General features: G+C 46.2%; 3 protein-coding genes and 1 long non-coding RNA gene across 13 annotated transcripts in view; 2 read left to right on the forward strand and 2 right to left on the reverse strand.

Moving 5' to 3' along the window:
- Positions 1–5,379, reverse strand: part of LOC141414963 (uncharacterized) — a 13,499-nt gene extending 8,120 nt beyond the window's left edge. For 3 of the 4 annotated variants that reach the window (XR_012439984.1, XR_012439986.1, XR_012439985.1), the window contains exons 1-2: positions 5,214–5,379; positions 2,275–2,406 (exon numbers count right to left, since the gene is read on the reverse strand). This is a non-coding gene — a long non-coding RNA (uncharacterized lncRNA). The remainder of the gene's footprint in view (positions 1–2,274; positions 2,407–5,213) is intronic. The other variant, XR_012439983.1, reaches the window with a different exon arrangement.
- Positions 5,380–15,904: 10,525 nt separating this feature from the next.
- On the reverse strand, positions 15,905–100,097 carry Tlcd4 (TLC domain containing 4). Of its 5 annotated transcripts, none has more exons than XM_074050948.1 (7): positions 99,893–100,097; positions 52,524–52,680; positions 47,949–48,038; positions 45,542–45,600; positions 43,498–43,592; positions 26,900–26,973; positions 15,905–21,455 (listed from the first exon to the last, which is right to left on the reverse strand). In XM_074050948.1, exons 2-7 carry the CDS (start codon positions 52,667–52,669, stop codon positions 21,137–21,139), a joined length of 783 nt encoding a protein of 260 aa, XP_073907049.1. In that variant the 5' UTR covers positions 52,670–52,680; positions 99,893–100,097; the 3' UTR covers positions 15,905–21,136. The 5 variants fall into 5 exon arrangements, with proteins under 5 accessions (XP_073907049.1, XP_073907048.1, XP_020019532.1 ...); XM_074050947.1 differs by lacking the exon at positions 99,893–100,097 and adding an exon at positions 80,289–80,471; XM_020163943.2 differs by lacking the exon at positions 99,893–100,097 and adding an exon at positions 71,291–71,445.
- A 90-nt stretch (positions 100,098–100,187) lies between these two features.
- Alg14 (ALG14 UDP-N-acetylglucosaminyltransferase subunit) lies at positions 100,188–179,417 on the forward strand. Its single transcript, XM_074050950.1, has 4 exons — positions 100,188–100,415; positions 105,246–105,397; positions 132,165–132,296; positions 177,956–179,417. Exons 1-4 carry the CDS (start codon positions 100,280–100,282, stop codon positions 178,184–178,186), a joined length of 651 nt encoding a protein of 216 aa, XP_073907051.1. The 5' UTR covers positions 100,188–100,279; the 3' UTR covers positions 178,187–179,417.
- Positions 179,418–216,917: 37,500 nt separating this feature from the next.
- Positions 216,918–252,197, forward strand: Cnn3 (calponin 3). Of its 3 annotated transcripts, XM_020163935.2 has the most exons (7): positions 228,971–229,307; positions 247,190–247,311; positions 247,477–247,543; positions 248,341–248,478; positions 248,643–248,759; positions 250,146–250,292; positions 251,382–252,197. In XM_020163935.2, the coding sequence occupies exons 1-7, from the start codon at positions 229,251–229,253 to the stop codon at positions 251,721–251,723; spliced, it is 990 nt and encodes a 329-aa protein (XP_020019524.1). In that variant the 5' UTR covers positions 228,971–229,250; the 3' UTR covers positions 251,724–252,197. The 3 variants fall into 3 exon arrangements, 1 of the variants encoding a protein (XP_020019524.1); XR_012439987.1 differs by lacking the exons at positions 248,341–248,478; positions 248,643–248,759; positions 250,146–250,292; positions 251,382–252,197 and adding an exon at positions 216,918–217,058 and having other exon boundaries at positions 228,368–229,307; XR_012439988.1 differs by lacking the exons at positions 248,341–248,478; positions 248,643–248,759; positions 250,146–250,292; positions 251,382–252,197 and adding an exon at positions 227,925–228,184 and having other exon boundaries at positions 228,368–229,307.
- The last annotated feature ends 1,246 nt before the right edge of the window (positions 252,198–253,443 follow it).

Raw genomic sequence — 253,443 nt, forward strand, 5'->3', positions numbered from 1 at the left:
TCTGATAGAGTTTGGGCCACAGCCAACCTAATGAATGTTAGCAGAGACCTCTATGCTGGCTGCAGCTCCACACCCACTAAGGTCTGCCCAGGAATTAGCTTGAGCAACTCCTGCAACCTCAGGGTTTATAAATGCATTTCAAAGCATGCTATCTTATTTAATCCTCAAAAAATTCTCTCACATCAGCATTAATGTTTTTCTCAATTCATAGATGAGAAAATGGAGGCCTGTCAAGATTCAGTAATTTGCCATAGATAGCCCAACCACTAATGGTAGAACCTAGAAGCACAGCTAACCAGTCTGTTTTATTCCATCCCCAGAGCTAATTATAAGGACAAGAAACTCCCTAATTCAGTTTTTTTTTTTTTATACCACGATACCTGTGTAGAAATTAGAAAATGAAGCCAGGTCCCAGAGGCTCGCACCTGTAATCCTAGCTATTCAGGAGGCAGAGATCAGGAGGAAGGAGGTTCGAAGCCAGCCCAGGTAAATAGTTCTCAAGACCCTATCTCAAAAAACCCATCACAGAAAAGGGCTGCTGGAGTGGCTCAAGTGGGCCTGCCTAACAAGCCTGAGGCCCTGAGTTCAAATGCTAGTTTCATTTCATTTTATTCAAATCACATGTTACAAGTAGTTTCCATTAAATGACTTTTTACTTGGCCTGGGGAAATTTTAATGACTAGGACACAATGGGAGGGGGGAGGATGTGGGGAGAGGGTTATGAGGGTGAATATGTGCAACTATTGTGTACACACGTATGAAAATGGAAAAATGAGACCTGTTGAAACTATTCCAGGAATGGGGGCAGGGGTAAAGGGAGAGTGATGGAGGGGGTGAATTCAACTCTGATATATTGGAAGAACATTTGTAAATATCAAAATGTACCACTGGTAGGACAATAATAAAAAATAAATAAAAATAAAATATATGAGCAGGACATTTTCAATATTATTTTTATGACATTCTTCACTGTGCCCAACTTTTGTTTCCTCATGCATGTCAATCTGTATTGAAAAACAGGAACCAAATAGCTAACATCCTGGAGGAAATTTACTGTATGAGTTCAATCTTAGTGAGCAAAGCATGAAGCCATGGAGTTTCTTTTAAGATTAAAAATTCCCTTATCCTGAGGCGATAAGACTGGTGTAGGGTCATGTATGTGGCCAGTCCACTGTCAAGTAAGGGAAGCAAATCTCCCTGCGTGTTACATATGAGAGGTAACACAGTGACTTCTATCCATGTGCAGAATGGAAGGGTGGAGTGGTGAGCAAAGTAACTTACAGTGGGGGGAGGGACCTTGTGAACCCAGCCTTAGCCTTGTGACCAAGTTCAACGCCATGTTGATAATTTGGAACTCGGATACAATGTTACACACTACCTCTGTGATGCTCATCCCAAGTCATCCCAAACCCATAACCCAAGTCTAACCACGAGAAAAGTGTCAGATAAATCCCAGTTAAGGGGTCTTCTACAGAACATCCGACCAGTACACGTCAAAACTGTCAAGATGATGAAAAGCAATCACAGCCAAGAGGAGACTTAAAAACAAACTTAGACACATTAGCAGACAGTGATTCACGAGTCAGGCATCACTAAACCATAGTTGGTTTGGACTCCATGGATGGCACACTTGGGGATCCATAAAAGAGTCATGGAAGTGAGACAGAGAGGATGCTTGAATGGCTAAGGTGGAACAGTGGCCTCAGAGCCGCTAGTTAGAGACTAGCTGGGAGTTTCTGATTGATAAGGTTACTCTGAGTTGGGGTTTGCTTTCATAGGAACTCAGAATGCTGGGCCTGTTTCACACTAATAGCTACCTAATTTTTACAAAATCAGGATTAAATGCTATATATCTTGGATGAGACTCCATAGCAAGAAAGGATATCAGTTTAAAACAGAAACAGGGAAATCTGAGCATACTATGGACTTCAGTTAATAGTGTGCGAATATTGGCTTACTAACTTTAACAGATATCTATTAAAGTCGTTGAGGAAACTGGATGTCAGGCATAGTGGAAATCTCTATCCTATCTTTACAATATGGTTGTAACTCTTAAATTGTTCTAAGAAGTAAAGTTTATTCTTAAAATAATTCATTTATCATTTGGGCATTTCAATAGTTGATCAAGCCATGCCTGGCTCTCAGCTAACTCAAAATTTCAAAAGAAGCAGATAGCACAGGAGAAGCGGCAGCACCTGGGAGCCAGCTTTCTTGTTCAGAGAAAGCTGTCTCCAACCTCAACCCGCCCCACAGCTTCCCTCCTCTCTCACTCACTGTCAAGTTCTGCAGACTCACAGTTTCTACTTCCCCTCTCATTCAGTCTTTATGCCACTGCTGTCATGTGTCTGCCTACGACGACTCGAAGTCCAAATCCAGAGGGCTCTTTTTGGGCTCCACTCAGTTAACCTGAAGATTTAAATATGGATAATCAATGACTTTTTTCGATCACATACTTTCCTTACCTTAGTCTTCCTGCTTGCCTCTTAGCTTTGTCGCCTTTACTGATAAAGCACAATGCCCACATTCTACCATTTTTTAATTTTTGTCTTTTTAAAACTGATGGAACTTGGGCTAGTGGAGTGGCTCAAGCACTAAGAGCACCTGTCTAGTAAGTAAATGTTAAGCCCTGAGCCTGAGTTCAAATCCTACTCCTGCAAAAATAAATTTAAAAAACCTTGAAAATAAAAGTGATGGAACTTGAGCTTACTTGTCAGTAGAAGTATTATTTGAGTAACCCCTTTAGCTTTGCAAATGTAGGTTGAGTAAGCACCTTTCATTCTGGAATAAATTATTTTTATTGCTGTCATTTTGGCAATTAACTGTCTCTCTCTCTTGATATGTAGAGATAGTCACTGGGGAGGAAGTGACTCAGTCCCTATAAGAAACTTAGTCTTCTTGGAGAGGAGACATCAAACCCCCAAACTAATCACCATGATTCAAAGTTAGGAAGGGTTCCTCACAGAGTCTGGCCAAAGTCTGCCACAGAGAATAGACCAGAATTCCAAGAATAGAACCAGTCAAGGACAGTAAGAACTATCCACACAAGGACATCAGAATTCATTCAGGTGGAGAGCTGAGAACACTGTTTTCAGCACAGGCTGACAAAATTTCCTCCAGACCCAACCATCTTGCCATGGTTATTGTACACTGGCGGAAAAAGTCACCGAGAATAAGTGTGAATTCAAAGTGGGAATATTCCTAATGCCAGTCTGTGGCACCTCTGTGGTGAACACAGCCATCTGACGGGACCAGTCCACATGATCCGTCTTCACTGGTGATACTCTGTAGAGGCCAAAAACAAAGGGAATGGACTCCTTAGACTCTTGGAAGAAGGTTGACAATTATCTCTCCCCTTGAGTTGAATCAATACTGGACACACTTGGAAATTTTTGAGGAAGAAAGAATGTTAGTTAGGTTTTCATTACTATGACAAAATACCTTCAATAAACAACTTAAAGGAGGAAAGATTTGTTTTGGATCATGGTTTCCTAGGTTTCAGTCCATGGCCTGCTGGCTCCGTGGCTTTTAGGCTTGTGGCAAGGAGAACCATCATGGCGGAAGGGCATGGAGGAGGAGAGCTGCTCACCTCTTGGCAGCAGGAAAGGAAAGGGGAGTGTGGGAGGGAGGAAAAGAGAGAGAAGAAGGAGGAGGAGGAGGAGGAGGAGGAGGAGAAGAGGAGGAGGAGGAGGAGGAGAGGAGGAGGAAGAGGAGGAGGGGGAGAAGAAGAGGAGGAGGAGAAGAGGAGGAGGAGAGGAGGAGGAGGAAAAGGAAGAGGAGGAAGAAGAGGAAGAGGAAGAGGAGGCGATATAGCCTTCAAAGCCACACTCCCAGTGACCTAATTCCTCTAACCAGGCCAGAACCCCTCATAGCCCTTTCAGCTGTGAACACACCAAAGGACTGATCCAATGATGAAGTCAGTGTCCTCATGAGCCAATCGCCTTTCTATATTTAGCGCCACCAGCTGGGGACCTATCCTTCAACACATGAGCATTTGGAAGGACATTGCACATTTGCAGAAATGTGTGAAAGGACTTTGGTAATACAGCAAGCATGGAGTCAAGTGACTCACTAAACAGAAGGGTGCACCCTAAATCTTCGAAGACTGCACCCATCCCACAAGCTCTGCTGACTCTGCCTGACCCTTCCTGCTGCTGTGTTGAGGACTTAGTCTTCTTCCAGGTGAGTCCCTCCAGACTGTGGCTTCATTATCTCTACATGCCTATGTCTGCAGCACAGGATCCGAGCCCCCCATCTACCTTCTCCACCTGCTTTCCACTTCCATTTGGATTATCAGAGGGCCCCAAACTTAGCCTCTCTGAAAATGCTTATGTCCCCAAAGTGTACCACACAGCCACAGAAAACCTACTTCCTCTCACCTTGATAGTCACTAATCTAGACGTGCCTTCTGTCAGCTGTCACACCTACCCTGGTCTCACTCACCACTGTCTACTGGTCCAGACCCTCCTGATTTCCTGTTGAGATTGAGAAAATGGTGTCCTGACTTCTCACAGTCCCCCAAGTGTGCTTTTTCCTCTGTTGAAAAATGCTTCCCAGCTCTGCATCTGGCTCCCTCCACTTCCCCTCCTGTGGTGTCTGGTCATGGGCTCTGGGAGCTCCATGTGTCACTGGACCTCCTGGCCTAGTTTACCTCCTGGTGAGACGACTGGCCCTGAGCAGGAGCTCTGTCCCTTTCCCCACAGCAGCTCTGCAGTCTCACCCCATGCCTGGTGGTCAAGAATCTAAGTTCCCTCCTTCCTCAGTCTCTCCCCAGTCTGCCTGCCACAGTCCACTTTCCTTGTGTGATTTCAAAATAAATCTCATTTCTTTGCAGCCTCAGTCTCTTCATTTGTCTTCCCCAAAAGCCTTCCTCACATAGGATTCCATGTTGCACTGCTCTGGGGAGAAAATGGAAGGAAAGCTAGTGACATTTTTCTTCAGTGGTTTTCAGATGTTTCTGTTGATATTCTATGCTGGGTTTGAGCACTAACTTTCATTGGTCTTGTTTCAGTAAGAAGTAAGTTGTCAAAAAAATCAAACTTTACTAAGTCAATATTTAACTTAGACTTACGAAATAAAATTCCATGCACCCTCTGAAGTTTGGTCAGCCTGCAAAACAATTGGAGGTCACAGGGATCCTTGACAATGAGCCTCGTGCAGGAATAATCTGTGGTGTAAAGCATGCTGGGAATTCTAAGCCCTGTGCTGGCTCTTACCCTTCTCAGCAGAGATCAGTACACGCCAGTGACCTCGAACACACGATAAGCAAAGGGCACCAGCCTGGAAGGGAGAGAACGGACTTCAGTTTCAGTTGAAGTTCTCTCAATGCTTGCTGAAGAGTAAGAAGAAACTCCCACAAATTCAACGGACGCTGCAAAGTATTCATGCCTATGAATACAAACATATTTGGTACAGGAAGTTCTATTTGATTGAAACTACAGGATGTTTATTTTGTACGTGTTTATTTAAACCATTTTGTCTAGATATTGTTTAAAATATGAACTGTTCAGCATTCTATAGAAAAACTCATCAGTCTCATACAAATTATCCCACTACAATATTTAGAGTGATGGGTCTTATTAGGCAGACTTATCAGACAACTCCAAACACACCAGAAAGCCTCGTTCTTCTACAGGATCATAATTAGGTAATCATTACTTATCTTTAAATTATCAAAGACCCCGTGTTATTTACCCACGGTTAAATAATATTTTAAAACACCAACTTGGAAATAATCTGTCCTGGAGGACAGGAGGTTACTAAGTAGAGTGTGAGCAAGGGTTTCAAATGCCTTCTAGGGCAAAATTTTATACCTAGTATTCTAAAGATGGGAATGGAGCTGGAGGAGTGAGCGAAGTGGTAGAGCACCTGCCCAGCAAGCACAAAACCCTGAGTTCAAACCCCGTATCGGCAAAAGAAAAAAGAAAGGATTGTCACTGGGTCTCGTTTGGGGCAATGGATCTGAGAAGGACCCAACAGAGGATCTTGCTCATTGCTGTTCATCTAAACTCATGTTTTTTCAGTCAAGTTACTATTAAAATAACCACTGAGAATGCATTCAGTCACACATTATTTATTTTTCCAGTCTAAGGTATTTTGTTATAGTTTCCTGAATAGACTAAGATGCTGCATATGTAATCCAATTAAGTAGACCATAATCACATTTCTTTCTCTTTTATTTCAGTGAGCAGTTTTTCTTTCTATGAGGAGAGTAAAATTAGCCTTAATGAATATTTTAGTAAGCTTATAATTTAGCAATTAATACCACAAATTTGCACACACGTGAACATACCACAATCAGACGTTCAGAGAAGATTTTGACCTTCTCTCCCTCTCTCCCTTCAAACCTGCTTCTTCCTTGGCCTTCCTCATTTTAGGATACAGGAATACCGTCTTCCCAATCACTCAAGCCAGAATCACAGAAAACCGCCATTTGTCTGGCTTTCCTCTTCACCTAACCAACCAACAGTCCATCAATGTCTGCTGTGAACTCCACCCTCCAGCACCATGAATCCATCCGTTCCCCCCACTCTCCTGTCCCACTTGCATCTGAACCAACATTTCACAAACTGTGAACTGTAACCACTGATGAACTGTGATGCCGCCCAGTTTGGTGGGCCCCAACCACCGTTCTTTCTTGTACAGTGAAGACACTATAAGATCCTGGGTGCACTGCTCACAGCAAGGGCGTTGTCTCATGACATTCTGTTCACATGCGTGTGACATGCATGTGTTTATGAACTGACGCACCACATGCAATGTGTCTCTTCCTATGGATTGTGGTAAAAAAAAGTCCTTGAAAGTCTAGATCTAAACCCTGTTATTTCTCACCTGGACTGCTGAAGACCTGGGACCCATATTCTAAGCCTGGCAAGAAGACAAACGCGACAGGGTCGTTTCTCACCTTACAGCCACACCTCCCATCCGCTGGGACGGTGCTGAAAGGCGGCGTTGGCCGAGGAGCACCGACCCTCACTTTGGAATCATCTACAGGCAGGAAACGAATGATCCCAAAACCTGCTTTCCCTAGAAATGGAAGTGAAACTGGAGTTTTGGACCCAAGTCCCAAACTCCTGGGATTCCACATATAGGTCCTGCCACCACCCCCTAAAGAGACCTGGTAAGGCAGCGAGAGGAGGTTTATCACAAGGCTTAGGACAGCCCTGGGAAGAGGCAGAGGGTGCACTCAGCCCATCCTCAGCCGTCTTCGGGGAACAGACATGAGCTGTAGGTTTAAATAGACAAAGACTTAGGGCAGGGTACAAGATATGCATAAACAGTCCCGTCACAGGTGTGGCCTGGTTGACCATTATCTCAGTCCTCCTTCTGGGAGAGGTTCCTGAGTTGTTATCTGGAGCCAGGCAGGTGGTCCCTCCTGAGGAGGCTCTGCTGTTGGGGTTAGTTTCCATCCCTTGTCACGAAGTTATTACCATCTGTCTTTCCTGGACTTCAAGGTGTTTGCAAAGTGACTGCAAAGAGAATGGCTCAGAGCAAAGACAGACACAAAATGAAGGACAGATTCCCTTCATGCTTTTTCCCTGCTTTTAGTGAATTCTTGGGTCTGAGTAAGGAGTCCATACTTTGCAGAAAAGGAGTTTGAGTATCACTTACAGAAGGAGCAAAGTGACAGTGGGGAAAATGTGACCAGGACCACAAAAGGGAAAAACTTTTGGCTGCAGCCAGCTTGCATGCTGGCCAGTTCACTCTGTTAATTAAGCTGACATTTGCCCTCTCTGTCTACACGCTGGAGAGCCCAAGGTCAGCTCCCTTTGCTCTTCACTGAGACCGGGCAGTCTTCTACCCCATCTGTCTCTGACCACCTGTCAGCCAAGACCCAGCTTCAGAGATGTGACCCCTGGACACCTGCAGAGCCAAGGCCAGCACCCACTCTGGGACACACATTTGGTCACGTAGCCAAGCTGAGCCCTTTAAAGAGCGGACATTTTCTCCCAGAAGTGGACAACCGAGCTTTGAGAGGCTGACTCTGTCCTCCTCTTTGTCTGATGAATAATAAACCTTAGTTCCTTTTCCTGTGAACTGTCATTGAGGCCAGGGAATGGGTACCACTGCCATGCTCATTGCTAACCAAGCTCCAATCACACTGGCCTTGTCACCGAACACCCAGTGTCCCTACCCCCAAGTCTCTGCACTTGCATTTCTTCAACGCAACGGTCTCCACAAAACTTGTAACTTCCTGCCCGCAAAGCACCTGTCTAAAACGTCCCCAGTCTCCATCCCCATGTTTCTTTCATATCCCCTACGCCTATCCCAAGCTACCTTCATTTGCTGCCTGACTCCATTTCCTGGAGCGCAGTTCTAAGAAGGCAGGGCCTTGTCCCCATCCTTCCCTGACGTGTTTCAGAGTCTAACATAGGACTTGGCGCACAGTGGGGAGATGCTTTGTTTGAGGACTCAGTATGAAACATAAGCCAGATCTGGGCACTCTTAGAAAACTGTTAGCCATGAGTGACTGGATAAGGCAGGGACATTATATTATTTTAATTAATTAATATTAAAAGGGCCAGACTCAGACATTAAAACAAGAAAGCCAAAGCCAAGCAGCCAGAGCAACTAGCCACCCCTCTCATTTCTTTTTACCATTTTTTTTTGATGGGGCTGAAGTTTGAACTCAGGGCTTCTCGCTTACAAAGCAGGCGCTCTGCCACTTGAGCCACACCTCCAGTCCATTTTCCTCTGGTTATTTTGGAGATGGGGTCTCGAGAACTATTTGTCCAGACTGGCCTTGAACTGAAATTCTCCCAATCTCAGCCTCCCAAGTAGCTAGGATTACAGGCATGAGCCTCTGGTGCCTGACCCCATCTCCTTTTAGGTGCTAAGTTACAAGAACAGGGACACTTAATGGGGCTGTCTGCATCTCCCTTCTCTTTGAGATGTTAACCAGCAGAAAGGCTCCTTGGATGGGCGAAGGGACAAAAACAATGAAAGGCACTCTGGCCAAGGGAAGTCCCTGAGCTTTGGGTGGGTCTGGCTGGCATCCCTCCATTTTAGCCACCCACATCCATTTTGTTAATGATGAGAGGTTGCCAGACAGGATCCCAAGTCTTCCAACTGGGAAAGCTTAAGACTAATCGATGAGGACTGCCATTTTGAGTCTTTACTCCCATTTCCTGCATAGGAAAGAGGAAATGTTTCTACTCTTCTCCCATTCTGCTCCACTTTTATGCTGTCGTACTAAATTCCTTTCCTAATAAGCTTTACTCTCCCATTTTCATTATTTTTGTGTCTTGCCACAAAAACAGACATTTACTGTCTCACAGCTCTGGGGATTAAGAAGCCCATGAGAAGCACAGCAGCAGCTCTGGTGAAGGTGGACTTCCTCATAGATAGTGTCTTGTCACTGTACCTCACATGGTTCAAGGGAAAAAGGATCTTTCTGAGGTCTTCTTTTTGGCATTACTGAGGTTGGAGCTCAGGCCTTCATGCTTGTTAGGCAGGCACTCTGCTGCTTGACCACACCTCCAGCCCTTTTTGCTGTGGTTATTTTAGAGATGGGGGTCTCGCTTTTTGCCCAAGCCAGCCTGGACCACCACTCTCCTATTTTAAGCTTCCTGCCATTGCTGGGGTGACAGTTGCAAACCACTATGCCCAGCCTCTTTCCCTTGAGATTGGGATCTCATGAAGTTTTTCCCAGGACTGGCCTTGAACCATGATCAGCCTAATCTCAGCCCCCCAAAGAGCTAGGATTACAGGTGTGAGCCACAAGCACCCATCTGAGGACTCCTTTTTACGGGCACTAATGCCATTCATGAGGGCCCCATCCTCATGACCTGGTGACCTCCCAAAAGCTCTGTCTCCTGGATACTACTCCTACCAACATGCTTTGTCTGAGCCTGGGGTCATTGTCTTGCAATTTCAAGGAATAGAAGTCACAGACAATGGGGTGAGCATGAGAACAGAGGTTTAGTAAGGAGAGAGGAAAAGAGAAGAAAAGCCCTGTTCAGGAGGGGTCCGAAAGACTGAGCCAGAGAAGCAGAGAAGAGGCAGGGTCTGAGGTTTTTGTCCATTTCCTCCAGGACATTGCTCCTGTGCTATGCTAATTAGGTGTGTTGAAATCAGCATCCTGGTTGGCTGTGCCTGCACTGTTCTGATCCGTCATGCCTTAGTCACTTAGTGTCCTCATTCTGGTCCATCCTGCTTTTCCTTCTTTCCACTCTTTAACGTCACAGGGAGGTCATAGTGGAGGTTTCCAAGGGCCCTTTTGTCCTAGATAGACTAACTCAGCTAACTGCCTAGCCTACTTGCTCACTGTTACCTTGGCTTAGGACTCCAATAAATGAACTTGGGTGTATAGACATTCAGTCCACTGCAACCTCCACTCCTTTCCAGACTCCAGTCTCCCTGGGGTCAAGGACCCTGGGATTTAGTTTACTGCTGTCACCTTGGCTCTCCAAGGCACCCAGGACAGAGGATTAAAATTGTTTAAGTGAATGGTTGATCTTGCACTTGTAGTGGCTCCACGGCACAAGGGTGAATCATTTTCCAGATTCCGTAGGTTGGGTTCAAAACAGAAAGTGTAAGCTTTGGGTTTGATCCAGCATAATGATATTTAAGAGTTGAAGCTATTGATGAAAAAGCCATCAAAACAAACAAATGCCAAAACAAAACAAAACGAGTAGGGAGAGTGGACTCCCTTGTCTCATTCTGACCTTTGAGGAAATGGCTTTAGTCCTTCCCTATTTAAGTTATAAAAGTTTTTATTTTAGAGTATTTATTTATTTTTTGGTGGCCCTGGGGTTTGAACTCAGGGCCTTACACTCAGTGAGGTAGAGGTAGAGCTAGGCAGGCGCTCTACCTGTTGAGCCACTCTGCCAGCCCTGGAGTATTCATTTTTGAAGATAAAGGTAACATGCTGTCACATCAGTTTCCTCACTCCATTCTTTAGAACGGAAAACAATGACTATTTATTGTTGGTCATTACAATGCTAAGGAGTCATTCATATTTTTCTTTAAAACAATGCAGAATTGCTATTCACATCGCTTTCTGAGATGATCTAGTGTCTTAGAGTCCGCCTTCTGATCCTACAAGTCTAGAATGAGTCCAGTAAAGATAGCTTCATCACCCATCAGCTAGAGACCAGAAAAGTTACAGGAAACTAGCCCCCCGAGCCAAGCCACCAACAGAGCACTATTTTAGTAATTCCCCATCTCAGTTCATCCCAACCTTGACTCTCCTCAAAGTCCACCAAATAACCCCAGCAGCCTCGGTCAGGATCACTAAAAATACAGAACTCTGTGGTTCTGTGGCCAACCAAGTAACTGACCCACTAGTGATAAGATAATGGAAGATTAAGACTTTCTGTCTTAATGAGAGAGGACTAAAGAACTTATATGTACATTTCATTAGAGGTCCGTTTTCCATCCTGATGATGCTTTCTTGTGGGAAACAAAGAAAATGGACTCTGTATTTGGATACCACAATCAAGATGTTTACTTCTTCCAAAGGCTAACACTAGGAAGAATTTTTTAAAAGTCAACTTGGCTGCAAGCACAGTGGGAAAGTACATCATTAAAACTTTATCTCTTTCTCCTGAGAATATCAGAGCTCTCAGCAATGACTATACTCAGCCCTTTTGGCTGGGTTCATTGACTGTGAGTGACATCTCTTCTGGCAGGTGACGTACATGGAATCCTAGCGATCGAACTCAGAATTTAGGCTACCTCCAAAGACTCAACTAAAGCCACCATTCTGGAGTTGATGTCCGATGGAAATTGTGCACCAGGCCTCAGACTACAGCCTACCCTTGGTTTAATTGCCATGATCGCTGAATGATGCACGTGTTGACAGAAAAAATAGCCCACCATTCACCCAGTTAACTTCTGATGGTCAGATGAAAAGAATAAAAGCCAGCAAGGTGGGTGCACTTGTCTGAAATGGCTAGCAGTGTGCAGATGAGCCAGAATGCAATCCAAGTCTCTATACTCCCAGATGAAACATCTCCCCACCACTTTATTTCAGTGTCAAAGTCTGTGCTGGAGCCAGAGAGGGCTGTGTCCCATAACTTGTGAACTCATTTCTCTGACTTCTCAGCTGAGAGAAAACAACAGCTCAGCTGAGGTTACAGAAGCTTCTCAGGACAGGAAGTTTTGACAGCACTGTGTTAGTCAAGAGTGAGGTTATTTTATCCTGGTTGTTCCCGGAATGCACTGGACAAACTAACAAGTACTCTTCAAATGTTAAAATAATTTAATGATCCTCTTAACTCCATCTGAATGTATGTTTGTTTTTTGGATTTGTTTTTAGAGGAACAAAAGAACCTGTTCCTTACTCTGTGGCAAGAAGGACGAGTAGGAGGAACGCCCATGTGAGGAAGCGTCTCCAGGCTAGAGGTACGGTGAGGACAAGGGCAAGGGCCTGGAGTGAGGAGCAGGTGGTGGACAGGGACACCTACCTGGTAGGACTTACAGGTGGATAACAAGGTTAAGCAGACACAGCAGGGTTGTGTCTTCAAAACCCTAAGTTCAGTTTGAAGAAGTTAGACTTGGGAGTGAAGAACTGGCAGTTTTGAGCAGGGCTGTGACACAGACATGTATTCTTACAGATGACTTGATGGGTAGTACGTGTGAGGAGTGGAAGAGAGAATGGAGTCGGGGAGACCAGTTAGGAAACCACGTGCGGTTCTGCTAGGGGATGTTTTAAGTGCTTCACCACTTCACCTTTCAACCATTCACAATGAGATCCTGGAAGTCAGGGTCACAAAGCCTCTCCCTGCTGCTGCTGCCCTACCTCTGGACTCTTACCCTTTGCCTCACCATCCAAAATGCCTCACCAAGGGAGCCAATCCCACGGCAAGGCTGGGGTCTTCCTGATCCAGTGCAGCTTTCAGCTACTGGACCTGAAACTCCACAGGAGGGCCTTAATTCTTACCAAAGAATCTCCAGGCTTTTCCGAAACTCTTTGGCTTGATGGACTAGGCTGACACCATGGGGAACCATCAGTCATGGGGACAGTGGAGAACCTGAGAGATTGTGAGGAAACCATGAGTGGGTCAGTAGCCCATCAGGGACCTGGACTATTCAGCTCCCAGAGGACAAGGTAAGACAGTGGGTCAGGAAAAGCAATCACAATCACAGAAGGGTGGCACCGTGGCAGAGCGTTTCCTTTCTCTCGGATGGAATCCTGCACATCTCTGCCCTTCTGCTAGAAGTGCCTAACAGGTACCACTCGTGCTTTCAGTGACTCTGCCTTCTCTGTCCTAGTTCATGGCAAAATGCCTTGGACCCTCACTTTGCTCTTTCTCCACTTACGACAGGGTCTCCTTAAGAGCTGTCACCAACCGACCAATCAGCCACGAAAGCATGGCTTCCCTCATTCCAACAGGACAACCCAGGGGCATCCGTCTCCTCAGATTGACAGGCTCATTCTTGATTATGTCCAGTTATGTGCACTGTTGCCCTTTACCCATCCATTCTCCCTATCACAGGCCAACTGTCAGGCTTAAGCACCTTGCAGAACTGGAGCCAGTGTCTCATCACTTCATCTATGTTCGCTCGTCATCTGATTTGACAGAGAGAACCCGTTGTCATTTAAGCTACACTTGTACCTTCCTACAAGTACACTTGTACACTTGTACCTGCCTTGTTCCAAATTAAAGGTCTTTCTAGTAGGACAGAAGAGTTGGAGGGAATGCCAGTGATACTTCCAACATTAAACAGAAAACAAAACTAAGACTCAGACATAAATACTTCACAATTTCTTAGGCTTTTAGGCACCTCACTCTTTCCAATGAACAATTCAAGCAATGTCCTTCCCTCTGCTGCTTCATCCATCCATACATAGATCCCTTCTGTCCAAAACCCAGCATTCTTTAAGAACTGCTCATTTCACCTAACACCCATCCCGAGGAACCTGCCTAGCAACCCAGATCTTTCCAGGAAGCTTATCTGTTGGGTTGCGGGTAACAATGACAGCTCAAGACTTGGGCTCTCCTGCATGCTCGGGCAGCTTGTCAGGACCACAGCTCCACACGCTGCTCCTCATTGCTGCCTCTGATCGGTCCGGCGAGGGGCACACTGATAAAATGAGCTCCTTCTCAGATGCTATTGGCCTTGAAACTGCAGACAAATCATGCCCCTCTCTGCATATACAGAATGAATGGTACATACTGCATTTTGGTATTGAATTTAGAAAACTTCTTATGCCCTAATACCATAAGAACTTATTCATTTTTAAGTTCCTGTCAACCAAGATGCATCACACATATGCACACATTTTGGAACATGTGTAAATGTTACACATTGGATACATACATTGCAGTTTTGCCCTATTCTCTGAAGTCATTTCCTCCTTCCTTTTATATTTTTCCTTCCAGTTTCCACCTGACTTTGGTCTTTAGCCTCGATGGACATGTCCCTTGTCTCTGTTACTGTCATCTCTCCTCCCTAGGAGCCCTCTTGGATAGTTCAGCTCAGACAATCTCTGCTGGTATAGTCAATGATGTACAAGATGACAGAGGTGGTGATGGCATTTAGCAGATGTAAGAGGAAGAGGCTGTACTTGACTGTGGCAGACAGGATCTGGGAGCTCTGTGCTATAAATGACAATGGTACAGCCACTCCGGCTGAGTGGTGCAGACAGCCCTCAGAGGACCAGCCCAGTTAGGGGTCAGCATCCAGAACTGTGTGTCAGATTGTCAGTCACTAGCACAGGACAAGTTACAAATTTGCCAAATTACTTAACGGGCAAGGCTTAAGGAAGGGAGAAGCAAGTAGACCGCAAAGACTAGAGAACTGGTAAACTGGTGAGCTGTGGTTTCGACAGCCTGAAGCATGGGAGAGAGACCCCTCCACTTGCCTTGCACAGTCCTGAATCTGTGGCCTGTCGCACTGATGGCTGTGGTGGCTATTTTCATCTTGAAGCCCAGCTGTTCCTTTGCCAGTCTTGTCACAACATTTGGCCATGTTTGGAAGATGACTCATGGCCTTCTGCAAAGGCCAAACCACTTCAGTATTCTGTTCCATTAGCGCTTGCTCCCTGGCCCATTGGGTATCTTGGACCAAGATGTACGATTAAGACCACAGGCAATTTGAGAAGGGAGGAACCCCAGCCAAGACGTTTGGCAGAGAACAGATGAGAGGCCTACAGGACAAAGGTTGGGAGATTAAAAACCTAACTGCCAAAGTTTGACTTAATCTAAAAAAGCCTGTGGATTAGATAGCACCATTCCTTCTGCGAGCAAGCATGACTACAATGTTTGCAACTCTCTGCTTTGATACAGGCTGGGGCCTCAGAGGGGAGAGTGGGAGGGAAGGGGAAAACAGCTCTACAGACACCCGGAAGAATGAAAATGTACCTTTAGGATTCAGATTATTTGAGCCAGGCACCAGTGGCTCACGCCTGTAAACCTAGCCACAAGTGAGGCTGAGATCGGGAGAATTGAGGTTCGAGGCCAGCCTGGGCAAATAGTTTCTGAGACCCCCATCTCCAAAATAACCAGAGCAAAATGCCCTGGAGCTGTGGCTCAAGCAGTAGAGTGCCTGCTTTGCAAATGCAAAGCCTGGAGTTCAAACCCCAGTTCCACCAAAAAAAAAAAAAAAGACAATATGGGGTTGGTGGAGTGGTTCAAGTGGTAGAGTGCCTGCCTGGCAGGTGCAAGACCCCGAGTTCAAGCCCTAGTACTGCAAAAAAAAAAAAAAGCATGTTTTGCCAGGCTCTGGTTGTACTCCTAACTACTCAGGAGGCAGAGATCAGGAAGATCGTGGTTTGAAGCCAGCCTGGACAAATAGTTCACGAGACCCTATCTTGAAAAAACCAATCACAAAAAAGGACAAGTGGAGTGGTGTAGGCCCTGAGTCCAGTCCTACAAAAAAAAAAAAAGGATATGATTTGATGAAAGGAGTCTCATCTATTCATAATTACTATTAAAGTATATACACCACACAGACCAACTTATGCCCTAAATAATTGTGGTTTTATTTTTTTTCACAAAATACAAAGATTTGCACTACTTTATAGTAGTGTTCTAACACAGAAAATCTCAAGGAATTCGTGAGGATGGTGATTTATACAATGTTGATTTTATCATTCTCAAAATTAATATAAAAGAAACGGCAAAGTGTGCTGGACCTGTGGAGCAAGCAGTTTGTTACTCAGGACTTGTGTTTACTTTAAAATGGCACAAAGTACACAAATGCTTCAAAATTGAAATGGAAATGCTGAAAGGTGTTTATTGTCCCTTCAAATAAAACATCATGAGAAACCAAAATAAAGAATACCAAACTATATTTGAATTGTTGATAAATCGTAGGAACACTGAAAATTATCTAGTCTCACAGTTGTAAATAAAACAAAGTTTCTTCGGCTTCTGGAATAAGTTAGAAAGTGTGTTCTCAAAATGTTAAGTGTATTGTGAAAGACTTGGAAAATCTTTGACAACTATTATATATTGTATTATCAGAAAAAACGTGTATGTTACTACAACTATTGCAAAACTGGTTTCAAGTGGTATTTTTTTTAAAAAATAAAATCAATGCCTAATATTGCCAAAAAAAATTTCCTAACTTATCCTAGTTATAAGAGTATTATTCTCAGGAAAATTCCATAAGAAAAAGTAGATGTAATCACACCAGGAACAAACCAAGCAAGAAACAAGAAACGAGACCATTGTATTTACATCTATATTTTTAGATTTTTAGATTTCATTGACCAAGAATTAGCAAAGGACTGTGACGTATACTTAATTAGAGAAAGTATTACACAGATACAAAAAAAAAAAAAAAACAGTGCTAACTACTTTTCAGCCAGAGGAGGTACTTTACATTTTTCAGAGTTAGAAACATTTCTCAGTTTTTGGTCTTGTTTTTAGGGCCTGATATCAAACCTGCCTGCTGCTCAGGGTGAGTGAGTGCAAACACTTTCATGGCAAGGAAACCAATCTTCAGGAGCCACCCAAAACATCTTCCGGTCAAGGTATGAGGTCGCATCAGAGCGAGTGGAGGCTGCTGAGAGTCTGGGCTGGAAAGAGGAGGGCTCAGGTCCTTGAGTGTTTGCCTGGGGAACACCTGACAATCCATTAGCTGGTGAAGCCAAAGAACAGAACTCTGACACAATCCTGCCACAGGCCAGAGCCCCCACCCCGGCTCATCACAGAGCTCTGTTTTCCACCCCCACTGCTGTCACTGCGTGGAAAAAGAACCTGTGGGGTTCACACTCCTCTGACACATCTCCAGCAGACACCTTACAAAACTCAGCGCTCCAGGGCAGCCTGGGCTACATCGTGAGACCCTGGCTCGACAAACAACAAATAGAAAAAGAAAGGCTTATTGCTAACCCGGGTGAAGAAAGAGACTACAACTGTTTCCTAATAAAGCCATAAGTAGCTTCGCTTCGTATTGCAAGCACGTATAATTAAATGCTGAATGGCTTCCTGTTGCCTCTTCATCACCTGTGGTTTGTCTGATCTTCAACTCACTGAAATGATTTTTTTTTTTCAATGACAGAGCGTCTTTGTAAACTATTAAACAGGCCACAAAAGACTGAGACGCTGACAGCTGGCTGGGGAGGTCACTGAGGTTGACACAGAGGGCACTGGCAGGAGGGAGGGAGGTGCCAATGAAGCCTCTGGGTTTAGGAGGAACAGAAGGACAGGCTGGAAGGATTCAGGGATGGAGGGCGAGCCCTTCCAGGTCTCAGCAGCCTCGGTGTCTCCTCCAACTCCAGGTCCTGCAGGCTTTTCTCGTTCCCCCACGCAGCATGCAGCACGTCACAGGTGTTTTGCATCAGAATTGGCTCTCAGTGTCTGTAGCACGAGCCAGCTGTGGCGAAGGTTGGAGGTGTGTGCATCCCAAGGTCTGCACACCTGCAGGGCCTCCCTGCTGTGAGGCCAGGCCTGCAGAGAGCGATGGCCATTCTTCTGATCAAAGGGTGCTTCAGCTTCTTATGGAATCCAAGACACATCAAATGCGTGAGTGTCTATTAAATTCTACGGTGATGTCAATAAATCCTGTGCCTTTTGATTTCATGCAACAGCCTAAACCATCCAAAGCCAACCAAGTTGCACATTTACATATGGAGTTAAGAACAACCTAAAAACAGACAATTATTCAAATATTTATTTTAACAGGTCTTTTGGAACATCTTTATTTCCCTTAAAAAGGAAATGCAAGACATACGAGCATTACAACACTTTCCTCCCCACATCCATGACATGTTATTGTTAAACGCATAACAAACTCGACCACAGTAGAGCTGCCTCCTCACGCCCAGGCGTCTCAGAGGAAGTATACGACTTAAAAACTGACACTTTAGCAAAAAACTTTATTTGAGTCAAACTTGGGAAAGAATTTGATTCCAATACCAAAGAACTAGATGGTAATGAAAACGAGACCTTTTTCCATCAAATATCAAAGTCACTGCTAGAGAAGGCAACACCACCATTATTTCTCAAACTTGTCTACGAAACAACAAAACACCAGCTGGAATCAAGACCAGTGTCACAAATACATAACTTCATTTTGAGTTTTATTTTTTGGTGGCACTGGGGTTTGAACTCAGGGCCCTGCACTTGCTAGGCAGGTGGTCCACCACTCAAGCCATGCCCCCACTGCTCCATTTGGAGTTTTAAATAAATGCAAGCAATCTTTAGAAAGATTTTAGACATGAGAGTGCAAATTCTATAAACGCCAACTTGTACTCTTTAAATCCTTACAGAAAAAATATTTGATGCAGGGTCCACGGTCAGCTTGCTACTGGCCATTTTCCACTCCTTTTTCAGTTGCATGAGAACTCTTGTTTTTTTTTGTCTTCTAGAACGCTACACATGTACATTGTCACTAATCTTTCCTAGAAAAATAGAATTGCTTAAAAATGTATACCAATTTGCTTTCATTTTCTATAAATATTTTAATAGAGTTATATATCAGAATGTCTAATAGAATCATTTAGGTTAATACATGTAGCCAAAATATTTAATATTTAAAATACCTAGCAAAAGTGTGTCGCTTAGTACGTGAAAAGTTGGTTGTTCAGTAAATGATATGTTCTGTGTCTGTATTTTAGGTTGAGAGATACAACAGAGAGCAAAGGCCCAGCTCCTGTGCAGATCTGACTGAGCATGTCAGTCTGTGGGGCATTCGGCCCCATTCCTACTGTGTGGAGAACTGCAGAGCCTTTTTGGGGACTGAGTTCTAGACACGAGTTAGCTGTCACTCTGCCACTATAGTAAAGGATGGCCGACTCGAGACGTGGCAAGCCTGAGTGTGAAGTGTGGATACTTTAAACGCACTTGCTTGGTGAGCAGCAGTGCTAGCCAAAGAAAGGCAGTGGCAGTGATGTAAGGCCAGGCTTCTGAGTGCGACATTACTGTTGAGATTGCTCCCTGGAGGCCCCCTAGCATAACCTTGTGCTGTCATCATTTTGAGGGTGGGTCTAAAATGTGTGTTCGGAACTGTAACACTATCCAAAGAGCCAAAAATATTAATTTCAAAGTTCCTTTCTTTCTAAAGGAATTAATTTCCAAAATAGGTTTATAATATTAATAAGAAGTCTCTTTTCTTGCAAAAGAGCAAGAACAAGTGAAAATCACTTGCCTTCTGACATCCCCACACTCTGGACAGCCAGGACACACAGACACTAGGATGAGGGCGACAACAAATTTAGTAACCCAGTGTCAGTGCAGCATCAGCTGCTTTGAAACAAATTCCGGACTTTTACATTACTTTGTCCTTCAAAAATAAATGCACATGGTACAAACCAATTGCCTTCATTTTATCACTTAGTTGACCAAAATTTCAATTCTGTCTTTAAACATTCTAGAACTCATCAGTTTTAGAATTGTCTAATTTCACTGGACAATGGAATTAAATAACTAAACGTCCTGATTACATTCAGCTCACCTTCTTTCACTATCTTAACACAAATGGCAAAATCGAGTCAAACGACCTTCAAAACTGAGAAACATGAACGGATTAGATGTTTTGGTGTGAGTTCAATTAAGTTCAAGTATTTACCACTAATTGAATTAAATTTCTTTCCTCCCCCCCTTAGGTAAGCACAATCTTAAAGTCAAGTACTCGAGAAAAATAAATAAAGGCAATACTAGCTAAATATATAATTCTGTATCTGGATCTTGTGAACCAAATAAAAGTGTGCAGCACACACACACACACACACACACACAAGAGACAGGAATTGCTTGAGCCATCAGAATGCTTGGCTCAAATTGTCTGAGGCCCTTCCTGCTCTTTAAGATAAATAGAAACTCACAGCTCTCGAAATGCTGACTGTAAGTTTAAACAGGAACACCACTTCTTCTGTACTTTGGTTTCACCAAGAAGAGGCCTGTTTTAGGAGCATGACAGATCACCTGCGTTGACACTGGTGCTGATGACAGCAGGCTCTGAACTTGGGGGATTCCACAAACAGAAATATGACTTTCACAGGAGTGCAGGGAAGCAGAAGGAACAATGGTGTTAAAGCTTTTCTTAGTGACCCCTCCCATCTGTCCAAGTAGTCACCTCCCCACAGGCATTCTAGAAGAAATTCAGACCTTACAAAGGTCCTGAAGATCTCTCTGAAGCCTTACTATGAGATACAAAAGCGATCATTTGAGAAAGTGCTAAAAAGGATAAAGTGCCCCTGAAAAAAATCTTAAAATGCAGGAAGTATTTTCAACCACTGAATGAAATAGGCTCAAAATGAGTAAAATACGTCGTTGTTAATGGATGCTGGCAGGTCGCAAAGGAGAACTGTGTCCCTCCCAATGGCCCAGGAAAGAGAACACGTCAACAATTCAGTGCTGCCACGAGGATGGAGTGCCGTGCCACAAAGCAGGGAGCAATTTATAGATCTGAAAGCAGTGGCCATCCTTTCGGTAGTGTGGGTGGCACGCTGAGGGCAGGCAACACAGGCCAAGAGACAACTGTGAAGAGTCGCTGCTGTGTTACAATTTTATTGAAACCTTTAGGTTTCATCCATGCTTAGGATGCAAAAGGAGAAAAGAAATCTTGGGATGGAAACCAAGTTTTAGTTTCTCTTTTCTAAAGGTAAAAAACAAATGACAACACAACCCCAAAGAACAGTTATAATTCATAAAGAACGTGCCAAGGGTTGAGCCTGTTGTAGAGGTGAAGATGGGACCAGTGAAGGTGGCTTCTCTAAACACAGGTGCTTGACAGCGTGCCCTTAGTCAGCCTTTCCATTCTGAAGACTGGTTTTGGCTTTCTCTTGTCTGACGAGAGAGATTACTTTGATGCACCCTTTTGAAATTTTTATCATCCACGTGACGTTCATCACGTCCAGAACAATGCACGAACAGATCCAGGAGCACTGGATCAGAAATCCAAGCCTCTTGTAGGGTTCTGTGCCGTACACAGAGTATACAAAGATGTACAGGGGAGGTATCGCAGCAATCCGCACCACAAAGAACACCACGGTCATGAGGAGGCCATTGATGATGTTAGCTCTGGAAAGCTTGGGGTACTTCAGGGCTTCAAAGAACCACCTGGAAAGAGAATCAAAGAAACCTCACATTTTTCTTCAGCTCTGGGAATCAACCATCTCAATTTTATTCTTTAGTTTATAAAAGTCAAGGAATAGCCCGACTTTACAAGATGTATACGTCTGTAATCCTAGCTCCTCAAGAGGCAGAGATCAGGAGGATCACAGTTAGAAGCCAGTCTGGGTAACTGCTGGCTGAGTTCATGAGACCCTATCTCAAAAAAAATCTATCACAAAAAAGGGCTGATGGAGTGTGGAGGTCCTGAGTTCAAGCCTCAGAACCACAAAAAAAAAAAAAAAGATTTAAAGCCCACAGAACACTGAAAAAGAGAAAAGTTGGAGAAGTCACAGAGTCCACTTCCAGAACTCACTACCTTCAGTAATCAAGATGTGTGGTACAGAACAGAAAGTTTCAGACACAGACTCGTACAGGAAGACTCACCTGATATTTTTTACTTTTTAATTTGGTTTTTTGGTGGTACTGGGGTTTTGAACTCAGGGCCTCATGCTTGCTAGGCAGACTAGGCAGATGCTCTACCACTGCAGCCACAACTCCAGCTTGACTAATTTTTGACAAAGGCATAAAGGTAATTTAATGAGAAAATAATGACTTTTTAAAAAACTGAATAAAACTGTATATTCATCTGGACAAAAATGAACATAAGCAGAGGCCTTCTTACACAGAAACTAACTCAAAATGAATTGTGACCTAACATGCAAAATGCAGACTGGAAGACCTCCAGATGAGTGGGAACACCTGTGTCTGTCAGCTTTGGTGATGTTTTCAGACTGATGCAATGGGTGCCATTCACGGAAGAAAGCACTGATGAGCTGTCCAAAGAACAGCTTGCTCTGAGAGTCGCCGCTCGACAGAGGGGAAGGCTGACAGTCACAGCACACATCCCAGCAGTCACACTGCTCGCCACTGTCCCACCTGGCTAGAAACTCACAAACACACTTTGCTCATACAGAAGCACAGCATGAGGAGATGGGGAAAGAGATGGCCTATGGTGACAGCGATCCTTGGGTTCAGGCCTTGCCAGAAAATGGACTTGGAAGAGAAATGGAGGAAGGTAGAGCAAGGGAGGGAAGAAGCCCTGCTGGGAGAGCCCCTGGGTCACAGCAGGGCTCACAAGGCATCATGAAAGCAGCAGGAGCCACTGGGAGGTCTCCCAGGAGGTGCCCGCCATCTTCACTGTACCAGGTAACACTGTGGCCGAGAGAAGATGGGAGCAGGACAGATGCCCAGAGCAAGGATCAGAACTTTTCCAACAGATTGAAGTCGCAGCTTCTGGATGCCAGGTGTTCTCTGTCACCACCACTCAAGCCTTAGGTGGTTGGATGAACGCCCTCCCACGAGCTCGGCTGTGCCTCAGTAAAAAGGAGCAAAGATGGCAGCAGGTGTGGCCCACAGCCAAAGCTCACTGACCCTGTCTCTCGTAGCACTGTCCACAAAGCTCTCTGCAACAGTGAAAACGCTGCACATCCTGCCCAGCTCAGGAGCCACAAGCCACATGGGCCACGGAACACGTGAAGTGTCCAAAGTGAGAGTGAGAAACTGATTTTAAATTCGTATTTAACTTTAATCAGTTTACAGGTAGTCACATGGGGTGAGCATGCTGAATTACAAAAATCTTAAATCCGAAATCCTCCAAAACTTTTTGAGTATCAACGTGAAACTGATCCCACAGTAGAAAATTCCACATGTGACTTCACGTGGCAGGTCACAGTCAAAATGCAGGGTGAACTGAAAAAACAAAGTTAAAGGATAGAGTAACTTTTTCACCAAATTGGGAAATAAAAGAAGAAAGGGAGAACAACCCACAGGTAAAAGTAAGGATACAAACCTGATTCTGAGTAGCAAGAAACCAGGCTGGGCACATGGAGCACATCCCAGACAACTTCAAAGGGCAGAGAGAAAAGAGCACAAAGGACGAGGCTTTCAGTAAGAGCTCAGCAGAGATGCTCTGGAAGCACTGTGAGGGGAAGCCCAGCAGAGGGTATATCCACAAGTAGGGAAGTCACACAGAAAGCTCTGAAGTGACCAAACTGAGGAGGTCCTCGAGGCGTAAACTGGGTCACAGATGTGTAAAGAAAGGGACAGAAAAAGCATCAGCAGACCTTGACGAGAGTGATAAAAGACAACAACCCTCCCTCCTTCTCAACCTGGAGGGTTGGGCTACACTTCCAGGATTGCTTTCAAAGGCTAGAGTAGAGAAATGAAAAAAGCTCTCCCAGGAGGAGGCACCTGGCAAATGCCACCGTAAGGGAGTGATCTCAATGGCTGTCCAGTCCTCCTGATAAGAAGAGTCGTTGGCCTCTCGGATTCTCTCCTGATCCTGTAAGTTGTATCTATTTATGAGAAAATCATCAAACAAACTCACACTGGGGGACATCCTGAGAGAAAACTGGTAGGTGCTCTTTCACGAGAAGTCAAGGTCAAGGAAAACAAGGGAAGAGGAAGCAGTAGTTACAGACCGGAGTCTCTGGACACACGTCCCCAGTGTGGGGGACATGAGTAGATAGAGGAGGCACCCTGGATTGGGTTTCGGAACAGGAAGAAGATACTAATGGGAAATCAATGAAGCCAAGGCTGGAGTTTGCTTAAGGAGTGTGTGTTGGAGGTGGTTTCCTGGTCTTGACAAGTGTTCTGTGGTAAAACAAGATGACACAAAAGAGGAAATGGGGTGAGGGGTATATGAGAGCTCAGGACAATAGGTACAACTTTTCTATAAATCTAAAATAAACATGACAGTGATAAATCTGAAAAGGAAATTAAGAAAATGCTTGTATTAACTATGGCATCAAAAAGGATAAGAGGGACTTGAGGTGTGGCTCGAGGCAGAGCACTCACAGAGCAGGAGCAAGGCCCTGAGTTCAAACCCCAGTACCACCAAAAACAAAAAGAAACACCCAAAAGGATAAGATACTCAGGAATAAACTTAACTGAATAGGTAAAAGACTTGTGCAGTGAAAACGACAAAACATTGCTAAAAGAACTCAAAGGCAAAAAAATACATGGTCAAGGATTATAAGAAGTAGAGTTATTCAAAAATGTTCACACCACCCAAAGCAATCTGCACGTTCAAGGGAATCCCTATCAAAATCTCAATGCCATTGTTTTGAAGAACTAGAAAAAAAATCCTAAAATTCATACAGAACATTGAGGGAAGAAGCAGAAAGTTATAACCTGGTACTTCCTGATTTCATAACATGCCATTAGTTCAGTGGTCGTCATGGTGGAGGTAACAGCATGGAAAGCACGTTGGTGTATCAAGCAGATATGCATATGCTTAGGTTGAGCTAGGCTGTGGGGCAGAATAACACTGAAACACACACACACACGGACAGGATAAGAACCCAGAAACAACCCCTTGCATATATGGCCAAATGTTTTGGGCAAGGGTACCAAAGGGAAAGGGATGGTCTCTTCAACTGGCATTTCTGAGAAAACCGTGTACATTCACCTGCAAAAGAATGAACTTGGACCCTTCTCTTATTCCACATACAAAAATTAACTCAAAATGGATTCAAGACCAGAATGTCAGACCAAACTATAAAAGTCCTGGAAGGAATTACAGGGAAAGCTTCAGGACATTAGATTCAACAGTGACTTCTTAGTTGTGACACCAAAAAGCCCAGGTAACCAAAACAAAGAGACAAAGGGACTTAAACCCTTAAAACCTTAACCCTTCTGCACATCAAAAGAAACGGTCTGGTTGGAAAGGCAGGCTACCTCTGGGAGGAAATGTTTGCAAATAATGTGTCTGATAAAGGATTAATATTCAGAATACACAAGAAACTATTATCATGACTTAACAACAAAAACCAAACAACCGCTGGCTGTGTGGCTCAAGTGGTAGAGCACCTGGTCGGCAGGCGTGAGGACCTGAGTTCAAGCCCCAGTACCACCAAAAAAGAAAAACAAAACAAAACAAAAAAATCCAAATAACCCAATTAAAAATGGGCAAAGGAGTTGAACAGGCAATTCTTCAGAGAGGAAATATAAGTGGCTACATTGATGACTCTTGTGAGCACAAGACTTCAAGGCCATCTACTTCTATAAGAGACAGTAAATCAGTCTCATCGTGTGATTCTGAAGGCTTTAAGAAACCTTACAAGTAACCAAAAACTTTTATTAGGAAAGCCTCAGTATCAGGAGTAAGCAATTCACATCTTTATTATGGGCAGGGTTCAAAACATTTGTCAGCTGCCCAACATCATGAATCAAAATTGAAAAACGAAGAGGGGTCACCTCACACCCCTTAACCCTGCCACCACCCAAAGGGTAGGAAATCGCAGGTGTTGGCAAGACCGTGGAGGAATGGGAACCCTGCGTGTTGTCATAGGTGACGTGAAAATGGACCTGATTCTGAAAAACGGTATGGAGGCTCCTCAAAGCATTAGAAACAAAGCTACCATATAACACAGCGATGCCACTTCTGAATTTAATGCAGGATCTCAAAGACACGTTTGTACCTCCACGTTCCATGCAGCATTACGCATGACAGACAGCCAAGCGGGCAAGCTGGCTGATGCCTGTGGGTGGATGAGTGGATAAAGCCAAGGTGGAGAGCAAATGTGACAGAACAGGGTGCTGCTTTCAAAAGGAAGTCCTGTGACAGCTCTGATACCATGAACCTTGGGATCTTATGTAAGCTCAGCTCCATCCATATAAAATGTCTCAAGTGTTCTTGGGGAGGGGGATTAGTGTCAAATGCTATCGTCTCTATCATGCAAGAAGAAAAAGTTCCAGGGATCTGCTGCTCGGCAAAGTGCATGCACAATGCCACAAAACTGCAATCTTTAAAGTGGCTACGATGGTTAAAAGTTTCTCCGGTGATAAACCCATACTACATGTTGTTGGTTACTCAGAGTGTGTATTTGAGATAAATCATCTTTTGAATTAAGTAAAGATGTCTCAAATGAAAGCCTAAGATAACATCAGTGTCAGAATTTGGGGACAGGAGGAAGTTACTGTCAGGAATTTGGATTGAAGATGGGCCAGGTTGACATCTTTCTTTTCCACAAAGGACCCCAGTGAGGGCTGGGGTGTGGCTCAACTGGGAGAGCACCTGACTGCATGTTCAGAGCCCTGAATTCAAAACTCAGTGCCACCAAAAAAAAAAAAAAAAAAAAAAAAGATCAGCAGCAAATTGTCAGACTCGTTGAACACAGTTCATCATGCAGTGCACCTCAGGGAGGGTGGAATGACTGGACTCAGGTCAAAGAAAGCACACACATTCTGCAAAGAGCCAGGCTTCCCATCCCAGCGGCAGCCCTCGCTGCAGGAGGTGCAGATAGGATACCTGAACCCGCCAAGGCCCATCGCTCGTTCGTGCAATGCAATAATCCCGCACACCGAGTCTCGGGTTTGACATCATAACTTCAGCATCGTGGGAGAAAAGTTTTCCCCAGACAAAAAGTAACGGAATTGGAGTGACCTACCGCTGATTCACAAAGGGGCTGGAAAGTTCTGCCAGCAGGCGAAAATTGGCGACGAAGGCCAGCACGCCATCAGTCTGTGCGGTAAACATAGACACAATGTCAGGGATAACGTCATTACTGAAACGTCTGCGCACATAAGAAACACACAGTAGCTCCCATGCCCAACGTGACAATCTATGAAAACAGACCAAGACACTCGTTTACTGCTCAGGTGGCGTCTTCTTTGTGAGAGTTTGGAAAGGTCCTGGAACTCTGCTGTGTTTTTCAAACTGTTACATCACATGCTAGTGTTCACTTGTGCGTTTAATGCGGACCTTGGCTCATGCTGAGCCTTGGACTCTGTAATTAACCGTTAGTGACAATATTCTCTGATTCCTGTAGAAGGAGCAATCGCTGGCAGAGCCGTGTGGCCTCCAGCCGGGATGTCACAGCGGTTAAACATCTTCCAGGAACTCACTTGCACATTCGTTCTTAAGGTGCTGACACCTGACCACATCAAAAGTGTAGTTATGCCGAACACCTAAGTCAGCGAACAGACTCGCTTTTGCCCAATACAGCAACGTGACAGATCTCGTCTGTCGCATTTGATCTAAAAATACAGAGCCTAAACTTAAACGTAATGCCTAATACATTCTACCAATTTAATAATGTGCAGAATGCAGCAGTTAGTTAACAGAGAGCAGGCCAAAAGTACATGTTTCAAGAATTTGATTTAACATGCTTGAAAAAGTGCCACAAGGAGGCCAGGGGTGTGGCACAAGTGCTAGAGTGCTTGCCCAGCAAGCATGAGGCCCCGAGTTCAATCCCCAGTTCTGACAATTAAAAAAAAAAATTCGCCAAGGTAAATGGAGTCACTTAGCACAATTATTACAATTATGATTACACATCAAAGAAAACAGTCTACCCACCAATATTTTAGGGACACATGGAACTTGGGAAACTACTTTCCACCAGGTAGGTATACCATGGTAAACAGAGACAGGAGGCATGAGTCAGTCAATGAAGTTTTATTTGAAGATTTTTAACGCTTATCCGTGCAAATTATTTTAGGAATTTAAAATTGAGAGCTGGGTTACAAAAATTAGCTTTTCCCAGGCTGAAAATTGTTTACAATGTCAAATTCTTTGTAGTCATTTGGGGGCACATGATGAGGAAGGACAGAGGACAATGGCCAGAGAAAAACGGAAGGCGAGCACTGAGCGCAGGAAGGTGGACCAGTTGTGCGGACAGTCAACACATCCATGTCTGAGAAAGAATGACCACAGGTTTTATTACTTTACCATGGAACTGTAGGCAACAGTCAACAGTGGGGGACAGTAATTAGACTCGTAAAACAAGTGACACTTTTGAAGAAGTAACAATATTTTTATACTGTTTCTTTACCTCTGCTGGAATTTAAATATAGCAGGCTACACTATTGTGTGTTTTAAAAAGAATAGGTAATGGTTAAAAAAAAGAATGTAACGTTAGTAGGATTAAAGTTATTATCCATTGAATAAAAATAACAAGTTCCTGTCCCATGGTAGGCTAGGATGTTTCTGTTTGCAGCGACACCTCACTGAACTGCTGGTGCCTGGGTACAGCAGTGGGAGAACAGCCACGATCACACATAAAATTCACTTTGACCTGCTGTTCTGCTAATCAGCCTATGGTGCCCAATTTCTGGTGTCAGTCAAATATGAGCAGCTCAGGTTAAAAATTCTCCTGATGAAGATGTGTGGGTGTAGAAATGCCTAAGCTTGTAGTTCTATCGATAGCAAGTGTTTAGAATTACAAGAATTAAGTTTTGCAGTTCCCCAGAAGTGTCCAGTCACTTTGTCTCTGTAGGCTTGCGTGGGTAGACCATCTGTCTTAAGTCCCTTTGTGTGCACAAATTCATCATTTATGCTATCCATGTCTGAAATGTCCACCATTTCTCTGCCACAGCACACTGGATAGACTAAATAACTTGTAAGAATCATGTTTACTGTGGCTACCATTTTCTGGTAATTTTTTTTAAATTTTGAACTGTCTTATTTCCAAGCACTAAGTAATTACTTCCTTGAGTGAGTTTTTTGCTGCAATCAACATACAACATCCACCAACCCAAGCTAGACAGCTCGCCCTCTGCCAAATTCCTATGGCCTCCTCAAACACCATCAAGCAGTTTGGGAAAAATTGCACATCAATGTCCATTTTACTGAAATATTTTTCTGCATTCTCATACTAAACGCATCTCCAAATTAAAGAAGAGTGTTCTTGTTGCCCCAACTCTGAAAATAAGATTTTAGAGCACGCCAGCATTTTAGTGTCTTTGCCATGGTCAGCAACAATGATGACTCTTGTGAGCACAAGACTTCAAGGCCATCCACTTCCATAAGAGACAGTAAATCAGTCTCATCACGTGATTCTGAAGGCTTTAAGAAACCTTACAAGTAGCCAAAAACTTTTATTAGGAAAGCCTCAGTATCAGGAGTAAGCAATTCACATCTTTATTGTGGACAGGGTTCAAAACATTTGTCAGGTGCCAGGTGCTGGTGGCTCATGCCTGTAATCCTAGCTACTTGGGAGGCGAAATCAGGAGGATCAAAGTTCAAGGGTAGCCCAGGCAAATAGTCCAGAAGACCCCATCTCCAAAATAACCAGAGCAAAATGGACTGGAGGTGTGGCCCAAGCAGTAGAGAACCTGCTTTGCAAGCATGAAGCCCTGAGTTCAAACCCCAATCCCACCAAAAAAAAAAAATAAAAGAAAATTGTCAGGTAATAACTTTTTAATGCCTTTGGGGATCAAAGTCAGATTCGCACTCGCTAGGCAGGTGCTCCACAACTTAGCCACTGCCAGTCCTTTTGCTTTCAACCTGCTTTTCAGATAGGGTCTCCCACCAACGTGCTCTAGCTGACCTCCAGTCTGCACCCTTCCACCTCCACCTCCCACGTAGCTGGGACTGCAGACGTGCGCCACTCTGAGTAGCTATCTTTTCGTCTTCTTTGGTAAGAAGTTTTCCTTATTAAATGATTAAATATTAATAATAGAACCCAGGACTGTAAAATAGGCACAGTGTGTGTGTGCGGGAGGGGGGGTACTAGTGGGAGGATGAAGGAAGGAGATGAAGGTGGTGGTACATGGTTGATGGACTTCATATACCTATTTAAAACAGAACTAAATAACTCTTGCAATTCCTTTAGGGGGGTGGGGAGGGGGTTGAGGGGGAGACCTGATGGGGACAATGTAAATAATGATCAATGTAAGTCCAATCAGAATTGTCACTATGAACCCCGCTCCCTGTATAATGAATATATCCTAATAAAAATTTTTTAAAAAAGATATTTTCCTAAATTTTCATTTGCACTGTCTGCTGAATAGGCAGACGGATAAGCCACATGTCACCAACTTCAGTTTCCATGGCTTCTTTAACATCTTCAAAGATAGCAAGCATTCCATTTGAAACTCCGTTTTTCAAATCAAAGTTCCTAGGTGCTAGGGGACATTTTCAGTTGCTGCGATCTGCTGTGTCACTTGAGATGCTGTAGAAAGCATGGTCACAGGGAAGACTCAGCAGAATCAGCTCCGTGTTGGAAGAGGCCAACACACATGAAAATCAGCCCCCTTTGTCTTTGGCCTGTAGGAAGCTTCAGCCTCTGCATGGTGAAGTGTCACCACCCTTGGCGTCACAGAGCAATGGGGGGTGCGACAGAACTACACGTGGTCACACAGTACTGCCCCCGTCAACTTAGTGCCTGCTCTTGTCAGCTGGGCATTCGTGTTTCTTCCCGGAAGACGAAGAAGATGAAGACTGGCTTAGGTGCTGGCCTGTGGCATCCTAGATGGGTTCAGCCTCCTTGGGAGTTTTCACATCTCCTCCACTGTCTGGCGTTAGTTTGCTAGGGTGGCAGCAGCAGAAGTCCTGGGGGCAGGAAGCCAGTAGCAATGTGCCCCCAGGGCACCCCTTTTTCTTTCTCTTTCTCTCTCTCTCTCTCTCTCTCTCTCTCTCTCTCGTCCTTTCTTTTGCAGAACTGGGGATTGAACTCAGGTCCTGTGCTTGCTAGGGAAGCACTCTACCAGTTGAGCCACACCTTTTGTTTCAGCTTCTTTTCAGATAGGGTCTTGTGCTTTTGCCCTGCCAGCCTCTGACCCTGCCTCCTGAGTAGCTGGGAACCAGCCCTACAGTACTTCATTTACAATAGCCCAAAACGTGAAGCAACTTAGACTACATTTATGGGACCACACTCTGGGATTACTTGGAACTGTCTCCATTTACTCTTGCTGCCCTGGAACGCTATTCAGTTACATCATTAGCCATCTATTTCAAGTTTCACTACTTTTAATGTTGGCAGTTGTGTTAGGCTAAATGAATGGACTTGAAGAACTTCCCACGTGTTCTTCCCAAATCAACCACTGAAATCCACCTGTAGCAAAGCATTCTTACTTGTTACAGACTAAGTGTTTATGTCTCCAAAATCCATATTTTGATGTCCTAATCCCCCGTGGGATGGCATGTGGAATTGGCCCTCGGGAAGGACCCTGTCCCACGCCTCTCTGCTGGCTTCTGGAAGGTCCACGTGGTGGTCCCCTTTTTATTTGGACACCAGCATCGTGTGTTAGGAGCCCACCCTACTCCAGTCTGAACTCCTTATAAGTAGTTACAACTGCAACAACCCTGTTTCCAAAACCACACATTCTGAGGTACTAGAAGTTAGGGATTTGGAGGGAACACAGGTCAACTCAAAACAATGCTGAATCCCAAACTCTCTTGTGCACATCGTGTAGCATGTTTAGTTTGGTTATGGCCACTCTATCTGTCCATAATAATACTGTCAGTATATAGTAACATGCACTAATATATGATAGCTAGACTTCTACATATAACAGTCATAAACTTTTTTGTTTGTTTGGGATTTTTTTGGTGCCACTAGAGGTTGAACTCAGGGCTGTGCACTTCCTAGCAGGTGTGCTATCACTCAGTCCCTCCTCTAGCCCTTTTTTTTTTCTTTTATTATTCATATGTGCATACAAGGCTTGGTTCATTTCTCCCCCCTGCCCCCACTCCCTCCCTTACCACCCACTCCGCCCCCTCCCGTTCCCCCCCTCAATACCCAGCAGAAACTATTTTGCCCTTATTTCTAATTTTGTTGTAGAGAGAGTATAAGCAATAATAGGAAGGAACAAGGGTTTTTGCTGGTTGAGATAAGGATAGCTATACAGGGTACTGACTCACATTGATTTCCTGTGCGTGGGTGTTACCTTCTAGGCTAATTCTTCTTGATCTAACATTTTCTCTAGTACCTGTTCCCCTTTTCCTATTGGCCTCAGTTGCTTTAAGGTATCTGCTTTAGTTTCTCTGCGTTAAGGACAGCAAATGCTAGCTAATTTTTTAGGTGTCTTACCTATCCTCACCCCTCCCTTGTGTGCTCTCGCTTTTATCATGTGCTCATAGTCCAATCCCCTTGTTGTGTTTGCCCTTGATCTAATGTCCACATATGAGGGAGAACATACGATTTTTGGTCTTTTGGGCCAGGCTAACCTCACTCAGAATGATGTTCTCCAATTCCATCCATTTACCAGCAAATGATAACATTTCGTTCTTCTTCATGGCTGCATAAAATTCCATTGTGTATAGATACCACATTTTCTTAATCCATTCGTCAGTGCTGGGGCATCTTGGCTGTTTCCATAACTTGGCTATTGTGAATAGTGCCGCAATAAACATGGATGTGCAGGTGCCTCTGGAGTAACAGTCTTTTGGGTATATCCCCAAGAGTGGTATTGCTGGATCAAATGGTAGATCGATGTCCAGGTTTTTAAGTAGCCTCCAAATTTTTTTCCAGAGTGGTTGTACTAGTTTACATTCCCACCAACAGTGTATGAGGGTTCCTTTTACCCCACATCCTCGCCAACACCTGTTGTTGGTGGTGTTGCTGATGATGGCTATTCTAACAGGGGTGAGGTGGAATCTTAGCGTGGTTTTAATTTGCATTTCCTTTATTGCTAGAGATGGTGAGCATTTTTTCATGTGTTTTCTGGCCATTTGAATTTCTTCTTTTGAGAAAGTTCTGTTTAGTTCACATGCCCATTTCTTTATTGGTTCATTAGTTTTGGGAGAATTTAGTTTTTTAAGTTCCCTGTATATTCTGGTTATCAGTCCTTTGTCTGATGTATAATTGGCAAATATTTTCTCCCACTCTGTGGGTGTTCTCTTCAGTTTAGAGACCATTTCTTTTGATGAACAGAAGCTTTTTAGTTTTATGAGGTCCCATTTATCTATGCTATCTCTTAGTTGCTGTGCTGCTGGGGTTTCATTGAGAAAGTTCTTACCTATACCTACTAACTCCAGAGTATTTCCTACTCTTTCTTGTATCAACTTAAGAGTTTGGGGTCTGATATTAAGATCCTTGATCCATTTTGAGTTAGTCTTGGTATAGGGTGATATACATGGATCTAGTTTCAGTTTTTTGCAGACTGCTAACCAGTTTTCCCAGCAGTTTTTGTTGAAGAGGCTGCTATTTCTCCATCGTATATTTTTAGCTCCTTTGTCAAAGATAAGTTGCTCATAGTTGTGTGGCTTCATATCTGGATCTTCTATTCTGTTCCACTGGTCTTCATGTCTGTTTTTGTGCCAGTACCATGCTGTTTTTATTGCTATTGCTTTGTAATATAGTTTGAAGTCAGGTATTGTGATACCTCCTGCATTGTTCTTTTGACTGAGTATTGCCTTCGCTATTCGTGGCCTCTTGTGTTTCCATATAAATTTCACAGTAGATTTTTCAATCTCTTTAATGAATGTCATTGGAATTTTGATGGGAATTGCATTAAACATGTAGATTACTTTGGGGAGTATTGACATTTTTACTATGTTGATTCTACCAATCCATGAGCATGGGAGATCTCTCCACTTTCTATAGTCTTCCTCAATCTCTTTCTTCAGAAGTGTATCGTTTTCCTTGTAGAGGTCATTCACGTCTTTTGTTAGGTTTACACCTAGGTATTTGATTTTGTTTGAGGCTGTTGTAAATGGAATTGTTTTCATACATTCTTTTTCCGTTTGCTCATTGTTAGTGTATAGAAATGCTAATGATCTTTCTATGTTGATTTTATATCCTGCTACCTTGCTATAGCTATTGATGATGTCTAGAAGCTTCTGAGTAGAGTTTTTTGGGTCTTTAAGGTATAGGATCATGTCGTCTGCAAATAGGGATATTTTGACAGTTTCTTTACCTATTTGTATTCCTTTTATTCCTTCTTCTTGCCTAATTGCTCTGGCTAGGAATTCCAGTACTATGTTGAATAGGAGTGGAGATAGTGGGCATCCTTGTCTGGTTCCTGGTTTTAGAGGGAATGGTTTTAATTTTGCTCCGTTAAGTATAATGCTGGCTGTAGGTTTGTCATATATCGCTTTTATAATGTTGAGAAACTTTCCTTCTATTCCTAGTTTTCTTAGAGCTTTTATCATGAAATGATGTTGGATCTTATCAAAGGCTTTTTCTGCATCTATTGAGATGATCAAGTGGTTTTTGTCTTTGCTTCTGTTAATGTGGTTTATTACGTTTATTGATTTTCGTATGTTGAACCACCCCTGCATACCTGGGATGAAGCCTACCTGGTCGTGGTGAATAATCTTTTTGATGTGTTGCTGAATTCGATTTGCCATTATTTTGTTGAGGATTTTTGCATCAATGTTCATTAAGGAGATTGGCCTATAGTTCTCCTTTTTGGAGGTGTCTTTGCCTGGTTTTGGGATAAGTGTAATACTGGCTTCATAAAATGTGTTTGGCAGTTTTCCTTCCCTTTCTATTTCATGGAACAGTTTAAGGAGGGTTGGTATCAGTTCTTCTTTAAAGGTCTGATAGAATTCAGCAGAGAATCCTTCAGGTCCTGGACTTTTCTTTTTGGGGAGACTCTTGATTGCTGCTTCAATTTCATTTTGTGTTACAGGTCTATTCAGGTGATTAATTTCCTCTTGGTTCAGTTTTGGATGATCATATGTATCTAGAAATCTGTCCATTTCTTTTAGATTTTCAAATTTATTTGAATATAGGTTCTCAAAGTAGTCTCTGATGATTTCCTGGACTTCCATGGTGTTTGTTGTTATCTCCCCTTTTGCATTCCTCATTCTACTAATTTGGGTTTTTTCTCTCCTCATTTTAGTCAGGTTTGCCAGGGGTCTGTCGATCTTGTTTATTTTTTCAAAGAACCAACTTTTTGTTTCATTAATTCTTTGTATGATTTTTTTGGTTTCTATTTCATAGATTTCAGCTCTTATTTTTATTATTTCTCTCCTTCTATTTGTTTTGGGATTTGCTTGTTCTTGTTTTTCTTGGAGTTTGAGATGTATCATTAGGTCATTGATTTGGGATCTTTCAATCTTTTTAATATATGCACTCATGGCTATAAACTTTCCTCTCAAGACTGCCTTAGCTGTTTCCCATAGGTTCCGGTAGGTTGTGTTTTCATTTTCATTGACTTCCAGGAACTTTTTAATTTCCTCTTTTATTGCATCGATGACCCATTCTTCATTAAGTAATGAGTTATTTAGTTTCCAGCTGTTTGCATGTTTTTTGTCTTTACTTTTGTTGTTGAGTTCTACTTTTACTGCATTGTGGTCAGATAGTATGCACGGTATTATTTCTATTTCCTTATATTTGCTGAGGCTTGCTTTGTGCCCTAGGATATGATCTATTTTGGAGAAGGTTCCATGGGCTGCTGAGAAGAATGTATATTGTGTAGAAGTTGGATGAAATGTTCTGTAGACATCTACTAGGTCCACTTGATCTATTGCATATTTTAGATCTTGGATTTCTTTATTGATTTTTTCTTTGGATGACCTATCTATTGATGATAATGGGGTGTTAAAGTCTCCCACAACCACTGTGTTGGCGTTTATATATGCTTTTAGGTCTTTCAGGGTATGTTTGATGAAATTGGGTGCGTTGACATTGGGTGCGTACAGATTGATGATTATTATTTCCTTTCGGTCTATTTCCCCTTTTATTAGTATGGAATGTCCTTCTTTATCTCGTTTGATCAATGTAGGTTTGAAGTCTACTTTGTCAGAGATAAGTATTGCTACTCCTGCTTGTTTTCGGGGGCCATTGTCCTCTAGCCCTTTTTGCATTGGTTAGAGAGAGGGAGACACTTTGTGCCTGGTCAGCCTGGGCTTCAATACTATTTGTGCTTTCTCCACTCCTACCCCAACCCTCCCCCTGCTCTTGGGATGACAGGTGTGTGCCACTGCACCCAGCCACTGCTTGAGATGAAGCCTCATGAAATGTTTGCCAGGGCTGGCCTTGACTGGTGATCCTCCCAATCTCTGCCTCCTAGTAGAGGTGCGAGCCACTATGCGTGGCCCAATGTTAACCTTCTGCAGCGATGTCTGGGGCTTTCTGGTGTTGGTATCAAGGTCGTTCTCATTTTCATTCTGTGAGCTCTTAAGAATACAGGCAGAGTATTCCCTTTGCTGGAGATTAAGTAGACGCTACCTCAACTCAGATCTCCCAGGTGAGTCCAGCAGGCAAAGTTAAGGACGGTTGCTACTGTCTGTAGTTACAGCGCACTTGGTCCAGATCATCTGTTATTGTGACCTGCTGATCCTGGTTGCCATGGTGTGTTCACATCAGCGGAAGGGGTTTCCTGGGTTGCGGGGTCTTTAGTGGTAAATGATAAAACCATGGCTCCCTGGGTAAGCTGCTCCCAACTTCATTATAAACTCATTTTAGTGCTGAACTTTTCTCTATTTTTTTTTTTTGGTAGCAGTAAGATTGGAACTCAGGGCCTCATGCTTGCTAGGCAGGCGCTCTTGCTGCTTGAGCCACTCTGCCAGCATAAACTCATTTTAAATATGTAAATAGAAATCACAAGTACAGCTAGCAACACAGGGATATAACAAAAAAAGAGCAAAGTCTGACCTCTCTAACTTATCTAGATAAACAAGTGCTGTAAAAATATAGGCCACAATTTGCCATTCATGTTTCAACTTCATATTCTGTGTGCTTTTTAATTTAAGAAAAGGTGACTTATTCAAAGCTTAGATGACTTTGTCCAAAAGGACTGGTTGGGATGTTTGAATTAAGAAGAGGTTAGAGCCAGCATGGTGGCACACACCTATAATCTCAGCACTCAGGAAGCAAGGCAGAGAATCATGAGTCTGGGCTCTGCAGTGAGTTCAAGGCCAGCCTGGTCAGCTACTTATTGGAACCTTGTCTCAAACAAAACAAAAACACAAACAGCCAAACAAAAAAAGAAGCATTTAGAAGAATAAGTAACTGCATTCAACTGCAGCATAAATACGAGCCCCTATCTCAGAAAAAACCAAAGCAAACAGGGTTTGGACATGGCTCAAGTGGTAGGGCAACTGCCTGGTGAGTGTGAGGCCTCAAGTTCAACCCCCGGTTCTCCCCCTGAAAAAAAGCAAGCCTATCATGTGATTATTCTTATATCAGGGACCCAGAATAATCAAGTTCATTGAGACAGAAAATAGAGTACCAAGTTACCCAGGTTGGGCAGATGGGGTTGTTCGGTGGGTATCTGGAAGTTCTGGAGGTGGGGAGTGGTAATGGCTGTACTTAGTGCCAATGAATTGTCAAAAGGGGCCCAGTTACTCAGGATGCAGAGAGGAAAGACTGAGGTAAAAGCACGAGACCCTGTGTGAAAAATAGCTGAAGCAAAAAGGGCTGGAGGTGTGGGTCAAGTGGGAGGGCATCTGCCTAGTGAGTGTGAGGCTCTGAGTTCAAACCCCAGGTCTGGCAAAAAAAGAAGTTGTAAAAAGGGTAAATTTAATGTGATGTATATTTTACCACAATAGAAAAGTAAGAAAAATACCCAAGGCTTATTCAGTGATTGAAAAAAGTTAGGAAGAAGATTTAAAAAGTTAGAAGGAAAGATGAGTAATACATTGGACAATATTTACTTTTTATTAAAAAAAAAAGCTTCACGCTGGAATAACAGTCAGGAGCAAGTAGATGACAATGAGCAGTGAGAAACGTGAAGGTCTGCAGTTAGGTTTGTGATGTGTAAGCACTGCATGGCCTGGATGTGACCACACGCTAGTCGAGCCGGTAGATAGGGCGTCACACCTTGTCAAGAGGCTGTTTTGGAACTCAGAGCCCATCGGGAGGTGGGTATGTGACCGGAACACCGCAGACCACACCCAATATCTCCATATCTGGGTCCCTAATTCTGCGTATGTCTGGGGGAGAACTGCGAGGGAGAGCAGCCAGCTAGCTGCAGAGGGAGGTAAGAGTGGTGGCTATTGTCTTATGACTGTCAATCAAAGGACCCAGGGATGTCAGACTGAAAAGGCAAGAGAGAAGACAGGGTGGCTTTGGAACAGCCCTAGAGATGTGAGAGGACCGTGAGTAAAAAAGAGAGTAGACTTATTCTGGGTGAATTTGGTTGGAACCAGGACTAAGGAGAATGGTAAGGTTAGGATATTTTGAACTAAGAGAGGTGCGGGTCGGGGATCAGCGTATGTGTCATGGAACCTGTGGTTTCAACTGGGGAGCTAGGACTTCTAAAATATTAAACCACTAGTTGTGGTAGTGCACATCTGTGATCCCAGAACTCCCAAGACTGAGGCAAGAGGATCACAGGTTCAAGGCCAACCTGGGCTATATGGTGAGACTCTGTCTCAAACAATAACAAAAACAGAAAATGAACTATCACCCAGCGATAAGTCGGTAATATACAGTAATTGAGGGAATGAAAAGATTTATTGTGTGACTTTATTTTTTCTTCAAATATAGATGTTTGTAAAAAATAGTCTGAGTTTGTAGATATTTGGGGTCTGATTCTCCAGAGGTAACTACAGACAGAACTTGATGTACATTCTTATTTTTCTTTTTGATTGGACTGGGGCTTGAACTCAGGATTTCACACTTGCAAGGCAGGTACTCCACTGCTTGAGCCACTTCTCCAGTCCATTTTTCCCTGGTTATTTTGGAGATGGGGCTCTTATGAACTATTTGCCCAGGCTGGTCTCAAACCGTGATCCTCCCGGATCTCAGCCTTCCAAATAGCTGGGAAACTTGGGGTAATCCAGCTACTGGAGCCACCAGTGCCCACCGTGGAAGGTGGGGGCCTGTGGAGAGTGGGGACTGCAGAATTGCCACCAGCCAGGGCTATTCTAAGAGTCCCAGAAAGCCACTGAGCAAGTGGTACTGTGCTAGCCGCCGAGGGGCATCCCCGAGTTGCCATGCTAGCTGACACCCTGCACTTGGAACCATCACACTAGCTCTGGGAGTTGAGCCTCTGGCCCTTAAAACCCCCCGCTATGACACTGAGAGTGAAGCCTTCCTGACCCCGAGCTTGGAGCTGCTGACAGAGAGCTGCAGCTTGCTATTCACAATTTCCACCAAACAGAGCAAAAGAGCCCTTGGCCAGCTGGTGACAGTCCAGCCCATCAGCTGCCTTCTTTCCTCCTGTCCTCATTAAGTCCCTGCTTATTTCCATATGAAAAGGAAAACAGGATTCGAAAGTCAACAAAGAGGAGACAGCTCTGCTAAGGTAATTCCACTACGTAACTCCCAGAGGACACTGTGTGCCCACAGAGGAACAAGAAGGAGGAGGCCTCGCCGGAGCTGCGCTGGTACAGGAGTGGTGGGAATGGCCACATCGAACAGTCCTCGTCAAACGGTCAGTGTTGGAATGAATTCCAAAACAAAGCACACGTGCTTGCACACACGTGTGAATGTAAATGCCATAGCCGAGCTGTCAACCGTGTCTGTGTCTCTCTGCAGGTTTCTACATGAGCTATAGCAACACCAGTAAAACGCCTCCCAAACCCTACTGCTGCCGGCCGAGTCCCCGCTACTATGTAAGAAAGTTTAAAAAATCTTTTCTTTCAGTTAGGAAAACAGATTAGCTAACATGTTGAGTTTTTAATGATGGTTTTCCTTGGTTAAATACCTAGCATGTTTTCCTGAACGTAAATTCGGTGGGAGAGAAACCACGCCGAACTTCGCACTGAATCTTGCCTTAGGAAGCTAGCTTAGGAGGTGGCTGATTTCAACCCACCGAGGGAATTTTTGAGATTTGTTATCGTTTGAAACGATGCTATAATCGTTCCTATAGTGACCTGATTTCTTCTTTAAGTCTGTCCTCACCGTACAGAGGGGGGAATGCAAGAGTTACGTGCAGCTGAATGCAGACATACTATTAAAATCTTTCAAAGCGAGTCTCTCTTTTGTAACACTGTTAATAAGATGTTACTGTGTAGCATGTATTTCAGGACACTGCTGTAGACATTTTTTTTTTTAAGACTGAATATCAGGCCAGTTTTTTCCCTAATAGTCCCTCTCCTAAGCTACCACTTCAGTGAATGTGGTATTGACAAATCTTTCAATACCACTTCCTGCACAACTGCTTGCAAATTGTTTTTACAGTGTAGAATTAAACAGAAAGCCTCACCCATAGGTGTCGCACTGCACTAAGTTCCCTTCAATAAACGCATGAAGAGCCGCTGGGAAGTAAATTTTCTTCCTGAATTGCAGAATTTTTAATAGACTGGGTTCCAGGGCTCCTACAACACAGAGCTGGAAACCGACACCTACTCACTGATTTTCCAGTTTACTTATTTTCCAAATGCATTGTTGCTCATGATCTATGGCCATAGTTGACTAGGGAAGGAGGTGACACACAAGGGACACAGAAAAAACCTGAGCATACCAAAGAAGTCAGAAGGGGTGTACTAAGGACAGTGCGTGTCCTTAAAAAGAAGTCATTCGTGGCTGGGCATGATGGCACAAGCCTGTAATCTCAGCCACTGGAAGGTGGAGTCAGAGGATGGTGGTTTGAAAGCCAACAGGACAAAGGTCAGCAAGACCCAAGTCAAAAACAAGCCAGACGTGGTGGTACACACCTGTATTCCCAACTTCTAATGGTGGCAGGAGCCGGGTGCCAGTGGCTCACACCTGTAATCCTAGCTACTCAGGAGGCAGAGATCAGGAGGATCATGGTTCAAAGCCAGCCCAGACAAATAGGTCACAAAAAATTGGGCTGGCGGAGTGGCTCAAGGTGAAGGCCCTGAGTTCAAGCCCCAGTACCACAAAAAAAAAAAAAAAAAAAAAAAAAGGGTGGTGGGAGCCCTGCCCTGCACAGAAATTCGAGATCCTCTCTGAAAAACACTGCAAGTTAAGCTGGTGGAAGGCCCTGTGTTCAAGCCCCAGTACTGAAAAAAGAAAAAAACAGACATTAAGGCACAAATATGTCCTGCTCCCTTATAATAGGAGAATGGGACCTTGCTGAGTAATCGCCTTCCCTCTTCCCTAGCAGTGAGAGCTGAACATCAGGAAGAGCTGCAGGATTTTACCTCTCTATACAGACAGAATGGATTCCATAGCTCTAAATTCCTGTCAGAGGATTTTAAAACTCCAGTAAATTTAGCACAGAGAGCTATCAAAATAGTGCTCAAGACATTACATAACCTAGATAGACCTATAATACCTTAAATCCAAAAGGATCTTACTCTTCAACTATTTCTTCAGCAAGGCACACATTTAAAACCTACAGGCTTTGCTTCTCTTTGCGACTTTAAGTTGTATTTAGTTCCAGTAACAAAATCGTTTTTTAAGAAGAGTTTCGACAGTGGCAGAATTATCAAGTCGAAACGCCTTCCAGATGCAAGTTCATAAGTGATAAGAATTTCATGAGCATTTAGAGCAGAAAATAGCAGTAAGAATTTCGCTAGCCTTCTGAGAATGGCAAACACATGAATCAAGTGGGAAATTTGTGCATGGGTCTCCTGTATGCAACGAGCAAGAGGAAGCTCCAGAATAAGAGCGTTCCCCATTCCAACTATCCCTCCTCTAGTTTGTCCTGCTATGAATCGATACATTTATTTCATATTGAAATCACAGAACAAAGATGTCAAAAGAGCAACAGTTTTAGAAAAAACTTGCAGTGGGATGCCTTCCCTTATCAACTCACTAAATAAAACTCCAGCATGCATGTGACTTTTTAAAAAGGCGTAGCAGTGTGAGGAGAAACTCATCTCACGGACACCTTCAATTTGCCAATCCACGTGCCATTTGCAAAGTCTGTGCTGTGAGCGGCCAAGACAGAACAGCCGTTCATGATGTCCATGCTAAAAACTGCACACAAGTCACCTGGCAGCTTTCATCTGGTCATCTTCATTTCAAAGTACCCTGATCATCTGTGACTCGCATTCAGGGAATATGCTTCATTGCAGCATGAAGACACTGAACGCAGGATTTTGTCGGCCAGATTGCCTCTCTTTCTTAGCAAAAGTGCTCAGGACACAAATGTCAGTATACGAACAGCCTAAGGCCTGTAAACAATGAGTATCTACCCAGCATTACACAGTCTCTTGAAATTTTTAAGAAAATGACAAAGGGCATGCCACTAAAAAGAGCCTACTGTTTCCAAAAATAAAGCAATTACAGGGAACTTTTGATATCTACGTGCTTATTTACACATTAAAGGAAGGACAGTTTCAAAACATACATCAGATTTGTGACGCACAGGTAACAGGAGAGGTGTTTTGATACATGATTCTTGCAGAAATGACATCAGGTCAACTCTGACTCACTAGCTCTCTTCGTGTGAATCAATAAAAGCGAAAACAGAACATGTACACATTCATATGGGTTTTAAAATCCTCCAAATAATCACTAATAACCACTTATATAAGGATTTTTAGAAACTCTGAACAAGGAAAGAGAAGCCAGAGGTCACCCATGAGTTTCAAAGGGAAAAAACAGAATTGTATTACCTTGTCTTACACAGAATTCTAGTTTGTTTCTGATATTCACAAATCTCTATCCTGAGCTGGTTGGTGTACCTAGGTGGGAAAACTGTGATCATGGAGAAACCTAACAGACGTGCAGGGTGCAAAGTCAATACAAACATGTGTGTTACAGAGTTGATAGTTTGGTTTACAAATGCATATGTATAAAGTGACCAGTTTACAATTGATATGATTTGAGGTTGCTAGCTGACAAATGTATGATATGACATTGCAAACAGACAAGCGTATATGACACAAAGTGGCTAGTTTATAAATGCCTATGTAGAAGATTGATTTTAGAAGTAGAGTTTAAATGACTTCGTGCCTGAGATTCGTGACAAGCATCCTCTGCTGACCCCGGGTCTTCAGCAGGTGCAGCAGAGAGCACTGTAGCCCCATCTGCTGTGGAGGCTGAGGCAGGAGGACGGCTTGAGCCCACAAACTTGGGGCCAGCCCTGGCAACATAGCAAGACTTGGCCTCGTGGGAAAAAACCCACAAAACTCAGACGTGGAATTCCGATAAAGTCTCCAAGCAAGATTCCCCCATGAATCAAGATCAAGCCTACATAAAAGTAATTATGAATTAACATGGAATTAGACAGAAATCTTTTAGCTAGATATCAGAAGTCTGTGCAGATCCTGGTTTTCAAATGACAAATGCGTCTAGAAAGATACGATCCCAAAGTTTTTAAGTGGGTCACCTGCCGGTCTCAGGGCATTTGTATAAGCAGAAGCCCATGTAAGGGTGGCATTTTAGGTAACAAAACAAGATAGTGCATCAGGTTAGTGACCCCCGAGGGCATGTGAAGATGGTCTTTATAAACTGAGACTGGTGTGTTTAGGCTCACCGTCACTAAGTCCCTGCTGTGACCCGGCACTCACCATTACAAAGTAGTATGCATACAGTGCTGCACAGTGGTGGACCACGAAGAACTTGTCGCCAATCACACTCCAGTTAAAAAGGATGATCACCAGATCTGTAGGAAGGAGAACAAGACATCACACAGGCAGATGTCTGCATGGGGTCATAGGGGCACTCAGCCTGTCCTCTCGTCAGCTCCTCGATGTCTGCCACCTACCCATTGCCCACCCTCCCAGACCACCTGCTCCGAGTGCCAGTGCTGCCCACTCCACCAGGACCCACCAGGACCCACCAGGACAGCGCCCGGCTGTGGGCATCTTTCCTCCCTCAGAACCTAGCGCAGGCCCCGACCTACAGAATAACACATTTGCTGAAAGTATAAACGAATAATGTTCCCAGGGTTAAATAGAATAAAATATAGCCAATAAAAATAAGCTTAAGTGATCATTTTGCCACTGCAAAGATGCAGACAGACTAGGATAGTGGCAGAAAAGGTACCACATGACTAACTCACTGATAACACAAAGCCCACAAAAACATTTAACTAACAAAGAATGCAATTAAATATACATTCAAAACAGTAAAAGCAGGACGAACTATGACTGGTAAGAAACATGAACAAAGAAGGCAAGCACTGATTTCCCTCCAAAAGATTCTGAGCCTAGATACCACGACATGGCTTAGTTTAACCAAAGAGAAGCTGCTCGAGGGTGAGCACGACCATGTTCGTTACCAAACAGTTCAGCATGGAATGCAGACATGGAAGCAAGTGGCCTTTGTGGAGGGAGACCAGGTCACGATTCAGGTTTTACAGAATGTAGGGACCTTCTGTTTACAAAACAAAAATTGCTAATACAGAACCAGACGTGAATATTTAGAAAGCAGCAGCTCACAGCCATCAAATGTCTGATGCCCTTGCTAAGCACACCCATTTTTCTTACACATTTTGGCTGTAGTCTACTCTTTCGTCACCACTTTATACGGAAACAACTCTAACGTATTCTATAGGAAGAATAAAATGAACTCACTTTTCATTCAGTTTGGTTCAGAAAAGTTTGTTGCAGCTCACTACTCTTGTTTGTAAGGTTTTTTTTTTTTGGATTCTTATCTTATTTGGGGAAAAGTTAATCAAATGTCTTGCATACAAGACTTCATTGAAAGTGACTTCTCTGACTGGACAACAGTCAAAATAACCAGCATGGTGGCATATTATGAGATTCATGTGACCCTCAGTGACACCACTTTGTGTCAAATGAGCAAATCTTTTTCCTCATGTGTTCACAAGATTCACTTATAATTGGGCTACAAATAATCCAGTGGTCTATCCATTATTTCTCTTCAAAATGAGTCTCTTCCTCCTAATGAATTACTTGTTCTGATATCATCTAATTACCTTTGCTACAATTCACATCTTGGTGGCACAAATTTTTCTGCTGAGTTTGTCACTTGTCTTTATCATTTTTCTTTCATATACCATTTTTATTTGGATTTTCTTTCCATTACTTAATAAGTTGAAAAATTACAAAATAAGGATCCTATATAAATACCCAAATCATGATTCTGTTGTTTCTCTTGTTTAATAGGATCTAAAATGATTTCAAATTGCAGCTAAAATGGCACATTCTCAACTTTGTTGGCCTCTGGATGATTTTGAAAAATGCTGCTCCAACCCCACCCAAGATGAAAGAAAATACAGCAGAAGAGAATACGGAGTGCAAAGAGTCCTTGACCTTGACTGACTAAGGTTAAAATGGTTCTGTGTGCACACTGTAAAATAGCAATAAAAAACCATGACTATTGGGTCACATCTCAGGGGCCCAGCAGTGGACCTGAGACTTAATTAAACTTGACTAATTACAGAAATTATGGCAGGGAAACTCGCTGGGGGGAAGACAGACCACTCTGCAGTGAGAACCCGACAGTCAAGAAAAATGCTTCATGTTCTGCCACCATCCTCCTCTGTACAGATCCTCAAAGCTGTTTCTCTGACAAGTCACCGCAGACTGTGGGGACTTTGTTTAATCCCAGCAGCAGCTCAGAAAGAAACAGCGAGGAATCACCTACCAGAGATGAGGTAGCCGGAAGCAATGGCGATATTCACAGTCACAAGTGACGGGTCACCCCTGCAGTATTTAGAACAAAACAGAGTTCTTTATTTAAGCATGCAGGTTATAGACAACTGCTACTTTTTCTCTCGAGAGTTAAAAGAACAAAATGCTTTCTTTGCATTCCCAGTGGATGCCACCATTTGCAAATACAAATGACAAAGTTCAGCTGAGCTGTGATGCAGCCTGTGGAGCCAGCACTAGCAGATGTACGCTGTCCCTGGGGTGACATGAGCCCAGGTGCCGAGATAAAATTTAGTAGTGTCCTGTCCAAGGCAAAGTGAGCTAATCGCTTATCAGGAGACCTGGGGCCCATCCTCACCATGAGTTTACTGTAGGCCCAAGGCAGCCTCCAAAATCTCCCTGAGGATACATCAGCTCTTGGATTTCACACCAGGCTGGAATTCTCTAAAACCACTTAAAGCCAAGCTACACTGAGTCCCCAATATTAAAAACAGGGCTTCTGACAGTGGCTACAAGTATCCAGTGCATTTGCAGAACCAAGCCCTTTGGGACTATTCTCAGAAACTCCAAGATCAATGGCACAGCAGGGTGGTTTTGTTTTACACTGGGCAACCACCACCCAGACCATCGGTGGCATTTCCAGTGGACCTGGAGGATGACTGCAGGGTCACTGAGTTGACTTAAGCAAGGACAGTCTCGTTGTCAGCTCTGGATCCATTCTACACCTGTCAGTGTATGGTAAACTGGGTGAGATAAGAGGGCACTTCTCACTGCACGAATGACCGTCCTTCTTACACACACACACAGACACACACACCCCCACACATACACGCAAGGAAGGCGCTAAAACTTGGCCAAAATAATCTGACAAAAGATTTATAAGCATAGAATTTATTTCCAAAAACACTCACAGACTCCTACACGCTGAATTTTTAGTCCTTATTCTGAATCAGGACTCCCCCTTGGGGCAGGCAGAGTGGCTCAAGTGGTAGAGCACCTGCCTAGCAAGTGTGAGGCCCTGAGTTCAAACCCCAGTATGGCCAAAACCTTAATAAAATAAAAAGGAAATCACCTTTGACTTTGAGGCAATGTAGTGTCACCATCGTCATTCTACCAATGACCACAGGGACCTGCCTGTCATCCCCCAGTTAGGGAATGGTCAGGTGGACGATTTAACCATGCTGTTTACATTCCTACATGTTATCAAGATGGCACACTTCTGCCCTACTCGGTCCTTTATTCGGTTTACAATTTGAACTACTAGTAAAATTAAGACAAAACTGAGAACAGCTAAACCACAAATGGAAATTTGTAACACAAATCACATTTTCTTTATAAGTTTTGCTCTGCAAATGTGACCCAGGAAATTTAGATCTGGAATAAAGCACAGCACGAAAGAAACAAATGTCAAAAGTAATGTGAGGTTGACGTTTGCAAAGGCACAAATCTTTGTTATCAAATTTACTCCCCCGAAGAACCGGCTCTGCTACAATCCTGATCTGGGGTTGGCTCTGGTCTAGAGCACCTGCCTTGCAAACTCTAAGCCACGAGTTCGATTCCCAGTACCACCAAAAAAAAAAAAAAACTATAGTTAAACATGAAAAAAAATTTAAAGCTAGGAATTAATTAGGTAGATGACAGAAAAATCTGGTCAATGAACTAAATTTGCTAAAATGATTCACTTTGAATAATATCTTCCCCATGAAAACTTATCAGTTGTATAATACTGATGGGAATATCATACTTATGAAAAAATCCTGTGGTCAAATAGTGGGGTAAAACCTGGTTAAACTGTTCCCAAACCCCATGCACCCCACAACAGTGCCACCACCACCTCAACCTTCTTGTGTCATGCCAGGAAACACAGCTTGCAGAACTTCTGCTGTTTAAAAATTAAAAAAAAAAAACAAACCTATCTTATACCTTAGCTTATACTTGCCAAAGTATAAATAATTATTAGTGGTTCTCATGTGGCACCAGTTCCTCTCACCTGGCCATCTGTAATTCTCATTTCATTTCTTCCAGCTCAAACAATGGGTCAAACACAGATTTGAAGACAAAGACTAAGTAAATCTTATCCTGGCTGGCTGGCCTAGCTCAAAATGACTTAGATTTGCTGTGGTTACAGGAACTCCATCTTACTCACACGGGGCAAATGCTTACCTGATCACTGTAGGCTCCTTGCTCTGGATGACAATTGTGACACTGACGCAAAATGGTCCCCAGCACTTTTATGTCCATCTAAATTCATTTTAATGTACTTTGCTAAGGTAAGTCTGAATACAAGCTTTTTAATAAAGCATTCCCCATCACTGTGTTTTCTGTTTTAAAATAATTGACACCCTTATTAATAATTAACAGCAAAGTATAAATGAAAAGCAGCTTGGAAGGAGCGTGCTTACCAAAGAGGGTCAGCAATAGTCGGCTCGTCAAAGAAGAACAGGTACAGGCCAAAGGTGCCCACCACCAAAGAGTGACAGGTAGACACGACCCTGAAATGGAAGAAGATCCAGACAGCAATTTCAGATTCCATGAGAAATTGTAACTTGTTCATGTGGACAGTTAACATTCTCAAAGAGTTGACACCTCAAGGCAAAGCCTTCCAATTCCAGTGCAGGGCCCAACTCAGAGAAGGACACACAGTTGCCATTTAGAGATCCGAGGCCATAGTGTGACTCTGGGAGGAATACAGCCAGAAGAGCTCCCAGGTCTGGGATTTCACACTAGAAAATGGGGAATCACGTCTCAGCTACAAGTTCCGAGCAGAGCAGACAGGATGATGTGGTCAGATCTTCTGCACACTGATGATGGGAACACGCACTGCCCCGTCCCCGCCCCACCCTGTCCCCATAACAACGCATCACTGCAGGACCAGTTCCCTGCTCCAGTCAGGGGGTGATGTCCAAATCTGCTGGTGTCAACCATATTCTTCTTTTCTTTTGGCGGCGTCAGCTACTCAGGGCTTTGCGTGTGCTAGGCAGCTCCAGCTGTCTTTGCTTTAGGCTATTTTTCAGATAGTGTCTCATTTTTTGCCTAGGCTGCCTTGGACTGTGATCACCCCATTTTATGCTTCCTGCCAGAGCTGGGATGACAGGGATGCACCACCACGCCCAGATTTTACCCACTGAATTGGGAGTCTGGCAAACTTTTTTGTCCGGGCTGGCCTGGAATGGCAATCTTCAGAAACTCAGCCTCTCAAGTAGCTAGGATACAAGTGTGAGCCACCAGTCCCTGGCTAAGAAATCCATTTTTAAAGTAGATACTCAGCCAGGCGTTGGTGGCTCACGCCTGTAAATCCCAGCTACTCAGGAGGCGGAGATCAGGAGGATCACTGTTCAAAGCCAGCCTAGGCAAACAGTTTGCAAGACCTTATCTCAAAAAAAAAAAAAAAAGAAAAAAAAAGAAAGATGGAGTAACTCAAAGTGTAGGTCCTGAGTTCAAACCCCAGCACCACAAAATAAATAAATTAATTAACATTCAAGCGAAAGCAAAATGTTTACAAGACCCAGGTTGTTTTCTTTTATGAAAGGAAAAAGGCTTCAATGAAAAATATGTTTCTATGAATATATCATGCTAGTAATTCAATGATTCAGTGATTCAATGATTCAACCAACACCCAAGCTTTATGATGCACTACTTAAAGCATGTAGTCAGGCACCATGTAATCCTAGCTACTTGGGAGGCTGAGATGGGGAGGATCGCAGTTTGAGGCCAGCCTGGGCAAATAGTTTGAGAGACCCCATTGCCAATATAAACAGAGCAAAATGGACTGGAGGTGTGGTTGCAGGTGAGAAGCCCTGAGTTCAATCCCCCCCCCAAAAAAGACCTACATAGGATTCTATGTAATTATCCATACAATGAAGTTTTGTTCTAAACAATTTCAGATCACTCACATCTTTACTAAAGTTTGCAAGTTTGAAGTTTCTCTTCACTGGGATAAAACATGAAAGAAGGAACTAGGAATTACTCATATGCAAAAGATTTCTACAATAGGACCCCAAATCTGCAAAAATAAAAGAAATGTATCAACCAATATAGAATTGATATTAGAAATCTTCCTTGCCTTTGAAAATTAAGTATACACATGTAATAGATGGCACTTTCCTAAAAAAAGGTAGACTATGTCACACCAAGTCATACTTAAATTCACAGAGATCTCAATAATTTAACCATCCATCCACAAAGAGTCCTTTGTAACAGCAGAGGGTTGTTCTTGAAGTGTTAATAATTAACCCAATTTATCTGGTTTGCAAGTCTGGAAGGGTCTTGGAGGCACACCTGAACTCCATTTGAGACAGCAGATCAAAATGTATATTTATCGATATAAAAACAAACCCACTCCATCTAAATAATCACACAGGTGGCTTTCTGTGACTACTCAAAATTCCACGAACAAAAATGACACAGTGTTACTTACCAATCTGACAGTGTTCACTAATTTTAAAAGCTTGCTTTCTGAAACAACCCACCTTTTTCTTTTCTTTCTGACACTTGGGTTTCAGGGCCCTTCCCTGTGGAGAGGTCAAGGTGACAGGAAGGCACAGCAGCCTTCAGTAATGAACGCGGCAGGGAACTAACCCATCTCAGGAAAGCTAAGCACCCTGTGAGGAGATGTTGCCTGCTGCATTCGTAACTCCAGTTCCCTTGCAGAACAAGATGCAGACTCCTAGCATCTAAGAATAAACACCCAAATAAAATACTTGGGTTGTTTTCGAAAAGAGTTAAAAAGAAATGTCTGTGCTTAGAAAGAGGCAGCACTTTTTTAAGGAGTGACCGACCTCATTAGAACAGCAAGTTCAAGTTATCGCCAATCACTGGCAGGAGTATTTCCAATCAATACACAGCTAGCCAGCAAGAGTTAAGTTCTGGAGAGACAACTTTTAAAATTAGGAATGTTTGCACACAATAGGACTTCCTAGGCTGTGTGTAAGCAGCTGGTGATAAATAACTTCATGTTTTTAAATTATAGGATGTTGGTAATACTTGTAAGTATGTATGTTTTCAGGAAAGCAACAAGTATAAGCATTTCCCATTTAAAATGATAATCTTGTGTGTTCCCCTGCCGTTTCCCTCGACCTGGCTTCCAGACACCTGCCCCCGGACTGTGAAGAATGGTGTAGGCGTCATGACTGGAGGCTGAATTTTAAAACATAAACTTATATTTGGCTAGGAAAAAGAGCTATTTTCTCCTTCCTTGCCCTCTCTTCCTCCCAGATTAAGTTCCACATAAACACCCTGGCAGAGAAAGCAGGAATAAATTAGAGGAGATGTCACCATTTCACCCTCACCGTTGCTTCCAGCTCACTCTCCTCTCCCTATTTCTTTGGCTTGCATTACCCAAGACTCAAATGCCTTTCTTTACCCATTCTAACCATGGGACACAGGGGATGAAAGTCATTCAAGGGCAGGCAGAGTGGCTCAAGTGGTGAAGCACCTGCCTAGCAAGTGTGAGGCCCTGAGTTCAAACCCCAGTACCGCCAAAATAAAGACAGGGGTTTAAAACCTAACCAGAGACTCTCCCTCCCTCCCCTGCTCTTTACCACCATTCCGCCTATTTTTAGAAAAGGATGTTTTGAAAGTAATGGTGTCTCTAATGAGGCACATTTGAACAATATTCACGTACTAATGAGAGGACAAAAGAATCACACGCCTTATTTTTTTGGAAACGTGGAGAAAAAAGATTTTTTGCTCTTTAGATGAAAAGAACTGCAGAACTTAAGAATCAGACCTATCAGTGTGAGGTGCAAACAAAATAATAAGTTCATTATTCACAGTCTGAGTCATAAAAGTGAATGCCTGCAAAGCCAGCTCTGCTCAAAAAATAAAGAGGGGAATTCAGGTCAAATAGGACCGTTCTCCAATAAAACCTGAGACCCTGTCAGGAAGGTCCCGCATCTTCAAGGGGGATTTCAGCGCAGAATAACTGCAGCCACTTGAGAGACGCTTGCTGTACTTCACGGTTATCACCAACATCAAGGAGACAACAGGAGCAGGTGGCCCGAGGAGGCACTGGGGTTTGTCACCTTGCCAGATGAATGCCTGGCACATGAGAGCTCGCAACCAACTCATGAAAACTCCAGATGTCTTCGCCCGTAGACAAACCCTTTTCCCAATTATTTCATTAAAAAATCTAAAAGGTAGTTTTTTTAAACTTTAGAATTATATAATAAAACGGACTGGGGAGTGGCTCAGAGCACCTGCCTGGCAAGCATGAGGCCCTGGGTTCAATCCCCAGTACAGCCAAAAAGAAAAGAAAAAAAAAAAAAGAATTACAAAATAAAGACAAATTCTGGAGGCGTCCAAAGTGTAATGAAAAGTTCCTGAAGGATGTGCGCATATGGGATATGCACTGTGCAGCGTTCTGTGTGTAAGCTACGCACGACTCCAGCAAGTTCCTTTCCTTGTCATTGTCAAAGAATACATTTGTTATTATTATAACTATTTCACAAATGGATGAAAAATAGTCCAAAGAGTCACTGCAGTCACTAGACTGGAGTCAGCTGCAGTCTACTCAATCTTCCCAACTTCATCAGAAACTTGAATAAAACTTCCCTAACTTTTTTTGTTGGCGGTACTTGGGTTTTGAACATAAGGTACTGGGGTACCTTATGCTTGCTACACAGGTGCTCTACCACTTGAGCCACATGCCCTTTTTTTTTTTTAGTTATTTCTCAGGTTTTTGCCCAAGGCCAGCCTCAAACCACAATCCTCCTGCCCATCCCTCTGGTGTAGCTGGGATTACAGATGCTCACCACCACACTCAGCTCTCCTAACACCTTTTGATATTAAGAATTCTTAAACTTTTCTCGTATGAGATCTATCTACTTGTCTTCTCTTTTATTCTTAAGGTCAAAAAAATAGTTTATCTTGAATTTTGTGAGGCCCTAAATGAAACACTTTTTTTGAAATACTTTAAATAATTTCATTTCATAAAAGTAGTTTTTAAAGTTGGTTACATTTTTTGGGTTTTTTTTTACCTTGAGTTCCATTCAATCTGCTTTTCAGCGCTGAGATGAGTAAAGCCTGAAGAAACCTTTGCTGAAAACCAATGGCTTACAAAATAGAAGAGGAACTGGAAGGTGAGGAAGCTGATGCACAGGGTGTTGAAGGTGGTGGTGTCCATAGCTCTTCAGCCTGTAAGGGAGAGGTGCCCATTAATTGCTGCTTCATTACAAACCTGATTTCTCAGGGCCTTTCCTGTGAGCCATTCCACCAGCCCTAGTTTTGTGACAGTTTTTGTCGAGATGGTGTCTCGCAAACTATTTACCCACGCTGGCTTCGAACCTTGATCGTCCTGATCTCTCCCTCCTGGGTAGCTGGGATTATAGGCGTGGGCCACCAGTTCCCAGTCTGGATTAATTTTTAAAAGACTAGGCACTTCTACTTTTAGTAATTTTTAAATTTAGCACAAATGTAAGAACATAAAGAAAAGCATGTATGCTCCTTCACCTCTTCCATCTATGTCATGTGTCTTATATTTGGATGTAAAGGGGAAAACCTCTTCTTTTAAAGATCTCAGTTTTATAGATTTCAGAAGACATTTTCACATCATGATATTCAAAATAATCTAAGTCCTAAAGCTAAACATTAACAAGAAACTTCCAGTACTATAACTGAAAGCTATAGTACTACAGTTTTTCTTTCTTCTCCTTTTTTATTACATTAATGTTGTGCTGGGGGTGCACTGTGACATTTACGAAGTGTTCACAATATATCATAGTTAAATTCATTCTTTTAATAACATTACTTTAACTATATTTAGGATAAATGGCCTTATTTCTCCACTATTTGGTATCTATGCATTTGAGAGGGTTAGTTGGGTAATTTCTAAGAACCATTTAAGCCAGAAGTTCTAGAAGATTGCTTGCAAAACAAAAACCAATTGCATAACAAGAACTAAAGGCACAGTGAGATGAACATTTAACACAGAATAAAGTCAGGACAAAAGACGGTCTTAGAAAGGAACAACTCCACTGTCACTAAACTAGTAGGTTGGGTTTTTTTTGTTTGTTTTTACTAAAAAGTCTCCATGGCTTTTTACCTCTTTTTGGAACTTTTTTAAATAAAAGAGCACCAGATTTGAGAGAGAGTTAGCAGATTAGTCGTGCACAAATTTACCCAACTCCAAGCGCACTTTCTATTCCACTAGCTGAACCTTATTTGGGTGCCAGCAATCCTAGGCACATTCAGACTCGAAAGCATGTGTTCACACCCAGTGAATGAAGCATTTCCACACTGTGCCTCTGACAGGTGACCCACAGATGAAAAGGACACAAATCAATACATTTCCAGCTGCCTAATGGGAAGAAAGTAATTTGCCCACTGAAGTCAATTCACAGAGAAACACCAAGTCACTGACTGCACCAGTGACAACCCTACTTCATTCCCTCCAACAGGGACAGCCTTATAAGAGCCGGCTCCCCACACAGGCCCTTCCCACAGATCCTGCGTCTGTAATGAATCCTTTTCTCATTTTTTTTGCTTTTGGTGTGTGGTTGGTGAAATTATTGATATTACAATTCTTCTCTGTGAGACTCCACTAACTTCTTTGCTCATTTGCCCTTTTTAAGTTCAAACATGTGTTTATTGGGTATGAAAAAAATTCAACTTGTGGCCTTTTAGCCTAGGTTTGCAATTAACGAAATAATACATAAGAGTAAGCTTTGTATATAAATTAAATTAAACATCAGTGTAACCTGCTAGGTGAGACGTGAAGGGGAAAATGTTTTTCTAAGATTGACGCTGATGGGACTCGAGGCCAGTTGGATAGAGAACTGAAGAAACTGGAGTCAGTACTGGGAAGAGCAAAGCCTGGTCTTCTGTGTGGACAGCAGGCCCTGATGACTTGGGGGCTCCATGCTGGCCTCGGAGCAAGGGTGCACGGGCGACCGTGAACCTGTGTTAAAATTCAGCATGAGCACTTCACAAACATCTTCCTCCAAAGTCGTCCTAAGACTTATTTTTATCATGCATCATTATCCAGCTTATGAATTCTTAATACACTGAAAAGCCCTCCAACTGTTCACCATGAAGAACTGTGTTATCCATCCAGCCTGATTTGTATTAAATCTCTGCTATTCTACATAGATCGCTTATACTTTCAAAACACTTATTTCAGTGAAGTCTCTGGGGCATATGCTGAAAGTCTCCATTTGCAAAAAATGTTTTATTTAAAATTAAATGACGAGCACCATATCTCTGAGTTGCGGTTCTACTGAATGCTGGACAGACAGAAGCTATTCAAACTGTCCTCCTTTTAGCTTTGCTTCTTAATAAGCAAGGAGTAATGTAGAGATCTGGTGTAAAAATCCCCAGAAAACCAAGAATCTTGGTAGGGAGTGGTTGCCCAAATTCATTCAGGCAAGAAAATGGTAAAAATGGATAAAACCAAGCCATGCCCCTGCCTAACGCAGGTAAAGGGCTCTGGGCTTGGTGACATCTGGTGGAGGAAAAGACAGGAAGGGAGAAGCATTAGCCCTAGGTCACACACCTCTGTGGCTAGCAGCTGGGGAAGTTATAAGAGTGTCAAGGAATGGTCAGTCCACCTTGGTTAGCAGGAATTGTGGACACCAGAGAAACTTGCAGAGATCGGCTGGATAGAATGATGCTTGCCTTTCATCAAAGCTGTTTCTCAGCAGCGAATCACGTGAAATTTGAGGTACACATCTCCACCCTCTGCTCTGAAGAGGGCTTCAGAGCAGCCAGCACCGAGGCTGTCGTCACTAACAGTGAACAGTTCACTCAACATCTGTCACCAGTCTGCCACATACCAGGCTCTCTGCTGGTGTCTGGGATACTATGTGAGGGACACTCTTATAAGGCAGGAAGGGAGCAAAGAAACCCACAGGCTGCTAAGGAGACACTCCCTGCTCTCTAGGGAGTCAGTGGCCAGCAGAGATGCACATGGATGGTGAGGAGGTGTCCACTGACACCAAGGTGAACATAGAGGATGCCTTCCTTCTACTGACACCCCAACAAGCTGCTTTCAGCTGAGGCCCAAAGGACTCAGTTCCACTAAGTTTAGAGCTGACTCCCAGCTCAACCATGAGTATAACTCCTGTTCCGCCTGTGGTGACTCCTTTGCAAGCACAGGGATCCTCGGAGAACCACCAATGCCATCTCCCCCCCAACACCCACACACACACACAACTCTACTCCCAGGCCAGAACCACTGCCATGGAGCTTAGCACCCAGAGGTGGGGAGGAGGCAGTCTGTGTGTTTTTAAGGCAGCAGGGAAGAGAGAATTCTCGGCTGTGAATAACGCCTCACTCATGCTTGGCCTTCCTTCTTCCACCCCAGCAAGCCTTTCTTGTTTCCCATATTGATTCCAGGTCTATGCTCCCCAGCTCTCCCTCGTATGGTTTCTTCCCACCTCATTGAGAAAATGAAGGCTGCCATCATGAGCCCTCCTCCTTCATGGCAACCTTTCTACCTCCACCTCCACTCCAAAACTCATCCCTGCACGCTACAGGCTGTGCCTGGCTCCATGTCCCACTCTGTCAACGCTGCTTATGTTAGGTGCAATTAAGGTGAGCCTGCCACCTCCCGGGGCACCACTGTGGCCTGTCAGCTGGCCTCTGGATGGCTGCACATGGGCACCTGGCAGCCCCTCAGGCTCTATCTGGCCCAAGATTAACTCCCAAAACTTGCTTCCTCCACAGCTCATTCCACAGCCCAGGGGATGGCACTGCCACACGTTTCCCACCCAACCTAGAGCTGCTCAGCCAGCCTTGCTGCCTTTCTGTCCCTCACCTCCACAGATGACTGAGTGGCAAATTCTGGCAGACTGGAGAATGTCAAACAGACAACATATTCTAGTGACGATTAGAACATTTCTCAGGATGGCCTTTTGGATGATACAAAGTAACACGGCTAGATAACTAAATCAGGGGAACCTGCAGCCAGCTGAAAAGTTAGAAGCTGTGCATAGATCCAGGATCTCAAGTCGACCTGAGGAATATTTCCTGAGATTTTCTCTTTTTTTGGTCCTGTTTCAGTAAGTATGTTTCTAAAATTATTTGTATGTTAACTACTTAATCTACAAATAACACAGGGATGGGAAGATAGCTAATATACTACATTAACAGAATCAGGTTTCAATATGATCTTCGTTAGCTGAAATAATGAATCCCAATCACAAAGGCAAAATATAACAGAAATAAACTTTCAAAAGGTAAAGATGCCCAAGTTCCAGGACTTAGCTTACTAACAGCCACATACACACACCACACACACAATCTTATCATTATAAAAGGCTCAAATGAATGAGAGACAATCTAAGATCCCAAACACAAAAACCAACCTTGGAGACAAGCACAGTTGTAACCCAACACAGCTGTCATGGGGAGTACAGTGCCCTGTGGGTACTGAGAGCACCCCTGGGCAACTGATCACCCTCAAGCCACCTCCAGCAGCCAGCAGGACAAGAAATCCCTGGGCCTGTTTCACCCCAGCTGAGGGAGTCAGGATAATCCTCTGGCCTGCTCAGCCCTTAACTCATCTGTTTTCATCACTGCATCCTTAACACGCAGGCAGCACGCACTGCAGAAATCTGTACTCTACCTAAGCGGCTTTGCCATGTTCCAAAGTTCCTTCCAGCCCTCGACCCAGTCCAGCCCATCAGCTCCTGTGCCTCTCAACCCTTCCACTGGGTTCTTTACAACCGCTGCTTGCCACAGAAAGCCATGCTACATCCTTGGCCTCTGCTTTGAGCACGCTGAAGAGCTCCTCTTCTGCAACCCTCTCAGGTAGTAGCCGCTTAGCCTTGCACTTAAGTCAGCAGGTAACCCGAGTACCCTCTTTCTCTTGTGGTTCCCCCTTAGGGCCTGACTCCCCCACTCCCCACCCCTTAAACACCCACATGCCTTTTGGTCTCCCCCTCTCATCTGTATCATGGTCTAACCTCCCAACCCTTCCTACCATTCAGACACTGTCCTGGGTCACAGGCCCTCAAGCCCTTCAGCATCCCAAGCAACTTCCCATCTGAGTGGACGGCCCACACCTCCTTTCCTGCTCACCTGGGATAGCACCTCTTCCATGCCCTTTCATTCTCCCACAGCCCCTCACTGTCCCTCACCCACCGTTTTCTGCCTCCAACATCACATCACGAGTGTTCCCTTGGCTGACCCATTTCCTTTCCTTCCAGCATCTTCAAGCCCGCTGACCTCAGCTTTTCCCCAAACCACTAGCCCCTTAAGCTTCCTCAACTTATTTCTGTAATCAGCTTAGACCCCAGAGACTGTGATTTCCTCAATGCTCTAATTAATACCCTGCATTCCCTTCTATTGCCAAGAGCTGGAAAAACCCAAACTCTGGATGTGCCCAACTATTCTCTCTGCAAGAGCTCTGAACAATTGGAGACTGTTGGAGATGGTTGCACACAGGAAGGGATTGAAGTCGGTGAGCCTGAGAGTACGGTGAAGTCGGTGAGCCTGAGAGTACGAAGGAACCAAACATGCCAGGGCTACAGCCGCATAGCCTTGGCCAACCAAGCTGGATCAGAGTAAAATCCCAAAGCGTCCCTATTCCTCTCAACCTGCAACCATCCATCCCCCTTCTCAACAGATAACCTCCATCCTACTTCACAGAAAAACCCAAAAGCTAACATGTGACAGTGTTCAGTACACCACCAACTACATAAGCCACCATCCATGCCCATCTGTCCTTATCTGACACCAGCCTCTCTCACCTGTGCACTTTGGCTCCATCCTTTCTGGCCTTCTCAGGAATCTTTTGCTCCCCGTTATCCTACATTTTCTCCTCCTTAACTGGCTCTGTTAGTTTTTAAGCAAGCTCCAGTCCCAGCCAAACAAAGGTCCACAGTCCCACAGTCTAATTTTTCCAGGATGGCTTTCTCTCTCTTGCTCGTACTTTCATGCTTGTGACCTCTTGCACCCTCCACTCCTTCAGAATTCTAGAAAGATTTGTCATCATTTCTATCTTCAACCCACTCCATCCTTGTCTCATCCCCCGCCACTAGCCATTGCTAAGGTCAACACTGCCTATGTGCAGCATTCATGTCACCTGAGCGCTCAGTAACATCAGACTCTAGATCACTTCCTTCTTGGAATACCCTCTCCCTGGGCCTTCCTCCACCCAGCCACTAACTGAGAGAGTCCTCCAAGGCCCCAGACAGCTTCTTCTCTTCTTGTTCCCGTGACTTCACTGATACCTGTGGCTTCAGCCACCACTTCTACGTAGAAAATGAAAATTTCCAAGAACGCGTAACCATCCCAAGCTCTCCTTTTGACACTGCTACTTAATCAAGCGCACAACCTGACGTCTACACACAGTTCACATGCACTTCTTCATCTCGGTGAATGGTGTCACCATGCATCCAGATGTAACTGCCACGTGCAAGGAGTCGCCCTTGAAAACTCGCTTTCTGCATCTTCCTAGTCTGACACCGCCTCCAATCTACCGCCAAGTCCCATGGATTTCACTTCTCAAACAACTTTCAAAAAGATCCATTTTTCTCACATCACATCACTTTTTGGAATGCCCCCTGGCTGGTCTCCTGAGTGTGAAGAGCAGACTTAAAGGCTCCAGGGGACTCTTTTTCAGCAGCATCTCCAGTGTTGCCTGCTCACCTACCATCAACTACAAGTCTTGTTTCCCAGTGCTCCCATGCCTCTTCAGCCTCGGGTCAATCCTCCCGCCTCGGGCTCTATCAACAGGCCAACTCCCCCATTATCTGCCCTCACAGCGCCTCCTTTATGGCTGCAGCTTAAACAAATGTCTCCTTCCCCTAGGGGATATATGCTCCATGACAACTCAAAACTGGGCCATGTTTCCATCACCTTTCTGTCTCACGCCCAGCACGGTGTCTGCCCGATGTCTGTGAATAAAATAATGAGAACAGACCTCACATTCTTATAATGCTCTCCACTTTTCTAGTGCGGATCTCTTATCTTATCAGTGCTTACAATATATCATAGTTGAATTCTCCCCTCCATCTGTTTGTTGTTTTTTTAAATCACGCATTAACTTTGGAGAATTCTATGCTAAATGTTTCACTTATTCTTCTCTTCCAAGCCTCAAGCTGACGAGCAATTATATTGGTGTGAAAATCTATAGAAGACAGCTACAAAAGCAAGCAGACCCAACTTCTGCAACTCCTCTAATATTCACGGTATTACTTCTCTAAACCAACAGTCTTCTGTGCCTGTGTGTGCTGGGATGGAACCCAGGGTCCCCCACATGCTAGGCAAGCACCCTACCACGGAGATACACTGCCAACCCCGAGGACACTGCTTTTTAAACTGAAGTGAATGGGAAAATATGAGGACAGCCAGAAAAAGCTAGGGAACCAGGTATTAATATGACTAAGTGATGGTCACTTCCTGACATACATGTGCCTTAAGGTATAACAAGGAAGTATTCATTACTACAGAAGGAATTTCTCTATGGCTCCTCTGTGTCAATTAAGATACTAAACTCTGAATGAGACCATCTTCTATATTTTTATTCAGTATTTTTTCAGTCTTCAACAGCATGTAAAAGAATTCAAGTTAAAGAGAAACCATCCATTTCTGCCTGCTACAGATCCTGGCAATTGGTACATCACTCAAACAATTCTTTGGGATTATAGGTTGTTTGGTACAAAAAATAAAATATTGAAGTAAAATAGTCACACATTTCTCATTTCTTTTCTTTTTTTTTTTTTTCAGTTCTGGGGTTTGAACTCAGGGCCTTCACCTTGAGCATCCTCACCAGCCCTTTTTTTGTGATAGGTATTTTTTGAGATAGGGTCTCCTGAACATTTATCTGGGCTGGCTTTGAACTGTGATCCTCCTATCTCTGCCTCCTCAGTAGCTAGGATTACAGGTGTGAGCCACGGCACCCAGCTTCACCTGGTTTTTATTTGCCCCACAATTCTACGTAACAATTTCAGGCACAGGATGCTAGAGCAGGAGGTTGGGGAGCAAACCCTGTTGCCTAACCAGGACTCTGCAAGGGACACAACACAGCGTATCCACACTCACAAGCTGTGGGGTGGCCCCACCCCGCTCCCACGGCTCAGACAACTGTCTTCACAGCTAATTCCTCTCTCTGTACAAATCTCTGAGATTTCTCTTTACTGTCATCATTCAGTCTTTTTATACTATGTTAAATGCCTTCTAGGATTCTGTCTCCCATCCCTGTAACTCATTGTTTGTCAAATTATCATATTTTTCTATACACTCCTCCCACACCAAACACAATTTCTTGATACAGATTCTGCTTATTCCTATCACTTGAGAAGATTTTGTGGTCTTCCTTTCTATAGTATGTTTCTGGGGCCAGAGAGAATAGGTTTCTTTTTCTTTCCCTTTCTTTTGGTGGTGCTGGGGTTTGAACTCAGGGCCTCACACTTGCTAGGCAAGCATTTTACCACTTGGGCCACTCTACCAGCCCTTTTCTGTGAAGGGTTTTTTTGAGATAGGGTCTCACAAACTATTTGCTGGGGCTGGCCTCCAACCACGATCCTCCTGATCTCTGTTCTCCCGAGAAGCCACCAGCATAGCCATGGGCACCTGGGCAGCAACAGAGTTCTTGACACAGACTTCTCACAGAGCTCAGAGCCCCTGCCCAAATATTCGGACCCAGCAGAGGTGGGAGGTTATTCCCTCTCCTTCACCCCTCCGAGAATCCCTGCTCTCATGAAAGAGCTTCTCTCTCTCGTTCCACCACCTGATCGCCTCTTTAGCTACAGGTGTTCTTAGGCAGGATTTCAACAAAACTTTTACGCCTACTGTCCTAGCTGACATTTATGCTCTAGCTTTTATCTTCAAAATAAATGAAATCCAGTAATAATTCGCATACTCCCTGCCAACTTTTCATCTTTTATCACATCTTCTTTGGCTTTTTACCGGGTCTTGTGTGCAAGGTGCCTGGCCAGCACCGTGGCTGTGGAGTCAATGAGGACAGAGACCCTCTCCCAGCTCTCCCAGTGCTCCTCTGGCTCCCCACACTGAAGAATTCAACCTTGAGGAAATTCAGAAGTTCATTTTCCGAAGCCCATGTGATTTACGGGATAAATGGGGCTTCCTCACATCTCACCCTGCTTAAATCTTTTATAAAGAGGGCTTTGTGTTTCAGACCTCTGAGTTCCAATTACAGCTGCTGAATTTTGAATTCAGCAGAGCGTCTTAGGCCTGGAGAGCCTCAGTAATTGCAAGGGGATGCTAACACAGATGCTGGTACAAGCAAAGTGACAGGTTGAAGCTAAGCTATTCAAGGCCCATCTGTAAGGGACGAGCATTTCCAGTGCAATTTGGGACCAGAATCTTAGGAACAGTCTGTGCTATAAGGGCTCTGACACTGATGGGGGACCAGGTGGCACTGTGTCACCTGGAGGAGCAAGGTCGGAGCCAACCTTTCAACCTGGCTTCTGATATACAGCTTTCCAGAGCTGTGAGTGCCCTTCCTGGAGGGACCACGAAGGAGCCTCTCAGCTTGGCACATCTCTTGGCTTTCTGCCAATGCTGTGAAATCAAGGAAAAGCCTGATTTTTCCCAAATATATTTTACTCTTTTCTTTTTAAAGAGCATTGGAACAACTGCCAAGACACCCAGTAAGGGAGAACTTAAGGAGACAGGAAGGTTCTTCTCACCCCCAAATCAACAGTCTGGCTTCGCAGAGATAGTCATTGGGTTGCAGGGAAGTGGCTGAGGTTGGCACAGCCTCCTGCCTGCTGCTCGCCACAGGAACCAGAAGAGTGTACCGAGTGGGCTGAGGCTGCCCAACTCTACACCAGCCAGGCTAGTCCACCATGATGGCTTTTCCCAGCTCAGTGCATTACAGGTGAATGCACTCAGTCACCTGAGCTGCAGCCAGCGGTGACCTGGCCAGTCCCCAGAATGGCAGGAAACAAGAAAGCATCGTTCCAGGCCACTAGGATTTGCCGGTGGTCTGTTCTCTGCAACAGATGGAAATACCACCCAATAACAAATAGTGCTTGATACGACTAGCCTCTTCTTACCAAGGTATGTTCCACTGACTTCCCTGGCATCACCAAATCATAGAGGAGCATGATGCTCTGTACCTGAAGTAATCTGATCCTTCCCCTCCTTTTCCTCCTAGGCCTAAGAGCTCCCAGCTTTTCTACATCTGTGATCTGACAAGGATTTGCTGATCGAAATGAGAAGACACCCAAGAACTTCCTAAATTCTCAAGGGCACACTACATATTCTTACCTGGGGGGCCACTTAAAACTCTACCCAGAAGTCTGGTGGAGTGGCTCAAGCAGAAAGAGGGCCTGCCTAGTAACTGTGAGGCCCTGAGTTCAAACCCCAGTACCAGAAAAAGAAAGAAAGAAAGAAGAAAAGAAATTTAAAATTGTCCCCGAAGCACCTTCCGAGTGGCTTCTCCTCTGACCTCTTCTTCTAAGTCGCCATAACTTAGTACCGGGTCCAACTGAAACGCTATTTAATAAACATGGCACTGGGCTGATTCAGTGTCTGGCTTGATAGTCGAAGAATCCAAACATGGTGACATGTTTCTTTGAACCACTTTACAGGCTAATGGAGTGACGTACAAAACAAGGCAGACATGGCTTTCTCACAACAAACTTCCAGTGGCCTTAAGTTCAACACTTACTACAGGGGCTGGTGGAATGACTCAAAAGTGGTAGAGTGCCTGCCTGGCAAGCATGAAGCTCTGCGTTCAAAGCCTGGGACCACCAAAAAAAGAGCGAACACTTACTACAAATCTTACATAGAGATGCCAGCACAGAGTCGGGTGTGGGTGGCTAACAACTGAAATTCTAACTCCTTGGGAGGCTGAGATTGGGAGGACTGAGGTTACAGGCCAGCCCTGACAAAAAGTCACAAGACCCCATCTCAATCAATAGCTGGGCAGCCCAGTGATGGGAGGGAAGCTTAAAATAGAAGGATCGAGGGCCAGTCCAGTCTGAGCAAAAAGTGAGGTCATAGCTCCAAAATCAGAGCACCTGCCTAGTGAGTACGAACCCAGTCCTGCCAAAAAAATAAAAATAATTTAAAAAAAATAAATTCAAGCATGGTAAGTCACATAGAAGGACCTAAGCTTGGCCCCATGGTGGTAATGAAGAATCGTTGGGGGTAGTGTTCCTGAGACGAGGATTTGGTCCTGAAAGCTGAGATCCAGGTGGCCCCTTCCCCAGCTTCCCCAATTAGGGATGGGCTGCCTAGACAAGCAGACCTCCGTGCCCTGGGGACACGCTCACCCTGTCTGCAGATGCTCTCAAGACTCCTCACAATGGTGACTCTGACGCTTTCTACCTGGTGGGGTTAACCAATGTGAACAGGTACTGTTCTTGGGTGGATCAGGTGCAAGCTCTGTTGGGTTTTGGAAAATAATTTGCTCGACCATTGTGATAATTCTAGCAGGTCAAGGCCATGCAGCACACCCTGGTCTTTGGCTTCACAAGTTATAAGCCAAGCACACTTGGGCAAATGGATTTTACTCACAGAAGTGATGCTCAAATTGTGTATTCTGTATACCGTGTGGGAAAATCGTCCAGGACAGTATCAGGTTGCTGTTTACATGGGCCCAGTGTGCCTTTGGTTCCCTTAAAGCTATTTCTGGATTTAACCCCTGGACTCACACCCCACCTTGCTGACCTTTCACCAGACAGTGGCATGGTGTGACACCTCTGGCTAGCAATGAGGAACACGACATAAAGTGGCACCATGAGGCCAAGTCACCAGGTTTTACTGTACCATAGTGCAGTGTTTATGAGAACGCTGGCCTGCCTGACGAAAACCCAAAGGATATTTTTTTCTTGCCTCCTGGAATCAGGAAGGGAAGGGCTTCTCTGATATGGCTTCCTTTCTGGTATGGTTGTTGCCTCTTCTCTTTGGCTGCTGGAAGTCTTATAAGCAGAACTTCTAGCAAGAGGAGACTGGGACTTGAAAGTACACATACCACCCTCATTCATACCTCAGTTGTATCGCCCTTTTCCTACTGAATTTACTTTACCTTGACACAGAGTATGCATCTTTGCAAGACATCCCAAGCTCCTTTGGAACAAGGGTAGGGCGGAAATGAAACCAAAGATATTCCAGTCCAGGTATGTGCCATTATGAGGCCTGGGCATTCCCCACTGGGAACCCCATGGCCTCTCCTGCTGGGCTTTACTGCTGAATGAACACTTAGGGGAGTTAAACAGTAGAATGTGTAGATTTTTTTGGTAGCAGCCACATTAAAAAAAAGTAGTATACTAATGAGTTGATCTTTTGTCCTCAACACAATTCACACAAGTATGACAAGGGTAGTTTTTTTGTTAATTTGTGCTTTGAGGGTCCTGGGGTTTGAACTCAGGGCTTCACACTTGCTAGGCAGGTGCGCTATCATTTGAGCCATGCCCCCAGGTCCTTGTTTGTTGTATTTATTTTTCAGAAGGGTCTCTCACTTTTGCCCTGGACCATGATCCTCTGACCTATGCTAGCTGGCATTACAGCTATGCCTCACCACACCAAGCTTGTTGGTTGACATAGGGTCCTGTTAATTTTTTTTTTTTTTTTGCCTGAGTTGGTCTTAAACGGTGATCCTCACAATCTCTACTCCCAAGTAGTTGGGATTACAGGCGTGAACCACCATGCCTGGCCAAGAGTGTCTATTACAGCCCACTGGTAGCAGCCCTAGGATCACCTATGGGAAAATGGTTAAATAGATGGCTAGCTTTGTATCTATCAAACCTCAGACAGAAAGCATGCAACAAACTGATCAATGTCTCATCAGTAAATAACTCTGGGCATGGTTTGGGAGAGAAAAAGGTCTGGAGGGCCACACTTCAAAATGAGTAACAGATGGTGTTTGGGAATAAAACCAGGGGAGGTAGGTGGTGGAAGGGAAGAGGTAAACTTTGACTCTCCTGGTTACTGGTTTTCTGTAAGGAACTAGTCTTACTTTTGGAGTTTAAAAAACACTAGAGAAAACACATATGGTGTTGGGCTATAAAGCATTCTCAAATCCTAATGTCTTAAGGGTTTGGCTTGGAGACCTGAAGCTGGGCATGGCGAAGATGCCACCTCAGCTCCCTTCCTCCCGACCTCCCACCCCTAACCTTCATCTTGCTCTGTGTTCCTCCATTTTCTAAAAACATGTCCGAAACCTGTTTGGTAGCATGCACACAAGTCTTCAAAAATATGAAGTGGCAAGGAATCTTTCCAATCTCAGCAGAGCTGTAGTCTTTGTAAGTCCTCAAAATAGTACGTGACACATTATAAAGGCGTTTAATTAAATTCACAATTGTCTCAATATTTTTACATGCACTAGAGCAAACATGTTAATCAAGCCAGATTAGTTCTAAGAATCACGTCCCTGAAACACAGCCCTCTGAAAAGGGGGCTTTTAAATTTATTCAAAATTTTTGTCAAGTAAAAATTCCCTCTTCCTCCCATCCCACTAAATAAATACATATCACGTAGGAAGATATTTGTCAATGACATTGAGACAAACTTCTATGTGAGTGTGTGGACTGGGGATCTAGCCCAGGACCTCACATGCTAAGCAAGCACGGTACCACTGAGCTACATCCTCCAGAACCCTAAATGTACTTCAAAAGCAAATTTGCTGGATTGAACTCGGGGCCCATGCTTGCTAGGCAAGTACTCTATCACTTGAGCCACACCCCGGCACTTTTGCTTCTTCTGTCAGGGTCCTGTGCTTTTGACTGTGCAGCCTTGGACTGTGAGCCCCCTGCCTCCACCTCCCCAAGTACCTGGGATTGCAGGCCTGTGCTGTCATCACCAACCCAAAACATACTTTTTTTGGGGGGTGGTACCGAGGCTATAAGTGTCCTGGCGCTCTACCAGCTGAGCCACTCCCCAGCCCTATTTAGTGTCGGGTATTTTCAAGATAAGGTCTCAGAACCATTTGCCTGGGGCTGGCTTCCTGATCTCTGCCTCCTGAGTAGCTAGGATTACAGGTGTGAGCCACTGGCATCTGGCTCAAAATAAACTTTTTTACTGAGATTTTAAACCTGTTTGGAGAAAACTAATTAAAATTCACTTGAGCAAGACAGTGTCTTTGAATTTTACAGTTAAATTAAACACCACCATTTAAACTCATCAATGTGCAGTTGTTTCTAGGGTTCAGGAGTCAAAGCTGGGGTTCCACGGAGGAGGCAGTTGGGCAGTCAGTCAGGGACCCTGAGATAGCACAGGGAAACCAGAGTTGAAAGCACGAGATAATGGCACACAGTGGAAGAAGGGTGAAGTCACACACCCAGTGGGTCACAGGGAGGCTCCAACTAGGTCAGGTCAAGGACGAAAGCAGCAGTGACAAGTAACAAGCTGGTGTGAACTCTGATACCAGGTGCTATTTCTGCAGGCTTTGTTTTCCTCGCTGGGCGTGTTAGGTATTGGAGTGAGAAGTATGAAAATTGTTATTACAAACACAACCAAATCTGCCCTTGAGTGACTCCAGGACACACACGGGAGCTGGTTCCCAGACGCCAGCTGGGGCAGAAGCTCAAGTTGGACTGTCGCTCGTGAAACAGACTTCTAAGGAAGTTTTGATAGTCTAACCCTTTTCTAAACGTGGTGAGAATACCTTTCCAATTCCTGGTGAGGCAAGCGGCCAACTTCCTAACAAATTCGATCAGCAAGCAGGGTTAGAAACAGCGCACTCAACCTACTGTGCTCAAACTTCCCAAAGCTGGAGGGGAGGTGAGAGCCTCCTACTCACCCATTCTGCATGGGAGCCCCGAGCTCCCTCACCCTCCCATAAAAGAGGACATGACCTAAATCTATCAGCCAATTTGTTCTGGGCCCATTTGTCTTCTTGCTTAGCCTACAGAGGAAAACCTACCGCTCGAAAGAAATCTGCTTTCAAACCCAGTGCACAGTCCACACTCCCTCCTCCTCCTTCAAAGCCAGTTGCTTGGTTTTGCAGTCAAAGGAGCTGGTGGGAAGTCCCCCACCTTTTTATTTATTTATTTTTATTTATTTTTGCATCCAGTTGCCTTTCAGCTATGCAAGCCCTACACCCCTCAGATACCAGATGACTTCCCACACTCCCTGTCCTCACTGACAGGGATCCAGAGAGCTCCCTGTCACCTCCTCCAGCATCCAGTCCCCTGCCAGCCTGCTTCACTATAACCTGCTCTTCCCCCGCCCCTCCCGGAGACATGGGTTCCAAGTGGTGGACTGTGAGTCATTCATAGATCAGGAGCTTCTAAGAACACAGAACAGGAACAGAAATAGAACAGAAAGAGAGACTTGTTTCAGATACACATATACTTCTGTTCTGGGTTTCAAAGTTTTTTAAAAAAAATTGCATTCCTACTGCTGTAGCCCAAAACTGCAACCCAGATCTGGGCCAGCCTGTGACATCTAGTAGAACTCCCCTAGGACGTGGGACCCACTGTACTGCAGCGTCCTTTCTCTGGGCTGACTCGAGCTCTGAGCAGAACTTCCAGTTGTCTTCTCCACTGGCTGTTTTCAAAATCATTGGCCTTTGACCCTGATTCACAAGCTCTTCCTCTAGAGCCAAAGGATTGCCTTTTCCTTGAACACGGGGACGTTCTGAGAGGAGAAACACCCTTTCCCATTTCTGCCTGTGTCCTCAGGTCTGGGGGTGCCTCACCAGGAGCACCAGGCCTCAGAGCAGCAAACCCCACTTCTGTGTATGGCACCTTTCATCCCCAACAAGAAAGAGCTCTGCGAAAGTCACGCTTGAACACCCTTCAATTTCTTATTAAATCAGCCTCAGTTTCCTACGTGATGCATTACATTCAGGGCCTGAAGCCAGGGTGAATGGTCTTGCCTGTTGTTCGCTCAAGTCCGTTTGTGTTCTGAGAGTAGATGGGTAGTTGACTCAGTGTTGCAGTCTCCTTCACCTCCCAGGGCAAGTGGAAGGAGGGAAGCATAAGGAGGAGCTCTGTCAGCTTGGTGGGATCTTTTCCTCTCTCAAGGACAAGGGCACAAGCTGTCCAGCACACTCCACCCCCATATTTGCCTTCCTTGTCCAAGGGCCTACTATTCTCACCCAGACAATTAACTCATTATCTCCCTCAAAAGAGAAGCTTATTTTCTGTCTCAGTGCAGCCTATTCAGTTACTCTCTCAGCCAGACTTCTTAACCTTCCACGAGATAGGAAGTTTAAATGGATCTCCAACCTGTCCATATGGGATACTAACTTAGAAAGAAGGGTGAAGGGAGCCAGACACTGAGGGTTTCTTACAAGCTAAACTGCTCAGAGCCAGGCACTGGTGATGCACGCCTGTAATCCTAGCTACTCAGGAGGCAGAGATCAGGAGGACTGTGGTTCAAAGCCAGGCAGGGCAAACAGTTCTCAAGACCTATCTCGAAAAAACCCATCACAAAAAAGGGCTGGTGGAGTGGTTCAAGTGGTAGAGTGCCTGCCTAGCAACTATGGACTATGAGGCCCTGAGTTCAAACTCTAGTACCACAAAACAAACAAACAAACAAACAAAAAAACAAAGCCCAGGAGCAACAATAACCCAAATTAAACTGCTCAGTATTCTAAGGCCATATTTGAGAGAACACCAACACTGGAACCACACTGAAAGCACTAAGGAAGGAGAGAGAAGAGGTCTGATGACCTAATACTGAGGGACAAGAAACCTTGTCAAAGGGAAAGGGTCAAAATGCATTCCAGAGTTTGCCTCAAAACCCTAAATTCCCTTTCTGCACCCCACTGAGTAATCTAGTTCTCTTTTACCCTGCTGATCATTTGCTTGTAGGGGGGGCCTCCATCCCTTGCAGGCCCTTATTTCCTACATCACTCTTTGCAGGGAACACTCTTACTCAGTCTGGCACTGTGTCAGACTTTAAACACCTCCTGCTCCCAAGGCTTCCCTGTGTCATCAAACAAATCTCTCCCATGGAGATTCTGGAAAACGCAAGAAAAGAGAGACCCACTCTTGGTCTGTGTTCTGGGGTCTATTCAGAAGTTCCCAGATTCTCTGGAGGTTGCTGCTGTAAGTTTTGGCCCCTTGATGATTGCCAGTTCTTGTCACCCCCAAAGAAGGGTAGGGCGTTATTAGCAAAGAGTCATTCTTCTTTCCACCAGGGTGAAGAAAGCTCAGAGTGGAAATTACAGAAGCAGAGCTAGTAATGACTAAGCATCTGGGTCCAAGGCACCCAGCTAGACAGATAACGCTCCTGCAAGATGACAGAGGGAAGATGCAGACTCTGGAGGCCGCCATGGGGTAAAAGGAAGGGAAAGAAAAGAAGTACCTTCCACATGAATTACTCTGGCTCCTCACACGGCACAGGAGACTGCTGCAAAGAACCCAAAATCCGTGGTTCCTGAAGCCACTCTTTCCAGTGGCTAAGGCAATAGTACACCGTTCTAATTTGGTTTCGCCGGTACAACTGGAGGGAAAGTGTAACAAGGCAACACACTGCACCATCTGCACAGGAAACCGACTGGGGTTGCTGAACCTGAGCCTCCCTCAGGCCAGGCTGAATCGCACACACACCTGTACGACCCATCTAAACACACCCCGGCCGTTTGTCTCCTCTCCATCTATGACCATGAAAGGTTTTACCAAAATCACAGCTTTTTGTCTACCTCCCACATCAACTCCCGCCATCCACACCCTCATCCATCTTGCCCCCAAATTGGAATCTTAATTAAATAAAATATCATCGAAGGTCTCTTGAGTAAGTTTTACAACCTCATATAAAAATTAACACTCAAATGTATATGATTTAGAGGACACAGGCCAATCCCGCTGGCCCTTAAATGAACTCCGACGACACACAGTACGTTCCCACAGGGAAAGCCATCTTGGCAAAGCAGCAGGAGGCTGGCATTACACACCCCAAGTCATGGCTGGGTAAACCGAGGCACTTAACTGAATCAGCTTGGCAGAGTTTTCAAAGGCAGAGCTGGAAACAGACAATTCTCGGGTGACTCCGCACAGACTTCAGCTCTAGGCCGCTAAACTTGGCACCCATCTGGGGGCTGGAGGAATCCACAGGGATACTTGTTTTTAGGAGGAGATGGGGCCAGAACACCCCACTCGATGTGCGGGTGTCTACCACACCGCGTCCCCCGGATGGCCAAAGGTGGCACCACCTCTGTGTGCTGGGACCCCCGGCGCCGACCGGCGGGCAGGCAGGCGGCGCACAGCCGGGAAGCAAGCGCGGGGACGCGGGCGGCGCGGGGACCTGCGTGCTGCGGGGCAGAGGGGCCACGGGCAGGGACACTGCGCCCTCTGCACCTGGTGGGGCTGGAGCCCGGAGCCCCTGCCCCGTGCGGCCCGGGGCGCACCCGCACCTCCCCGCACCCGCGGGACCAAAGCCCACGCCGCCCGCGCGGGCGCCACGCAGCCTGGGGCGCGCTAGGCCGGTGGCGGCGGCGGCGGCGGCGAGGGTGGCGCGGGCCCGCGGGCTGCGTCCCCCCCATCCCCCGCGTCACCTGTGCGGGTCCCGGGACAGCAGGCGCGGGCCGGGCGGGCAGCGCAGCTCCGGGCGCCGGGTCCTCCGGCCCGGCCGAGGGCTGGTACCGACCGAGCCGCTCGCGGGGCTGTGGGCTGCGGGCTCCGGGCCGCGGAGAACTGTCGCCGAGGCTGCAGCCGCCGCCCGGACTGCGGGTCGGGTTACCGCAGAGCGGCTCCTTAAAGGGGCCGCGGCCGCTGGCGCTCGGGCGGCGACCCCGGCGCGGGGGGCGGGACGCGGGGCGCGGGGCTCGAGGCCGCCGCGCTGCGGGAGGACCGGCCTGGCCGCGCGCCCCGGGCCCCGAGGCGCGCTGACCACCAGGTGTCCGTCCCCGCAGCGGGCAGCGCCCCGACCCGCCACGTACCCAGAAATGGTCGGCCACTGCGCGCTGACATCCCGCCGCAGCGCCCGCACCCGTGCGATCTGCGGCCCTTGGCTGGGCGCTCGGCCACAGTCGAGTCCCGCCCTGCTGCGTCGGGCCGCAGGTGCATTCCGAGGGGCGGAGGCGGGGCGGTGGGGACAGGCGGGCGGCGTCCCCAGCCTCCTCCCGACCCCGACCGAAGCCTCGACCTGCCTTCACCAAGGCCCCGGGGCTGCAGGTGCAGCTCAGGGCAGGGCGCTTGTCTGTCGGGCACGAAGCCTGAGCTGGGATCCCCAGCCGTCCACACTGCAACCTTTCTGTTGTCCAGTGGAAACTGAGAACGCCAAGTTACCCCGTGCATAAAGTTGGACGCTGACTAATCTTCTGAACTATTTCAGATTGCTCAAAACTCCCAAGTGTTCTAGATCAATCAGATAAAATTGTTTGGAATAAAACAAAATAATGAAGATATGTATTGGTGGTACCAGGGTTTGAACTCAGGGCCTCACACTTGCTAAGCAGGTGCTCTACCACCTGAACCACTCCACCAGTTCTCTCTGTGTGTGTGTGTGTGTGTGTGTGTGACATTTTTTAAACAGGATCTCCCTTTTGCCCAGCCTGGCCTTGAACCATGATCCTCCTGATCTCTGCCTCCTGGGCCACTGGAGCCTGGCTTGACAAGACATATTTAGGTTGTTATAGTCTACAAAAGGTTATCAGAAGGCCTTTTTTTTTAAAATAAAGTGGGAAGTTCTAAAGAAATTAAATCATTTGTAAACAACCCTGTTAGTAATGTAGAAGTATCTATCAATAAGGCTAACATGTCTGACCTAATCCATACATGCACACAGAGAAAATGCCCTCTGGCTCATGGTAAAGGAACTGAATCAAAGTCAGAACCTGGAGTTCTATCACTTAGAGCTGTATGAGTCTAGCTAGCTGACCAGGAAGCTTAATTTATTCATCTATAAAATGGAAATTATAATTCAGTTATTTCTGAAACCCAGATCTTGGCAAAAGAACCTCAGACTGACTTACAAAGATAAAACCTACACCAGCCTCCAGGGACAGAACCCATCCTACAGCAGAAAAGCAGCAGGAAGAATCTGGAAGCCTCCAGGACTCAGGAGGTGCTGGGGCAGTAGAGCTCTCTGACTAGTTTCATCACACTGTGCCCAGTCCGTGTCTGCTGTGTGCATTCAGCTACGATTTCACAACTCTCGTGAGCAGGATGGTTGTTTGTGGACATATGTGGGGTCTCCCAAAAAAAACAGATTGAGTGTCATCCAAGAAGCTCTGTCAAGACCACTTCCTGCAGACACTCTCTGATGCCTATCAGAGGTGCAGCCCCTGTTCTGTTCCCTACTGATAAATGACCACAGTTATCTTTGATCTGTAGTGTCTAACCCCAACACAGAAATAAACTGTCTTCTTCATCCCATTCTGTTCTTTCATGTTAGACCTCTGTGAATACATCACCAACATGCAAGCTTGTTCTGAGATTATCCAGAACAGATATAATACACAAGGCCAAAGTCTGAGATAGAAAAAACTCAGTAGAGATGAGTTAAATGTTACAACTTTCAACTAATCAAAGGTTAGTGGACGTCAGCACTTGCCTAGCAACCATGAGGCCCTGAGTTCAAACCGCAGTGCTTCCAAAAACAAAACAAAGCAAAAATTCAGTGACTTTAGGATACATCCACTACATTCTCCTGAAATTTTAAATTCAATTTAAATCTTTATCCATTTCATTTTATTCACATTTAAATCTTTAATTATTCTTAACTTTATTTTACAATGCTTCCTTTCTAAGGATAATCCCTCAAAATTTGCATTTATTTACTATATGAAGTTTTCTACATTTTAAATGTGAAGTATCAAGGCTGACTGACACTTTTAAATTTTTTTTTTCTTCATGGAAACAGTTCAAGATAACAGTAAAAGTATTCATCTACACTTTAAAAATTCCAAATTTTTCTCTTAAATAAAATTTTCTGTTTTGCAAAATTCTTGCTGGGTGCCAGTGGCTCATACCTGTAATCCTAGTTACTCAGGAGCAGAGATCAGGAGGATCGAGGTTCAAAGCCAGCCCAGGGAAATAGTTCCTAAGACCCTCTCTTGAAAAAAACCCATCACAAAAAAGGACTGGCAGAGTGGTTCAAGTGGTAGAGCACCTGCCTAGCAAGTACGAGGCCCTGAGTTCAAACCCTAGCACCTCCCACTTATTTACCAAGACCACAGCATCTTCTTTCAAAAATGTCAAGATAAGTAAGGCAAAAATACTGGAAAACTGGCCTCCATTCTCCATTCTGCTGTAGTGGAGATGTGAACTACATGACATCAAACATTTTGGAAGAAAGGTTTTGGTTAGGGCTGGAGATACAGCTCAGAAGTAGAGTGCTTGCCCAGCACCTGGAAAGCCCTAGGTTCGTGAAATGCAAAAAAAAAAAAAAAAAAAAAAAACTTTTAAGTTTTGAGTTAGTAAAAAAAAAAAAAAAAGAATAACCCTAGGCACAATTCTTTTCCTGCCTTGGAAGTTTTAGTGTATTAAGAGTCTTTTTTTTACAGGTGACACACACCTATAATCCCAGCACTTGGGAGGCTAAGTTTGAGGCCAGGTTAGGCTACAGAGACCCTATCTCAATAATAATAATAATAATAATAATAATAATAATAATAATAATTCTGCAATTATGAGCATCAAAAAGTATTTTCTTTTTTTTTTTTTAAGCAAATCTCAGGAAGAAATTGTTTCAAGATGTTATCTCTGGATGGGTGAAATTCTGGATACCTTTTGTATTCTTTTTGCTTATTTTATGATTCTTTGCTGTACCATATGTGTATTGCTTTTGATAGCATTTTTATTTTAATAAAAATACATATGAGTGAAAATGGAAATGGTTTGTAAAGGCTGAGAACAAAAGCCAAGCTTGAGTCCCCCCAGTCCTGTCCCCTCCCTACCACCTCTCCTAGAGAGCCTGCTCTGGGTTCCTCATCTCTTACTGATATCTTTATATCAGTGCTTGATTTTCAGTTTCAGGCATTGTTTACTAACACCTTGTCACAGTACTGACCATCTCGTTCATGCCACCATCAGCACTTTGCCCCACCCTCATTTCCAAATTAGCTACACAGAATCAATAAACAATGATTAGGGTTTATGTCATCCTGATAATGCAAATGCATTCCATTGCTGAGTCAAGTAAAGAGCCGTGATTACATCAGTCTTGAAATCTCTTCTGCTTCCTGGAGTTAGGAATTGCCTTGCCTTTTCCACTTTCAAAAAAAAAAAATGTATCTAACCTAAATTTTACCCAAAGTCTTCAACATTTCTATCAAATACCCATCACTATTAGTCAATGCCCAAACATGTGACTTTGAGTGTACTCTGATTTTGTTGAGCACAGATCCAACAGCTTACTCAGAGGGGGCACACAGATAGCAAGGACCATGTCTGACCATGGCTTTTCTGTGCTTTTTCCTGATCAATACTTTCGACAGGTGGAAATTCATTTTCCCACCTCAGTGAAGAGCATTCTTCCACAGCCTTTCACTCCTAGCCTTGCTACTGAAATGTCTGCCACCCCTCGTTGTCTGACTCAGATCACCCCATTGCCCCTGGAAGCCCAAAGCTTCACTACGATGTATCTTTGAACACTCGGGGGTCTTTCTCTGTCATTTTGCTATTTCTTTGCTGGTTTCCTCCCGTCCATTTTCTGCTGTCTTTTGTTATCAGGGTCCAAGAACTACAGCTCTCTCTAAATGTGTTGTCTTTTTGTCCTCTTGATCATCTCTGCATCTTTCTGTTCTATTGTGTAAGACGCAAGTTCTCAAAGGAAGAAGTGCAGAAGGCTGATTCCTGCACCCCCAGGGACGTGTGTCAATGTCTGGAGATAGTTTTGGTTGTCATGACAGAACAGGGGGTGCTGGCATCTTGTGAATGAAGGCCAAGTGCACTGCCAACCAGCTTACACTGCACAAAACACCCTCCCACAACCAAGAATTCCCAATCCCAAATGTCAACCGTGCAAGATTGAGAAATGCTGGACCAGGAGAATTCCTTAACCTTATCTTCTTGGTTCCAAACACATTTTTCACTTGCAAGGGCTCTTCGCCATCCTCTGGCTGCCCTCTGTTATGGGGTCTCTCCATCAGGAATAAATCTCCAGAGAAGAAACATTGACCCCACAGAGGGATTCCATTGACTGCACGACAGTACCAGTACCATTAGGGTGCAGTGAAGGACTGCAGGCTGCTGTAGGAGGTGGGGAAGGGACACAGGTCTACAAACTTGGAAAGAGGTAACTTCAGGATTTTCCTCCTTCAGCTTGACGCCATCCCTGCCTCCCACAGGGTACCTCACCTCAAATGCTAATTCTCCTCCAAAGCTTAGGTTCAAACCTTTTCCACTTTGCAAAGGCAACTACCCCTACGCCATCCAACCTCCGGCTTCTGAAACATGCTAAAATCTCTCACCCACTAGATACTTTTCTCCACAGTTAAAAAAATCTTTTACATAAAGCAAAATTTTTTGAATTTCTGTTGCCCCAAACTCATTTTTTTTTCCTTGAACTCCTGAACTCAAGTGATCCTCCTGCTTCAGCCTCCCAAGTGGCTGGGGTTACAGACATTCGTCATCACTGTCTGCGATGATTTTTCTACACTTTCATCTTGGTGCTATTTAGCAGAGAATAAGTGATAAACACTGTGGCCACCCATGATGTTTAAACAGGAGAGTCTTATTTCTGTTCTATAAAACAAACAAGAACAGAAGGGATCCAGAAAAGAAGAATGGAAAGAACAATGGATCTATTTTTATTAAATTTCTAACTTATTTTGTTAATTGTGTCAAAATGTTAGATTTTTTTTTTTTTTTTTTTGGCACTGGGGTTTGAACTCAAGGCCTCACACTTGCCAGGCAGGTGCTTTCCTGCTTGAGGCACTCCACCAGCCCTGTTTTGTATTGGATATTTTTGAGATGAAGTTGGTGAACTGTCCACCTGGGCAGGCTTTGAACCTTGATCTTTCTGATCTCTGCGTCCTAAGTAGTTATGATTACAGATGTTAATGATTATACCAGCAGCAGGCTGGATTTTTAATTTTATAAATTAGTTGAAATTGACATTACTAAACACCAGTTGATAAGGTAAGACTTTCAGATCAGTCTGCTGAATGTCTTTTCAGATGCTTTTCCCTACATAGTCACGTACACTGTGGGGTTCTTTTTAGCAAGAAGAAAAGGTGCGGGGGATTAAAACAATACAAATTGTTAATAACCGTGCTCACTGTCACACATACTGTGTTTACCCCATCAGTCCCTTACAAGTGCACATTCGGGGATCAGACAGTGTTCAGGTAGGCAAAATAGTAATGTGTGGTGAGAAACTGATCTTGAAATTCAAAGCCAGCTGCAGATTTCATGGCGAAACACTTGAAGATTCTGATGCGGTCAAGAGGAAGGAGAGGTGGTGACCACTCTCCCACCACTGCTTAAAGTGATGCTAGACGGGTCAGTTGAGGAGCTAGATGGCAGAGAGGGAGATATCAACACTGGAACACAGAGCGTTATTTGTAGCTGCTATGACTAAACACTTGGAAATAAATGAGTACATGTCAGGAAATCAACTGAAAAATATTTCAGATAATAGAAAATGAAGTGTGAGAGCAGGATTTCAAGTGAACTTACTTGGGCTGCGGATTTGGCTCAAGTGGTACAGCACCTGCCTAGCAAGCCTGAGGCCCTGAGTTCAAACCCCAGTACCTCCCAAACAAGTTAATTTACATATATATGTGTAAACACACACATACACACATATCCTTTACCTCTTCCAGTACACATATACATTGCACACACATACACACACAAACAATATAATGTAAGAAAAGGAAAGCCCCCTCCAAGCTGGGCACCAGTGGCCTGCGCATATAATCCTAGCTGCTAAGGAGGCAGAAATCAGGAGGATAATGGTTCCAAGCCACCCCAGGCAAATAGTTCATGAGACCCTATCTTGAAAAACCCCATGACAAAAATAGAGCTGGCGGACTGGCTCAAGGTAAAGGCCCTGCGTTTAAACCCCAGACAGTAAAAAAAAGACCCCTCGTGATTGCAATGAGAAGCACCTAGAGATAAATTTCATAAGGAATATGCCTAACTTTTATGAGGAAAAGCTTCAAAACACTTCTGCAGGGACCAACGGATGACAAGTCAGGCTGGTTTTTTTGTAGGAAAAGTGAATGTATATCAGTTCTCCCTGAGTTTTATCGTAAGTTTATTACAATCTTAGTGACAATAACAAGAGGCTATTTTCCAGGAAAGGAACAGCTAATTCTAACGCTTGCATGAAAGAAATAAACAAGCACAGTCAGAAAACTTCAAAGAGATCCTTGAGGCGCTGGTGAGTAGCTCGAAGGCCGACCTCGTGCTTAGCCTGCTGGAGGCCCTGGGTTCGAGCCTGAGCATCACAACAAAACAAGATCAATGAAGAAGGGACAACCTTCTGTCCGTATCTTAAGAAATACTATGGAACCTCGGTAACTAAACATTTTGGGTTTTTTATGGGGATAGGATAATGGAATTGAATGGAAAGTCAAATATGCAGCATCTTACATCAGTGGCACAAGACTGACTTTAATAAACAGTATCTGGGAAAAATAAAATCTATTATCTCATACTGTATGCTAAAATAAATTCCAAACGGGTCAAAGATTTAAATATAAATGCAAGAAGAATTTTATATGTTGATAGAGAGTGTGGTGAATTCCCCTCTTTCCTTAGAATGGGAAGGTCTCACTAATTTTGACTTGAGATGTAGAACCCATAAATATTAACAAATCTAACAACTGAAAGTCAGTCAGTGCTGGGTGCTGGTGGCTGACGCCTATAATCCCAGCTACTCAGGAGGCAGAGATCAGGAGGATTGCAGTTCAAAGCCAGCCAAGGCAAATAGTTTGTGAGATCCTATCTTGAAAAAAACTCTTCACAAAAAAGGGCTGGTTGGAGTGGCTCAAGGTGAAGGCCCTGAGTTCAAACCCTAGTACCACAAAAAAAAAAAAAAAAAAAAAGTTAATCTGCAATGCCAGCATTCGGGAGCCTGAAGCAGGAGGAGGAGTTTGAGACCAGCATGGGCTACACAGAGAGACCCTGTCTGAAAAACAGAAAGTACTACTCTATTGCAAAAGTAAATAAATAAAATAACAGAAGCAAAGTTGAAAAACAAACTAGAAGCTGGGAGGAAATTGCTGATGCTCAAATCACAGAAGAAGGGTTAGCATTAGTACATAAGATGCTTCCAGAAATCAAGAAAAAAAAAACCCAAACAGCCATTCATGATAAAAATAGAGGACATGAGTAGATATCACAAAAAAATGTAGATTATGCTTACATTAAAAATTCACTAAAGATATGCTGATGAAAGCCAACAAGTCCCCTCCCACAGCCTGATTCTTTCTCACCCTCCCTCCACACTGTCTTTGGCCAGTCATCTCTGGGAACACTTCAGACTGGCTCTAACCACCATCACTTTTTCCAAAAGTGGGAAATTTATGAAGCTATGCCTTAGAAAAATATCCTAGCTCTGAAATGCCTTGATAACAAGGCAAATGGACCTTTAGCAGGTCACAATTCACCAACATATCCAAGTCCATTCTGTTTTGGAAAATAAAGTCATATGTCAAAATGATAAAACTACTACGAACTATCTTGTTCCTATGAAGAAATACGCTTTTAAAAACTAAAGTCACTACTTGAGTTATTCACCGCAGTTTCCATACACCTTCTCCAGCTAAGTACAATTTTAGAATTTAGAAATATTCCTTTGTATAAACATTCCCAACTCCACCTGTATCCCCTGCCAAAAAGATAAATTAGGAAAAAAATCAAATTTTTATGGCGATTGATACAAATCAACTAGTTCGCTGGTTACAAACAGACAAGAAACGACTTAAAATAATTGCAAAGAGAAAACAAGAACAATTTTCCTAAGAGTGTTTTTTAGCAGACGAGTGTACTACCCCTCTTATAAATTTATCTCCCAATCAAATTGATCTGATAATGTCCTCACGACCATGGTTCACACACCAGCCTCGCTACAATCAGTCCTCCACACAATCTGAATCATCTTCATCCCTAACTGATTCCCTGTGGTCCATATGAGGAGGAATGAGTTATTATTTACACAGAAAATGCCATGATACATTCAGATCTCCCACTTAACTTCAGGCCTATGTTCTGTGCATATCAGTGAAAAAAATGCCCTCCAGTCTAAAAAACTATCCATTGCCATCCCTTTTCAAAATATTTTTGTTGTACTATTTTTTTTTTTTTTTGCAGTACTGAGGCTTGAACTCAGGGCCTTCACCTTGAGCCACCCCACCAGCCTGGTTTTTGTGAAGGGTTTTTGAGATAGGGTCTCGCAGAACTATTTGCCCAGGATGGCTTTGAACAGTAATCCTCCTGATCTCTGCCTCCTAAGTAACTAGGATTACAGGCATGAGCCACCAGCGCCCAGCACTAAGAATATTTTTTAAAGAAGATAATCTCATTTTAGTAAAAAAGATATCATTTTATAGGGATTTATTTTCCACAAGAAAAGGTATAGGTCTAGTCTCAGATTTTAAAATTCTCTTTGGTTGAAAATACAAGATAAGAATTATTTTTGAAAGACTGTTACAATTAAATGTCTTCTGACTTTGTCAAATATATTGTATAATAAAATGTACATAGTATCCCAAAATGCTGACGTAATATTTTATTGCCAAAAGTCAGAAGACATGGGTGTGGGGTAAGGAGAGGTTTTAATTGTTAATGTGCCCCGTGCAGTCCAACATTCTAGAAGTTACAGAATCATTAATGAAAGCACCTTCAGGACATGGAGATTTAACTTAAGCTATGAGATTTCCTCCAATCAGATAGAAGTGAAGCATTTCATAAGCAGAGTAGAGGTGAATACCAGAACTTTTAAGCCTAGAACTTCTCTTTCAGTAAGAATAAGAAACTCACTTTCTCTTCTTCTAGTTACAGATGGAAGTTGAAGTCTTCAAAACTGGGACCTGTGCAATAGCCAGTGTTCTGATGGCGTCTTTTCTGCAGAGGTTCTCCATCTCTCTATGTGGCTCTAAGACCACAGAGCCAGCACAGAGACCTGGGAGTCACTCTGACTCCTTCCTGGTCCCACCCACAGCTCTGGGTGTGGCCTCACAGCTACCACCCCCAAGCAAGTCCCTGTATCTTCAGAACTCGTTCCCACAGGCCATCCTTCTCATTTGCCTCTGCTGCTGCTTCCAATAAGAAAATCAATAGTTTTTAAATTGGGAAATAAATCAGATCATACATTCACCCAAAGTCCAGCTGTCTTGGACAAGTGACTAATTACTGAAATCCTCCGTGGGAAGAAGAGGGAGTGGAGTGGTTAAAAGGGTGACATGCCTTTCATTTTGAAACTCCTCCAAAGGCCCTGCCCTCTGGTGTGTACACGAAGTCCTATGCCACATGACATATTAGTCACTATCAAGATTTGCACACACTATTTCTCTAGCACAGTAAGGGAAAGTAGGCCCCCTAAGGCAACAGCATGAGCTGAAAGAAACCCAATTTCGATTCACTGCATCTTCATCATTATTAATTATTAATTTCTTCAACAGCCAATGCATATTGAAAGAGCATGATGGAATAGTCTGGAAAATGAGTAACTATACCCAATGTCTAAAAACACCAACTACACAGATTCAACCTTTGACATATTGATTTGGATAGAAGAGAATGAACAAATAGAGCTGAAGTTCAAAGCCATGTCACCTAAATGACATGGTAGAAATAATTTGTCTTTTAATGACTACCACAGTAAAGACCAATCATGCTTTGACAGAATGGAAATAAATAAAATACAAAGAGTTAATTTATGGATATCCCTGTACTACTTTGTTATGGCCACCCGAAATCAGCGCCCCCTAGTGTCTACAGGAAATTATCTCCAAGCATTTCATTTCACGATCCTCCCCATCTTTACACAGGATGAAGGGGTTCCTGAGGAGCTGGGGAGTCCTCTCATGAGCAACGTGCTCCACGCCCTCTTCGTTCCTACACAGGAGCTCAGCTAGCATCTTCTGGTTCTTAAACCCTTGGAATGGCACTGCATGCCTAAAGGAGTTCTTCCAAACAAATACTGCACGCTTCCCAAGTCTGCAAAAAGCTTTCGACCTTACCCACCACCTTCACTCTCCTTTCTCAGTAAGCTCTTGCTGCAACTCCCTGGCCCTTCTGGAACCTGAGAACAAACAGGATTTATGCTTTGGAACTTAGCCCAGAGGTTCATTTTGCAATGAACCTTTTGCTTAGTTCAGTTCCTCCTTCTCCAGGTAATAACCTCACCATCTCAGCATTGGTTTAATTTGTCTTTCTTGCTTCCCTGTGCCACCAAGGTGTATCTGATATCAATTCCACTTCTTTCTTGAGCTCCAATCCTACATTCCAGAATCCTACCAAGTTTTCTAGGTCCCTCATCCTCCCTCAGGAAGATACCCTTCATCCCTATCTTTCTTCATTTACGCCGTCACCCATGCCTCAAGCCACCCAACTCAGAAACCTCAGATTTCCTAGACACCTCCCTTTTACTTAACCTTCTGCATCCAAGCTCAACCCAATCTTGTCCATTGTACTCAGTAACCACCTTCCATTTGCTTCCCTTCCATGCTCTGCTCTTTCACTCAGCAAGTTCGGGGTCCTGTGTCTTCTTTTACCTCTGGGGTCTCCCTGGCGTCATACCAGGGGAATTTCATTTGTATCATCTCCCAGTGCTTACTGCCATGTGTCACCTTCAGGAAGTATTCTTTCATTGTAGAAGAGACTTCAGATCCTGTGTTCTCACATTTTTCCTGTCCTTGCCATTTCAAATTCTTTCCCTCTCTCTCTCTCTCTCTCTGTCTCTTTCTCTCTCTCCAACTTCTTGACTTTTCAGAATTCTTGAGACCTGCTATCAGTTGTAATACTGGACTTTGAATTTAGGACTTTGCACTTGGTAGGCAGGTGCTCTACCGCTTAAATCACTCCCCTCAACCCTTTTTGTACTCGGTTATTTTTAAGATAAGATCTGGCTTTATTCCTGGCAGGCCTGGACCACAATCCTATTTGTGCTTCCCTATGTAACTGGGGGTGAGGCACACACCATACCCAACCATTGGTTGAGATGGGGTCTCAGGAACTATTTTCCAGCACTGGCCTGGAGCCACAACCCTCTCAATCTCTGCCTCCTGGGTAGCTGAGATTACAGGTGTGAGCCACGATGCCCAGCCTTGGTTATCTTTCACCTTGAGTCAAAAGCTTCCTTTGTCAAATCAAAGCAGGTCTAAGGTCCTCTAGTGCGTTAAACCTACCTCTCCAGTCACATCCTTTATACTCTACTTGATTCTCACCTTATTCTGACCAAATACAAATACTAGTGATTCCAAAAGACCTTTGCTCGTGCCATCCTCAAAACACAGAATGTCTTTCACTTGCATCTTGCCCTGACATATCTTTCCTAGTTATTATTAAGGCTCAGATTGAATACAGTACCACTTTCTTTGTGAAGCTTACAGATTCCTACAGATGGAATGTTTTTCTTCTTCTTCTCTCCTTTGAGAGTTGGAGTAAGTTTACACATTGCCTTGTACAACTAAGTTATTTCTCCTGCTAGAAAAGCAGTAACAGAGATGTCCAAAGTGGTGCTTTTTCAGACTACCTGCAACAGAATAACTAGTTCTGGTAAAAAACAAAAAGCCTACTAAGCCAGAGTCGCTTGAGGCAGAACTCAGAACTCTTCACTTTGGGAACAAGTTGTGCAGCACAGTGCACAGCGCAACTGGGGACCTTAGAGTTGACAAGTGGACCATGGAGTCAATAAGAATGGAGATGCACTCCAGTTGTAGCTGATAAAAGACACTTTTCATAAAAATCATGACTTTGAGATGGATAGAAAATACAAAATCATTCAATGAGGGACCCTAAGCAGACTTTATAACCTGCCTTAAAGAGAATCTGGAGGACACATTTATACAGGGTGTAAATGGGCTCACAGGCAGGGGCAGGAAACAAACAACATGGAAAGTGTCCGCTATGAAATGCAGAGCTTCCTTTGAAACACAAAACCATTTCTACATCTCTAATGAGCTGTGTTTCTTTGAATCTGGTACTTAATTTCGCTAAGCTCTAGTTATGCTATCTGTGAAATCATGATTTCATGGGTATAACACCTAGCAGAGTTTGGTGAGAATTAAGTGATTAATGAATTCCAAGAGTGTGGAAAGTGTGAAATTATTATGCTCAATAAGCATTACCCAGCAATAGGAATCGATAGTACCATGGCTCCTTTAAGTCCTGTGAGGCTCACTCCTGTTTATTGATGAATGTGTCCATTCAATCAACCAATGTGTGTTAAACACTAATTTATGCCAGGTATGGGTGAGCAATAAAACAGTCCCTGTCCTCAAGGAGTCCAGGCTGGCAGAGATGAGAACTTAGACAAATGCTCCATAGGTGTGTGAGCACCACTGACAAGATGGTGCTCTAGGGAACAGAATGCTTTCAGGAAAGGAATCTTAAAGGGTGCACTGACAATTACAGTGCTGAAATGATGTGTGGGACTCTGATTTAATTGCATGAGAGCCATGTAATAACAGTTTATTCTGAGTATGATGTGTCAGGGACTGACTAAAGCCCATCATTACCCTACTTTATGAAGAAAAAAACCCTAAATAACAAATCCCGAGGGAGGCTTTGAAGAGGTCAGGCAATTTTCCCGCAATGGCCAGGCAGCAAGTGAGAAAGCCCTGAGTCTTCCCAGATCATCTGTTTCCAAACTGAGGAAATACAACCTCAAGTTTCCTAATAGAATCGAAACCCTGAGAGATCAGGAGATGGCACAGGACAGTGGTCAGAACTGGGTCTCTAGTTGGAAGCCCTCTCCTCTGGAGAGGAAGCACTCTCCAGAAAAAGGGAGACACCCGGCACATCCCCAGGAGCACCATGCAGGCAGCAGCAGAGGCTGAGGCACTAAAATGCTCAGAGGTTGTGAAACCTAAGTTAGGCCACACTTGCTCAGGAGGAGATGAGGAAACACTGCAGGATTTTCAGCAGGAAATGAGATCAAAGGTTTGGAAACAGGACACAGGACACCTGTCGTGAGGCGACGACCTAGTGCTGCTGAGAGGAGAAGGTTTGAAGTCGGACAAAACTGTCACTTATCATGACTTTAGGCAAGAGAGGCTCTTAGTCTCCCAGTCCATAAAATGGATATGATAACAGGATTACTACGGGAATTAAATGAAAGAATGTAGCTGCGCTGGCGGCTCACGCCTGTAATCCAGCTGGGATCGGGAGGATCATAGTTCAAAGTCAGTCTGAAAAAACAGTTCTCAAGACCCCATCTCCAAAACAACCAGATCAAAATGTACCGGAGGCGCAGCTCAAGTGGTAGAGCACTCACTTTGGAAGGATGAAGCCCTGAGTTCAAACCCCCATCCCACCTAAAAAAAAAAAAAAAAAAAAGAACCTAGATGGGCATAGGAGACTGTGATCTGTCAGCGATTCCATAATGATCCCTAAGTGATGGTGGCCATTGCTGTTATTTTTGTGATGAACATACAGAGGACCTAATGTCACCATGAAGGAAGGACATATCAAATACACATACTGGTGCTCCTTTGCTTAGATTATGTAGAAATAAAACCAGTGCTGCCTGACTTACTCAGACACAGGAAATTGATCTGTATCAAAATAGCAAATTCCCAGGACCACTGACAGAACGAGAGTTCAGGAAAGGCATGAGGGTAAGTGTTTATTTCTTGGGTATATCTAACTCTGCATTAAGTCATTACATAAACACATATATGTACATGTGTGCACACACACGACACAGTCTCCTTTCATAAGGCCAGAATCTAAAACTTTTGTGGATGCTTTTGGTTGATTTCTTTCACCCCCAATCCCAAGCCTCCCTCGTATTTACAGCCACACACTCATCCCTTAGTCACTTTCATTCCTGCTAGGAGTGATCTTGGTTTCCCTACTTAGTTACCCCCGTCCTGGACTACCTCCATTCCTGGCTGGATGAGTCAGCTCAGGTCTAATTCTAACCTATCCTTGGGATCACAGTCTGGTTCCAAGACACACTGCAATTATAGGACATTAAACCAATTCTCTCACCAACTGGCACTAGAATTCCCTGTCAAGAAAAATGTCCTCATGAGTTATTGCATGTAGATGGTGTGCCTAGAGAACCTCTAAGAGCTGGGTAACAAAAGAGGGACTGTTCTATGTTAGAAATTAACTTGGGGAGATGGAAGGAGTTGGAGACAAGAGATGAGAAGAGGGAAGAGACTGAAGGTGAAGTAACTTCAGAGTCTGCCTAAAATACTTCTCAAGATGTGTAATATTCTAAGTTACTCCACTTATGGCTCCCAAATCTTCAATAAGGTTTCCTCACTCCCTAAATTTCCATACCTCCCCATGATACCTTCATGGTGTGAGTGGAAGTGGAGGTGGAGTGAACACAGAATGGGGTCAAGTTGCACTGGTAGATCAGCACAGTGAGTTAGTCTATAACCTAAAGCCATCAGAAGGAGTGAAGACCAAGGTAAAGCTGGAGAACTGACCGAATATCTCAGGAAGTACTGTTCTTTATGAGGACTGTGAAATAGGCTTGAGCCAATTTTATGTAGGCAAAAAAAACAAAGTAGATGATCCCAACTGATAACTAAGCCATGATTTCCTCAGGCATGTACTCTCTGGCACACTCTTAGGTCTGCCTTTCCAAATTCTGCCCATCCCTTTTCCAAAGCTAGCCACCCCAAGTTATTCCAACAGTCTCCCTGGGATCAGAAAACATTTTCTTTAAAAGGTCAAAGAGCAAATAGGTTAGGCTTTGTGGGCCAGATACTCAGTCACTCAACCCTACCCTTGAGGCCTATAAGCAGCTATTTGACAAAAGCAAATGAATGGGTATGGTTGTGCTTCAATAAAACTTTACTTATAAAAACAGATGGTAGGCCTCTGTCTTGCCTCTTCTGTTCTCCACATTGTAGTCAGAGTGCTATTTCTAAAGACCAACCCTCTGTTTAAATACTCGATGGCCTCCCAGTGCCCTTGGTACAAATTCCTTAACTAGGTAAACAGACTCCATCCCATCAGCCTCCTCTCTAGCCATCTCTGGCATCTAACTTAATTTTTCATCAATATCAAACTACTTTAAATCCCCCAAATTCCTAGTGTCTCTTCCTTCTACACATTTGCATATGCTGTTTTGGGATTTTAGAAGATTTGTCCCAGCAGCCACACTGCCCCACCTCTTCCCCCATCCCATATTCATTTATACTCCCATCACACATTAGACCTAACTCCCTCCACCAAGTTTGCCCTGGCCCCCAGGCTCCAGCATGGAGATTGCTGGTTTCATGGGCTCAGTCTCCAGTTAGTCAGAAGGTCTGTGAGATGGACACTGGTCTGTCCTTCCCTGTGTGTTCAAGGTTCTCAATACAGATGAGTGCATTCTTGACTTATGAGTAAGGGAAAAACAAGAAGCAACCTGAAGATGGAGGGGCTCTCCATGGCTAAGTGGTGAAAGATAAACTGGGGCTGTGTGAAGTGTTGAAGTTTGCTGCTAGAGCAGGTTCTGCTTGCTGCTGTGGCTTGGGCAGAGGTTTAAGAAATATGTCTCCAAGGCTTACGGATGCAGTGATCAATAATGAAGTGTGCTTGGCAATTTTCCTCTGAGTGACCTTGACTTGCCTCTCTGAACCATAGTCACATCTTAAATATCATGTAATAGGTGTATTCTATGCACCAGGCCTCCAGGGCTTCATCATTTAGCCCTCATTCTCCACAGTAACTCTAAGACAGACTTCCTTTTATTCTCATTTTACAGTTTACAAAACTCAGGAGTACTGTGCCAAAGAAACCTGAACGACAGGCACAGCTGATATGTAAAGGAAGAAAAGTCTCACTCCTGAACTCAAGTTTGTGACTTCACACTACTTTACACTTTTCCTAGGACCAGGTCTGTTTTCTACCTCTCTGAACAGTGTTTCTTTGCAATCCTAGCAGTCTTCAGTGGTAGCTCTGTGAGTTTCACCATGAGTCTCATTATAACAGGGTCAATCATAATATTTACTGAGCCCAGTCTCTAGCCGAGTACTATTTAGGTATTACCTCATTTAAACTTCACTGACCTGAATAAAAAAGGTGACGTTATCTCCATTTTAAAGATGAGAAAATACAGGCGCAAAGAGGTAAAATAAAGTCCTTGGTGGCACACACTTGAAATCCCAGCACTGGGGAACCTGAAGCAACAAGATGGTGAATTCAAGACCAGACTGGGCTACCTAGCAGGACCTTGTCTTAAAAACAAAACAAAAATTTTCAAAACTGTGTTTCAGGTCACACAATTAGTAATGGAAGGAGCTAGAATTTAAATCCATGCCATCTGACTTCACAGGCACAAAGATAACCTGCACCGATGTTCCTCAGCTCTCACAGAACAAGGTAAAAGTCTGGGATGTTGATTCAGACCTCTGCGATCCTGTATCGGAGACAGAGGAGTGTCTTGGTTACTCATTGCTGCTGAATAAATTGTCCGAAAGCTTAGTGGCTTCAAACATTTGTTAGCCACCAATTCTGTGGGTCAGTTCTGGGCTGGCAGGTGGTTCTTCATTCTGCTTTCACCTGGATTAACTCATATGCCAGTCAACTGGCCGCTTGGTGCAGGCTTGATGATCCAAGATAGTCTCTCAGGCGATCAAGACTAGTTCATTTGTGTCCGACCCGTGAAGCTGCACTGGGCCTTCTCTTAGAAGGGCCTCCCTACACTTGGTTTGTTTTGCTGCTGTCATCTTGAAATTCTTCATACTTGTGGAAAAAAGAACTGCACTGTTACCAGCCCTCTTAGCTTCTCACCTGCAAGTCACAGTCCAGGTTTCTTCATCTGATGACAGGAGTTTTGCAAGACAGTGAGGGCAAGGTAAACTCTTGGCTCAGAACTCTCACACCATCATCTCTGATGCACTGTTTTGGCCAAAGCAAGTCACAGTCCAACCAGATACAAGGAGGTGCAGACATGGAGTCCACCTCTCGATAGAAGAAAGGAGTCACACAGCAAAGGGACAATGCAGAGGAATGGGATACATCTGTGACAGCTTATTGCAATCTGCCACAGGAGAGGTCCAGGTTTATGGATAAAGCAAATAATTTCAATGGGAGTTGTCAACAGGCAGGTTATAGGTTTCTGAATAAACAATCAGAACTCCCAGGAAGACTGAATAAATTAAGGTAAGGATAATAAAGAGCTAAGTCAATCCTTCAGACCACCCAATATTTACATAAATTTTTCTTCCCACACATTTCATCACCTTCCCCCGAGTGTCTGTTGTTCTAATCCAATTCCTGCAGTTGTCTGACTGCTAGGATAATGCTGTGAATTTGGAGGTTTTGTGGGAAGTTCTTTGTTTCCAGATTTCAACTTCTCTGTATTAGAGTAAATTCTACGTTACTATGATAAACAGACCCCAGAGTTCGGTGACAAAGCAAAGAGAAGCTTCTTTCTCTTTCACACAACAGTGGGTCCCAGACTGGCAAGGCAGGCAGCTATGTTGTGTGAGGTCATGCAGGTTTCAGGTTCCTTCCTTCTTGTTTTCTGTCCTCTCCTTGGATGTCTTCATCATTTTATGGTTGTAACTGGTCACAGATAAGCCCGTGGAGAAAGAAAGCACTCCAAGGCAAGCCATCTTCCTTAAAAAGGTAAGATAAAAATAGTACTCATAGCCTGGTGCCATGTCATGCCTGTAATCTAGCTACTCAGGAGGCAGAGATCAGGAGGATCACGGTTCCAAGCCAGCCTGGGCAAATAGTTTGTGAGACCCTATCTTGAAAAAACCACTCCTATCTTGGAGTGGCTCAAGGTGGAGACCCTGAATTCAAGCCCCAGTACCACAAGAAAAAAAAACTGTGCTCATTGCTTCTAAGTTACATTCTATTGGCAAGAACTCCCCCACAAAGTCACATTTAGCTGCAAAGCAGGATAAGAAATGTCATCTCCACGTGAGTGAATGTGTGACCATCAAGAGGAGAATGGATTTTATGACAAATGGTCAGACACAAAAACTAAGAAGGAAAGACTCCCAAGATTAAGAAGTCTCAGGAATACAAAGGCCAGAGAACGAGATGAGGATTTTGTTTTAGAAGGACAGAGAATGAAGTCTGAAAAATACATTTGACTAAATCTAGCCATTTAGGCACCCAAATTACTGTTTTATTATTTTCAGTACTTTTGGGAATATAACTTGCAAATAAAAGATCTTTTCATTTTAAGGAAAGTGAATAGAAAAGACTCAAGAAGAACAAGATAGACCAGTAAGATGTATGAGGAGAATCAGAGCTTACTGGAGAATAATTATGGCAGAAGCTAGATTTCAGTGAACTGAGAAGTACAGATGAACAGGAATCATGAAATAGCAACCAGGGACTATTTGTTTTTTTGGAGGGATTGGGGTTTGAACTCAGGGCTTTGCACTGGCAAAGCAAGTGCTCTACTGCTTGAGCCACACCTTCAGTAAACTTTGCTCTGGTTATTTTGGAGATGGGGTTCTCAGGAACTATTTGCCCAGGCTGGCCTCAAACTGCCATCCTCCTGATCTCAGTCTCCCAAGTAGCTAGAGTTGTAGTTGTGAACCACGAGCTCCCAAAGAAGACTAGTCTTTTTAAGAACATGGGCTTTCAACAAGTAAGATGATATGTGGGGGTTGGGGTTATGGCACTTGCTTGGGTACTGAGATGAGTACCATCTCATGGGGCTGAGTTAGGGGAGCCAGGACTAGACACTAGGGTAGTCCAAAGTTCCATTCCAGCCACCCTGCATTTGAGTAACGTGCCCCTTCAACAGCTGGAAGAACACTGAAGTTTTCCCAGTTTCTCTTGGATGTGGTGTCTGAACGATATCTTGGGGCCTCCCGAGACCATGCCTCCACCTCCACTCCCACAGTAACTGCCACTTGTGCACAAGACTCATGGCTTATTCCCTGGAGAGTCAGGGGACTCGATTGGGTGTGGAAGGAAATAAGCAAGGACCAGAATCACTTTACTCACAGCTGCAGTGTGGGAAAAGCCCTACCCTGTCAGAGCATCAGTTAGAAGAGTGAAATGTATGAGTAAGTTGGAAAGGAGAAAAGATATGAATCAGAGGTAGTAAAACTCATCAGCTTCAAGCACCTTTGTCTGGCAGCCGAAACTGGGTATGTGACCACCTGATCACCTTCTGTTCAACTCCCATCGGCAAGGTTTTTTTTTTTTTGTTTGGTTGGTTGGTTGGCAGTACTGGGGTTTGAACTCAGAGATTCACACTTGCTAGGCAGGTGCTCTACCACTTGAGCCACTCTGCCAGCCCCTTCAACTCCCATCAGAAGAGATGGAGAGTCAACAAATTCTAACTGAAGTTGGAACTATTGCTTCAAAGTGACAGAGGAACTAGGACTCTCTTGTTCTTAGATGAAAAGCTCAAAATTTCTTTCAGAAAGGAAACACCATTTCATAGAGCGGAAGTCGAATGCTTCTCTGCCATGTGTGTGAATGATCAAGGTGACAGGTTGCATCAGTACAACTGAATTACCACTGAGAGTTCACCATGGTCCTCTGGAACCCCAGTGACTGAAAACTCACTCAGATGAAGTCTGAATGCTCCTCCAGTTGACATCAGAGGCACTGTGACATGGAAGGCTAAATCAAGGAATGAAACCTCCTTCAGTGAGAACTGGTTGAATATTTCTGAAGAAGGAATAAGACCACCAGATTGAGAGGCTGGGGGTGGGGCACGGAATTCGAGGCTAGCCAGGAGGTATGAGGGGAGTAAAGGGAACGTCTCCCTTGGGAGGCTTACATCTACAAAGTCTCTCTCTTGGGTGGTTTGTCAGCACCTTCAGAAAGATCGCTAAAGGGCCAGATGCAGGGTTCACACCTATAATCCCAGCACTTAGGAGGCTGAGGCTGGAGGATGGAGGGTTCCAGGCCAGCCTGGGCTACAAATGAGACCCTCCCTGTCTCGAAGATGAACGAATGAATGAATAAATACATAAATGGACAAAGACCACCGAAGAACCATGGCTCAGGATGAATACTTCTCAACATCTGAAATATAGCTTTGCTCTGTGTTCAGCAGAAAGCTTCAGCTCTGTGACACAGCCCAGTGGCTTTAAAAACAGGGCGAGAGTGGAAGGCACTGGCAGAAGGAGAAAAGGTGAGGTTAAGCATGGCAGTGCCGTTCTAATGTGGTCTCGGTGTAGTTTAAAGGATTGTGTTGAGCCAGACTGGGAGGGAGGGAGGGTTTTATTGATTTTGCTTTCAGTTTTTAACAGGAAAGACTCGGGCTTGTTTTATAGGCCCCGGTAAAGACGCAGGGAGAGTCAGCGCCTCAGGGCTGAGGAGGGGTGACCTGACAGAGGCAAGAGAAACTTAGAGACTTAGAAGTTTAAGGTAAGACACAGGTGGTCCACAGGTCCATCAGCAAGAATTAATCAAGGTCTACACAGCTGTGGCTTTCCCAGATTCATCTCTGTTATCTTTTGATTTATCCAGGGCAAACACAGTCTGGGCACATTTGCTTTGCAAATGTGGAGCCCTGAGTTCAAACCCCAGTTCCATCAAAACCCGGAATCAAGATTTTTACAGAGATATGATGTAGATATATAGTATCCTTTTTAAGTGCACTTGGAGAAAAAGCTAGAAAAGGAAAAGCAATTCTTTACTGGAATGTTAAAAATCCACTTTTTACAAACTGCTTTTCTCCAATCTAATTTTCTGAATGGAAAGTAAGTCTGCTTTTCTAGCTTGCTTTGTTTAATGCATAGCATGGTACCTAGCACAAACACGTAACAGATACTTTTAACAACCCTGTAGGTGGTAAGCATGCAAACCACAGAATCAGATTGACTAGTGTGGAATCCCGATTGTACTAATGTCTGGATTTGTGACTCAGAGCAGATGATTTCAGGGCAGAGCCCACTTGAAAATAGTGTGGCAAAAAAGGAATCTTAACTTCAGAAAATAGTTAAGTCAGCTGAGATGTACAGTTCTAAAAAGAGTAGTAAAATTAACAGGCTTGTTTTGTAACACAGTGAGAAGGGAGTCACATTGAACAGGGCATGTGTCATTGATGAATGATGAACGGAACAGTAAGTACATCGCGCAGATGCCGAGAAGAAGCCAGGTTAAACTTAGGGAACATAGCGAGGAGATCTGTCCGTTTTTCAAAGTGAGGATCACGGTAGTGTCTCTCTCAAGGCACGGTTGTGAGAATTAGGTAATCTGTGCTCTAAATGCTTGCTACACAACACCATGAATGCTACCCATTAAAGGTACTAGAATGAACTAGTCGTTGTAAGTACTAAATAGTTGCCTTAGCCTCAAGGGTTAGCATTTAAGGGGCTTTATCCAGGAAAGGGTTGTGACTCAAACAGATATTTAGTGTACCTGAAAGTCTTGCCTATGGATGGGATTACTTGGATTGTACTGGGACAATTTCTGTCATGCAGAAGAGTTTCAAGGGTAAGGTATACAACCATCAGTACAGTGGTCACATGGCCCCAGTTCTCTCTAACCCAGACCTTACCCTACCTTGTCATGCACAAGCATAATGCTGACCAAGGCCGTCCCCCAGGCCTTACAGGAAAGCTTCAGTCTCCTTTGCCCATACTTTTCTATCTTTATCAGGTCTGATGGTTGAACTTGGTGGGAATTCGCCTATGGGCCAGAATCTCTAGCAGCTCACACACTTACTGGTAGCCCATGGGTCGGGTGGCTTTTCTCTAGGAGGCCAGGTCACACAGTCAACCTTATTGTTAAGTCACAGCTTGGGTGTGACCTGTTATTACCTTATCACTGTACCCCAGTACCTTGCCTAGGGTACAGCATTTCATAGGTACGAGTGGATTTGAACTAGAATAGAGCCTGCCCATATCCCTGCTCATTTCAATCCTCAGAAGACTCAGGGCTCTCCATTACCATCCTGATCTTGTCTCTATCTTAGTGTAAAACCCCATTCCTCAGCACCCTTCAAGCCCTTTCTCTGCAGCCTGTGTACTAAACCCTAACTTGCAAAGTTCTCCTACAGCTTAACCTCTTTGTACGTCTTGTGCACCTACCTGCTTAGATTGAAGTCTTGCTCTCCTACACTTCCCAGTGTGGCTCTCAAATACAAACCATTTTTTTTCTCATGATCCCACAGGATGTGGGAAACACAATCTTCTTTCTCCCGATTGCTACTTCCAAACTATCTCTCCTTTCAAAAACTCTACTTCCTTTTAAGTTCTTGTCACCCTGTCTGAGTCAGTGTTCCCAATAGGATACAGATAGTATAAAAGGTGCTTAATTGGCTTTTGCTGAGAAGCACTGACTCCTTACTTGGGCCCAGGAATTAACTAAACACAGGAGAAAAGCTTGGCTTTTCTGCCTCCATTTTGTATCCGTTGTCCTTTGCTCTGAGCCATTCTCTCCTGCAGCCACCTTGGAATCAAGGAAGGACAGGAATGATGGATAACATCTTTATGACAAGGGACTGAAACTTCCCCTAAGGAACAGTGGAGCCTTGCAGGACACCTCCCTCCTCCAAATGAGGACAGTTCCCCATAACGATGAGGGTACACCCTGGAGCAGGAGCAATCATCCATCTCATGGGAACCAGATGGCTCCCGTCAAGTGATGACAGCGATAACTTCTCTGGAACCCTTGGACTGAGATAACAGTCCTGCAGAACACACCTGTGACTGGAATTGTTTAACTACGCATACTTTGTCCCCTGCCCCTGGTTCTTTTGTTTACTTAAACCTGTAGCTCATGTCTATACCCTGAAGATGGCTGAAGATGACCTGAGTGCTCACTCTGCCTCTACCCACAGTATGTCCCGAGCTATGTAAGAAACCTTCTTTCTCTTCCTTCACCATGCCTCTCTATTTGATGTATAGGAGCAAGGGGACAGACACAGACCTGGCACGTAGAATTCCAGAAGTTTGGGCCTTAGGTCTAAAACTCCAGTTTCAGAACCAGATGGTAAAGAAACATGTTCATTTGGCCCATAGGTTTCAGCCAATATGGACCTGAGAGGAGGGAAAAGCATGGAGAATGGATCTAGTGGGCCAAATGGATGCTATTTCAGCTCATACCCAGTTCTTGGTTGCTGTCACGGTCCAACTCTTTGTCACTGACAACCTGAGTTCCTAGCTGTCATCTTCCTCCGCCCCTCAGTGACTCCAGCATCCACGTGGGTGGCCCTACTGATCTTTTCCATTCATGCCACACCCTAAATACTCCACCAGTAAGAACACAATGTTGACTTCTCATATTCCACTCTGATCACTTATCTGAATACTTCAATGCAATTCTTCACCTTCTTGCTGTCTCTAATCCACTGGCCTTATCACCCTTTGCTATTCCTCACTCCCCCACCTCTACTCTTTTGACTTCCCTTTCCACTGTGTCCACAGGAAATTCCACAGACCTCACTCCCCTGAAAAGAACTCTTCCCCCTCTCTCTTTCTGTTGTATTCACCTGTCAAAATGCTAACTCTGGTTAAAACCGATTTGATTATCTGCCTTCTCTAGTGGGGATGGGGAGAATGTGTAAAATTCATGCTGATTGGTTTCTCACTACATTTGTTAATCTAGGCTTCAAATGAACATTTTTAACCTGCCCAGAAATGCTACACTAGTCCTGGTGAGTGTGCCAATTATTCAAGATTTTTATTCTACATTTTCTCTCTTCAAGAGAGGGCATTCTGTGCTCCCAGTCTCCCTCCAAACTCTTATCAGCTCACAACCAACTCTTCCACTGTACCTGCAACCATGCCTCTGACCTCTGCTCAGTCACCATGGAGTATGGGTCACTCCTAAAAACCCAACCTCTCTACTAGTGCTCTAGAGTCCCACCCCCTCCATCTTTTGAAGAAATTTGTTCCTGTTCTCATTCCTTCTCCCTCCTGTGTCAATATTCCTCTGTCAGGTCTCTTTAATATCAGCAAATATATCAAAAAACTCTCATCTTAAAAAATAAGTTTCCTGGGGCTGGGAGTATAGTCAGTGGTAGAGCCCTTGCTTAGCATTCACAAAGCCCTGGATTCTATCCTCAGCACTGCAAAAAAGTGGGGATAAAAAAAAATCTTTGTCAGTTACAAAGTCGTCTTCATCCTTCACTCAATCTATCCATTTCCCATTAAAGAAAAACTTGAGGCTGGGACTGTGGCTGAAGTGGTAGGGCACTTGCTTAATATGTGTGAGGCTGTTTCAAACAGAAGTACACCCCAAAAAGTACACCCCCAAAAAGTACACCCCAAAAAAGTATACCCAAAAAAGTATACCCCCCAAAAAGTACACCCCCCAAAAGTACACCCAAAAAAGAAGCCACTGAAGAACAACTTGAACAACTTGCCTAGAGAGACTTCTGCTTTGCTTCATCCCCATTCCCTTTTCTGCTCCATCACCGCCATGCAATGGAAACTCTGTTGTGTAAAATTCATGCTGATTGATCCCCGGTGCCCAATCTATTCTATATGTCACCTGATCCCACCTGTCAACAGCCTGTGACATACTGACTGCATTCTCATCGTTAAATCATTTTCCCTGATTTGTGTGGGTCCCACTCTTTCCTGACTTTCATCTCCCTGACTTTTCTTTCTCCATCTTCTTTGCTGGCTTAGTCTGCAATCCTAGATAGACCTCTAAATGTTCATGACCCCAGACTCTTCTTATCCTGTGCTGTCCAAATTGGTAGCCCCTGGCCACATGTGTCTACTTAAATTTCAAATAACGTAGCCAGGTGTGACAGTACACATCTATAATTCCACACATGAGTTCGAAGCTAGCCTCAGCTACATAGCAAGACCCTGTCTCAGAAAAGTAATAAAATAAAATGAAACAATGTAGGTGAAATAAAATTAAAATTCAGTTCCTCAATTCCACTAGGCATATTTCAAGCATTCATTAGGAAGATGTGGATAGTGTACAACACTGACACAAAACATTTTTGCAGGTGTTGGTGCACACACCAGTAATCCCAGCTATTTGGGAGGTTGAGATCAGAGGATTGTATTTCAAGGCCAGATAGGGCAGGGAGTTTTTGAGTCCCCCATCTCAACCAGTAGCTAGGCATTGTGGCTTGCACCTGTCATCCCAAGACATTTGGGAGGCTGAGGCTGGGAGGATGATGGTTTGAGGCCGACCTAAGCAAAAGAGTTTGCAAGACCCCCATCTCAATGGAAAAAAGCTAGGTTTGGTAGCAAGTGTCTGTCATCCTAGTGACAGCCGGAAGTAAAACAGGAGGATTGCTGTCCAGACCGGCTGGGACAAAAAACAAGACCCTATCTCCAAAATGAGCAGAACACAAAGGGCTGAGGTGTGGCAACAGAACAGAAAGTTCTATTGAACAGGACTGACTACACGATCTTACCCAGCTCTACAGCTTGCAATACCATCACTGTGCTAATGAGCTCTACGTTTATACCTCTAACCTGACCCACGCTTCAGATTTGTGTACGTAACTGCCTATTTGGTAGAACCACTTGGATGCCTCATAGGCTATTCAAGCCCATTTTCATCCTCCTTCCTCTTCTCCCACCCACAAAAGCTTGTTTCTCCTCCAGTCCCTCCACTCATAGCAAATGACACCACCTACCCAGTTTTGAAACCAAAAAAATCTACTCACCATCTTGATCCCTCCTCCTTCCTCATCTTCTGTCTAGTCCATTGACAAGTCTTACTGATGCTACCCAGAAAGTGTGTCTCCCATCACATCTTCTGCCTCCACTGTCATCTCCCTGGTCCAAGGTTCTTGCCTGGACTACTGTCCTACTTAGATGACCTGCACCTAAAACAGTCTCAAGCATATAACAGATGCTCATTAAATATGCTGGATAAATTAGGTTGGATAAACTCTACAGAAGAGTGAAAAAAATCTGAACTTTTAAAAAATATGTATGAATAATAGAAATTTAACACAGAAAATTTAGGACATAGATTTAAGAACAATCACCTCCCAGACAAATGTTATTCATGATTAATGTTTTTCAGGCTTTCTCCTAGTGCTGTGACACCTCCACAGATCTGTCTGTGTGGATAATGTGACTTATCTTCTCAGGAGGAAATATTAGTTGTTGCTTCTTCTGGCTCAACCTTCACTTTCCCAATTAACCCACTATGGCTTCCTGACCTCTTGATTCTGTCACAGCCTGGGATTCAGCTCACCCAACAGACACTTTTGCTCAGAGTTCTCATCTTTGTTCCTGTCCCTGCCTGCTACCTAGCTCCTCCCTGCACTCCTCAACTCCCTTGATAGGAAAACTAAACAGTCTGACCCTCTCCTCAACTCAGAATAACTCAACGTAACTCCAAATAATATCCCTACCCTCTACATTAGTTGGCAGCCCCCAAATGTTTGATTGTCCGCTTCATTCCAGCTACAATTGTGGGCAAACTGAGTTTTCGTACAGATAGTAGTTAATTACAGTAGCCAGGGGATGTGGTAACAGAAAGTGCAAGGGTATAGCCTTCCTTAATATGGAGTTCAAGGCTTGGAACCAAATAATTACTGTACGCCTGACATCTGCTTTGTGTTAATTTATAAAGACATGCTATCATGACAACAGTCCAGACACTTTGCTTGTTTACCCAACTACCCTCCTTCCTCCAACTTCCTCCACCATGCCTGTGTTGTCCAGGGACACCCTCCATCCAATGGCCATATATTTCAGTGGAACTGTATGTCATTCTCCATTCCTACCACTGCCAACTTTGGGGTCTCTTTACTTTTACACATGGGCCAGTGACATAATTATGACCTAAAGGAATAGAAGGAAGTCTGCTGTGAGGGACTATGGAAACAATTTCCTTGCCCTCTTCTAGGGCAATGACAAGACAGCCTCTTTATTGGCTTTAGAGATGAGTATATTTGAATGGACTCTCAGGAATCACTAATGTCTTCTAAGTGTGAAGGGAGAGAGTCTTAGATTGAGCCAGTTGGGGGAATGGTAAAGATAGTAGATCAAAGAAAATGGCACTGTAACATTCTGGTTTTTATACCACACCACAGGCTCTACCTCTGGCTTCCGACTATGCATTTGGTGGGGGAGTGGTACTGGGATTTGAATTCAGGGCCTCATGCTTGCTAGGCAGGCACTCTACCACTTTAGCCACTCCACCAGCCCTTTTTTGTGATGGGTTTTTTCGAGATAGGAACTCTCAAACTATTTGCCTGGGCTGACTTTGAACCACGATCCTCCTGATCTCTGTCTCCTGAGTAGCTAGAATTATAGGTGTGAGCCTCGGGTACCCAGCTCCAACTATGCATTTCTAAGTCCAGGGGATTCTGATGTCATCAACATTTGAGAGACACTGACTTCTACGTACACTACTAATCAACAAAGAAACATTAGGCAAATTATTTAACTTTCATGTAATCTACTTCTTTATCTGGAAAGCAAGGAAGAAATATCCACTTATGACCTTACTGGGAGCATGTAGGGTTAAGGTTTGATGGAAGAGCACACAGGGAAAGTGCTGGAAGGTCTATGAACCAGAAAAGATCATACCCAGAATGTCTCCCACAGTCCACTGCTGACTTGGGAATCCATAAACTGGGTTTATAAGCTGATCTCAGATCCTGCTCTGGAGATTCTCAGTAGTTCCTTGGTGAACCCTGAAAGTCTGCACTTTCTAAAACACCTTCTAGGCTCCAGGAAAATGTGACCATCAGTCAAGCTTGAATTTGGCAATACATGTGTCATACCCTTATATTGCAGGAGTTAGGATTTCTGATTTCTAATTCTAGATCTGACAATATTCCACTTAGGCAAGCTGTCTTCTCACCTGTATGCTTGTACTGTGTAACCTACAAATCTATGGGGATCTGAAGAAAAATGACACTTAGGGTCAAGGGGCTTCTCTAACCTGAGTATTTTTATGTGCTGTGATGTGGATGAAACAGAGTAAAAACAAGTAAAGCTGGGAACGGAGGAGGTGTTGACAGATCATCATTTTGGCTGAGGAGCAAACCAGAAATGTCTGGGGTAAAATTAACTTCATATTCATCAGAGGACTACACCTTCCTTCTTTTGCTACCCTAGCCATGGAGCTTTGACTCCTTGTAGCAACATGGCACAATTCGAGGTAATCCCCCTCAATAACCACTCTGGCCATCCTGCTTGAGTTCTGTGAAACTGCCTAGAAAAGTTAAAAACATGAGTGTTGGGTAAAAGAAGGTTTGAAAAATTTTCCTAGGGTATCTTTCACTGACATTTTCAGTAATGTCTGTAGGAGAACAGAAACACTGCCCTTCGAAGAAGAGAAGGAAAGGAAAGAGGGAAGAAGGAAGGAAAAGAGGAAAAAGGAAAGGAAAGATGGAGGGAGGCAGGAGGAAAAGGAAGTGAGGAAGGAGAGGAGGGATGGAGGGAAGAAAAGGGACAGAAGAAGGGAGGGCGGTAAAGAGGGGGAAGGCAGGAGAGGGAAGGAAAGAAGGGAATTAAAGAGGAAGAGGAGGAGAAGGAAAGAGAGAGGGAGGAAGGAAAAGAAGGAGTGAGGCAGGAGAGAGGACGGAAGGGACAAAGTACCCTTAGCTTCAGGCCCAGCAGACAGAGTTGAACACCTCCTAACTTGGGAGCTTCGGGCTTTTTGGGCTCAAGGCTGGCCTGATATCGTCACCGGTTGAAATCACACTTCTTAGACGCTCAAATCTCGGAATTTCAGCTCCGGCCTGGCGCAGCAGCGGTGCAAAACCCAGTAAGAAAGCCACGGCCATCCGCGGAGCTCGGCTTCTGCCTCCCGCCCTCAACTCCGCCCAGCTCAGGCAGGGCCCGCCCACCCGATGACGTCACTCCGCCAGCTCCGCTAGGGCCCGCCCTTCTGGCGGCGTCACCGCAGTTGAGTCTTCTCAGCGCCCGTAGTTGTGAACTTTGACCGCTGGCGCCAGGAGTAGTGCGCATGTACCGTCCCTCTGAATGGTGTGTGTTCTTTGTCTCGCCGCAGCGGTGGGGGCTGTGGCGGTTGTCCTGGTCCTGCGGCTATGGATAGTGCTTGGGCCCCAGGACTTCACGCCTCGGGAATCTCTCAGTCTCTTGGTAGTGGCTGGGTCCGGTAAGTATCAAGATGGTGGCTGTCGGGTTGGGTCATTCACTACAAACCCCAAAGTACTCCGCGGCGGTCGTCCGTGGCCACCTTAGCGCCTTCTGCAGCGGTGCATGCTGGGGTTGGTAGTTTCTCCGCATTACCGGACCTGCACGATGCGGCTCCCGTCAGTCTTGTCTTAAAGACAAGTAATTTACACTGGTGTGTAATTAAGCCTCTCTGGAGGGCGTCGCTTTCTAACAAATGATTAGTGAACAGAGAGGTTGCGAACGCCTTTTGACTGTCCTGTTGGCCGCCGTGCATTATTAATCTAGGCATTGCGCATTTAGTTTAGTGAACAGTCACCCTTGCAAGGGTCCACGAGGATGACCACCGTCCCCAGTCCTTAGAACACGGCGGGCAGCGTGGCCGGGTCCGCGCCGCCGTCTGTCCGACCAGTAGGTGAGGTCTGGGGCAGGTGTGCTCACACAGCCAGACAAATCCACGCCACACAGCAATGCACGGGGGCAGTTGCTGCCACGCGAGGTCAAGTCCAGACACAGGGATGGCGCGGTCAGCACGCGGGGCAAGCACGACAGCTATGTGGCTGCTGCCCCCACAGCAGGGCGTTCAAAGCAGCAAGAAAGGCTTAGTAAATACAGACGCCTGTTGTCATTATCAGATGATGTGCCCTGTAGGTAATTGTACCTGCCGTGCTGTTATTTGGCGGGCAGCGCACTGGGTTTGTTTACACCAGCATCGCCCATGCACAGTGTGTCACCAGCTCCCTGGTAGTGCCATTGGGACACTGTCCTGTCAGCTGTCCATCGTTGTCCCAAACAGCGTTATGTGGTGAATCTCTCTCTCTCTCTCTCTCTCTCTCTCACACGCATACACACACAGTGCCATTTGGAAATGCCAGGAGAGTGCATCTACATGGAATAATATTTATGATATGGCAAGTGAACTTAGGTTCAAGTATAACTGATTACTCACTTAACATATTTTGAGCAGTAGGAGACACCAGGCACTAAAATAAGCTCTGGAAAGAACAAAATTGACTGACTACTTGCTATGTGTGGCGAGCCAGCTATGTACCAAGCACTATGAAAGGTAAAGGGATACAGCAGTGAGTGAAATAGAGACTATAGAAAAGCTAACAGAAGCCAAAAGAAAACGGGTACTTGCCACACTAAGTGCTCAGACCTTATAAATAGCTGCATCAGAAGTACAGCTGTGCAATGGTCAGCAGTCTTCAGGAAGGACAACACCTTCCTGAATTTGACATAAGAAATGTGACACAAGTCGTATCTGAACTTGACACAAGGAAAACTAAAGGATGGTGTCCAGGTTTCTGATGTGAACAGATGGGTAAATGTTAAAACTGTTCACTTGACGATCCTAGATTTGGTGGACTAGAAACCAAAGTTACGATTGAAAATTCATTTAGCAAGTAGTGTCCTCCCTCATTCAAATTCTGTAGGGTAGTAGAGGCCTCTACGAAAGACTCATGCAAGGCACAGAATGACTTAGAACTGAATAAACAGCTTAATAGTTCATGCCCCAAATTTTTGAGCAGGGAGAACACATTTCCAGTGTTTACCTTGAAGACCAAGCAATGGCTAATCTTTAGATACCATAAAATATTATTAGTTGACTAATTCTTAGAGATCTGTCAAATCTCTCTGATACACAATATCTTCTCCTTAGGCAAATTTAGATTTAATATCAAACTCCCATTCGTTTAACAATAGGAATGACTTCTCTTTTCTCAGCCCTGGAGGTTCAGCAGAGACAAAATGGACAAAATCCCTGCTCTTCTAGTAGGTAAAGATGGGGGAATATAAAAGGCAAAACACAGGGGAAAAAGGAGAATGATGGAGGAGGTGAATTCAACTATGATATATTGTAAGAATGTTTGTAAATGTCAGTGTATCCCAAGTACAACAATAATATGGTAATAAAAAAATAAAGAATGGGGGAAAATCTTTGCACCCTATTATATGGACAAAGGATTAATAGCCAGACTATATGAAGAGCTCAAAAAATTAAACATGGAGAGAACAAATACCTCCTTTAATAAATGGGCAGATGAACACACAGTTCTCAAAAGAAGAACAAATGGCCAATAAACGTGAAGAAATGTTAAACATAAAGGAAATGCAAGTCAAAACCATGTGAGATTCCATCTTACCTGTCAATGGCTATCATCAAGAAAGTTGGTTAGAATGTGGCAGGGACTGAAGGACTCTTCCTTATACACTGTTGATGGGAATGTCACTTAGTCTAGGCACTATGGAAATAGGTATGGAGGTTCCATAGAAAATTAAAACAGCTACCATATTATCTAGCTATATCTCTTCTGGGCATACACCCAACACAAGCTAAGACATACACAATACAGAAATCTGCACGCCTATGTTTATCACAGAGTCACCGTATCCACTTACGGAATCAGCCTAGTTGCCCATAAAAACAAGATAAAGAAAATATACATGTACAAAAAAAGACTATAGTTATGGGAAGAAGAATTTATATTTTACAAATAACTGTCAGTCAGAGCCTCCCAGGAAGAGGACAGATACACAACAGCAAGGACCAGGGTGAGGGAAGTAGTAAGGGAAGAGAAGGAGATGAGGTCCAAGAGATAACAGAGGAGGGGTCAGATTATAAGAAGCCTTTTATTCTGCATGAGAGGCAAAGCCATTGGGGAGTTTGAACAGAAGTAAATAATTAGATTAATTCTTTTTCATAGGATCATACAGGGTGCTGTGTTGAGAATAGCCTGAAGGAGAAGGAGAACAGGTGAGAGGCGAGATGGTGGCAAAGGAGGTGGTGAGAAGTGACTGGATGTTTGATGTGTTCTAAGGTACAACTGAGAGGATTTTATTGCCCAAATGTATCTTAATAAAAGAGGAAAATGGACTCGTAGTAAAAGAGTCCACCATTTTAATGCCCTTACTCAGTCATGAGTTAAAATTCTAACAAATGTATTCATGGAGGGTTTTCTTTTAAAAAAGAAAAAAACTGTTAAAGCAGGGATAATGGAGTTTCCCTCGCAGTGGAAGGTGTGGCTGTTAGGTTTTTTCCTTAATCGATCTAACTGTGAAAACAAGTACCTACTTTACAACGCCTTTGCAAGGCGAAACATAAAAACACTCCAGTGAGTATAAAGCAGATGTGTAAATTGCTTGCCCCAGTCAAGAAGGTGGGTGAAAAGTTATAAAGTTAATGTGCGATTTTGATTGCTGAAGTTCACATTAAATCCATGCCACATTTCTTTCTATGTATAATTCCTTCTGGAACCTGGAAAGAAATTCTTCCTGTTCTACCATTTAAAAAATATGTTGAGAGGAAACACATAACACAAACATGTTTGTGTCTTACTGTTAAAAAGAGGTGGGGTGGGGGAGCGTCCTAGAAGGGGGACAGCATAAGCAAAGGCAGGGAGGACGTAACAGGCAAGGTGGACATGGAGAATGTTGAAGACATCGAGCTGGCAGAAGCTAGGGGAAGGGAAACTAGCGGAGGTGAGAAAGAGTTCGTTTTGCTTCCATGGTTTGTGGTGCGTGATCTTCCGTTTTGTTGCTGTTTTTGTTTTGTGTGGAGGAACTTTGGTGAATGCACCTGGCTCTCTCTGTGCCCGTGGGTTCTGCAGCCCTGGGTTCAACCATCCGCAGATCCAAAATACTTGAAAAAAAAAAGTTGCATCTGTATTAAACACATACAGACATTTTTCTTGTCATTATTCCCTAAATAGCATAGCATAATAACCATTTACATTATATTAGCTAATCTAGAGCTGATTTCAGCATATAGCAGGAAGTGTGTGGGTTCCACAAAAACTACACTGTTTCTTTTGAGGAACTTGAGCAGCTGCAGATTTTGGTTTCTGTGGGGCCCCTGGAACCATCACCCCAAAGATGCTATGAGGGTAACTGTAGCTCATTTTGGAATTGGAGTCTTAAATTTTGGAGATTGTAGGATCTCAAAAGCTGAACACATACTTGTGTGGGGACCTGCAGGGTCCCAGGACCTCTGTTGGGAACTGAGGTGACAGTGGTGAGAGAGTGGTCCCCGGGTAGCTTCCAGTCCCTGGCTCAGGGCACATTCCTTCCTTGCCCTCTTCTCTACACAGACACATCAGTGACTGTCTTCCTCCTACTTTGCTTTTCTTTCTTTCTTTTTTTTTTTTTTTTTTTGGTGCTGCTTGGAGCCACTCCACCAGGCCTTTTTTTTGAAGGGTTTTTTCAAGATGGGGGTCTCATAAACTACTTGCCCACAGTTGGCTTTGAACCTCAAACCTTCTGATCTGTCTCCTGAGTAGTTAGGATTACAGGTGTGAGCCACCGGCACCTGGCTTATCCTCTTTTCTGACCTTACTTCACCTTCACCCTCTTCTCAGTGCCCCATCACCCCAGGGACTGGCTCTCATGATCCCTGCCCCTGTCCGATGGCCTCCCTACTCCTATCTATTGGTCATCTCAGCCTTCACCAGGGACCTGCCCTCCTCCTACAGCATTGATTTTCATAGGCATTTGCTTCTATCCCCTTGTGGTTTTTCTTGCTGGTGTTCATCCTCTTTCTTTGATTATGTGTGTGTTGCCCTTTTCCCACCATGCCTCTTGATCACAGACTGTGTCTTACCCTTCCATGTACCTTCCTCAGTACCAACTACATATTTACACATTAATCATCTTCCCTCTTATAAAAGTGCTAGTTATACGAGGGCATAGATTATCGTTTTCAAACGTTCTTGTGTCGTTTGAGAAATATGCATTTACAGAACATGACCTTGGTTAACCGTGGTGAGATGGATGTGTCCGTTGTGAGGTTCTTGATCTTAGCCTGTTTTCCTAGGCGGCCACACCACCGAGATCCTGAGGCTGGTTGGGAGCTTGTCCAATGCGTACTCGCCGCGGCATTACGTCATTGCTGACACAGATGAAATGAGCGCCAATAAAATTAACTCCTTTGAACTGGATCGAGCTGATAGAAACCCCAGTACCAAGGTAGGTGAGCATGTCTATGTTACACGTTACACGTTGAGTTTAATCAGCTTTCGAAATAATTTCATGGTACTTCAGCACCCCAACACACTAGGCAATCAAATGTTTACTGATAATAAAATACATTTCTTTACTACCAAAAGATAAGAACTTCGTTAGAGTAAATTAAAATTAGAATAAATTAAAAACAGTTTCTTACTTTTTCTTTTAGAGAAAACTGTGAAAATGTTTTTTATTTATCGTTACGCACATAAAGCAATAAATCATTCAGTTATCTACTTCTTGACTGTTCGTTAAAGTTGGTTTTTCCTCTATCACTGCTTCTTATTCTGTGTGTGCGTGTGGTACTAGGATTTGAGCTCAGGGCCTACACCTTGAGCCACTCCACCAGACCTTTTTTTTTTTTGTGAAGGGTTTTTTTGAGACAGTTTTGAGAACTGTTTGCCCAGGCTGGCTTCAAACTGCGATCCTCCTGATCTCTGCCTCCTGAGTAGCTAGGATTATAGGCCACAGGTGCCCAGATTGCTCTGATTATTCTGGAGATAGGGTCTCCCTTTTTGCCCAGGTGGACTTGGAACTGCAATCCTCCCTCTCTCAGCCTCCCACATAGCTTGGGATGAAAGGCGTACACCGCTGCACCCAGCCATTGTTGAGATAGAATCTTGGGAAACTTTTTCCCAGGCTGGCTTTGACCCGAGATCCTCCTGATCTCTGCCTCCCAAGTAGCTAGGATTACAGGCGTTAGCCACCAGCGACCAACTTGCTTCTTATTTTTCAAATCATATTTTATCTGTATTGGAAAGGGAAGTAGCACTGTACTTTGTGCAGATTGTTGCCTTCCATCTCTTTCTCTGGATACTTCCTGGCCACTGGGCTGCATCGGGCAGTTCAGGAGTGGTCAGCCAATGTAGCTCAGGCCCCTCAGGGTCTTCCACTGGGCTTTTTGCCTTTGGGGACCCAGAGAATGGAGCCTATATCTCTTCAGGGGCAAGCTGTCTGAAAATTAAGGAACTGCTGGCAGTAATGTGTTCACCTGCTAGATAAAGATGGCCTCCAGATAGAAGATAGAAGAATGAAACTAACGTACAGAAGAATAAGATGAGAAAGATGGCGAGTCCTGCCTTCAGAGCCCCGGAGGCCTCCTTCGGGCTGGAGACCTCTCATGTGGTAGAGTGCTGGCCTAGCAAGCATAAGGTCCTGAGTACCGCCAACAGACAACAAATCCCTACTGCATCTGTCTGGGTCCTGACCCTGTCTGCGTCCTGGCCTAGGAAGTCAAGATCCACTAGTGCAGCCCTCTTCCATGCTCTTCACTTCCACCCCTGCCACAGTCACTTCTTTAAAACCCTACTTGAGTTGTAGCCATGATCCCTAACTAACATGCTTTTAAAAAGTTTTCTCACAAAATCCACATGAAACAGATCAGAAGATGATGCTACTTGCTGTTGTTCAACCATAAAAAAATGTGTGTTACTTCCTCTGTGAGGGATCAACACCACGTTAATTCCTCAGCGCTGTTCTAACAAAGTGCCTTATGACGACAGAAATGTGCTTGCCGCTGTCTGGAGGCTGGAAGTCTGCTACAGGGCTGTGCCTCCTCCAAGGCGCTAGGGAAGAGCCCCGCTTTGCCTCTTCCTGGCTTCTTGTGGTCGCTAGCACTCCTTTCCTCCATCACCACGTGGCTTTTGCTGTCTGTCTTCATAGGCTCTCCTAATGAGGACACCACTCACTGAGTTTAGGGCCCACTCTAACCCATAGTGACCTATTTTAACTTCATCACATTCTATGAAGACCCTTTTTCTTAATGAGGCCACATTCACAGGCTACAGCCAGCAATTTTGAGAGGACACTTTTCAATCCAGTGCACATCTGTTCACAGACCATTTCAGGAAAATAAATTGGCAAATACTGCAAACAAACTTGAGACTGTTGAGTATGCTGGTAATTAGTTGTTTCAGTAATTGTGAAACAGATAATAGTGGAGGACGTTGAGGTTCAGCCATGTAAATGACTTAATCACAGACCTGCTAAATATGTGTCACCTACCTGTATTTCTCCAAAGCCTCTGCTTCTCCTGCATGATAGCTCTGCCTCTTTTGTTTATTCTCTTCCAGTTCAAAAAACTCAGTGAGAGGCCATGCACAGTGCTTCATGTCTATAATCCTAGCTACTCAGGCGGCAGACATTGGGAAGATCGCCATTCAAGGCTAGCCCAGGCAAAAAGTTAACAAGACCACATCTCAAGCAATAAGCTGGGCACAGTGGGCCATGCCTGTGATCCCAGCTATATGGGAGGATCATGGTCCGAGCTAGCCCGGGCAAAACCATGAGCTCCTATCTGAAAAACATGCCTGACGGGGTAGAGTGCCTGCTTAGCATGAGGTCCTGAGTTTATACTCCAGTACCACTCCAAAACAAACCCAACTCACTGATGCCTGGTAATTCCCATCCAAGGCTTCGGAGACTAAAAATGTCATTTAACTTTTTAGTTTAGAGTGTAACTGAGAATTGACAGATTTGAGCAAAATTTTGATTTTTTTTTCCTCACCCAGGAAGAATATAAAAGTATTATAATTTGCCAGTGGTATAGAACACTTAAAAACATATTAAGGCTAAAATAGTCACAAAACTTTTACCATTTTTTTTCAACATAAGGAATAGGTATCTGAGTTTGCTCGGTTATTAGTGTGTATAATTATTTTCTGAAGTTACATCGAGTTTGGAGGTGGTGGCTGTAATTTAGCATGTGTACTGACCCTCACCTTCTAAGTCTGTCACTGTATGTATTGTTTATTTGTGGGATGATTTCATGGCTTTTGTTTTTTTGACAGTAGTGAGGTTTGAACTCAGGGCAATTTCATGGCACAGTGAACATTTGGGAACGTTAACTGTGGGTCACAACATTGCAGAACCCTGTAAGTTGGGTTTGAGTCACACGGTAAGAAAGCCAAAAGTTTTGGCTTTTTTTAAAGTACTGTTATTTTTTATCTTCAAGGTGGTAGCACAGTGTGACCTGAGCGTCTGTACTTAATGTCCTTCCTCTGTGAGTTATTTTCCTTCTGGGACAATGCCGTCTGTTAGAGAAAAAGTTCTGTCATGTTCTTGAGTCTTTATTCATGAATCTTTTTGCGGCAAGAGCCGCAAAAAGAGAGCTGTTGAAGATGGTGGCCTGAACACACTTGCTGTCCTTCGTGCTGACCAGTCCTGTGTGCCACAGTGTGTGTGCACAGGCAGGGCAGCCTTGACCAAGGGGACAGGAAGACAGAGGTAGACACTTCCCATCCAGCCTGTGGAGGGAAGGGTCCCCCTACTGGCCATTTTCTGTACTGCAGCATAGGGGAGCCGGCCTTGTACACTCTGAGGCTGTCTCTTGCACTTCTGTGGAACTAACCAGATAGGAAAAGGCCATCTTGGTGAGGAATTCAGTGATGACCATACACGTGCACAGAGATCCCTTATGAGCTAAGAATACTGAACACCTAGACCCGCAGTGTCCTGCAGAGTAGCCACCGGTCACAGGTGACTATTTGTATTTCAACTGAAGTTCATTAAAATTAAACAGAGTTTAAAACTTGGCCCCTCAGTTGCACTAGCCACATTTCTAATACTCCATAACCATGTGTGGTATATTAGCACAGAATTATTTCAGAAAGTTATATAGTTGATGCTGACCTGGCATCATTTATACCTGTAAACTGAAAAGAAAACAAACTCAGACGTTATGAAGACATCCAAGAGGTTCAAAGCAAAAGGCTCCTGCTGAAATAGTTAACATAAAACTCTTTTTATTTCATATTATCATTGAAGTTCACAGAGTTGCTCTGTTAATTAAACAAGAATAGTCTGTTTTACAAAAGAAGCTATTTCAAAATAAAAATAACAATTAGAAGTTGTGAGTTAGTAATTAGCAGGTTAAATATAGCTGAAAACCTTACCAGTGGATCACAAGTTGAGCTTAAAGGAATTCTCCAGGAAAAACACAAAGAATGGGGGGAAAAATTCATGAAGTGCTGAGAAAGAAGTGAGGAAAATAAAGAAAATAGTCTAGGACAGATTCCACTGCCTGTCTAGCTCAGGTGCCTTTATTTTAATTTAATTAAAGCTCATGGTGATCTGGAGTGGTAGCTCAGGGGTGCAGCGCCTGCCTAGCTGGCCCAAGGCCCTGGGTTCAATCCCCAGCACTGCAGAAACACAGCAAAAGAAAAATCTCATGATGACATCAACAGTTACATGGTCTCAACTCACCACTGTTTCTTGTATGCTGTGCCTTGTTTTGAATTCATTTCTTCTTCTATTTGGTTCAGCTATTTCTTCGAGTATTTTTGTTCCAGAAAGGTCACAAGGGCTCTTCTATGTCTGAGGATATTTGTTTGGACATTATTCCCCAGCAGGTGTTTGCCTTGATAGCCCATTCTAATTTTCTTGTTTTTGCGGTACTGGGGTTTGAACTCAAGGTCCACCCCTTGAGCCACTCCACCAGCCTTTTTTTGTGTTGGGTATTTTCAAGGAAGAGTCTTGTGAACTATTTGCCCAGGCTGGCTTTGAACCTCAATCCTCCTGATCTCTGCCTCCTGAACAGCTGGGATTACAGGCGTGAGCCACCAGCACCCGGCTGCAGTCCTAATTGTAATACCATATATCCCCTCAGAAGTCCGCAAATGTTATCCCATTCTCTTCAGCAGCTAGAGTTCCAGAAAAGATGTTTCACTCCACAAAGCTCTAAATTTAACCCGCTCTTGTCTACATGACTTTCCTTGTTCGTTCTTTGTGGAATTCGGAGTCTTCATCTCTTCATTTGAAGACCATTTCCTTCTGTTTTTCATTTGTCTATTGTGCATACCAGTTGTGTGCTACAGATTTTACATATAGCTGCATCTGTTTATGTAAGTGGTCTGCATAGCTGCATGTGTTTTCTTCCTGCTTGTTCTTTCACCATTTTATGAAAAGCACAAGTTTTAGAGTTGAAGTTTGTACTTTACTTTAGGCCCATAGTTATATTCTCCCTTAGGACTTTAAGGTCAGAGCTGTGCATCATTTTCTGGACGTTTCACTGTCTTTCTTCTGCGCTTGTCTCAGTCCATTTGAGGTTGGTTTCTGTGTGATGGTGGAGAGGGATCTGGTCTCTGTGTGGTCAGCACCATCTTCCCAGCAGTCCTTTCCTGATGATGACAGCCCTGTCAGCTCCCTTGTGTGGGGAGGCTGTGCCAGCCCTGACTATCTGTCCACACTGAGCCCCTGCCAAGCTTGGTCTTAGACTTGAGAGTGTCTTCCTCACCCTTTCTTTCCTACATAGGCTTTTCAGTTAGCTTTGACAAGATCACCTCCCCCTCCCCACTTTGGCTCTTTTGTTTGATTTAATTAAGATTTCTTTATCCTCCTTCTTCCTGGAATGGAAATTATTCTGTTCTCTTGGACATTATTCTTATGCTGTCAGTGTGCATACCTGTCTTAAAGTGTGTGTTCGTGTCATTTTCCTCCATCCTCTTCCTAAAGAGGAAGGATTTTAGAATGTTTTCACAGTAACACCCTCTCCCATCTGGTTCTACCTTGTTTTGTTGGGGGTTTTTGTTTGCTTTTTGGGTTTTTTTGAACCAGGGCCTCTCTCTGTAGCCCAGGCTGCCTAGAATTCTCATCTTCCTTCTTCCATCTCCTAAATGCTGGGATGACAGCCGTGCACCAGCAGTCCAGCTCAGCCTGGCGTTTTTGGTTTTTTTTATTTTCTTTTATTATTCATATGTGCATACAAGGCTTGGGTCATTTTTCCCCCTGCCCCCACCCCCTCCCTTACCACCCACTCTGCCCCCTCCCTCTCCCTCCTACCCCCTCAGTACCCAGCAGGAACTATTTTGCCCTTATTTCCAATTTTGTTGAAGAGAGAGTATAAGCAATAATAGGAAGGAACAAGGGTTTTTGCTGGTTGAGATAGGATAGCTATACAGGGAGTTGACTCACATTAATTTCCTGTGCGTGGGTGTTACCTTCTAGGTTAATTCTTTTTGATCTAACCTTTTCTCTAGTTCCTGTTCCCCTTTTCCTGTTGGCCTCAGTTGCTTTTAAGGTATCTGCTTTAGTTTCTCTGCGTTAAGGGCAACAAATGCTAGCTAATTTTTTGGGTGTCTTACCTATCCTCACCCCTCCCTTGTGTGCTCTCGCTTTTATCATGTGCTCAAAGTCCAATCCCCTTGGTGTGTTTGCCCTTGATCTAATGTCCACATATGAGGGAGAACATACGATTTTTGGTCTTTTGGGCCAGTCAGCCTGGCGTTTTGAATCATCCAAATTAGTTACCACTACTGTTGCTTTATATAGCCAGTGCTCATTTAGATCCAAATTCAGGTATCACATTTTCTGTGCTTACCTTGCTCTTGCATCTACTCTGTTAGAGACAGTGTTTTTTTTTTCAGTAGTATATCTTTAATTAGTTCCTTCACTGAAGTCCTGTAAGTGATTAATCCTTTCCCTGTCTTTTGTTTGCTTGCCTGAAAATACATCTTAGTTTTGCTCTTTTATTTTGCTGTATTCTGCATTTGGAATTCTAGACTGAATATCTTTCTTTTGTGATTGTGAATTTAGCATTCATCCACTTATTTAACAAATACCTACTAGGTGCCAGCTGTACAGTAATAAGTAAAGCACCGATAAATCCCTGCCCTCTACCTCCTACATCCCAATGGGAGATAATAGGGGAAATGAAGGAAAATGATGACATGTAGGTGAGCATTTGCTGAGGGGAGGAATGAACAAGGAAAAGGAGTGGAGTTGGGAGGAAGGAAGGAGAGTGCTATTTCCGGTACGGTGACCAGGACAGATAGTTTGAACAAAGACCAGAGGGAGGAGGTATCAGGACCTGCAGAAAGAGAATTCTCAAGAGGAAGCCATAACTGCAAGGAGGGCCCTGAGTGGGGCTGTGCCGCACCTGTGGCAAGATGACCACAGCAGAGGAACTGAGGGGGAGTGGGGCAGGATGTGCCACCATGGCAGCAGGATGTAATACTGGGATTAGAGCTTTGCAGACCATGCCATCCATTTCTAGGCTTGGTTTCCTTAGTGAGCAAGTTTGGAAGCCACTGGGTTTCAGGTGGAAGCGAGCGTGATCTGACTTGTGTTCCATCAGGGTCACTTGGCTGCTGAATCAAACAGAGGGGAGAAGGGCAGACGTGGAGAAAGGAGTTTAGAGGTCACTGCCACATTCCCAGTGAGGCACAGATGTGATGGAAGGAGACAGGTTCTGGATATATTTTGAAGCTAGTAGGATTTGCTGGCAGGTAAGATTTGGTAGGGTGAGAGGAAGAAACAGAGAAGATGACAGCTTTGTTTTTGTCCTGAGCCCTGACATAGAGTTCAGATCAGGAATATAAATTTTAGAGTCATCTGTGTTCAGATGGTTGAACTTAAAACAAGAAACTGGATCTGGCTCCCTAGGGACTGAGGGGTGAGAAAACAGGACTAAGAACTGGGCTCCAGGGCGCCCTAGCTTTCTAATGTAAAGGTGCTGGCCTGGGGAAAGACCAGCTGTCGGTCATTGTTCCTCTGTCCTCCTTGAACCTTCCAGCCTGCAGCAGCCCTGGCCTCTGCCATTGTTGTAGCTTTTATATCTTCTGCAGGCTCAGTGTCTCAAGCCTCTGCTCCTTTTCTTCCTCTTCCTCTTCCTCTTCCTCTTCCTCCTCCTCCTCTTCCTCTTCCTCTTCTCCTCTTCCTCTTCTTCCTCCTCTTCCTCATCCCTCTCCCCTTTCCCCCTCCCCCTCCCAACTCCTTCCTCCTTCTTTCTTCTTCCTTCTTCCTTCTTCTTCATTCTGGCAAGTAGGCATTTCCCTTCTCTGTTCAGGTCCATTAGTTTATCTTCATCTACATAGAAGGAATGTTCTTAAGTCAACTTTTGCTGCCATTGTGTTGGGAGCAAAGTCAGGTTCAGGTTCTGATGAAGTCAGCATCTTGATGCCTGGGCTGTGTGGACACCTGCCTGACCATTTGTATAAGCAGTAAACAGCACTCTTCCTCACAATTGTCCTCACTTTTTTTTTTTTCTGGTATAACCTTGTCAACTGCAGTCTCCTTGTTATCAGTAACACTCCTGTGGTGGCAGTAAGCCTTGAACTGTCTCTTTATAATTCAGTTTTTTCAGGCTTCCTAAGAAATGTGAACTGTTAAGCCCCCAGGATAACAGGCAGTACTTGGACAGAGAGCCTCCTCCATATCACCACAGCACAGCAGGCACAGGAGTGCACCGGTCACAGTTTGTGCTGGTGAGAAGGCAAAACCCACATTCCCACCAGCACAAGGAAGACCTTCTCACAAGCCAGAAGAACTGACCCCAGTGAGCCACTTACCCAAGTAACGGGATCTTCCTTTGGCTTATAACTTATTCTGGCATCCAATTATGTAATAGTTCCAAATGTTTTTGCTAGTTTATGGGAAAATGTTAGTGCTCACCCTCTTAAGATATATACACAAATATGCAGGGTATTTTAAGTTAACTTTTTAAATTAACAGTATAATTTTATGAGTAAAATGTTAGAGGTCACCTACTTTTGTTGCAGAAACTTTTTCCTGATTCCTTTGATTCAGCTCATTTTTTGTAATGGTATTTAAAATCTTTAGGTGCTTGTTCACTCTGTCCATGATTACTCAAGAGTAAGGAGAAATAATTGTTACTGATGTGCCCTTTGACTCTACTGAGGAACCTGTGCTTGTCTGAGTAGCGAAACTACCTGTGTGTGAGAAACAGGCCTCTCTGGACTTACTGGCAGCTGAGATGAGCAAAGTGAAGAGTGCAGCTAAGCGACCCCTTCCCACCCTGAAGAACATTTGGCCCTGAAATTATGTGAAAAAATATCTTGAAAATCCTTCTAAAAAAAAATGATTTCTGCTGAGATTAGTTGGGAAGTAAAGAGAAAAGCAATGTCTTCCAGCAAAAATGGGACAGTAACCTTCCCAGTCAGAGCAGTTGCCAGCCTCTGTGTGATGTGAGTGGTACCTCACCAGGTGTCCCACGCCAGCCTGTGAACCAGGCTCAGAGCGGTGCTCTGGGGTTCTGGTTCATTCTTTCATTAGCTTCTGAATCAGAGCCTTGTTTTGTAACTGCTCTCTGAGCAGCTGACATCACTCCTTGTAACTTGTGTCAGGCCACAAGCTGCCCCCTTCTCATCCTGCCACTAAGAGAAAATTCAATGGCACTTGAGTAAAATATTTTAAATGACATTTACAAATTATAGCGTGAACTTTTTTCCATACATAAGACAACAGGTAGAAGTTCCTGATGACTCATTTGAAAGGTTGAAATTAGAGGCCTTTCTTTACTTTCAGTCCACTTACTTAGATTTTCCACTCTGTAATTAGCCTTCCAATGCTTTCCCAAGAAAGGCTGGTGTTCATTCGCTCAGAATCATGAGTGCTGAGCCTGTAGAAGTGCCCACCACACAGCAGCTCTGCATCAAGCGTGTCCAGGACCAACCTGGCACTGGTTATCGTCCTGTTTCTCTAGTCTTTTCTGGCTTTTTTCCCCCTAAATTTTATTCATTTTAAAAAACGTGTTTCTTTATTTGAAAACTTTGGAGAATAAGAAGGAAGTAAAGTGAAAGTGGGTGTTCCATCACCACCCAGACCACTCCCTTGAGGTAACCACTGTGCATGCTGCAGTTGAGTCCTGTTACAGCATGTGTATATCCAGGTAACATGCAGTACATGCACACGCACACGTGTGATCACATGGACAGTGTTGGACGCCTGGGGAGAGTGCATGGTACTGCGAATTTATGGATTACCCCTGTATGTTCCCTTTGACTTTTTTTCTTTTTCCTCTGCACCTTGCTAGCTTTCCATGTCAGAGCACACAGGTCTTCCTGGTACAATTAGTCATACCATTTTCGTCTTGACCCTTCATCTAAGATGAAATAAGAGGTATAAATATTGAAAAAGAAAAAACAAAACCATCTGTTCTATAAGCAATCATATCTAGAAACAAAAGACTCAGCCAAAAACAAGAACCAGAGGTTTAGAGATGTGTCAGATGCAAGCTGTGTTTGCATGGCTCAAGAGCTTTCTTATAGTCTAGCATTGCTATTAGAAAAATAATGAAAAAGGATGCCTTCTGCTCTCTTTAATAAAACGGTCACTATGAACACAGTAGTGAAATTTTACTGAGAGTCATTATGTGTAAATAAATGCAGAAGGCTGTTCCTGATGTTTAAAACTGACATAGTTTTTCAGTTGTCACAAATTTTAATGCAGTAGCAGTCAGCATTCTGTTTTTTTTTTTAAATAAAAGAATAGTTTATTCAACAATAAATATTTGCTTCCCACTTGCCAGGCATTATTATGGGCAGTTGGGGTCCAGGAGTGAACAAACAGAGCAAAACACCCCTGCCATGATGGACCATACCCACCCCAAACTGGGGAAGAAACCACACTAGACGTGATGCAGGAAAATCAGGGGGACCAGGAATTCTGACTGGTGGGAAGAAAACCCAATCGCTTATTTGAGCAGTTCTGGCACAGGGAACTGTCTGGATAAACCATCTAGAAAAGTGAGGTATTCCCGGGTGTTGAGGGACTGTTAGAGTTCAGGTGCCTGGAGTGGGTGAGTGGAGGGAGAGACCGTGGACAGGAAATGGTGCAAGGGTCACGTGGTGGAGTAAGAACTTCCTCTAGTACTCTGAGGAGTTAGGATCGCTGGAAGCTTTGCTCAGAGCAGTGACGTAGTCTGGCTGCTGTTGTGTACAGGTCACTGTCGCTATTAACAAAGTGAAGAGGAAGGGAGACTGTCACAGCAGTGGAAGCAGAGATGGCGTGACCTGCACCAATCAGGGTAGGAGTAGGGAGGAGTTGGATTCTGGGTGATTCTTTTGGAGTAGAGTTAACACAGTTTTCTGGCAGATTGGCTATGGGGTTTGAAGGAAAGGGAGGCGTAGCATGACTTCAAGCTTGTGGCCTGAGCAGTTTTAAGATGAGTTGTTTTACTAAGACAACTAAATGACAGGAATCACCACATACCTATCAGTACTAACACTTAATGTTAATGGACTTAATTCACCAATCAAAAGGCACAGCTTGACGAACTGTATTAAAAAGGAAGATCCAACAATTTGTTGCTTACAGGAGACTCATCTCACCAACAGAAAGAAGCATAGGCTTAGGATGAAAGGTTGGATGATTTACCAAGCCAATGGCCCCCGAAAACAGGCAGGAGTAGCAATACTTATCTCCGAGAAAGTAGACTTCAAACCTACATTGATCAAATGAGATAAAGAAGGACATTCCATAAAATAAAAGGGGAAATAGACCAAAAGGAAATAACAATTATCAACCTATAAGCACCCAATGTCAACGCACCCAGTTTCATCAAACATACCCTAAAGGACCTAAAAGCATATATTAACTCCAACACAGTGGTTGTGGGAGACTTTAACACCCCATTATCATCAATAGATAGGTCATCCAAACAAAAAATCAATGAGGAAATCCTAGATCTAAAATACACAATAGATCAAATGGACCTAGTTGATGTCTATAGAACATTTTATCCAACTTCTACACAATATAAATTCTTCTCAGCAGCCCACGGAACCTTCTCCAAAATAGATCATATCCTAGGGCACAAAGCAAGCCTCAGGAAACATAAGAAAATAGAAATTGTACCATGCATTCTATCTGATCACAATGCAATAAAACTAGAACTCAGCAACAAAAATAAAGACAAAAAACATGCAAACAGCTGGAAACTGAATAGCTCATTGCTTAATGAACAATGGGTCATTGATGAAATAAAAGAGGAAATGAAAAAGTTCCTGGAAGTCAATGAAAATGAAAACACAACCTACCGGAACCTATGGGACACAGCTAAGGCAGTCCTGAGAGGAAAGTTTATAGCCATGAGTGCATATATTAAAAAGACTGAAAGATCCCAAATCAATGACCTAATGATACATCTCAAACTCCTAGAAAAACAAGAACAAACAAATCCCAAAACAAATAGAAGAGAAATAATAAAAATAAGATCCGAAATCAATGAAGTAGAAACCAAAAAGTCATACAAAGAATTAATGAAACAAAAAGTTGGTTCTTTGAAAAAATAAACAAGATCGACAGACCCCTGGCAAGCCTGACTAAAATGAGGAGAGAAAAAACCCAAATTAGTAGAATCAGGAATGCAAAAGGGGAGATAACAAACACCATGGAAGTCCAGGAAATCATCAGAGACTATTTCGAGAGCCTATATTCAAATAAATTCGAAAATCTTAAAGAAATGGACAGATTTCTAGATACATATGATTGTCCAAAACTGAACCAAGAGGATATTAATCACCTGAATAGATCTATAACACAAAATGAAATTGAAGCAGCAATCAAGAGTCTCCCCAAAAAGAAAAGTCCAGGACCTGATAGATTCTCTGCTGAATTCTATCAGACCTTTAAAGAAGAACTGATACCAACCCTCCTCAAACTGTTCCATGAAATAGAAAGGGAAGGAAAACTGCCTAACACATTTTATGAAGCCAGTATTACACTTATCCTAAAACCAGGCAAAGACACCTCCAAAAAGAACTATAGGCCAAGCTCCTTAATGAACATTGATGCAAAAATCCTCAATAAAATAATGGCAAACCGAATTCAACAACACATCAAAAAGATCATTCACCACGACCAAGTAGGCGTCATCCCAGGAATGCAGGGGTGGTTCAGCATACGAAAATCAATAAATGTAATAAACCACATTAACAGAAGCAAAGACAAAAACCACTTGATCATCTCACTAGATGGAGAAAAAGCCTTTGATAAGATCCAACACCATTTCATGATAAAAGCTCTAAGAAAACTAGGAATAGAAGGAAAGTACCTCAACATTATAAAAGCTATATATGACAAACCTACAGCCAGCATTATACTTAACGGAGAAAAACTGAAACCATTCCCTCTAAAATCAGGAACCAGACAAGGATGCCCACTATCTCCACTCCTATTCAACATAGTACTGGAATTCCTAGCCAGAGCAATTAGGCAAGAAGAAGGAATAAAAGGAATACAAATAGGTAAAGAAACTGTCAAAATATCCCTATTTGCAGATGATATGATCCTATACCTTAAAGACTGAAAAAACTCTACTAAGAAGCTCCTAGACACCATCAATAGCTACATCAAGGTAGCTGGATATAAAATCAATATAGAAAAATCATTAGCATTTCTATACACTAATAATAAACAAACTGAGAAAGAATAGACGAAAACAATTCCATTTACAATGGCCTCAAAAAAAATCAAATACCTAGGTGTAAACCTAACAAAAGATGTGAAAGACCTCTACAAGGAGAACTATAAACTTCTGAAGAAAGAGATTGAGGAAGACTATAGAACGTGGAGAGATCTCCCATGCTCATGGATTGGTAGAATCAACATAGTAAAAATGTCTATACTACCAAAAGCAGTCTACATGTTTAATGCAATTCCCATCAAAATTCCAATGACATTCATTAAAGAGATTGAAAAATCTACCGTTAAATTTATATGGAAACACAAGAGGCCACAAATAGCCAAGGCAATACTCAGTCAAAAGAACAATGCTGGAGGTATCACGATATCCGACTTCAAACTATATTACAAAGCAATAACAATAAAAACAGCATGGTACTGGCACAAAAACAGACATGAAGACCAGTGGAACAGAATAGAGGACCCAGATATGAAGCCACACCAACTTGTCTTTGACAAAGGAGCTAAAAATATACGATGGAGAAAAGACAGCCTCTTCAACAAAAACTGCTGGGAAAACTGGTTAGCAGTCTGCAAAAAACTGAAACTAGATCCATGTTTATCACCCTATACCAAGATTAACTCAAAATGGATCAAGGATCTTAATATCAGACCACAAACTCTAAAGTTGGTACAGGAAAGAGTAGGAAATACTCTGGAGTTAGTAGATATAGGCAAGAACTTTCTCAATGGAACCCCAGCAGCACAGCAACTAAGAGATAGCATAGATAAGTGGGACCTCATAAAACTAAAAAACTTCTGCTCAACAAAAGAAATGGTCTCTAAACTGAAGAGCCCACCCACAGAGTGGGAGAAAATATTTGCCAGCTACACATCAGACAAAGGACCGATAACCAGAATATATAGGGAACTTAAAAAACTAAACTCTCCCAAAATTAATGAACCAATAAAGAAATGGGCAAGTGAAATAAACAGAACTTTCTAAAAAGAAGAAATTCAAATGGCCAAAAACCACATGAAAAAATGCTCACCATCTCTAGCAATAAAGGAAATGCAAATTAAAACCACACTAAGATTCCACCTCACCCCTGTTAGAATAGCCATCATCAGCAACACCACCAACAACAGGTGTTGGCGAGGATGCGGGGGAAAAAGGAACCCTCTTACACTGCTGGTGGGAATGTAAACTAGTACAACCACTCTGGAAAAATATTTGGAGGCTACTTAAATAGCTAGACATTGATCTACCATTTGATCCAGCAATACCACTCTTGGGGATATACCCAAAAGACTGCGACACAGGTTACTCCAGAGGCACCTGCACACCCATGTTTATTGCGGCACTATTCACAATAGCCAAGTTATGGAAACAGCCAAGATGCCCCAGCACTGACGAATGGATTAAGAAAATGTGGTATCTATACACAATGGAATTTTATGCAGCCATGAAGAAGAACGAAATGTTATCATTCGCTGGTAAATGGATGGAACTGGAGAACATCATTCTGAGTGAGGTTAGCCTGGCCCAAAAGACCAAAAATAGTGTGTTCCTCCTCATATGCAGATCAAGGGGAAACACAACAAGGGGATTGGATTTTGAGCACATGATAAAGCGAGAGCACACAAGGGAGGGGTGAGGATAGGTAAGACACCTAAAAAATTAGCTAGCATTTGTTGCCCTCAATGCAGAGAAACTAAAGCAGATACCTTAAAGCAACTGAGGCCAATAGGAAAAGGGGAACAGGTACTAGAGAAAAGGTTAGATCAAAAAGAATTAACCTAGAAGGTAACACCCACGCACAGGAAATCAGTGTGAGTCAACTCCCTGTATAGCTATCCTTATCTCAACCAGCAAAAGCCCTTGTTCCTTCCTATTTATGGCTTATACTCTCTTCAACAAAATTAGAGGTAAGGGCAGAATAGTTTCTGCCTGGAAGCTAGGGGTAAGGGGGGGTAAGGGGGAGGGAAGGGAGGGAGCAGGAGGAAGGGGGGAGAAATGACCCAAACATTGTATGCACATATGAATAAAATAAAAATTTTAAAAAAAAAGAGTTGTTTTGTCATCACTCCCCTCCTGTCTCCCAGTGTCTTCATGGTGTTTCATATACCTAAACCAGCCAACCCCCGGCCATGGCTGGAGTGCCTGGAAACCCCCTGCCATTCAAAGAGGCCCCCCGAGAGCTGCTGGCACTGACTCGAAATCTTCACGCTCCTTTCCTCTGTCTTCCCCTCCCTGTCCTTCTGCCCCTCCCTTCTCCTTTCTTCCCCCTCCTCACTCTCTCCCCTCCAGAAAGGCCCTTGGACTTCACAGATGGTCCGGTGAGGCCCTTGTGGGTTGGGGTGCTTTGTTGGTGCATGCATTTTCCTCAGCACACCAGCCAGTCCATGACGATGTCATCCCTTCAGGATGCCACCAGGTGGCAGCACCCTACTGTCATTGAGCTGTTGCCCTCCCTGAGAGACTGAGCTTTGAAATGGCAGGTAGCTTGGAGGGGGCTGCAGGAGAGAGATTTTCTCTACTTCTTTTTTAAAGAACATCAGATATCATTGACAGGACTGGTTTTCCGTCCCTGAATTAGTAAAGGCCTTCCTTATATGGTATTTCCACCTGGAGAGAGTTTTACTGAGTTTCTTCAGGAGGGGCCAGAGTTGAGGCCCTGGGTTTAATCCTCACCTCCTTCAAAATTCAAGTCGGATGAAATAAGGACTTCCTTCACCAGCACCACTCTGAGGCTGCAGTATTGGTGTGCTAGGTCACATGCTCGTTGTCTGAAGTGGGGAGGACACTGCAACCTTTGTGCCTCCCCAAAGTAGATGAGGAGCGAGCAGTTCTGCGTGCAAAATTTGTACTGTTTTACGAGGAATGCTATGGAGGAGAGGAGGTGCCTCAGGAAGGTGTTTTGTGCAGTTGGAGAGGAAGGAGCATAAATACTGGAAACCCATTAACTAGTGAAAGCAGCACTGGCCAGTGCCAGTGAATAAAAGATGACTAAGGTGTCAGGAGGCACAGGGCTGAAAACTGACTTCTCATTTAGAGTGTCTGCTGAGCAGTTGGACTCACAGAATCTGCCCTGCCTTGGTTGAAAACCTGAACTTTCACTCCTGTAGCAGTTGAACTGAATATGTTTTGGCTTTGTGACCAGAAGCCAAAGTACAGTTGTGGCAAAATACTGCCCTGAAAACAGAGGCCCTGCCTACTTGAGAGGCTGAGATCAGGAGGATCAAGGTTCGAGGCCAGCTTAGGCAAATAGTTTGTGAGACCCCCATCTCCAAAATAACCAGAGCAAAATGGACTGGAGGCATGACTCAAGGGGTAGGGTGCCTGCTTTGCAAATGGGAAGCCCTGAGTTCAAATCCCAATCCCACCAAAAACAACAGGGCGTTCAGGGAGTGAATACCTAGCCTGTCCCCTCAACACTTACCACTTAAGTCCCCTTCCTGGATCACTTCTTAGAATGCTACATTTTTATCTTCCAGGCAGGAAATTAAAGATTAGTTTTGAAGAAACGGATTTGTTTGAGAGAACAAATTAAAAATTCCAGCACTTGGATCATGATTAATTTTTGTCCTTCAGTCAACAAGCCTTTTGCAGCAGAGAGAGCTTCCAGTCTACCCCTTAATTCCCTACTTGTTAACACAAAGTAGGGCTTCTCAGCATAGTTGCTATGGACATTTTGGGCTACATAAATTCTTGTGTGGAGAATGCTCTGTGTATTGTAGGATGTTTAGCAACAATCCTGGCCTCCATCCACTAAATGCTAGTCAGTGCACAAGCCTCTCCTCACTTCTACCGCCAGTCACTCAGGGCAACACAAAATGTCCGTAAACCTTGGCAAGGGGGGTAGGGAAACCTCCCCTCCTTCCTTCTTGAAAACCAGCATTCACAGACTGCCAGATAATAGGAGGGAGGTCTGTAACACAAGAAAAACCAAAACCAACAATCAATGAAAGGAGCCTTGAGAGGAGGGCAGCTCAGAGAGCAGGATTGGGCAGAAGCTTCAAAGAAAACTTGTTTTAAGAGAAACGAGAACACATTGTATCCCTAAGAGTGAGATCTAGTTTTTAAAAGACTCAGAAGCCCACTGGGCTATTAAAATTTTGATTGCAGGAATGAAAAAATCTGTGAAGGATTGAGGGAACATTAAAGAACTCTGCTGTAAAGACTAAGAAAGGATAAGTACAGTACAGAGAAGAAAGACAGTCAAAGTGGATGTTGAAGATCTACCACCCAGAAAGGGTAAGGAAACAGGTGCAAAATAAACAAAACAAAACATTCCCAGAACTAGAAAAACATGACCTTCAAAATAAAAGACTATCAGCCCAATCAAACTGTAGTCACAAGAAGATAAGTCATATACAATTTCACAAACTAATGATAAAGAGAAAATAGAGAATAAGGAGTCCAAACGGTACTCAGAAGGTGGAGTTGCAGTGGAGGTAGAGCTGTTGACGTGGTGTGTTTACTTACTAAGGAGGCAGCCTGGACACATGCCATAAACACCCGTGTTTCAAGGCCAGTGCACTTGTATTTCAGAAGCACAGAAGTTTGGGAGTTACTTTAATGGTGGGGTTCTTTTTGTTTGCTTTTAGCTTTGGCTTGGATTTGTAAGTGAACGGTGGTAGTCTGGTGGCCACAGGATCTGTCTGTCCATGGCAGCATCCACCAGACACCGCCCTCCCTTCTCCACAGGGAGCTGTGCTGCACTCTGTGCACTCAGCTCCGCTTCAGCAAGTCTTGAACACCTCTAAAAGGAATGTTTGTAAAGGTGTGATTGCGGTTGTGGGGTTTTGTTTCAGTGTGTGACTATATGTTACAACCCAAGGTTTACCATAGTTCTGTTTTACAGTGTAACTCCTGTATGAATGGACTTTTCCTCATCCTAAGGCACAGTGTCTACATTCAGTTATATAGAAAAGTAAAAACACCTGTCATGTAGAAGAAAATCAGTCTAAATGAGCAAAATAGCTGAGGAGGAAAATATTTATTGCAAATAGAAATCCTATGTTTGAGTGAATCCATGGTGGTTTTCAAAATAGTTTGCTAGAAATTTGTGCATGCTTCTAAATATTTTAAGTAGCTTAATCTCCTGAGTTCCTCTGTGTACCTTAGCTGTCCTTTCCTCTAGCATGAGAAGTAAGGCACATTAGCTTCATCTTTCTTTGAATCTGATTCTGAATTGGTGGAATCGAGACAGCTGTGAGCGTCACTACAGTTTCTTTAACCGTCTGGGAATTTACCAGCTTCCCTGTGCACTTAGATTGTATGGTATTCTTATGACCTGCAGAGCAGGGACATCTTACAATGTATTGCTGTCATTTCCCCATTAAAACCATTAAATTAGTGGCCTTCTAATAACCAAAGAGTGAGCCATCTGACATGGCCTGTTTGAGAATTCCCTGTGTCCTTCCTTTTACACAAATGGAGGCTCTTTGGTCCCTTGTTGCTGTTAGACCCCAGGACAGCATAAACCAGCTGAGTGGTGATGTGCTCCCAGTGTGGCCAGCAAACCGAGGAGTGACCATGTCTAGGAATGGAGAGCAGAAGCTTTCACCTGTGCAGGTGCTCCTGGGTGCTCACTTCATAGCTGACGAGGTGCCAGGGACAAGGGAACCATGGCTTTCCCACAGGGTCCTGCTCATAACCAGCTTTGTCAACTCAGCAGAGCACCTCTCTAGACACCACTTTCCTGCTATAAAAACAGAAGGTCTGGCTGAGACCAGGGACCCTCAATCAACCACTAGTACCCCACAACTGGCCCTCAAGACTGGTGAGGCTGCACGCCAGGCCCTGCCTCTTGGGCCTGCCCGCGTCTGCCTGGAATCAGGACTCTGACATGTCTTCCTAGATCACCATCATCATGCTTTGTACACCCGCCTGCCAGGTCACACCCTGCCTGCCCATTTCACCCTGAGAATACGTGTCTTCTACACCAGTCTATTTTGTACCTGGAGAGTGTTTTTGACTCTCAAAATCAGGCTCAACACCAGGCCGCAGTAAAGAGTGATGTGCTGTCTCTTCCCTCCCTGGGGCATGACAACAGCCCCTTCCCCAAATCTAGAAACCTAGAGCTGTCCCAAGCTCAGCAGCCTCGTCTTCTCCCTCTCATTCCTCCTCCTGCCCCTCAGGCCGCGATCTCCCAACTGCTTTCGCTTCCTACTTGTGCTGCCTTCTGTTCTCATGGTTGCTCTGTGGTATCTCTTGAATGCAGACTCTAGCCCGGGCCCCCTGTTAACATCTGCCACTGGTTCCTCATTACCTTTTGATTCAGTGCACACTCCTGAGAGTGGCTTCGAAGGCTGTGCCTCTCCAGCCCCATTCCTGCTGCTCTCTACCTTGTTCTTCCGTTCGTACTAAGACATAGATCCCCAAATCCTATTGTTCTGTCAGCCTCTCTACTCTCAACATGCCACCTCTGCTGCCTGAAGGTCCCTTCCCCGCTTCTCTCCTGTTCCTGATAAATTTCCTATCCCTCAAAAGTTAGATGGCTCGCTCTTAGGAAATGTAGTCAGTTATTTCTCGTGGGTGCTCACACACTGAGTAATTATGTCTCATCGTGTTTGTCTCTTTGGTGGCAGTGATCAGTTGCTCTGAGTCTCGCTGACTGACCATCACGCACCTCCTGGGAATGTCTTCCTCACTGTCCTGTGCTCCTGTCCCTGTTACCTGGTAGCTGCTCCTTGGTATTAAGTGAATGAACGACCTATGGTCATGATGAAGAATCTGCTCTGAAATCCAGTGTCATAAACAGTCCTTTATACCACGAAGGGAACAACTTCCAAAGCAGGCAAGCTTCAGTGTGGCTGCGTGGGAACGCCATCCACAGACATAGTTGGGGTCTTTCCTCTGTCTCCTGTAATGCAGCTCCACTTGGCTGTCACAATGCTACCACCAGCATCTCCATGCTCTGCCATTAGGGAGCAAAAACCTGGCTCTGTATTGTGCACCAGCCTGCCTAAGAAGAAGTGAGTCTCTTATATCCTGAGGAAAAATGAGAGGTGAAGGCTCCTTTTCCCAGAAGTCTTGGCAGACATCTGCCTTCTGGTCTCCTGTTAGTTTATACTCTCTTCTTTCAGCCAAATTTACCATTTTGTGGTAAATTTTGGTCATCTTGATTTCAGAATAATTAGTTGAACCATCCAACATACATTTAAATAAATATTCTACATTGCTTATGCTATTCCAGACCTACTCCTGGAACTAGGGTCAGGGATGGAGAAGACAGGGTGAATACCACCAAAGCCTCTGGCTGAGAATGTGAGAGGTAATCCAAAGGAATATCAGGTGCTGTCAAAAGAAGAGGTCAACAAAGGCTGAGAAGAAGACAACAAATGTTCTTTATAGAAGGCCTAAAAAACTTTGTGCCAGAAGTCCTTCCATAGGCAAGAAGGGACTTCTCCAGGGGAAGTGAGAAGTGGCAGCCTGTTTGACTTTGGCAAGTTGGATTTGAGGGCCAGTTGTGGAATCATGTGGCTAATGGAGAACACTGATCAGAATCAGGCCTGCTTGTGTCACAGTGGGAGGCCAGGGTCTGGAGAGGGGACAGCTGCCATCAGCAGGACTTGGTCTGGAACACAGCTCATTCACTCATGTTACTTCATGATACCTCATTGGTTACCATAAGGTAACTTGAAGGACATGTATTAAAACTTTTTTAGTGTGGCATATTGTAGTCATCTTCATCTTGATTTCAGAATGATGGGTTAAACCATCCAACATATATTTGGAGAGAGAGAAGAAAGAGAGGGAGAGAAAGGATGAGGAGGGACAGGAAGGGGAGGGGAGAAGAGGGAGATTGAGCTGAAACCATGTTTGGTTAAATGAAATCTTACTATTTTAGTTTTGTCTTGTTTCCAAGATTCTGAGGTAGTGTGGCACTCACTAGATAATAAGTGTGTTGAATGCTCCAGTGTGCGGTAACAGCAAAAATGACTTCATAGACACTTGATCTGCTTGGCTGTGCTCTACCATGCCATCTAAATCACTGTAAGCATCTATTCGGCTTTCACAGATCTGAAGCCAGATATGTTTGTGGTTTTTAGCAGTGACGTAATTTTGGAACATACTTGGAAAGTTAGAAGTTGTCGTATACTATTAGTATTTAACTCAGTGTTTCATATAATTTCAGACAAACTAGAAGGTTGAAGGAGTGCATTTCTCTAACTTTTGCTCTTCCGCATTCTACTTTTCTTGTCTGTCTTGCCTCTATATATTTGTGGCAAATATATGTGTAGAAGGCATTGGGAGGCCCCGTGGCGTACAGAATAGTGTAAGACATGGCTTCTGCCCTCCTTAACCAGAAAGCGCAGATGGACAGACAGAAGGTCTTGCTAAGATTTTGGGTTTTTTCTGTATGGTGGAGAGAGAGAACAAGTCTCACTACTTTGTCCAGTTGTGTGAAAGAGACTGAACGTGGTACAAAGTCTGCACACGTTCAGGACATTCACATTGACCTGTGCAGACAGAAAGAAAGAACTCAGACAAGTTCATCCTGTAGGAGTGTGTAGTCCAGTTGGCTGCCAGACTAGAGCAATACCCAAATAGCAGAGCTTGCCCAAAGAGACTAGGCCTTAGGTTCAAGCTGAAGGTTTCTAAGGCCCTATGTTCTTACTCTGATTTTCCTCAAAAACGAGGTGGAGAGGCGGGAGCTTCACTGATAACAATGGTGGATGGGGTTAGTGAACCAAACTACAGTGCAGTATAGTCATAGGACAACACAGGGAGCACAGTTCCCATAGAGCCAGGGAAAGAAATCATGAGCTCTACAGGTTTGAGGTTGCAAACAGGTTGAGTAGGTGAGTTGAAAACAAAGAAGAAGAAATGTGTCAGGATGGGTGGTTTGTTGCTACTGGAACAATAGGAAGCAAAGTGTGGACTCCACAGGAAGCTAGTGTACCTTCTTAGGCACTAGGGAAGCCATACATCCCAGCAGTGGACGCAGGGACCCTTTAAGGGCATACCGAGGGTGAGTCAGCATATCTCAGGATATCTGAAGACGTGGGTTCAGGCCCTGGCACTGTCACCTTGAGAACGTCCAGATTCTCCCGTGTAAAACAAGAAGATTGGATTAGTTGGTTTCTTACAGCCCTGTGATGCCAGGAGGTGAAGAGCCAGCATGGTTCCTATCACAACTCCTGCATAAATCACATACAGAAGTTGTAGAAACTGTAATGGTAGTCATTTGTCTTAAGGCAGCTATTTGCTGTGTAGTCACGAGGCTCTAGGCCTTGGTGAAACCCTTTCCTCTTCTGGAGCTGTCCTCAAGGGAGGCAGGCAGAAATGCAGTTGCACACATGAACATATTTATTTGAGTTGCTTATAATTTCTATGACGACAGCAAATAAAGACAGTGTGGGGAAGAGTGACCATATACTGTCTCTTCTCTGAGCAGATAGCGTTCATATGAGGCCTGCTTTGTAGGAATAAGCAAGCCTTGTGACCCTCTCAAGGCAGAGTGGACTGGTTAGATGAACAGAAGAGGCCTTCAGGAAGGAATGACTTTGATGCATTCAGAGGGCAGAAGACCAGTGTGGACCCAGTGAGTGAATGAGAAGGAATCAGGGAGGTGAAGTAACATCAGGCTGTATGGGACCTTGTGAGAAATGTATCCCAAGTGCTGTGGAAGCCTTTGAACCCAAGCAGGAAACTGAAGGGATCTGCTTTACATTATAAAAAATACGGCTTTGCAGTTCTGTGCAGAATAAATAAATTATAGCAGAATGAGGGAGAAGCAAAGACACCAGTTAAGAGGCTGTTGTAGTAGTCAAGGTGAAAGAAGGTGGTGACATGAAGCATAGAGTAGCAAGGACATTTGAACTAGAAGATAGCTAGGGGACGTGTGGAGGTTTTGGAAGGAGGATACAGGTCTTCGTTTCTATACTGGAAATCTATGATGCGTCCTACTGTTCATTTGTTGAGTTTGACCTGGGGAATACAGAATAAGTAGCATGTTTTGGTGGCCAGTATGATGGTTTAGTTTTGAGTCATTGTAGAAAAGCCTACTGGGTAGAAAAAAACAAACAAAAGTTATCTATTTCTTGGCCCAGAGTCATGAGCAGGTTAGAGCCCACAGAGTCCCTCAAAGGAATATCTTCTTTTCTGGGTCTCTTAAGACACAGGGAAAGTCGATCTGCATGGGTCCTGTTGCCACTTCTGAGTCAATTGGTGTCCTTGGGAGTGGGGAGTGGGTGGGCAGAGCATCTTTTATATCCTGAATTCTATTACAAGACATGAAGGAGGGTTGGGAACAGCTTCTTCAAGGTAAAGGTTCAGACTAACAAATGCAGAATGTCTATAAAGAAGTCTTCATTTGGATTTTTCCAGATGCCACCCTCCCCCCCCAGGAGATTCCTGGCCAAAGGTCACATCCAGACCTAGACTGTAGCTCTCCAAACCTCTGTCCCATTCCTTTGTCTTCCAAAGAAAAGGAACTTTTATTAAGACCAAATTGCAAACTTTCTGTTGCTGTTTTTTCCTCATCAGCTTCTTGGTATGTGTGATTGTTGTAGAAGACTTTGTAAGATAAAATAAACTCTTTTTCAAGATGTGGCCCAGGCTTTGTGTCTCGTTTAGGTAACACAGCACATCAGACACCCCAGGACTCTCTCCTGAGGGTCAGTCATGGAGGAGAGTAATTTTAGAAAGGCTAGCCAGGAAGGAGCCTCTGAGAACTGATGCTGCAGTACAGGAAGTGTCGGGGGGAGACATTCAGAGTTAGAAATGGTAGGATTTCTTTTTGGTAGGATTTGGAGGCACCTGAACATATATTTCAACAATAATAAGAATGCAAGGAAGAGCTGGATGGGCTTTGAGGGTGGACGCTTCTGTAGTGTACAGAGATAAGCCAGAGTAACATCATAGGGCCTCTCCGGTCATGCCTAGCTCACTTTAGGACTTTCAGCTTGACTTCATCCTAGGTACCAGTGAACTGCCCATCATCGTCCTCAGTGCATTTTCTCCCACCACACTGACCCTTCAGCTGCTCTGAATAGACAGCCGTCCTTCTCTCTGAGTTGGAGAAAGCTGCTCACTGCTCTTCCTATGCGGAAGCATATACTCTATTATTTAAATCAGGACACTTCTGAGAGCACTGTTAGTAATTGTGCTGAGACAACAGGTGTAGCCAAGCCATCCTCTGCACACTGGGTGGCTGGTCACTGCAGGCAATGTGCTCATTGGCCTGGTTCACTCCAGCATACATATGAAACCAACCATCAGGTCTGGAGGCTAGAAGGCCAGCTCCTTGCCTGGTGCATGCAGAGGTCAGGAGAAGTAATGAAACTTGAGTTGCTCTCTTGTTATCTTCCCTGTAGATTCCCGATCGCCACTTGTTCCATCCCTCTTCTGAGAAGGAATTGGGGCTTCCCAAAGCCCATTTCCTCGACTTCTTCAGGATGCTGGGGTGGGAGAGGGGGTTGGGTACAGGTTCTTCTTCCACATCCAGGTCTAGGAAAGCCAGCTGGTCCTAGAAGGCCTGGGCAGAACCTGAGTCAACCTGATCACCCTTTCCTTCTCTTGGGACCCTGTACAGATTGAACACAGAAACACTGTTCACTGCTTCTGTACAGAGTTGTATGCGCCTGGCTTTAAGAAGTTAAAGGGACATGGTAAATATATATGCTTTTTTCTGAAGAAAATATTACAGAGAATGAGATCAGGCCATAAATTTGGTGGAAGTAATACCCCCAAAAACTTTAATAATCCCCTGCTGGGTTATTTTTTATCATAATAATCACAATGACACATGCCTTACTGGATTCAATGTATTCTGTAATATGAATCTACAATCCCTTATGTTTAGTCCTAAAAACTGAAAATTGGAGGAAAAAAATTCAAGTTTTTCACAAGCTCACTTAACAGCAAAGCTGATTGAGTTGGTTTGAGGCTTATATATAGTCTCTATTTATCTCACTTATTGTGAATATTCACATTTTACTTCAGAAGCATTAATATATTTGATTAATTCACCAAACTCCAGAGGAAGACATTGTATAATACACGAAATGCGCACTGTATTGCCAGTCGTGCACTTCTGACCCGCAGGGTTTCTCAGAGGAGATTTGGGCCCTGGAGTGCTATGTGGCCTTTTCCTTGCTTTCAGCCCACAGTCCCCACAAATGAGGCACGCACACGGCCTCTGCTTGGACGGCTCTCTATGTGAGCTCTAGTTGGAAACAGCTAAGTATCAGTTTCTAGTTTAGCATTTAATACCTTAAGCTTTGGAAAGAAAAGTAACATTGATTTGATAGATGATTGATAAGTACAAATGGGTAGCACTGAGCCCAGATTTCTCATTCTCCTCTGTGTACCATGGAGACAGGGGGAGATGTCCTTCTTTATCAGATGGGGAGACAGGTTGGTGGTGGCAGTCACGAGTGCAGTCCATTCTCACTTCACGGTGACTCTAGACCCTCTCCCATGCTCTCTTCAAGCTTTGACAGAAGCCATGAGACACAATTTCACACCTGTTTTAAATGCAAAAAAAAAGTTACCACTTTTCTTGTAAATTTCAACCATAGATACACTTGACCTGGAAAATGAAAACACCCCACACCGTCTTTATAACTTAGGGTTCTGTATTTTCTCCAAGCAAGCTAACATGTGTGCATTGTGTACAAACAGTGTGTACAAGTGTGCGAGAGTGTTTAAAGACCCTGGATCATATTAAACACTCTCCTACAACTCACAGGGTTCACTCAACGTGCTGTGTTCTCTCTGTAAGTTTATGCAGATCTGTTAATTTATTCACGTATCTTCATATATTTTATTGCATGAACCGTTCCATTTCCTAGTGGAGAAACTTTGGTCTGTTTCCAAGTTCCAGAAATACACACAATAAAGCAGTGGATGAACAAATGGGTAAACCCATGGGACGTATTTCTAGAAATAGAAATGCTGACTCAAAGGCACACACATTTAAATTCTGACAGGTGGGCTAGAGACATGGCTCCATGTAGAGGGCTTACCTGGCAAGCGTCAGCCCTGGATTCCATCTCCAGCACCAGTGGAAAAGGTGATAACGAGCAAAACATGAAATAAAGCAAATTCCGACAGGTACTTTCAGATTGCCTCCAGTGCTTTGCTCAGGGAGTGTGGATGTCTGTCTCCCTGTGCCATCAACAACGCTGGGTGCCTATAATCTCTGCCAGCCAGGAAGTGAAAAATGACTGCTTTCTCTGTGCTTCGTGGTTAGCCATCTCTCCATACGCTTGCTGTCCATCCGTGATTCTTCTGTTTGAAATTTCGGTCAGGTTGTGCCCATCTGCTACCTGGTTGTCTCATATGTCTGCGCGTAGGACTCCCTTGTATGTCAGCGTATTCAGTGCTTTGTCTGTAACGTTTCATAGAGTATTTCTCCAGCTTCATGTCAAAGCTGGAGCACTCTTTAAACTCAGGTTTAGCAATTTTCTGTCATAATCCAATGGTGGGAGTGTTACATAAGGCATGAAATAGACTTTATAACCCTTAAAGTGATGAGACTGAAAACAAGACATAGACGAGGAAGCGTCTCCTGTGTGTAACCTTGGAATTGGGACCCAGCTGATTCAGATGTCTGCTGTCTCCTTCCAGTACCCCAGACACCACATTCACCGAATCCCGAGGAGCCGTGAGGTTCTACAGTCCTGGCCCTCTACGGTGCTCACCACTTTGCGCTCCCTGTGGCTCTGCTTTCCCCTGCTTCACCATGTAAAGCCGGATCTGGTACGTACAACCATCACCAAGGCGAGGGCAGGTAACAGTGGTTACTGGGTTACTGAACAGCTACCATGTAATGGTGGACCAAGGAGTAGACTGAACCCTTTTCTAAGGGATACTAATGTTTATCTGTTCAAGAGCACTTTGCTGAAAGGGTGAGAAATTTGCCTTTCTAGCTATGACTTGAACTCAACCTTTGCCCCTTTCTCTTCCCTTGTCCTGTGGTGATAAACCAACAGAGCAGTGTCTGAAACCTGGCTATGGGCCTGTCAACCTGTGGGTCCTGGCTATTGTCAGGTGCTGGTGCTCAGCAGGGAGTAGTCAGTCCTCTACTCTTCCATTCCCGTCAGGGCAGAATGTCACCCACACTCTGGTTTTCTTAGGAAAGTGGTACAGGAACTAGAAGGTGAAAATTTCAACCTTACTCTCCTTACCCATAAAGTCTTAGGCTCTCTTGGGTGGTGTCAGTGACGAGGTTCTCTTACTGAATTCCAAGTGTACTTCAGAGGACACTGCGGATCAGTGGATGTTATCCCAGCCGTGTGTACGCTCTTGAAGAGTGCTGTTACCCCTGTCCCAGGCAGACGCCATTAACTGGCATGGCCTGAAAGGAAAATCGACTTGCTTCCTAGATACTCGAGTGCTGGCAAGGCGTATGCTACGCTCATGAATAATTGAACAGAAATGCATGTAGCCGCAGCGCTTTGAGAAGCTCTCTATTAGCGTGGTCATTGTATTTCATCGCTGGATTGCTGGTGAAAAGTCTGAATTTTCTACATGAGTGGTTTTCCACAAGAGCTTGTTTTTAAAAGATATCTTTTACAGTCAGTGAAGTGCACAGATCACAAGCATGTAGTCTGATGGTATTCCTACCAAAATATAAAACAGTTCTGTCACTTGAGAATGTTTTCTCCTGCCCCTTTCCAGTCAACCCAGCTCCCCAGCAGCTATTGTTCTGATTTCTGCCACCATAGATGAACCTCACACATTTTTCTTTTGGAGTTTTTATCGAAGTATGCTTAGCCCAGCCTCCAATCACATTAAAGATTATCATTGGCCCAAAAAGTTTGATTATTTCTACACTCAAGAGACAGGTGGAAGGAGAAAAATGGTCGTAGCATTTTAAACTGGAAAATTCAGGCTCACATTTGCTGAATCACCCAAGAGGGGTGGCCAGTCTCACTGGCAGCTGCTACTTTGGCTGAGCGGCAGTGACACCCTCAGGGGCTGAGTTTCATGAGGGAACAGTGGCTAGATGGATGATGTCTGTCGTGGATGAAGGAAGCTTTGGTGACTGCCTGGTGTAAGGTTTTCAAACCCTTAGTGAGTGGGATGTCTGGTGGGGAATGGGACACTGGGCTTCAGGCCTGCTTTGCCTCTTGTTTAATTTTGGTTGGTTCCATTCCTGTCCTCATTCTTTACCTTAAAATGAAAGGCTTGAGGGCTGGAGGTATGGCTCAAGTGGTAGAGTGCTTGTCTAGCAAGTTCAAGGCCCTGAGTTCAAATCCTAGCACCACAAAGACAAACAAAGAAACCAAAAAGCCTGAACTAGGTGTCCTCAGTCTCCTTCCTATTCAGTCTTGAATTTTATGAGTGCCACAAATTTACTTCTAAAAAGTGAAAGGAAATAAAGATCATTATGTTTCTGAGATGTGAGCGAAGAAAGGAGGGCACATACAAAATACTTATGTCTATTTTCACCTGACTTAGTTAAAAAGTTCTGTCAGATCTGGGCGTTTTCCTGTTAACTACTTTGACACCTTTGCCTTCCATAAGTGAGTTCCCCTTACCAGAGGCACCATGCAGTCATCTGAAATTGCCCAACTAGAGATGTCTCCTAAAATTCCTGTGTCAAAATCCTGTCCTCAGGATGGTGCGATGGGGTGCAAGGGATTAGGGTTATGTTGAGGAAGTCACAAGGGCAGGGCTCTCATGAACGAGACCAGTCTCTATAAACAACGCAAGGAAGTCCCTGCACCTTCTGTCAGTGAGGGGACAGTGAGAAGGCTGCATACAAGACCCTCACCAGATGAATCACGGCTGCCTTGACCCTGGTCTTCCAAGGCTGCAGAAATGTGGGAGCAAATACCAGTTCTGTACGTCAGCACCCAGCTTGTGGGGTTCCACTGTGGCAGCTGCAGTGTACGAGTTACCGCACGGGTTTGTTCATGACGTTTATCACAAAGCAGCATTCCTTCTGTGCTTTTGTTAAAAGTGAAGAAAGCCCCACTCTTAAAGGGACACCAGACTGGATCACTGCAGTTGTCTGGACAGCCGAGGGCCTCGCTGTTCCTCTTTACTGTGTGCTCCTGAGTTAGTCTGCAGACCCACTCTGCTCTGTCCCTCACTTTGTCACCTGTAAAATGTAGCAAAGACATTTTCCTTACTGTTCCAGTGAGCACTGAAAAATACAACTTTTGAATGGTTTTGAAATGGAAATTCCATCTGGTGCATCATGCTAACATTGATTAAGCATTGATTATGGTGCTGGACTGCCATAAGCTCTGTGTGTTGTTCTGTCCAAGACAGGACAGCTGCTCACATGTAGTGAACAGAGGAACCGAGATGATGGACATGAAGCTGCTTGTCTGCCTGAAACTCAGCCCCCTCCCTGATCCCTAACCCAGGACTTTCACCACTGAACAGTGTACCACACCGTGGGATAGGTGTTCATTCACTCAGAACAATTAAGATAAATAAACTTTTGAGAACCTGAAGCACACCAGCTCTATCTAACAGATATTAAAAATGAAAATATATCCTAGCAAATACACCCCTGTTAAGTATGTTAAACCATGGTGGATTTAACAAAGGCTGACCAGCTGGGTCGCAGTTGAATCATAACAGTACGGATTTCACAGTGAAATGTCAATAATTTTGTTAAAACAGTCCTAAAATTCAAAATGTATAATAAAACTGAAAGGGAGTAGTATTCAAGAATTATTAAGGAAGCTGGGTACAGTGGTGCATGCCTGTAGTCTCAGCCACTCAGGAGGCTAGGGTGGAGGAGCACAAGAGACCAGCCTAGACACATAGCAAGACCTCAAAAACTAATAAAATAGTACAGACAGATCAATAAGCAAGCCACCAGAGGGGACAGGCTGGCCTTCTAGATGCAAGCTGGGTTGCTTCCCTGAGGGTCCTGGCTACCTGAGGCCTGTGGACTGCTGGTAGAGCCTGGAGACAAGCCTTAGGGCGGAGGCAGCCAGTCTGATGGGGGCATCTACTCTTTCTCCAATGGGGGAGCCACTGGCCTCCTCAGCACCACATCTGGATTATGGTGTCCCAGTATTAAATGTTCGCTGGTTACAGAAAAAAATAAATAAATAAAATAAAAAGAATTATTAAGAAAATATCATAGAATTCTACAAATAAAATTGCCTTAGGAAATTAACTGAATTCAAACTTACCCATTTCCTATTATAAAAAGTCTTATGTAAAAAGCATTGTGAGAAAACACGCTTACTCTTACTTGATCTTTCAGATGAGACGGTAACTTAAAACCTCGGTTGTTTTGAGGGAAAAGTGTGTGAAGTATACATTAAAAGGAGTCTACCTTGTTTTGTTCAAGTTGATTACTGGATGGAAACCCTCTCTTATGGGAAATACAACCCTATTTTGGAGACTGAATCTGATGTTTAACAATTGGAAGAGATGATTGCCGCTCTTACAAAGTCTAATGACTTACATAGACTTAATTAGGTGGCTGTAATATTTTGTGTATCGTATTTTTCCAAGAACTTTATTTTTATAGGCGTTTGTCAGGCACCTGTGAGTAAAAACTCATAGGACTGTGCTTGGGTTAAAAACATAACAGATCAGTGGTCCAGCTCTGGGGGTGGAAGAGGGTTTGACTGCAGAAAACTACAGATAGGGAACTTTTCTGGAGGAGGAACTGTTCTGTATCTTGATTGTGGTAGTGGTTGGTTTACTGCCAGTGATTGTCAGAACACATCTTTTTGGGGGAGGGGGTTGGAACTCAGGGCTTCAAGCTTGCAAAGCAGGTGTTCTGCTGCTTCATCCATACCTCCAGTCCATTTTGCTCCGATTACTTTGGAGAACTGGTTGCCTGGGCTGGCCTTGAACAGTGATCCTCCAGACCTCAGCCTCCCAAGTAGCCACGATCACAGATGTGAGCCACTTGCACCGGACCAAAACTCAGATCTTAGCTGGGCATCTGTAGGTCTCGCTGCTGGGGAGGATGAGATTGGGAAGATCACAATTCAAGGCCAGCTTGGGTAAAAAAGTTCATGTGACACCATCTCAACCAATAGGGCATGGTGGCATGTGTCTGTCACCCCAGCTACACAGGAGCAGTGATCAGGCTACTGTGGGCAAAAAGCTGGGTCCTACCTCAAAAATAACTGGAGCAAAAAAAGTGCTAGAGGTGTGGCTCAAGAGGTAGAGTGCCTTCCTAGCATGTGCAAGGCCCTGAGTTCAAACCTCAGTACTGCCCAAAACAAAACAAAAAATCCTCTCAGATCTGTACGCTAAACAAAGGGTAAATTGTGCTGCATATGAATTATATCTCAATATGTATCAGTTACAAAGTAGATGAAGTGGGTGACAGTGTGTGTCACTGCCCAAAGCATCACAGCAGCCTTCCTTGTGTTCAGCATTCAGCCATCTCTGGTGCCTTTCTTGACACCTAAACACTGCTGTGCTTATAAGCTCAGCACTTGAATTGGTAGCATTTGTCTAAAATTTCTGATATAAGGTTCAGCATCCTTTTTTATAAGTCTGAGTAAAGAGCACTAGTAACAGCCAAAAAATGACATATTTCATTAAATGAACTGAGATGCATGGCCATTTCTATTGCTCATTTTGTTTTTCTGTAACCTTGGAAGCAGGAAACTCAGACAGATTTGGAATGCTCAGTTAGCAGTTTGATTTCAAGGAGAGTTTATTGCCCTTGAAGATGTAGCTGTTGAAAGTACCAGCCAGACATAGTGGCACACGCCTGTAATCCCAACTAGTTGGGAGGTAGAGGTAGGAGGATTGTTTTTGAGGCCAGCCTGGGCAAAGTGAGCGAGACCTTATCTCAAAACCAAAAAGACCAGGGCCATAGCTCAAGTGGTAAAGTGCTTGTCTAGCAGGTGTGAGGCTCTGGTTCAACCCCCAGGGCTACAAAAACAACAACAAAACCACATGTGTCCAGTGCCTGCGCTGGGCTGCTTCCCTCTCAGGCACCTAAGAAGCACCTGAAGCATGCCTTGTCCAAGGGAGCAGGTGTTTCCTTCTTCCCCATCCTCAGTTCTTTCCGTCGTGCCCTACTTCCTGCATTCAGCCGTGTCCTCAGCATTTATCCCCACTCTACTTCTGTTCGTCTTTACCCTCTGTGCCATCTGATGTCTGTCCCAGTAACATGTGTCCTTAGTCAGCTGAGGAAGCAGTTCTGTGGCCCTGCTGTGGTCTCATTTGTCTTCCAGATCTCACGTGGTAGAAACTGAATCCCAGAAGCCATGGGTTAAAGGGCTGTGAGAGGTGCGACCTTTGGGCAGAGACTGGGCCTCAGGGCTCTGCACTCAGCCTAGGGCTATAGTGAGGTGTCCTCTCTATAGGGAGCTGGGGAAAGAAACATTTCAGGTTAGCTAAAGAGGGTAAGAGTCCACCTGTTAGAAAATAGAAAAGGTCACTTTCAGATGAGTGAAAGGTTAAGAAGTCAGTTAAGAAAGAGTCCCATTATGCAAATAAAGTTGAAATCTTTACACTTTACCTTTATTTTTTAAGGTACTGGAATTGAGCCTCTCACTTGCTAGGCAGGCTCTAACCACCTGAGCCACACCTCAGTCCTTTTTTTCTTTGGCTGTTTTTGAGATCGGTCTTGTGTCATGCCCAGGCCAGCCTGGGTAGTGATTCTCCTGATCTCCACCATCCCAGTAGCTGGGATTACAGGCGTGCACCACCACACCCAGCAAAATAGTCATTTTTACAAGGCCAGCTACAGATACTGTTAAGATGGCATATTGAGCTTTTTTCTTTTCACTGGAATCCAGTAAGAAGCTAAGGGAAATGACAAGTTAAACATTTTGATTCATGTAGCTAGAGCGACCTACACTGTGTGTCTGCATACATGTATGGACCTGTATGTACATTATTATATTGTATTTTATATATATATATATATATATATATGTATGTATGTATTTGAAGGCGGGGGGAGCCATGGTCTCCTATGTAACCCAGGCTGACCTTGAATTGTTATCTTCTGCCTCAGCCTGACAAATGCTCGGATTGCAGACAGGCAGCTTTAAAAGTCATACTTTAAATATTTTAGGAAAATGACATTTACTGAAATTTTCTGTATGTTGGGCACTGTTCTGAGCACTTTACATATGTTAACTGAGTCAGTTCTTCAACAGTTCTCTGACCTGTGTCTTATCCACCAGGAGCTCCAAGTCCAGAGAGGTCCAAGTAGTCGCGCTCACATAGCTCTCCTTACACATGACCTCTATTCTGACAAATTAGCTGACTTGTCAATTAAAAATTCACTGTTTTTTTTTTCTCTTTAAAATGTCTGTAATGTAGCAGGCACTGAAAGGGAAGAATAAAACAGCCCTTGTCCTCACAGGGTTTGCACTTAGCTTTAAGAAAAGTGGGGTGAAGCCAGGCACCCATGGCTCATGCCACTCCTAGCTACTCAGGAGGCAGAGATCAGGAGGATCGCAGTTCGAAGCCAGACCAGCGAAATAGTTCATGAGACCCTATCTCAAAAAAAAACAACACAAAACATGGCTGGTGGCACAGCTCAAGTGATAGAGCTCCTGCCTAGCAAGCAAGCATGAGGCCCTGAGTTCAAAAACACCAGTACCACCAAAATTAAGAAAAAAAAAAGTGGGGTGGAGAAGCAGGTAGGTGTGAGATACAGAGTAACCCAGCCAAACAGAGACCACATTAGATCAGAAGCAATCTCCCCTCTCTGCAGCCTACCTTGGAGTACTCTTAGCTCATTTTGATATTTGAGGTTCTCTTAAAAACCTTTTGTACACATTAGAGGGGTTTTTTTTAGCATTTAAAAAATTTGAATTATAGATCTCAATAATTTGGAGAAATATTACATGAAGTATCACGTACCCATCATCCAGTTTCCCCTATCGTGACATCTTACTCAGTGCTAGTTCAAAAACAGTCAATACGAGCAAATACTGTTAACTAGACTACAGAACTTTCTCAATTTTCACTAATTTTTTTTTTCTTTGCTGCAGTACTGGAGTTTGAATTCAGGGCCTCACACTTGCTAGGCAGGCACTCTACTTACTGCTTGAGCCACTCCAACCAGTCCTTTTTTGTGTTGGGTATTTTCAAGGCAGGGTCTCGTGAACTATTTGCCTGGGGCTGGCTTCCAACCTTGATTCTCCTGAATAGCTGGGATACTGGCAGTGCCTGGCTGATTTTCACTATTTTATGTGCATTGTTATGTAGATCTGTGTGCATTTATTAAAATCTAGGAACTTTTAAAACAGATTACCTGGGGTTTTCTAGACAGACAGTCTTGTCCTCTGCAAACAATCTTTCTTCTTCCTTTCTGGCTGCTCTACAATTTGTTTCCTTTTCTTATGTTATTACACTAGCTAGGATTTATAGTACTATACTGAATACGCGGGATGAGAACAGACATCCTTGCCTTGTTCCCAATTTTAGGGAAAAAGTGTTCATTATTTGACCACTGTGGTGTTACCTCTAGGGTTTCTATAGATGGTCTTTATCAGGATAAAGAGAGCTTAACCAGGATTTCCCAGAGATGGATATCTAGATAACTAATGAGAGGGAGGGGAGGAGAGAGAGAGAGAGAGAGAGAGAGAGATTGAGATTTCAGGAGCTGGCTCAAAAGGTTATGGAGGCTGAGCCATTCCAAGTTCTGCAGTCAGTAAACTGGAATCTCAGGAGAACCAGTGGGGTAAGTTCTAGTTCAAAAGCTGGAAGGTTTCAGACCCAGGAAGAGCTGATTTTTCAGTTCAGTGCAAACACAGAAGGAGACTGACGCTCCAGCTCAACTGGTTAGGCAGAGGAGTTCCTTCTCACTCAGACACTCTTGCCCTGTCAGGCTCTTAGTTGAGCACATGAGATCCACCCACCTTGGGGAGAGTGCTCTGCTCTACCCCATCTCCCGTTCAGGTGTTAATCTCATTGCAAACACCATCACCACACACTCTTGGGTAATTGTTGACCTGGAGTCTGACCACCCCATGCTCAGTCAAGCTGACACATAAAATTAACTGTCATGTCTTCTGTTCCTAATCTGCTGGACTTTTTCTATCATGAATAAATGCTGAATTTTGTGAAATGCTTCCTGACATCAGCTAATACAATCCTGTTTTCATCCTTAGCATGTTGGTGTGTTGTATTGATTTTTCTGACATTGAAACAGCCTTGAATTCCTAGAATAAACCCCACCTTGTCATGGTCTATCCTTCTTACATACTGTTTCATTTAAGTTGCTAGTGATTCATTACGGACTTTTTCTTGGGGTTTAATGAGTTATTGGACTTTAGTTTTCTTTTTCAGACTGCCTTTGGCTTTGATACTGAGGTAATACTGGCCTAATAAAGTGAGTTGGGAAGTATTTCTTTCTCTTCAGTTTTCTGGAAGAGATTGTTCACAATCCATGTTAATTCTCCTGTAAATGTTTGGTAAAATTCTCTGGTAAAACCATCAGCTCCTGGGGATTTCTTTTGTAGAAGCTAAACACGCTAGCTGGGCACACCTGTAATCATAGCTCCTGGGGAGGCAGAGACTGGGGAGAATAGCATCCAAGGCCAGTGGAAGCAAAAAGTCCATCCCAGCCAATAGCTGCGTGCAGTGGGTGCACCCGTCATCCCAGCTACACAGGATGTGTCCATGTGAGGATCGAGGTCCATGCATAAACATGAGCCCCTATCTCAAACAACAAAAGCAAAAAAAGTTGGAGGCATGGCTCAAGTGGTAGAGCACCTGCCTAGCAAACACAAGACCCTGAGTTCAAACCCCAGTACCAACAAATAACATAAAATAAAGAAGCTAAATACACTACAATTATAGATTAAATTTTGTATTGGTTTTGAAACAGGGTCTCACTGTGTAGCCCAGGTTAGAATTCTTACCTCAAACTCACATCCCCCTGCCTCAGACTCTACCATGCTGGGATTATAGACATGCATCACCACACCAGACTAGAGATTAAATTTTTAACAGTCATAGGATCATTCAGATTTTTGGTCTCATATTTGGTGAATTCTTGTAGTTCGTGGTTTTCAAAGCCGTGTTCTGTTTTATCCGAGTTGTGGAGTGTACGTGTGTAGTTATTTGCATATGCATACATTTTCCCCCGTCTACAATTTTAGGGTCTGTGGTCATGCTCTCTGCTTCACTGCTGATATTGGCAATTTTCTATTTATCCATCTTGCTAGCAGTATCAATTTTACTCATCTTTTCACTGAACCCAGTTTTTGTTTCATTGATGAATTATTCCTTTTATTTTTATTATTGCCTTTCTTGTGTTTGCTTTGGGTTTATTTTTCTCTTTTTCTAGTTTGTTAAGGTAGGAACTCAGATTACTAATTTAAGGTCTTCCTTTTGGGGGGGTACGGGAGGTGGTGCTGGAGCTCGAAGTCCTGTTGCTGGCTTGTGCCATGTGGCCACACCCCGGCCGTTTCCTAAGGTTAGATGTTAGTGCCCATGGGTTTCCCTCTCAGCAGTGCTGTGGGCTCTTTCTGCAGACATGGTAGTGTTGCATTTTCATATCCGCTCAGTTCTCAGTATTTCTCCTGTCCTTCCAGACTTCATGTTTGACGTGTGGATTATTTAGTGTTTTGTTTAATTTGCCAGTGTTGGGATTTTTTTTTTCCTATTATCTTTCAGTTACTGACTTCCAGTTTGCTTCCATTATGGTCAGAGAACATACTCTGTTTTTAAATATGTTGAGGTTTGCCTTTATGATGCAAAGTGTAGTCTGGATTGGTGAGTGTTCCACTGGGGCTTGAAAAGAACATGGATTCTGCTGCCATTAACTGTCTGTTAACTCCTGCTAGTTGATGGTGGGTTGGGCTTTTCTGTGTCCTTGCTGGTTTTCTAATAGTTATCGTGGTTGCTGAGAAGGGCACAGAACATTTGATTAGCCCTCTAAAACCATGTCTAATGGCCCCTGACCTTTACCCTTCACACCCACTCTTTGCTCTTCCCCCTTGCAATGTGTGCATTGATCTCGCATTAAAATCTGGCTGCTCCACTGTTCTGTATCTCAAAGCCCTACGATTTCATCACTATTCTGTCTCCTTTGCTTTCTTCTGAAAAGTGGGAGTGTAAGTCAGCAGGATGATCTCATTTTCTCTTGAAAATACATTCTTGAGGAGAATTTGTTTCAAGGACAGGAAGAGAAACTTTAACTGTGAGGCACTGGTCACTGAATTAAGAGCACTGCTTATGTGTGTGTGTTGGGGGGGTCTGAAGTTCTTGAGGGCAGAGGCCAAGGATTTTGCATTTCCCATGGTCCTTTCCTAGAAAAGTGTTTCCACATATTTGTGGGATGACTTCAAAATAGATGAATGAGTGCTGGATGATATGAGTCACAGCCAAAACAAAGACACCCACTCCTGTACTGCTGCTCTTCTGGGGTTTAGTAAGAGTCTAAAACGCCAGGTTTCCGAAGGCTGCAGCATTTGATCACTGGCTCTGTGCCAGCCTGACTCTCATTAAATAAATACTCAAGGAAGGGACTCTGCATGCAAAAGGAAACCTGATTTCATTTTTAATCAAGGAGAAGATAAATCTCAGATGTCCAGTGCATAACAAATTGGAAAGAACGGGACCGACCCAGCCTAACATTCTGCCTCTTTGCCTGAAGCTGACCCTGACTTAGTTCTCGTGGCACAGTAGACGCACTTGTGGCCTCTCCACGCGGGCTGTGCCTGAAACACCAGAACTCTGCCTACATAGTCCCCCATGCCGGACCCAATTGAGCTAAGTAAGAAGCATCTAAGTTTATAGCAGTAGCAGTTGGTGATATGGACAGTGAGACACTGGTTTTTTTCTGTGGTGAGGCACAAATGAGGTGGCACCAGGATTATCACTGTTGAATCGCATATGAAACTTTTATTGACCTACTAATTCACATGTGTTTGAAACATTACCAAGTTAATTAACTTTTTGTCCATGTGCCAGAACACTCAGAGGACCTTTGTTTTTCCCTTGGGGATCTGATTCTGTTTGTAGAACAACCTTCATCTGTTGATATAGTTTTTGGTGATCAAAAACCTTTATAACACATTTAAAGGAAGCTTAACTAGACAAAGACTTCAGTTAGACAGGGTCTAACTGAAGCTAAGTGAGACTGGGTCTGCCAGTCAAGTCCAGTGACAAACAATGGGGCCACGGTGACTACTGCCTGGGGTTTTCCAAGATCCATGAAGCCATCCTCAGGCATTTGTTTAGATCCCTCAGTCCCTGCTCTGTCACCCAGTCTTCTGTATTGCGTTAAGACAACACCAGTATTTCTCTTTCCCAGCGTGCCTGTCCTCACACATGTACTGTAAGTGTAGCAAGCGTGCCACAGACGCAGAAGAACCAGCTCTGAACTGTGTGCAGCTAGCAAGCCCGATGATGGTCAGAGGCCACTGTGAGAACTGACTTGATGTGAAAATCCTCCCACTTCTCTGGTTTCTTAAATGGCAAACTGCTTTTCCCAGCTGTGCAATGAAATTACCAGCTGTGTCACAGTGCCTGGGCTGGGTGGCAGCTGGTAGCTGTTTCCACCCACAGGTGAGGTTTAAGGTAAACAGTGGGGCTTCCCTTCTGTTCAGGAACAGAGCCTGGGTCAAGATTAGGCTATGTGCTAGCAGAGATGGCCTGGAACTATGCTTACCTCCCTCTCAGGGGCTCACTCAGAGCTTGACAGTGGCTTTTCTCCTCAGTCGATCCCTTTTTCACTTGGCACACAAACGTTCCACTTTCCTCTCTGCAGAAGCTAGCGTGGCTTTGCTCCCTGCTTGCTCCCTTGTTTGGCTTTGCTTGCGTCACTCGCTGAGCTGTCACCGCCCAGCCCATCAGGCACATTAGATGTGGGCCTGGTGCAGCCACTTCCTTCCAAGGTGAAAGCTCATGTGTTTTCTGCATAAAAATCAAAAACGAAAGTGGAAGGAAGGGTTGTGAGAAGAGAAGAGCTGAGCGTGATGGACTCAAAGCTGTTTCAGTGGAGGAGTGATGTGGTCAGAGTCTTTGAACGGGGAAGAAACCTTTGAAACGACCTGAAATTAAATGCACAAGTAATGCCTAGAACCGGCCCAGCTTCATGGAACTTTGAATTGCCTGTTTTGCTTATTTGTTTTTAACTTTCAAAAATTTTGGCAGTACTGAACTTTGAATTTAGGGCCATGTGCTTGCTAGGCAGGCCCTCCACCACTTGAGCCACACCTCCAGTCCTCAGCGCTTATTTTAAAGGTTCATGTGAAGCAGTAGTTCTATTTGTGTAGTATTTGAAAATCAAGAAAGGAATGCTTTTGCTTAGCATTTTTTAAGTCTCCCTTTAATCTGAGGGGAGAAAAGAAAAGAGGGCCCAAAGGCCAGACATGGTGGCCCATGCTTGAAATCCCAGCTACTTGGAGGGTGGGGATGGCCAGCCCAGGCAGAAAGTTTGTGAGACCCCATTTCAACCAATAGGCCAGGCTAGTGGTTTATACCTGTCATTCTAGCTGTACAGGAGGCCACAGGTGGGACAGTGGTCTGAAGCCGGCTGCAGGCAAAAAATGCAACACCCTACCTGAAAAATAACTACAGTAAAAACATAAAAATGGGCTGGGGTGGGAGGCTGAGATCAAGAAAACCAAAGTTCAAGGCCAGTCCAGGCAAAAAGTTCACGAGACCCCACCTCAAAATAACCAGAGCTAAATGGACTGGAGGAGTGGCTCGAGTGGTAGGGCGCCTGCTTTGTGAGTGCCTGTTTTACAAGTGCAAAGCCCTGAGTTCAAACTCCGATCCCACCGAAAAAAAAAAAAAAGATGGTGAGCCACAGCCAAGCTGTAGCTCAAGTGGTAGAGCATCTGTCTAGCAATCACAAGGCCTTGAGTTCAAATCCCAGTGCTGCCAAAATGAACAAACAAGGAAATAAAGATAGAAGGACTGAATGATCCAGCTAGACTCCTGGGCAGACAGTTGACGGAATCAAAGTCAGCACACAGCAGAGACACCTGCACTCCCGTGTTTGCTGTGGCTCTACCCACAGGGGCTAAGCTGTGGGGTCAGCCTCGGTGCCCATCAGCAGACGGGTGGATAAGAAAACGTGCTCTATACATGAGCACAATGGAGTTTTAGTCAGCCATAAACAAGAAAGAAATTATGCCATCTTCCAGGGAAATGGACGGAACAAATGTTAAGTGAAACAAGTCAGACTCAGAAAGACAAGTGCTGCTCGTTTTCTCTCACATGGAGAAAAAAAAGACATGGAAGTAGAAGGGAGACTATTTGAGAAGAGGAAGGGGAGCAGCAGAAGGGGGAAGGGGACAAGAGAGGGTAACTGTGGTGAATATGACCCAAGTACATCCTATACATGTATGAAAATGTGTTAATGAAATCCATTACTTTGTACAATCATTATATGCTAATTTAAATCGAGTATAAAAAACGTATATAATACAATCCCAGCAATATTTATTAAATCAAAGATGATGGGTTGAAAAATTGAAGGGAAAAAAGGTAACAGCAAGTCGGTGATGTTGGTACACACCTGTAATCCCAGTATTTGGGAGGCTGAAGCAGGAGGATCAAAAGTTTGAGGCCATCTTGGGCTACACAGCCAGACCCTGACTCAAAAGCAAAACAACAAAAAAGGAAGAGGCAAGCTTCTCGTTCACCTTCCTGGGGCACAGTGCCTGCATTTCATGGAGGTGAACGGCACATAATGAAGAGCGACCATCCTAAAGTCTGCAGTTTGGTGCCATTTAGCACATTGGCAGTGTTGTGCCACCCTTGTCCGCCATGCTGTCATGTCTGTCACGTGTCAGGGCAGTGGGGCCTTGGGGCTTTACCTTAAACTTCATGTTTCCCAACGCCTCTGCAGACGAAAGGCCATCTTCTCTGTCCAGTCTCTCTGGATACTTCGCTCCCCACCCACAAGTCCTGGGGTGAAGTGTGTTTACTCTCTGATGGCTGGCCAGTTGGCTGTGCAGCGACTTCCCTGCCCTCTCCTTACCTGTGGATGCAGTGGTGTCGTGGATTTCTTTTTTCTACTTAGCACCTAAAGTAAATCAGCTGTAGAAAGCTTGTACTTCTCCACTCTTAGGATGCAACTTGAGATTCCATGGATACCAGGACAGCTTTCTGGAGGAACTATAAGCCAAGCTGTTCTCACCTCCTCAGGTACCTTTTCTGCCTGCTCAAAAGGATAAATTACATAATTACATAATTATAGATATAGTCTTCAGATGGAATTTACAATCAAGAATGAGGAAACTGTGATTAACATAGATTGACCAAAAGCAATAAGTAAACACCTTATATACTTCCACCCTAGCTGTGGCTTACAAAAATGTTTCAGCTTTATTCTTTAGAGGGCTGATAAACATCTGGTAAGAAACAGGCTAGAGAGCGTAAACTGATATTACACACTCCTAAAAACAGCCACAAATTCCCTGCGGTAGATCTTTGACTTACAAAGGAACACAGGACTGGCCATTCCTTTTAAGAAACGTAAATGTCAGATATATATGTTTCACGTGTTTACAACGTCAACATTTCTGTACTATGCTATAAAGAATGAAATTCTGCCACGGAGTCAGCTGTGGGACTCAAAAGACAGCAACCCTCTTAACAGAAGAGCCCTTTATATTCAGCTCTGCCTTCCTGAGTGCACGCTTAGCACGACACAAACCTTGGACACAAGCAGCTTTTAACCATGTTCACAGCTAACAGTTTGTGAAAACAGGTCTAGGTTTGCTTTTGTAGGCTAAATACCTCTTTTCTCTAAAGACAGGTGCACCATGTTTGGCTCAGTTGTGTCCACGTCTTTGACGCTCCACACACTGCTTTCAGAAGACTTGCTTACGCAATTCAGCGTTGTGTAGAAAGGTCCTGCTGTACAGGCAGGGTCTGAAGCCGAGGAGACTCGGCCTGTTGCTTTACTATCCCCAAGCCGACTTCCTGTTTGGGGTTTTCAAGGAGCCATATTCTTCTGTCAGTTCCCAGGGAGAAAAAATTCCTTACTGATCATCTGTTTGGAGAACAGAACTGGGATGGGGTAGGGTCTGGGGCAGTTTGGGACAGGGAGTAGGTAAGGGGTAAGCATCCGTCCTTGATATAGGAGTCAAGGGAGGCTTGTGTAAGGCAAACTTCTGGTCTCCAGGTCCTAGAGTTCCTCGTCCTCCTTGAAGGTCTTGTGAAAAACTCACCACTTTTTCTGATTATTTCTGAACTATTGCTTCCTCTAGTTAACGTGCATCACACCTCATTTGTGGTGCAGGAGAATAAAATGCCATGCTGAGAATCCAGAGGCTTAGATTTTGCTGTCAGCTTGGTCAGTCATTATGGGTGGTGACTTAAAATCAGTCAGATGGCCTCTCTGACCTTGGCCTCTCCTCCTATCAGCTAAGAAGCAGCAGAAGAAGAAACTCAGGTGCAGCCTCTGGCTTTCAAACAAGCCCTTTCATTTTCTTGGAAGGGACCCTGCCATCCAGGAACACCACCTGCCATTCATCTCATGCCATAATGACTCAGGCTACTTGGAACTCGCACTTCATCAGATCTCAGACAGTGTAGATCAAAACAAAAAAAGTTTGCTCGAATGATGATGGTAACCTAGCTCTTAGAGCCCTGCTGGAGCTCCTCCTGGCTTACCTAACAAACACCACGCACATCTGAAGACGCATTTAGGAACTCATCCTGTCCTGCCCTGCACATGCTCAGTGGCGCTCTTCTCTTTTCTTTCTCTTCTCACTCACAGCTCTGCCAACCCCCTGGAATCCATGTGGAAGCACCTGTGTTCTTCCTCTCGGAAGCACCCATGTTCTTCACTTGCCTTTTTCTCCACAAGGGCCCTGGGGTTAGGCCTGATTACCTCTCCTTCTTTCCAGGTGTTCCTATTGCATGAATTCTTTTTGCTGTAAGACTTCTGAAAAGCAAACTTAATTTTTGCCAGTTCTCCCATTTTTTTCTTCCTAGCACACCAACTTTTTGTTCTTTGGATTTTTTTTGTCTTGTTTTGTTTACTTGTTACTACTTTTGCTCTTTCTCAGACCCTCAGATCCATCATGAGGCCTGGATGTTTTAGGGGCTGTCAATTGCTGTGGTCATAACAAGCACATATTGTAGGAAAACCTGAGCATAAGAGGAGTCGGCTGTGTCAAGCCTTTGGTTCACTGAGGGACTCATTCAGATGTGATTTGGACGAGGCCTTCTCAGCACCTTGTCTGTTTGCCTTGGTGAGCCCTTTTTTTTTTCCATGACGAGTGCTCATCAGGCCTCCCTCATTCTCCTTTTTATCAGCTAGTTCTGAAACAAACTCATGATCTTTGGGCCACAGTCAACACAGACATGTTCTGTCTGATTCATGTAATTGGTCAGTATTTGGATTGCATAGTTCATCGACGTATTTCACACTACACGAAACTATATTCCTGCCTCCTTTTGCAAAATTGGAAGGGCTGGTGACTTCAGGACAGATATCAGCCACAGCTGAGTAGCAACTGCTCTGTCTGGGGTATATATTCTCTCCATCCCCCCCCTCCCACTCCTCTTCCTCCTCCTCCGTTTCATTTATGTAGGTTTCCCACCAGGACTGGGGCTTGGTCTAGCTGTCAGACCTTTCTCTGAGGTCCTTAATGGTCAGTAGTGCCAAAAGCAGTAGGTGGAGGCCTGGCAGACGTGATGGAGACGAAATGCACACTGTGCAAATGAAGGCAGTGGCTTTATTGTACAGTCATGGAGCCGTTCCTCTTTAACATCTTAGAGCTGCCACTGCAGTTGTGGCAGAATAGTTCATATTTGTTACATTATTTATATGCTGGTGGCCTTCTAGATATGAAAATCAGTGTATATCCTCACATCTCCCTTCTCTGTCACAATGGGTCATCCCTCATGGGGAATCCATTTGTACACATACAGATAGCACCTAAGCAGTAATTTAATCCCATGTCCTCTTTTTAAGGTTTAAGTAATAGAACCAAGAGAAGGAAAGTTCCTTGTTCAGAGTTAGAACTAACCGCAAAGCAGGGACCAAAATCTAGTTCTAACACCCACATCCAGATGCAGCAAATGAGTCATTACCAATCACACTGTTCTTGGCAATGTTCTTGGGTAATCAAGTGTGTGCTGTCTACACTGCGGGAGGAAGTAGGCTTGGGCCATGTGCACAGCAGGGTTCAAAACCTAGGTGGGTCCACCATCCTAATATTTAGGAAAGCTTAGGTGAGCTATTTAACCTCCAGAAACTTCACTTTCCTCATCTGTAGAACGGGAACCACAATACTTACTTCACTGTCCTGGGTGAATATATCTCTAGGTCAACAAGGAGCCTCGGTGGGAGGTTCTTGGGTCCCCCACCTACTCTACTCATCTTTGTAATTAAGTTAAAAATAAGAGGCTCACAAGGAGCTAATTTAATAAATATTTTTTAAACTTAGACCAAGGAATGTGTGCACAGTGGCTGGCCTGGATGATGTGGCGTGTCTGTCTGGCTGTCCGGCTGTTTCCGGCCACACTGGGCCCCGTCAGGTGGGAAAGCAACAAGGATTTTCGCTTCTCTTCTTTCTTTGTTGGCTCTCGTGTTTCCATCACAGACTCCGCCCTTCCAAAGCAGTGTGTCAGGATTTACCAGTGAATCCCAGCTCTGTCCTACTGAGCCACCATTCAAGGACGCCCTGGAACCTGCCCCTCTCCACTTAGTTCCACAATGGTGGTCCAGGCTTCTTCTGAGACATTTCTCCACCCCAATCTTTTCCTCTCGTGCACTGCTCTTGAACTTAACAGTTTAGCGTTTAATTTGTGCCTGGTCATTTAACTTCTGTTACTGTCTCCCTCCCCAGGTGAGACTGTGAGCACTGTAAGGGTTTTATTATTATCCCCCAGGGAGCTTAGCGATGTGTTGGTGCTTAGAGAGGTCTTTGATGAGTAATGGAATCCTATGGAACTAGAACACACCATGGCAGAAATCAGTGCCTGGTCCCAGCTCCCCCAGAGCACCACACTGCATCCCTTCTCTGAGTTCAGTGTCTCTCGCCCAGCTAAAGTCCCCTGGTCCTTCCCAACCCCACAGAGCGGTACATGGGCTAGAGGAGACCCTTGGCTACCTCCTGCACCCCTCTGCTACTCTCCCTCCCTCCCTTCCCATTGCGTGCCTGGCCTTGTGCTCTTCGTTAGCCAAGAGTGTCACAACAAGTTCAAAACTGTATAGAGCTCTCTTTATCTAGAGAAGTTCCTGTCACCAAGCATTAGGAACTCCATCTCCCTCTGCCACTACTCCGCCAAAGTGCCCACTCCGTTCTTAAAGAGATGCTGTTTGTGGGATTATTTTTTAAATGTCCTAGAGGTATCATTGTAGAATTGCCTTCTAATGCTATTTTTCCAGGATCGTAAATACAGATGTCAAAGCTGTCCTTTGAAGTTATCTCTGAATTTGTTACTATGTTACAAACTTTTTATTGTTTACCAATAAGAAATCACTTGTAAATAAATCTGAATACGAGTATAAAAATAAATTATTTACAAATTGGTTTTACTTAGCATTGAGTAACTGCTGTGAGCTGACCTGAGCTGGGCACCATGGGAGATGGGAAATGCTACGATGTGGCATTTGTTCTCTAAGACTTTGTCATCTGGATACAGGCGCTAGGAAGGAGGGAGGTGTGTTCTGTGAGAGGGCTGACCTGCCTCTGGGCTCTGGACTAACACATCTCTATGATTCTTTGGAGGTGTTTTAAATTCCAGGCCTTGTTTTGGAGGTGAGAGCAGGTTAATTACCCACTATCCCATTGTCTCAAACAGCAGAAACTATATAGTGAAGAATATGGCTTGAAACTTACCGCTCAATGGTGGACACAATAGATCCAGAAGACAGGAACAGGAAATGCATTTCAAAGGACCCAGAACAAAATAGCCCTTTAGGTCAGTTTTTAAATCAATAATAGATCAGGCACCAGAAGAGGAAGCCTGTTTCACAGCCAAGCAGTGAACTATACTGAAAGCCCAGGCTCCCACAGTCTCTGGGGAGCCATTAGAATGTGTTTGGTAATCAGCCAATTTGTAGTTCTGAGACTGACTCAACACAAAATGACAAATGTTGGGTAGAGCGTGACTACAGACCGTTGCTCCATTCTGGAGTTTCTATCATTCAGCTGGAGCACCTTAAATTCAGAAATGTTGGGGGCATTTCTTAAGAACAAAAAGTGATGCAAAAGCTAATAAGATGCTAATAAGATAAAAATAACCCATGACTAAAAATCTCACTGGGGAGCTAAGGACAGTAAAATACCAAGTCAGAATCTTATCCTCTTAGGCCAGTGAACTGGCTTGGGAACTCTACTTCCGTTGTCTCGTAGCCAGTGCAGATTTGGGGGTCATTTGTTTGTTTTAGTTGTTAGGAAAACACTGCAGATATCTGGGTTCTGGTTGCTGTATTTCTATCATAAAGAGTAGGCAACTTTGTTTTAAAAAGGTGGAGAGTTAGAATAAATTGTGATAAATGATAGCTTTTGGTCAAGTTCAAATATTGCCTGTTATTTATTGTGCCCTGGAAAAGAGACAGTTCTATATTTAGACATATAGAGCAAACTAATATTAGTGACAAGAGGGAAAAATTCCTCTGGATTTTTTGTGTGCTTTATTTTTTGTTATTTTATCTACAGAGCAAATAAAGGAAAAGCATGAATGGCAGCTTATTAGACTGTAACTCTTCCCAGGCTGCCTTTGATCTGTGAAGGAACCTTCCAGCTTTAAGAGTGTTTGATTCACTGATTCTAAAGTTTTATACTGGAAATTCCACCAAAGCAGGGCTGCCCAGAACGGACCCAGATAGTGCAGCATACGTGTCCTCAGGGGACTGTAGGATGGTGGAATGTGTGGCTAACCTGCAGGGCCCCTGAGTAGGGTACCTCAGACGTCCCGTGATCTAGCACAGCCTTTGTGACTATCGAATGTGGCATGTGTATTTTTCAGTAGAAAATACAGGGAGCTAATGATTACTTAATGAGGAGCAAAAGTCTTAGGGGTTATGACTCTAACAGTAATTTGCGCTAATAAGATAAAACAACTGTGAGACAGTTCAGGAAGTTTAGTTCCAACTCCATTTCTTTTTTCTGTTTATAGTTTATGTTATCTGTAAAAATAGCGGATTTCATTACATTTTCATACACATATGGGAGGTACTTTGGTCATTCACCCCATTACCCTCTCTTGTCCCCTTTTCCATATGAGAGAAAATGAGCAGTACTTGTTTTTCTGAGTCTGACTTGTTTCACTTAACATTTGTTCCGTCCATTTCCCTGGAAGATGGCATAATTTCTTTCTTGTTTATGGCTGACTAAAACTCCATTGTGCTCGTGTATAGAGCACGTTTTCTTATCCACCCGTCTGCTGATGGGCACCGAGGCTGACCCCACAGCTTAGCCCCTGTGGGTAGAGCCACAGCAAACACGGGAGTGCAGGTGTCTCTGCTGTGTGCTGACTTTGATTCCGTCAACTGTCTGCCCAGGAGTCTAGCTGGATCAGAGGGTAGTTCTATTTTTAGTCTTTTGAGGAGCCTCCATACAGATTGGCACAGTGACTGCTCGTTTACATTCCCACCAACAGGATATAAGAGTTCCTTCCCCACCACACACCCTGCTTCCTTGCCAACATTTGTTGTTGCTTTTTCACTTGCTGATAGCCATTCGGACTGGGGTGCAATGGAATATCAATGTTGTTTTGATTTGCATTTCCCTGACCGCTAAGGACGCTGAGAATTTCTTAATAATTGTGTTGGTTGTTTGCACTTCTTCTTTTGAGAACTGTTCACTTCATCTGCCTGTTTATTGATTGGATTTTTTGCTCTTCTGTTGTCTAATTTTTTAGTTCTTTATATATTCTGGTTATTAATCCTCTGAGAGATGTATAGCTGGCATACATCTGGAAGATGGGATTTTCTCCCATTCTGTGAGCTGTCTCTTCACCCCATTAACTGTTCCTTTGCTGTGCATATCTTTTAGATTTGATGGGGTTGCATCTGTCAGTTTTTGCTATTATTTCCCGAGCTTTTGCAGTCCTGTTCAGAACGTGGTTGTCTGTGCCTGTATTTTGAAGTGCTTTACCTGTGTTTCCCTTATAATATCAAGGTTTCAGGTCACAGTACGGTCTTTGGTCCATTTCAAGCTGGTTTGTGCCAGGGTGAGAGACTGGAGTCTAGTACAGTTGTCTACATATGGAAATCTAGTTTTCCTAGCACCATTCTTGAAGGGTCTGTCTTTTTTTCTAACGCATGTTTTTGGCACCTTTGACAAAAATCAGATGGCTGTGGCTGTGTGGGCTTATTTCTGCATGTTCTGTTCTACTGCAGTGGTCTCTGTGTCCATTTTGTGGCTGTGCCACGCTGTCTTTGCTATTTTGGCTCTGTACTATAGTCCGAAGTCAGGTATTGTCATACCTCCAGCGTTGCTATTTGTGCTCAGGATTGTTTTGGCTACTCAGGGTCTTTTATGCTTCCAAATGAATCTTAGGATAGAATTTTCAATTTCTGTGAAGAATGACCTTGGAATTTTGATGGGATTCATCAAATCTGTAGATCACTTTGGGTAATATAGCCATTTTCACAATGTTGATTCTGCCAATCCATGAGCATGGGTGGTCTTTCCATCCTCCAGTGGCTCCCTCAGTCTCTTTCTGCGGTGTTTAAAGTTGCCATTGAGGGGTCTTTTCACCTGATAATAGTTCACCCAGTAATAGTTGGGGTTATTCTCGGGTGTTGGCTTGTTTGTTTTTAGGCTGTTGTGGGTGGGATTATTTTCCTGATTTCTTTCTCAGCATGTTTGTAACTGCTATATAAAAAAAGATACTGGTTTTTATATGTTGACTTTGTATCCTGCAAGTTCACTAACAGTGCTCATCAGATATAAGAGTTTTCTGGTATGTTCTTTAGGGTTTTTTAAGTATAAGATCATGTCTTCTGCAAAAGGGGTAATTTCAGTTACTCCTTTCCTATTTGTATCCCTTTTGTCTTTTTGGCGATACTAGGATTTGAACTCAAGGCTGTGCCTCTGCCCTTTGAGCCACCAGCCTTTTTTGCCTTGGTAATTTCTGACATAGGGTCTCACATTTATGCCTGGGCTGGCTTGGACCAGTTTTCTAATTGACACTTCCCTCATAGCTGGAATGATAGGTGCTTTGCTACCACACCCAGACATTGTAAGATGAAGTCTTGTGTACTTTTTGCCTAGGCTAGTCCAAACTGCAATCCTCCCTATCTTCTCCTCCCAAGAAACTAGGATTATAGTCATGAACCACTGTACCCAGCCCTTCTTTTTCTTGCCTCATTGCTCTGTCTACAAGAATAGATACCCTCGTCTCATTCCTTATTTTAGAGGAAATGGTTTGTTTTTCCCTATTCAGTATAATATTGATTATCAGTTTGTCACTTATAGTCTTTATTATGTTGAGATATGTTCCTTCTATCCCTAGTTTGTTCAGGGCTTTTATACTGAAGGGATATTGAATTTTGTCAAAGGCTTTTTCTGAATCTAGTGAGACAGTCATGTGGTTTTTGTCCCTTAATTCTGTTTATGTGCTGTATTGCATTTATTGATTTGCATATGTTGAATCAGCTTTGCATCCTTGTAATCAAACCAACTTGCTCATGGTGTATGATCTGTTTAATGTGTATTGAATTGGATTTGCAAGTATTTTATTGAGGATTTTTGTGTCTTATGTTATCAGAGAAGTTGAACTATAGTTTCTTATTATTGTGTCTTTATCTGGCTTGGAATCAAGGTAATACTGGCCTCATAGAATGAGTTTGACACTGTTCCTTCCCTTTCTGTTTTAGAAACTAGTTTGCGACACATTGGTGTTAATTCTTTAAAAGTCTGATAGAATTCAGCAATGAATCCATCCAGTTCTGAGCTTTTCTTTGTTGGAAGACTTTATTACTTACTCAGTCTCCTTGCTTGTTATGCATCTGTTGCTTATATCCTCTCGGTTCCACTTTGGTAGACATGTATGTCTGGAAATTTACTCAGTTCTTTAGGTTTTCCAGTTTATTGGAATAGAAGTTTTCAAAATATTCCCTGATAGTCCTCTGGATTTCAGTGTTATCTGATAGCCCCTTTTCATCTCTACATTTTATTAATTGCGTCTTCTCTCCCATTCTTTTGGTTTGTTTGTCTAAATGTTTGTCAGTCTTGCTTAGCTTTTCTTTGGCTTTGTCTTGTTTTTCTGAGACCTTGATGTGCATTACTGGGTTACATGTTTGAGATCTTTTTGATCTTAGCTGATCTTGGCTGTAAACTGCCCTCTTAGAACTGCCTTTTCTGTTTCCCAACAGTTCTACTGTGTTTTCATTTTCATCTGAGTATAGAGGTTTTATAATTTCCTCCCTGTTCTTAGGTGATCATTCAAAAATGTATTGCTCAGTATCCATGTGTTTGTATGGTTTCTGTTGCTTGATTTCTGTTTGTATTCCATTATGATTTGGTAAGATACAGGAATTATTTCAATTTTTGTGTATATGTGAGATTTGTGTTATAGTTTTTCAAATATGATCTACTTCGGAGAAAGTTCCTTGGGCTACTGAGAAGAGTGTGTTCCACAGCTGTTAAGTAGAATATTCTGTAGATGTCTTTGGTCTATAATGCAGTTTAACTCTGAAGTTTCTTTGTTGATTTTTTTTTGATCTGGAAGACCTACTTTTTGATGAGAGTGGGGGTATTAGTCACCCACTTTTATTGTATATGGACCCGTTTTTGTCCAGTAGTGTTTATTTTAGGAAGTTGGGTACATCAATGTTCAATACACTCATATTTGTGATTACTATATCTTCTTGATGTATTGTTCTGTTTATTAATATGTAGTGACCAATTTTATCTAGAAGTTTGCTTTGTCAGATATGAGTATAGTGACTCCTGCTTCCTTACAGATTGTGTTTGTCTGGAATATAACTTTCCACCCTTTCACTTTCAGTCTATTTGTGTTTTTGCAAGTGAGACAAGTTTCTTGTACACAGTAAACAGTTAGATCTTGTCTTTTTAATCCATTTAGCCTGTCTCAGTCTTTTAATTGGGGAGTAAACACCATTTACATTAGTTTTAGTATTGAGGGGGATGTACTAACTTCTCTGTTCTTCATCTTAGAAGAAGATAATAATAATCCTTATTTCATTTGTATATCTAATCTCCTAGTGAGATTTATTCTTTCCTGAGTGCTCATGCTTGTGTGCATTTTCTTCCTTTTCTGTGTAGACTATTCCTTAAGTATCTTCCGCAGTCCTGGCTTAGTGGTCATGATGTGCTTTAGTTTCTACCTATCATAGGTCTCTATTCCTCTTTCAATTTTAAAAGATGACTTTGCCTTGGTTGGCATTTACTTTGTTTCAGGGCTTGAAATCCATCAGTCCATGCTCCCCGGGCCATTAGGGTTTGTGCTGAGAGGTCTGCTGTTACTCTGATAGATTTCCTTGCAAGTACCTTGGTGCATCTCTCTTGTCACTTTCAGTTTTGTTTTCTGTACTCTTGGCATTTTAGCTATCTTTTTATGTGGAAGTATTCTTTTTTGTTCATGTCTATTTGAGGTTCTATATGCCTTATGTACTGAAAGTCCTTTCTTTTCCCTAGATTTGGGGAATGTTTTGCTATAATTTCATTGAATAAGTTTTTCTGTGCCTTTGTCTGTATTTCAGCTCCCTCTGCTAAACCACAGATTAATGTGTCCCAAAGTTCTTGTATGCTATAGTTATGACTTTTTGATTCTTTATTGCTACCTGAATGTAATTGTTCCTCAACCTTGTCTTCAACCCCTTATATTCTTTCTTCCTCCTGTTCCAGACGATTGGTAATGCCTTCCATTGAGGTTTTTTTTAATTCAATTTCATTTCCAGGATTTCCATTTGGATTTTTGTGGGATTTTTTCCTTTTCCAGAATCTCTGTCTCTTTGCCGAATTTCTTGTCCAAGTTGCTCTCTTTCTTGCCCAGATCTTGAATTTACTTCTTTACTTCATTGATCTGTTTACTCGGATCCCTTTAAGGTCTTTGGCCATTTTTAAAATTAGACTTTCTAAGTCTTTTCTATTTTAATATCTTTGGATTCAGTTACTGAAGAGTTGTGAACTTTTGGAGGAGACATGTTACCTTGTATTTTTATATATCTTGGGTTTTTAAGTTGCAGTTTGCACGTTTGTTGTGATGAACATCTCTTACTATTTCATTCATGAGTCTTCTTACTGAATAGCCCTCTCTCAAGGGCTCAATCCCCAATATCCCCAATACCATTCAGAGAGGAAAAACTACATGGCTGTAATAGCAACACCACCAAAACAAATCAGAAATATAAATACAACTAAAAGTCAACTAAAGCTAGCTACTGTACCACCAATGACCACAGAAAAGAAAATGGCAATAATAATGTAGAATAAACTGAACTTAAAAATTTAGTAAAAGTAGTAATAATAAATGAGAGGAAGGGAGAAAGAAAAGAAAGAAGCAAGTTAAATAAAAAAAAAGAAAAAGAAGAATGCGAGAAGAAAGAGAAAAGAACAAACAATAAAAACTGACTGCAAAATAAAAAATAAATAAGATTAGAAAAAGGTAAGAAGTGAAATAAAAATTAAAGTTTTTTTCTTTCTTTTTTTAGTAGCACTGGGGTTTGAACTCAAAGTCTCATGCTTGCTAGGCAAGTGCTCTTACAGCTTGAGGCACCCCTTTTTTGTGAAGGTTTTTTTTGAGACAGGGTCTCCCAAATATTTGCCCGGGGCTGGCTTCAAACTGTGATCTTCTGATCTTTGCCTCCTGAGTAGCTAGGATTACAGGCGTGAACCACAGTAAAAATATAGTAAATAAGAAAAAAAATGAAAAAAGAAAAGTGTTTAAACAATGACAGAGTTGTAGAAGCTTCTTTCTGTGGCTGGTATTGAAACCCGCTGAGTGTGTGAATAGTGAGGCACGGGTAACCTGCTGTGTGTGAGCAGAGTCAGCTAATCTGCCAGGTGTGGTGGTTAGAGTCGCAGCTAAAGTGCTGAGTGAGGGTAATGTGGCACAGCCAGAGTCTGCTGTGGCTCCTACCATTCACATTGGTGCTCTTTGCAGGCTGAGGGTGGGGCCGGTCAAGGGTGTGTTGTCACCTGTCACCATCAGGGCTGCCTTCACTTTAGGAACTTTTCTTCTTTACTTACTTGGACCGCTGTTGGCCTCAGTGAACACTGCAGCCTGTGGGCCAGCAGGTTCCCACTCCCTCCAGAGGCCCCACAGTTTGTGCACCCAGGGTGGCTGTTCTCCAAGCCTAGGGGTGTTCTCAAGTCCAGAGAGCAGGGCATACAGACAGCTCTAAGATCTGCACCCAAGGGGAGGACTGAGAGACCCCCGCACTCTGCTTGCCTGCCTGCAGCCTTGCCACTTTCAGAAGCTGCCCAGCAGTAAATCACCATGCAGAGGGAGGAGACTGCTACCAGGGCTCTCAGTCCCGCCCTGCAACAAACTTGGTGTGGCAGGAGGCAGCTCTGGAGGTCCAACAGTCTGCGGGCCATGGGCTCAGAACCCTCAGTCTCTGCAGTAACCCTCAGTAATGGGGCTGTCTCCTCACCACAGAGGATAGGCCCCGGCCACCACAAATATTCAGTCTACGGTAGGAAGTAATTGGAATCTTCTGGTTTCCTTGTTAATGTAGATGGGAGCTCCCATCCCCCATACCTCATTCTTTTTGTCCGAGTTGATTTTCTGATCATAGGGTGAGCAGATCAGCACACAGTATTCTAAATATAAGGTCAGAACAATTCCTTCTTACTTTATTTAATATCTTTGTTTATATTAGGAAGAACTTTGTTTTTACTTCTTACTAGGCTGTGTTAGAACGGAATTTTATCTTCCAAATTTGTTAAACATTTTGCTAAATATGGAATGATATTTTGATATTTTTCCCCTTCCAGTCAAGAGCCCTCTTCTCTTTGTAGGATTTAAGAATGGCCAAAAGAACTAGCTCATGCTTGTGGAATCTCCAAATCCACAATACGCAGATGAGTCATCACCTCACTAATGGAAGTATCAGTGTACAGTAGCGTCTTAAGAACATTTTCACCATCAAAAAGAAGACTCAGACTCCACTGCTTTTTCACCATTGTCCCTTTTCTGCTCCAGATTCAATCAGGATTCTCAGTACATTGGGTTACCGGTCCCCTTAGTCTCTTCTGATCCTGACACATCCACTGTTGTCACTGGGCTTCCATGATGTTTGTACTTTTGCAGAGGACTGGTGACTTACTTTACCGACAGAGACTGCAGTTGTGTGGACACATATGGGGCTCACTCTTACTCTCCCTGGAGGAAAGTGACTTTCTAAAGAAGGCTGTGTTTTGCTTGTCACAGTCCTGATGTTTACACATTAGCAGAACATAGCTATTGTGAGTGCTTTGTTGGGGATCCATTATTTCAGAACAGCACGGAAATGAAGTATTTTCTGTTCTACATACTAAAGTAACTTAGCTAACGTGTGAAATACCAAGTGAGTGGTAACAGTTGTTGAATTATATAGTTCCTAAATTACGAATTTTTTGTGTTACAAGTTTTCTTTCAAAATGTTGGTAGCTGGGCACTGGTGGCTCAATGCCTATAATCCTAGCTCCTTGGGAGACTGAGATCAGGAGGATCTCAGTTAAAGGCTAGCCTGGGCAAAAAGTTTGCAAGAACTCATCTCCAAAATAACCAAAGCAAAATGGACTGGAGGTGTGAGTCAAATGGTAGAGTACCTGCTTTCAAGGGCGGAGCCCTGAGTTCAAACCCCAGTCCCACCAAAAAAAAAATAATAATAATAATTAAAAAATAAAAACTTTATATAAAGAATTTAAGAACCTTAACGATAAAAGAACAGTTATTCTAATAAGTGGGCAGATCATCAGAACAGACACTCTCAAAAGAACTACAGGGCTCACACTTGTCATCCCAGCTGCTTAGGAGGTGGTGATCAGGAGGATCTCAGTTCAAGGCCCTTGCAGGCAAATAGCCAACAGCTGGATGTGGAAGCACACTTATCTATGCAGGAAGAATAGGCAGGAAGATCTTGTGGTCCAGGGTCAGTCCTGGCAGACACGTGAGACTACTGAAAAATAACTAACACAAAACATGGCTAGGGGCGTAGCTCAGTGGTAAAGGGCCTGCCTAGCAACCGCAGGCCCTAAATTCATACCCCAGTACCACCAAACAATTTTAAAAAGTACAAAAGGCCAATGAATATATGAAAAAATGCTCTACATCTTTAGCTATCAAGGAAATGCAAATCAAAACTACATTCTCACCCCAGTAAGAATGGCCATTCTCAAAAAGCAAAAATAAATGCTAATGAGGATGTAGAGAAAAAGAAGGCCTTATACATTGCTGGAGAGAATGTAGATTAGCGCAACCACCCTGGGAAGCTGTAGAGGTTCTTCAAAACCTAAAACTCAAACCCCCATATGATCCAGCCACTCTACTCCTGAGCAGGTACCTGAAGGAAATGCAGTCAGTCTGCATAAGGGAGGCCACCACACCCATGTTTACTGGGGCCCTGTTCACGATCGCCAAGCCAGGGAGTCAACCAAGGACCATCAGCAGAGGATGAATAAAGAACATGTGGCATATATCTATACCTAGATTTTCAGCCATAAAGAATGAACTGATGTCATTTGCAGGAAAATGGATGGAACAAGATGTCATCATGCTGAGTGAGATAAGTAATGAGTCAGGAGCTGAAAGAAGTAGCTCATGTTTTCTCTCATGTGTGGAAGCTAGAAGTTTAAAAAAAGAAGGCAGCCTGATAATAGGTAGTGCCTTTCAGTGACCTGGGAAGGGTAAGGGACCTGAGGAAATGGGAATTTTGGCTTGGTCCTTGTGGTGGATGTTCCCATAAGGTTTAGTCTCTGATGATCTGTCCATAGAATACTACCACATCTATCAAAGGTGCTCGCCTACTGGAGGGGAGTGAGGGGTTCATGAACTCCTGGACTCATGAATGCTTGCGTATTCTTAAACTTGTTCAGTCTCATGAATCACCACTCCAACAGAGTAAGATCAAGTGTGCTGGAACTGAGTCCCAGAGGAAGGGAACAGTGGGCCAAACAAAGGTGTATGTCTGCCCTGTCAGGCCACTTCATTAACTCATGAGCAGATGTTCACTGAGTGCCTGCTGTTGTGCTGGGCACCTTCTAACAAAGCACACAAATATGCCTGCTCTCAGGTAGCTTACCTTGAAGCTGGTCTATTCAGCAGCAAAGGCTTGTTGAAACTTGTGCAGCTAGCAGGTGTGATACAAATGCATCCTTGGACTTCCCCGGCTAACTTCACCCCACTTGTTGAGGTCACTGCATTCCAGATGGATAGCTAACAAGCATACACGCCAGGGTGGCGTCCTTCTGCAGGATTCTGCTGTAACTTCCATGGTTTAGACAAGTGGATGCTATCAGTGTGACATAAGGACTCCTTCCATGAAGAACGAGGAGATGAACTGGTATGTTTAGCACCTGTGGGTGACATGCTGGCACCACTCAGGCTCTGTAGGATTTCAGTCTCAGACCAAAATCAGAGGCCAGGATGGAACCACATTCCTTGGTGCATAAGCATTTTGGGGCAGCCCTCAGGTTCACTGGACACACAGGAATGGAGAGGCTTTCTATCCACACCCTGGTTTATAGACCACACCTCTGCCAGTCTTGGTTAGATTGATTTGGGACATGGCAGGGCAGAGTATATTAGGAGAAAAAATATCTCAGACAGGAAATGACTATAGGATGCTGGCAGACAGATACTATCAGCAAATAAAAATAATTGTTAGTATGCTAGCCAGACCCACATTTTTTCATTTAATTCTCAAAGCAAGAAGAGATGAGGAAAAACCCCTGTGAGTTTAGCAGTCTGGTTATATTAAAAATTAAAGCAGAATTTGCCTCAACAAAGGAGGACATTTTTCAGTATTGAGATAAATGATTATTAAGACAGACCCTCCCCACCCTCCTTGCTGCGGTCACTGTCTGTAGAAAGGGACAACGTTTTTCCTTTTGGGGAATATTAGGAAGTGCAGTTATATATTTCTGCTCTGGAAACCACATTTGGTTCTGGGCACCGCACTTTTAAAAGCCATTGACAAATTGGAAGATGTTCAGAGGAAAATGACCCAGATGGTGAGAGAATAAGAAACAAGTTATATGAGAAACAGTTGGAGGAAGTAGGGAGGGTAGCCTGAAGAGGAAAATAGTAACCAGAAAGTATCAGAGAGCCAGAGTTTTCAGTTTCTAGAAGGGACACCAAAGAGGTTAGGATCCATCATGCCTCCCAGAACAAGGGCCTTTGTGGGGCTGTGCAACCAAGAGCATCTCAAACTCGAAACAGGAGGAAGCCATGCCAAAATGAGGGGCATCTTTGGAGCAGGCACTCAGCTGCCTTTCTGAGTTATCTAACAATCAGCCTCTGCGCATACTGTACTTCCTCCAGGGCCCTCCGGCACTTCCCATGGCCAGTAACCCTTCTTCCTTGGTAACCTTGGTAAGGTGTAATAACCCCTTTCGGAAGTACTTCCGTCAGGTTGCTTTGTATTCAGTTCCATTCACATGTTTCCATCTCCAGCCTCTGAATAGTCCACACTTTCCTACCCTGACATGAAATTCAGTAGTTAATGTACCCTACCTCTGCACATGGGCCAAACAAAGTAAAATAATTTTCTAGTTGTATTAGTGAGGAGAAGTAAAGGGTATTTGTAACCAAATACCCAAGCAAGACCACCCAAGAGATGTAATCATGGAGGTGGATTCTGAATGTAGGGTCACTGTGAGGGGCACATCTGTACTTCAGACTGACCCACGTGCATTGTCCTGATAACTCAAGAACTGCTTGCACCCTGTATAGCTATCCTTATCTCAACCAGCAAAAACCCTTGTTCCTTCCTATTATTGCTTATACTCTCTCTACAACAAAATTAGAAATAAGGGCAAAATAGTTTCTGCTGGGTATTGAGGGGGGGGAGAGGGAGGGGGAGGAGTGGGTGGTAAGGGAGGGGGTGGGGGCAGGGGGGAGAAATGAACCAAGCCTTGTATGCACATATGAATAATAAAAGAAAAATGAAAAAAAAAAAAAAGGTGTTACCATGGGAGAAATCAAGAAAGGGAAAAAAAAAGAACTGCTTGCAATGTATGTAATTGTCTTAAGCAGTGAGCAGCTCTTGGCAAAGTTCCAAACAAAACCAAGTGTAATCTTCCCTTAGTTTTCCTTGGAGACTTTTCTAGGGCCAATTCAATCTATATTTAAAACATGCCAAAAAATGTTTTTGTCTTTCTGTGTAAAACAGAGTTAGATCTTAGACTCCCACGGTTACAAGGGTACTGTCACTCACATGGCTGTCCAGTGGGGCATTTGAAAGTTAAGAGGGATGCAGGACTGTGATCTTGGTGGTAGACAGTCCCAAGAATTGCAGTGTCCACATCCCTGGACCTCTCCACGAAGGCAGGTAGCACCCCTCATCTCTGTCTCAATGTGAAACGCTCTTATGAATTCCCCCTGTGTTACTACCAGTGGGAATCAGACTGAATGCTACATGAATTCCAGGAGGACCCAGCGTTTTTTTGTTGTTGTTGTTGTTTTGTTTTTTTGCAGTACTGGGGCTTGAACTCAGGGCCTTCACCTTGAGCCACTCCACCAGTCCTATTTTTGTGAAAGGTTTTTCAAGATATGGTCTCACAGAGTATTTGCCCTGGCTGGCTTCAAACCATGATCCTGATCTCTGCCTCCTGAGTAGCAAGGATTACAAGTGTGAGCCACCAGCACCCGGTCAGCTTTGTTCCTTTAACTTCCTTGTTACCTAGTGTGCGAGGTACTCAGGATTTGTTAAAACAGGGAATGCAGTAGGGAGGGTACCCAGATGTCTCGTACATATCTCAAAGTCTTCCAAAATTGATCTGAGCTTTCACTTTGCTGTTTCTGTCCCACCCCAAATCTGTTTGCCTCCTTACTTATCAGTGTTAAACTACGTAGTAGTCTTAAAAAGTTGGCAACTGTGGCTTCATCATCCTCACCGCCTGTGTCCAGCAGCTCACCAGATCATTTTGCTTCTGGTTCAGAAACTTTCCCTGACCCTGGACACCCCATGGATGTGGTAAGCCCTCCAAGTTTGGCACAGGCAGCTCCTGCCCAGAGTAAGTGTTATCATCTCCCCAAGAATACTCCTATGTCTCTTCCTCCATGAGGCCCTCCCAAACCTGAATTCCTCAAGTGTTCTGTCTGGATTTTTGTGGTGGCATCTCTAGCTTTGTTTCCATGTGTGCTTGGGGTCTCTGTCCTAATGACTGAGTTTCCTGAGCACAGTTACTCAGGCTTTGGAGTCAGTGGCTGGAGCTCAGATAAATCCTACAGTTTCGGGTGCTTCTTAATTTCTTCAGGCCCCAGCTTTCTGTTCTGTAAAATGGGATAATAGGGACCACCTCATAAAGACACTGAAGATTAAACACAGTGCTTATAAGGTGATCAAAGCAAAGTTGAAGTGCTAGCCAGTGTCACTAGCTTTGTGTCTGCCCAACACCTCACAGTAAGCACATAGTTAAAAGGACTGCTGGTGTTGTCAAGCTCTGAGATGTCATTATTTGGTCACAGAAATGCATGTTATTTCTGGAAATTTTTATGCAATAACTCTATCCACAGAAAATACACTTCAAAGAAAAAAGTGATTGATTTTTCCCTCTAACCTTTTGGGTGCGTTGAAAGACACTTGCTCCAAAACAGTAATGTGAAAACCCTTGGGTCTGTAAAGTCCATACCCTCAGTGGAAAACTCTACCTGGGAGTGTCTTGTGTTTTGGACTTAGACTTGTACCTTCCAGAACAGGATGTGTGAGGGATGTCACCTTTTTTGTCTACCTGCTTTGTCAGCTCGGCTCAGCTCAGTTCAGCTCAGTAACTGTCCTGCAGTGCTGTGTGTCAGTTCCAAAGAGAGATTCTTATGTACTGTCTCCATTGTCTCCTTGCTCTAAAAAAGTTTCTCATATGCTCTAAGTGCTGTTTGCAATATAAAACTGAATGCTACACTTCCAAAACTTCCATGGCTCATACTCTGCTAAATGTTTAAAGCCTGACATTTGATCTCTGTGGACAGAGAGCTCTGATTTCACTGTATTTAGCTAGTAAATGTCACTGTAAACATCACTACTTTCATGTGTGGCGGTTGCCCTGTTCAGAGAGACCTTTGTGCTGTGCTCTAGAGAGGGGGAAAAACTGCTTGCAAGGCAGAGATGATTGTGTGTGTGAGCACCCAGTCCTGAGCTCCAGCCAGTCCTTGAAAGCAGCTGCACCAGCTCAGTTAGGACAGGGCCCACTGACCAAACGCCTCCCTCCTCTGTGACGGGCAGGGCAGGGGCATGGGACACCGTCATTACTGCAGTGTGACATTTGCCTACAGGAGTCCTGTCATCTGTTTTCAACCTGCTGTTTATTTCTAACTTTGCAACAGCTCCTGGCACACAGGCCAGCTCTCACTTTTCCTCTTGTTTTGTTTTTTGCTTTTTGAGACGCAATCTCACTGTATAGCTCAGGCTGGCCTCTAACTTGCAATCCTTCTGCCTCGGTCTCCTGCTGAGACTACAGGCAAGAGTGCCAGCATGCATAGGAAATGAGTTTGTGACTGTTTTCATAGAAGTGGTTGACTCCTGCTCTTTGATCTGTCTCTCCTTTAGATTCTTTGCTTAGACATATTTTTTTCTCTCTAGTCTTTGTCTCCTGACATTTTTATAGCTGCCCTTCCTTCCCTTGCCTTTTCTCCATCCCCCAGCCCCCTAAGGACCTATAGGGTCCTCAAGCTGCTTTGCTTAGCCCTTGGTCCCTTGCTCTGCCCCTGCGCTCCTCTAGCTCTAAGCTTTGCTGCCTCTCTCCTCCCCGATCTGCTGCCATTGCTGCTGAGACCACACAACTTCCTCTCATCTTGCCGTCCCCATCTGCACCTGGAGGGCTCAGTGACCATCGGCCCATGTGTGGCTGGTCCCTCGCTGCTGTTGTGGACAAGGGCATCATCAGCCAAGCTCATGGCACACACATGCTTCTGAGGTGTTCATAGCCACATAGGTGCCTGCGATTTCCAGCAGCTCCAAGTAGAACATCCTACAAGAAGCCCTGAACGGGTTTTAGAGAACCATGGCTCTCCTGCCCCTGCCCAGTTACTTATCTAGCTATGTGGCTTTGGACAAATTAATTCATTCATTTAGAAAAATATTTTTTGGCAGTACTGGGGTTTGAACTCAGGGCCTGTGCTTGCTAGGTAGGTGCTCTACCACTTGAACCGTGCCCACAACCCTTTTTGGCTTTAGCTATCATTTGGATAAGGTTTTGTATTTTTGCCTAGGGCAGCCTTGGACTGTGGTCGTCCTCCCTATGCCTCCTGGTAGCTGGGATTACAGCATGCCACCATGCCTGGCTTGTTGGCTAAAATGGGGTCTCACTTATTTTTGCCTGGGCTGGCCCTCAATCTGATCTTCCCAATTCCATTGCTGAGTAGCTGGGATTACAAGCATGTGCTATCTTGCCAGTCCTCTAACCATGTAACTTGAATGCCTGAATTTTTGCCTTGCATTGGCTTTTACTGAGGCCCTGTTTCCCGTTATATTTACAATAAATTCAGAAATAAAGGTTCAAGGGCTGAGGATGTAGCTCAGAGGTAGAGAGCTTGACTAGCATGAGCTTGGCCCTGGGTTCCATCCCTAGCACAGCAAAAGAAAGCGAGAGAAAGGGAAAGAGAGAGAGAGAGAGAGAGAGAGAGAGAGAAGAGAGAGAGAAGATGCAGAAATCAAGTGATTAGCATTACCACTGAGAAACACAGGGCATGGCTTCCATGTGGGGCCCATGGGTTTACTGACTTGTTTCCTAAATTCGACTTGGGATGGGAGGCTGCCTCTGATCTCCAGCCAGGCGCCAGTCAGGGTGGGGAGAACGGCTGCATTTTAAGAAGTGAGAAGACTTGTGGGGCTGCTGAGCTGAGCTTGCTTGCTCTGGTTTAAACTCACTGGCCAGGCAGCCCTCCCCCTGGGGAAGGACATTCTCTTTCCCCCAGGGAAACAAGAACTGTAAGCCCTGAACATAACCAGTGGTTTCCACAGTAAGCAAAAGAAATCCTGCTTGTCTGTGAAATGCAGGCGACCATGGCTGCCTCTTCTTATGGCTGTGGAGGCTACAATCAAGTAAGCACTTAGGAAAAACAGGAGTGTGGAAACTCTCAGTCTGCACCCCTGAGCTGGAGCAGCCCTTTCTTTCTCAACCCCCAACTTGGTCACTTCCTCTCTTCATTCCTCTTTTGTTTCGATGTAGGGATACTGGTCCTAAAACCTCTGAATTCCAGTAAGCTTGGGTTGAATTAATTCACACTGGCCAAATCTTGCTAATCCTGGCTTCTGTGTTCCAGAAGTCATTGATTTGGACAAACAAAGCATTTGGAACAATGTTTTAGAATGACAAAACTGGTTGAACCTGAAATCAGCAGAGCACCAAGCATGGCTTCAGCACATGTCGGTGAGTCTTGGGAAAGAACCCTTAATCCAGGGTGTGTGGATCTTGTTTTGTAGACAGTAGGAAGCCATTTCAATGGCAGAGACCAGTTTTGACCCAAGTCAAGGTCACACAGGAATTGCTGAGGATGAAACAAGAGGGGATATGGCTGGAAAGCTAGGGTGGCTGGGTCCCCCAAGGGGACAGGAGATAGCCACACCAGGTAGGGGCAGTGAAGATGAGAGCAGAGCCCAAATTTGTGAGGCTTTCAGAGTAGAGTTGGTATAGTCTGGGTGAGAAGAAAAAGGAGAAATAAGTCAGATAGGATGCCCGTGTCCTGAAATTAAAATAAGATTTCAAGTGACAGACTGCCAGAGACCCTTCCCCAGCATGATCAGAGTTGCCATGGAGAATCTAGCTTTGGAGAGACACTCGGAACAAAGGCAGGATGGACAAGGAAAGTAAGAGCGGCGGGAGAGGGGCCTGGGAGGCAGAGCTTCCTGGATGCAGCGTGACCGAGAGACAGAGAAAGGAGTAAGTTGGTGCATTTTTAAGACAATCAGCATACTGTAGACTCCGAGCTCCCACACTACAACACACACTTGACACTCACTATCTCCTTTAATCCTTGTAACAGCTGTTTGAGTCAGCTACCTGCCATTTTCCTCCCCATTATTAAACTGGGGTGCAGGAAAGAAAGTCAACTTGTCCCAAAGTTGGATGGCTCGGTGGCCAAGACAAGATGAAAACGCAGTCAGTCCGAGGCCACCATATCCATGCTCTGACCCCGGTGCTGTGCTCTGCTTCTGCTCAGGACACACCGCTGAATTCAGGAGTAAATGTCTTGGAAGAGACATGGAGAGGATGGAGACGATGGCTGGAGAAGTTATGACACGCCGAGCTTACAGTCAGCATCTGTTGCACCCGTGGGTGCCTCGTTTCTGTTCCCTATCACCACCCAGTCCCAACATTTCCCTCCTCCAAAGGAGCCTGGCTTTGTTTCCAGACCCAGCTCTGAGCTCCACAGGCCCACACCGTGGTGGGCCGGCAGGACAGGCCAGCTGATGGCTGCACAGCAGTGGGGGTAGAGGTCACGAGAGCATGGACATGGGCAGGCATTGCAGGTTGCAGGGCACGGCCTCTCCCTGGAAACGCCTGTCACACTCAGGAAGTGGGATTTAATCCTGGCTAAGATAATTCCACTGCACACCAGCAATGGACTTCTAAATCCTTTCATGGGATTTTGTTTTAAATCTTACCCTGAGAAGCTCTACTTGTAAATAACTAGCAAGTAGCTGAACCACACAGAATAGGGGTTTATTCGTTTCTGTTCCCACCTCTTTCTCCCTTAAAAGGCTCTTCAAAGAGAAACTGAGAACCACTGCCCCAGCAGGAGATGCTGGGCTCGGCCCAGCAATGCCCGCCACAGGCCTGGGGGGAGGAGGGGGACGAATTCAGTCAAAGGAGCCTCTGTCCAGCTCGAGAGAACATTAGCCATACTTGTGCCACAGACATTCTCTTCCCCTCCAGCTCTCAGACCCATCTTTTGGTATTTGTGAGGCAGAGAAACTGAGAACGACAGCAGCAAATGTGCATATGAGAGACTTTCTGTGATCTAAGAGCTTTCCAGACTTTGCCTCTCCTAATCTTCACTGTGACCCAGTGGCGGAGGTGCCACTTGAACCCTCACTTTAGAGGGAAATAGAGAAGTGACATAAGTAGCCGAAGACTTAAGAGCCAGTCCTCAGACCTAGGCAGTCTTTGTTCTCATCTGTTCTCCCTCCAGGAATCCTGCTGAGCACCATATTTGAATTAGAAAACCGCCACAGTGGCTGAAAATGTCTTCCTTAACAAAATTTGGCTTTTGGTTGGAAGAGATATTTAGCAGATTACCTGCTCACTAAACCACTGCCCCTGCCCTAAGATGACTGTGCCAAAGGCTTCACTCCGGTGCCACTGACAGACTGAGCCCCACCAATGAGGCCCTGCCTAGCTGGCTGTCCCCTCCCAAAGTCCAAGGTCATAATGCCAAATGTGAGTGGCAACCACTCCTCCCCTCCCCTCCACCCCCATGCTTTTTAGCAGGGATAGGATGGGGCATCTTGGAAGCTAAGGGGACCTTGGGTGGAAGGGGACATGGTCCCTTGTTTCCTGTCACCTCTCTTGTCAATGTCCTCCTGCCCTCACCCTTGGGTGCCTTCCCTGTATCCTGGAAATACCGCCAGCTACTCTTCTAACTCATTGACAGAGAGTTAAGAAGCAAACCTCCAGTCCTTAAGATGGGCCTCTCCCAGGGATACTTGCTCTAGAAGATAGCTGTACATCTAACCAGCAGAGGGGATGTTCGGCTGACCTCCCCAATATGTGGCAGCTGTCTGTGTATCAGGACCCTCTAGCTCACTGCTAAGCCACTCCAGAGAAGCTGGGCTGGGCTGCTTGCCCCCAGTGGGTTTGAATGGCAGAGACTGCCATTGGCCTTTGATGGTACACGGGTGCCCACCCCCCTTCTGCTACTGCTCCTCTCAGCACACAGAGACCCCTTTTGCAGGAATGAATGCAAGCAGGGTGCCATGCCTGAAGATTGCCAGCGCTTCCTGTAGAAAAAGCAGGGGTGTCCCAGTGCTGATGTGCAGTCACCTGGGGACTAGTGGGAAGCACGAATCTGGCCTTCACATGGGATTCTGGGTTAGAAAGACACCACCTTTCTAACAGGTCCACCTGGACGAGTGTGATACGGAGGCTTGAGAAACACAGCATGGAGTCGCTTCTCTCCTTGGTAGCTTCAGTGGGGTCCTCTCCGAGTAGACCTGGACTCAGATTCAGTAGACCAATCCCTCAGATTCTGCCTGTGCTCCTGTCTTTTAAGTCTTCAGATGGAGTCACTAGTGTAGCTAAGGGTACTTAGCTCAGCTCAGCCACCACCTCCACGCAGCTCTTGCAAGTGACGGCTTGAGCCCATTGCTAGGACATGTGATCCACAATGAAAGGAAAATGGCCGTTGAGAACCTGAGTGCACAGAGACTAAAGCACACGTTCTTCTGTGACCTCACCAGTTTATTTAAGGTGTGGAAGCCAAACCTTGCTCCACAGCAAAACGCTCTGTGACCACACCACGAGCGCAGCTCCTTCAGGTATGTGCATTTGTGAACTTCTGCCCTCTTACCTCTTCCATGGTCTTCATGTCTGTCTCTCTCTGTCTCTCTCTCTTTCTCACACACACACACACATCCACACTGCCAGAATCTCATAAACAAATGTTCTTAGAAAGAGATGCACATAAAATCTGAGGAAAACTGCAGAGCAGTTCTCAGTTCAGCAAGGCAGAAATTGAATGCGTAGGTGTGTGCCAAAGATGAGGAAGGTTTGAGGCAAGTGTCATTTGCCTGTTTAAGAGAGTACCTTGACTAAAGTCAGGAGTTGCATGATTACTTTGAATTCAAGCCAGTTCTTCCAGTTTGGAAAGGATAATCCCTTTTCTTTTAAAATGTTAACCCTCAACCATTTTCTCTGCAGACAAGCTCTCCTAAATTCAGTGGTTGATCTTGTCAACTTGGTTGGATTGGGGATCAATCACCGCAAGATTGGTAAAGCACACCTCTGGGTGTCTGTGAAGGAGTTTCCAGAGACCATTAGATCACAGGGGCTCTAAGTTAATGAATGGATTAGTCCTCTGATAGACTCATAACTTGATGGCATTGTTGGTGGAAAGTGGGAAGGGTGGCTGGCTAGCTGGAGGAAGTAGGTCATGGGCCATGTCTTTGGGGGCTGTGCCTTGTCCTGGCCCCTTCCTGTATTCCCCTCTTCTCTGCTTCCTGGCCACCATGATGGGAACTATTTTGTCATCCCCCCCACCCCCCATGCTCCCTGACATGATGTTCTGAACCCTCTGTAACCCTGAGCAAAATAAATCTGTCCTCTCTGAAGTTGTTTCTGTCAGGCATTTTGGTCACTGGTAGGTAAAAGTAGCTAATCCACTAATCCACCTCCGTCCAATAGCATGTGACAATCTGCCACTGATTTCTCCATTAAAGTTAGAAAGTTTTAATAACAACTGCCAGCATGCACCTTTAATTAAATTTGCTATATCATAATCTGCCCTGGCGGCCCCTTACCTTAAGCTAATGGGCCAGTGTCATAAGAGTATTTGGTGTGCTTGGATTTGAGTCTCAGCTAAGTCACAAGCAGCTATGTGATCTTGCAAAGTTGCACCTTTGTCTCTTTGTCTAAAACCTGAAGATAACAGCAGGGTATTGTGAGATTTGCCTGAGGTCCAGTAGCCCGCCCCACATCCAGGCTTTCCTTTTCTGCAGTTTCAGTTACCTGTGGTCAGCCGCAGTGGAAATATTACATGGGAAGTCCCACGAACACATGGTTCATGAGTTATGAATTGTGCGCCGTTTTGAGTAGCGTGCGAGACCTTCCGCTACCTTCTGTCCTGCACTGGACATGAAGCATCCCTTTGCTCACCTTGCCCGTGCTGCACACACTGCCCACCCAGAAGTCACTTAGTAGCCCTCTTCACCGTCAGATTGACCGTTACGGTAATACAGCTCTTGTGTTCAAGTAACCCTCATTTTACTCAGTGATGCCCCAAAGCTCAAAGAGCAACTTGGCTAGGCCAAGAGAGGCCGTAAAGAGAGAGAGGCGGTGAAAGTTCTCGACTTAAAGAATGAGAAAAGTCATGTCGAAGTAGCTAAGGTGTGCAATTGTTTCAGTTCAGTTTTACCATTAGTTATTATTGTGATCTCTTACTGCGTCTAATTTGCAAATTAAACTGTCATAGGTATGTACGTACATATAGGAAACACCACGCATGCAGGGCTTGGTACCATCTATGGCTTCATGCATCCTCAGCGGGTCTTAGAACTCTGTCCCCCACACATAAAGGTGGGGGGATCACTATGTCATGCAGAATGCCACACTGGAGTCTCAAGGCTAGAAGTAGTAGGTGTCCAGTAAATATCAGCATCTGTTCCCCACCCCCCACCCACACTGAAGGGAAGGGGTGGACCTGAATGATTCCCAAGGCTGCCTCCAGCTTTAGCTATCCATGCTTAACATGGGGGCACAGGGCATGGGGAAACAAAAGGAAGAGCTGCTGGATTCCTCAGGCTCCAAGCCCTGGTAAGAATTGAAATGTGGGTTGAAATTACACTGGGAACAACAAAAGACCATTTGGTCCAGAGAGCAGGACGTCTCAAGATCTGTTTGCTCAGCTGAAAGGTTGAAGAGACAAGGTTCAGTGAGCCTACCAGGCCTTAGTAATGGTGCTAAGCAGGCATGCCTGACCAACTCAGAAAAAGGGTTGGTCTTTTTTTTTAAGTGTTTATTTTACTCATGTATTTTTTTATGATGGCTGGAAAATGGGATACCAACTTAGTGCAGGCACAGGCAACCTATGAGCTCTTTTGCCTATCCTGAGCTTACAGCCAGGGAAGCAGCCATCAACACATATGGGATGTCCAGACTAGTCTTGGGTCTACTGGATGCTACTAACTTGCATAAAAATCATGGCGGCGCATACCTACATAGTGCTCAGAAACGAGCTGGGCACCGTGGCTCACGCCTATAATCCTAGCTACTCAGGAGGCAGAGATCAGGAGGATGGTGGTTTGAAGCCAGCCCAGGCAAATAGTTCGCAAGACCCTGTCTTGAAAATACTCAACGTACTACAGGGCTGGAGGAGTGGCTCAAGTGGTAGAGTGCCTGCCTAGCAAGTGTGAGACCCTGAGTTCAAACCCCAATACCACACACAGCAACAACAAATCCACAGTCGACTGGCCCTGTCCGTGGAGGAGACATTAAAGCCTGATATGTGGAGGGCTTTGCCTTCTCCTTAGCTACTTCCCCTGTAGCTCAGCCACACCCCCAAATGAGGATGATCACAAGCTGATTGGGGAGTCCCTTTTCTCATGGGGGGGAGGCTGTGTCATTGTCATCGAGCTTGTTCGCTGTGCTGTGACCATAGACTTTCAAGGCCATTTGCTGCAGGCTAGGAAGACCGCTGCCAGGGCACCACAAATCCAGAGCAGGAGATGGTCCCCCCATCCTCCAGTAACACCCCCTTCTGTGGAAATCCAAAAAACAGTGTTCTGGAAATGAGGTGCCTCTTGTCATTTGCTCATCTAGTGTCAGTTGAGTGGGTCACACAGGGCAGATGATCAGTGAGACAATAAACCGACTAACATGGATGGTTAGACTATTCTTGATGGTGTCCTTGGTGGCTAGGTAAGTCACGCCAGATCAGTGTGTCCGTGACATCGGTGGACTGTGGCGTGTTCACACCTCGAAGCGGCCGTGCCTGTGCAAAAGCATGGACGGGCGTCGTTGGGTGGATGGAGCAGCAGACCTCGGCATGCTGTCTGCACGATGCGGCCACTCTGGAGATTGTCAGCTGTGGAACCGTGCGAGACCTGAGTCCATCGTGATTTCTGTGGTTGTTTCACCCTGGTCTTGATGTTGGGGGTCTCTGTTTAGCGCTTACTCAGGTGATTGAATGCACATAATAAAGAAGCCCATGCGTGCGTCACCCCGCCAGCCGCACATCCTTTCCCTTCCTGCCGTCCACCCCCGCGGGCCGGACACTCCACTGCCCTTCCTGCGGCTTCACCCCAGCTTCCCCGTCCCTCCAACTGCATCTTCTCTCCTCCCTTAGTTGCTCTCAGACGCCTCTGTGTCCAGTTTCTGAAGCTTGTGCCCCACTCCTCGCGGGTGTGGGCTTTGGCTTGTTTTCCCACACCTTGGACACTCACCATATCCATCCACGTTTGGGCCTGTTTCCCGAGCTCCTGGACCAGCGCGCTTTTAGCCCTGCTGACTGCTGTGATTGGTCCCTTCCTTCTCTGGCTGCTGTGATTGGTCCCTTCCTTCTCTGGCGACTCTGCAGTCGCAGCTCTCACAATCTTCCTTCCCTTTAGAGCAGTCAGTATTCTTGTTAGCAAACTCTTGTCCATTCTGACAGATTGAAAGGACCACTGAGAACTCTACTGTCCAGGAATGCTAGGAAGCAGCCCTAGCAAGCAGAGAGGGCTGAAGTGGGACCTGAGCAGCTAGACCACATTTCCATGGCCACGGAGCTGGTGTCCTCCAGAGGGGACATTTGGCCAGCACCGCGGCTGGACAGTGGGCCCTGCGTCTGCACCCTGTACTGACCGCTGGACCCCGTGCCACCTTTGCACCAGAGCAGGTTGTCCTCCATCCTCCTCTGCGCCTCTAGCTCCCATCAGCTCTGGGCAGAGACACCTGGTTAAGTCACTGGCCTGTCCACCAGCTGCAGAGGAGCCCAGCACCAGTACCGGCCTGCTGTGAAAGATGGATCTGCCTGTCACCAGAACTCACGGTGGTAAACCGCTTACATTCTAAGCAGGACCAGGACATTTTTAAAATACCACGTGGCCCCTCCCTGATGCCTAAAATCTTTCTGCAACTCCTTAAATTCTGGAGCTATTTCTGCCCACTTCCCATTCAGCAAAACTGCAGCCAACTGCAATGCAAAAGTAAATTTTAGGGGTCACAGATTTATATACAAAGCTGTCCATTAACAGCATGATACAGAATAGAAAAAGAGTGAAAAAGGAGGCAGCCTAAATTTCCAACACTAACTAGTTCTATGAACAAGGTAATGGTTAAATAAATTATGAAATACGTACAGGAGTTTATATATATTTATATTCATTAGAAATCAAGAATTTTACAACTCTTAAAAACAAAAAATCTGAAAAGAGATCTACAATTTTTATAAGTAAGCTTTCACACTTACATAGCTATGCACATGTGAAAATTTTACATTGGGATATAAATGTATATACGAACACATAAATTAAAGGGGAGTATACCAAAGTGTCACAGATGGGTTAAGTTAGAGGGATTATTTCTTTGAGCTTCTCTTCATTGTTTGCCTTGACTGAAAGGTTATTTGTATTTCAAAGACAGTCCATTGGTGGCAAGCTTCTTGTGCCACCACACATTTTTATCCTTTATCACGTTACCAGAAAATACATTTCCTCACACCACATCCTCAGCCACATGCTCTGTGTTCTTGCTCTTTTCTCCCCGTATTGGAAGAACGCGTCCTTGCGGTGTGACCCTTTCCTCCTCAGCATCACTGTTCCCACTCATCTTTACGGCCACACGTTGGTCATAGTCTCCATTCTGCAAGCCCTTTCCCCAGCCCACTTGCCTCATCCAGCTCCCACCTGCGCTCCCCCCTCCCGTGGCATGCTCCCCCTTCCCCTGCCTCATGGGTCAGTGAGTGCCCACCTCCGAGGTCTTGTCCCTCTTCTCTTGGCCACATCTGAACATCTCTCCCATCTCTATCAGCATCATTAATCATTTTATGAGTTCTTATACCTTTGGGGGCATAGTTGAGGGACTTTGTGGTTTTCCTCTTATTTCTCTAGCCATTCTCATGGCACTTTACCTGGCCATAATTCCTGTTAAGTCTACTGACAGGTTTTTCCTCTTCCTGCACCTCCTGACTATTCCTCTGTGTCAGTGTTTGCTCCCGTCCTCCTCTCTCCATCTACACAGTACAGCCAATGTCCTATAAACATTGAATTGAATTTGGGAGAGTCTGTGGCCTCCATCTGAGGCTACCTGCCTGGGTCAGCTCAGTTTTGGCATGGGCTGTCATTCTCTGGCTTCATACCTTGCTCTAGAGGCTCGGTAAGCCTTCCCACAAGCCTCTGTCTAGCCTCCACATCTGGTAGCAAGAGACCGGCAGGAAGTGAGTTAGACTCTGCTTCTCTGTCCAGTCTCAAGACTGAAGCCTTTATTGGGCTCTTTATGTGACTTTCAGTCTCGCCTTCACGTGCTCTCTTGCATCATCCTCAGTTACCTGATATCTGCCCTACAACCAAGATGGTCTGTGTGCGGGGCGTCCTGCTGCGTTAGGAGCTGAGGTCAGAGTACTGAAGAGAAATAGTCTTTTCCCACATGCGGTGTTATGTTTCAGCCGATGGGACTTGACCTGTGGTGACCCAAATCTGCAGAACAACGAGCCTGCTACAAGTGTTCTTCATCCTTGCTCATCTTACCTCATGATTTAAATTTGTAACTGCCCACTTGCTCTCCATTTTCTAGACATCTCTTGGACTCCCTGCTGTTGGAGAACTTTATTTATTGAGCCAATAACTCATCCCTGAGAAAAAGGCAGACAGATGTGGCACAATGTAAGAAAGAGAAGCTGTGCGTCCCAGCTGTGTGGGCAGCGGCCACGCAGTGTTTGTGCTACGTATCCACAGCAGGGTCTGTGGAAGGACATTTGACTCCTCCCAGGCCCTGGCCCCTTCTTTCCCTCCCCTTTTCCTTTCGGCCTGCTTGGTGCCAGGTGCTGAGTACAGACATGTAGAAGTAGCCCTGCCCTCAGGGGTGTAGAGTAGTCAGGGGGGTCAGCAGGGCGCTGAGAAGTTACACTTTCAGAACGGAAATGGGAAAAAGTTCGTGTTTTTATAAAAAGACAGCTCCGACCATCACACTGCTTAACGTCATGGTTCCCGGCTGTCCTTTGGATGTTGTCGTTCTTGTTGTTCAGTGCCTAGAATAAGTCTCTCTGGTATGCTTTGAATAACAAAATCTCCACCGTCCACATTTTTGTCTCAGCTGCTGCAGCTCGGAGTCAAAATCTGTGCTTAATTAAAAGTGGTTTTCCTTGAGATTAGTTTGCCTTTTTTTTTTAGTTCTTTGTTTCTTTTTTCTTCCCAGTGCTGGGGATCAAACCCAGGGCCTTGCATATGTTAGGCAAGCCCTCTACCATTGAGCTACATCTTAGTTTATTTATTACTTCTTAATTTATGATTTTGTGGGTTTTGTACTTTTACACTAAGGTGCCTCAAAATATGGATATATACAACAGAGATAAACCAGAGGCCCTTGGTTCCTGCGTGTACCTTAACAGCTCCACATGGCTCCTAAGTGTTCTGTTTTCGACATCCCGGCTGCTGACAAGGACAGACTTACTGAACTAACAGACAAACCCCTGTAAGATCAGGATGTTCTCCATGCAGAATGCCTCATTTAGACTATCTTCCGCATTTTAAATTGACCTTTAATTTTTTTAAGGTATTGTGTAATGGACCAGGAACGTGTGTTCCTATCTGTGCATCTGCCCTTCTCCTCGGGATCCTCGGAATAAAGAAAGTGATCATTGTCTACGTGGAGAGCCTCTGCCGAGTGGAAACACTGTCCCTGTCTGGGAAGATTCTCCTTCACCTCGCGGATTATTTCATTGTTCAGTGGCCAGCTCTTAAGGAGAAGTATCCCAAATCTGTGTACCTTGGGCGAATTGTTTGACTAATGATGGTTTACTTCTTTACAGTTCTGCAGTCAGCAATAATATTCACGATCACATTTTCACTGTAAAGTCTTCTCACAGTCCTAAGGATTACTGATGGTCAGGAGTAAAATGTGTGTGATTAACTCCTTGGAGAGACTGAGGTGCTGGGCATGGTGGTGCACATCTGTAATCCCAGCTTTAGGGAGGCTGAGGCAGGAGGATTATGAGTTCAAGACCAGTGGGCTATACAACAAAACCTGCCTCAAAAAGATGTGAGGGTGCCTGGCTCACACTGTGATCCCCAGCTTCTCAGGAGGCAGAGATCAGGAGGCTCGAGGTTCGAAGCCAGCTGGGGCTTTGAACAAGCCAGGCTCGTTCACCAGACCCTATCTCAAAAAACCCATCACAAAAAAGGCTGGCGGAGCGGCTCAAGGTGAAGGCCCTGAGTTCAAACCCCAGTACCACAAAAAAAAAAAAATTAAAGGGAAGGGAGGGAGGGAGGAAACTGAAGCTTCTCTTACAGAGCAAACATTAACAGACAACACCTGTGAAACACTCGTGCCTCTGTACACCGGATTTCTTTTTCTGTATCACTCTGCAAGTTTTCTGCTGGCTGTTCAGTAGTATTTTTGTATTATTTTCAACCTAAATACAGGTAACATTTTCTACACTACATCTTTTGTGGGGGTATTGTTTTGGTTTTGTTTGGACCCCAGGGGTTTGAACTCAGGGCCCCATGCTTGCAGAACAGCCACTCCTGCGGTGCATTTCACCTGGCTGGCCTCACTACGATCCTTCTGATCTCAACCTCCTAAGCAGGGAGCCAGGGCTCAAGGCTTTTTGGTTTTTAGATGGTGTTCTGCATTGCGAAAAGAAAGGAAAAAGAAAAGTATTTCTTAGTTTTTGTTCAGATGCGTAAGGCCTTGTTTCCTGCGTGGAAACTGTGACGTGTCACCACCACCACCACCACCACCAAATTCTCTCAGCACACAGGAAGCAGTTATATTAAATTGGCTTCTGGACAGTTTGCACTCCATGGACTTCCAGAACCTTGACCATAAACAAGTATCTTTTCATTCTTCAGTCTTGCTTTGTGAGTTGTTGGCCTCAATCCAAAATATCTTTTAAATCTCTTGTTCAATTGTTAAAATAAATTAAAAGGTGACCACTGTCATAGTAATAAAAACATGATTCTATTTATCAGGAATCCAAACCTTCAAAACATTAAAAAAAAAAAAGTCTCATAAATTCCAATGTCTGGGCTGTGGCATTTGAAGCTGCCAGAGTTTATATTTACTGTGCCTCAGTACTGCGCTCGCTCGCTCGCTCGCTCGCTCTACAGCAGGTGTTGCAGGCACTTTCCAAGGTGTCTCACCTCACCTGAGAAGAGCTTGGGGCTGTAGGGCCTTGTCCAGGACCCCATGACTAACAAGCGCAAAGCCAGGTTCACGCCCGTTAGCCTGGCCTGCGCAGCCGCATAGAGGCCACACTTCGAGCCCCTGCACCTGGCGCCATGGTGCTGGCTCTTGTTGGTTTGTCAGCTGTGACTGCCCACTTCTTAGGTGTTAGACTTTTGCTATTGTTGTGTCTCAGTGCTGGGGATGGAGCCCAGGGCCTCGCACAGGCTAGGCAAGCACTCCACCCCGGGCCCCGCTGTGCCCTGGCTTCTTAGTGATTTTCAAACAAGGGTCTCAGACTTTATCCCCAGGTTCCAGAGCTCGTCTTGAGACTCCCACAGTGGACAGTCCACACTAGCCAGGGGTTCTCAGACCCGGGCTGGCAGTATTTGAGTTCATACGTTCTTTTCTCTGAAATCTTTTGTTGTGTTACACGATATAAACGCAATGAAGAAATGAGGAATGGTAAGGCAAGAGATGAACTGCGTTTAAAGAGCCATGCTCACCCACGATGACATCAATTAAAATGCTCAGGCTGATCTAGGGTCTCCAGCAACAGCCCTTCTGTAAATGGGTGATGTCAGTGCGTCTGTCCTCAGGGTGATGTCTTCAGTCTCTGGCTGGAGAGACACAGTCAGGGGATGCCTCAGAGCGCTGAGGACTCGGTGGCTTCAGGAACTGGCTCTGTTTCCACTCCTGTAGGCCTGGAGTATCAGGCAGTGATACTGCCATTCAACCTGACATGAAATAAACCTCGATTCTGTAAAGAAAAAGTGATTTTTATCCAGCACCTGAAACAGTGTGTGCATTGATTTCTGCTTGACGCTTTCTCTGCTCTGTACTTGGATGGCTGAGATGGGAAGTGGATCTGCCTCCCAGGGCTGCCGGGCAGCTTTCCCAGCCCATAGGTGATCCTGCAGGGGGTCCTGGCAAGTCCAAGCTGGTTGTGCATAGGCCAGGGAGAGGTGTCCAAAAGGTCACCGTGGTTTCCAGAAACATGCCCCAATGTCTTGCAGAGCCTTGGCTAGATGGTGAGTAGCCTGGAGCGCTGCATGTCGGATCACTAAAGCATGGCAGTTTCCTGTCCTGGATCCTGGATGGGGTGGCCAGGTGGCCAGGTGGAGGCTCATATCGCACACTCCCCCACTCAGCCCCACCCATGGTCTTCTGCCTACGCGCACTGGCGTGGCTCATGTGAGTCCTGAGGTCCCCCGAGCAGAGGGCTGCTCTGAGATTGGGTGGGGACACAGTTCCCCTCTCTGCACCTCTCCCTCTCAGAGGCAGTGCTCCAGGCCCAGCCTGCACCAAGGGGCGGTAGCTGCCTTGTCCTTTCCAGCCTCTCTTAAAGCCCTCTGGAGCGCAGCTTTTACTTCACAGACCATTTATGAAGACTTAACTGAGCCAGCCGCCCTGCACAGGCCGGCAAAGCGCACATCCTGCCCACACCTACTTCCCAGAAGATTTTATCTGCCTTGAAGGCCTCCGCAGCTGGCCAGGTCAGACAGCCAACCACTTCAGTAGGATGCACAGAAGTCAGGACAGGAAGCTGAGGCTGGAGGAGAGTTGCTATGACACTGCATCCACCAGAGGCGTCCACCAGAGGCGTGAAGCCTCCAAGCAAATAGCAGGAGGTCCTCAGAACAGAGGTGCCCCCCGCTACCCCATAAAAACGACCTAAGGCACACTGTTTCCTCCAAAGCCATAGGTGGGTTAAAACTGGGAGATGGTCCCCCTGAAAGGAGTCTGACAGCAAAGGAGTTCCACAACCCGATAGGACATTGTCCTAGCAGTTAAAGACGTCTCCTTCTCCCTCCGTACAGATCAGCTGCTGCAGGGCTGTGAGGTTGTGGGGTTCTTCCCAGGACGTCAGACACAACCCACAACCTTTGCCTGCCCGTCACTCCAGCCCTCTGAAAATAAGTTATCCCCAGATCATGTGCTTGCTGCCACCTCATATTAAACATCATTGACAGAGCCCCACCTGTCCCCGTGCAGAGAGCCAGTGCTGGCCTGCTACCCTCATTGTGCCCTTAGACAAACGTGGAGCTCTGTTTTCCATGCTTTCCTTAGTCACAACTGAATGCTCCTTCTTCAGTCTCAGAGCCCCTTCTCGTCCTCCTGTCTCTGTGGAGTTACCTTTACCATCCTTCTCCCTCATCTGTTGGTTTTGTCCTTGACCTCGTTCATACCTACCCTTCCGTCCTGTGGTCAGGACTGCTTGTTTTTCTTTTCCTGGGGCTGAGGCCCATGCTGAGGGCCTTTAGCATTCTAGGCAAACACCCTACCACTGAGCTACCCCCCAGCCCTTCATGGTCACAGCTTAATCCAACTCAGCAAACATTCCTTGTTTGATTAGCACATGGTAACTTATTAAATGTTACATAGCGAGGCATAGTGGTACACACCTGTAATCCCAGCACTTGGGAGACTAAGGCATAAGGATTGAGAGTTTGAGGCCAGCCTGGGCTACATATCAAGATCCTATCTCAAAAAACAGAACAAAAAACGTTATATAATTAGAAAGTAACAGAGCTGGGATTTCACCCAAGCTACTCTAGATCCAAAAGATACCTTTTGTGTGTGTGTGTGATACTGGGAGTTGAACCCAGGGCCTCATGCTTTCCAGGCAAGCTGTTTGCCACTGAGCTACATACCCAGTTGAGACTTACCTTAACAGCCATGTTAGATTTTTAAAGTAAAGATCAGTGATAGTGTACACGCCTGTAATCCCAGCTACTCAGGAGGTAGACTGGGAGGCCAGCTTGAGGAAAAAGTTAGAAAGACCCCATCTCAACTTTTTTAAAAAGCTGGGTATGGTGGCTTATATCTATCCCAGCTACCCAGGGGGCATAGGCTCGAGGATTAAACTCTGAAGCCAGCCCTAGCCATAAACACAAGACTCTATTTGAAAAATAACTAAAAATAACTAAAGCCCAAAGAGTTGGAAGTGTGGCTTAAGTGGTAGAGCACCTGCCTAGCAAGCACAAGGCCCTGAGTTCAAACCCCAGAACCACCAAAACTTTTAAAAAGTAAATGAAGTCCTAGAAAGGACTTAAGCAGGGTGCCATGGTGGAGTGTAAGTGTAGCTGGTGCTCTGGTGAGGGGTGTGAGGAAAGGCCTCTAGGACAGGGACGTTTTAACTGAGATCTGATAGATAATGCCCCAGGTATCTGTCCTGCTCCTCTTTACTTAGATTTCCCCTCTCCCACCCTCCTCTTGTCCCCCAGAGCCAGGTCTACACACCTGCGCCAAAGGCTGTCGCACCCCCACCTCCCTACTGCAGGTCCTGATGTAAAAATACCTGTAGGAGGGAAAGAGGAAGGATTTTGCTAATTACTACATCTGTTTCCTTCAGGGACCATACCACGTGCTGGTTTGGTGTCCTCGTTCCACACTCAGTCATACTTAACCATTTGAACTCAGGGCCTTCACCTTGAGCCACTCCACCAACCCTATTTTTGTGAAGGGTATTTCGAGATAGGGTCTAACGAACTCTTTCCTGGGGCTGGCTTCAAACCCCGATCCTCCTGATCTCCACCTCCTGAGTAGCTAGGATTATGGGTGTGAGCCACTGGCACCTGGCTGTAATTTTTTTTTAATATGAGAAATTCATATTTCCAAGACTTCACCCCATTCTCTACCAAGTGGCTTAACCTTTCTGTAAAGCAGGCAAGATAGGGTGCCTGCATTAGAGTCCTGCTGTGACATCCCAGCAGATGTCGCGAGGGCTTCCACCAGCACAGAGCTGGCCTCTCTGAGCCTGGAATCCTCGCTCATCAGCAGCGGTGTCCTTCCTTTGTAGGTAGCTAGCTTGAAGAAGGGCTTTCTGTAAACCAAGCCCAGGACTGCTCCCTCCCCTATAGAATGGCTATAATTTAAAAATGTGTATGGCCAAAGGTGCAGAGAAATGGGAATCTTCACACCTGGCTGGGAAAAGAGTTTGGCCATCCTTCAAAAACTCAAAGGTAAAGTTACCCTATGACCCAGCAAACCTACCCATAGACATGTACCCCCAAAGAGTTCAAAACGTGCACCCAAAAACTTGTACACTGCACACAGATATTTATAGCAGCATTACATACAATAACCAAAGAGTGGGAACAACCAAATGTCTACCAACTAATAAATGGATAAAGTGTATGGTTACAGCCATACCATGGAATATTACTCAATCCCGAAAAGGAAGGAACAAAGCACTAATCGTACAATATGGCTTTGTGAGGGGAGCCAGTCCAGGAAGACCACATACCAAGGGACTCCACTCATGTGAAATGTGCAGAGTAAGGAAACCCACAGACAGAAGGTGGATTGGTGGCTTTCAGAGGCGGTGGAAGGGACAAATGGAGACTGCTCCTAACAGGGGCTCTTTGAGGAGAGATGAAACATCTGGAATTAGTACATCTCTTTTAACGTACTAAAAACTACTGACTTGCACACGAGGTGAATTTCACGGGATACCGGAGTTTATCTCAATGAAAGCCATTATCCACAACACAATTTATTCACAGGTATTTGCGGATATGGATGTCAACAAGCAAAGACAAAACAAAACCCAGCCCAGCAGCCCGGAAGCCACTGCGGGAGCATCCATGTCTCTCCACGGGCACACACAAAACGAAGACTGGGGGAACGGAAGACAAAGGCTGGCTCTTCTGCAAGGGCTGACATGGGTGCAAGTCCCAGCAGTGGGCTCAGAAGAAGATGGGCTCTGCATGGGGTAACCCCGTCACCTCACCAGAGAGGCCTCAGGAAAGGGCCTCATGCCAGCCCAGACCCTGGCCAGGGCGAGGGGAGTGGGACTGAGGCGAGGCCAGGTGGGGCTGTCAGAGCTGACTGTCCAAATGCTACTCTGCAGCCACGACCTGGCCACTTCCCCACTGAGAGGTGGAGCTTGACGCCTCCCTCTCTCTTCCACTTGAACCAGCTCTGCCTGAATCTGACCTTGCTTGGCCACCTAGTCAATGACATTCTGGCTCGGTGTCCTAACAGGCTTCAGCCCTGCCACTGGTCACTCTTCCAGCAGAAGCTCAGACACCGTGTAGCAGAGACAAGCCTTGTCTATGACTTGCCAATCCCAAGTCCACGGCCACGAGCAGACAGATGGTGGTTGTTTTCCACTGCTCAGTTTTGTGCCAAAGCAATAAATAGCTACTTAGAGCAAATAACCTTTCAGAAGAAGTTTGGTCACTTAAGCTTAATATTAGAAGAGGAAGCAAAAGGACGATGTATTTCTACACCACGGAGGAGAGTAAGGATGCTCTTCCTCCTTGCTTCTTGGCCTGCACACGGCAGTGAAACAGAACCCGTCAGATTCCTTTAAACCTCTTAACCATACACAGATGGATAAGCAAATGGCTGGACTCGATTCTTAATCTCTTTTCCTTTCCTGTGGAACTAAGAATTGTTTTCCACTCTTACAACCTGAGCGTTTAAACAGAAGTCATGTGGCCCATATGTGACGGTTAGCAACAAGAATGTGGAAGGAGATAGCTGCTGAACGCCAGGCTGTCGGTAATACCCAAGCCATTCTGGGAATAAGAACAGCCTTTCTGGCAGAAAAACGTGAAATCTTTTTTCTGTCTAACTTGGAATGCTCTTCCCCCATCTAGGATTTTTGGAATCATCTCAAATTTACTGACTGCACAGAGACTATAAGTTTTCAGTTCTGCCCCAGTGAAAAATACGATAATTTTTCTGTGATCCTTAGTTGGGTCACCCTCCACCTTTCTGGGACCCCTGTGGACAGCCATTCTGGGGATGTCAGAAAATACAAACTGGAGACTAGGATGAGAACCAAGTGAAGAAAAGCTGAACCTCAGCTGGAGGGATGGAAGAGTCTGGAGTGACTGTCTCTTGTCACTCCAAAAGAAGGGAAAAGAAGTTCCATTCTTCAAAGAATAATAAGACTTTTATGGAAATACCATATACAGAGCTGGCAGAAAGTCAGCAAGAAACAAAAGTATCCAAAGCGTTCCCTCATTCAGTTCCAGTCTGGCAGGGAAATTAAAAGAGGTTCAATTTTCAAACAATTTCCCCCAAAACCACGTGAGGCATCTCAGAAGACCCATGCTTTGATCCGGGGACAAACCAGTAGAGCAAGCTGAGTCCAAAGCAGCAGAGGAAGAGAGACCCTGAAATGTTTCATCAAAATCTTACAGAAAACAAAGTATTTATGGATGAAATGGCGAAAGGTCTGCGATTCGATCCCAAAACCATCACCAGGGTGGGAAAGGAAGGCGAGTCTCCGGATGGAACAGGGTTACCATGGCTGGTCCTCGTGGCTTCTGGGCAAGCAGTGGGTACCCTGGGCGCTGTGACAGGAAAGGAACCTGACATCCGCTGTCTACCCTTCATGCATGTTTGGGGCATCCCATAACTAAAAGTTCTAAAGTGTATGTCACAGAAGAAGCCTTCAGATACTAAAAGAATGAGGAATGGGCCAGGTGCAGTGGTGCACGCCTGTCATCCCACCTACGTGGGAAGCACAGACAGGAAGGTCACGGTTGCACAAAGCGAGACCCCATCTCAAAAATACCCAACACAAAAAGGGCTGGAGACACGCTCAAGTGGTGGAGTGCCTGCCTACCAAGTTAAGTCCCTGAGTTCAAGCCCCAGTACTGCAAAAAAAAAAAAAAAAGAAAGAAAAGAACATTGATTATAGATGAGAATGAGAGTAGGTTTTTAGATAGGGACAAGAAAGGCCATTAAAAAATTACTTTCATGTCATGTTTAACTGATGGGGGAAAATAATTCCATCTGTACAAATCTGATTCCTGAACCTGAACAGGTTTTCCTAACTTAAAACTCCTAGCACTAAGCCTTGTAATACTACTGCCAAGTGCAGAATGTCACCCTACTCTTCATCTTCATCACTGGGTGTTCCAGCACAAACTTGAGGAGACCTTTACCTGAGACTGAAGGACGCCGTCTCCCGTGAAGACTCCTCTTCCTCCCACGACACGGGCAAAAGATTGGCGAACTCAGGTCATCTCTGGGGACCACGAGCATGGAAACTGGGGCTGACCCCAGTGCCTGTGCGTCTGCTGCTGGACAAATGGACTTGCAGAGCAGAGAAAGGCAGCCGGGCAGCGAGAGCCCTGGGGCAGCTTGTGGCTTTGCCACCTGCTCACACATTCGTCAGGGCTGACGTTTAACCGTGGCTTCCTTTTTTTTCCCCCTTGCAGTGCTGGGGATCGAATTCAGGACCATGTGTGTGCTGGGTAGCACTCTTCTGCTGAGCTACAACCGTAGCCCTTGGGTTTTTTGAAACTGGGTTTGCTCTGTATCCCAGGCCGGCCTCAAACTGCAATCCTCCCTAGGGCTAGGATTACAGGAGTGTGCCATAACGCTGGGCTTAGTCATGAAACTGTGACTTGGGGGGGATTTAGTTTCCTCACCATAAAGGATTTGAACAAGATCCTCTGTGAGATCCTTCAAACACCACAGCAGTGATGGCCTCCATGGTTTATTGAGCGTGAACAGCAAGGCAAGTACGGTGCTTAACTCTTAACCCTCAGACCCACCCACCTAAGGCCCCACACCTCACTAATCCCCATTTACCACCTCTCTCCCTCTGGGGACACCCCCTTCTTCTAGGCCAAACTCTGGCTGCTCAGGACCCCAGAGTTCGCTGCCTCACAGCCTGGCCTGCTTCTAGGGCTTTCATGGGCCCTTTGTCCTCTAGAATAACACTGTACAGCTGGACCACATCCAGGGCTGAGGACGGCCACATCTGCCTGTGTGCGGAAGGGTGTGGAAGGAGCTGGACGAGGGCGTTGGGTGTGCACACTGCACAGGAGAGCCGTCACAGGGCAGGATGGGGCCAGGTGGAGAGAGCAGGAGGTGCACGAGACCCCATCTCAAACAAACAAACCAGTCAGGTCAGGCCGCATGGCGGGAAAGCCAGGGCCCAGACCCCTTCTCGTGACTCTGTGCCACACAGGACAAAGTCCACAGCACCTGCTGCTCCCGAGGCTCCCCTGAAAAGCTGCCCTCTGTCAGCAAAGTGGCTTTTCCACTCCATTATGGCCAAGCCTCATCCAGAAAAAATTACCATGGGAAGCTGATTCAACAGAAAAAGATTTGATGCCAGTTAATCCTAGGAATTTCACTTTGTGTTCTGAATTTCTGACCGGCAGCTTCAAGGCCAGCCACAGACCACCGAGAAGGTGATGAACTGGAGATTAACCTTGTCGTACGAGAGTTTAGACCATCCAGTAAGTCGGTCTTTGTTTATTTCCTTTAAACTCTGAAGCCAGGAAATGACTTCCGATATGCTAAGATCCCCACCTTCCCTCCAGAGATGTCCTGAGACCAGAAATAAAATCCAGCCAAGCAGTTTCACTTACTAGTCATGATCAAACATCCAGCAAATTACAGGTAATTTGAAAAGGCAAATTTCTGAGAAAAGCTATAAAAATATTATAGTACTTTTAGAAGGCCTAATTCCAAGTACCTAATACCAAAGAAGTCAATTTACTTATGTTTCTAATACTAGCCAGAAATATCCAAAATTAGCAATAATAAAAGTAGCATCTACGTGCCAGGCACAGTCTTCAGTGTTTCACAGATACTCAGTCAATCCTCACTCTGCCCTTACTTCTTATTGACAGATTAAAGAACGGAGATGCAGATCAGGTGGAAGTTGGTGCTAGGATTACACAAACAGGTGGTTTGCAAAGTATTATTTATAATAGAAAAATGGAAAGCGGTCTAAACTGGAAGATACTTAATGAATTATTGCACATCCAATATGCAATAACCATGCAGCCATTAAGAATCAAGACTGGTAGAGTCTTGCAGAGCACGTGCAAGGCCCTGGGGTCAATCCCCAGCAGTGCGCGCGCGCACACACACACACACACACACACACCATGTTCTCAGGCAGGTGCCGTGTGCACCCTCCTGCCATCCCAGCTATTTCAGAGCCTGAGGCTGGAGGGTCAGTTGAGCCCAGGAGTTTGAGACCACCCTGGGCAATACAGAGACACTCTTTCTTATAAAAAATATATATGTATATTCTTCAAGAGTATTTAATGACACAGAGAAATGCTTAAAACATTGCATTAAGGAAAGCCAGGCGTGGTGGAACCTGTAATCCTAGCTAGCTACTCAGGAAGCTGAAGCAGGAGGATCAAGAGTTCTAGGCCAATCTGAGCAAGTTAGCAAAATGATATTTCCAAATAAAATTATTAAGAAGTGCCAGTGATGTAGCTCAGTGGACCAGCACCTGGCTTCGTGTGCAAGGCCCTGGGTTTGACCCCAGCCCAGCAATAAGTAAACAAGCAAATCAATTATTTTAATGTTAACATGAAGTGCTGTTTTGTTTGGTGGCACTGGGGTTTGAACTCATGACCTCAAGCTTGTGATGCAGGTGCTCTACACTCCAGCCACACCTCCAGCCCTTTTCCTTTATCTGTTTTTCAAATAAGGTCTCATGCTTTTGGCAGGGCTGGCTTCGGACCCCAGTCCTCCTACCTGCATCTCCCACATAGCTGGATAGCAGGAGTGTGCCACCACCCTAGCTTGTTTGTTGAGATGGGGTCTCACTAATATTTTTCCCAGGACTGGCCTTGGACCAAAATCTTCCTGACCTCTGCCTCCCAAGTAGTGGAGGTCACAGAATTACAAGTGTGCACCGCCAGCCAAGGATATTTCCTAATGACACACAGAAACGTGTATTGCCAGCACTACTTGAAAATTTTCTATGCAAAGTTTAAACAGGCCTAAAAATATGTAAAATATTAAATGAATACCTCTGAGCAAAGAATTATGTGCAAAACAATTTTTAAATCTCATTTTGATTATGATTACCTAAGAAGAGAAAATAAGTTTTTTAAAAATGAATTCTTATGAATCAATACATCAGAGTTAAAAATAATAGGGTAATTTATGTCCGGCACTCACTGTTTCTGTTGGGTTTGGCGGCATTGGGATTTGAACTCAGGGCCTCGCACTTGCTAGGCAGGCGCTCTGCCCCTTGAGCCACTCCACCAGCCTGGGTACTCATTGTTTGGTATGCAGCCTTTTTACCCTGGCCCGGAAATGAGTGCCTTAGCCACACTGTCCAGGTGATGAAGGTGGCGCTCAGGGGGCTGTGACTCTTGGGTGTCCATAGATGGCAGGTGGTCAAGCTGGGCTGGCACCTTGGGACAGCTGTGAGCACAGGCACAGCCAGAGCCATGCTGGACCCCCCACATCCTAACCCACTCAACGCGACAGTGACTCTGTGGAGGTGGGCACAGCGCGCAGGCAAGCTGTGGGAAGGCCCAGCCCGTGTGAGGGGAATCAGGAGAGCTGGGTTCCAGGCGTGGCTCTGCCCTTGGGGAAGTCTGCCAGCAAATCCTTTGACCTCTCTGGCCCCTTGTTTGTTCATCTGGACACAACACAAATGTGACCGGGCTTGCTGGGCCCAGTGCCTGCCTGGGGTCAGCGGTCCGCATGTCACATGCCCAGGCCCCCAGGTGATGCCAGAGGCTGTGAGCAACAATGTCGATTTTCCCTAGGACTGTGGGGAAGGCACTGCTTGGTCTACATGACACTCACCTGTCCTTGAGGTGACCTTGACTCCTTCCTTAGCTCCCAAGGCCCTTTTCCTCTGCTACCCCGTCCAACTCCTCTTTCCTAAAGGGAGCCTCTTTGCCCCCTCCTCTCTCCAACCCTCCCACTCCAAATCTATTTTCATTCAACAAACATTCAGACATGCCTACCACTTCCCAGGACTGTTGGAGAGGATAAGACAGGAAATTTTGAGTCCATCCTTTCTCAGTTATCCCCCACCACTCTCAGCTCCTTAAATTCACATCCAGTGGAAGAGGGAGGGGGCACGGAGAGGGGACTTAAATACTCATATATGTCATAATAGTTTTAGTGTTACTAAATAGCCTCCCAGCTATTTATTTTTGTTCTCTCTCTCTCTCTCTCTCTCTCTCTCTCAATCTCTCCCTCCCTGGACAGGACCTCACTGTATAGCCCTGGCTGGCCTTAAGCTTGCAATATTCCTGCCTCAGTCTCCTATGCACTGGGATTACGTGTGCAGCACACCACACTGGGCACAGCTTTATTTCTAAAAAGAATTCTACAATTTTATGAAATTAAATCCATAACAGTATCTCCTTCAAAAACACTGATAATAGCTGCCAGTGGTTCAAGCTTATAATCGTAGCTACTCAGGAGGCAGAGATCAAGAGGATCAAGATTCAAGGCCAGCCCAGACCCCCCCCCCAAAAAAGCGAGACCCTGTCTTGAAAATACCCAATACAAAAATGGGGGGAGGGTCTGGCAGAGTGGCGTGAGAGGTAGAGCACCTGCCTAGCGAGTGGGGACCTTGAGTTTAAACCCTAGTACAACAAAACAGTGTGTGTGTGTAGAATGCATATACGTGTATTGTAACTATACACTACAGAATGTTATTATATGTGACGTGCATATATTGCAAGCTCAACTGCAGTGTGTTAACCTGCCTCACATTCAGTCCTCATGATCCAGTGAGCCACAGGTGCTTGACTGTCCCCTCTCCTTACTGCAACTTAGACACTCCGTGGCTTTTTGGAAGCCGGAGGGCCGCTGGGTAGCAGATGCAGGCCTGGGTCCAGGCAGGCCTGGATCATCTCCCTCTTCCTGCTCTGCCCTTCCCGGAAGGGTGGTACCCCTGTGAGGAACGGGAGGGCACTGGATCTGGTTTCCTGTTCTTTTTAACCACGTTTCCCCTCTGCTAGAGTACAATTTTTAAAAATCAGCTTACAAGCACATCACAATTCCATCGACAGACACCTCTGGAGCACTTGCCACGCGCCAGGCATAAGGATGCGCTATGGATTCACTAAACATTGAGACACTAGCTATGTCAAGCTCTTTTCCAGCTGGAACCAAGAGGGTGCCAAGAAGGTCCTGCTGTGCCCGAAACCCTTAGGAAAAGTGAGGGAATTTCACAGAGCTGAAAGTGGGTGCCTGAGAGCTCTGTGTACAGGATGCTGCAGATGGAGTCACAGAAGGTGTGCAGAATAAACGAGACTCAAGTGGCTGGGATGGCGGGAGAAGCTGTAGCCCCTGTGTCGCTGTGGAACCCAACTGGCATTTGTCTCAGACACAGGGATCTGAGCAGAGGTTCTGGTTCATGAGATCTGTATTGTTGGAAATGCCTCCAGGAAGTGAGTGACGTCATGTGACCCTCAAAGTATCTTCTCCAGCAGGTGCAACGAAGAAAACGAGCCCATTTTGTAGAAGGCGGAGATGCAGGCCAAAGGAGCACCAGGTCAACAGGCTCAGAGAGGGATGGACTGAGCTGTCTGCCATGGGATTTGTGAAATCTGGTCAGTTAATAATACATGGTGACTGCTGGAGAAAGAGGGGAGGGAGGGAAAGAAGGAGGGGAGGGGGAGAGAAAGAGGAAAGAAAGAAATAAGAGAAGAGAAAAAAGAAAGATCTGTGTTAAAATTCTTAAGTTTAAGATAATAGAAATCCAACTCAAAAAAAAGTTAACATTTTGATTCACATAAACAAAGTCTAGGAGTCAGTTGCATTCCAATGCCTGGTGTGTCCAAGTGCTCATGTAACACCCATTTTTGTTTCTGCCCCTGCTCTCTTCCTGTCCCCCCTCCGTGTGCTGGGGCAACTTTTTCTACGTGGCAACAAGACTGGTCCCCACGAGCCTCAGGTTCACATCATCCCAACTCAGCAACTCCAAAGGACAGCTCTCTCTCTCTCTTTCTCTCCACACCCCCCCCCCCCCGCTTCCTCCCAGTGACACCTCCGATTAGCTCTGCCTGAGTCCCATGAACCGATCATCATGCCAGGGCGGCAGGTTCTGTGATGTCCAACCTGATTGGTGCCATATGGAGTGGGGGAGGGATCCCCACAGAAGCCACGGAAGAGAAGGGGAACCGCCAGGCCAGCCAGGTTCAGCTGCGGTCACCCACCACTGGTGGCAGAGTGACTGATTCAGATGAGGAAACAGCATGTGAACATAAGGCCATGTGCAGAAGCAGGCACTTGTCCGGTGAGGGGGCCTGGGAGAGGAATCACCGTGGGATGAAGATCAGAGCCCACCCCCTCGGCTCCCCAGCAGCCTTCCTGTCTCCTGCGGTTCGTGTTCGGTCCCCTTTTGACAAATCTCCTGTCAGATTTCTCTCGTGCCAGCCCCACTGATGCTGGTGGGAACTGGAGGCAGGCTCAGGGGACAAAATGGTGACCCTGTGACATTCCCACACACAAGGCTACAGATACCTTTTCATCAGAGCAAGCAAACAGGACACGTGTTGTGCTGTTGCAGGAATCTTGAACAGAGACACGAGACACCAAGGCAGATCAGCAGGAAGCAACATTTTATTGTGCTGGCACAGAATCAGTGGACTCGACTCCACTGATTCCCGAGAACAAATACTCTTATCTACCTTTGCAAGCAGGTCACAGAAGCAGGAAGCAAGGTTTAACCCATATATGGTTGCATGTGACTCTCTTGGCTCCTTCACCCCAGTGCCATGTGACCTTCCTCACGTTTAGGTTCTTTAAGTTTTATCCCCCTGCTACATTATGAGGACACAGCCTTGCTTGCTTCTTTCCTGCTCTTCCTTCTGCTACATTCTTCTCCCCTTTGAGGCTCGGACCCACCTAGGGTCAAAGAGCATCATCTTGATTTAGGAGTTTATATTTCCACAACATCATTTGGGCAGCCGTTTTTCTTTCCATAGTGGCCTCCATAATGGTCGTGATGGACTGCAGTACCAGGGGTACCAGGCAGAGTAACATCAGACACGCTCTCAGGACTCACCACTCCTATCAGGGCTTTGAATCTGCCCAGGGCAGAGAACCACCCGCCAAACAGACTGTCTGGGTCCCATCCTTTCCACACCTGTATGGGTACCTGAACCATCTTTCTAATCTTAGTGGCAATTTCCATTACTGCTTGCCCGTTGTCATCTCTGTGGAGGCGACAGTCTGATTGGTTGAACTTGCCACATACTGCCTCTTCCTCAGCTAAAAGCTAATCCAAGGCCAGGCAGTTTTGATATATAGCAGCTTGCATTTGGGTCTGTTGCTTGGCCAGTACTCTAGGGCAGAGGCAGTCTTCCTGGTAATAATTTCCACGACTGCCTGTAACCTAATGATTCTGTTGAGCATATAGCTAGGAGTCCGGTAACCCCAGCTCCCATCCTGTGCCCAGGTGGCTGGTCCACAGGTCTCGATAGCCCCCTAAAGAGGCCATTCCTCCTCTCCCCATCTCTGTCGGCACCCCTCACCTTGAGGTCCCTTTTCAAGGCCATTTCTCACTTGTGAGGGCACCTCCACACACCCAGCAGTTTGAGACATTTAGTTCTTTAGCAATGCTTTCCATTAGGTCTACAAAAAGATTTTTTCCTATCGTTGGGAGGTTTCATCTTCTGCCTAATTCACTTCTGATCTCATTAGACAGTGGCCCAGTGCCTTGATTGGCAGCTGGCCCCAGTCTGGGTGAGAGTGCCTTTGACACCCACTGTGCGTCTCTCTAACAAATTGTTCCCGAGCTAGGTCCTGGACTCCCCCACCATCAGAGCTTCCCCAGTATCTCAGATAAACCCAGAAGACCCTTTCTCCCCACTTTCCATGACAATATAGCCTGCAGCGTTTCCCTTACCCTGGGACTTCAGTATCGCCTACGAGCAACCTTGCAAGCCTGAGGAGTTGGTGGGTGTGTGGTACAAAGTATGGTAGTGTGGACGTCCCAGCAAAGGCTCTCTTAGAACATTCAGTACATGACCCTTGCCAGGGCCACCCCAAAAAGTAAGAGTCCAAGCGTGTAAAGGAAAGCAGGGGTGCATCCCATGTCCGAGTTCTGCCATGAGTAGACTAGTCAGCTTCTGGAGTGACTAGAGCAGGGCTGTCGTCCTGTTGTTTGTGGTCCCCTGTTGTCTCCTGGAGGACAGAGTCCTGCTGGGGAAGGGCATGGGCATTCCGGAAGGTGGCCTTGCATGGTGAGGCAGGGTCAGGAATCCATTTCCATTCAAGAGAGGCTGGCAGTACTCAGCTGTGGTGGATCCAAGGAGCAATCTCTGTTATTTTAGCAGCTTTGGGAGTAGACAAAATAACAATAAAAGGGCCTCTCCAATGAGGCTTTAATGGCTGGACATTCCATTCCTTTACTCAGCTGGCATCCCCTGGCCTATGAGGGTGCATGGGAGTTGTCAGGCTGACAGGAAGTCTCTCCCAGACCCAGTCAGTGATCTTTGAGAGGGTCAACCCAAGGGCCTGCATCTGCTGCCTCAAGGTGAGGTCCCTATTTCTTTGAGGTCCCCCATATGCCCTTGATTAAGGAGGGTGAACATCCATAAAGGACTTCAAAAGATGAAAGCCCTGTCTGCTTCATAGGACTAGACCTAATCCTCAGTAATGCTGTGGGTAGTAGTAATTGATCCCTCTGAAGATGGGTCTCCTGACAGTTTTCCCAACTGTAATTTTAGGGTTTTATTCATACATTCCACTTTCCCTGAACTCTGGGGTCAGTAGGCTGTGCATAGCTTCCAAGTTACACCTAAGCCCCTAGCCATCAATTGCACCACCTCACCCACAAAAGCCAGCCCCTTGTCCCATCAAATAGATACAGGTATTCCAAGCCGAGGGATGATCTCCTTTAACAGGCACCTGGCCACTTCCCGGGCTTTCTCAGTTAGTGTAGGGAAGACTTCCACCCATCCTGACAAGGTGCAGACGAGCACTAGTAAATATTTGCATCCTCTGGCCCGTGGCATCCCAGTGCAATCTACAATCAGGTTCTCAGAAGGAGTTCTTCCAACACTCTGCACCTGGGGTGGCACTTTTGTCCCCTGTCGGGGATCATTTTTGGCACATAGGCTACATCTTTCACATAGTGCTTAACTTATGCTGGAGAGCTTGGGGACATAAAAATGCTGGTCCAAGTTGGCCTCAAGAGCTGTCCACCATGAGTGAGTCCCTTAGTGGAACTGCTTCACAAACGCAGGTGCCAACAAATGACTCAGGAATGACAATGTGGTCATCAGCGAATTTCTACCACCCGCCTGGCAGAAATCTTCCTCCCTCAGTTTCAAGCTAAGCCTGTTCTTGTGGTATTTACCATGGGTCCTATTCAGATAAAGGACACGGGCACAAGGCAGCTGTCGGTGACATTGAAGTTTGTCCTCCTGCGAGGACCACGCGTTTGGTTTCCCTATCAGCCTTCCAGTTTCGCCAGACAACTGTTGTCTCTCCCTTCTGTTGTCCTCAGCAGTGCATAACTGCCACCCACTTGGGGGCCCACACAGCTTCTAGCAATTCCAAGATTTCTTGTCCATACTTAACATTCTTTCCTCCCAAGTTAATGAGCCCCCTTTCGTCATTTAGGGCTCCGTGGACGTGAACAGTGGTAAAGACGTACTTAGAGTCCGTGTGGATATTTACCCGCACTCCTGTAGTGAGCTGGAGCACCCGTGGGAGGGCGATGAGCTCAGCCGTTCATGCAGAGCTCCCAACCATCAGTGAACGTGCTTCCGTGACAGCATCCAGGGTCACTACTGCATATCCAGCAAAGTGTGGGCCGTCCCCGACAAAGCTGCCACCATCGGTGAAATATTCAACATCCAGATGGCCAATATGCTGATTGGTTAGATCTGGCTGGCTAGAGAAGACCTCATCTAAGCAGTTGTGCTCTGGGCGCCCCAAGGCAACCCAGTAAGGAGGTATCCAAGCCCATGTTGCCCCTGTGACAGGTGAAAGCTGAGGTATTTGACAGCGTTTTGGTAAATCTGGGCCTTTTTTCCTGGGAACTTTGTATCCTGCTTCCCATAAAAGAGAAAGGAGGAGGAGAGTCCCTTCCATATAATCCTCCCGAGTTGGAGGAGGTCAGAGTAACTGTTACTCTGCACCCTGTATTCCCAAACCCCTACATGCTCTCGGGCCTTATCCCAACTGAGGCAAAGTTCTGTACCTGCCTGGAACTTAAGGATGAATCTTTTCTGCATCTGCCAGGCTCCACAGAGCCAACCCATCTTTGCTTTCCAATGGGAAAATCCCATGGAAAAAGGGATAACTAACCTGGACTCAACTGCCACAAGGTTTCAAAAATTCACTCACTATTTTCAGAACTGCCTTGGCATCCGACCTCGAAGCTTTCTCAGCCGACCAGCATGGCTGCACACTCCCCCAGTATGTAGGTGACCTCCCGCTGGCTGGACCAACTGGGAGTAAAGTGCTTAAGCATGCACTCTAGTGGTTGCTTTTACTCTGACCTCCTCCCATTTCTCCTGTTACCAGAAGTTAAAACAGAGACAAGAACAGACGGGATGAGGGTTGTGGAGAGGAGGTAAGGGGTCCCACTCCCCTCTTGGAGATTTAGGCGTCCTTAGCCATAGTAAGTCCATATAAACCCCATTCACACACGTTCTCATACAGACATCTAATACTCTGTCTCACACCCAGCGCCTGGGAGTCACAGTTTTGCTTTCACTTAAAGTTACTCGAGTGATCCCAGGAGGTGATCAAGCTCCCCTTCTGCCACTTAGGGGCAGGCCTAATATTTGAACCCAGGTTCTTCCCAGTCTGACAGGCAGCGATCCCCTCGCTGGTTCCTGTACCGCACCGGGTTCCCCATTGTGCATCCAAGGCTCTCACCCTGACCTGCAGGAAAGACAAGTCCCTCCCCTGGATCAAACCATCCATTGGCGCCTGTCAGAATCACTTCTCCCAGCGGTCCAGGGATGCACCTCAGCAACAAGGGGCTGAAAAACCGCCGTCTCTTAAAGTCTCAGACGAGACCCCAGAAATGTTGCAGGCATGTCAGAGACACAGGACACCGAGGCAGATCAGCAGGAAGCAACATTTTATTGTGCCAGCACAGACTCAGTGCAACTCAATTGGCTACTGCACCCCAGTGCTATGTGCCCTTCCTCATGTTTATCTCCCTGCTGTGCCATCCCCTCCCCTTTGCTACGTTATCAGAACACAGACTTGCTTGCTTCTTTTCCGCTCCTCCTCCCTGCTCCAGTGCAAGACCCAAGAAAGGAGCATGGACAGAGCAGAGAGATGGTAAAAAGGTTTAATTCTGGGTGAACTTGTATGTCTTGTTGCTTGACATGCCAAGTACCGGATGGAGACCACCCCACTCACGGTGGCATTAGAGAAGTAGTCTCTCTCTCTCACTGCTTCAGAAGCATGGCTTTGTAAACCCACAGTCCTGGTGTGGACTCTCCTCACTCCCCCTGTGCAGCTCTCTGTGTGCTCTAGGCTTCACTTTATTGCTACAGCCTCCTCTCTGTTACAATTGTCTTAAACAGTTTTCTTTTTTTTTTTAATGGTAGGTCTGGGGTTTGAACTCAGGGCTTCACCCTTGCAAAGCAGGTGCTCTACCACTTGAGTCGCACCTCCAGTCCATTTTGCTGTCATTTTTTTAATCTTCTTTTTATTGTTTTTAAAAATTCACTGTTTCATTATATTATTGTTGTACTGGGGGCACATTGTGACATGTACAAAGGTTCTTACGATATATCGTAGAGAACTCCATCACTCTCCTTTATCCCACCCCCTCCTGCTCTGGTTAGTTTGGAGGTGGGAGTATCACAAACTATTTGTCCAGGCTGGCCTTGAATTGTGATCCTCCCACTCTCAGCTTCTCAAATAGCTAGAGTTACAGGTGTGAGCCACTGGTGCCTGACCAAAGTCTTCTTTTTTTTTTTTTTAAAGTAAAAGTAACAGTAAAGTTTTTTAGGAGAAGAACAGGGAGTTGAAAAGAAATGCAGGAAATGGGAGCAAAGACTCAAAATTGTAGTCCCTAACTCCTGGTTTTATACTGGAGAACTGGGGGAATAACACATGGCCAAAACAATGGGTCTGGATGGCTGAGATGGCCAAAAAAACAGGGAGTGGTCACCCTCCCAAATCACACCCACAACCTACTCAAGTCACAGAGATAATAAGTGTGCCTTAGAGCTTCCCTTTCATTGCTCTCCACCCATCCAAGGATCCTGGCAGCTTGTTAACATCTCAGAGAGGACAGCAGAAGCAGGCAGCTCCTCTGTGTCTCCCTGTACCTGTAACTTAGCGTCTAAAAGACAGGAGGGGTCCAGCTGCTCTGGCTCTCCTTGTTCCAATGTCAGAGTCTGCCCTTTAAATATGTATTAATATAGTTTCCCTGTCTCCTCGTATGGCCACTGCTTATGTCTAACTGCTGCTTATCATTCCCACTCAAGGACTAGAGACCCTGAAATCGTTTAGGGAAAGGGGAGTCATAATCTGTCATTAGCTGCTTCCTGTTGGCATTGGATGGAGTCGTAAGTCAGGAGTCTCTGCTCCTTGCTCTCTGATGTCAGCCACGGAGGAAGACAAGTCGCCTTTCAGTATTCAGGTCTGTCCAGCGGTCTGTGATAGTGGGAGCTGCAGTCACAGGGTGCAGTAACCAGCAAGAATCGCCCATCAGGATGTGACTGTACACTGCTAGAGACGTTTTCTGGGAGCTTGACTGTAAAGGCCTTAGAGAAGGAAGGATCCAAACCGTAGCTGCCAAAGCACTTGACAAAACAGACATGAGATCTGGGATCTGAGTCATGGCACCAAGTAAGTTACCGGAAAAAAAATGGTCCTGAAAATCCCCTCAGTTCTTGCATCGGGCAGGAGAAGAACTGAAGCAAGATGCAAAGATTTAGTGAAAGTTACGGTAAGGTTTATTAGGAGAGGAACAGGGGGAGAAAAGAGAGAGAGAAGCATTTCCAGTTCCCCACACAGGACATGGGAGCAAAGACTCCCAAAGTCTTCTTTCAAAAGACTGCCTTTCTCTGCAGAGCAGTGACAGCTCCTAGAGGGTTCCTAAGGAACCAGAGTAGGTTAGATATGTGTGGCCTGCGACAATGGGACGAGTGGCCCCGTGTCTTCCGAGAGCCACCTACAAATCCCTCTGTCACAATCGGCTAGAGAGATCGGGTTTGAGCAGCAGACTTCACTCAGGACCTATGAACATCAGTGGTTTTTCTGCAAAGGTTCCATTGGACTCCATGAAAACACCACTAATTGAGTCTTTCGGGGTTTCATGCACTCCTCGTTTCTTCTGTTGCCTGACAACAGTTCAGATGTGAGCGTCCACTGACTGAAGCACCCAAGGGCCACCACACAGGCCCAGCTCACATCACATGCTGAGAGTACGGCAGTCGGCACCGCACGGTGATGTCACAGGGTGATTTCCAGTCTGAAAGGAAGCACAGCCATTGTACAAAGAAGGAAGTCCTGTTTCTCCTCCACTGTGCTAGAGCAGAGAGCAAGGGTCTAAAACCCAGGTTTGTTCAGCCAAACGTGCAAATACCATATGCTTCACAAATGTGCTGGATTGTAAACAGAGGTTAGTTTATTCCACAGACGAAAGAGTCATCAAATGTCTTGGAATATCAAGTAAGGGGCTCACACAGCACCGCTGGCTGTGCAATGTACTCAGTACCCTCCACCAACGTTCCCGCCCGACGCCATACTCGTGCGCATGGAAATGTCCACAGCCTTGGGGACATTTGGGGACACAGCTTAGGTAACGTGTGCATTTTCTACAAATATGGGCCACGCTGTCATGACTTTTTCTGCATGCCTGCCATCATCCCTTGCCCTGCAAAAAGATTCTGAGGTCATTCATTTTCAAATCTTTTTTTCAATCTGAGGCTTGAAATGTAATGAACAAACAGCCTTGTATCATTTCCTCTGTGCCCATTCAGTCATCCCTCTCCTCCAAAAATACGAGTGTGTGGGTCTGTCTGTCTGTGCCTGTCTGTGTGTTATCTGTGTATGTATGTGTCTGTGTGTCTGTCTCTGTGTCTGTGTTTGTGTGTGTCTGTCTCTGTGTCTGTGTGTCACCGTGTCTGCCTGTGTGTCTGTGTGTCACCGTGTCTGCCTGTGTGTCTGTGTGTCTATTTGTATGTTTGTCTCTGTGTCTGTCTGTGTCTATGTGTACGTATGTATATGTGTGTGTTTCTGTCTCTATGTCTATTTGTATGTGTCTTTGTGTCTCTGTCCATCTGTGTGTCTCTGTGTCTGTCTGTGTGCCTGTCTCTGTGTGTGTCTCTGTGTCTTTCTGTGTGTGTCTTTGTGTCACTGTCTGTCTGTCTCTGTGTGTGTGTCTATATCAGTGAGTCTGTGTGTGTCTATGTGTGTGTCTGTCTCTGTGTCTGTGTGTCTGTGTATGTGTCTGTCTGTGTGTTTGTGTGTCTCTGTGTGCCTATGTGTGTGTTTCTCTGTCTGTCTGTGTCTTTGTGTCACTGTGTCTGTCTGTCTCTGTGTGTATGTGTCTGTATCAGTGAGTCTGTGTGTGTCTGTCTCTGTGCCTGTGTGTCCCTGTGTGCCTGTCTCTGTGTCTGTGTGTGTGTTTCTCTGTGTCTGTCTGTGTCTGTGTGTGTGTTCTTAAGCTGTCTGTGAGGAGAAGGGAACAAAAGAAAAATGAAGGGAAAAGCACAGTGCTGATTTGTTTTAGGAGATGATTTTTTAAAACAGAAACGTACCTTGAATTGTTTTATTTCTCTGTCGAGTCTCTTAGCCGTTGTTTACTGTTATTTAGTGTTCTTTGCTGTGAATGTCTGTTTTAACTGGAGGAGCCAGCACAGCAAATTTATGTTCTGTTGTAAATGAAGTGACGTGATGACATCACATAGTGGTTAGACTGACATAGAAAATAAATCAGATGTAATCACTTGAATAGAAGTTTGAATAGAAATAAACCATCTTGGGGTTGGAACAAAAGACAGAGCCATGGAAGGAGCAGTTTCCAAAGCACGAATCAGCTGATTCTGCCTCCAGTCAGCAAAAGAAAACAGTTTCAGTTGGATTTTTTTCTTCTTCTTTGAGTACCATCAAGAGGAGTTAATCACTTGACGGACAGAGGCGCTTCAAGACTCAAGTGACACGGGGTGGCTGGTCACAAAAGCCACACCTTTCAACCCTACATCCCACTGCTTCTTATCCAAAGCACTGAGGAGAGAAGGACTGACTTGCAAATTACTACAATGCTATTAAAGAATGCAGTTAAAACACATTTACGATCCTTGCAGGAGGGCTGAAAAGGTACTGCCTTATCAAGGAACACAGAACACAGGATAACAAGAACAAAATGTAGAGCTGACATTAAACTTTGTCATTCTGCTTCTCAGGCCAGAAGCCAAACGCTTAAACTGACCTCATTAAAATTATTTCTTCCTCTGACGTTATCCTTGCCCTGTGGAGGAGATAGAAGAAGGAAAGACGTGCAGGGCTTGGTGCAGCAGCTTACACCTGCAGTCCCAGCCACTCAGGAGCCCTAAGTAGGAGGATCAAGACCCTACCTGAAAAAATAACTAAAAGCAAAGTGTTAGAGTGCAGCCCTAACAAGCAGGATGCCCAGGGTCCAAAACCCCATTACTGACTGCCATACACACAAAAAAGGATTCTTATACCCTGAGGTTTTGTTTGGTGTGCCATGGTTCTACAGGTTGGGCATTAGCCAGTGACTATTTTCTATGCTTAGCCTATCAGTAGGATTCACAAGAAAAGAAAAATGGCCTCACCTATTTGTGGTAAATTCAATTCTGTTTCCTTCTTTTGCCCCTCTCCAAAAAAAAACAGAGACCAGAAAGTCGAGTAAAATAGGGCCTGGAATGGGAAGAAACATGACAGCTTTGGGGCTGACCCACAACTTCCTACATAGGAGGAAGCAGCCCATGGGGGGCTCAGGGACCCCGAGGATGACCACAAATAAAGATGGAAGGCCTCCATCCAGGCCTCCATCTGGGCCTCCATCCGAGCCTCCTTCCGGGCCTCCATCCTTCCTCCTCCTCTCCCATTGCCTACAGAACTGCTTTCCTGCAACAGAGTCATCCTAGACACAGGTCGTCCATTTGCCTTCCCGATGGCTTTCTGTGGCTGGCACTGGGCCGTCCCCAAAGGAAGTCTTCGTGTGTCCTGTCTGTGTGCCTCATGTCCCTCTCAGAGCCTGGCTGGTCCTCCCAGCATGTCCCCGTCTTAGGCACTCCAGTGCACACCCCCATGCACCTTTTTTCCTCAGCTGCTGTCACCTCTGTTTTCTGTGGAGGGAAACTAGACTCAGAGAGATTAGGACATTTGCACAAAATCACAGCACCCCGAGGGACGGGAAGAAGCTCAACCCTACGCATACTCCGTGCGACTCCAGAGCTCACTGGAACTCTTGCTGGATAGAGCTTTCCTCAGCTTTGTCTTCCTGCAGAGTTTAGCAAGAACAAAGCATAAAAACCATTTAAAATGTTATTTCCAACATTTCAGATCATGTTTTGTTCAACTCTTGAAAAACAAAACCAGGCAGCACAGCCGGAAACCCTGCAGCCGGGTACCAGCAGCTGTGCCACCTGAGAGCTGGAGCTGCCGGGTCAAGTCCTGTCTGGCCTCTCAGCTGGGCGATGTGCCCAGCTGCCCCGTGCCTCAGTGGCTCCATCTGGGAGGTGGGATCAGAGCTGTAGCTTTGGCTTTGAAGAAGCAAGCGACTGGATGTGGAGCACATGCAATGAGCACGCAATCAGAGCCTTTGTAACTTGGATGAGTTTCTTCCAAGCCCTGTAAAATCCCTAAGCTCCAAGAAGTGCCTAGGAACACCGGCCCAGGGTGTTCCTTGTGTTCCTTTCCTTGTTCTGTGAGGGGACGGCGGGGACAGACTTTGACATGGCTTCACTGTCTCCTGCTGCCTCGTTTCCCACACAGCCTTGGAGTCCAGGGCCTGATGACTGGAACCAAAATGTCAGAAACCAAAGCAAAGTAGAATCCATCAGGAAACAGCTGGGCTTCCCTGGGCCATGTGTATTAAAAAAAAAAAAAAAAAAAAAGAAGAGGAAATGAACTGGAACCTCAGTGTGTCTCAGAGCTGTTTTGTTTTCATTTTATGAATCTAAAAGAGTTGTCCTTCATTCACCAACATCTGTCCAGTGTTTGCTGTGGCTCACCCGGGTCCCTGCTTTCCTCTGGTGGTCATCTTCTCTGGGTTTTCTAGAACAACCTTCTCGTGGAGATATATTAGCAAGCCAGGAAGAAAAGGCCTTCCTCAGGCCTGTGGCAGATGTGCTCTTTTGTGTTTAGGGTCCACTGTGTTTCTGCTTGACATGAGGTGACGAGCCACTCCATAAAAAACATCCTGAAGGGCTTCAGGTGGGGACTGGCGAGCTGGTCCTCTGGGTGGCTCTGTTGGAGAGGGAATTTTAAGTGTAAAAATGTCCCTGGATAGTTGTGGTTGTCACTTTGGGGCTGGCAGTCCTGGAACCTGACTTTGTATATTATCCATTCTTAGAATGTATATTTTTTCATTTGACAGATGCGTTGCTGTGAGAAGCAGAAAAGCAAATGAGATTTTCACACCTTTGACTTACTGCCACAAATACAATGGGTGATCTGTTTTTTAAGTAAGACTAAGAAGGGGTGGAGAAAAATTACCCACTCCATAAGGACAGATGGACAGACGTCACCTGCTTTTCTTCACCTACTGTCCCACAGAGGCAGTCAGAGAACATCTGTCAGAGAAACAGAGACGTCTTTAATATCCCTGAAAACACCTTTACTCTCCCAAACAGGAAGATTACAGTTCCCCTAAGACTGCCGGACTGTTTGTGTGTGTGTGTGTGTGTGTGTGTGTGTGTGTGCATGTGTGAGCGTGTGTGTAGACTGACTTACAGACTAAGTGTTATTAACTGCATTTAAGGATTCACCTGATTCCTTCACACAGCAGGTCTCCAGAGGTCTAAAGTCTGACTTGATTTCCCTTGTTTCCCTTTTGAGAGAGTAGAAAGGAGCTGTGGTGAATGGGAGCCTGGGGTTTGAACCTCCCTCCACTCTGCCCTGTGGTGTCCATGGGTTTTTCACAGAGCCGGGGCACAGGCTTGAGGATTAGCTGCTTTTTCAGAAGGCTCAGTGCATGGACCGAAGTGCAAGCACCAGAGTCCCCGATGCATCTGCAGGCTCAGGTCTCCAGCCAGGCCATTTCAGTGCCTCCGTCACACCAGGTCACACTTGGGTTCTGAGCGTGGAGACGCCCCCACCTCCTTGTCTGTGACACGGGCAGGGAACCCCTCCTCCAGCCTCTCCACGCGAGCCTCTGAGGTGCAGCCAGGACGAAACAGCAAAGTCGCAGCCAGGCCTGCTAAGCTGGGAGCTGGAACCTCAGCCTAGCCGAGAAGTGGTGCAGGTTCCACCCGACAGCAACTCCAAAACTTTAGCACAAAGTCTCCATTCAGCAGATCGACTAAGAGCTGCACTTTTGGCAAGGGTGACAAGTCCCCTGCATGCCAGCCCCATCCGTCCTCTCGGAGGCATGAGCACCCGGGGGACTGACCTGACGGGCCACGGGCTCAGGGCCCCATGACACCAAACCAGGAGGATTTGCTCCAGGTACATGGCTCCGGCTCCCCCTCTAGTCCCAGCTTCAAGGAGAAGGGAGCCGGGGGACACACAGCTGTGACCGTGCCCCAGAACCCACTCTGTCCAGCAGGCCTGGGCTTCCATCCCCAGCCAAGCCATGTTTGTGCGCAGGCCTCCCTGGGGCTGGGACTGCAGCCCTTTGCTGGCATTCTTGGCAGGTCAACAAGTCCCCAGCTCCCTCTCCGTGTCCTGCCTGCCCTGGCCTTCTTCCAGAACAAGGGGGGGACTTGGGAAGTAGACAAGTGTCTCAGGCCCCTGGGCTGCTGGATGCGCCCCTTCTGATCCCACCAGTGAGACCTCCTTGTCCCGTCCGTGGCCCAGGCCCCCTCTTGCTCACTGATAAGTCCATTACAGTTCAAAGGGAAGGAGGGTTGCTTTCAAAGATCAGAGACACAGTGGCCTTCAAGAGCGGAGGCCCAAAAAACCAGGCCTCCCTACTGGTCACGGACAGAGTGTTCAGATGTGCAGATAAGGGACGACCAGGACAACACAGAGGGCTCAAAGGGGAGAAAGCTGTCCTTGGAGTGTGTGTGCACGCGTGTACACGGTGTGTGCTGGGGTATCACATACTGGAAGCTCACCGAGGTACATGACAACACAGCACGTCCCCCCTCACCCCACCCCCGAGTCCCGTGCAATTGCTGACATGACATTATTGCTGGAGTAAGTGCTCTCTCGATGTTTGCTGAATCAATCAGCAAACACCTGAGAAGCCAAGCCCCCTGCAGAATGTAGGAAGCCACCTGGCTTGTGCCAGGGTTCTGGCCAGACCTGGTTATAGCTGGTGACAGGGAAGTCCTCGAGGGTGATCACCAGCAGGGAGGTGTTTGCTGAGGGCTCTATAGTGGCCACAGGCTGCAGTCATTGTCACAGTCTCTGTGTCTTTTGCCTGTTGTTCAACTTGACATCTTTGTAGAAAGTCTGATATCTTCAGCAAACATTGAAAATAACACTTTCTCTTTATGAGGGTAGGAGCGCTTCCAGTGAGGACAGGGAAGTGAGAAGTATCGGGCTGTAATTTAAGGAAGTACTAGTGACTTTGGATGGTTAACTTTATGTTTCCATTTGGCTGAGCCACGGGGCCCAGATATTAACATTTCAATCCATTGACCCTGGTAAAACAGGTTGCCGTCCATGAAATGGGGTGGGCCTTACCCAATCAGTTGGCTGACTGAAAAGAACAAAAGCCCCACGTCCCCCCAAGAAGAGGGAATTCCAGCAGCAGGTGGTCTTGGGACCTGACTACAGCATCAGCCCCTCTTGGACCCTCAGCTACTGGCCAACTCTGCAGAGGACATGCCCACCTCCATAATTGCATCTCTCTCTCTCTCTCTCTCTGTCCCCCTCTCTCAACTAACTCACCGCTCTCCTCATTTCGATGGTTGTCATCCCAACACTTGGGAGGCTGAGGCAGGATGTGCAGGAGTCCCAGGCCAGCCTGGGCTGCATAGCGAGACCCTGCCTCAGCAGCCCACGGAAAAGAAGACAAAGTTGAACGAGGATGGCCATGTCCACACACGAGAAGTGAGGACCGGGAGAGGACCGGCAGAGTGGGGCTTGGATGGCGGAGGGGTGGGAGCTCTCAGGGGAGGAGAACAAGAAGAACCAACAGGGAAACAAAGGCGGGAGGGAGGAGGGTGAGGTGTCATCAACACCCAGGGGGAGCAGAGGGGACACTGGGAAAAAACTGGTTTAACAGAGGGAAACCAGAGGCTGAGGTCAGGAGACCCGGGGTTTGAGGCTAGCCTGGGCAAGGAGCTCACGAGACCCCCATCTCAGCTAATGGATGGGTGCATGGGTGGCACTGGGACACGCCTGTCACTCCAGCTTCGTGGGAAGCACAGATAGGAGGATTGTGGTCCAGGCTGGTCTGGACAGAGGGTGACACCGTCATTCCCAAAACCAATCAGACAGAAACGAGCCATGGACAGGTCTCCTTACTGGACCTCCTGTCTGGTCTCCCTCTGTCTTTCCAGCTACCAGAGGTGTCACCCTAAGATGCAGCTCGGGTCGTGCAAAGTCCTTGTGTGGGAGAGCACCAAGTAGCTGTGTGATGCCACAACTCCCCCCCACCCCACCCTCTAAAATCTGCACTTGACCTCGTCGCGTCATTTGACAAAACGCAGCAGACAAGACACAGCGCCCTGGCCTTAGGTTTCACAGGCCTGGCCACTTGTCCTTTGCTGGTTAGGAAAGCTGACTCCCAAGTAAGGAAGCCACCATGGCCTGGTGGAGGGTGAGTGGCTGCATGGATGAGACCTGAGGCTCTCTCAGCCATACCCCAAGCCAGTGTCACCTGCCAGGCCACGAGCCAGGCCGCGCTGGGTCTTGCACCGTGCTGACGTGGCTCCCTGTGGTCCATGAGCGAGACCGAGACCTGGAGTGGGGTGGTGTGCAGCCATGGACGCCTGTGACAGCTTGAGCAACAGGTGTGTCTAAGGTGACACCATTGATGGAGGTTGAGGAGATGGATGATGAGGTCAGATCGCCGTGGCAGCACTGGTGCAGGTCCCCAGTGGGTAGGAAGTGGCTCTTGGGGCCATGGTGAGTTTCAGCAGCTGAGGATGGAGTAGGTCACTCAGGGCCACCTGGCAAGTGAGAGGTGGCAGAACACAAGGCCTGGGGGACACAGACATTTAAGGATGGGCAGAGGAAGGACAGCCAGCACCTTTGCAACACAACCAAAAAGGGACAGAACATGCTTCTTGCTTTCGTTCTTTTTCGACTGCTCCATTCCCAGCCAGTCAAAAAAGGGACAAAGAAGCGAACAAGGCGGTGGGAGCGGAGACCCGGAGGCTGGGTGACGCAGGAAGTCCCAGGACCTCACCATCGATGCTGAGGATGTGAGTTACTCTGGGAAGGGGACAGGGATGACATGCTCGCAGTGACCTGCCAGGCCTGGGGAAAGCGCCCCTGGAGGCACAGCAGACCATGCAGTAGACAGGTGACCAAGCCGGCTGCCCACACCCCCTGCCCCAGATGGAGATCTGAGGAAAACCAAACACATCCAGAGAAAAATAAGCCAACCAGCCACTAATCAGTGCCAGAAGAGGCAGCAACGCGGCCAGAGACAGACCAGTAGGGCAGGAATCAAAACCCAAGACAGCTGGATGCAGTGCCTCACATCTGTAATCCCAGCTACTCAGAAGGCAGAGATCAGGAGGACTGCGGTGCAAAGCCAGCCCAGGTAAATAGTTCCAGGAGACCCTGTCTCAAAATGCATCACAGAAATAGGGCTAGTGGAGAGGCTCAACTTGTAGGCCCTGAGTTCAAGCCCCAGTACTGAAGGAAAAAACAAAACAAAACCCGGAGAGCCCAGACAGCGCAGTGGGGAAGAGATGAGCATGGCCACACGGCTCCCTCGGTCACAGCGCCACTGGAGCTTCGCGGACTGTTTGCCGCCACGGGAAACAGCTACTCCTTTTGTGTGTCAAGATGCAGGTGTGTGATTGCACATTTGTGCCAGAGTAGAAACTCCCCGTGCGAAAAGCCAGCCGCAAATGCGCGAGCTGCAGCTGTTCAAAACTGTGCGTGAGTGCGTGTGTCTGTGTGTGCTTACTGTTGTGTGTGTGCCTGTGTGTCTGTGTGTGTGTGTGTGTGTGTGTGTGTGTGTGTGGTGTGTGAATTTCAGTGTGTCCCACACAGACACGCAGCCATCTGGGATGTCCTCTCCCCATTTGAGAATTTTGGGGACACTGTGACAATGAACAGTGCAATTTAGCATGTAACGTTGTGCAGGGGACACGTGACATTGCTCTCTCTCCTTCCCCTCTCCCCTTCTTAGAACAATCTCAACAGGTGTCATTCTTCTACTTTCACATATAAACACAAAACACACCCACCAGTGTCACCCACCATGTCACCCTCGTGCCCCTTTCCTTGGGCCCACCCCTTCCCTCTGCTTCCCACTCCCAGAAAAGACCTGGTTTTCCTCCTGTCCGCCATTTTCTTTAAGTGTCTATTGACATCCAAGAAGGTTTCACCTTGGGCTTCTGGCCTGTGTTCGCCATGCTTCCATCAGATCAAATCCCCCACACTCTGTCACCAGTCCCCCCACTCTGTCACCAGTCCCCCCCACACTCTGTCACCAGCCCCCCAACTCTGTCACCAGCCCCCTCACTCTGTCACCAGCCCCCCACTCTGTCACCAGTCCCCCCCCACTCTGTCACCAGTCCCCCCCACTCTGTCACCAGCCCCCCCCACCCTCAGCAGCTTACAGCGCGTCTGTTGTCCTGTGTCCCCATCACGATGGCTGGTTCAGCGTTTGTCATTCCCTGACCTTTTCTTCCCCTCTCTGCCCCTCATCCCTCAGACAGAACCACCAGGGCCACATGGCCATGTGTGTGCACACGTGTCACGTGCAGCTGTCTCCCACGTGAGAGGAAACCCGCAAGCTCGGCCTTTACAGCCGACTTACCTCACTCACGATGACGCGCTCCACTTCAGCCGTTTGCCTGCGGATGACACCATTTCACTTCTTTATGGCAAATGACGCCCCACGTGTGCACATCCCACATTCCCTTAGTCCACCCATCAGTCGTGGGGCACCCGGCTGAAGACCCCGAGCCCCACGGCCTGTGGAGCTCTGCAGAGCACACAGGTGGGCAAACCAGCACCCAGAAACGACACGCCAGACTTGTGGTGTAAATGCTCCTGTCATCACTGAGGCCAAGTCCCAGGGTTCAACAAGTGACTCATAAAAATCTGGAAGCTTCAGCTGCCCTGGGCCTAGATGGAAGCTGAAGAAATGAGGCTCCAGACAGCAGCCCCGCCTCAGCCCTCCTGGTCCCGTCCACCCTCAGCCAAAGTTCCCCTGAGGGAGGTCTAGGAAGAACTTCCCAATCAAATCAAGGAAACGGAAGCAGTTTGGGGTGCTTGTTACACGGCAATATTGGCTGATACACGTGCAATCCAGACAGCATGAGGCAGGGTCAGGCTGCAGAGAACAGGCCCAGCCCTCCCTCCCTCTTTGTCCTACTCACAAGCTATCTGAGGAGTCTCGGCCTCTCTCCCGGCTCGGCCAAGACTTCCTGGCCACCTGCAATGAACATAGCTCTGACTCATGCCTTGACCCCTTTGCTATGTCACCAGTCATATTCACCACCTTTAATCAGACGGGGTGGGCGGGGTGGGCAGGGTAAAGATCCAGATTACAGGTGGTTGTTTCAGGAAATTTTGTTTTATTGAAAAACCAGGTGTAGTATGTGATGCATGCCTGTAAGCCCAGCACTTGGGAGGCTGAGGCAGGAGGATCAAGTGTTTGGGACCTGCCTGGACGATATTGTGAGACCCTGTCTCAAAAAATCAAAAAGAAAAAGGAAGCAGGGAAGAAGGATGGGGAGGGAAGGGAGGGGAAGGAAGAAGGAAGGGAGGAAGGGAAGGCAAATCAGGATTGTTGATTGCATAATGTGAAGGAAGTGGAACTACGCCAAGGGAGACAGCACTCCGTCACACTTCCCCGGCCGCTTTACTGTCTGCTTTGGGTACTTTTCTCAGTCCCGCCGTCAGCAACAGACTAACTGACTACTAAACCCTGACTCGATGCAGTGCGGAGGGACTGGATGCGTTGTTTCCAGGACAGCCACTCCTGACACTGGTGTCCTGTGGGGTGACAGCCTCCCTTTCTGAGTGCCCTTGGGGACTCTGCAAAGCTTTCCAAAACTAAGGCTGGTCCTGGGCTGTGGGCCTTTGATTCCAGAGCAAGGCAGCAAAAAGTCTCCTCAAAAATCAGAGCTGACTGTCACAGAAGTCAAGATGGGGTTTTCCTCTGGGAGGAGCGAGAGTGCTCGCTGGGAGAGAGGGAGGAGTTCGAGTTCTTGCCGAGGTGGTGAGTTATGCGTCATGTCCCCTATGACAGTTTTTAAAGTATCTGTGCAATTTGCATGCTCTTTGTGAATGTAGGTTTTATCTCACAGTAAAAAAAATTATTTTAGCTGGGCACTGGCGCCTCATGCCTGTAGTCCTTCCTACCTGGGAGGCTGAGATCGGGAGGACTGTAGTTTGAGGCCAGTCCAAGCAAATAGTTCACGAGACCCCATCTCAGCCAATAGCTGGGCACAGCGGTGCATGCCTGTCACCTCAAGCTACGTAGGAGGATTGTGATTCAAAGGCTGGGTTCAAAACCCCAGTGCTGCCTAAATAAATAAATAAAGCAAAAACAATTGATGTGACTTGGGATGGGGCTGTGTTCTGCTAACCCTGTCTGTATCCACTGAATAGATCCTGAATTGAAAACTCATTTATCAAACATCAGAGTTCAGCCTGGTGCACCTGAAACACACAACACTCGCGCCAGCCACGATGGTGCAAAGTCACCCGCCACGGCCTGTCTCGTAAGCAGACGTTGGACGCCTCGTGTAACTTGCTGGCTCCAGTGACGGAAGTGCAAAGCACAATGTGGTTGAGCCCCTTTCACGCCATCACAAAGTCAAGAAAACCACGTCAACCGAGCTAAGTCAGGGACCGTCGTGCTTGGGTGTCCTCTTGTTAGACGTGAACGCTGCCCTGCGGGTCCCCAGGGCACTGTGCGCACAGAGCAGCGCTGGCCAAGGGTGAAGGACAAAGTCCCCAGTCCCGAGACCAGGAAGGACACCGTGTCCTGTTCCTCAGTGTCACCTGTGTGAGGGCATAGAAATGGAGACCCGGCCTCCCTCCGGGGGCTGTGAGGGCCGTGTGAACTGTCACACGCGACAGCACTCTGATTAAAGGAATTCGGTGAAATGTCACATAAATGGGGAATGAGCCTTTTACACCTGGGGAAGGAGCCCCCCAAAACAACTGGCCACAAAGATGAAAGGGACCCCGTGTCCCCAAGCCCATGGCTTGGGATGTTCTCAGCTCCCATCCCCCAACAGCCTGTTTCTCCACTCTGCCTCATGGACACCACTTTTCTGGTGGCCTCAGGGCCACCCAGAAGCAGGCCATCAGCCCATTTGCAAAGTCTCTCTCTGGAGTCCCAGCTGCCTTTCTGATGACTCAACTGATGCGTTTGGCTTTGTCACCGCAGCGCTGACCTCACCTGGGCAGGAGCTGGGCTCCCGCGGGAACGGGGAACTCCAGGCAGGCCCAGGCTTGAGGTCACCCGTGGCTCTTTGCTTTGTATTTTCAAGATTTAAACAGAAATTTCCAAAGAACCAGCGTGGTTTCGTCTGCAGAGTAGACAATGTGAAGAGTCCATTCAAGGGGGACCACTGGACCCACCGATGACACCACCAATGACACCTGTATCACCACACCCTTTGCACACTGACAGGTCCGCATCTTGAGGCTGGGTTCCCCCAGCAAGCCTGCAGGTCTGAGCAGAGGTGGCCAGGGCCATGGCAGCTGGTGACCCATATCTTAAAAGAAAGCAGTAGGGGACACCGTCTTCAAGGTGCCTCGTGGGGCCCTCACCAGACCCTAAAGATACCTGCGCCTTGATCTTGAACGTCCTCGCCTGCAGAGCTGTGAGGCGTGAATTTCTATTATTTATGGGTTTCTCAAACAAGAAAGTGGCAATCTGTGCCCTGTACATCATCAGAACGGAGAAAATGGCAATGAATTTGTCATTCTTTGAAATGAGACACTCCATCTTCTCACCTTGAAGACAGTTTGCAGGAGGACCGACGGACAGGCAATTCCGGCACCAGGGCTGGAGCTGCCCCAGGTTTCTCGCACCGGAGTCTGTCTGCTGGGTTGCAAGAGCTGAAATGACGTTTAGATTCCGGGAGGCCGCAGACAGTGCTGGGCGCTTGGTCACTGCGTCCAGCCGCGGATTCAGCTCCACACGCAGTGAAGCCAGGTGCATGTGCACCAGGCTGTGTGTGTGGTGTATTTGGGCTCTGTCAACACAGCTTAGGAGATAGGGAGGTGAGAGGGACACTGAGAGGGGGAGAGAGAGGGAGAGAGAGAACACACGAGCGAGCTAGAGGGAGAGAGGGAAGGAAGGAGGAGGAAAGGACGACAGAAAGAGAGAGAAAAGTTTGGTGACTATATTTGATGATGGTGTGAGGTGCTAGGAACTCCCCGGGGCCCACACTCTAGTGTTAGTCCTTCCTGGTCCCACCCCAGCACTGCCGGTCATCGTTTGCGAGACTCTGGACAGCTGTGGAACTCACTCATTGTACCTAAATGTCTGTTCAATGGGGACACAAACGCAGGACCTGGTTTTTAGGTTTATTGTAAAAATTAAGTGACTTAACCATGTTCCTGGGCTATGATAAGAAAGAGACACGACCTTGGGGGAGAAAGCATCAAACTAGGAGCCAGGGGTGTCGTTCGATGATAGGAGCTTGTCTGGCATGAGTGAGGGTCCAGGCTCAACCCGGCCTCACACCCGTGTTACTGTTGTGATTATGGGGAATAAGGTCTTTTTTGCGGTACTGGGGTTTGAACCTACATTATATAACTGGCCATGCTGGAGGAGGAGGCTCCATGCGTCCAGGTGCAACAGGGAGCAGCAGATAGCTCCTGAGCACGGCTGCCTGAGCCCTGGTCAGGAATGAAAGTCAAGTGTGGCCTCGCCCTGCAGGAGCAAATATCCAGATGACTGCTGCTGTGGGGAAGGACGCTGGGCTGGCCTCTGTACAGCCAGGGGCCATGAGAGGCAAGGGAAAGAGAGGTTGTGATCTCAGGGACCAGATGAATCCAAGGCCTGGTGCCAGCAACAGCCAGAGTGCTGTCCTGATCGCACATCTCTTCTCCGAGCCTCTACTTCACGCTGGCTAACCAGTCCAGGTCACTCCTGCCCTTCTAGGAGAAGAGGGTTCTGGCTGAGAGGGTTCTCAGCTGATGGATGCACTTCTGAGCCTCCCTTGCTGGGAACTAGGATGTGGCCAGTGCGTGTGGGCGGAGGTGACACTCAGAGTTTCCAAAGATGCTCTTCAGTGGAGAGGAATGAGAGTGACTCCTGCCTTCCTTTAGCTCTCTCCTGGCCACAAGGTATGGCTGAGATGAAGTTGCTGTATTTGACCTAGAGATGGAAAGGGCCGGTTGAGGATAGCAGAGCAATAGGGTAGACTGAGCCCTGATCCCTGACTCCAGGGAGCTGGTATGATTGCTACCCTGCCTGGACTGCTCAAGTTCACATTTTTATACAAGAGGAAACATTTCTATGTCATCTGAGCTGCTATGCTTTTATTCTTTCATTAAGGACGCCAGAACCTGCAACCAAACTAATACACCTGCTTGCTCTGCCATGCTACACGTAAGATGGAAAGTGACCTCCCCATGACTTCCTTATTTCCCAGACTTCCGGTGCAGGGCCTATACTAGAATTTTAACTTCAACTGCACAGGTCCATGCAAAGCCACCTTGGCCATCCTCGGTCTTCCGGTCAGCTAAACCAAGAAGGGAGAGTTAACAGATTCAAGCCAAGTTACTGGGGCTTCTTCCTTCAGAGGGGTAAAGTGGGGGTGCCCTGCTCAGGGGAGGGTTGTCTTTACTGACCCGTGCCATATTCTGAGATGAACCCTTCTTGGAGGCTTAGAAACAAATAGTGTAAAGCGTGTAAAAGCCAAGCAGTGCTGAACTAAGTGCTGCTTAGTGAGTAAAAGGAAGCCAACTTCTCTCTCCTCCCTCCTAAGATCCCCTGTGTATGTCAGGTTGGAACGGCTAGCTATGGGGTGACCTTGTCCCCCCTCAGATCATCCCAAGTTTGTTGTTCTGTCAAAAAGATGACCCAACCCAAATAGAGGTGAGAGGCCTTTGAGTCTAGGGTATTCAGGAAGCTGTGTTCTTCTGGACCCTCGAGTCAGAATAAGACCATGCTTCTATGAGACCAGTTTGGTAGGCAGGGAGAGTTTGAGATGAAAGGAATGAGACTGGAGTCAGCTCAGGGCCCTTGATCACAGCAACAAGACTGGGCGGCTTAGAAACATCAGGAACTTATTTCCCGCTGTTCTGGAAGCTGGGAGTCTGAGCTCAGGGTACACCGTGGTTGGGTCCAGATGAGGGCCGTTGTCCCTGCCCACACGGTGAAAGTAGGGCAAGCTGGCTATCACGTCTTCTTCTAAGGCCACTGTTCCCAATCACGAGGGCTCCACCCTTGACCTAAGTCCTTCCCAAAGGCCCCACCTCAAAGTACAATCACACTGGGGATCGGGCTTCCACGTGAGTTTTGTGAGCATGTAAGCATCTGCCCTAGGTCCCCCAAATTCATATCCCCACGTGCAAGACACAGACAACCCATCCCAACAACCCCCAAATTCTTAACTCATCCCAGCACCACTCTAAAGTCTAATATCCAAAGTCTCGTTGAAACATCATCCAAATCAGATGTGGGTGAGACTTAAGTACAGTTCATCTGAAGTAAGGTCCCTCTCCATCTGTGAACCTGTGAACCCCAAGTTATGTGCTTCCGAAGTAAAATGGTAGACAGGATACCAAAGGGAGAGACAGGGAAGAAGGAAGTGAACCTTGTGACTTTGTCCCAAGCAAGGTCAAAACCCAGGAAGGCAAACTCCATGAGTTCTCAAGGCTCAAGAAGAGCACCTGGGACTCCATCCTCTGCCATCTCTACTCCCCTAGGCAGCAGCCCGTCTTTGGGACCCAATGGGTCTTGGTCCCAATCTTCCAGACCCACTGAGACTGTGATCCCTACCTTGCAGCCCTGCAGAGCACAGTCCTGCCCCAGGGTTCTACCTAGTTGGGGTTGAGTCTTCACAGCTTTAGGGTCAGCGTGCACCTGGCCCATTGAAAATGAGGCGTTAGCTGAGGAGGCAGCCATGACAGTGACCAGGTTGCCTTCACAGTCACTATTCCCTTGTCTTAAAGAACAGTGCACTTTCCCTCTAAATAGCTCTGTGGTCCTATCCTGTAAGATCCACAGTGACTAACCACCTTTCTTCTCCTTCTCCTTCCCCTCCTCCTCCTTTTTCTCCTCCCCTTCCTTCTTTTCCTCCTCCTTCCTCTCCTCTCTCCTTCTTCTTTTAGAAGCAGGGTCTTGCTATGTAGTCCAGGCTGGCCTTGAACTCACAATCCTCCTGCCTCAGCCTCTGGAGTGCTGGAATACAGCCTCCAGTGCACCACTATGGCTGGCATGCCAACCTTTCTTCAATCCTCCCCTCTCCTTCCCTTCAGTTATGTCTAGCTGTTTCCTGCCCCGGGAGGATTAAGTTCCTGGTTTCACCTAATCTCGGTACTGAGTGGTTGCTTCCTCCCACTCAGCTTCGCCTTCTAAAAGTCTCACCGCCTCCCCACAGCACGGGTGACTGCAGCCAGCAGCAAAGTGTAATAGTGCAGGGAGCAGACTCTGGAGGAACCGGGCAAGCCTCCCTCTCGGGGCCACCATTGCTTCATTTTCCCCCATAGAGGATTATACGACTGCCCACGTCACAGGCTTCTGTGGGATCTGAGGGAGGAAATGCATGGAAATTGCTCGACCGTGCATTGCCCATCACAAATTAACCCTAAGAAAGCTTGTTACTCTTTCTTAGGCAAAGGCTGGGCCAGCAACCAAGGGCCCGGCTGAGGGAAATGATTTGCCTGCTTCACAGTTATTAATTAGTGGTGCTGGGTTTGGACAGAGTGAGTCTAACTTTGAAAGAAAAAATAAATGTCCTGGAGAGAATTCTTATCAACTTTACCACATGCCCTCCCTTGCTTCTTCCTTTTTTCTCTCTCTTTTGATATGGTCACCACAGATGTGAAAGAAGTCATCTCTAAATTTAAGGTTAGTGAAAAGAGAGACTAGAAAACTATAGTGCAAGAAATTCTAGCATGGAGGTTAAAAACTAAGCGTCATGGGATCCCAGAGGTGCAGGGTTTGCTGGTGCATTCCTGTAATACTGGCCCTCAAGAGGCAGAAGCAGGAGGATCGTGAGTTCAAGACCCTGTCTCAACAAAACAGAACAAACAGAAGTGGTTTGTTTGTTCTGGGTGGATGGGACGAGGGGGTCAGGGAAGTCTTCCTGGTGAACATAACTGATGAGAGGAGGTCAGTGAGAGAAAGGAGCCAAGCAGGGGAGGTCATGTGGATACAGCATTTCCACTAAGTCACAAAAAGCAGCCACTGGGGAGAACACAGAACATGAAAGCGCAACAAGCAAGGCTGGAGACCTGTTTTTTGTTTTTCCCAGGCTGGTCACCTTTGAGATACCCCGTGTACAGGGGCTTTGTGGCTTCAGGGTGTTCACCGTTCACTGTGGAAGCTCAGGTGAGTCACCCGCTAAGGACAGCAAGGCTGGCTGTGCAGTTATCCTTGGGCACAAGTGTTCTGGTTTAAGCAGAAGATGTAAAAGCAAACATCTTGACTTTTTATGAAAATAAAAAGCACAGGAAGCCCAGTCTTCCTAGGCCTGGATTTTGTCTTCTTCCTACTGTCCCTGGAGTCTCAGTTTAGAGCCTGACCCGCAGGTGGCACTCACCAGCTACCTGTTGAGTGGGCGAGGGAGTCAGGTGAACAGACATGTGCATTTTAAGACCAGGGTCTGCTGATCTTTGTTAGTTTTTTATGGGCCAGTGCTGAGTGCCACAGTATTTTTGGCTTCCCTCTGAAGGAACCCACAAGTTATTAAGTTATATATTAACCAGCCTTCGGGGGTGGTTGCTAAATAACACAGCAGTCCTCAAGACCTAACACTGAAACTTTAACCCAAAAATGTGTCAGTTGAGCTTTCTGTCACCGCTACAAAATTCCTTAAGACAATTAACCGCACCCGGCGTGGAGAGAACATCCGTGTGGCTCCAGGTTTCAGGGGTTCGGCCCATCGTCTGCTGGCCTGTTGCTTTGGGGTTTGTGGTGAGACAGAATATCGTGGAATGGTGGAGCAGAGCACCTCATGGGGGAGAGAGAGAGAGAGAGAGAGAAGCTAGAGTCCAGTATCCCCTTCAAGGGCATGTCCCCAGTGAGATGACTTCCTAGGCTGTTGCATCCAACAGTATCCAGTTGGTGACCAAACCTTTAACACAGAGGCCTCTGGAAGACATTTCAGGTCCACACTGTAGCACTGCTTATACTCACAACTCGGATAGGACTCTGTAAGGAACAGAAATAACACACAGCCCCTGTCCAGTGCATTTAAGATGGAGTGTAAAGACAGACAAAACACCCGTCAAGGAAGAGTGGTTATTTCCAAGGTTAACTGTGTGACACTGACTCTTGGTGGTGTAGCTTATGCAGGCTAAGTTAAGAACACACAAAGAAATGGAATGTAAGATAAGCCATTGAGGGGTAGGTTTTATAAAGCAAGTGCAATTTCAACTCGGGAACATAGACTTAAAATATACTTTATCATTTTAATCTTGTACAGCCACAGGAGGTAAATCTTGTTTACAAGTGAGATAGCTGAAGCTTACTAAGGTCACCCAGCTAGATGTCCTCAAACTCAGGCCAACTCAAGGTTGCTCTCCTAACTTCTGCCCTGTAGTTTCCATTGTATTTCACAATTTTTATTGGGAATCAGGTCCAGAAAACAAGATGTCAAGGGAAAACAAGTGTATAAAAAAACACTATGTTTCCCAAAAGTAATCAAATTCAGTAGCTTTATTTTTCCTCCATTCCCTCCTCCCTTCCTTCTTCCCTCCCTCCTTTCTTCCTCCCTTCCTCCCTTCCCTTCCTCCTTCCCTCCCTCCTTTCTTCCCCCCTCCCTCCCTTCTTCCTTCCTTCCCTCCATCCCCCCTCCTTCCTGCCCTCCCTCCCTCCCTTCCCTTCTTCCTTCCCTCTCTCTCTCCCCCCCAACCCTGCCTCTTTTGCCCAGGTTGGTCTCCAACTCAGACTCAAGCGATCGTACTGCCCCGGCCTCCTAAGTAACTGGGACTCTGTAAGCGTGTACCATGTCACCCAGCCAGTAGCTAGACTTCTTAAAGACCATCTCCCCCCACAGCTCTTATCTTCGTCTGTTTGTGATGCTCTAATGGAATATTTGAGCCTGGGTAACTTACAAGCAATGTAGATTCATTTCTCATTGTTCTGGAGGCTGGGAAGCCCAAGATCAAAGCACCTGGGGTCAGCGACTGGTGAGGACTGCTCTCTCTGCTTCAAGGTGAACCCATGCTGTGTGAAACCTCACCAGTCGTGGCCCCAATCCCATTCTCAAGGAGGCACCCTTGTCGCCTAATAAACGCCTAATGAGTTTTAAGATGAACTTTGGGGAGATGCAGTCAGACCCTAGCAGCCCCAGTAAGACAGCAGCAAGCCCAAGCAATTCAAAGGCAGATTTTTAGCAGCTGAAATAGATTTGGGGGCAGCATTTGAATAACACCTCTAAACCATAGCCCTACCTTTTCTAGTTGAGAAGAAAGAGCATTCAAGTAAGATTACAAAGCAGTTACCTTGAAAACTTTTTATCTGGGCAGGGGGAAACTTAGGCAAGGCCAAAATAGTTTTTTAATTCCTGATCATGATCCAAGCAATTAAAAATGCTAAGTTGGAGAAAGAAATGGAAACCAGTGTTGCCGCCAGGTCTAAACACAAAAGGGAGTAGAAAATTCTTTCCGATTATGTTGGCCACATCCCCTCTAACATAAGCTGTCAGTTGAACAGGTCTACGGTACAGGAAGTGCTTATTCAAACAGACAGAATGGAAGTGGGCATGTCTGCCCACTTTTACTTTTTTTAGATGAGTTATCAGACACACCACTCAGCCTTCCACTTTAAAATCACCTCAATACTTAACTAATCCGGGCTATTTTAATCTTTCTTGAATTCAGACACAAGCACAGTGGATTTTTTTCAGGACCTCAGATCCTCATTGCTAACTGGAATAGGTCCTTTTTCTGTTTTAAGAACAAAATACCGAAGACTGGGTACTTTCTAAAGGAAAGAGGTTTCTTTAGCTCACAGTTTTAGATGCTGAAAATCCCACATTCTGTAGCCCCATTGGTCCAGCCACTGGTGAGGGCCCCGTGGGCTGGGTTACAACATGGCGGACAGCATCATCAGCACAGCACATGCAAGAAGAGCAGATCATGGATGAGATGGGAAGTCAGAGGCCAGGGAGGGCCAGTCCTGCTCCATGGGAACTAACTAGTGTCCTGAGAAGACCATGTGGTCTTCTGAGGGCAGTGACCTGATGACCTAGCCTTCCAGTAGGCCCCATCTCTGTTTGTTTTCACCACCTCGACCCCATCACGCCAGAAACCAGGCCTCGAGCACACGAACCTTTGGCATCAAAACACCTGCAGACCTTGGCATTACTCCTTCAAGGCCAAACCCACCCAGCCTTCAAAAGCCCTCTTGATCTGGTCTCTGCCTACCCCTCCGACTTCACACTTCTACGTCTGGCTCAATGCCTCCAGCTCCTTCTCTCTGGCTCTCTGTTTCAAGCTCCTCTCCCAATACATTTTCCTCTGCCAGGGACACATTTTCCCTTCTCTCCTCAACATTCACCTCCACTTGAACTTCCATTTGTCCCCAGGCCTCCCTCCCTCCAGCATCGATTGCTCTTGGCTATATGAAGTAATCTTCCTTGCTGGGTTTTGGCCTGTGCCCTGCCCCCCCACTAGACTGAAAGTTCTTAAAGAAGCATCTTAACGTTTAACATGTGTTCTTAGGCCCCACAAGAGTCTAGTGGAGGGATGGTACTGAACAAGAAGTCACTGAATCAATTGAAGGAGATAGAGTTACCCAGATGAGGTGACTAAAGATCTACTGCATTCTGTGAACGGCTTGTTCTCCATGTTCACTTCTGAGATTCTTAAACCATAAACTTAGGTGTTAAACCATAAACTTGTAAGAGTTTATTTGAGTGGCACCAGACCAGAGCAGGTCAGTGCTGCACGAAGAGGGAATGAGGGGATATTTGGTAAGGTGTTTGCTGAAGTTAGGAGAAGAAAATCTCTGACATCTGATTGGTTGAACTGGAAAGTCTGTAGTTAGAGGTGAGCTGACAGTTTTGGATTGGTTAAGCTTGCTTGTCGCTCACATTGAGCTGGGTTTCAATGGCCTCCCAATTTTTTATTTTCATTATTCTTATTCTTTGCTGGGGATGCAACCTGGTCCTTGCACCTGCTAGGCAAGCACTTCTACCACTTAGCACAGCTGCTACCTTCCAATTAATTACTTTAACAAAATAAGTATTTACCGAGTAAGTACTGTCTGTAAAGTCTACCGGAAACCATGCTGCACAGAATGGTTCCCCTCCTGGAGTTTATGATCTAATGAGAAGTACAGTTAAAACTGACTCTCCCCCTTACTGGATTAATGCTTTGAACACCGTGGAATGAAATGCCTGTTTTCCAAGCATCTTTGTTACCAAAAGGAAAATACTTTTTTCCTTAAGTGTTGGGGATTAGACCAAACATATTTATTTTAAGAAACAGGTGCTAAGCAACCTTGAGTGCAATCTGGACCTTTGTCAGGACAGAGCTAAAGGAACTCCCTTTCGTGGGGAATTCCGGCCTGCACATTTCAGAGTAAACAAGTTTATGAGAGAATTAAGCTGCATTAGTATTCTGATACCATCTTAAATCAAATTATCTGAGGGTTTTGGTAAGCAGCAAAGAAGGTTGGAACGTGACAGTGGAATGTGAGTCAGTTAGGACTTCAAAAAGTTTGCTGAGCCGAGATTTTTCATGTTAACCCGGCTCCCTGCAAACACAGGCTTTCCAGCTTTGTCCTTATCAGAATCAAGAACATCAATTACTGCAAAGAAGCTGAAACTGAGTGACTGTATGGAGAGGGGTCACGGGCACTGGGCCAAGACTTCCTGATCAGCCTTCTCTTTGAGAACCAATAACAGCAGTGCTATCCTCATCAAAAACAATGCACTCACACACACACACACGCACATGCACATAGACACACAAAGCACACACACAGACACAACACACACACAGCACACACATGTCATTGCATCAAAGTCTCATGGAGGTTTTACACCCCAGACAACACAGCCTGATGGGCCTCTTCCTCTTGCTAGACTCGCTTTCTGGGCTGGGGAAGTGGAGAGCAGATGCACAAGCTTTTCGTTGCATTGTTGACACCAAACCTAAATAGTCAGCAGTTTCTGTGATCCTGGATAACAACAGATAAAATGAGTGGGGATTACCAGTTGGTTCAAGGAGGAATGAGGCAAGATAAAAGAGAGTGGAGAGGGGAGGAGAGGGGAGAGGGGAGAGGGGAGACGAGTGGCAGAGCCTGATGGTACAGGCCTGTAATCCCGGCCCTCAAGAGGCTGGGGCAGGAGGACTACAAGTTTCAGCTCATCCTGGGCCACATAGTGAGAGCCTGTGTCAAAATAAATGAAATAAAACAGTGAGAAGAGCAGAGTGAGAGGATGCGAATGGCTGGATGGATGAGAACCAGAAGGGGTGGAGGAAGGAAACAGAACAAGAGAAAGAGTGGCAGGAGGGGGGTGAGGGGACAGTGGCCTGTCCTGTGCTCTCCCAAGCTGCTAGTCCTTGGTCCCTGCAGGCCCTGGGCACCATGGCTGTCCCTCCCTTCTCCCCTGTCCCTTCCTTCCTGCAGGATCCTGGGGATTCTCCTCTCTGTTGTCCCAACCCAGTTGCCTTCGGAGGGACACGGAGGCCCCCTTCTCCCTTCCTTGCACCATGGACGGGTTCCTAGACCACCCGCCCCAACTCTTCACCAACTCTTCGCTCTTATGCAATCGCTCATCCCTGCTGGCTCTGTGGCTCGAGGCTTCTCACCAGAGGGACAGACAGCTCTGGACACTAAGCTGTCTTTACTTCTGTCTTCATTCCCCTCGTGCGGCTCTTCCTTCTCCCTTAAAACCTTCTTCTTGGTTTCTGGGCTCATTTTCATGGCTTCTTTGGACTTCTTTGTGGTTTTACTTTTTCTTTTCCTCCAAATGTGAGTAATGCGGAATTTAGCTCTCATGGTTCTGTTGTCTTTCCATCGTCTCCCTGAGTAAACTGCGGGTGATAAGGACAACACAGTGTGGCAAGAAAACATGTTCAGCAGCAGGAAAGAAAATGCTACCTTCTGGTTCTGCTCTCACTGCTGTGTGACCTTAAACAAGCTACGAAGCTCTCTGAGCCTCTGCTTCTTCCATCTGAAAAAATGAGGAGAATAATATGTCCTGATAGCTGTTGCTTTGAGGATTGATTAAGACTTGCAAAAATGTCTGAAAAATGCTTGCCATAGTCCTCATGGATCATCAGATCACTCTCATGGGGTCTGGGGCAGCCACAGAAATGCTCACATGGCAGACAGGACCCAGGGGACAGGCAGTGACCAAATCTATTGCCCGTCTGTGAGCCCAGGACAGGGACAGCTTCTGGGAGAGGGAGCATTTCAGAGGACAACAATAACAGAAACAGAAACGCCCTGTGCTGAGGCACAGTGTGAAACAGCACGGAGCAGGCTGAGCTGCCTCTGGAATTGCAGATGGGGTTGAACAGACAGGGACAGGGCAGATGACACTAATGATAACATGGGTGGTGACATCCAGTTACCGAACAGCTGCCCTGCGCCAGGCAGTGCTACTTAATTAAGCACTTTGCAAACGTGGTTCCTAAACTCCTCCTTGCAGCAGTCATCAGAGCTGAACAGCTTGGGTTCAGACTGTCCTGTAAGGGACACCAAGATCACATGGGTATTAGAAAAGCCACTGAAGTGTCAGTGACGGTGGGTGTTTGCTTTGGTTTGGGATAGTTTTTGTTTGTTCAATTTTTGGTAATGGGATTTGAACTCAGGGCCTCATGCTTACTAGGCACTTGAACCACGCCTTCTGCCTTTTTGTTTTGTTGTTGGTTAGTACTGGGGATTGAACTGGGACTTCACCAGGCTAGGCAAGCACTCCACCATTGATCCACACTGCCCCCGCTGCCTGATTTTTTTAATTGCCATCAGAACCATTCAAAAGTGCCCAGGGAAGGCGGTGTCAAGTGCACCACATGGCTGAGCTTCACCAGGGTGTCCATCAGTAAACCATTCATCTTATAAAACTGAAGCTCTGTACCCCTGAGTGAGTCCTGGCGTACTTGGAGCAGTGTGTGGTTTAGTACATCGATCCCTTGTGGCCGCTTCTTCCTGTTAACGTAATGTCCTCAGAGTTCATCCATGTTGCAGCAGGTCTCAGAATTTCCTTCCTTTTCAAGGCTGAGTAATATGCCACGCTGGTGTGAATCCCTCAGTTCTACCCTTTCACCATCAGCAGACCCGGTTGCTTCTGTCTTCCGGCTGCTGTGACTTATGCCACTCAGCAAAGACAAATCTCTCTGTGGCCCTGCTTTCAGTTATTTTGGGAACATCCAGAGGTAGGGTTTCTGGGTCTCACCACAGTTCTTTTAATTTTTTTGCAGAACACACAGGTTATCCAGTGTCTTTGGTTTTGGCGATGCATCTGGGAAGGGAAGGCTCCTGGGGTGCTATTCTGTGGCTACAAAGAACCTTGACCAGGCCCCATACTTACACTAGTGACAAGAAGCCGGTGCCTGATTGGTTGTAAGAAAGGGGGAGGTGGACATTTTGGATGATTCCCCCTATCTAGGTAACTCCAGATTTGGGGGGCCCATAGCTTCTAAAATTTAGGGGACTTCATTGAGAAAAAGGATGGAAAGAATGGCTTAAAGACCAAGTGCAGGACTCCGAAGAGGCTCATGGATGTGAGGGACCTGCTAAGGTGGACCTGGAGGGGAAGGTGCCCCATGGCACCGTCTCCTTTCCTGGCCAGCCTCTCTCCTTTCCTTGGGGCCCTGTGTCTTCCTCTCCAAGCCCCTGTGGTGCTTGGCGGTGGGGTGGGGGAGGCACCTGCTCACCTGCACACCAGGCACAGACCCATACCCTCCACTGCCATCCTCCCTGTGGGGCTTTTGCTGGAAGTGCTGATCAGGGTGTGACCTTGGCCCCTCTGTTGGTGAGCTTCTCACCAAGAGCGAGACCGTTGTGTGGAGACACACAGGCTGGTGACGTCTTGGACAGAGTCCTGAATCTGTCATGTTGGAGTCAGCTGTACTACCTTGCTGCCACGTGAACCCACGGAGTCTTTGTGACTAAGTGGGGTTGACGTCATTACTTCGGGTTGGACATTCATTGTCCTTATCCGTTCATTGTGTAGAACTCTTGGGTCTGTTTGGTAACTGGGGTTCAGGGTGATCCTGCTGACAAGTCAGCCACACGCTGACTCTCTGGGAAAGGTGGCGTGTGGGGGGCACATAGCAGACCCCCTCGTTGACGTTTCCCTTTGCCTTGGCAAACCACGATCAGAAATGGTAAATGGAAAATTCCCGAAATAATTCAAAGGCTTTAAGTAGCACACTATGTGAGTAGCATGGTGATCTCTCACACTGTCTGCTCCCAGGGTGAGTCACCCTTCTGCCATGGACCTGCCCAAATATGCTACATGTCCAGTAGTCATTTAGCAGCTGTCTTGATTGCATGCTTGTGTTTGTGCAACCCTCATTTTACTCAATCACGGCCCCAGAGTGCAAGAGCAGTGATGTAGCAATGTGGATATGCCAAGGAAGAGCTGGAAACGAGCTGAAGTATCACCTCACGTCATCACGAGAAGAGGAAGGATGGGTACAGAAGACGGGTGATGGACGGATGACTGATAGATGGAGGACAGACAGACAGATTGATACCACATTCCCATAACTTTTATCATGGCATGTTCTATTTTATTCCTAGCTGCAGTTAGTCTCTTACTGTGCCTAATTTATAGATCAAATTTTATCACAGTTTGCATACATGGGAATACACACTGTACAGTACGTACAGGGTTGGGTTCTTTCCTTGGGGGTCTTGGGCCAGATCCAAAGGGATTAAGGGACCAGGGTACACACAGTGTCAGCTGGAGTCGGTGGTGAGCACTCCCCAGAAGGAGAAAATGCAGGGGAAGGGGTGAACGTGCCCTGCAGGAGTGACCTCATCTCCCTGTAGCTGAGCCCTGGAGCTTCCTAGTGGCCGGCATGGAAGCCCCGTGCACCCCTTTCACCTGCCTGCTTTCAGGAAAATTGATGTCACGTGAAGATGAGTAACCACAAGCGATCAAGCCCCACGCAAAGCTGTCATTACAGGAAAACAGCAACAAAGACAGGAGTATGTTCTAATATTTTCCATAAGACGTTCCCTTCAAAAAGTGATTTCAGATTTTCCAGGGATAAGTCGGTTTTTGAGAAATCGTCCTCTACCAAACCAGGTTTCACATCCAGTTCTGCTGTGTATTAATCATCTGAGTTTGGCCAGGTCATGCATCCCTCTTCACTTAGTTTCTGAGTGTGACATGGGCAGAGGTTATCACAGGGTCAGGAGCGATGCCTGTAAGAGGGGAGACTGCAAGTTGTCATCTGGACAGGACACTTGAGAGTAAAAGTGAGGGAGATCTATCAGGACTCTGAGACCAAAGGCAGTATTTGTGGTGTTGTTTTGTTTCAAGATAAGGGCCCATTATGTAGCTCAGGTTGGCCTCGAACTTGTGATCCTCCCGCCGTAGGCTCCCATGTGCTGGGATTACAGGCATTCGACATCATGCCTGGCTTAAATATGATACTTTTCATAGCACCTCTTTCACTCAAAGGTGTTCCTCTACCAGTGATAAACGACTGTGATCTCACTACCCGTAGCGCTCAGCACACAGTACCAGCTTTAGATACTTCTGGTTCTGAGCCGTCTAGGGTTTCCTCTGCCTTTAATGTAACCCACGGGCTCCTTTGTGGTTCTTCGTGATTCTCTGACACTGTGTTTACAGGATGGCACAGTTCGAATGTGTTCCTCAAAAGTTGATGCGTTAGAAACTTCACTCCAAATCAGCGTTATTAGTGTTTGGAGGCAGGGCGCTGGGAGGTGATCAATGAGGTCATGAAGATGGGGCCCCCACAATGGTATTAGTGGCTTGATCGGGTGGAGTGGAGACCCGGCTGGTGCACCTGCTCTGACTGCCATGTGGTGATGCAGCAAGAAGCCTCCTGCTTCTGGACTTCCCAGCCTCCCGAGTGTGGGGTGAATAAACCTCTGCTCTTCATAAAGTATCAAGTCTCAGGTATTTCGGTTAAGCTAGTGCCAGTCCCAAAGCAATTGTTACTATTGTCCTGGTGGCAGGGGATGTGACAACACAACCCACAGATTTGCATCTGTGAAACAATTCTTACAGCTCATCAACAGCCGTTTTTAATTAACGGGAATTTGGGAAAGTAGAGTCCAAGTATTTAAGAGTTTGTATTTCAATTCAAAATGTTTTCCATATTAAAAGAAACTTCCAGTGAAAACACTTAAGATTATTGGGACACACCCTGGAGCACACTGTCTTGTTGGAACCCGGCCAAGCTTTTCTGAATTTATCTTGATGACGATCACCTAAAGACTCACGCTGTAATCCTGGCTACTTGGGAGGCTGAGATTGGGAGGATTGAGGTTCGAGGCTAGCCTAGGTAAATAGTTTTTGAGACCCCAACACCAAAATAACCACTGCCGGGCCCCAGTAGAATCAACAATTGTTTAGGTTGCGAGGTTTAGTGGCAATGTCAGAAACAGCTTCACAGTCTTGGGGAGGATAATAGTTGACCACACAAATGTAGCAAGTGTAAAGTTCATTTTAAACCACAGCGCTGCAAGTGCCTTAAATCCATTTCAGCCTGTCACCATCCTGGCCAGAAACTGTGCTCCTCACTCGTGCATACAATAAAACTCACTTTCCATGACAAAATTGACTCTTTCACAAACAGTAGTAAGTGGCTGACACTGACTTTGGCCTTGGTTTCAATCCCCACTCTGACAGACGGGGCTGTGAAGCTTAGACTGCCTCAGGAAGGATTTACCCACTGGGCTGTGTGATTTCTACTTCAAACCTGGTCACTGTTTGTCACGCTTATTGGTTCTAAAGGAAAGCAGGTGAGGTCTTGTGGGTGACACACAGCCACTGTCACACAACTGGAAAAACAGCCCCAACTGCCTGCTCTCCTAGTAGTGGGTCTTTGGCTGGGAAGAATGCCCTAATTACCCGCATTACTTATGGACTAATTAGCACATCAATTACATTTACAAACCATCTCACTTTCCTCGCTGCGAGCCCCTCCCCCTCTGCACAAGCACTACCTCCCAGAGTGGGGGACATTCTTGCAAAGTTAACAGCGCTTCTGTGCACTTCCCGTCCCAGCTGCTTTGTTTATTTCTCATCCAGAATGGTCCAGCCATGGCCAGATATTTGGGCTCCTCTGGACAAGGAGGCTGCCACATCTGGTTCTGGGATCTCCAGCGCACATCAGCTTGTATTTGGGAATCTGAGCTCTCATATTGGGGTTCAGGGGATCAAAACCTGCTCTAGGTGTGCACCTGCAAGCGACGGCCAGGGGCGAGGCTTTGGAGGTGGCCCCCTGGGCCAGGATGTCAGCTTTCTCACGCTGAGAAAGATTTGAAAGTGTACCGGGTAGAGGTCTGGGGTGAGTAAAGGGGTATTCATAGCACACACACTCCCATTGAGCACAGGCAGGTGAGGGGCTTTGTCTCTGTAAAAATTTGACATCCAGATCAGGAAAAAAGAAAAGGAAGGCAAAGGCAGGAAACGGGACCACGGGAGAATGGAGGCCGCTTCTGTTTTAAAGGATCCTTCTTTCTGTATATAGGACTCCACATTCAAAGATGTCCCGGATTTAAAAAAAACAAGCGACCAACGAAACCCAGGCGGAGCAACAGTCAGCCGGACTTTTGGACCAGCAGAATTCCGGGAGAAGGCGCAGATCCACGAGCAGCTGGTGCCAATGCAGCCGAGGAAGGGGGCCGCCCCAGGCATGTCCCTCGGCCTGTGCGTTCGGACTTTAGAGAGAGAGCTGGCCCTGGCCAAGACCGGCGTGCAGGGCGGCGCAACAGGTGTGCGGGCTGGAGGGGAGGGGCGTGCAGGTGTCGGGCCTCCCTTTTTGGGGCTGCTCTTGGTGCTTCCCTCCCCGGGCCGCCCGGGTCCCCAGCCGGGAACAGGCGGTCGGCGGCGAGTCGGCTCGATGGCCGTCCTGTCCCCTCCGCGGGCCCCGAGCCCTTGCGGATGCCTGGAAGTTGAAGCGAACCTCGGGCGGCCCCAGGCGCCGGGGCGGGGCCGGGACCCACGAGGGGCGGAGCGGGAGATCACAAGGGGCGGGGCCGTGCCCTTCGCGCTGCCATTGGCTGAGGCGCCCAGAGCGGCGGGAGGAGGAGGCCCGCTATTGGTCGGGCGCGCCAGCCAATCCCGAAGTCCCCGGGGACCAGGCGGGGGCAGTCGGTGCGGAGCCGCGGAGCGGAGCGGGTGGCGAGCGAGACGGCCAGCGCGACTCCGCAGCGGACCCCCGAGGCCCCGCGGGACCCAAGCCACCGAGTCTGCGAGCCACCGCCCGCGACTCCTGCGCAGCCCCTCGCCGCGCAAGGGAGCGAGCTCGGAGCATCTCCCGCGCAGCCCTCCCACCCCACCTCGAACCGGACCAGGAGCGGGGAAGCCCAGTGCGAGTCAACGACCCCAGCTCAGCTTCCTCCCGGGCCACCATGACCCACTTCAACAAGGGCCCGTCCTATGGGCTCTCGGCCGAGGTCAAGAACAAGGTACGCCGGGTCGGGGGGACGGGGGTTCCCTGCGCGCGAGGCTGCGGGGCGCTGGCCAGGGCGCTGGCCACGCTTCGCGCCGCGCGCCCTGGCTTGCTGGCGTCGCCGAGAGGGGACATCGAGGCGGCTTGTATAGTTGCCGTGTGTTCCCGTCGCGTCCCGGGGCCCGGCTCAGCTCCCAGTCGCTGTCCTGGCTTTGTCCCGCCGCCTGGAGTCCCGCAGCGGCCGCCCCCGGGCCGCAGGGCCCTCGGTGGCTGTAGGGCGCGTCCCTCCGGGAAGGGGGCTCTCTGCATGGTCTTTCGCCCTTTGGGGGACCAGGGACCCCGGGAGCAGGGGCCGTCGCCCGGCCAGGCTGCGTTCGGACCTCGCGTCCCCTCCCCCATCGGCTGTGCAGGCTGCGTGGCCAAACCCGGCCCTCATTGTTCCTCGGCTCCTCCTGGGGACCGAGACTGAGTGTCCCGCCGATGGACCCCCGCAACCCCGGAGCGGCGGGAGCCCGTGCGCCGTGCTCAGGCAGGAATCCGAGACAAAGCCTGAGCGCCCCGCTTTGGGAGGGGCGTCTGCTGCAGAGTTGAGACTTGAGTGAAGTTTGGGGGTCCCTTCGACTGTCACGGTCCCGAGACGTGCCTTCGTGGGTTGCTTTTGTTGAGGGTTTATTTGCCGAGGCGGGTGGCATTTTGGAGTGATTGGAATTTGGTGACGCGCAGCTTGGCCACTGCTCAGAAGAATGCGTCGGGTTTATGTTCCGGACTTTTGGCCTGGGAAAGAGATGAGAGGCGTCCCCCTCCCCAAATCCGCTCCTTCCTTCCTCCCTGCCTGCATTCCAAGCCCATGACATCAGGGGTTTCTGGGGGGAGCGAGCAGCCAATCGGCGCGGAACGGCGCACAGACCGCGCATTGTCTCCTTTCTGCTGTTCCGGCCAAAGCGCCACAAAGGAGGGCCGCTGCGCTTCCATTCCCATCCACCTCCCGGGGCCGCGGCCTGGCCACTGCCACCGCGCGTCCCACGGCTGGCCCAAGGGACCGGCCCGATCAGAGCTGCTGAGGTCCCGGGGGAAGGGGGCGGGTATCCTCGGTGAAGTGACTTACACACGGGTACCAAGGCCACCCTTGTCACGCCCAGGGGAGAGCTGTGGACCCCCCCCCCCCGCCCCCTGCCTGTGCGTCACAGCCTAATTTAGCTATAGATTTCCAGCAATCTTTGGAGCAAGGAGTAAGAGACTTTAGTCTGGGTCTCAAAAATCTTAATCGTTAGTCTTCTGCCTTCTGTAATGTGTGGCATTCTAGAAACAGTATCTTAAATCCTTTTTAAAGAGGCAGAAAAGTGAGAGGTCTGTGTGACTGAGGACAAATCTCACCGAATGAAAACTTAGGAACCAGGCTTTGGCAGCCTTTCAGGGATCCGCCTGTAGGAGCTGTTGCGGGGGGCGGGGGGATTCCTCTGGCCTGGCAGATGACCTTAATTACAGTCCCCTGAGTTCTTTACCTTTGCATTGGAAATGAAGTACTGGTAACTTTGGCTGGCCTTCCAGTCCTGATTGACTTTTCTTGGATGTCAATATCCAAGCTAGCTTTCTTTTTGCTAACAGAGCTGCTTCTGTCCCTTTTCTACTTCTAACTGAGAGAACCCAAGGAACTGCACGGAGTCTTGCTAGATCACTACGATTGAAAATGTTTTAAGTGGTCAAACCTCAGTTTTCAGAACCTGTGGAAAGTTAGTTGTAAAGTCTGTGGACTATCCCTCTAAGCACCAAGCCCATTTGTTAATGACCCCTTCCATTTATGTGGTCCTTTCCTTTCTACAGGCCCCTTTCATAGGAAGTCTTTTGATCTTAAAGGCACAGCAGCACTGTGCAGTAGGGGGAGGGGGACTCTGTGGGTGTCACCCAGCATCATTTACTCAAGGGAGGCTGACGCTCACAGTCGCAGGGCAAAGTTGGAATAGTCTAAAAATTCCCACTCAACCAGCCATGTCTTAATTTAGTGAGGTACTTGGCCTGCTCTGCAAGTCTTTGCCCTGACTCCTCTATTTTTGCGTCCTCCTGTCACATCTTCACATTTGGTTGGTTCTGTAATGCTGGTTCTAATCTGCTTGGGCCTGGAAACCAAATATCCATGTTTTTAAGATGTTGCATGTGGACTGAGGGCTTAGGGCTGTTGGATAAAGAGTGGATACCTGGCAGGGCATGCTGGTACACACCTGTAATCCCAGCACTCAGGTAGGAGAACTGTGAGTTTGAGGCCAGCCTGGGCCACATAGCAAGACCCTGTCCCAAACACCAAAAGAAAAATAAAAAAGCACAGATGTCTGGGAACACGACCTTTGACATTACTTGCTTTGGACACTTTGCTTTTCCTGATGCATCACAGATTTGTTTCCTTAAAACCTCATTTAACAAAGTGGAAAAAGCATGAACATCTTGGGGTGGCAGTGCACAGCGGACTTTGAGTCCAGCAGACACGAGTTCTAGTCCCCCTGCCAATTACTGCCTTATGTATACTGGCAAGTTATTCAACACCTCTGCTGGTTTCCTGATCTGTGAAATGGAGGAGACGACAGGTACTACATGAACCTACTGCACTGTGGGCTGTGGCTGCTGTGTCACTCAGTGACCATGCAGCTGTTAACTCTCAGCAACAGAAAATTAGTGTCCCTGCCTCTCTGTTGGACTTGAATAAACCTTCCTTTCATCTTATGGTTCAGCTGGGAAGGCAGCTCAGTGGTGAATCAAGGAGCCTTTGGTCTTCAGTACTTTCAATCAGTGCAACTTCAGGGGACTAGCTTTCAAATGAAGACATTTGTTTGGTGAGATGGTAATATATGACCGAACTGATGAACTTCCTCTTTGTGACAGAGCAAGAAGTTGAAGCCAGTGTGAAAACACGAGTCCTTCACTCTGGAATGTGAACAGTGTTTTCAAAAACAAGTGAAAACAGCAGAACGCTCCATAACTGTAATCTGCAGAGAATTACATCCAAGTCAGATGGACCATACAGTGTCACATGTGTCCTACAGGTTGAGCCAGGCTCTGAATGCATCTTGGGGACTGAAAGGAAAAGACAAACAGCTCTGTGCCTAATAAGCTATGAAAAAAAAAAAAAAATCTAACAGGTCCTCACGGGAAACGCACTTCCTGACAATTGGCTCTAAATGAAATGTTGGAGCCAGGGAAGTTTCCAGTAAGCTGAGGAGGCAGGGCAGTGCCCCAGGGACTTAGGCAGGTGCCTTGGGGACCTGCCTCAGGTCTCAGGAGAGCTGAGGAGCTGAACTGGGATGTGGGGTGTAGCAGGGAGCTGAAACACTTTGGGAGGAGGTGCTCCCATCTTCTGTGCCCAGGGATGTCTGATCTGAGGGCGGGAGCCACCTGCAGAGTCTTGTTAGGAGGCATTCCTCAGCAGCTCAGCCCCTTTGGAAGGCTATTAGTGAAAATTTAAGTTATCGAACACCAAATTAAGTCATAGCAGCCAGTGAGTGACCCTGTGAACAAACAGCTGCCCTCCAGGGTGCTCCATCACAGGAACGCCAAGGTGACTCCACTAGGAATTATACCTGGGCGGAGCGCCAAAATTACCATCAAAAGGATTTGATGGCTTTTCTTAAACACTGAGGTTCAGAATTCGATTTTTATTTAAAAGCTTCCTATTGCCTCTGTTTCCCACAGGTGGCTGCATCTCAAGAGCTGTGTCTTAGAGTTTGGCTGATAATTGTTGCTCAGCAAATATGTTGGTTTAATGAACTTACCCATCAGGGATAGCTTTTCCTCGGAAATGAACCCACAGTCTATGTAGAGTCCATTAGTGCAGGTAGGATGTTTCTGAAGGTCCTGTGGTTTTATACCTTGTTTTTCTTAACCAGTTTATCAGTTAATATCACGTTGAAAACTTACCACTAAGACGACTCCATCCTTACAGCTGATTTGGGGGTTATCTCTTAAGAAACATGTTTGGCCTTCGTTCTTCCTTAGATCCCCGTGAGAAGTGGCAGTCACCCACTGCCAGGCTTCGTGTAACGTTTGATCGCCCAGATAATCACGGAGACTTGGCCACTGGGCCAGGTCAGGGTCTTTGTTCCTGGTTGGGACTGGTCACTGTGGGGTTTGTCTACTTGCATTCCCCTCCCCGTGACCAAAACAGATAAAGAAGGTAGACCTTGCTGAGGTCCTCTTTCAAAGGCTCAGATTCACTCTGGAGTTTTATTACTTTAATTATTTTTGAATTATCATATTGTGACATTTACAGAAGTGCTTAGAATATATCATGGTTGAATTTACCCCCTCCATCATTCTCCTTTTCCCCCCATTAACCCATTCCTGGAATAGTTTCAACAGGTCTCGTTTTCCCATTTTCATGCTTTCTATATAGAATTTTTCAACCTGTTGAAATCACCACCAAAATGGGATTAAGGTAGGAGAAAAATAGAGGCGATGAACCAATTTGGGTTATAATAACATAGGCAAGGGAATGGCACAAGGACTCTCCCCGTGGCGCTATCTCACGCAGTCACTGTGGAATTTTAACGGGGGCCGCTATGTGCGCTCCTCCCTTTGCAGAGTTTGCTCGGTTGCCTCTATCTGCTCTTTTAGGTTTACGCAATAGAGTTGACAGGGAAAACACTGTCACTGCTACCACCAGCCGGAGATAACAGACTGCCTCTCTCCCCCATGCCTTGTCCCTTCCAGGTTGGGACATGAAGATTGTTGAGTGTTTTTTTTTTTTCTCCCCACCCCACTTAACGGTACATCGTGAGCTATGATCAACGTTATCTGTGACTTAATAAAGCCCAGTTGTATGGTTTTGCTTTCTCAGTCTGTTATCTTCGTGCTCAGGAGGAGAGCATGCTGTCTGTGTCTTCTCAGTGTCACTAGGTGGTGAGGGTGGCGGGAGTGGGGGTACATTGCCCTTAGGATTTTTGGGAGGTTCCACATTATTCTGAGCAGTCACCTTAACTCCCAATCCCAGGTGTAGATGGGCTCTTACCTGATACTCATTCTCCTGTAATTTCAGATTTCTGTTAAGGATTTCCGGGGGCCAGGGGTAGACCAGGGACTGAAATAAGAAATACAGACATAGCCTGCAAATGTTGCAAAAACAGAACGGTATGGATCGATGCGACCTGGAAGAGGTCCTGCTAGCTGACATCCAAGGTCCTTCAGGGCTGTTGGGCTCCGTCCTGTATCCCGCCAGGGTGCTTCATCTTCTAGAGGTTGACACTCTCCCTCCTTTGGGACTCTGTTGGGATCTGTATGGGGGTGCTGCTGAAGGGGACCAGGACACTGAGCAGTGCTGCTCTGCGCTTTTGTGTCAGGAATAGGACTGGCCCTTGCGGTCTTGTTCAGGCTCCTCCAACTGACCGCCTGGGATGCGTTTCCCAGGACATCCTGGGCTCTCCGCCCCTCCTCCTTGGGGCCCAGGAGTTTCCTGCATTTTCTTCCTAAGATGTTGACTTCTCTCAAACAAGACAGCCTTTCATTTCTTAGTTCCCCTCCCCAGCCCACTGGCAAACGTATTTGCCTCTGGGTGTTCTGCAGCTGGCTTGTCACTGGACACGTTTACTGTCCAGGCTTTCTGATGAAAAGTCAGGCAAGAGTCAGGGTCTGCCCTGTGCCCAGGACTGGGACGGTCAGAGGACCAGGGACACAAGTGTGGTTTCAGAAAAGAGGTCCTTGGGCTTGGAAGGACACTCGAGGCAGTCCAGACCTAAGCCTGGATGGTCACTTCCTGGGCTGGCATCCCAGCTGAGTGGCTGGGTGGGTGGCTGCTTCCCTTTCCCTTTGAATGTGGGGACCCTGGCGTCATCCATACCCCCACTCTCAGCCCTCTCCCTGCCACACAGGCCCCACCAGGGGAGCCTTTCCCTCTCCTTGGGTTTCCCGTGGGAGGAGACGGGAGAGAACGTAATGAGTGCCATGTGTGCCGAGTTTGTCTGGCGCTGGTGGTTAGTGGGAGGAGGGACTCTGCTTTGAATGCAGAAAGAGTAGCAGCAGTCACAGAGTGTCTGAGCCAGTGCAGAGACGCCTTATTCCTGAGCCCCATCCGGCTTGCTGGGGACCCCGGCCCCCGGCAGAGCTGCCCTGGAGCCGGGGGTGCGCTTGCTCCTGGGTTCCCCACCTTTTTTCATATCCTGGATGTCCTATTGAAAGCTCCCCTGCCCACCTGGCCCTGGTCACACGCCGGTGGGTGTGTCTTTCCTTTCTGTTGTCCGTCTGCTGGGCTCACTTTCCTGAGCCTGCCACGCAACACCTTGCAAACGTGTGTGGAAGAGTTAAGACGGCCTCAGTCAGACGTCTGTGTTTTTGTTGTGCTGTTTTTGTTCTGTTTTGGTTTTTGGTGATTCTGGGGTTTGAACTCAGGACCTTGTGCTTGCTGGCAGGTGCTCTCCTAGGAGCCACGCCCCGAGTCCTTTGGCTTTAATTTTTTTTCAGATAAGATCTTGTGCTTTTGCCTAGGGCAAACTAAGCCTCCTGCAGAGCTTGGATTATAGGTGCTTACCACCACCTGCGGCACTGGGGGTTTGAACTCAGGGTCTCACGCTTGCTGGGCAGGCACCCTTACTGCTTGAGCCACTATACCAGCCCTGCCTGGCCTGTTGATTGAGATGGGGTCTTGCTAACTTTCTGCCTTGAGCCATGATCCTCCTGATCTCTGCCTCCTGCATAGCTGGGATTACAGGCGTGAGCCAGCACATCCAGCTCTGCCAAATGTCTTATGACCTTTTGAACCATGTTGGCTGTGCCCCTGGAGACTGCCGATCCCCGGGCGGCTTGGAGCTCGCTGTTCAACCCTGGCGACTCGTTCCTGTGAATGAGTTTGACACAGGGATACCATGAATCAGGGGCCACTTTTTTCTTTCCTTTACTTTTTTTTGTTTTGTTTTTTGAGTTAGGGCTGGCCTCTAACTCCTGGGTTGAGGGTATTCCATTGCTTCTGCCTCCTGAGTAGCAGGGACTACAGGTGTGTCCCACTGCACCTGGCTTGCTACCTTGGGATGTACCATCACTTGACTTGTCCAAGAGTTGAAAGGGTCTGTGTGTTCAGCCACACAGCCCCAGCTTCCCCTCCCTGGTCCCTGTCCTAAGCATCTGTAGGTACAAAGGAGTCTGCACTAGACTGGGGAGGGTCAGGAATGGGCAGGCGTGGAACAGACTTACACTTTGGAGCCAGACCTGGTCCAGCTCCTGCTGACCCCACACCGAGTCCTCTCTGCACCTTCCTGGCCTACGAGTCTTCTCTTTGTTTTGAAATCTTTATTTTCTGAGTGAAATCATTGTGAAGAATGGAAGCAGTGTGAAAATGTAAGAGCAAGGAAGTGTTAGTCCCCTGTGGGTCACCTCCACCCACGACTGCGGGGCTGAGTGTTGCAGCCATTTCTCAAACTGGACTTCCATCCCTACAGCATGTTCCCTTCAGGGTGCGTGTGTGGGGAAGTGCATGGCGCTGCTCCCAAGCGTGTGCACCAGACTTTATCAGACGGCTCTGTAAAGGTCAGTTCATACTTCCGCTGATGGCATGAAATCGGGGTGGGGGGGGTCTAAAGCACCCCAGGCTGTGTGGGAGTGGCCTGGTCCACGTTCAGGCTGGAGGGGGTGGCAGGGTCGGAGGCTAGGGCAGTACCAAGGTGACCTCATATCAAGATGGCTGTGAGATGGGGTTTCATGCACAGTTAGCCCTCCATCTCCATGGGGTGCAGGCGTGTGGGTTCAACCAACCAGACTGAAAATATTGCAGGACCCCAGAATACCATTTTGGTAAGCGGCTGAAGCATTGGTTGTTTCGGTGTTTGTAGGGTGTTGGTGCATCTCCTGGAACCCAGCCCACTGGACACCTGTGTTGAATTTGAAGGCGGAAAGCCTTCCATATCTGGACAGGAATGGCCGGCAAAGCCTAGCTAGGGGGATAATGTTGACATTCAGAGTTTTACAACTTATGTGAATGACTCCTTGATTCTCCCTGTGGCCCTGTGACAGCAGTGCCATTAGTGACCTCCAGTTTATAGCTGAGGAAACTTGGTGCATGGTGGAGAGGTGGGTCTTGAACCAGCCTCTCCATTTTAGTCCTGGCCTAGGACTCAGGCAGGATGGGGGCCCCGGAGGGCAGAGGAGACAGGTGGAGCCTGGAGCGGGTGGAACCTCCATTAACCAGAGGCAGAGGGGTGGGGGCGGGGGCTCAGGAAAGCAGTGCTACAGGGACCTGGGTGGAACTGGACACAGGCCTGTCCCTGGTGACCTTTTGAGAGCAAACTCCAGGGGCTTGGAGGGACTGGGTGAGGAAATGGAGAGGTAGGCAGAACATCAGAGGAACAGGTCAGCCTCACAAGCTGGCTTGTTTTGGGCAGGATGGGGCGATGGGGCAGACTCGGGGTAGGTGGGGAATGAATGGCAGAGGGAAGGGGGTGGCAGGGGAGGAAGAAGGGCGAGGCCCAGGGAAACACAGGACATCTGATGGCAGCAGTGTCACTTTGCCCTCACCTTGTTATACTGGAGCATGGCCCCATGGCAATGGTAGGCAGCAGGGACAGGAGAGGTGGCCCTGGCCAGGTGGGTGGAATTCCCTGGCTGCTTCTCTGAGAGTCCTGCCTGGCCTGGCAGCCTGTCGTCTTTCTTTCTGAGCCCTGGCCTGAAGGGGACCGCCAGCTGGGCTGGCCCCCAACACTGACCCTAATGGGAGACACGGTGCTTGGGGAACTTCCTTCCTCCCCCCCCCCCCCCCGCACACGCACCTCACACCACAGTTGGGCAAAACACAGCCTGTACTGTCCATGTGTGCCCTGTGACCTCAGCCCAGGACTGGCCAACGGGGCTGTGTGCTGACTGACTTCTTTCTTTTTTTAAAAAGAGCTCTGTGACTCTTGTAATTGATTATTTACTTCTTTGTCCTCGTGCGTAAGAAGCTTGGATTCCAGTGTGCATGCAACCTGTCTTTTTTTGTTGTTTTTTTTTTTTTGACAGTACTGGGATTTAAATTTAGGGCCTCGTGCTTGCTAGGCAGGTGCTGTACCTCTTGAGCCATGCACACAGCCCTTCTTTTGCTTGAGCTGTTTTTCAGATAGGGCCTTGCATTTTTGCACGGGCGGCTCTCAGACGCAGTCCCATCTTAGCCTCTCAAGTAGCTGGAATCGAGACGGAGTCTTGCTGAATTTTTATCCAGCTGGCCTCCAGCCTCAGTTCTCCTGAATCTGCCTTCTGAATAGCTGGGATTACAGGTGGGCAGTGCTGCACCTGGCCCCAACCTGCCTTTGGTAACATTTGTGCAGGATTTGGTGGCACATGGGTATTTGAGCCAAGAAAATTGAATCAAAAGCCTTTTACTTAAGGTCTTAAAAAGCATCGTATATCCTTCCATGGCATTTCATGAGGCACAGTATGATTTTTTTAAAAAAGGAAATGGGAACTCCATCTTGTTACTTAATGGAAGCTTCATGTTCTCTGATTTTCACGGGGATGGGGGTGGGGAAGAGGTGCTGTCTTGCACAGGTAAGGTATTTGTGAGACCGCTGTGAAATCTCACCAGCCAGCCCCTGCCCACCTTTCAGATGAGTTTGGGGCCTGTGGTTGGTTGTGTCAAGTGTTGTCGCACATGGATGAACTCCCCTGCAGAAAGCAAAGGGCACTGTCTCATGGTCTGATCCAGAGTTACCCAAGCAAGGCTCACTGAAGTGCCGCTGGTCTCCTTTTACCTGCCCCCCAACCCTGTCCCCCTAGTAGCTCCTTAGGAAGTCACAGGGAGTGTTGTGACGTTTTGAGCATTTGAGCTCCATTTTGGGTCTGCACATGGAGTTCCTTGGATGACTGTTGAGTGACCCGGGAGTGAGGAGGGTTTCCTCAGGCCAGTGTGGATGAGTGCAAAGGACCATGGTGGTGAAGTGACTTCATGCCTTCCCCAAGTGGCAGCAGGACTGTGAGACCCTCTCTCTGCTGACGAGGTGTGAGTTCCATCCCAAGGCTCCAGAGGCTGTGCTGTCGCCCACCCCAGGACGAACCCCATGCTGCCGTGTGCAGGCCCAGAGGCTGTGTTGGAGGCAGCAGATACAGGGGTGCCCAGTGCGTGTCCCCATGGTACACACACCATCACTCCAGCAGCATCTCCGGTTTCATTACTTTGCCTGAGGGGCTTCAGCCAGGATTCCCTCTGCTCATCTCTGCCAGTCTCTGAAATGCAAGCTGGTGGCCCCCCGCTCTGGGAGCAAAAGCTCTCAGCTTCCCAGCCTGTTGTCTCTCTTCCTGCGGTCCATGGGTGCTCATGGGGAATCAGCCTGTCCTCTCTGCGCTTCCTTCATTTCCTTGAAAATCTCTCCAGGAGGTATTTACCCAAGGATACATATTTATCCAGGGTCTGCCCCCCATGTGGGATCCCTAATCTCTCCCTGTTCTGTATGAGCTTCATCTTGCCTGTTCCTCCTACTCCCAAGTCCGTGGGGACCACTCCTTGCTAGCCAGTTTCTCACAGTAGGCTCTATCTGATTTTTTTTTTTTTTTTGAGGCAAGATCTCAGTATATAGCCCAGGCCAGCCTCAAACTAGTGATCCCCCTACCTCAGCCTCCTGGGTACTGGGATTACAAGTGTGTAGCGCCATGCCCCGCTGTGTGTGATCTTCCTGGTCCTTTCAACATCCAGTGTGATCTTGCTAAAAAGCCAAGTTAGTCATGTCTTCTTTTAGAATCAGAACAGATCTCAGTGGTGACACAGATGTGGTTTAACTACCTGGGTAGATTCTGACTTCCCGGGTGTGATCAGTGCAAGGACCCAGTGAAGTAGACGAGTCCTCACCTGTGGAAGGGCTCTAACCCTTGGTTAGTTGTCATATCTGCAAGGTAGAGTGGTGGTAATTGCCTAAGGCTCTGTACCTCACCTATGCCTTTCACGCCTGTTTTTTGTAAGTAGTCATTTCCTTGCCTGCCTCGTGGGGCTGTCAAAGAAAGGATTGTATAATTGTAAGACCACGGAGCATTCGTGCTTCCAGGCAGGGATGTCTCCTAGCTTACTGCACTCAGTCAGAGAACTGCACTGCCGGTTCTAGAACTTTGGGGCAGGAGTTCACTTGTGTCATGAGTAATACAGTCTTTCTGATTCCCAGTTTCTTTAGAGACACCTGATAGTTTCCAAGTCATTAATTACAGAACGGTGAGAGCAGATGCAAGCCAAAGCCTGGAGGGTCTACCTCACTGTGAGTGCCTCCTGCCTCAACATAAGTCAGCGATCCTGGCCAACCTGCCTCCAAGCTGCGACACGGGCCCTCAGGCGTGCAGTAGACATCAGGACACTTGTCAGCAAGTGAAGCCAGTGTGTCCCTAGTGACACATCCAAGATTACTCCCTTGGCAGACCAGGGAGATACAGGTGAGAAAAAAGATACAGTCAGTGAAAACAGGCACCATTCAAATGCAGAATCCTGAAGAGCAAGGCAGACCTTCAAATCCCAGGCATTCCCTGGTCTGGTAAAACTATCAGCAGGTGAAAACTCACTTATCAAGTATGCACTGTGCACCAGGCTTGCAGTTGAGGGGTACAGAGGTGCACAAGTGCCTGTCCTGCTGTCAGCAGGGGACATGGATGGGTGTTTTGGGGCTGCTGGTGATGTTAGCTCTTCCACAGGCACTGGTCTTCTCTCACCAGAACTCCCCTCCTGGACAGCCAGCAGTAGAGACCCTGCTTCTGGGCAAGCTAGGGACGGAGTGGGCCTATCTCTGGGTTGCTAGGATGTTCTCACCTGTATTGATTGCTAGTTTTACGTCTTCGTGTCTTCTGGGAATTGAGCTTCCACTTACTCCTTCCTTGTTAGGGTTGAACTTTCAAAACCCACTTTGACTCTTGTGTTCTAACTTGATAGTCTGAAGGTCATCCTCTAGAGAGAAGGCGACACTGGCTTTCTGTTTGGTCTGCGCTTCCCTGCCATTTGTCGTGCTATTTGTTTTAGCTTCAGGTCCCCTACCCCTGAATTAGTTTACCTCCTTGTCAGTTGGCAGTGTTTGTACGTTGAGTCATAGTGTCTGCAGTTATCTCATGCTCCTGGTCTGGATCTGGTATGGTCCCCAGGGTCTCAGTGGCACTGTTGGGAGGTGGGACCCTTAAAGGGGATACTGGAGCCAGATCTGGGCCCCTTCCTCTCTCTGTCTCTCTTGCTTCCAGCACAGCAGGAGGTGAGAGTTTACTTCTGTCCTGCCTTGCAGTTCTGCCTCACCAAGGGCTCAAAGGCTGCAGAGCCAAACAACCATGGACGGAGCCCATGAGCCAAAACAAACCCTTCACGTTGTTTCTCTTGGTTGTTTTGTCACTGCCACACTGGCTGTGCACATCTGGAGAAAAGCAATCTTGTGTGTCTTGTGGATGCCTTGATCAGGAGGAACAGGCCTGACTGTACCAGCCCTGTGCACCTGCTCACCTGGTTTCCATGGCTTCCGAGGGCCTTCTGCGAGTTGGTACCATGGATGGCTTAGGTTCTGTGGTGACCCTGATACCGTCCCCAGCATTAAGGCATCTTCTCCAGACTTCCCACTCTCACTCCCCATGAGATAAAACCTGTTTAAAGAGTGACCTTGTCCTTTCCATCAGCAACCACCAAAGAGAGAGAGAGAGAGAGAATTTGGGATGCAGAGGCAGTCTAAGTGGAAGGGGAAGCTTCCACACACATAGGCAGCCAGGAGCACACAGATGAAAGGGAACAGTGACAGAAGCCAGGGTTCAGGTTGCTGTAACCAGGCTCTGTGATTGTGGGCGACAAAGTGAACAGGTTGTGGTGGCCTTTGGTTCATAGAAAACTTGGTGCCTCTGGCCTCAATACACAGAGGGCGTGAACTCTGTGTGCCTGGTGTTGGGATGGGCTCCTTTACCTGTGGAATGGGTCCTGGAGGGATAGAGACTGCCAGGAGAAATGGGGGGACTGAGGTCTCCCTAGAAAGGGGAGCACAAAGTTCTAAAGTTTGACTTCAAACCATGGATCTTAGGCTGTTGTAGCTCCCATGGGAACACTTAGGGACTCTACAGAGGTGTTTACATGCTTGTTGGGTCCATTAGGTGAGAGATTTTGGGTAGAAAGAAACGTTAAGCCTGCCTGTTGCTGCCTGTCTTCCTTGGCAGGGAAGAGGGAGGGGGCTGAGGTTGAGGGCGGGGGCTTGATCTTTGATGTGGAAATAACATATGAGACTCTTTCCTGTCTTAGCCCCCCCATCATCCAATCCTCCCTTTAATTTGGATGTTTTTTTCCCCCAAACATCCTTAGTACACCTTTTTTGGATTTGTCTCTTTCTACTGGAATGGAACTTTTAGGGCAGGTCCTTGCCTCTGCGCCATGCTTCCTACGTACCAGCCACTTGAACGAGGGACAGAATGGAGGAGGAGTGGAGAAAGAAGTTGAAGAAGAATCCAGGAGATGCTCGAAAGAGATGCTGGCATGAATGTGACTCTTGTTAGACATTTGGGGTGCTGCTGGGTTATCCTAACAGCCTCTGGAGAGTGCAGGCATGTCTGAGATTGGGAGACTGTGGTACATAAGTGACAGAACCAGAACTCACCTGCTTCTGGGTGTGAGCGGGCTCTACGAGAAGAATATATGGTGAGGCTAGTGGCATGGCTCAAGTGGTAGAGTGCCTGTCTAGCAAGTGTGAGGCCCTGAGTTCAAATCCCAGTGCTGCTCCCCACCCAAAAAAAGACTATATTGTGAGAAGGAATGTGCAGTTGCCCTCCATATCAACCACAGGTCAGAAATCCTAGGAAAACTAAGCACATGCAGACCTTCTGTTGTCCTTGTCATGGTTCCCTATGACGTGTGTGCAGATGTCTGTGTGGCATTGATTATAATAGGTGACAAATCATCTGGAGCTGACTTAAGGAAAGCAGGAGGCCCAGGGTTACATGCAAATGCAGTGCCCTTTTCTGTGAGGCCTTTGACAGTCCAGGGACTGAGCATCCATGGTCATCCTGGAGCCAGTCCTGTCCTGTGCTGAATCCAGGGGTGAAGGACAAGCAGTCCTCATTCTTCCGCTGACTCTCGAGTGTGCCTGGGTGTCAGAGGGACCATCAGACAGTCCTTAGCGTATTATGCTCTGCCTCCCGCTAGGTGCATCCCATCTTTTGCCCAGCTGCTCTCGGTGGGTGTTTCAGGGACAGGGTGGGGTGCTCTTGAAACTTGGATTCTGAGGGATACTTCCAGTGCAGGAAGGGCATGCCTTTCCTCAGCCATGCTCTGATGCAGTTCTCCCTCCACCCTCAGGAAGGGCTGCCCTGGGGCCTGCATCTGTCAGGGCTGTGTCCTATGCCACAACCTTGGCTGACCAATCTGGAGGAAACTCCCTCGGGACGGGAGTGACTTTCCAGGGTGTGGAAAGACTGCACAGTTTTGGTTCATGTCACCTGTTTCTCACTCTTTTCTTTATTACCCCTCCTCAGGAGCCATTTTTCACCTTCTTCCTAACTGCCTCCCAACTCTACCAGATTTAATACAAACAAGACTCAGTTTTGGCCCCTTTAGGGGCCGTTGTCACCCCATGTCAAAGTGAGGATCCTTCAGCAGAGTGCGGGTTTGCCATGCTCACGCACTGTTTACTTTTTCAAATAAATATTGTATAGACCTCTTAGTGAGGACTTGGGATGGAGGTGGCAAAGAAGGAGGAAAGGCAGGTGCAGCACCCGGGAGTGCCGTCCGCCCCCATCTTGCCCTTGACTGTGTTTGGCAAGAGGAAGACGTGAGCTTCCCTGGGACTCTCCTGGCCCCTGGGCCTTTGCATTTGCTCTTTGCTGGAGACACCGCTCTTGAGGGTGTCTCAAGAATACAGGAAAGGTGGGCCCATGGAGAACGGGGCTTGACAGGCTGGGAAGAGGGAGCCAGGCAGAGAGGAATGTCAAGTGGAATAGATGTGGAAGAACAGTAAGGAAAAGGATGGGAGGAGAGGGAGCGTGGGTTGGGGAGAGGTGAGAGATGGAAAGGAAAACAACTGGAAGAGAGATTCTATTTTTCTCCAGAAAATTGCACAGAATTTCCATGAGATGAATCCAAGATTGCTTTTGAAAGCTCATTATCTTTTGTTACAAGGAAGAAAATGTCGCCATTTCTGCCTTCTGTTCGGAAATTAAAGCTTTTCAGATGAAATCAGTGGATGAGTTTTATTGGCCAGAGCTTTTTAGTTGCTTCAGCTCTTGGTTGTAAGAGACAATCCTTGATTTAAGTGCAGGAAGGTCCACTAATTAGAAAAATCTGGGCAGTATTTGAGTTACAGAAGTCCTGGTGCTCCTTTAGCTGAAGGAAAACTCTGTCAAAACCAAGAGTAACACGACATGCGTGCACCCTTAGTTTTCACTTTTAGTTTGCAGGGCCTTGCATTTCGCATCTGCATGACTGTGGCCAGCTCTGGGTGCATGTCCTGTAGCGTTGGGGACGGAGGCCAGACTGGAGCCCCCCTGGCACCCCACCCTCCCACCCAGGGCCTGGCTCTTCGGTCTTTGTTGCTCCTCCATGAGAGCGGTCAGCAGAAAAAACGAAAATTCCTCACTGCAAGCTGTGGTTTCAAGTCAGGTCTGGACTCACTTTCTTAGGGCGTGGCACCAGATCTGTTGCACACACTCTGAGTTTCTAGTCCTCTGGCTGAGTTATAATTGGTCTCCTTTGGTGTAAGATTCATCCGCATCCTGCAAAAAATAAACAAAACCAAAAAGCCCAACTCCCTGTAACGTAATTTCATCTTCAAGTCAAAAGAACAAGACAATATTTCTTCAGTTTTTGTTTTTTTTTTAAATATGGGCTCACTATGCAGTCCAGGCTGGCCTTGAACTCACTCTTCTCCTACCTGAGGGACTACAGCTGTGCATCACCACACCCAGTTCTTCACAATCGTTGATTCTTGACAAACTGTGCAGACAACAGAGGAGGGAGAGACTCACTGGGTGCACCAGCGAGGTGAATTAGCCAAGGGCCAAGGCAGAGGTCCTCTTGCCAGCCACCGGGCTGCCCTCACATCTTCTGACACATGTCCCTTAGCTGAGGTGCCTTCACTGCTGACCAAACTCCGCTCGCAGTAAGACTTTGCCTCCGGTGACCAGTGCATAGTGAGTCCTGGCCGAGCCTCTGCTGCTCTTCTCTGCACGTACAGTTGAGTCAGGTTTACTGCATTTCCTGAGGGGCCACGCACGATGGGTCTAATGGGTTGGACAGGAGTGACGGCTGCTTCCCGCTCGCCAGGGGAAGGTGTGTCCCTGTGGCAAGTCTCCCAGCATCCCTGACTCCTCCTTTCCTGTCCCCCACCCAGGTGCCAGTGCAACCCATGCTGGCAGGAAGTGAATGCAGACGTGTTTTTCAGGGAGGGAGAACACAGGGAGGAGGAATCTTGTCACTTGTCACACCGTCAGTAGCTTTGCATTGTGCCTGGGCAGTGTTTTATAAACGAACTGACAGCCAGATTTGAGCCCTGAAATTTCCTGGTGTTGGTTACCTTACAGGAAGCTGGAAACTGGCTGGATTTCCTCTGTGCTCCTGGTTAAGTAGAGCCACAGTGTAAATGGCGCATGCCTTGTTGTGCGGGACTGCTGGCTCCCTGAGCGACGTAGTCACTGACACCAGTTCCTCTCTGCTAAAGCAGAGCCCGCCCTTGGGGTGGGGAGGTCACTGAGGCAGGACACTGAAGGCTTGGGAGTCCTGCCTTGGACACTTTAAGAAAGCCGTGGTGGCTGTGGGGGACATGACGAGGACCTGCTGTCGAGTGTGACAGCTTGTTTTAAAAGTCACTCCGTTGGGTGGACAGAGGTGAACAGCCAGCTTCTGGAAATCTGGCCTGATCCTGCTGACTTGTCCAAGGTGTGTGGGAAAGGACCTGAGTGGACATGAAGGGCCTCGGGACAAATGTCCTGTGGCCTTTCTTTCAGTAGCTAGGCCGAATGGCGTTTTATGGGCAGCAAGCATCTCTGTTCACCTCCATGTCCAGCAATGCTGATCTGCGACACAGGACATGAGATCTGTCCTTCTTCCCTGAGCTGTCCTTTTGTTTTTTTATGCGGTACTGGGATTTGAACTCAGGACCGACACCTTGAGCCACTCCACCAGCCCTTTTTTGTTTTGTGATGGCTTTTTTGAGATAGGGTCTCATGAACTCTTTCCCCAGGCTGGCTCTGAACCTCGAACCCCCTGATCTCTGCCTTCTGAGTAGCTAGCATTACAGGCGTGAGCCACGGCACCCAGCTTCTAATGATATTTAAAATTTTATTTCCTTCATGTTCTGGGTTGGTCTTTTGAAGGGGGTCAGGAAAGCCCGAGTTTGGCAGGCAGCTCCGGCATGTCCCCTTGTAGCCCGGTGCCTGTGTGTCCTGTCGTCTTTATTGCAGATTTCTGCAGGTGCGACATTAGCTAGTTGTCCTTAGTTTTATTGCGTGTCTGGTGTCGGGCGATGGCAGGTGCCCTTCCTTCCCGTGGGCTCGAGTGGGATGGCTCGCCACTGTGCTGTAACGACCACTTGCAGAACAGAAGGACAATGCCCCAACTTTCTAGGCAGCTAAACTCCCGGCAGCACGTGTCTGGCTAGTTGAGACCATGTGTAAAATAGTCTGTGTTCAAATCCCCTCCTGTCTTTTTGGAATAAGATGCTTGATGACTTAATCTTTCAAGGTTAAGTCATGCATGATGCTAAGTCCTTGTCACTTCCTGCATGCCATGGTGGGAATCTGTCCTATCCTGGTGACATTTTCTCCTTCTCTGTCCACACTTCTCTCTGGGTTCTCTTCAGAATTTGGTGTGACGGCATCTTCACCAGAACTCGTGCTTGATGACGAAGCTGTAACAGTGGTTAGCGCTCGCCTGTGGCCCTGTGGCATGTGACTTCCTGCCACCACCGCTGGTCTTGGTGGGTAATGGTGACAGCATTGGGTGGCTCCAGGGCGGTGGCTCTAAGTCAGTGCCCTGTGTTTCAGATCGCTTCCAAGTATGACCACCAAGCAGAGGAAGACCTTCGCAACTGGATAGAGGAGGTGACAGGCTTGAGCATCGGCGCCAACTTCCAGCTGGGCCTGAAGGACGGGATCATCCTGTGCGAGTGAGTGTGTCTCTCACTCACTCCCTCGGTGTCCCCTGTGTCCCCCCACATCCCTCCCTGTCCCTCCCGGTGCCGGTTCTTCCCACAGATGTGCTGGGTTCCAGCATGCCCGTGTGGCGTGTCGCGTGTGTGACCAGTAAAGGGTCCCCGTGTGCTTGCTTTTAGACTCATAAACAAACTACAGCCGGGCTCCGTGAAGAAGGTCAACGAATCCTCACTCAACTGGCCCCAGGTAACTGCAGCTTCTGCTTCTGGCGGGCTCGGCCTTGTTCTCAGACAGGGTCTCGCTTTGTAGCCCCGCCTGGCCTTGAACTCGCAGTCCTTTGCTTCAGCTTCCCAAGTGCTGAGATTACAGGCCAGTACCACCACACCTGGCTGGTTTCTTTTTATTTGGTGTAAACTGTCAGGTTTGAGTTTGGTTTGGGGTTTGTTTTTTGGTGGCAGTTTTAAAATAGCCGTGTTAACACAGAAAACTGTATACACGGCCATATTTGTTTTTGCCTTTTTACAAAAAATGTTTCCATAATCCCTTGTTGAACTGGTCTTCCAGTCATTTGATGTCTATGGGAAGTTGTCCCGCTGTTTTGTCCGCTTTTCAGAAATCTGACACAGCTCATTGGGAAATAGGACCTAGGCCAGAAGGGTGGGGCTGGAAAAGCGGGGCCTTGACATGTGAACCGCACAGCTGAGTGACACCGGCCTTCACGGCACGGTTTGAAACAGGAGAATGAGTGTTCAGTAACCACAGGCTGCTTCTGAAATTAGGATTAGAACATAGCGGGTTCGTTTTTGATGGAGAAAATCCCAGGCCTGACAGCTGACAGCTCGGACGCAGAATTCTTAGCACTGTATGAGGCAGGTTTTGCCGCAGTCGAGCCAAAAAGCTCACTGTGCAAAAACATCAAGGCCGTTGTGTCAGTCCTCCTCCACGGAGCGCGCCTGGTGGGGACCTGGTCAGCGTCCTCGGCACGTGGCCGGCCGGCGTCTTGTCACGAGGCCGAGAGCCACGCGCCTCTTTCTTCCTCACAGCTGGAGAATATCGGGAACTTCATTAAAGCCATCCAGGCGTACGGGATGAAGCCCCACGACATCTTTGAAGCCAACGATCTCTTTGAGAACGGAAACATGACCCAGGTTCAGACTACGCTGGTGGCTCTGGCAGGTCTGGTACGTACGCACCCTTCATGGCTGGTTGAAGAGTCCCCGCTCGTGTTGGTGACGATTGCGTCATGGTGGTCCCTCGGGGACTCGGACGGGGAGCTGTCCTTCCGGAATTGTTGGCTTTCCGGAAAGGCCTCGGTGGGCTCATCGGTGCGTGCCTTTCCGTCCAGGCGAAAACCAAAGGCTTTCACACCACCATCGACATTGGCGTGAAGTACGCGGAGAAGCAGACAAGGCGCTTTGACGAAGGGACGCTGAAGGCCGGCCAGAGCGTGATCGGCCTGCAGGTGAGTGACCGCTTCTCTGTCGCCGCCGCCCAGGGTGTCGCTGAGGCGAAAGGCAGCTGCAGGAGAAGCACCACGGGCAATGCAGGCAGCTATCCCAGCAGGTCCCTGGGTTCAGTCCCTAGTGCTTTCGCAAAACTCAAAACACAAAACAAAATCCTATGAGCAAATGGTGGTTCCGGAAGGAGCTTCAAGTATACCACACGGCCCGGCAACTGTTTCTTTAGGAAATGAACTTTTTTTTCTAGTCATACCGTTCTTTTTGAAGCACACACACTTTATAAATTCCTAAGTGTTACTGAGTGAAGGGAGCAGCTTATAAAACCTGAACGCCACAGTCATTTGCCTAAACCAGCAGGCAGGACTCTGCTGCTCTGCCCATTAGCATTTGCCAGGTTAAATCTCCAGAAGTAGCTAAGATGACTGTTCTCTCCTCACGTCGCTCCCCCGGCAGGTGTCACAAACGTCATCCCCAGCCACTGTCCGTTCTGTGGACTTTGCTCTGGGAAACCTTCCTGATACACTGCCCTGCTCTGTGTGAGGTGGAGTTGTGTTTATAAAGTGCAAAATCCTACTTTGTTTAGAACCTGAATTTCCAAACAAGTAGACAGTTGGTTAAATTAAAATTGCAAATGGGAACTTACAATGTAAAAATACACCAATGTTTGACAGGTGGACAGAGGGGGTAAATCAGGTTATACAATACTGGAATCAGTGTGGGTCTTTTTAACTAAAAAATATGCATGTATGCTTTTTATAAATGAAGTATAAAAAGTGCTTGGTAAGCAGGGCATGGTGGTACACGACTGTAATCCCAGCTCTCAGGAGGCTGAGGCAGGAGGATTGTGAGTTTGAGGCTCAGCTTGGGCTACATAAGAGGACCTTGTCACAAAACTGCTTACTAACCTCCCAGAAAAAGCAGCTGTCATTTGCCTCCATCTTTTTTTGTCACCATAGCTGGAGTAGAAAAACATGCTGCCTGGCCCTTGGTGGCTTTTGTCTGTTTCTGTGACTGAGCGTGACCCTTAATCTGGTGTCCCCAAGAGAGTGGGGATTGCCCCTAATTCCGCCACTCCGATCACGTTGCAGCCTCCGTTTGGTTAACGATGCTGAGAGGTTCTGTGTACAGTGAATTTTTCTTTTCTGAAAGCTAGTCCTTGAAATTTGTTCGCAGAAGCCTGGAGGAGCGCTTGAGCTCAGGGACTTCCCCGCTCCACCTCCGTCTTGTTTTTTGGGGGTGGTGGTGTTGGGGATGACCCTGGGGCCCTCACCTGCTCAGCTCTTCCCTGGTCACTGGGCTGCACCCCAGCTCCATCTCTCAGTAGCACAGACTTTTGTCGTATGTGTCGCTGGCTTCCTGTAATTAGTGCTGATTTTTTCACTTCAAAGATGGGGACCAACAAGTGTGCCAGCCAGGCGGGCATGACGGCCTATGGGACGCGGAGGCACCTGTACGACCCCAAGATGCAGACGGACAAGCCTTTCGACCAGACTACCATCAGTCTGCAGATGGGGACCAACAAGGGGGCCAGCCAGGTGCGTGGCTGTGGCAGCTTTGCTGGGAGGGCGAGGATCAAGGCCGCCGTCCTGCCGCAGTGACGGCCTGGTGTGGCTCCTGGTTTTTGCTGGAGTTAGAACGGCTGGCCTTTCTTCCCAGCCCAAAGGAAAAAGATGTTCATGCTGTTCCCGCTCCAAAAGCCACGAAAAACGGCATGTTTAAATGCTGGCTTTCTTTTGGGGGTGGGGGGCTGGTTTTTAAAGGGGGCCCTTAGGCTACTAAGAACCAGCGTGACACCAGCATTCCTATGGCGCTGGTGGGGGACCTTCCAGAGAAGAAGTTCCCTAAGCAATGCTAAGCAGCTCCTAAAGTAGCAGTGGAGCTCTTCCCAAAGAGTGGAGGGATGAAAATGCCAGGACCGAGCATCACACCCAGAACAGAAGCATTTCCTTGTTGAAAATGGGTCGCCAGGCCCTCAGGTCCCCTCTGCTTGAGAGCAGAAGTGGGGCTGAGGTTTGAAAACCTCTTCCTGCGCCTCCAGATGGGCCTGGCCCTTTGTCCTGTAGGGATTGCCACCTGCCCCTGTGACGTTCTCATAGCTGCCACTTTCATTTGCTTTTGCTCATTTCACACTGAAATCCTGTGCTTGACATAAAGGAGAAACTGAGGCAGAGCCACATACTCTGAAGGGGGAGGGGGTCGTTCTGAGCGGGAGGGCCTGTCTGAAGGGGGGCTTTCGGGTCAGCCTTGGACAGGCCTGAGTCTGGGGGTGCGTGCCCGTGCGCTGGGTTGCTGGCCTGAGGTCTCTGTGGCAGAACAACCCCTCGTTTACATCCTGTCTGCCTGTCTGAGTTCAGAGAAGGTAATGTGGCTCCATATTGCGGTGAGAAGTTAACACTGGCAGGGAGTGAACCTGTCGGCGGCCACTGAGCAAGGACCAGAGCAAGGACAAGCCCAAGCCCGACGCCTGTCGCCTCTTAAGCGTGACGGGCGTCAGGATGCTTTCGAAAGCTGGGCTTCCCCCCGAGGCACGGGAAGCCACTGTTAGAGGCGTTCCCTGAGTGTGACCGTCCTGGTTACGCGGCGTCCTCAGACTCTTTGACCTGTGTCCTGTGTTCTGACCCCAGGCGGGGATGCTGGCGCCAGGCACCAGAAGAGACATCTACGACCAGAAGCTGACGTTGCAGCCCGTGGACAACTCAACCATCTCCCTGCAGATGGGCACCAACAAGGTGGCCTCGCAGAAGGGGATGAGCGTGTACGGGCTGGGGCGGCAAGTGTACGACCCCAAGTACTGTGCTGCTCCCACCGAGCCCGTCATCCACAATGGCAGCCAGGGCACAGGGACCAACGGGTCGGAGCTCAGCGACAGCGACTACCAGGCGGAGTACCAGGATGACTACCACGGCGAGTATGCCGACGACTACCCCCGGGAGTACCAGTACGACCACCAGGGCATCGATTACTAGCCCAGTCCAGGGCCCGGGCTCCCCTGCTCAGTGAGAACCAAGCTAGCCTTCAGTACCTTCTGTCTGTCTTCCTGACACACTTCTCTGCTCGCTGTCCCTAAAACATGGCCTTACATACATTCCTTTCCTCCCTCTGCTCTTCCCTAAGTAGTCGCCTTCCGCGCTGACCAGTTCAGCCGCGCAGCATGGCCAGTCACTCCGGGAAGTGAGCATGCTGTGAGGGCGCCCTGGACAGCCTGATCTCCTACTAAAGCCTCTGCTTTTTGCAGTCTTACCCTTCGGCTGCTGTTGTCAAACGATAGAAAATTATTTTTTTTAATCTGGTTCCTACACGGAAGACGAAAGTCGTGCTTCTCGCTTAGACGTGGTCTTTGCCAACTAAATGTAAGGTGCAGCGTATTGGAAACTTGCGTATCGCGTCTCTCCAGTATGGCTTGCTCATTTTTAAATAAAACGATCGGTGTGCATTTGTGATTAGACGTGTACTCATTCTCTGACTAAGCTGACGAGACCTTTTAGACTGACGTTTCCAACAGAGCGATGGACAGAGGCCCGCGGACGTGAGGCCTGGGCGGCGGTCACAGAATCTTCGTTTTGTCCCAGTGTACCGTGTAGAGTGGCTCTGTTTCTTCAACTGTATTTATTGCTGCATTTCTCAGCATAAACTTATCCCATTGTATTTTTTATAAATAAATATTTTTTTTGGAACATTCATATGAACCACGGGGTGATTTATTTTCTGACTAGCTTCTTAATAGGCAGAGCCAGATAAAGATGAAACAAAGTCTCCCTCCCCGGGCACGATGGTGAGACACTTAAACGTTATTGTGTGCAGGCCACCCCATTCTGCACCTGGTGCCTAAGGGACCCGGAGGCCTAGAACAACAAAGGGGACGTGGTGCTCCTGGCTTAGGAGCAGTGACGGGCAGGAAGGACCCGTCCCTTGCTGACTGTGCAGCTTATTTCCTGGCTGCCCCAGATCCATCCTAAAGCCACCTTCAGGAACACTGGTAGGAGCGGGGAAGAATTTTGTGTGCGTGTCCCAGGGTGACTGAGGAGGAATCAGAAACGGGATAGCCCTTTGATAATAAGCTGGGGTTGAACTTGAACCTTCAGTCTTGGGCAAGAGACGGCTGAGAAACAGGAGTCCAAATGACAAGGGCGCAGCCACTGAAGAAAGCCGGCGTCTCACTTTCTGACTCAGTCGGTCATTGCTTCCGCTACGACCGGCTTCTCTGGGCTTGGGCGCTTTGCTCGTGCATCATGCACGTAAGGAGGACTCAGATGTGGCTGGAACCCACACAAGTGAGGTTTACTCATCATTTGTTTTATAAGGACTCGGTTTAATGCTTCTGAGAAACTGCTCTTAAATCCTTCCTTAAAGGAGACTTCTGAGCGAAACTATTTCAGTGGTGCTGCTTAAGAAAAAAAATTGTGTTTAAAGTAGATGTAAACGTCGGGCTGTGTCTCGTCCTCTCTGAAGTGGTGTCTGGGTGGGATGGGGGGACGGAGGCCTCTATCACTACCAGCTCTGCAGAGAAGTCAGGTTTTACCTCCTGCAGAAGCGGGTGATTCTGCCCAGCCACCTAACGGATGAGACGTTCCCAGCTTGAAGAAGAAAAACTTCCACCACACCGAAACCTCTGGTGGGTCCAGGTGTGGGTACTTCTTGCAAAAATTCTTCCTCAAGGCAAGTCTCAGGTTGAAAGCCACCTCTCTT

The sequence above is a fragment of the Castor canadensis genome, chromosome 12, assembly GCF_047511655.1.
Source record: "Castor canadensis chromosome 12, mCasCan1.hap1v2, whole genome shotgun sequence".
Taxonomy (NCBI): Eukaryota; Metazoa; Chordata; class Mammalia; order Rodentia; family Castoridae; genus Castor; species Castor canadensis.

Bases quoted from the DNA above. Each gene is read 5' to 3' on its own strand.
- Alg14 (XM_074050950.1), top strand. From the start codon at position 100,280: ATGGTGTGTGTTCTTTGTCTCGCCGCAGCGGTGGGGGCTGTGGCGGTT. The intron at 100,416-105,245 runs GTAAGTATCAAG...CTGTTTTCCTAG, and splicing joins CTTGGTAGTGGCTGGGTCCG to GCGGCCACACCACCGAGATC. The intron at 132,297-177,955 runs GTACGTACAACC...AATTTTTTTAAG, and splicing joins ACCATGTAAAGCCGGATCTG to GTATTGTGTAATGGACCAGG.
- Tlcd4 (XM_074050948.1), bottom strand. From the start codon at position 52,669: ATGGACACCACCACCTTCAACACCCTGTGCATCAGCTTCCTCACCTTC. The intron at 48,039-52,523 runs GTAAAAAAAAAC...CTTCCATTTCAG, and splicing joins CAGATTGAATGGAACTCAAG to GGTCGTGTCTACCTGTCACT. The intron at 21,456-26,899 runs GTAGGTCACTCC...TTCTCTTTCCAG, and splicing joins AGCCCCTTTGTGAATCAGCG to GTGGTTCTTTGAAGCCCTGA.
- Cnn3 (XM_020163935.2), top strand. From the start codon at position 229,251: ATGACCCACTTCAACAAGGGCCCGTCCTATGGGCTCTCGGCCGAGGTC. The intron at 248,760-250,145 runs GTGAGTGACCGC...TTCACTTCAAAG, and splicing joins AGAGCGTGATCGGCCTGCAG to ATGGGGACCAACAAGTGTGC. The intron at 250,293-251,381 runs GTGCGTGGCTGT...TTCTGACCCCAG, and splicing joins CCAACAAGGGGGCCAGCCAG to GCGGGGATGCTGGCGCCAGG.